We start from the raw sequence: 205,346 nt of genomic DNA, 5'->3' as shown, positions 1-205,346 counted from the left end.
CCTGACACATAGAAAGCACTAAAATATGTGTTGAATGAAGGAAAAACAAATCTCTAAAAGAATATGAATTCCTAGAGTGCTTGTAAAATAATTTCACAAATATAAATGATCATATTAATACAATGCAGAAGTGGGGGGGTGTGGGCAGATTTCTATTTCCCCTCAAATGATCCCCTTCCCATTTTCTGCTTTTCTGACATCTTGACTTGAAAACAAAAAAAGAAAAAAATGACAGCAGAAGCTTATATGTATTTATTCATTAATTCATTTACTCATTCAACAAACATTTTTTAGTGTCTATAGTATACCAGGTACAGCCCTAAGCACTTGCTTCAGAGAGAAAGTGACATTTTAGCAGAGTCATGAATGGTCACCAAACCTTGGTTCCTCTTTCTGGGCACAAAACTAAAGTACTCTGTCAGTTCCCCTTACATCTATGAAAGGCCATGTGATCAGTTCTCACCAATGGAATTTGAGCAGTAGTAGAGTTTCTCTTCTGGATTTCAGCAATTAAGAACTGGTGAGCCATCTTCACACTCTCTCCCTCTTCCCATTCGTTGACTTCCTTGGACTATCGCTAAACCATGGCTAACCATTGCTAAAGCTGATATGAGCCCAGATGGAAAACGTTCTGGTCATGATTGACTTCAGGGAATAAAGCTTCCCCCACCATTCACTAAGCTTCACTGGATTGTGATATGAGTGAAAAATGAACCTTATTGTGTGAACTAATAATATTTGGGGACATTCCCCCCCATTAGCTAGTCTTACTTCCCCTGACTAACGTTGTCATCAATTATGATATACAGATGACATAAAACACTAGAAAATGTTGCCTCCTATTTTAGGCATTGCATGGGAAACATGGGACATGAAAACTTGTCAAAGAAAGTACTAAGGTTATAAAGACTTTAAGTTTGTCCCAAATGGGTAAAGAAAAATCCTTATGGATACACAGCTCTTTGTTCTCTCTCTCAGATGGCCACTTGATCAGGATGCTGACATCTTGACTTGAAAACAAGCAGAGGGTTACCATCACATTGTCTTCATCATCTTTATCAGCCAGTGTCAGCCTCGTTCTTGCATGTTGAAGAATTTCCCTGAGTGGCCTCCTGGAAGTCCAATGTCATTTAAAATAGAGTATATATTGAGGAGTGACAGACGATAGGAATGAGAAGAGAGGGCCTGTGGGTTCTTACATATCTTACTAAGGAGTTTATATATTAATCTATAGGACACCTACGTTAAATAAAGTAGGGACAATTGGTGGTGGGATGAGTTTTTTCTTTTTTTCCCTTCTCCTGACTCATTCTTTCCTGGGTGACTGGTACCCGCTAAAGCTAAGGTAACAAAGGGAAAATGGCTAGTCATAGATGCTTCACCAAGAGACCTGATCATGCGAAGGGTCTATTTTCTCGATGCCCTCACCCAAAGCCCTGTTCTCCTCCAAATCCTGTTAATCAATAAAATTTCATAACACCGAAAGGCTGATAGTTTAATGGAGGCCTAAATGAAAAATACTTAGCCCTGAGGGCAGGAGGCAATAGCAGCAGTGAGCTCAAAGGAAGACAATAAAGGAAGAAAAGGAGAAGAGAATTCTGGGGAGGTGGGAATTAGAGGGTTTGCTTCCACCTACAGGATCAACTCACCCAGGCTGAGAAGCAGGTTTAAAGAGGATGAGAGCTACATCGAGCACATGGTGTCAGACTGTCCCCGCTTTAGAACAAAGGCCCTCAGATTTATTGAATAAAGTGGAGAAACATCTAAGTCCCTGGATTGGAAGGAATAATTCAAATCTGAAGGAAATAACTGCATTTTTCTTTACTCCATTTGCAAGAGTTTAAACTGTCTCAACTTGCTGAAGCTGGAACTACCCTTCCCAAAATTTCTTTCCCTATATGGGTCTATGTTGGATTGAGCAAAAAGGGAAATTTGGACAAGTCCTTTGGAAGGTAGAAGTGAAACAGAGCTATCATTCTCTGAAGATCCTCATAGTTACACACAGTGGCACACAGACACAGAGAAGCTGGCACGTTCCAGGGGGTCCTTGCTCCCAAGTTTAGCTCTTCTCCCTGAATCACTGGCAATGCAGACCACTAGAGACCCAGGCCCACATCCCGAGCTTGACTGAAGACCTGCAGAGGTGACAGCTATCCATAGACTTTCCATAGCTCTCCTGGATGCCACTCGAGAGCCCATAGGTCCATCTGCAGGGCTTGATGGGGGCTGGTTAGCAACTTTCCTCTGATCCCTCAATCCCGCTTCCAGGAATTTACTTTCTCAGTTTCTCCCACAATTCCTATATTCTTATATCAGTAATACTCCAGTGGTTCACCTTCCCGGATTGAAGCCCTCTGCTCCTTATATCAGTAATATCCAGTGGTTCACCTTCCCGGATTGAAGCCCTCTGCTCCTTATATCAGTAATATCCAGTGGTTCACCTTCCCGGATTGAAGCCCTCTGCTCCTTATATCAGTAATATCCAGTGGTTCACCTTCCCGGATTGAAACCCTCTGCTCCTTATATCAGTAATACTCCAGTGGTTCACCTTCCCGGATTGAAGCCCTCTGCTCCTTATATCAGTAATATCCAGTGGTTCACCTTCCCGGATTGAAACCCTCTGCTCCTTATATCAGTAATATCCAGTGGTTCACCTTCCCGGATTGAAGCCCTCTGCTCCTTATATCAGTAATACTCCAGTGCAGGGGTCCCCAAACTATGGCCCTGTGGGCCACATGTGGCTGCTGAGTCCATTTATCTGGCCCCCCCACCGCACTTCCAGAAGGGGCACCTCTTTCATTGGTGGTCAGTGAGAGGAGCACATTGACCATCTCATTAGCCAAAAGCAGGCCCATAGTTCCCATTGAGATACTGGTCAGTTTGTTGATTTAAATTTACTTGTTCTTTATTTTAAATATTGTATTTGTTCCTGTTTTGTTTTTTTACTTTAAAATAAGATATGTGCATTGTGCATAGGGATTTGTTCATAGTTTTTTTGTTGTTGTTGTATTTTTTTTTTCTGAAGCTGGAAACGGGGAGAGACAGTCAGACAGACTCCTGCATGCGCCCGACCAGGATCCACCCGGCACGCCCACCAGTGGGCGACGCTCTGCCCACCAGGGGGCGATGCTCTGCCCCTCTGGGGCGTCGCTCTGTCGCGACCAGAGCCACTCTAGCACCTGGGGCAGAGGCCAAGGAGCCATCCCCAGCGCCCGGGCCATCTTTGCTCCAATGGAGCCTTGGCTGCGGGAGGGGAAGAGAGAGACAGAGAGGAAGGAGAGGCGGAGGGGTGGAGAAGCAGATGGGCGCTTCTTCTGTGTGCCCTGGCCAGGAATCGAACCCGGGACTTCTGCACGCCAGGCTGATGCTCTACCACCGAGCCAACTGGCCAGGGCCATAGTTTTTTTTTTATAGTCTAGCCCTCCAACAGTCTGAGGGACAGTGAACTGGCCCCCTGTGTAAAAAGTTTGGGGACCCCTGCTTCAGTGGTTCACTTTCCCCAATCAAAGCTCTTTGCTTCACCTTGCAAGTGTGTGGCTACCACACCGTGAGAAGATTTGACCTGGGTCAGCCAGCTGGACCGAGGGGGATGAGGAACATGGAGCAGTGTCATCCCAGACAAGTTCAGACTCAATCAGTGCACTCCCAACTGACCAGTAGACAGATGAGAAATAATAGATGACTGATGTTTTATGCCATGGCATTTTGGGACTGTTTGTTACACAGCTATAGTTACCTGACATATTCTCTGACCATGATTCTTTGGGATGGTGGGGGAGGTCCTCTTATCCTATTGTGGCCCCAGAGTTCCAGACCAGTGTGCCCAGGATTCTCTTGCCACATTACTAGTACGCACAACTGGACCAATGATAAGCTAGAGGATCATCCTTGGACTCTCAGTAAGATTCTACTTGACATTTTCTATCCTTTGGGTTAGATGTAAAAGCTAAATATTTGTCACAGCAGAGGAGAGAAAGATTCAAAACCTCTTCAGAAGGCAACTTCTGAATATTAACAGTTGTTTGCAAATAATAACTAAATCACTATGTGAAAAAAAAACCACCCTGAAGCCTGTCATTAGTGATTTTTGCTTTATCAGAGTTTTAGGAAAACTCACACACCCAACAAAATCCCCAGGCAGCTTGGGATGCCAAGCCTTCTTCTCCTCTCTTTAAATCTGCTCCAAGCCCACAAGGAGAATTCATGAATAAATGTGGTTGGCAGATGAACCAAATATCCAAAGACATATTTTTATGACAATTTTATCTTAATCTATTAGTTCGACATATACTTTAGTCTTCATATGAAGTAGAAACTCATATGGGGGTTCCTCAACACATTTTATAACCCTATTTTTTTTTTCAGACATTCCTTCTTTTCCCACCACTCCCTGCCTTTCTCTAGCTTCCCCCACCCTTTCAGTTTATGAGGGACTGATGATGTTGGGATTTATTTACTATTATTTTTTTTGGGGGGGGAGGAAATGTGGGAGGTCTGCAGTCCATTTTCTACTTGATGTGGCCTTCATTTACCAGGAGAAAGAAAGGCCAACAACAAGGCTAACACACTTCCCGCCCAGCTCGACAACACTCCATGCACTGGCTCTGAAAGGGCTATCGTATCACCCTACAAGGTGACGGCACTCCAGGGATGGGACAGGGTCTGTGAGGGCCAGTGAAGCATACCCTTCCATTTCGGAAAAACATCCCCTCAGGAAACAATTTGGCTTTTCCTGCAAAACATGAACTTGCTTGGCTGTCTGACCAACTCATCACCCCTGTTCATCTCATACCACGTGCTTGATTAATAACAACAACTGGTCCAAGAACATCGTGAATACAGCTTCGATAGGAAGGGGGCAAGGAGAGACAAACAATGCCTCTGCCAAAGAAATACGCACGCACCACCCTCCCAAACATATAAAGCCATTTTAAAATGTTGAGAAATACAAAATGCCTCAGTCAAAACCCATTTACATGACTGGGGACAGGGTTTTAAAGTATTCCCTTTCTCCCGTATAAATATGTTTGGAATGATAGTAGCATCCATTCTTTTTTGGCCTGCACTGTGGTAATGGTCCATATATAAATATACACTTTAATCCTTGCAACAATCATGCAGAGTAGATATTAGTATCTAAACTTTACAGATAAGTAACTTTTCCAAGATCAGAAAGTAGGGATGGCCTGACCGGGCAGTGGCGCAGTGGATAGAGCATCAGACTAGGATGCAGAAGGATACCAGGTTCGAGACCCCGAGGTCGCCAGCTTGAGCGCGGGCTCATCTGGCTTGAGCAGAAAGCTCACCAGCTTAGACCCAAGGTTGCTGGCTTGAGCAAGGGTTTACTCAGTCTGCTGAAGACCCATGGTCAACGCACATATGAGAAAGCAATCAATGAACAACTAAGGTGTCACAACGAAAAACTGATGATTGATGCTTCTCATCTCTCTCCATTCCTGTCTGTCTGTCCCTATCTATCCCTCTCTCTGACTCTCTTTCTGTCCTTGGGGGGAGGGGAAGAAAGTAGGGATGGAGGAGCCAGGATTTGAACCCAGGCTGTGTATGACTCTAAAGGTCAAGCTCCTTTCATCCAATCACAGCCATTGTTTTTACATAAACTCAAGACGTTACTCAAGACTGATTAAAATCATTGTCTCTTCCATGACTTTTTGATTTGTTCTGAACAGAACTCAGATGGTTACAAGTGACAGAAACCCACTGAACTTAGGTCTAGGGAAAGGCACAGCATGGTATTCTCACCCCAGCTTTAACACGAATAAGGAAACAATGGGAACACAAGGAATTCAGAATCCGAACAGGCGGGCTACACGGGGCAGCACCCGACACAGCTCAGACTCTCGGCCTCTCAGATCAGAGAGGCCGCTTTTCTCCGCACGCCTCAACCAGCTTCTCTGAGCCTCTGGTCCCTCAAAGCAGCTGTCTGCCCTCAACTCCACAATGACTTTCTTTACGGCCAATCTACTAGTCCTTTGAACTCAGGGCCTATCACCTAAGAGTAATGAACACCCCTAGGAGAGGAATCTAATGGGCTCAGCTTATTTATTTATTTTTTTTAGCTAGACCTGACACACAAGGCACAGACTGCTGGCTGGCCTGTGGTTGGGCTCCCCAGGCCAGACGGTCACTCTGGTTCAGTCAGAGGTAGTTGGGGAAGGAAGGATCTAGTGGTCTGCCGTCCCTCTGAGTAAGGAAGCAGCTTGAAATCCAGTAAATACTTAGCCCTCATTCACTCCCCTCTCCATTAGAAGGCTGATTTTTTTTCTTTTCTTTTTTCTTTTTTCTTTTTTTTTTTTTTTTTGAGAAAGAGAGACAGGCAGGCAGGAAGAGAGAGGAGAAGCATCAACTTGTAGTTGTGGCACCTTAGTTGTTCATTGATTGCTTCTAATACATGCCTTGATGGCGGGGGTGCAGTGAAGGGGCTCTGGCCAAGCCAGTGACCCCTTGCTCAAGCCAGCAACCTTGGGCTTCAAGCCAGCGACCTTTGGGTTCAAGCCAGTGACCATGGGGTCATGTCTATGATCCTACCCTCAAGCCGGAGACCCCATGCTCAAGCAGGTGACCTTGGTGTTTTGAACCCTGGTCCTCCGCATCCCAGGTCAACATTCTATCCACTGCACCACCACCTGGGCAGGCTATAGAGGCTGATTTAGCCCTTAATTTTAAATAGCCCCTGACCATTGCTCTTCAATTGCATTTAATTTAACTTTCTAGGTTCATAGTCATTATATGTGCAGTGCTGGGCAGAGTGCTAAGAACACAGTGGACACTTACAAATTATTAGTTTAACTAGATAGAGTTCATCACAGGGCAGGACGATGCAGGTGATTGAGAAGAGTTTCTTTATTCCTTCACTCTCCTACAGAAAGACCATCAGAACTATAAAGAGAACATTCCATATGATCACAAGTCTTTGGCCTCGTTGGCTTAATGGGAGCCTGTGTAGAGAAACAAAAGAACTTGGCCCTAAGCACAGTAGCTCTGAAGTACCTTCTAACTCTCATTAAAAGAGGCATCCAGTCAAATCCAAAGAGGACACACAGATGGCCAATAGACAAATGAAAAAATGTTGAACATCACTAATCATTAGAGAAGTGCAAATTAAAACCACAATGAGATACCACCTCACACCAGTCAGAATGGCGCTCATTGACAAAACAACACAGGATAGGTGCTGGCGAGGATGTGGAGAAAAGGGAACCCTCCTGCACTGCTGGTGGGAATGCAGACTGGTGCAGCCACTGTGGAAAACAGTATGGAGATTCCTCAAAAAATTAGAAATGGAACTGCCCTTTGACCCAGTCATCCCATTTATAGGAATATATCCCAAGAACACCATAGTACCGACTGAAAAAAAGAAATGCACCCCCATGTTTATGGCAGCATTGTTCACAATAGCGAAGATCTAGAAACAGCCCCCAAGTGTCTGTCAGTGGACGAGTGGATTAAAAAGCAGTGGTACATGTATACAATGGAATACTATGGGGCCATGAAAAAGAAGGAAATATTACTTTTTGCAACAATATGGAGGGACCTGGAAACTATTATATTGAGTGAAATAAGCCAGGCAGAGAAAGAAAAATATCATATGACCTCACTCATTTGAGGAATCCGAGGAATAATGAGAACTGAGGAACGGAATTGAGACAGAGGGATCAAAGGGACCAGAGGAAAAGAGGATAGAGGGAAAGGGGATGATAGGATGGGATAAACCTGAAGGGAAGGGGGGAGGGCGCTGTAGGGAGGGGACAAGGGAGATGTTGAGGGGAATAGGGGAGAGGGGGAGGCATTTGGGGTGACCCTAGAATCTATGTAAACACAATTAATTAAATTTAAAAAATGTTATTAAAAAAAATCTCTTAACTTGGAGCAATGCTTCTAAGGACCACATTCTTACTCTGATCCCACCACTTGATGACCCATTTAGAGAAGTCTACTAGAATTCAGTTAAATGACTCTTATACTGCTGTAGTGGTAAGCTTGAGTCTGTTCTGATTTTCAAAAGAAAAAAAAAGTAAATAGTTTCAAAACCTTGGTACTAAATTACTAGTAAATTACTGGTAACCATGTTACCACTGGCATTGTTGTTGAGAACTGTTCATTTAAAACATTCTGCTGCCCACAGCTGAGATGACACTATGTCAATAGGATGTTTTCAGCCACAAATAAAAACACAAATCAAATGGTCATAAAAATAAGGGAATATATTAGCTAGTGTGGTGTTTTAAATCATGTTTATAATTCTTGGAATTTCCTCTCTTCAAAGATCGGGATACCCTACTTCTTATGTGTAGGCTAACCATAGAGACTGGTTGACCAAGAGAGTACTGCAGAAATGACAGAATGTGGAAATAATGGAGTATGATGTCCAAGGCTAGGTCATAAACAGCAACACAATCTCTACTGGCTTCTCTTAGGGTGCCTGCCCTCGGAATCCGGACACCACTCTCTGAGGAAGCCTGAGCAGTTGGTGGAAAGGCCCACATGAAAAGGAGCCCAGGGTCTGACTCTCAGATCTTACTGAGCCCATGCCGGCTTTCCAGTGTCGTGGGTGAGCCGTCTGGGAAGTGGGTCCTCCAACCCCCAGCTGACACCTCATGGAACAGAGCCAAGCCTTCCCCACTGAGCCCTGCCCATACTGCAGATTTATGAACTGAATAATGATAACGTTGTTCTAAGCCACTACGTTCTGGGAAGGTTTATTATCCAGCAATAGATAACTGACATGCTAACCTAAAAGGAAGTCCAAAGGTAGACCAGACTTCCGAGTCATTGATTCAGCAATCCAACCTCTTATCAGTGAATGTTTTCCTTCCCTTTGCTCTGCTCTAGATTATGTAAGCTCCGTCCTACTTCTAGTTGCCTTATGTTTGCGGAATGGCTGCTGAGCGTGATCAGAATTTCCTCTTTCAATTCAGGTGAGGGGGTAGAAGGGATTCTCCTTGACCACTCCTGGGAGACACACTTTTCCAGAAGCTGGTAAACCTCTCCTCATCTCTCTTTGGCCAGAATGGGGACAGATGCACATTCCTGAACAAATAACTGAGGATAAGATAATGCTTTGACTAATCAGGCCTGACCCTCAAATTGAGATCAATTTACCAAACCACACTGCTGCTACTTATGGGATAGAATGGATACTGGAAAAGATACGTGGGAGCCCTGAGCCCCGGGACCACTCCCTGTAGGGGCAAACACATCTATACACTGTATCATGATACGCAGAGTGGAGCCACGAAAGCTTATAACGATAAAGCTGAATCAAGTGAAACTTGACACATGATACATAGAGTCTGGCTGCCAAGTCGGGAAAGTGGTCAGTACTTTGGCTCTACTATCTATCAAAAGGACTAAAACTATTTTAAAGTTTAGTCCTATTTTAAAGTTTTAGTGCTTCAAAAAGTATATTCCTAATCAGCAGAAACACATTTCAAGAGAGCCTTAATCTTGGGTGTTATTGCTCATTCAATGGTTCAAGAAGTTAGTTGAAGATACAAGATCCCCATAATGTAGCATAAGCAACGCTTAATGGTTTACAGTAAGTGAAAACGAACACTCTCCCAACAGTAAGCATGTTCTGTTGGAATACAAATGCTTTGCCTCACGAACCTTGACTTTTTCAATTCAGAAGGGAAACCTGTTTGGGGCCAAATTTCCTATGAGAAAGATTGTTGAAAAAATAAACCATCATAGGCTTTGGATTTTATTTTTACCCTACCAGTAGATCTCTAACTTGTTGTCAGTTGTTTGAAACAAATTATTCCCCACTTTTCTACCTTCATTCACATAATGGAGCATGTGTGCTGTCACCTACGCTGGACCAGTGAACCGCACAGAAGAAACTTGCCTGGCACACTTGAGGAATGGGAACGAAAGGGGGGGGGCAGTAGTCAGGGAGGACAGAGGGGCATGGGGTGGGGGTCGGGGTGAAGGACACAGTGTAGCCTATGATTATTTGCTTTGACTCCATAGGGTGAGAAGCCATTGGAGGCTATAGAGTGGAGCAATGACATGAACCAGTGTAACATCTGTACTCCAGCTGTTGCTTTGAGAATAAACTGCAGCTATCAGGGGGCCAATGTGGAGGCAGGAAGACTGGCTAGACCACGGACCGTAATGGAGTAGAGAGGAGGGTGGCTGGGACCAAGGTGCTAGTAGTGACAGCGGCAGGTTAAATGATGTAACATATGCAAAGACACAGTCATCCCCAGTAGATGCTGGCTGTTATTAGTGTTATGGCATTCTGAACCCCAAGGTTTATCAATAAATGGTTGGTTGATTGACTGGCAGAGCGATTACAAGTTGAAGGGTCAATGTCAGGATTAGAAAAGAAACTATTTTTTAAAAAAACATTTTGCATAGATCAACCAAAATGAACTAGAATTGAGTCAAAACTAGAGTTCATGCTCGCCCTTATTGAAATCTCTGCTGGCAGTATTTTTAAAAATTACACACACACACACACACACACACACACACACACACACATTCGAGAAAAACCTGTTTTCAAAATAAAATGCCACAATTACCCAGAGTCCAGCCTGACCTTGCAGAACTCCTAAGTATTAAAAATCATTTCTATGGTCTTACATTTTTTGGTTTAACAAGCACAAGAGGCCATGAACTCCAATATCTGAAGCAAACGTGTTAAACATCTGGGGTCTGGCGTAAGTTTCTCCTGTGGGATGCATTGTTTGCGCAAACTATTATTGAGTAAAAAAAAAAAAAGTAAGGACTCAGTTGCAAAATATTCGTGTAACCTAGTAAGAACATTTATCTGAGTCCAGAGTCAAAATCCAGAGCTTCAAACCAGTTAATAAACTTAAAACCAGGCTAGAAATTGGTTCTTAAAACACAGAGTGGTATCAAAATGGAATCAAGCTTACGTATCTGGAGCTGTCCCTCTAACCAGAGGCAAGTCTAAACTGCGTGGATTTCTCCAGGCTAAAGGCTGACGCCCACAGCTGTCGGAGAAAGGCCCCGGCAACTGCAGGAAGGGCACTGGCCTGCAGCTTAGGAGAGCGCTGCCACTTAACTGCAGATGATCTTGAGCAAATTCATTTACCTCTGGGTGTGATTTGCCTTTTTCCAATAAAAAGATGGAAAGAGCACTTACTGCTCCATGGATCTTAGAAAATTACAAGCAGCCCTAGTTGGTTGGCTCAGCAGTAGAGCGTTGGCTCGGTGTGTGGAAGCCCCGGGTTCCATTCCCTGTCAGGGCACACAGGAGAAGTGACCATCTGCTTCTCCTCCCCTCCCCCTTCTCTCTCTGTCTCTCTCTTTCTCTCTCTTTCCCTCCCACAGCCATGGCTCAAATGGTTTGAGTAAGTTGACCCCGGGTGCTGAGGATGGCTCCATGGCCTTGCCTCAGGTGCTGAAATAGCTCAATCGCCAAGCAACAGAGCAGTGGCCCCAGATGGGCAGAGCATCACACTGTAGGGGGTTTGCTTGACAGGTGGGTCCCAGTTGGGGTGCATGTGGGAGTCTGTCTCTTTGCCTCCATGCCTCCCACTTAATAAAAAGAAAAAAGGAGAAAGAAATTTATAAGCATAGAAAATAGAATCATAAGGTTGCCAGAATGTTTCAAAGCTCCATACCCAGAAGAAGTACAGGGAGGGAGGTGGAGGACTAGAATGTGAGAGATTGTTATTAGAAGACAGGAGCCTGACAGGTGGTGGAGCAGTGAATAGAGAGTCGGTCTGGGATGCAGAGGACCCAGGTTTGAGACCCCGAGGTCTCCAGCTTGAGCACGGGCTCATCTGGTTTGAGCAAAGCTCACCAGCTTGGACCCAAGGTCGCTGGCTTGAGCGAGGGGTTACTCAGTCTGCTGAAGGCCCGTGGTCAAGGCACATATGAGAAAGCAATCAATGAACAACTAAGGAAGTAGTCAACCTGGTCCCTACCGCCCACTAGGGGGTGTTCCAGCTTTCATGGTGGGCGGTAGCGGAGCAACCAAAGTATAAATAAAAAGATAGATTTAACTATAATAAGTTGTTTTATAAAAATTTATTCTGTCAAACTTAGCAAAAATCTGACATAAAGTACTTGATAATTATTATTATATGCTTTAACTTGCTATAACTCTCCTTTATAAATTTTATAAAGTAAAGTTACTTCACTACTTTATAAAACACCATTACTGTGGAACCGGTGGGCGGTTAGAAAATTTTACTACTAACAGAGATACAAAAGTGGGCTGTAGATATAAAAAGGTTGACTACCCCTGAACTAAGGTGTCACAATGAAAAACTGATGATTGATGCTTCTCATTTCTCTCCATTCCTGTCTATCTGTCCCTGTCTATCCTTCTCTCTGACTCTGTCTCTGGAAAAAAAAAAAAAAAAAAAGACAGGAAAGACCAAGCAAACTGAACTGAACAAAGCTTTTAAATAAGAAAAGCTAAGGGTATTCTGGAATGTTCCTCAAGGGCGGGACAGCCTCTCACACTCCTTTAGTATCTCCCTGAAGTGTTCGGGGCAGCACCCACTGACTGGCAGGAAGACGGGTTCCTCTCGATCTTTACAACCCACACCCTGAACATTCTGGGGTGAGCTGAGTCTACCCCACTGTCTCTGGGAGGCTACAGGACAGGCAGAGGAAAAGGAACATGTCTTCTCAAAATGGGGACAGGAATTGCTTCTTAAACGCACACCTCCCTTCTGAGAAGGAGCTGCTGTTTCCTGCAAGTGTCTCTGTGCAGCTGAGCGCCTGGAAGGGTCCGGCCTGAATGGTGGGCTGGCAGCTGAGTCTGCGAGCAGAATTTCTGCATAATGTGGTTAAGACGAATTTGGAGTTTGGGGGTTCCATAGAAGGGAGGGCGAGGAGGCAAGCTGAGCATGGAGGAGGGGACAGGAGAGCGCGGGATGGAGGGCTGAGGTGGCCACCCTCTCTGTCCCGCTCTCCACTCTCCGGTCCTTGGCAGAGCTGACTACACGCCCACATGAAAATGGAGTTTGTATTCGTTTCCTAAGACTGCTCTAACGAAGGACCACAAACCTGGCGAAGCACAGAACTATATTCTCTCAAGTCCTAAAGTCGAGAAGTGTCTCCCACACCCCCTCCGAAGGCGCTAGGGGAGACCGCTACCTCGCCCCTCTTCTAGCTCCTGGTGGGCCCTGGAAATCTCTAGTGCTCTGTGGCTTGTGGCTATATCATCCCAACTCTGCCTCCGTCTCCCCGTGGCCTTTTTTGTCTTATATCTTCATGTATCTTCTCCTCTTCCTATAAGGATACTAGTCATTGGTTTTAGGGCTCACCCAATTTCAGTATGACCTCGTCCTAACTTGATGAATTACATGTGCAAAGACTCTATTTCCAAATAAGGTCTCATTCCGGTGTTCTGGGCAGACATGGATTTTGGGGGGATGCTATTCAATACAGTACAGTGTTGTTTCATCTTGTTCTTATAGTAATTAAGAGGCAGTTTCCTGTCAAAGTCAACTGGCAAGGGACTAGGGAATGGAGTGTATAGTGAAACGCCTATCAATGAAGTGGATTCAGGAAAAGTTCAGAGTTTGGAGTCAGAGGTGAAAATAAAAGCCCCCTCTGCTTCCCACGGGAACGTTCAGAAATCTGGGAAGGCCTCAAAATTGCACAGGGCACAGGCTGAAGGCTTCAGAGCAGAGTGGCCTATTCTAGGTCGCATAGGCCAGGAGGCCACCACTGACCTCTGGCTTACCAATGAAAGAAAGATGCCTGGGAGAGAGGAGAACAGACAGGTGGAAGAGAAGGAAGAACAAAAGGGGAAAAGGTGAGTTTTTGAAGGAAGACCATGGAGAAAGAAAGCACAGTTTCTTAGGGAAAGACTTAAGGATCTAGCACAAGGCCTGTTGTTGTTTTTTGTTTGTTTGTTTGTTTGTTTGTTTTAAGTGCTTTAGATAAATCTGGGGAACAAAGAAAGAAGATGGGGTGTTGGGCATACTGGCTCCCACAAAGAAGGGAGGCGAGAAGAAGAAGGGACATTCTGCCATCAACGAGTTCGTGACCAGAGAACACACCATCAACATTCACAAGCGCGCCCACAGAGTGGGTTTCAAGAAGCATGCCCCTCAGGCACACAAGGAGATCCAGGAATTTGCCATGAGAGAGATGGTAACTCCAGATGTGGGCACCAGGTCCAACACAGCTGTCTGGGCCGGAGGAATAAGGAACGTCCGATACCGTATGAGGACGGAGACTCACCAAACAAGCTCTATGTGTTGGTTACCTACGTATGTCATCACTTTCACAAATCTACAGATACTTCATGTGACTGAGAACTTCTGATTGTCAAATAAAGTTATAAAACTACAAAAAAGAGAGAGAATAAAAAGAGGGAAGGGTGGAAGAAGGGAGAGAATAGGGTGCATGACATATCCTGCAGTGTCACCAAAAATTGCCTCCACTGTCAACCAAAGCTGTCCAGACCATGGCTACTTGCTCATGACCTTAATTAACCTCAAAGACCGGAGCATCAAGTGAAGACCCTTTCTGCTTCTCTCTGCCTCCCAGTTCTTCAGCCTGTAGCCCATTTTCTGCCCCACCCCCTAAGCCCTCCCTTTCCTGGCGATGCACACTGCGTCTCAGCTGTAGCTGGAGCTGCCATGCTTCTGGCCTCTGGTGGTTTCTGCTGTCCCCTCACCGTGCCAGCATCGACCTTCCTGAGTTCCCACGAAGGGTCGTGAAACTGGTCTCAATTAGTGAATGTCCTTCCATACAAAAGGGCAAGGAGAGCCCCGTGGATTAAGTAAAGAGCTCTCAGACCATTTGAGACACAAGCAGGATTGGAAAGATTCTGCACTTCAGGGGAAAGTGAGCTAGACCAGGAACCAAGAGACCTCCCTGCAGGTCTACCGCCAGGTTCCCTGCACCTGGTCCGTCCTGCATCCCACACGCAGGTTCCTCGTCCCAAGCAGGTGATTGGACCTCGTGATGTAACTTTAGATCCTTTAAGCTGTTACAATCTATATGATGGCATTATCAATAAAACTAAAACAACCTCCCTGGTGCATCCATAGTGTACTGATAGAAACCACACTCCCAATTTGTAGAAAGTAGAGATAGAATAGATCTAATTCCAAGTCTCCATGAAACGAAATAGAGTGAAATGAAGTGAGAAGGAAATTGCTGGGCATGTGCTGAAGGAAGTGAGGCCACTTGGGTTCGTCGAGTCCCAGGAACTGTTTATAAACGGAACCCTGGCTCAGGTGACTGGCTCTGTGGTTTGGAATATTGGAGATGAGGAAAGGCCTGGGGCAATTCTTAATTGGAAAGAAAAGTATTTCCACACACATCTTATTCCACAAAACAACAAGGAGGTATCTTTATCCGCATTGAACAGATGAGGAAAATGAGGCTCAGAAAACCTGAGTGACTTATTCCAGGTCACAAACTAGTTGGCAGCAGAAGAGGGACCCAGACCTAGGTCTATTCAACTCCGACCCCAGTGTTCCCTCTGCCCCACCAGACTGGCACCGGTGCTCACGATACCTAAGCCGGAACACACTCCTGAGAAGGGCCCGAGTGAAGCCCAGCTCACCCGTCTGTCCTGTAGCGCAGAGGGCACAGGTGTCTTTCAGTCTGAGAGCGGTGGCTGCCCAGCCAGGGGCCGGAGCCAAGAACTGTTAGAGCAGGGGTTCCTCACCAGGCCAGAGCCAGGGACAGAGGAGAAACATGGAGCCTAGTGAACAAAATAAGCTGACAAACGAAATAGAAACAGGGGCGTGGAGATACGGAACAGAATGGCAGCGTCAGAGGGGAATGGGGTTGAGGGCCTGGACGAAAGAGGAAAGGATTAAGCCACACACACACACACACACACACACACACACATTGACACAGACAACAGTGTGGTGGCAGGCGGAGGGCAAGGGAGGCGGCTGTCGGTGGAGGTGGTGGGCACAGGAGAGGAACGGGGACAGGAGGAGACTGTGCTTGGAGCGACGGCACACAATGCAGCGTGCAGGTGATGTTTTATGGACCTGTATGTACACTTGAAACCTGTGTGGTTTCATGAACCAATTTCACCCCAATACATCCAATTAAACAAAAGAAAAAAAAAAGTACTTGTTCAGGAGTTGAGTAAATACTGGATTCAGGATTAAAATTTTCTGCACGTTACAAAACAGAATCTGAGAATCAAAGAGGCCAAGTGACTTGTCCTCGGTCAAGAAAGGCCTAGAAAAGCTCTCTTTTTCCAGAGAGAGATGGATAAAAAAACAGAGATATCTAGACTTCCACACCTGAGATCTTCCCATCACATCACCATACCTCCTAATGCCCCTTAAGGCCAACAGAAATTTGCCTATATACTAATTAATGCAGTAGACTTGAGGGTGAGGGGATGAATGCCAACCTCCAACCAAGAACATTTATTCATATAATGGGTTAATTAGAAAATGATGCTTTTTCAGGAAGCTGATAGATAGCACGGTTGATGCAATTTTCAGTTTTCATATTAGGCTATGAGTCATTTCTGTTTATCTTAGCATTCTTTCCTCATGCGTAGTATTTGCTGACCACAATCTCAGGGCAGAGGGGCCCTGTCACTCACTCTGGAAGCAATTTACTGACCTGCTGTGAGGAGAGACTGCTCTTCTGAGTGTGTTTGGTCATTGAGATCAGGTTCCTTAGCCCCAGGCGGTCACCTGACCTGCGTCCCAGGACCAACTTTCACAGGGACCCCGAGCTCAGTCTCCAGCACCAAACCCTCATCAAACACATCCTTCTGACTGTCTTCAGAATCCGTCCACCCGGACATCTCACAGTCACCGCAAAGTCAGCACATGCTCTTTGTCCGGGGTATCTAACTGTGAAATGAAGAGCTATGCATTTCACCGGCTGTAAAGGATACCTCCCCAGTAACAAGAGATGTTTTAAAAAGTGCAAGTTTAAAGTGGAATTAATCTTCCCCCACTACCAAAACTCCTCCTTCTAAGGTATTCTTTCGATCCTGTTCAGGGTGTCCCTTAGCTCCCTAAGCTGCCACGCCCCGGAAGTCGCCAAGACCCACTGATTCCATCTGCTACAGCTCTCTTGAATCTTTCCCCTTCTCCATTTTCTCTTATCACTTCCCCATAATCACATTCACTCAAATGACACTGACCAGCTGTGTATGTGGTGCCAGGCACTGTACTGCAGCCCTTCCGCCTATGAGGATGAGCGACAGTCTTGCAGGAGTTTGCGTGTCGGAACTCCATGTGGTCACCATGACCGCAGAAGCACAGGGTGGGCAGTGCAGGTGGAGGGTGGGCAGCGCAGGTGGAGGGTGGGCAGCGCAGGTGGAGGGGGGCAGCGCAGGTGGAGGGTGGGCAGTGCAGGTGGAGAGTGGGCAGTGCAGGTGGAGGGTGGACAGTGCAGGTGGAGAGTGGGCAGTGTAGGTGGAGAGTGGGCAGTACACGTGGAAGGTGGACAGTGTAGGTGGAGGGTGGGCAGCACAGGTGGAGGGTGGGCAGTGTAGGTGGGCAGTGCAGGTGGAGGGTGGCAGTGCAGGTGGAGAGTGGGCAGTGCAGGTGGGCAGTGCAGGTGGAGGGTGGGCAGTGCAGGTGGAGAGTGGGCAGTGCAGGTGGAGGGTGGACAGTGTAGGTGGAGGGTGGGCAGTACACGTGGAAGGTGGACAGTGTAGGTGGAGGGTGGGCAGCGTAGGTGGAGGGTGGGCAGTGCAGGTGGGCAGTGCAGGTGGAGGGTAGCAGTGCAGGTGGGCAGTGCAGGTGGAGAGTGGGCAGTGCAGGTGGGCAGTGCAGGTGGAGAGTGGGCAGTGCAGGTGGAGGGTGGGCAGTGCAGGTGGAGGGTGGGCAGTGTAGATGGAGGGGGGGCAGTGCAGGTGGAGGGTGGGCAGTGTAGGTGGAGGGTGGGCAGCGCAGGTGGAGGGTGGGCAGCGCAGGTGGAGGGTGGGCAGTGCAGGTGGAGGGTGGGCAGTGCAGGTGGAGGGTGGGCAGTGCAGGTGGAGGGTGGGCAGTGCAGGTGGAGGGTGGGAAGTGTAGGTGAAGGGGGGGCAGCGCAGGTGGAGGGTGGGCAGCGCAGGTGGAGGGTGGGCAGTGCAGGTGGGCAGTGCAGGTGGAGGGTGGGCAGCGCAGGTGGAGGGTGGGCAGCGCAGGTGGGAAGTGTAGGTGGAGGGTGGGCAGTGCAGGTGGAGGGTGGGAAGTGTAGGTGAAGGGGGGGCAGCGCAGGTGGAGGGTGGGCAGTGCAGGTGGAGGGTGGGCAGTGCAGGTGGGCAGCACAGGTGGAGGGTGGGCAGCACATGTGGAGGGTGGGCAGTGCAGGTGGAGGGTGGGCAGCGCAGGTGGAGGGTGGGCAGTGCAGGTGGAGGGTGGGCAGTGTAGATGGAGGGGGGGCAGTGCAGGTGGAGGGTGGGCAGTGTAGGTGGAGGGAGGGCAGCGCAGGTGGAGGGTGGGCAGCGCAGGTGGAGGGTGGGCAGTGCAGGTGGAGGGTGGGCAGTGCAGGTGGGCAGTGCAGGTGGAGGGTGGGCAGTGCAGGTGGAGGGTGGGAAGTGTAGGTGAAGGGGGGGCAGCGCAGGTGGAGGGGGGGCAGCGCAGGTGGAGGGTGGGCAGCGCAGGTGGAGGGTGGGCAGCGCAGGTGGGAAGTGTAGGTGGAGGGTGGGCAGTGCAGGTGGAGGGTGGGAAGTGTAGGTGAAGGGGGGGCAGCGCAGGTGGAGGGTGGGCAGTGCAGGTGGAGGGTGGGCAGTGCAGGTGGGCAGCGCAGGTGGAGGGTGGGCAGCGCATGTGGAGGGTGGGCAGTGCAGGTGGAGGGTGGGCAGCGCAGGTGGAGGGTGGGCAGCGCAGGTGGAGGGGGGGCAGCGCAGGTGGAGGGTGGGCAGTGCAGGTGGAGGGTGGGCAGCGCAGGTGGAGGGTGGGCAGTGCAGGTGGGCAGTGCAGGTGGAGGGTGGGCAGCGTAGGTGGAGGGTGGGCAGCGCAGGTGGAGGGTGGGCAGCGCAGGTGGAAGGTGGGCAGCGCAGGTGGAGGGTGGGCAGTGTAGGTGGAGGGTGTCAGGGATGGGTTTGGAACGCTCTCGGAGGTGCCGACCTCTGAAGGGAATGTTGACAGATAAACAGACATTTGCCAAGCGCGCACAGAAATGATCTGTCCATGAGGAGAGCTCTAGCAAGAACAGCCGAAGGGAATATAGAAGCCTTAATGGGTTTGGGAAGTCTTTCGTCTGTTTGAGAATTGGAGCTGGAGGGCGGGCAGGAACCAGTTCACCGAAGGCTTTGTCACTCATGTTCAGGAGTTTGAACCTTGACCTGTAGGCAGAAGGGATGTTAGTAGAGGGATGTTAGTGTGAGCAGGGAACTAGTCAGCCTTACTCTTAAGAAAGAGGAGTTTAGAGATGATGATCTCTTAGGTGAACAACTGCAATATTTTTCCTGACTTCTATCTGTCTTTTCTTATATACCACTTCCAGACTGATCTTCTTAAAAATAAGACCGCATCTCTTTCTTAATTAAAATGAAATAAAATAAAATAAAATAAAATAAAATAAAAACCCTACCGTAACTCTCCTGAGCAGACAGCAGCAATGGCCAAACTGAAGAAACTTCCTGGAGACGTTGGAAGTTTGCTCCGGGGGAAACTTTCCCTCATAAGGACAGTAAGTTTGATTAACCTCATGCAAAACGAAACCAGTTTCCTTCCCATTGCAGGGCTTCTCAGAGGCTTTACTTTTCTAACGTCAGTGGTGAATCTTTAAAGAGGGGATGCAGCATTCAGATTCCCCAGGCTCTGAAACAGGTGAACTCTTTGACCTTGGAGCTCTGGTTAGCACCTCCGTGGACTAGTGTTCTGTGAAATGACGGCGTCTGCAATACAGTCCAACTCAGAGCGCCTTCGCCTGAAACCTGGCCCCAACATCTCCCGCTCCCTGCTGTACACGCTCCCTTCTGTAATTTGTGAAGAGTACTGGGCTATGCTTTACAAAGAAAGTTAAGGGTTATTTGTTGCTGGAAACAAGAACCTGGTCTCTGGGCACGGAGCACTGTCCTGTGTTTGAGGGGACGCCAGGGTTTCCCAGCCCGCCTGCTCCAGATTACAGGAAGGATACAGGCACCATGTCAAGCCACTCGATACCATGGCGGACAGGGACAAAGGGAGTGCTGGAAAGGTTTCTAAAAGTGCATTTGTGGGGATGAGTGGGGTAGCCTGGCTCTTGATAAGGGGAGTTGGAATGAAGGAAGCCAAGCCCGAAATGGAGAGACTGGAGTTCAGAAGGAAGCTGAGAGTGAGTCCTCATGACCGGCCAGGAGGAAAACCCTGGGCCAGATCACAGAATAGAGATGCTTTCTCTTTTAAAAACTTTAATATTTTTATTTATTGATTGGTTTTAGAGAGATAGGAAGGGGACAGGGGAGGGGAAAAGAGAAAGAGAAAGGAAGAAAGGAAGGAAGGAAGGAAGGGAGGGAGGGAGGGAGGGAGGGAGGGAGGGAGGGAGGGAGGAAGAGAGGGAGGAAGAAGAAAGGAAGGAAGGAAAAAGGGGAGAAAGGAAGGAAGGAGGAAAGAAGAAAAGAAGGAAGGAAAAAGGGGAGAAAGGAAGGAAGGAGGAAAGGAAGAAGGGGAGAAAGGAAGGAAGGAGGAAAGAAGGAAGGAAGGAAGGAAAGAAAGAAGGGGAGGAAGGAAGGAAGGAAGAAGGAAAGGAAGGAAGGAAGAAGGGGAGGAAGGAAGGAAGGAAGAAGGAAAGGAAGAAAGGAAGAAAGAAGGGGAGGAAGGGAGGAAGGAAGGAAGGAAGGAAGGAAGGAAGGAAGGAAAGAAGGAAGGAAAGGAAGGAAGGAAGGAAGGAAGGAAGGAAGGAAGGAAGGAAGGAAGGAAAGGAAGAAGGGGAGGAAGGAAGGAAGGAAGGAAGGAAGGAAGGAAGGAAGGAAGGAAGGAAGGAAAGGAAAGGAAGAAGGGGAGGAAGGAAGGAAGGAAGGAAGGAAGGAAGGAAGGAAGGAAGGAAGGAAGGAAGGAAAGGAAAGGAAGAAGGGGAGGAAGGAAGGAAAGAAAGAAGGGGAGGAAGGAAGGAAGGAAAGAAAGAAAGGAAGAAAGGGAGGGAGGGAGAAAGGAAGGAAGGAAGGAAGGAAGGAAAGAAAGGAAGAAGGGGAGGAAGGAAGGAAGAAAGGGAGGAAGGAAGGACGGAAGGAAGGAAGGAAGGAGGGAAGGAGGAGGAAGGAAGGAAGGAAGGAAGGAAGGAAGGAAGGAAGGAAGGAAGGAAGGAAGGAAGGAAGGAAGGAAGGAAGGAAGGGCGGTCAGAGGTTCAGGTTGGGAGGGAAGAGAAGCTGGAGGGAGAAGGGGTCCAACATGTAAATAGCCGGGACTCTGCCCCACACACCCAGCTTTGCCTCCACTGGACAGGACCTGTCCCTGACCACCTTTTCAGCCTGGGGATGGAGATCAGGTGCAGGTGGGGAGACAGTGCAGAGAAGGAAAGGAGAGAGCAGAGAGAAGAAAGGGATGGCGTGAGGGCAGGCAGAGTGGGGGAGGAAAGGACTCTCACGCCTACAACCTTACTCGGGAATAAAGCGAGGAAGGTGAGTTCAACCTCGGCAGGAGGAACAAGAGCACCAGCTCCGTTTCCTCTTCCTCCTCCTCTCCCCCACCTCCGCCTTCAGTGGGTAATTGGAGAACCAACAAAGGCTGGAGTGGGGCTGAGTGAAATCCGGTGAAAATTAAGAACAAGAGCAGCCTCGGGGCGATTCCCTGCAGATGGAAGCACAGGGCTCAAGGGAAGGGGTGAGAGCAGCAGTGCATTTATTATCTGAGTGTTTCAGAGCATCGGCCGAGTGTTAGCTGAAGGACTAGCTCCTGCTTCTCCCAGGCTGCCCCAGCTCTACAGTTGCCCTAATAAATTCCAGAGTCCCAACAGAAAAAACAAACACAACAGGAAACAAGGGGGTCTAGCTCTCGTAAGGGTGCATCCGTTCTCAGCAGGAAGGGTCCTCGTGACTCATGGTTCCACTGGAAGAAGCGTATTCCGATCTCAGCAGTGCCTCTGCACTGGCCCATAGGTCTGCTTCTCAGAAAGACGGGCATGAGGTGGTCTGGAAATGCCAGGCTTAGGGAAGTCTCTGTGGGGCACTTTTCAATATGGAATCAGAAGAAAACGAAACAAAATAAGACAAAACAAAACATAAGACTATGGGATCACTGTAAAGAGCTAAGTTGTTTTGTTTTTTTTTTTGCAAATACCACAGCTTGGTTTCCACAGTGGCTTTTTGGTGAAAAATTTTTTAAGATCAGGGGGATGTTATACTTCACAAACGTAACAGCAATCCAGGCTCCTCTTTAAAAATAAATGATAATAAACGGTTTGTACATTAGAACTCAGAAGAGGCCGGCGGGTAGTAAAGGGTAAAGGGGGTCAAGCACACGGCGACGGAAGAAGCTTTGACATTGACGGTGAGCACACAACGCAATGATGTATCAGAATGCTACATGCGAAACCTATAGGATCTTATTAACCAGTGCCATCCCAATACATTTAATTTAGAAATAGAGAAAAAAACACACCTCAGAAGAACTCAAGGTGCCTGTTTTGAGCTATAGTCACTACCGTGTAATAAAGCCAGTTCTGCAAAATCGAATGCCTTCCAAGTAGAATGGAGGGTAGTAAGAATGAGGGGAAAAGGCTAAATTGAAACCAAAATAACCCTTCCCCAAAGAAACCTACTTTTAAATCAAGCTATGTGATGACTCTGGCCCTAAATCAGTATTAATTAATGTATAATTTATCGGATCTTGATATATGAGCATTATAATGACCTTGGTGTTTGCATAGATGTACAATTTACCCTTTCCCTTATTTTATTATTATTGTTCAAGAATAGTCCAAATTCCTGAAAAGGGCTTGTCACTGCCTATCCGCATGTTCATCACCCCTCGGAGAAGCCATCAATGGCGAGTGAATGGATCATTCCTGTGTTGACACCTGTTTTCTCTCCCTAATGGCTTATTTCACTGAGGGCTGCGAGGAAAGTGTCATTATCGCAAAGCATTAGCAAGTCAGAGATTCTAACTCGAGGATGACTCACAATAAAAGATACCAAAGTGATAAATGTTGCTGCTAGCTCTTCCTTTGTTCTGAAACCTCTTGGTTTTTTAAAAAACATATTTTAGTTTTAAGGAATTCTCAAGGCAATAGTCCTCTACTAAGTAAAGACAGTAAGAAAAACAAAAATATCAACAAGAAGGAACGATCTGTATATTTGTTTGTGGTTGATGAGCCCTGGCCAATTCCAAAATAATGAAGGGTTTTGTTAAATGTTGCTCTTTTTTTTTTTCCTAGAAAAGAATGCATTACAGTACATACAAACTGTATCAAAGAGATGAAAATTATCTCCTAATGTTGATTTTGTTTCCATTCAATGTATTTAATAATTCTATGCAAGAGGCATTATAGTCTAAATTTCAGATATGTGCCTATGGACGTTGTTGGGCAAATGAGTTTGTAAAATTTGTATTTTTTTGAGTTTGCTCACTTTTAGTGTTAAAAAATGGTGCTGGGCAGTGCCAGGTATGTGATCTGTGAAACTGCAAATTACCTTCCTGCTTGGGAAGGGCCATTGTTTTGCTAATGTGTGCTGGAGGAAAGGTTTTGGCGTCAGAAGAATTTTAAAAGGACAGAAGGAGAAGGAGAAGAGGAAGGAAGCCATGTTTGCAGAGTGAGAGCAGAGAGAATGCAGGGTGCTGAGGAAGAAGAGAGTTTGTGCAGAGAGAAGGAGATGGGGAGCAGAGGTGAGGGCTCTTGCGAGCTCCACTGAGACTGGTGGGGCCTTTCATTCTAGGAAAAAAACAGAGAAGATTCTCCTGGTTGTGGAACCGGAGAATGTGCCAGTGGCTTTGTGAGCTCTGAGTGAAAGGGAAATGCTTTCCCTTGTGTGTTTGCTCGTCGGCCGGTGTGAGACTCGAATAAAGGAACGACCCACCATGTTTTGACTCCACTGTTTCTTTATCGTCTGCCCAAATCTAATGAGAACCTGCACGTGCATGGCCGTGATGGCTGCGGCCCCTGGCCTTACAGATATTCATAAGAATTCCTGTAGGATAAAATTGTAATGACCGTGGTCGAGGCCAGGCAGGTTCACATTGGATTTGGGCAGACGGTAAAGGAACTGTGGAGCCGGAAAGTGTTGGGCCATTTCTGTTTTAAAAGATTCTTGCAAAGGTGGGCGAGCAAACACGGCAACCACTTCTGACAGCAGCAGGTGAATGAACAGCAAAACAGCCCCCCACAGTGGTGGGCTAGTGACCCACCCCGAGGGCAAGCACCCGCAGCCTTACACAGGCTACACACGCGTGGCTCTGCCACACGCGCACGTACTCATCATGCGAGGTGCAAGCGAGCAAGCCCAACCCAGCTGTGTTTCCTACAAAAATCAAGGTCAGTAACTGTTAAAAACCTAACCCAAATCACTTCCTTCACACTGCTAAATGCTCCTCTCACATTGTTTTCTAATTTGGTCTCACAGGCTGCATAAACTTCTGGATAAATATCTTATCGATGGACTGGATCTATCTCGTTCATGTCTCTGAATTCAGAAACTGGCTCAACCAAAGTTGGGTGGGCGGGCGGGAGGGTGCTCAACCAGAGCCTGCTCCCCCCTTAAGAAGAAGATATTTACCAGTAGGACTTTGAGTGTTGAGAGGGATGCGAAGAGTAGTTGCTTCTCTCTCTCTCTCTCTCTCTCTCTCTCTCTCTCTCCCCCCTCTTATTTCAGGAAGAACTTGTGCACATTATAATAAACACTCTGGCCACAAAAACAAATCTAAACCACTGAAAATGAAGTAATCAGGCCAGGCCCACGGCAATGTTTCCACCATCTGGGAAAGTAACATCCCAAGGGCCAAGCAGTTACCTAGGAAAACTTCTAAGTATGCTACTGAGGCCTGAGAGGCAACAGGTAGGCGGATTCCATACCAATTAGAAAGTGTTACGATTGGCAAACCACCGTGAAACTCTAAATCTGCAATCGGAGGGAAGGAAACGCTGGCTGTCGTCCCCCGAGGCCTTTCCAAGGAATCACAAAACTTGCGAATTAGAGGCAGCTGAGTGGAAGTTTTCGTCCATATTGAACCCAGATGAGGCGGTAACACAAGGACTTTTGCAGGTGTCCCTGCTGTTAACCTGGTGTCCCTGAACTCTTCACGCTTCGGGACCTGAGGGGATAGCACAGAGCAGGGTTCACACGACGTGCTCGTGGCCCAGCGGGGAGGGACAGTGGCCGAGCTGACAAGGGACAGGTGTGGAATGCCCGGCTAGCTCCAGGTTCCGTGGAGCGGCCGACCCCCCAGACTCCGGCGGACGGAGTACAGGGCTGTGTGACTCAAACAGCAGGCTTGTCCCTGGTCTTGTGAAAATAATAACATCTGTCTGTTCCCAAGGGGTGAGGGAAGCAAACAGCTTTCAGTTTCCGGGAGCCTCTGACACTTTCCCAAGCGTTTGGGGTTTGGCCTTGCAATACATGTTTTGCCCCTGAGTGTTTTTCCCTTAATTTTTAGACCCAAGTGTATTTTCAGGTAAATTGATCCCACATGGCTCTGATTCATTGACACCGAGTTCGTCAGCCCGTGTTCGGGAGGAGTAACGCGAGGCCCCAGGAGCTCTGAACAGGCTGGTCAGTCTCTGTGCCTGCTTTCCGAGGAGCAGGAAGCCACAGTGTGACAGGGACAAATAGCACGCGAGCCCTCGGAAACTCGGGTCTGGCTCCCAATGTGGCACTTCTGAAACCGACGGGTCCTCAAGTCACCATGACGAAGCTTCCCTTCCCTCTCTTCCACAAGTTCACGGAAACCTTACCCGGGTGCTGTGTTGAGTGAGTCCGTCCTTCGGAGCCGACGGATCGGTGCAGAGGTCACAGAAACCCGCAGTGAAGCCTCCCCACCCGAGGGGAGCCCCGGCTCGGGGCCACCTTCCGGCCTTTGCTCGCGGAGAGCGGAGCCAGGCCCCTGAGCTGGCAAACCTGTAGGAAATCATCTTTCCGAGCCGAGCCGTGGAACAGGGCGTTCTGAGCCACTTGTTGTTCATGTCATTGCTCACGGCGCTTGACCTGCTGAAGGAGCACAGCAGGAAATGTGACTGGTCTTAGAGAAAAAACACCACAGCCCACAGCAGCGTTAGGTGTGCGATGTGCGTGGGAGAAATGCTCTCCAGGCGAGGAAGCCAAACACGCTGTTCCTTCCGCTGAAGAGCTGGCTCTTCGGGATCTAGAAACCCCTCCTCACCGTGAGGATCCGGGGCACAGTTCCGGCATGTAACGGGTAGAACAGGAGCACCCAAGAGACACAACCTGGGCCATCAGGGAGTGCCCTCCTCTGTCCGAGGCCACGGGTCCACTTCTGGGATGGACACCAAGGCAGCTGTCCCCGCCTGTCCTCTAATCTGTGACTTGCCCTGCTGACTCTTTGTCCCTGCCTGCGGTTCTAACACCTGAAGGAAATCCAAAGTCCTTGGTCAGAAGAAGGATGATGAACCCAACAAGTAACTGAGAAAGATGTTGAGGACAAGGTGGCCAGGACTGGGGCCATGTTTGTCTCCCTCTCTTTATAGGGTTTATAAAAACCATGTGCTTTCCACTCCAGCCATTTATTAGAGTTCAAAAAAATCCCCAAAGCCTGGTCCCTACCTAAAACCACTTCAGTCCGAATCTCTGGGAGTGATGCCCAGGAAATCAGTTTATTTTCTTAAAAGCGCCACTAATCATCCTACTAGGCAGTCAAGATGGAGGAGCACTGATTAACAGTGACTTGAATAGAGTTCTGTTCTGGAAGAGTCCTTGGAAATTACCCACATAACCGAGGAGTTGCTGGGGGTTTTTTGTCGAGTGAAATAGGGCTCGGACCTGACCAGGTGGTGGCGCAGTGGATAGAGTGTCGGACTGAAACTCGGAGGACCCAGGTTCGAAACCCTGAGGTCGCCGGCTTGAGTGCAGGCTCATCTGGTTTGAGCAAGGCTCACCAGCTTGAGCACAAGGTCAAGGCACATATGAGAAAGCAATCAATGAACAACTAAGGTGCCACAATGAAGAACTGATGCTTCTCATCTCTCCCTTCCTGTCTGTCCCTCTCTCTGTCTCTGTCACACACACACACACACCCATCAAGTGCCCAAGTCGCAGTGATCAAGCTCTCTGAGAGCCTTCCACACCAGTACATAATACACAGGTTCAAGGAGACCTACAACCAACCAAGTGCTGAATCGGCTGCGAGCTCACAATGAACCGAACACAAAATCTCTTCAAATATTTAATCAGTTTGGAGACCTCTGCCTTCCAACCCAGTTGGGTAAAAATTCTAAAGAAAGCATGATTTAGGGGTCCTCAAAGAAAACATTTTTAATAGAGAGGAGTCTGGGTTTGGAAAGACAGAACATAACAGGTGCCTGGAGGCCTTTCGAAGGAATTCTACCACTTATTATTCTTTTAAAAAAAACTCAAAATGAACAACAACAAAAGGATTAAACAGTTACACGAATTTTAGGACAACTAAAACTTCTTTATGGCTGAAAAATACCAGACATGGTTTTTGAAATAGACTCTTTTAAAAACCCTTAGATCCTGCAGTGGCTTCTCTGTACATACAAGAAGCAAACTAGCTACACGCAGTGTCCCCACGGGCTCTCTGGGTCTTCGCAAAGCAGCAATCAGCGAGCGAGAGGGAAGGCGTGGAGGAGGTGAGAGGGCGCTGTTCACAGTCTTTGAGCATGGACTTGGACCCCAGCAAACCTCATCTATTTTCTTTGAAAAATATGAAGAGAAACTGAAGGTCTCGGAAAATCACCGTCATCCTCAGGTCAGGGTGCCAACGATAATACTTTTCGATAACTGCGTTGTAGAAACTTGGGGTAGCGTGTCCGAGAGGATGACAGGTCTGCCCTAATACAGGCGGGGCTGGGACAGTGGGGCTGACTCTTGGGGACGTTCAGCAGGAAAGGCCCAACGTCCCTGTCGCTCTCGTTCTCCCCCTCTCGCATCTCCTCTCCTCCTGTCCCTTGGTGCTGTTGAGAGGCAGTCAGAGGCTCTGGCCCTGGGCTCAGAACGGGTATTGCGACACGTGTATCCGCAGTCGGATCACGGAACTGCCTCTGAAGTTGATGACGGTGTTGACAGTGATCATTTCCAAGTCCAGCTGGATGTCCCGGGGCCCCTTGATGGGGCGTGTCATCACCAGAGTGGCACTGATGGGGCCTGTTTGCTGTGGACAGAACCAGGGACACTTGTTAGAGAAGGCCTGACCAGACTAAGGCGGAAGGACAAGCTCCATCCCAGAAGCTGTCAAGCAACAGCAGAGAAGGTGAGGGAAGCAGACAGCTAGCTGTCCGTCGGGGGGACACACGCCTCTCACGTGATCCTCACAGCAGAAAACCCATGTGGTCTGGCCACGGGCCACACCTCCTCAGTCAGGGCACCCTGTGGCCCGCTGCTGTCACACTAGCATCTCCTTGGTGCCACGCTCTTCCTGGCTTTGCCCACACTCTGCCTGGCTCTTCCCTGCTAACTCTTCGGGTCTCAGCTGGAACATCACTTCCTCAGAGAAGCCTTTCCTGCTTCCACTGGTCACCCCTCCCGCCCCACCCTTGCCACTGCACCTGCTACTTTGCATAGAATGGAAAGTATTTATTACCATGTATCATCATCCACACTATTATTTGGCCCACGTCTGATGTCTAGACCAAGAGCTCTGTAGAGCTAGGATTTGTCACCACTGACTCCCCTACACACCACTGTGGTGCCCGGCACACAGAGGCTGCTCAGTAAATATGTATTGAATGAAAGAACAAACAGGTGGTGACACTGAGTGCCCTAAAGCTGCACTTCACCTGTTAGGGCCCTATCTCTACAACGAGGGTTTGTGCCAGATCAGTGGTTCCCAAGTAAACAGCCTCCAAAGCACCTAAGACACTTTAAAAAAAAAAGATTTTATTGATTGAATTTAGAGAGACTGCAAGAGTAAGGGAGGGAGAGAGACAGAGAGATGGAAAGAAGCAGTCATTTGTTGTTCCACTTAGTTGTGCATCCACTGGTCACTTCCTATATGTGCCCTGACTGGAGATCGAACCTGCAACCTTGGCGTTTGGGGATGACACTATAACCAACTGAGCTGACCAGCCAGGGCTCCTGCACTTTATTTAAATGAGTAATTCCAGGGGCTAATTCCAAATTTTCTGCCTCTATTTAAATGAGTAATTCCAGGGGCTAGTTCCAAATTTTCTGCCTCTGTTGATTTTTCAGTGATGCCCAGGGCAACTGTACCATGTTAATGAGTCTGCAGGTGGGTGCGGTGTGCAGCCCCCGCTGGGGCTCCCCTGTAGACTCGGAGTCACCTCCAGTGCTACCAGGCTGTGACCCTGTCGCTGTGGTCCTAAGAACTTCACGTGGACTTTTCTTCCGCACTGACTTCTAAAAGTTCTGAGGAGGCAGAGAGAGCAGACTGACGTCAGTTGAGCACCTGCCATGTGTGAGGCGCGCTCCTGGCTACTTCTACGTGCGTGTGCTTAATCCTCGTGAACACTCTCAAAGCTCTGGCTCCTCAAAGTGCGGTCCCTGGGCCAGCAGCATCTGTGTCGCCAGGGAGCTGGTTAGAAATGCGGGACCCCAGGCCCCACCGGAGACCTACTGAGCCAGAAGCTATAGCGTCACACGATCCCCAGCTGAGCCGTGGGCACATTACCAACTGAGAAGTGCTCATCGAAAAGTAAGACCCATTCCCGGCCAGGGCACACAGGAGAAGCGCCCATTTGCTTCTCCACCCCTCCGCCGCGCCTTCCTCTCTGTCTCTCTCTTCCCCTCCCACAGCCAAGGCTCCATTGGAGCAAAGATGGCCCGGGCGCTGGGGATGGCTCTGTGGCCTCTGCCCCAGGCGCTAGAGTGGCTCTGGTCGCAACATGGTGACGCCCAGGATGGGCAGAGCATCGCCCCCTGGTGGGCAGAGCGTCGCCCCTGGTGGGCGTGCTGGGTGGATCCCGGTCGGGCGCATGCAGGAGTCTGTCTGACTGTCTCTCCCTGTTTCCAGCTTCAGAAAAATGCAAAAAAATAAAAAATAAAAAATAAAAAATAAATAAAAGTAAGACCTGGCGGCCCTGGCTGAGTAGCTCAGTGGATAGAGTGTTGTCCTGGTCACGGGTCCTGGTCAGCGTACCAAGGTCACGAGTTTGATCCCCGGTCAGGGAACATACGAGAGGCAAACAATGAGGGAACTAAGTGAAACAATGAGTGGATGCTTCTCTTTCTCTTCCTTCCTCTCTCTCAAATCAATGGAAAATTCTTTCAAAACATTTCAAAGCACAGACCTGGCTGCAATATTGAAGGTGTCTATCTCCCCATTTATAAATAAGCAAACTGAGGCCTAGTGAGGGTAGTAATGGCTTAGGGTCACCCAGTAGTCAGGGGCAGAGCCAAGGGAGTTCATTCAGGAGCTTGGTCTGACCCCAACCCAGGCCCATTTCACTGCAGCTATCAGAGGTGACTGATGTGTATTTCCCTCCTAGCACTGTCCTCAGGAGAGATGCTCGGGGCCAGTGACACAGCCAGGGAGCCGCCCCCGGAGAGGAGACAGCATGGTGGAGCAGGGCGTGCTGGCCAATCGCTTCCAACAAGCCACAGAGCCCAGCGATGTGCCCCAAGTCTGAGAGCGACAGCTCTTCACAATCGAGAAACTTGGCCACGCCAGGTGTTTTATCTGCCTCCGTCATAAAGGGAGGGCTCCCTATAAAGTTCCGGACTCCCTTGACTGGTATGTCAAGGGTGGGGCCGGCAGAGCAGACAGGTGCCAGCCATTACTGGGACCTCCACTGTCCGCGGATGCGATTTCCTCTTGGCATCGGCTCCCCTGTTCACGTCAGCACCAGCGAAACTGGCACCTGCTCACGCAGAGGCCCGCTCAGACTTCCTTGTCAACTCTTGCAAAACTTGGGAGCCCTGGGCCAGGACCCCACAGGCACAGGCACACAGGGAAATACAGCATTTACATAGACAAATATCTTGCCAGCTCTCATTGTTTGCATGAACAAAGGCCAAGGTTGGGGAACTGAGCTATGGGGAGAGCTGAAGAGCCTGGGACAGTGAGTGGAACAACCAGAAACCTCCAGGTTGTTTCTCTGGGCTTTTCCAGTAAGTCTCCAGAGTACGGAAAGATCATTGCCTGTTGGGTTTGAAAGAAGCTCTAGAGGTCAGCAAGTTCAGTCTCCTCCGGGCTCAGGTCTGGAGCAGCCTGAGAAGGCCCGCCTGCCGCACAGTGCCGGCCGGGAAGGCCGAGGGCAGCCACCCGCATGCCTCACTCGGCTTCTAGGGCAGAGTCAGGGGACTAATGAAACAGGCCTTCTGAGAGCCCCTGCTCATGGCGGGCTTGGTGGTCATGGTGGACTTCGTGGTCACTGGTGCAAAGTGATGATGGTGGGGGGTAGAGGTGGTGATGATGGTAGTGGTGATGGAGGGTGATGATGGTGGAAGTGGGGGTGATAATGATGGTGGGGGTGGGGGTGATGATGATGGTGGGGGTGGGGGGTGATGATGATGGTGGGGGTGGGGGTAATGATGATGGTGGGGGTGGGGGCTGATGATGGTGGGGGTGGGGTGATGATGATGGTGGGGGTGAGGGGGGATGATGATGGTGGGGGTGAGGGGGGATGATGATGGTGGGGGTGAGGGGGGATGATGATGGTGGGGGTGGGGGTAATGATGGTGGGGGTGGGGGTGATGATGATGGTGGGGGTGAGGGATGATGATGATGGTGGGGGTGGGGTGAGGGGGGATGATGATGGTGGGGGTGGGGGTAATGATGATGGTGGGGGTGGGGGTGATGATGATGGTGGGGGTGAGGGATGATGATGATGGTGGGGGTGAGGGATGATGATGGTGGGGGTGGGGGTAATGATGATGGTGGGGGTGGGGTGATGATGATGGTGGAGGTGGGGGGTGATGATGATGGTGGAGGTGGGGGTGATGATGAAGGTGGAGGTGGGGGGTGATGATGAAGGTGGAGGTGGGGATGATGATGATGGTGGAAGTGGGGGTGATGATGATGGTGGGGGTGGGGTGATGATGATGGTGGAGGTGAGGGGTGATGATGATGGTGGAGGTGGGGGTGATGATGATGGTGGAGGTGAGGGGTGATGATGGTGGAAGTGGGGGGTGATGATGATGGTGGAGGTGGGGGGTGATGATGATGGTGGAGGTGGGGGGTGATGATGAAGGTGGAGGTGGGGGGTGATGATGAAGGTGGAGGTGGGGATGATGATGATGGTGGAAGTGGGGGTGATGATGATGGTGGGGGTGGGGTGATGATGATGGTGGAGGTGGGGTAATGATGGTGGAAGTGGGGGTGATGATGGTAGAGGTGAGGGGTGATAATGGTGGGGTTGGGAGGTGATGATGATGGTGGAAGTGGGGGTGATGATGATGGTGGAAGTGGGGGTGATGATGATGGTGGAAGTGAGGGGTGATGATGGTGGAGGTGGGGGTGATGATGATGGTGGAGGTGGGGGGTGATGATGAAGGTGGGGGTGGGGGTGATGTTGATGGAGGTGGGGGGTGATGATGAAGGTAGGGGTGGGGGTGATGTTGATGGAGGTGAGGGGTGTTGATGAAGGTAGGGGTGGGGGTGATGTTGATGGAGGTGGGGGGTGTTGATGAAGGTAGGGGTGGGGGTGATGTTGATGGAGGTGGGGGGTGTTGATGAAGGTAGGGGTGGGGGTGATGTTGATGGAGGTGGGGGATGATGATGGTGGAGGTGGGGGGGTAATGATGAAGGTGGGGGTGGGGGTGGGGGTGATGTTGATGGAGGTGGGGGGTGTTGATGAAGGTAGGGGTGGGGGTGATGTTGATGGAGGTGGGGGGTGTTGATGATGGTGGAGGTGGTGGTAGTTGATATTAGGCAGTTGGCTACCTTTCATACATTTCTTATTTGATCCTCATCACCCTGCAATGTCAGTAGCTTAAGTACACTAATTAGTCACAAGACTAGCGCATGATACTAGAGTGCCTCCTGCAAACGCCATGCTCTGACCACTGAGCTCTAGGACGAGGTCTTAGCACCGCCCAATTTCCTGACGGCCCACAGCCCTTACTGTACTCGAGAGCACTGCTTTGCATTGTAGCTGTTTGCCTGGTGGCTGTCCCTTCGCCCCTCCTGTACTGTGGGTTCCCTGAGGGCAGAGGCTCTGTCCCGTCGTTCCTGACCTCGTGCCTGACTCAAAGCTGCATACCTAGTGCATTAATGCTGGTGGCGGAAGAAGGAGGAATGAGCTCCCGAGCCTCTGAGCTCCACAGTGGGAGTAGGGGCAGTAGGTCGCAAACAGCCCACCAACGTCCATCTTGTTGGCCTGGCTCCCACACAATTGGGTTTGTTCTGAATCAACTTGCGGGACAGCATTGTCTGCCATGGGGCACGCAGCCAGGCCATGGCCAGTCAGCTTCCCCAGCCTTGTCACCTGATCCGCATGTGTCATGAACTAAATGTACTTTGGCACGGTCTGAACCCCATGACCATGCTTCCTCTTGTGGCCCAAATTATGTCCCTGTGTCACCTAGCCAAAGCCACTCACCAGTCCTCTGTCTAGAACTCAGAGTGAGACAGATTACCACTAGGGCTTGTGAAAGGAGCATGTGTGCACGTGTGTGTACACGTGCTTGTGTGTGCACACGGATATGTGTGCAAGTGCATGGATGTGTGCATGTGGGTGTGTGTACACATGGGTGTATGTGTATGTATGCATTTACATAAGTGGCTATGCATGTGACAGGCACATGTTTACACATGCATGCATGTCTGTGTATGCATGCATGTATGCGTGTGTGTACATGGTTTGCCTGCTGGGTGAGATGTTCTTCTCAAGTGCTTATAATGTAATTAGTATATCTCAGGGTGGGAGAGGCTGATTGGCCATTGAGCTCCACCTCCCACATGGTGCTCTAGTCCCTTGGGCAGCACTGCCAAGCTCTCCAGGGCCCAGCAGCTTACAGCCTCCTAACAGTAGCAACAGCAGTGGCAGGAAAACGAGACTATCAACGCAGTATTGACTAATGCTTATTGAACACTTTCTATTGTTGTTAGATGTTAAAGGAGACTTGTCATCTTAACTTCTGCCGAGACCCCAAACGAGAAGAGTGAGTGAGAATACGCCACAGCCCAGAGAGAGGTAAGAGAGTATGGACAGGCTTTTGTTGCCAGACTGCCTGGGTCGGAATCCCGCTCTGGTGCTTCCTGGCGGTGAAACCTTGGACGAGTTGCTTAGTCTCTCTGTGCCTCAGTGCGCTCCCCTGTAAACCTGGGTGAGAATACGCCACATCCCCTACCCATGGGGCTGCCATGAAGATGAAAGGAGGGGTGGGTGGGAGGCACTGGCACAGCGCCTGCACCGGGTGAGCACGGGAGGCTTTGGGTGGGGTCTGCTCAGTTACACAGGAGGAAGGTGGCGGCCTCATGCCAGCCCTGTTCCTCTCGCTCTGTCACCACTTCCAGCCTATAAACGGGTACTGAACACACGCGCCGGCTCCCACCTCTAGCAAGAGGGGGTTTCAAGAGTACTGACCAGAGATGTGGATGCCCTGACGTTTAGGGATGCAGAGAGCAGGACCCGGTCCACTCAGCTCTCTCCTGGAAAAGTCCAGAGGGCCCTGGAGCGGCCTCGCACTGCAGTGAACAGAAGCAGCTGCAGGGACCTGGCTGCTGGTGTCCTCACAGCCCTGGTGTGAGCTGTGCCCGCCAGGGTGGGCCGGCGGCCCCTGCCCCCAGAGTCCATGCGGGACACAGAGGCAGAGGCAAGTGGCCGCCTAGGCCCCATCGCCCAGCCAGGGAATGGACGTGCTCAGTTCTCAGGGAAACCTCCAGAAACCCCACAAACACCCAGAGAAGCAAGCGCATGCAGGTCTCTGCCCCGAGGGAGAGTGCTGAGGCCTGCTTACCGGGGCAGCAGTCAGCAGCCAGCCTCACCCCTCCCTTCCTGTCTGTACCCCCAGCCCTGGGGAAGCCAGGGCAGCACAGTCAGTGGGGCTAGGGGGAGAGGGTGGGGCACAGAGGCCATTCCCGACCCCAGCAGGAGAGCAGGAGAACCTTTACACCGAATGAGAGGCTGAGAGGGTGAAGTTTCCTTAAGCAGCTCGGACTGGACTTCGAGGTGGAGGAATGAGACATTCAGTAGTAGCTGCGAGCACCTGTGAATCCCCTGGGATTAACCTGAGCTGTCGCCCAGAAGGGGCCGTTTCAAGACAGCAGGGTGAGAACAAGGTACCTTGCCAAACAGCTGTTTGATAAAAACAGTCATTCTGTGTCCCAGGCACTGGGCAAGTGCAAGACTTCACCTCACCCTAAAGTAAGCACTGCCTTCATTACCCTGTCCCTGGGGACGAGGAGGCTGGAGCCCAGACAGGCTGGGTAATCACATACCTGGCGTTACGCGGTTGGTCAACTGTGGAACGCAGAGGCAGGTTGGCCTGGCTCGAGTCCACGTTAGAATGACTGTGCTATACCTTTCCGGTTTATCTGTATATTCTCATGTTTATACCGTGAATAGGTAAAAATAAAATCATGTAAAAAAAAAAAAAATGTTAACAGAGAACGACTTGTATGGCCGCCTGAGGGCTGCCGCTCTGGACAGTCTGGATGTGTGGGAGCCCTGCCTTGTCCCTCGTCCCCGTCCTGTGCCCTGTGGCTTTGCCACAGGCATCCCACACTCAGCCCTTGGGACCAGGTGCAGCCCTGGGGACCCTCCCAGCCAGGGGCCACCTCCCTGTCCCTAGGTTCCCTCAGCCATTCCCAGAGCAGGCCTGCGTCCCCTCATTCCCTTCCGCATCCTGACACCCTCCCCTGAATAAATACTAAAGAATTACGGCCCTTCTCAATGTTCCCGGAGAGGCACAAGCCACACACAGCTGAGCTTTGGGAGTTTCAAGGGTCCCCTATTTGCTATGACAGTCCAGGCAGTAGAAGAAGCTTCCACTTCACAAGGAAGGAGCCCTCACACCTGTCTACTCCGTGTGTAGGATAATCTTCTTCCCCACCATCATGGGGTACCTCTTACCAGCCAGCCACATAGGGGACATCTGGGTCTAGGGGGACTTCAGTGCATGGAATCATGGTGAGCCAACCTTGCCTAGACAGGACCACCTTCTGCAGATCTGCTATTCTGCTGGGGAAATGGAGGAAGGAGGCAGGTGGTATCAATGATGGCATGTCAGCTGCCCAAGAGAGGCCTCTACGCGCCCTCCGATGGGGCCAGCTGCGTCTGCACAGCCGGGAGGCCAGGCTGGTGAGTGACAGTGGCTTAGGCTTCTGCTCCCAAGGGCAGCCAGCCCAGAGAAGCTCCCAGATGGGGGTTTCTGCTGGACAGCTGCTGCTGATGCGTCTGGGGAAAGGCAGACACAAACACAGCCCCATCGTTCTCATCTTACATAAGCTCCTCTCTCCTCGACGCATTCCATCTTCTTCCAAAGCCCTTGACCCTGCTCGCCAGTTTACTGGTGCTGGCTCTTCAGGCCGTGTTATTACACGTGACCTGGCCCGTTAGGATCTTGCCAAAAACATGTTAGTCAGAATACAGGCACAACGCCAGCACCTAGGACCTTTTCTAATCTGTCCTAACCTCTGTCTCCGAGACCTCCCTGTTTTCAGACAGTCCCATCCCCAGAGGCACGGGTTGGAAGATCCTGCCCGGAGATTGAGAGAGCAGGGTAGAGAGATGTGGTCAGCAGGCAGGCCTTTGGGCCATCTGACATTAAACTGGACAAACTTTCATGGCCTAGCTTTCTGAGTCTTGCCTCCCACAGTAACCCGGGGGGACTACCTGCTGCATTTGTTAGAAATGCAGGTTCCTGGGTGCAGATGCTAAATAGTGCCCCTCCTCCCAGAGACATCAGGTCGTAAGCCCTGGGACCTGCAAGTGCTACTTTATAAGGAAGAGGGAACTCGGCAGGTGCGGTTAACTTCAGGATTGTGACACAGAGATTATCCTGGATTAGCCGGTGGGCCCTAACTCCAACCACAAGTGTCCTTATAAGGCAGAGGGAGACTGGCTGGATAGAGAGGAGGCAGCGGGGTGACCATGGAGACAGGAGCTGGAGCGATGTGGCCATGAGTTAAGAAATGCTGGTAGCCACCAGAAGCTGGGGAGGACAGGCCTGGCTTCCTGCCTCGAGCCCCCGGAGGGGACGCAGTGCGGCCCACACGCCGTGGCCGCGCAGGGAAGTGACTTCAGACTGCAGGCTCCCAGCTGTGTGAGCACAAATCTGCTGCCTTTAGGCCACTGAGTTTCTGGTGGTCGCTTACAGCCGCCACGGGAAACTGCTACACGGGGCCTCAGCCGCCACATTCGCCACTATTCTAGACAGCTCAGATCACTCCACGGTCTCTGGAATCCACTTTGAGGACCAGGGCCCACATTCACACTGAAATGTGAAAGCCATCTAAGCCAGTGGTCACTAAAGAGGTGGCAGCGCCCAGAGGCTGCGGGAGATGCGGCTCAGTAATGTAAACGGCACGGCCCTGCACGCGTGGGATTTACAAACACGCAAACAGTCTGCAGAGCGTGCTGTCAAGTGTTCACTGGCATGGTGTCCCTGCTCCGGGCGAACTCTCTACGATGATAGAAGTGACTATACCTGAGCTAATACAGTCGTCACGTGCGGCGACTGTGCCACGGAACCTAATTTATAGTCTTATTTAATTTTAAATAGTTTAAATCTAAAGAGCACAATGGCTACTGTGTCCGACAACGTGGGCAGAGCCCACTCCTGGGAGGCGTGCTTTTACATTCACTGCAAGGGAGGTAGCGCCACGAGGGCAGGGGCTTGGGGATGTGTCATAAACTGCTATACTCTCAGTTTCTAGGCGTGCATAGCAGGTGCTTGACCACTACTTGTCAGACGAGTGGCTGGATGAAAGGGAATGTATGCGCCCCTCCCACAGAAGTGGGGGAGGGGAGAGACAGAAGACTGCGTCTTGGCCAAACTCCTGGCAGTACAGGTGCGGGTCCGAGGCTCACAGGTGGGGGGCAGCCTTCACAGGGCCACCCAGAGAGTGACGGGGACCAGAACCTTGAAGTCCTTCCTCCCTCCATTCTTCTCTTCACTTTGCACGCCCACGCCCCCTCTCCAGCGGCACTGCGACCTGTTTCTAGAAGAAGCACGCGCCAGGCTAGACGACACCGTGCGTTGTTGACAATAGTGACCATCGCCCGTCACCCCCCGCTTACCCGCATATAGAATTCTCTGCCCTCATTCCCAGACTTGATCTGGAAAATGTAATAAGCCCCAGGGTAGCGGGTCGTTGCTTGCATTTGGAAGATGTCAGCAGGAACGGAGCGTCCTGAGACCACGTCCATGTCCCGGTACAAGATGGTGAAGGGCTGGTCCCTGCAGCCAGTGTTCTCGGCAGGACACATACAGCGGCTGTGGAGGAGGGAAATGGAGTGAGAACGTGGTAAATCCTTTCCAGATGCTGCCTGTACCGACTTCCTCATTTTAAACACTTTTGAAAAGGAGGCCACCTCACTTTTATCATCCAAATGCTGTAACTGTAGACCCTCTCTGCTCCTGGCTCTCATTTAAAAGCTCTCCAGCAGGTAGGCGAGCTCTCGGCTTCCTGGACAATGGCCTATTCTGCCCAATCAGATATCCTTGTTGCTAGAGTGTAGACCTTAAGTGTCCAGTTTCCAGACCACTGGAACACTCCAGTGTGCCTCACATTTGCATGGAACACGCGGCCGCTGCACAGCCCCTCACTCCCCTCGCTGTGCACACTCACTATAAAACTCTTTCATATTTAATGGTGAACAGTTACGTTACATTGACAGGTCTCAGGTGGTTCTTCACATTCCCTGTCACACTTAGCCTCATCTGTGCAGAACATAATGTAATTCTTTTGTTGAATAAACAAGATCTCAGAATTCACTATGTATAAGACACGACATTAAGACACTTTGTAGTTGCAAAGAAAAGAAAGATCCTGACCTCAGATAGCTCCCCTTCGAATAGAAGAAATAAATCATAGACATGAATGTCTCTAACACAAAGCAGCTAATCGGAAACACTAGTAATGGCATTGTCATAATATAAAATCCTTGATTCCTAGTACCCGGGAATGCCTACTACAGACACCCCTTAACTTTGCCATGGCCATACCCTGTCTCTCAGGTCATCCCTGGGACTGCCCCTGGGGGTCGGAGTGCACAACAGGAGGAGGTGCGTTTGTGGACACATCCTGGTGGCCAGTATGAAAGTCGGCCTTGTCATGTTTCTGCCACTCTCCTCTGACTCCCAGTCTATCTTCAAAACCTACTTCCAAAGTATAGTCCAGATCCAACCACTTCTGACCATGCCCATTGCCACAGCACTGTCTCACTGGCTCACCCGGACCTCTGGGATGGCCTGCTAATGGGTCCCCCCCCTCCAATCCATCACATGGCAGCCAGAATGCCCTTTGTCAAACCTAAATCAGATTACGTCTCAATCCTGCTCAAAGATTGCACAGTCGCCACCCACTGCAACCCAAATAAAAACTAAATGCGCACTTGAACCCCATGGGGTCTGGCCTCTATTGATTTCTCTAACCTCCCCCTAGGTCGCTGTCCACTTCACTGGCCAGGCTGCAGTAACCTGGGCTTCTTCCATTCCCTGAAGACACCACGGTCACTCCTGCCCTGTAGCCTCTGTATATGCTGTTCCCTCTGTCTGTCCATTCTCTGTTATGTTAACATCCGCTCACCTTCCCGTTCCAGCCCAAATGTCATTTCCTCAGAAGGACTTACAAGCTCCCAGTCTAGACCAGGTCCAACCCTAGTCTTTCATTTTGTAAGTTTCTGGTTGTTTTGTTCACAGCACTGATCACCATCTATGCCTGTGTGCCCCTTTGTCACAGTGTGTTCAACATCTCTCTCCTCCACTGTCATGAGAGCAAAACCCACAGCACCCAGCACATGACAGAAACTTGACTAACACTTAAATGAACGTATAAAAGAATTTTTAATGTTTTGTTTTTTAAAGGCTGCATCAAAATTGCCAAGTTGAATGTCGCTGGTGCCAGATGGTCACATTAAAATGTCACATGTCACATAAAAAAGAATTGTTTCCTAGAAGACGCTGGGTGGAGAGGGTGATGGCTCCCAGCTGAAAGGGATCGCAGACAGCTGGGTGAGGTGGCATGGAGCTGAGGTCGGAGGACGGGGCAGATCTGTCCATGTGGCAGGGAAAGCAATGCCTTCCATATGGCAGAAAAGGTGCACCCAGAAGCCGGGAGGCCGGACGTTCTGGGGCGTGGGGAAAGTGAGAGCACGTCCTGTTCAGGCTGGCGGGAGTGCCTGACACCTGGACGAGGAAATGACCTGGAAGAGGTGGCTGCGGTCAGATGGCAATGGGACCTGGAAGTAGGTGCCGCTTAGCATTTTCAGCGCCTGCCAGGGACCTCAGCAGAAATACCAGCTTGGTGTTGTGAGTGGAGCCAGGGCAATTCCCTGGCCACAGACACGGGCCTCCCGGAGAAGCCCATGGAGAACCAGGAACGGAAGCCGACAAGAGGAGCCCAAAGCTCTGCTCTGCCGCAAGGGGCCCTGGAACCAGAAATCAAAGAGCCCGGTCTCGAAGGGCTGCCGCTCAGACAGCTCGCAACAACAAGCAAAGACGTCTCTAAAGGACCTGCCTGTCTCTGCTTTGTCAGTTTCTGATCAGGAAGCACACTGGTAAGCCATGGAGCCCTCGTAGAGGCTGCATTCCTGGGGGACCCCATGGGCATGTTCAGTTCACCCCAGTGCTAGGGCGGGGCGTTGCTCAAAGTAGTAAATGTGTCACTAGTAGAGAGGCGGGCAGAAGAGGCATATGCGTGTGCGTGCGTGTGTGCATGTGTGCGTGCGTGTGTGCATGTGTGCGTGTATGTGTGCATGTGTGTGTGTGTGTAGACTGAGGAGGAACTGTGATGGTTACATGGGACTAAAAGAAAGAAAAGCAACTCCTGGCTGGCCACGCACAGAACACTGGCCTAGAGCTTTTCTTTGTAGAGATTGCCTTCACTTGAATTCTATCCTCAATTCAAATATTTGCCATCTGGTGATTTAGCACAACATTGAACATTGTGACGTCAGAAGTTTGATTAAAGCAAGCTGAGTATCTCCTGGTTCTGAGAACTTTCTAATGACATTCCTGCTCCTCGCTACCCACAGCACAGCCCAGGGAGACTGGCCGCAGCTGTCTCACCTGGGGGCCTGTCAGGAAGCCAGGTTCTCACGCCGCCCTGAGCCCACTGCACTCTAACAAGACCAGCAGATGGTTCCTGTGCACAAGACAGCTGAGAAGCCCAGCTCCAAAAAGACCCTGTGTACTTAGAACCAAGGTGGCAAAGGAAAAAGACAGTTCATAAACTCTGCCTCTGCTCTTGTAGCTCTAGACCAGGGGTCCCCAAACTACGGCCTGCAGGCCACATACAGCCCCCTGAGGCCATTTATCCGGCCCCCACCGCACTTCCGGAAGGGGCACCTCTTTCATTGGTGGTCAGTGAGAGGAGCACACTGACCATCTCATTAGCCAAAAGCAGGCCCATCGTTCCCATTGAAATACTGGTCAGTTTATTTAAATTTACTTGTTCTTTATTTTAAATATTGTATTTGTTCCCGTTTTGTTTTTTACTTTAAAATAAGATATGTGCAGTGTGCATAGGGATTTGTTCATAGTTTTTTTTTATAGTCCGGCCCTCCAACAGTCTGAGGGACAGTGAACTGGCCCCTGTGTAAAAAGTTTGGGGACCCCTGCTCTAGACAATCTCCATATAGCTCTGGCATGAGTGGGAAGTGATTGAGAACTGTGTGTGTGTGTGTTTGCATGTAAGAAAGAGAGAGAGAGCAGGCCAGGTCTCCCGGGTGTGTTCTGTACACACCACCCTGCAGCCTCCTGAACCAGACCCCTCAGCTGCGGTCCCATTGTCCAAGCGGAAGCCATGACTTACTTATCACTGATCTGAAGGTAAGGCTCCTCACAGCGGATGGGGTCAATGCACTTGAACCCCCCTTGCAAATTGTAGCAAGTCTGCTGCAGGGTGCACGTGTGGTTTCTGTGCTCACACTCGTTGATGTCTGAAAAGCAGGGGAGACCAGAGGCTGAAGCAGGGCAGTGCTTCCAAGGCGCTGGGCCTGCGCCCGACGCGGGGGGTGGGGCGGGGCTGCCGTGTCCTCCTGTTGAGCGGCACTTCCCACTACGGCAGCCACTGGCCTCGTGTGGTTACCGAGCACCTAAAATGTGGCCAGTCCAAACTGAGATGCGCGGTCAGTGGAAAATGGACACTAGGTTTCAACAACTTAGTACAGAAGAACGTAAAATATCCATTAATAATTTTTACACGGAGTGCAGTTGGCAGTATATTTTGGATATATTACATTAAATAAAATATAGTCTTAAAATTATTTTTACCTGTTTCTTTTTACTCTTTTACTGTGACTAGTAGAAAAATTTAAGTTACACGTACGGCTCACATTTGTAGCTCATATTATATTAAACTGCTTGGCACTGCCCTGGAGAATTCTTGCTTGGTGTTGGGGTACAGCAGGCCCAAGGACACTGAAAGTGGGCCAGTTGCTCAGCTACCAGCCTTTCCCGCTGGCCCCAGTGGGTGGAGCATGGGGCTGAAAACTGGGCCGAGCAGCTGACCTGAACGAGACCCAGCCCTTACACAGCCCGGGGTCCAGACCCTCTCAGGGACCTAACAGTCAGATGTGCGAGGTCTCCCTGGCGTCCGTTCTCTAGGACGTTGGTAGAGAAAGAATGACCGGTGCCCTCCAAGGGCCACGAGAAAACCCGGGCCTGGCTGGTCAGGCCACACAAAGTCCTGGTTAGGTGAGAAGTAGTCCTCAGAGACCTACCTGCCTAGGGAGGCAGGACCAGCCCTTAGAGGACGTCACTCTATCTGCAGGGGTCATTTACAGAAGTGAGAGTGGTCACGTCCTTTCTGGGACCAAAGGATGAATCACAGGTCAGGAAAGCACCAGCCCGGGCATCCTGCCCAGAACCTGCCATCCTGGGAGCCACCAGCACCCACTCATGCCTTCACCCCTGTCGCCTTCGCACAGCTGCACAGGATTCTCGGGTGAGGACCTCCGGGGCTGGCCCCACCTCCCATCTCCCTGAAGCAGGCCCCGCAGGACAGCCTTACCCTGGCAGCTTCGGTTGTCGTCCAATAGGATGTAGCCAGGGGGGCAGGAGCAGAAGTAGGTGCCAGGCTGGTTCACACACTCATGCTGACAGAGAAACTCGGAGAAGCTGCACTCGTCCATATCTGTGGGTGACAAGATACACCTGCTGTTTATAATCACAGACTACCTGGGGACTACCAGGGGCTCCATGGTCATCGGCTCCAGCTTCTACACCCTCCAGACACATACAACTGCTTCACTGCTAAGAAGTTGCCAACTCACTTCTTGAATCTTTCCGATGATGGGGAGCTCACTACCCACCGAGGAAGGTCATTGATATTCTTTGACAACTCTAATTGTTAGAAAATTATTTCCTACAGGGAGATGAAATCTATCTCCATCGAACTTCCCACACCCTCTGCCTCTGCTATATTATCTGTCATTGCTGGCTCATTTTTCCCAGTAGATGAATCTACCCTCCACCTCGGGAGGTGAGATTTGTTTGCCTGCTGGACTTTTCTGGGTACACAGCTCTTACCCGGGACCAAAAAGTCATTCACTGGCCCGGGTCCTCTCAAAGGGCAACTTTACTAATCGTCTCAAGTTGAAAAGCAATATTATTCCTAAAATCACAACTAAAAGGAACATATTGAGAAGACTGGGGGGTTGTCCATTATATTAAAACTTCATTATGTCCAAAAATCTCCTTGAAAGGGAAAACTCTAGAGTGGCATAGGTTGTGCGGGGCATACTGTCTCTCAGTGTCCTGCTGTCTCAGGAGGTCCTGGGGACATGGGAACCCGGAGCTGGGCCACGCTCCAGCTGCCGAGGTGGGGATGTGGAGTGGGGGTAGGGGGCTCTGAACTGGATGGAGGCCGTGGCAGCTGATGCAGGAGCAGGCACTGCAGAAAAGCCAACTTAGTTTATCACACACAGAGTTTGGCAACCAAGCCCCCATTTGAGCCTCATTCAAAAAACATGCCAAAGAAAACATGTTTTTATTTCATTTGTTGTTTCCCGAAAACTTGCTTCAACTAGTTTCCCCATGTGACATGTCCTCGGATTGCTCTCTAACTCCCAGACCACCGATGGCTGGAATCCCCCAGCGTGGGTGGCAGCAAATGAGGAGACTCCTCCAACAGAGGGTAATTCCAGATGTTCCATGACTGATGCTCTCATGTCCAGGAGGGAAAAACTCCTTCCGGTCTCTCCCGGCAGCTTCAGGTGAGGGGTTACGGGCCAAGGGGACTGGGACGCTGACTTGAAAGTTAGCGCATGCCCAGTGAGGCCTGCTCCTGCCGTGCCCCCGCCCACTCTCCCGGGAGCCTTGCAGAATCCATGTCTCTGGCCCCAGACATCATAACAGAGAGTGTCCTGACTATGTGGACTACTAGATTACAAACATGGCTCACGTTTGCAGCTCACATTGCATTTCTATTGCTTGGCACTGCTGCGGAGAATTCTTGCTTGGTGCTGGGGGGAGGCGAGTCTAAGGAGGCTGGCGATGGCTCAGTTCACAGACCCCCTTTCAGACCTTCAGTCGAGGCAACAGTAAAACCTGGCTGCCTCTGAGACTTGTCAGGTCCCAAGGGCTGAGTTAGATTTCCCTGCCTCGTCTGATTTCATCCTCACCTCAGCCCTACGAAGGAGGTGTGATTAGTGGCCACATTTTACAGAGAAAAGGTTGAGGCTTACAGAGGTTCTATACTTACTATACTCACAGATAATGAAGAACCCGTAGAGCTGGGATTTAAACCCAGCTAGCCTCCAGATCCTACACCTGTTGACACAGTTCCGTAATGTCTCCCTGAGTCGTTCACACTTAGGACTTAATATGGGTGAACTTAGGGCTCCTGAGGTTGGGGGGGCCCTGAGCAGGGGGAACTCTTGTGAGAAGGAGAAGGTAGCGCCCATCCCCATCTCCCACTGGCAGGAAGGGCTCCAACAGACACACTCAGTTCATCTTAGGGTCTGCCACCCCCAGATCGGAAAGCTAAGATACAAGCCCAGTTTCTGGCAGGGAGCACACATGAGGCTATTTTCATTCACCCACGTGGTTTCTGGGATCAGCTCGGCATCACAAACCCCTGAATGACAAGGGCACACTGCTAGGAGGGGTCTGGTGCTGCACGGAGGGACCACAGTAGCTGAGATAACAGTGAGGGCAACATTTCCTGGGGCAAATGATCAGCAGGGAAAGGGGGTAAGAAGGAAGGGACAGGAAACAAACTCTCTCTGTGTCACGCTGCTATCTGAGGCCAGCCCTAAAGCCCTCAGTGTCCAGGGGTCAAGGTCATTCTAAGTCTGAGGAAAGTCGTGGTGAACATGGAGAAGTTAGCCATTTTAGGTAAAGTGAGTCAACTGAAAATCCTTGCCACACCACCAAGGACGTAAACTGCTTGAAAAGCCAAAGGTCTCATCCACTCAGCTGTAATGACCCTTAGATACACCAGCTTACTTAATCTCTGTGATCACCCTATGACAGCGTCTGTTGCTTTTTAATGCATGAGAAGAGGGGCTTCGGAAGCGGGCTGGCCAGGGACAGCACTGCACAGTGGAGGCAGGACGTGCCCTCCGCTCCGCCTGGCTACAGAGTCGCGCTGCCCGCCACCTCTGCGGATGGGCAGGAACTTCGGGAGAAACAAGCGATCCCACCTCCTAGTGCTAAACTCTCTGCCAATTAGTTCCTTGGCCCAGATTCCCCAAGGAGTGCCATGCGGGGAACTGAAATCCAGGAAGAAAGTAGCTTTTCAGGCCTGAGGGTATTTTATTACTGCTCTGGGACTGACATTCAATCGGTGTAAGGCTCTCTGCCTACTCGCCACCCTGGCTCTCCCGGCCCTCGGGGGAGGTGTTCCTCTGTTTCAGAGAACTCAGCCCTAGAACAACACTCCAGTCCTAAGAGGAGCGACCACACAGTCTCGTTCATGACCTGGGTCAGTTCCCGTTAGAATGAAACCCGGGGTTAGGAAACTTTCCATTCTAGAATAGAATGACAAATTCCAATAGACAAAAAGATTTTCACACTCTAGGGCAGTGGTAGTCAACCTGGTCCCTACCGCCCACTAGTGGGCATTCCAGCTTTCATGGTGGGTGATAGCGGAGCAACCAAAGTATAAATAAAAAGATAGATTTAACTATAGTAAGTTGTTTTATAAAGATTTATTCTGACAAACTTGGTGAAAATCCGACATAAAGTACTTGGTAAGTAATTATTATTATATGCTTTAACTTGCTGTAACTCTGCTTTATAAATTTTATAAAGTAAAGCTACTTCCCTACTTTATAAATCAGCATTACTGTGGAACTGGTGGGCGGTTAGAAGATTTTACTACTAACAGGGATACAAAAGTGGGCGGTAGGTATGAAAAGGCTGACCACCCCTGCTCTAGGGCATGGCCCACTTATTTTTTAAAATACAGCGAAGCAGCATCAATTCGGACTGTGCTTGTTTACAACTGCTGGTGATGCCAAAAGTGGACGGGTTAAAGCTTAATTCAACATTTACCCTCTCCCCCCCCCCCCAAAAAAAAAGGAGAGAAAAGAAGGAAGAACAAAAGAAAGAGCTGCACGTGGTTCTGTGTAGGGTGCTAACAAATGTGAGTAAGGTGCTGTCCCTATTTTCAAGGAGTTTATAAGAGCGTACAAGTTTCTCATGACAAGGGTTAATAAGAAAATTGTAACAGAATCCACACTGAGCACGGGCAGAGAATCAGCTTCCCGGGCTTGGAAGGGATTTATAAACGGTCAGCTAAGCCATCACATCCATGTCCTCACAACAAATTAAGAATTCATTCATTCACTCGTCAATCACCCACTCGTTGCTTTGAAAACTACTTACTGCACGCTCACTCTGTGCCAGGCCTGGCGCTGGGCACTGAGTATTTGTAGAGTTTTTAGAGCCTCACAAGGCGTTTGCGCTTCCATACATGATCTCATTCACTCCACACACACCCCTCCCGGCCTCCCCTATGGGCTGTGCTAGTACTCCTGGGTCGCTGCCCTCTGTCAGCACTAGCTGTGTATCCCCAGGACTTGAGTCAGTGCTGGGTGAGGATGGACAACTCAACCAACATCAAAACCGGGTGACTCCTTTCCCTCTTCATGCCCGTCGCAGACTCGAAAAGGTAGCTCCATGGTTTTCTGCATTTGGGCTCAAATGAAAAGGCAGGCGGGACTCTGCTGCACCTTTCAAGAAGTGCCTCGTCTCTGTTTTGTGTGGCTGTGACCCCACTGCACTGGGGAATGTCCCAAACTGGAGACACTTCTGGGAAATGAGAGGAAACACCTGTGAAGGAAGCCCTTGCTCTCCACACCCACCCCTGCGCCCCTAGACCGGGTGGAAGTCTCCAATGCTACAGCCCATTACCACTGCAACGAACTCCGTCATCCTCAAGTTCATATCCTGGGTCGCAGCGGCAGATGAAAGAGCCATAGGTGTTGACGCAGGTTTGCACACAGGGGTTCTCAGTTGCACACTCATTCACATCTGTGGAAAGCCAAAGAGCATCATTGACCATTCCCACAACAAAACTTCCACACTAGGCAGATAAAAATGCACCAGCACAGACATGGACAATAGTGTGGTGATTGCCAGTGGGGGGGGGGGGGGGCAGAGGGTATGGGTGTATAAATGGTGATGGACAAAGACTTGACTTGGGAGTGGTGAATACACAATACAGTATACAGAGATGTATTAGAGAATTGGTTGGACACCTGAAACCTGTATAACTATGTTAATCAGTGTCACTCCAATAAAATTCAATTGTTAAAAATGTACCAGTAACACCCTGGCTGGTTAGCTCTCAGTTAGAGTGTTGTTCTGAAACACCAAGGTTGTGGGTTTGATCCCCAGTCAGGGCACATATGGGAATTGACCAATGGATGCACAGCTAAGTGGAACAACAAGTGAATGCTTCTCTCTCTTTCTCTCTCTCTCCTTTCCTCTCTCTGTCTCTCTAAAATCAATCAATTTTTTTTAAATGCACCAGCTACAAAATCTACTATGACTGGGAGACCAGACCCACAGGTACCAAGGATCTCCATCTAGGACCTATCAGATTGAGAAGTCAGTCCCTGAAAGTGTTCACTCAAGAATCAGGGGCTCCATCCATACGTCCGCCCGGATTCACGGCATGGGAAGGATGAAAACAACATGGATGCACATCGTGTGCACGCATGCACATGCACATGTATCCACCTCCTAGGAAGTCCGCGCTCCCAGGCCCCCCACAGGAATCTCTAGGCAATAGCTGCTCTTTCCTATCACCTACTACATTCTGTTGCCAATTAACTCTCCCCTCACCCCCCCACTGACTTGGATGTTTTACATAAAAAAAATAATAATTGTGATAATTCTAATGATAATTCTATTTATTATTGCTATGGATTGAATTGTGTCACCCCCTCCCAAAAAAAATTCACGTTGAAGCCTTAATTTCCAATGTGATAGTATTTGGAGATGGGGCCCTCCTGATGGGATTAGTGCCCTTATAAAGAGAGCTTGCTCTTGTTCTTTCTGCCATGTGAGGATTCAGAGGGAAGTTGGCCACTGACAAGCCAGGAAGAGAGTCCTTTTAAGCCCCTGGCCATGTTGGCACCCTGATCTTGGACTTCCAGCCTCTAGAACTGTAAGAAAATAAACTCCTGTTATCTAAGCCCCCCCCCCCCAATCTATGATATTTTGTCATGGCAGCCTGGGCTGACTAAGACAATTATGAATAAATAGCATCACTGATAATAATACGTAGGATCTCACATTCACTGAATCCTTACAATGACCTTGCTTTTGGACCACCACCCTATGTTACAACTTTAGTAGATTAAGGAGAGAACCAAAAAGAGGCATAAAGAATTTGTTAGAAACAATGGAATGGTCATTATCTTGAGTGTGGTGATAGTTTCTGGGAGTATACATATGTCAAAGTTCATAAAAATCATGTGTCTTTAAGAGGGAAGTTCATTGAATATCAATTAAACATCAACAAGATGCTCGCATTTGTTTTAAGGTTAAGAGATATACCCAAATCTCCAAGCTAACAGGGCACAGTTGGAATGGGAACATGAGTCAAGGATCTCTCCATAAAACCCAAGACTCATTTTGCGCAGCTCATTGTGATGGGGGAGGGGGAAGGAAAGGGGGGAGGGGAAGAGGGGGGAGGGAGGGCACCTCCTTATACACTAGCACTGGCTGACCAGCTTTAAGCACACTCCATCCCATGCTCCTCATGTCAGTGATCAAAGTTCCAGCTGAGAGAACTTCTATCCTCCGCAAAAGTCCCGGTAAATCTCTTAAGACTCTGAATAGAGATTTGAGTGTTTTCAGAGTTAAAAGCCTTCACAGTGAGCTGCTTGAGACGCTTTTCTCAAAGAGGAGGGCTGATGCCATGCCCACATACTTGCTGCTTCCTGGCACCCGGGGAGCATTTTGGAGAAAGAAAACTAATAGCCACACAGGGAGGGTGTAGCGAGATACCAGTCTCCCCGGGTGCCCATGGGAGTTTGGGGGCTCTCTGCCCGGGAGGCTAGGAAAATGTCGTGGCGCCAGGCTGTGGAGCACAGGGTCAGGCAAGACGGCACTGGTGAGTATTAGGGCTGGCGTCCGCGGCTTCCGGCCAGACGCTGGCCACATGGCGATGAATGAGCCTGAGTCCCACACTCTCAGCTCTCAGATGATTCTGCAGAGCAGTGAGACCCAAAGAATTCTGCCCCAGGGAGTCCTGGCTGCCCTTTCCTGCCATCCCTGAGATCCACAGATGCCCAAAGCCTTTCTGGGTCCTGTGGGGGCACACTGCACCCCGCTCACACCTGCTGGACAGGAAGGCGGGGCCCTGGTTCTGCTCTCAACTCTGCCACCACCTGGCTGTATGACTGGCCAAACTGCTTACCCTTTTTGCTCCCTGATCTGCAAAAGCAGAGCCACAAACGCCTGCCCTGCCCACCCCTACGGCTATTGTGAGAATTCGGTGGAATGAACAGATGAGACAATGCTTGGAAGAGTGCCAAGCCCACTTCCTCGCACAAGGTGTCAGAATCACAAAAACCCCATGGAGTTCGGAACATCCTGTGTCGCTGATGCAACATCCCAGTGGCCAAGTGCCCATGTCCAGGCCTGGGTGCTGTGCCCACTGCTGGACTTGGCATCACTGGTATTATCTGCTCGTCACGGGCCTGCCCTGCAAGGCCTCGTGTGTACATGGCGTTTTGGCTCTGCCGTGCCCGGCTGCCCCTGGGAGGTGTCGGGTGCACCGAGCCAGCCTCCGGGGGAAAGCCTGGGCTGGCATGTTCAACCCCTGCCTTGGCATGGAGAAGCCGGCATCTGCCCTGAGCTGCTTATCACAGCGGCCAGGGAGCCAGGCGCCTGCTCCCACTCCAGTGACAAGGGAGGGCCCTGCTCCGTCAGCCCCCAACCTCCGGCCAGGTCCCCACTCTCAGTAGAAAAGGACCTCTCCTGGCGAGAGGAGCAGTCGACACTTCTTGGAACAATCAGCAGGACCAGCTTTGGAGGAGAGACTTCCAAAGAATTGAGGATCAAACTCTTTAAGGCCGATGCCTTCCTGTTTACCCAGTGATTTAGATGCGATTAAACTAATGGAGACATAATATCCTCCAACTAGCTGGCCAGGAGCCGGCCAGCCAGACCTCAGATGGTGTGACAAGGAAATGGGCCCTGCAAAAGCTGGTGGCAGACTCCAGACAAAGACCTCATTCTGAGTCCTCGGCACTGTCTCCACCCAGGACAGAGCAGCTGCCAGGGGCTGGAGGCCCGGGCCGGGGGCTGGGGCAGGGAGCGGCGGCCAGGCGGGACTTGCCCTGATTCCTTGAGTCTGAAGTCCCCCATTCATTCCCTGAGCAGAGAACCCTGCAGATGGAAACCACAACAGGCATGTAGCTTGTTTTCTTATCAGTGTTTGAAGTGATTGTGTGAAAACCAGAAAAGGCCTTTGCTCCATTCTGTTTTTGTAGGGAATGCTGAGTAGTTGGGGAAGTTACGGCCGCCACCAGACCCTTTGCTAAGTAACGGGCCCTGCTGGCACAGGCTGAAGGGAAAACTGGAGCGACAGACATCAAAATTACCCACAGAAGCCCTGCATAGAGCGTGTGTGCTTATGTTGCAATTCATCAGGGGTCCGGAGTCTTTTTCTGACCGCCCCACTTTGGCCCCAGGAATTGAATTTAGGCTACAGGAGACCCAGGAAAATCTCTGATTAGCCAAGAAAACCGGCAAGCCCTTCCGGAGAGTAGACGGGAAGGATCCAAAGTCCCCGCTGGCGGGGGACCGTGGTCCGACTCTGGGCAGCACTCAGAGCACTCTCTGACATGTTGCATGTACCCTCAGCCCAGGGCTCAGGTTTCCGTAAGCAGAGGGGTGAGCGGGCAGTGACAAGGAGCAGGCAGGCGCTTGGGCAACAGCGTCTCCCACCAACGTCACCTGTCAGAGCCCGAAGAAGACGGCGTCTAGTGTTTCAGAGCGTGTCCATGTTATCGCCCGCATCACATACCTTGGCAAGACCTCCCATCCTCGTTGAGGGTAAAACCAGGGTTGCACGTACAGGAATAGGAGCCAGGAACATTCGCACACAGCTGCTGGCAATAGCCGTAGCGGCATTCATCAATGTCTGGGAACGGAAACCCATGCAAGGTAAGACATTTCTTCTCAGTCCCCGACGCCCCCCCCCCCCCGTCCCGCCCCCCTCCGCCATCGTGTCATTACTGCCCATCCCCTCTGGAGAGAGATCACAAAGGGAAGCCAAGGGGAGCTGAGTGTGAGAGATGGTGAAACCCTCAGGATCTCAAGACTCGATCTCCTATAATCCTCCTCGACCCTCCTCAATCCTATGAACCCTAGAAACTATCCTGAAAGTTGTGGAAGAAATTTCGGCTTAGAGCGGCCTCTCAGAGCTTATTCACATTAAGAACCAAATCGGAGACCCTTGGGAAGGGACAGGTTAGCTCAGAGTAGAAGAGGAATCTACAGGCTCCTCACTAGCTCCATCGACCACAGGAGTGTCCGGCTGTCGGGAACAAGAGCAAATGTAGGTAAGGACAAGCTGGCAGCACCGCCGTCTGGAGACTCCTGGACCCAGTGACACAAGGACACTGGAGCTCACCTGGGGTCTCCTCCTTGCACCAGAGCAGACAGATTCTGGAGAGACACCCCTCCTCCGAGCCAAGACTGCCTTCCCTGAGCAAGCAGCTTGTGAATGAATGGGTCCTTCCAGCGGAGCAGGCAGCATGGCCTCCCTGCTGACGTGTACCCGGCCATGGGGAGCCTGCTGTCCCCGGGAAAGCACTCCCAGCCCCCCAAGCTGTAGGCTGATGGGCTGGAGAGTTCACTCCTATGGGATAGGATGTCTTGAACAAAGCCGACAGGTGGAGACAGAGTCCTTACCGACACAAGCACCGGCTGTGACCAACATCTGACTGTAGCTATAACTGGTTCTCACCTCTTCCTCATTTACCCTAAACTAACCACATTCCCTCCCTGGTACCCTGGTTCCTTTGGAACAGGGTCCACCCAAGGGCTCTGGAGGCCAGCTCAGAGCCTCAATCTCTGTGCCTGGCTCCTACTACCTGCTGCCAGAAAGGACCTCCCCCTCCCACCTGTTCAACCTTCCTCAGAGACTGTGCCCTGCCCGCCCTGTGATTCTGCTGTATCTCTGAGACCCAGATACTTCTAACCGGGCCCACCCCACTGAGTGCTTTGCAGCTCTTGCTTAAAAAGTACATCAACTTGTGCAGTTGCCAGTCCCCCTCTTGCTGGGGTGCAGCTGGATATATCGCCCAGGACAGGGCGGCAGCAGGGGAAGCGAGGACACCTGAGGGCAGGGGTCCCCAAACTACGGCCCGCGGGCTGCATGCGGCCCCCTGAGGCCATTTATCCGGCCCCCGCTGCACTTCCGGAAGGGGCACCTCTTTCATTGGTGGTCAATGAAAGGAGCACATTGACCATCTCATTAACCAAAAGCAGGCCCATAGTTCCCATTGAAATACTGGTCAGTTTCTTGATTTAAATTTACTTGTTTTTTATTTTAAATATTGTATTTGTTCCCATTTTGTTTTTTTACTTTAAAATAAGATATGTGCAGTGTGCATAGGGATTTGTTCATAGTTTTTTTTATAGTCCGGCCCTCCAACGGTCTGAGGGACAGTGAACTGGCCCCCTGTGTAAAAAGTTTGGGGACCCCTGCCTTAGGGCTACCTTGGAGGAAAGGCAGCCCCAGCCCCTTATTTTTCTCCAAAAGCAATGCCGCCAAAGGTACACAGAAGCGGTGGTGAACGGCTACAGACTTTGTGTTTTAACAGATAAGGAAGAGCCTGGCCAGGGGACGGCATGAATTCAGCCCCAGCTAATACAGGTCTTCACTCCGGACGTGAGGTCTGAGCAGCCCACGGCACCAGGTTAGACCTGCAGGCGTGTCCCTCCCAGAACCACCCTCCCAGGTAGAGGACTGTTCTAGCGGCTGGCCACCCTCAGGTCCGGAGGGGTTTCCTCGGCATAATCAATCCAGCCTGCGTGTCCCTGTCACCTGATCCTCTCTTGCGCCCCCTTTGTGGTGGAAGAAAAAAATGGACTGAGAAACAGGAGACAGATTTTTAGTCCCAATTCACTTTGTCCAAAATGTCCCTCCTGTTTGAGTCTCAGTTTCCAACTCTATAAAAGTTGAATGACATAATATCTAACATCCCTTCCAGCTCTGAAATTCTACATATTAAGTTCCCATACAAATAAGCTACTCACAATGATCCGCTTATGTTCAAAGCAGTGGCATCAAATTTTCCGTAATAGCTGAGGCTGGCTAAATGCACAGCGACCATCATATTCACAAATGCCCGTGTACAGCCAGCTCTTTGGTGCGGGCTGGGAAGGGAGGCCCACGCCAAGTCTAGGTTGGCTTATCAGGCCCCGAGAAGGCTGCGGACACGGCCCTAGAGCCGACCTCAACTCAGTCTCGGTCGAAGGAGACTGGGATAAAAGAACCTTCTCTTTTGGTTTCCATGATGCTGTTTGGATTTGTTTCTCAGCAGCTCCAGGACTGACTTTCAGACAACAGAACAGTGTCTTAGAGGATTTAAACTGGCAGGGCCTTCCCCAAGAAAACAGCATAGAAATCACACCCTCGAAATAGAAATGGAACTGACAGCTATAGATTGCTATGAATTCAACTCGCTTGGCTAGACCAAAATCTAGGGGGAAAGAAAGGAAAATAATCCTCCAGTAAAAATAAACAGAGACATCATAGAGCAGATGCCAACTGCAAGAAACAAAATTCTCCATTGGTGATGGCTGACTCCTGAACAGTAAAGTAAAGCCGCGAGGGGGCTGGGCATGCTGGTGGCTACGGCGGGGCGCTGGGCGGAGAGGGTGATCCCTCACAACCTACTGATCCGCGTCTGGGACTTGGAACTCTGCTGTGACTAAGCAAAGTATTCCCTTCTCTTAGTATGATTTCTAACTAGGACAGAATAACTCTCACCTTTATCATTTCCTGCCTTGGATATAAACTTTCTGAGGGAAGGTGTAGGTAAAATCAAACAGGAGCTTTAAAAAGACATTCAAAAATTCTTATGCCTGACCAGGTGGTGGTGCAGTGGATAGAGAGTCAGCCTGGGACACAGAGAACCCAGGTTCGAAATCCCAAGGTCGACAGCTTGAGCATAGGCTCACCAGCTTGAGCGCGGGGTCGCTGGCTTGAGCGTGGAATCATAGACATGACCCCATGGTCGCTGGCTTGAGCCCAGAGGTCACTGGCTTGAAGCCCAACGTCACTGGCTTGAGCAAGGGGTCACTGGCTCAGCTAGAGCCTCCCCCCTCTAGTCAAGGCACATATGAGAAAGCAATCAATGAACAACTAAGGTGCTGCAACAAAGAACTGATGCTTCTCATCTCTCCCTTCCTTTCTGTCTGTCCCTATCTGTCCCTCTCTTTGTCTCTCTTGCAGAAAAAAAAAAAATCTTATGATGATATGACAGTGATGGTGACAACTGGTTTTTAAAAGGTGGTGGTGATACACGTAAGCTCAATAGCCTTGTACCTCCCCCCAAGCCCCTGCAAAGCAAAGACCCCTGCCCTTAGGCCACCCAGCTATGCCCACATTTCACAATACCCCTGGCAACCATTAGCTTCCAAGAGTCCCGCGAGCCCTGGAGAACTCTTACCTAAGCACTGGCCTTCCAGCAGCCAATAGCCGTCAGTGCAGGAGCACGTATACCCTCCTTCGGTGTTGATGCAAATCTGCGTAGGGTTGCATTGGTGGGAGTCTGTGGCACACTCATCCACATCTGTAACACAGACACAGTCCAAAGAATGTCACCTACGTCCGCTTAGAGCGCTGGAGCCAGCAAAGGTGCCAGCTGCTGGCTTGTCTGGCTGGGAGGCAGTTGACCATGTCTTTGGGTTATATCCAAGAAGAGAGAGGCACTTCCCTGCTCTATCTGGGTGCCCCAAGGAGATCCAGGTCTTTTGGGGGGAGGGCAGAGCTAGTAGTCTGCCCTGCAGAAATCCACAAAGTGAATTGGCCAAGAGGAGAACATATCCATCAGCTTTTTCTGCCATTCTAGCCCATCATTCTCTGAAAGCAGGCTACCTTGATAATAACTGTTACTTAATTTAAAAATGCATTTTGGTTAGTCTTACCCATTCACGTGTTAAATAGGGGTCTTTTGTGTACCTACTGTGTGCATAGAGCTATGATACCTCTGAGAACACAACAGAAGAAAAGGAAATGTCTCCTGACAAAGGAAGCTTGCCAGCTAAGTCACCGATTGGATCCATCCATGACAGCCTCTCAGTCCGAGGTTCCTGCCCCTTTGCGAAGCTTCCCGGAGCCCTCACTGTTCCCTCCGCCCCTGTGGCTGATCTCTGTGCCCTCTGCTCACACTTGGATTTCTACTCTGCTACATGCCCATGGCCATCTGTCTGGCGGTGTGTAGGTGCTTGTGTCCAAGTCAGTCCCATCTTAATTGAAAGCTTCAAAGCATAAAGACCACGCTGTAGTCATAACCGTATTTCTCAAGACATCTGGTGTACACATTCAGCACTCAAAACTGTTTGTTTCAGCTAAAACGAATCCTTCTTCCCTGTCTCCCCAAACTGCTTGTTCAGGAGAGCCTTCAGAACCCTCTAACCAGAACTCCTGACGTCTCACTCTCATTTTGACCTAAAGGCCTGGACATGCCTGGCCTGGCTCCAACCTCTTTCCTTCGCCCGTCCTGCCCACACCTCTCTGCACCTCTGTCCCCCGTGTCACTGCAGTCAGGGTTTGTTCACTGGCCCTCCCTCCCTGCCTTCCCCGAATGGACCATCGCACAGTTGGAAACAACATTCAAAGCTGCAATTCACCGAGCCTGTGTAGTGTGCCCAACACCTCACATATGTTACTGTAGTTATTCACAATCGCCCTCTGCGCTGGGCTCAGCACCCCCCCCCCCCCATTACAGATGGGGAAACTGCACTGAAGGAGCAAAGAAGCAGCCAGCCGAGAGCTCAGCCCAGGCCTCCCTGCCTGCCTGCCTCCAAACTCACCCTGTGCAGGAAGGACAGCGGCCCTAACGCCCGGGACCAAGCCAGTTCAGGAGGGAGCCGGTAGACTGGACAGAGGAGAGAAGACTGTGTTTGTTCTGCCTTTTCCTGCCCCTCCTGGAAAACTGTCTTCTGACATCGCATATTGCAGACTGTGGTGGGGAGGGCAAGTGTAAGCTCCCTGAGGCCAAGGGTCTTTTGTGACCCGGGCCTTTGCAGCTGCGAGCTCAGGAAGCAGGCATAACTGATTCAATGAAACATTCAGCCAGGCAAACAACGGTGTCTCGGGTTCCAGTGACACCAGCACAATCCACCACCCACCTGCAACAAGTCAAACACCACAGCCGCATGCGTGCACTGCGGGGAGCCTGGCTTCAGCCCTCTCTACGTGGACGGACTCTAAGAACCTGGTTCCAAGGTGGCGGCGGCCTCCACTCCACCCGACACGCTGACCACGCACAGGCTCGGGGGCAAGGGCCCAGCCCTGTTCTCAGCTGCAGGAGCTCCTGCCTCTGCCATCAGCCTGCCTCCCACCCCTGGCTCTGCCCACCCAGCACAGCCTCCCGGGGGAGCTGTGAACAAGGCTTGGGCAGCAGCCACGCCTGCGCAAAGTCTAGGATAATAAATAGTGCCACTATCGGCTAGAGCACATTTACATTTTTTCCGGAGGGGAGTGATGGATGGCAATTGTACCCTGGGAACAACACTGCCTTAGGAATGTGGGCTCCTTTTCCTGCCTTGAGGGGAACCAAGGGTGAGGGAGACCCACGGGGAGAGCACCCTCAGAGAGCCTTGGTGACAGCAAGTTCCCAGGGCCCTGTCTGTGCAACGCACATGCACACAGCACGCCCCCAGGGCCCCAAAGAGAAGCCCAAACACTTGCAAGTGGACCAGACTGAGCTCAGAAGTGCCGGCGGGGCCCAAGTGTGCACATGCGTGCGTACACACGTGCACACACAAAGGCACATGCAAAACAGTCAAACCTGGACACAAAATCTTGAAAGTTCAATCTTTGGAGAAAAAAAAGGACTCCACTACTTTTACTGAGTTAATGAACGAACTTGGTTATCCTGCATTTCTGCTGATGTACATTTAAAAAACTAAATTTATAACTTTTACCATCTGATTGAATGGATTGTTAATATAAATGTATTTTGAGAACTTACGTCCCTGGAGTTTCCTTTTTTGGGGGGTCGTCCCATCTTTGTATCCTCAAAGCACACCTAGTATAATGCAGTGTCCACAGGCCACGTTCAGTAACTATTTGGTGAGTGAATGAATGAACATGCGAACAGCAAACATTAATGCCTTTACTTCCAGACAAGTTATTCCCAGCCAGCTTGCTACCAAGACCATTCTGGTGCCTGGACTCTAACACAAGCAGCCCCACTGAACACCACCGTCAGCAGGTACACCGGCGAAGCGGCCCCAGAAACGTTCACCTGGAGGGCTCCGCCCGGGGCTAGAAGACCCATCACACATTCCAGCTCACAGCGGAATTGCTTACATTAAATACCTTTGACTTAAATAACAGAAGGAAAACTACATTGAATCACTCCAAGGATATTCTTTGGCAAAGCATCTTTTTCTGCATCAGTGGAGAAGTATAAGTTACGGCAACCTGAGTAAGCATCATCCTCGGACGCAAACCGTGTCTGCTGTTTCCTGTCCTTCCTGTGTGATATTCAGGAAGTCTCCTGGGAGAAGAGAAGGCTGGGTTCATTCAGTCACCTGCTCACTCATTCTTTCATTCATCCTTCATGCTCTGCCATGTGTGTGTGTGCGCACGCTCACACGTGTCCTCTAAACCTCCAGGTCATTTGGGACAGCTAGCCTTGTACCCAGTCCCTCCATCTGTACCAGTCCCCATGGGAGGCTTTCCTGAGAGTCCTCCTGCCAGCTCCCGCCTCCCTGCTGTGAGCTGCAGCCTGGGCAGCTTCCTGGGTGCTTGGAGGATTGCCCCACAGCAACCACGGCTTATCTCTCCCCAGGCAGGGTAGCATCCATCTGCTGCCCCGGCGACCAGCACCCTGGCAACTGGGGGAAGTACTTGCTGACTTCCCCAGAACCTGGCAGCCAGTGAGAGCCCAGAGCTGTGCCTGCCCAGGAACAGAGCATCCTCTGCGGTGAGCAGCTCAGCTCTGCCCCACGCAGCTCAGCTCTGCTCTGCCCCACGCAGCTCAGCTCTGCCCCACGCAGCTCAGCTCTGCTCTGCCCCACGCAGCTCAGCTCTGCCCCACGCAGCTCAGCTCAGCTCTGCCCCACGCAGCACAGCTCTGCCCCACGCAGCTCAGCTCAGCTCTGCCCCACGCAGCTCAGCTCAGCTCTGCCCCACACAGCACAGCTCTGCCCCACGCAGCTCAGCTCTGCCCCACGCAGCACAGCTCTGCCCCACGCAGCACAGCTCTGCCCCACGCAGCTCAGCTCAGCTCTGCCCCACGCAGCACAGCTCTGCCCCACGCAGCTCAGCTCTGCCCCACGCAGCACAGCTCTGCCCCACGCAGCTCAGCTCAGCTCTGCCCCACGCAGCACAGCTCTGCCCCACGCAGCTCAGCTCAGCTCTGCCCCACGCAGCACAGCTCTGCCCCACGCAGCTCAGCTCAGCTCTGCCCCACGCAGCACAGCTCTGCCCCACGCAGCTCAGCTCTGCCCCACGCAGCTCAGCTCTGCCCCACGCAGCTCAGCTCAGCTCTGCCCCACGCAGCACAGCTCAGCTCTGCCCCACGCAGCTCAGCTCAGCTCTGCCCCACGCAGCTCAGCTCTGCCCCACGCAGCTCAGCTCAGCTCTGCCCCACGCAGCTCAGCTCAGCTCTGCCCCACGCAGCTCAGCTCAGCTCTGCCCCACGCAGCACAGCTCAGCTCTGCCCCACGCAGCTCAGCTCAGCTCTGCCCCACACAGCTCAGCTCTGCCCCACGCAGCTCAGCTCTGCCCCACGCAGCTCAGCTCTGCCCCACGCAGCACAGCTCTGCCCCACGCAGCTCAGCTCTGCCCCACGCAGCACAGCTCTGCCCCACGCAGCTCAGCTCTGCCCCACGCAGCTCAGCTCAGCTCTGCCCCACGCAGCTCTGTCCAGGCCATCACCCCTTCCTGCTGACGTCCCTTCAGGGCAAACATTCACAATCTGAAACAGGTGCTGCTTAGGAAAGTCATCAAAACCAGTCCCCTCTTCCTTGACCCCCTCCCAACCTCCAGGAGGCCACCGGCAGAAGTGGCCGCCTGCCCTCCAGCCAGCAGGCCACACACCAGGGGTGCCGGTCTAGGTTTCACACCACTAGTGCGTCTCCTGTTGCCAGCAGGACGGAGCTTCCTGAGGGCCGGTGCCTGAGGCAGTGACTGAAGAACGTCCCTCAAGCCCAGGAAGGTCTCACGGAGGCGCCAGATGGGGAACCGGCCTCCAGTCATCGGGCCACACTACCCAACGACCTGGGACAGCAGAGGAATGGGATCTTCTGGGCCGACTGAAGGGACAGTGCGGGGGGGGGGGGGGGGGCAGGCCACAAAGACACCTTGGAGCGGGTGACTGTGATGGAAGCAAGCGGTCACAGCAGCCTGTCTCTGTCAGACGAACTCTCAGGACTCAGGACCCACACTGTCGTTTCTGCTGACGACATGTCCTTCCCGGGAGTGGGAGTGGGCCGGCTCTCGGGAGACAGCACGCAGCCCACTCTTCCGCCCCATGTAGACCAGCGGCTCCAATAGAATCTTAGTGTTCACTCACACAAGAGATTTCATAAAAACCTCTACAGCTAGCTATACAGATGTACTGTGCTGACAGAACTATACATAACGTGCTTGACTATAAATGACATGTATATGCATGCCGACTATTTCTTATATTTGAATGTACATATTACATATGAAACATATAATATTGGATAAATACATAGTTTACATAAATTCATGTATATACATATTTATATATTATATATTTACATAAACTTATATATAATATGTATGATATATATACACATGAATTTATATTTAATCACTTATTCCAATAAGTTAGAGGGGAAATACTCAAACTGCTTTCCTAACAAATTCTAATTGAAATAGAGTGCCCTTCAAAACCTGGAAAACACTACACAACAAAGCAGAGACGAACGGCTCCCGCCTGCGCATAGCGAGAAGACTTCCTAGGCCACTCTCCCAGCACCGACACTTCAGAGGAAAAAGACCCGAGGCCTGCGCCTCCCAGGAAGTACTCGTGGGCAAAAAATAAGAACTCTGGGGGCAGGCAGAGCTGGGGTGCAGCCAGGCTCCCGCACGTAATGGCGGAGTTTTAATGAGCAGGTTCGTTACCCTCTTGGACCCTCAGGTGCCCTGTAAAACAGAGCTGCGGCAGCCTGCCTCATGGGCTGCCCCGGAGTTCTCAGACTAGTGTGTTCACAGGTCCCGTCACCACCATCTGGCACATCGCAGGTGCCCAGGAAACATGGCTCCCTTCCTTGGTACAGGGCTCGCTCTTTCTAGCATCTTGGCTTCTGCCTCCTTCAGGCTCCGTTCTGGAGGTCAAGAAAGACACCAGGATGACAGCCCTGGGGCTCTGAGGTATAATAGTTCTCTGGTTCAACCAGAGCCAGAGCCAGGGCCAGCGACTCTCCCAGCCCCTGAGAGCCCCAGGCACGTGCTCGGAGACTGTGGCCAGAGGTGCGCAAAAGCAGGGAGCATTCCTTCCCGGGCTCGGTTTCCCCCCGCACTTCGGCTTCTCTGGGTCCGTCTACGATGCTGTGACGGTAGACCTCGAAAGCCGTGTGTGTGTGTGTGTGTGTGTGTGTGTGTGTGTGTGTGTGTCCTACTGAATCCCACAGCCGAGCAGGATCACCCTTCGCACCATCTGCGCTTCGTGCCTCTGCCTGTGTCTTCCCTCCCCGAGACTGAGAACGCTGGCAGCACTAGGCCCACAACCTCAGCTGAACGTCTCTGCCCTGTGTGAGAACAGCCGTCAGCCAAGAGGAAACATTCTCAATGGGTGACACTGGAAGGAACTGTCCCAAAGTACTTGGAGGGCTACACCTTTCCAAAGGCCTCCACTAGTCCTTTTTTGGACACAGCAAAATCATTTCCTTGGTAGTAAATTTTTACCCAGTGAAACAACATGTTTTCCCAGCCCGTTTCTGTTCCTTCCTCGCTCAAATTAATGGGGCTTGATAAGAAGGAAGAAAATAACAATGGTACATTCCTTCGTCTCCGATTGAAGCCAGTTTCAGGCCTGCTGCTGAGCTGGGCCAGTTCCATTTTTCAGCAAGACAAGCCCAGCCAAAGCTGGAAGCTGCACAGGGCCTACTTCCCAAACACCTGCTTAATTAAAGACCTCAGCGTTTGAGAACTCGCTGGTTGGGTTCCCAGGCCATCTGCACTCCATGTGTCTGTGGGTCCACGGGCCATCGCCAGGAACCAGGTCTTTCTGCGCTTACAGCACTTCTCCGAATGCTTGGTACTAAGCGGAGGGTACGAAGCTTGCTCACGTTGTACCTCCATGAGGGCAACAGATACGCGGTCCATTTTCCAAGCAACACAAAACCCTCTCCTCTTAGAAGAAACCAGCTGGAACGCAGGGGCCAAACTCTTCATGAATTCTGCTTTTCTGTCCATAAAGCGAGAGCTTGGAGGAGACTCTGAAAGGCCCCTTCTAGCTCTGATCTTCTACAGAAACAAACTCTGCCGCTAATGGGGATCACATGACTTGGTTCTTGAGTAATGGTTTTCATCCAGAGTGCTTGGTAAACATCAGCTGACTTTGGTCACTTTCACACTGGGCAGTGGACTGGCCAAGTCCATTCAGACTTGCTGGTGTGTGAATGGTCACTGTAGTCATGGGGGATGTGGCGAGGGGGGGGGGACGGACAGACGGACGGACAGATCCCTTCCTGCCTGAGCATCCTGAAGATGTCCTGAGAGTAAAAGGACAGGCTGCTCGCTGCCAATCTAGACGTGGTGTTTTTACTTACAGGTCATGAGGCTTTGGTCCTAATTGTGACCGTGAAGCAAGAAAACAGGCCATCCCTTTCTAAGGACTGCTTGAGAGCACAGTCTGTACAGGCTGCGGCTCTTGACTCCTGTCCTTTCCCTCCCTGTTGCCCCTCCTCTTGACTCCTGTCCTTTCCCTCCCGGTTGCCCCTCCTCTTTCCAGTTCCCCCTCCTCCTTCCCTCAGAGCCTACTCCTTCCTGACAGCCTTGCCTCCCTGTTCTCACGTCAGGATCTGTGATATCCCTGTCCCCGTCTCCACTCCCTCCTGTCCGATGCTGTCTCAGTTCATGGTGTCACCGCTTGTCAGTATCCTGGGCTATAAACCCTAGTCATCCTCAAATCCCCCCTCCCCCTCCGCCGGCTCCCTACTCTCATGCAGCTCTTCTGAAAACCTTGCACATTCCCCTTTTCCTTTACATCCTCCACCCCCAAAGACTCCAAGACGTCACTGTCATTTCTCTAAATGACTGCAATAACTTTGTTACTAGTCCACCGGTCCCCAGTGTCTCCCCCCGAAAGTACAATAAACGCAGCTTCCAGAACCATCCGAGACAAAGACCCTGTGGCTCGACTACTCAAAGCTGAGTGTCCCCTCCTTAGAAAATCCAGAGCTTTTTTTGCGTGTTGCCTTGGCAACACAGCACATGGGGTCTACTTTTACACATGCACACGTGCTAAGCACAAACAGTTTGAGAGCGCTTGACGTTGGAGAACATGGTTCATGTGTGCAGCTCCGTTTCCTCCGCTAAACCCGAGTTTCTTGAAAGCAGGAAATGGATCTTACCCACATTTGCATCCTAAGCAACTAACAGCGCCTGGAGTGAGAATAGAAGTGACTTCTACTGGAAAGGAAGGCCAGCGGGGAAAGGCAGTTAAGCCAGAGGACATCAAAGGAAACCAGTGCCCAGCTCTGTGGCCGTATCTCACTCCCGAGGGGTGAAGGAGGTCTGACGACACAGCCCCAGGCCCAGCGTGGAGTGTCTGGGGGCTGAGGCCCCCACCCCTGCCCTTGCCCAGGGCTGATCTGAGAGCATGGACAACAAGAACTGGACAACACTGTGTGGTTGGCCTGGGGGAGTCATTTCCTCGTTCTTCCTGGACAGCTGGACATCCCACACAAGGAAAGAAGTTTTTTCTCAACAGTCAAAGGAGGGAGCGCATCAGAGGAGGGAAGAGGTGCACCTGCTGCCTGGCCTGAGAATGGGCATCCACCGGACCTCTTAGGGCACAACCAGGAAATGAGATCCACTTATCAAACTCGGGACAAAACCCGCAGCCTGCTGCCGGCTGTGAGAACACCCAGGTGTGCAAACTCACTGCAAGAGCTCGCTCGGCCCTTCATCAGCTGCAGACATTCTCGGCCGTCACTCTCGGAGCGTGCTATTAAAACTGCACGTGTTCTCATCCCCACCCATGATCAGAAAGCCCTGCCACCACGTCTGGCTCTGTCACTAACTAACCAGGGTCACCTGGTGCGTGTCACTGACTTTCTGCACCTGCTTCCTTGCTGCTGAAATGAGGCCGCCGTCGCCTGCCCTCCTGGGGCTTGCAGGACCACGGGGAAGACCGCTATTGAACACAGTGCGTGTGTGGAGGGCATTGCAGAGGATGGTGAGAACATGTCATCAGGAGTACCCCACATCTGGGACAATGACATAGGACAGTCCCTTCACACACACCCATTCCTGGAACCCGAAGCCGCCTAGGAAAAAGGAGGAAACATAAGTTATAAGAAATGGGCCAGCAGGTGAAGGAGGAGGATGTTGCATCCCGCGGCCCACCCACTGGGCTGGTCTCCTCTCCCACCCTCATTCCTCCACGCAGGTGCTGCCCGAGCTCCCGTCCCACCTCCAGCAGACGACCCCAGCATGGCAGAGAATAGCTGCCGAGGCTGCAGCTCAAGAGCAGGTGAAACCTCCGAGTGGCAGGAAGGGGTGAAAACACGGGGCCAGAGGCGTGCGGGGATGATGCCACAGAAAGAGAGGGGCGTCCTGGGGACACTGTCTCCTGGCTGGAAGGGGGACATGCGTCCTGAGAGTCTGGAAGCCAGGGCCTCACCCCAAGCAGCACAGGCCTGAAATAGCCATGCCCTGCTCCCTACCACACTTTGGACTTGGTAAGAGTTGGATTATATCACTTGAACCTAAAATAAATATTTGAACTGGTTAAACACTTTTCAGGATTGCGTGTTTCCCAAGCTGAAGGAACAGGGGCTGCCTATCTCCATCCAGCTCTCTGTGGTCACGAGCAGGCCACTCTAGCCCTCCCCGCCCGCCACGAGGAGCCCAGTGCCGAGTCCTGGGGCCAACAACACAGCTCTTCAGGATGCACTTACGCTGCACATGGTCACCATGAGCCAACTCTGCTAGAGGCACTAGGGAGTCAAGTGTAAGTAACACCTGAGCCATGTGGGTCTACAGTGACCAGGTAAGGGACCGGACAATCCCCTCTCTGCATGGTGAGTGCTGTGCTGGAGAGAAGAAGGGGGACGCTTCCAGCAGGAACAGGCTTCCTGGAATGGAAGCTATTCGGGTAAACCTAGGTGTGTGATGTGGCAGAAGCTGCCACAGTGGAGATTACCCTCTAACACCCATTCTCCCAAGTAAAGAATGTTTTCTGGCTTCCCTTACAGTGAAATGTGGCTATGTGGCTAAATTCTGGCCAGTGGGATGTAAGTAAAAGTAACATGCAACAACTTCTGGGTCATGCTTTAAAAAGAATAAGAGCCCTGTCAGGTGGCTCAGTGAAGAGAGCATTGTCCCAGTACACCTGAGTCGTGGGTTCAATTCCTGGTCAGGGTACATAGAAGAAGCAATCAATGAGTACACAACTAAATGGAACTAAATGGAATGAGTTGATGTCTCTCTCTTTTTCTTCTTCCTCCTCTTTCTTTCTCTACCCCCCCCCAAATCAATAGAAAAATAATAATTTTTTAAAAAGAATGAGCATGTGGTCCGGTTGTTACTTCCCTCCTCCCACTGGCTGGGATGCAGGTGTGATGAATGGGGAGAGCTGGAGCAGCCACCTTGCCTCCAGAGGTGAAAGCCACACGTTGAGTTTGGCCAAGCCACCCTACCGGTCCCGAACCGCCTGCCTCTGGACTTTGCCAGGAGAGAGAAACAAAATTCTCTCTCACCTAAACCCGTGTGTTCAAGGTCTCTTTGTTATGGCAGCTTAGCTTGTAGCCTAATTCAAATGAATAAGAGTTAGCCAGAGGAGTGGATGGAGCACGGTTTGTGCAGAGGCGCCAGCGGGGCACAGCACATTCCGAGAGCAGAGAGCTGCTGGCACGAGCAGACGCGTGGGTGGCGCAGGGGGAGGGAAGCCCGCTATGAAAGCAGCAGGTGCCCAGCGAAGGGGGCTGGAGGAGGAAGGGAGGGAGAACGGGGACGAAAGAACTGGAAAGGGGGGAAAGAAAAGAAAGAGATTGAAGAGATGAAACTAATTTTAGTGAAAACTAAATTTAAGGTTTATGTTTTAATGAACTGTCTAGGTTAGTGTCAATCAGAACAGCTTGACTTTCATATTTTAAAAAAGCCACAATAAGGTGAGCCCTCCAAAACATAGTCCCGATTCTGAAAAGTCGGGTCACGAGCCTGCTCAGAAGGCTGCTCACCTGGCTTCCTAGCCAACACGTTTTTCATCATCATCATCACAGCAGCAGCAGCAGCAGCAGCAGCAGCAGCAGCAGCAGCAGGGGAAATTCTAATGAAAAACCAGTAACAGCAGACGGCCCGATGTTCCCCTTCAGAGACCAGCACGTTTCTCGGGGCCCCTCTGCCGCAGGTGTCCTGAGGTTGTCGTCCACGGTCACCGCTCTGCCTCTGCTCCGCCCACTCTCTCTTCCACCCACTCCAGTCGGGCTTCCGGCTCTTCCCTCTGCCGCAGCCTCTCTCGTCAAGGTCACCCCCGCCCCCGCAACATCACATCCTACGGCTCAGCCCTCGCCCTTCCTACTTACTGCTCAGCGGCACACGGGGCAGCCAACCTCCTGCTTCTCCTTTAAGGACTTTATTCCAGGGACCCCAGGACCCCACCCTCTGTCGTGGCCGTCCACGGATGAATGGATCAACAAAATGTGATAGATACGCATCGTGAACATACACGTGGAATATTATTCAGCTTTAAAAAGGAAGGAAATTCTGACACACACGATAACATGGATGAATCTTGAGGACATTATACTGATACTAAGTGAAACAAGCTGGTCACAAGAAGACCGCTTTCGTGTTCTTTCATTTATCTGAGGGATCCACAGCAGTCAGACTCATAGGGACAGAAAGCAGATGGTGGCTGCCGGAGGCTGGGAGGAGAGGGGACGGGTGGTTAGTGGGTAACGTGTACAGACTTTGAGTTTTGCAAGAAGGTCTAGCGATATGAGCCTACTTAACACTACCGAGCTGTACACTTAAAAATGGTTAAGATGGTAAGTTTCATGTTATGTGTTTTTATCCCAATATAAAGTTAACATCTGTAAATCAAAGCATATCTCTTCACTGAAGTCCATTCTACACTGTGTGACCTGTTCCTGCCTAGGGACCCAACTGGCCCGTGAACTGAAACAAAATCCTGGTGAGGAGGGAGACGGCAGGACCAGGACCCCGACTCCGAGGAGCTTACCCCCCCGCCAGACAGCCCCCCCTCGTCTCGGCCCTTCTCCACAGCGGGGTTCAGACACGACCCCCCGGGGTGGGAGCAGAGCCCAGGAGAAAGGGAGTGGAGGGGAGAAAGGGAATGGAGGGGGAGAAAGGTGACAGCAGAAGGGTGGGGAGGAAGGATGGGGAGGAAAGATGGGGAGGAAGGATGGGGAGCAGAAAGGAAGAGGTCTGGACTATGGACAGCTTGGGTTTCTGAGAAATTTGGTTCAAAGGCCACACAGGTTGGTGGGATCATGGGATTTGGAATCAGACCTGTTGCAAATCCAGCCGTTTCCACTTTGTTTTTTTAGCTGTGTGACTGTAAACAAGTTTTTTGTTGTTGTTAATGTTTGTTTTTAGCCACTAAAAGCCCTGGTTTCCTCATTTATAAAAGGAGTTAGTGATGTTACAAAATTTATGGGGTTTTGTGAGGATCTCATGTAAATAGAGTCTTTGAATCATGCCTGGCACGGAGTGGCCCTCTGTCACATCTGACTGTTCCAGCTTCATGGCAAGAAGCAGGAGGAAGGAGAGGGGGGAGAGGAGGAAGGGAGCAGGTGGGAAACTCACCCCCTGAGAGAAGAGAAAACAGGGTTGAGAGCCCAGGGCTAGTTCAGAACCTCCTACTAGCTCATTGGCGGCCTTGGGGCAAGTCCTCGGCCTGTTTCCTTCCCTGAAAAGCAAGGTCTGAGGTTTCCTTTACCTGGAAAGGTACATGAATCTGAGTCCTCCGTGCCCCTGATGAGTTCACTAGCCTCATCCCCTTCCTGTCTACACCGCTGGCCTAGGCAGGGCTAAGGAGGCCCTCTGGAGGACGCAAGAGGAAAAGACGTAACACGGCTGCGACATGCCCACAGTTTGCCTCTGCATACAAAACCAAGGCCTGTGCACCAGACTAGGACAGAGCAGGAGAAATCTTAAGGTAAGAGGGCGACCGAATGGGAAGGGCTTTTAACTGATGCCACTTTTAAAAGTATTGGGGAGCACAGTAAAGGTGTCTTCTACTGTCTGGTTAGCCCCATATCAGGAATCTATTACAATATATAAACACTGTTATAGTGTATGACCATTGCTACAGTATATGAATATTGTTATACTATACGAATGTTGTTGCAATTTATCAATGTTGTTATACTGTGTTAATATTGCCACCTTCTGAGATTTACTCTAAAATAAGAATGTCTGGACCTCCTTCAAGACCTATTTAATAGGCCCTGGCTGGTTGGCTCAGCGGTAGAGCATCGGCCTGGCGTGCGGGGAACCCGGGTTCGATTCCCGGCCAGGGCACATAGGAGAAGCGCCCATTTGCTTCTACACCCCCCCCCCTTCCTCTCTGTCTCTCTCTTCCCCTCCTGCAGCCAAGGCTCCATTGGAGCAAAGATGGCCCAGACGCCCCGGAAGGGCAGAGCATCGCCCCCTGGTGGGCAGAGCTTCGCCCCTGGTGGGCGTGCCGGGTGGATCCCGGTCGGGCGCATGCGGGAGTCTGTCTGACTGTCTCTCCCCGTTTCCAGCTTCAGAAAAATACAAAAAGACCTATTTAATAGGCATCTTCAAAGGCACTTCTCTGGGGCTCAGGAAAAGACAGAGAAGCTAACGGTTTCCTCTTTTCTCCTTCATATGGCCATGTGGTCTTGATTCCAAAAAGAGGAATGTACTCATCAAAATAGAGATGGATCATTCATTCACTCACTGATTTAACAATACATATTGACTAATACAGAATGGATATATTTTTCATTCTTTGTCTTCAAATGCTCTTTACAAGTAGAATGCAGTCAATTTTTTTTTTTCCACTTTCATATTCTCTTAGGCAAGTCTTAGGTGTTGTCATCCCACTATTATAAGTGACAAAAATGAGGTGGAGATGATTATTGTGTAGAACAAAAAGTACAGATTAAGAACTCAACCAGCCTCACCACAGACTCATAATTAGGTTTATGTCAATTTTTCCATTGTTTAAAAGGGGGGATCATGCCTGATTGCTTTCATGGTTTCAGTGAGAAGAGTTTCCATTGGAGGAATTACCACCTTACAAGTATTTTTAGAGACTATTAGCATGAGAAAAGAAATACTTTTCTGCAGGTCATAGAAGACATAAATGGAAAGCAATGACCTAACTCTATTGCATTCAAGCCTGGGCCCGATGGTCTCATACTACCAGTTTTGTGAGCAGCCTCTCACCCACCTACTCAGTGTCTGCTTTCCAGGCCAAAGGAGGAAGGCGGTGGGCAGGCCAGAAGACGATTTTGGAGGACCGTTATATCTCTGATGCTCATTTGCAAGGCTATTTGGAATATGATGTAGCTGGCAGGACTGGACGACTTGGCTGAGCAGGAAGAGACAATTCCTCTAATGCCTGGTCACTAGACATTCATTCATCTGTCATTCATTAGATCGGCAAACATTTACCAAACAACTTCCACATTCTTGGCATTATGCTAGGCAGTGTGGATACCAAAGTGAACAAATCATGTTCCAAACAAACTTCACAGAATCAGTATCACATAGATCATATTCCCAGGTGATAATACAATTAAACAGAAATCAGTAATGAAAAGATAAACCTCCAGAAATCTATAAAATCTGAAACTCATCACTAAATAAATCACAGACCATAGAAATTATCACAGTTTTTAATGACAATGAAAATACAGGTAGTCCCCAGGGTTACAAATGTGATAGGTTCTGTAGGTTTGTTAAGTTGAATTTATATGTAAGGTAGATTTATCTATTAAATGCAATTTAGATGTTTATCTTAACACGGTATTTATTTTTACCTTTCTGTGCATATAAATACTTACACATTTTCAAACCTACAGTACCTATCTTGTTTATAACCCGGGAACTACCTGTACTACATAATCTACACCTATAGGACACAGAAAATATATAGTCTTAAATGCTAATGTTAGGAAAGAAGAAAGTTTTACAATTAATGAGCTAAGCATTCCACATAAGAAATTATAAAACAAAGAAATCCAAATAATTAGAAAAGATAATAAGGAGCAAAAATAATGAAATAAAAAGTTAAAAATAAATAAATAAATATCAATAAAGCCCAAAAATGGGTTCTTTAAAAATGGCTAATAATATGGATTTTATTTTAGCATTAAAAGAAATGAGGTAGCACAATGCTATTCGGATTACAAGTAGAAACAGAACTAGATTCAGCAGAGATTTTATTTATTTATTTATTATTTTTAATTTTTTTACAGGGACAGAGAGAGAGTCAGAGAGAGAGATAGATAGGGACAGATAGACAGGAACGGAGAGAGATGAGAAGCATCAATCATCAGTTTTTCATTGAGACACCTTAGTAGTTCATTGATTGCTTTCTCATATGTGTCTTGACCACAGGCCTTCAGCAGACCAAGTAATCCCTTGCTCGAGCCAGCGACCTTGGGTCCAAGCTGGTGAGCTTTTTGCTCAAACCAGATGAGCCCGCACTCAAGCTGGCGACCTCAGGGTCTCGAACCTGGGTCCTTCCACATCCTAGTCCGACGCTCTAGCCACTGCGCCACCGCCTGGTCAGGCTCAGCAGAGATTTTAAAGATAACACAAAGAATGCTGTGAAAAAGTTCATGCAAATTCATCTGAACACTTACATGGACAAATTCTTAGAAAAACATTAACTGCAAAACTGGCTTCATAAGGAGTAAAAAGTCCAAATAGTCCCATAACTGTTAAAGGAACTATATTAGTAGCTAAAAATCACCTCACACAAAAAGAAAACAAAACAAAACAGACCTCGATGATCTATAGACACATTCCAATAAACTTTTCATGACTAGGTCATTCTAGCCTTCTAGAAAATAGAAAAGAAAGAACATCTCAATCTATTAAGCTAATATGTTTATATCAAACTCAGCAAGAGAAATTTTAAAAAAGGAACAGGATGAGTTGTTTTAATATATACACACGATTTTAAAAAATCCTAAACAAAATATTAGCCAAACAAATCCAGCAGTATACTTTAAATAAATTATACTATATCATGGCCAAGTTAGTTATCCTAGGAATGAATGAATTTTTAAAAAATCTATCAATGCAATTCCCTAATAAGTAGATTCTTTAAGCATATATTTATCTCAATAGTTGTAGAAAAAGCATTTGCTAAAAATCAATGCCAGTTAATAATTTAAAAAAATTAGCCAAACTCATTCTTAATGAGGAAACATTAGACATAGTACTTTTACCATCAGGAAAAAGACAAGGTTGCCCTCTGTCACCACCCATATTCATTATTATTCTATAAGAACTAGCCAGCGCAGTGAAACATGACAAATAAATGAGATGTATGAGAATCAGAGAAAAAGAATCTCACTGCTCACAGATAGTGTGAGTGTCAGAATAAAGGATTCTACGGACTAAGTACTGGAAATAACAGAATTTCACAAGGATCTACCATCAATATTTACAAATAAATTGCTTTTTTACATGTCAGCAACAAAAGTAACAGTGAATTTTTTAAAGATGCTATTAATATAGCAGCAACAACTTCCTAGGAACGAGTCTAGACAAAACTGCAAGACTTGTTTGGAGGAAATTATAAAACCTTATTGAAAGATACAGAAAACTTAAAAGGGAAAAAGAGTTAATGTTCAAGAATGTAAAAACATCAATCAAATGAAGATGTCAGTTGTCTTCAGATTTATCTAAGGACTCAATGAATTACAACCAAAATCTCAACAGTTTATTTTTGAAAGGCCTTCAGCCCAAGAATAACAAAGACACTCCTGAAGAAAATAGAGAGACCTGGCTTATTTACTAAGACTTATTATAAAGCTACAATAATTAATACTGAGTGGCACTGGTGCACAAACTGACAATGAAAGATGACAGAGAACAGAAAGATACAACACAGGTGTAGACACTTGATAGGTAAGCTGGGGGTTGCTGAGCAATGGACTGGGGGCGGGGCCCAGGCGATAACAGGTGATGGGGTAGCAGGTGGTTGTACACACGAAGGAAAGTGTAACCATATACACAATTTGGACGTGAAAGTCAAAGCCTTAAAACTTTTAAAAGACCAATATAAGAAAACATATGTATGATATTAGCATAGGAAGGATTTCTTAAATAAGTCCCCTCAAAAACACTAACTACAAAAGAAAAAGATTAATGAATTCAACTACATTGAGAATGTCCATTGCTCAAAAACGCCAGAAAGATAAGCCACAAATTGAGAGAAGTTATTTGCAACCTATATAACTGAAAAGGGGTTAGTATCTAGATAGTAAAAGAATTCATACAAATCACAAGTACAGAAAGAAAAGAAAATCTAATTAAAAAAATTGGCAAAAATTAGGCTCAGACTATTTCACAAAAGAGGAAATGCAAGTGCCAATAAACATACTAAAAAACGATTAACTTCATTAATAACCTGGGAAATGCAATTGAAAATATTAAAAAAAAACATATTACAATTACTGGATTGGCAAAAATTAAGAAGTCTGTCACCTAAAACCTGCATAATTTTGTTAACCATTGTCATCCCAATAAATTCAGTTAAAATTTTTAATTTCATTTAAAAAAAGAAATTTTGTTACCCAGAGAATATTCCTAGCTCATTCTTTCTAAAAGCAAACACCTAAGACAATCCAAATGTCTTCAGACAAAATACTGACTCTAGTGTAGTCTCAGAGTGGGAAAATATACAAAAGTAAAAAAGAAACAACAGCTCCATGTAACAACATGGATGGGAAGCTAAGGAACACTATGTTGAATGACATGAGCAAGTCTCAGAGACCTTGGAAGATGGAGGGCGCCATGATGGAGAAGCCCTCAGGTGCTGAGGTTGGATACTGGCTTCTCCCATGGGCATAGTTAATAAGCTTCTGGCTTACACATGTTACATGGAATTTTGTGTATATATCACATCTTGCATAAGTCCTTTCCACAGTTCAGCTCGTGGCTTACTAAAACAGACTGACAACAGCTACAACACATTCACAAATATTATAATGGAGCAATTTTTCTTAATGCTCTGGAAACAATTAGTCCTGCAAATTTTATAGATACTAAAGGCTCTTCTGCACCACTACTAATCCGGTGAAGTAGGCAGGGCAGGGATTGCTACCCCATTTAACAGAAGAGCAAACCGAGATTCAGAGCTTAAGACAGTTCTCCAAGGTCACACAGCAAGTAAGGGGCTGAGCTGGCATCCAGCTGAGAACCCCAGGGACTGGCTCAGAGGGTTTTCTATAGGTGTCTCTCCATTAAAGACTTTCAGTGCGGTGACTGCCGTGAGTGGGGAGGTGGAGGAAGGTATGGGGGATAAATGGTGATGGACGAAGACTTGACTTCGGGGGGCAGAGGATAAACACACAATACTGTGGACAGGGATGTGCTGTAGAATTGTGTTCCTGAAACCTGTAAAACTATGGTAATTGATCTTACCCTAAAAATTCAATTAAATAAAAAGATTTTCTTTCTCAGGTACAGGGCAATGGTGCACCCAGATCATCATTCCAGTTCAAAGCTCTTAGAAATAGCTATTGTGTCATTCATTGTAAGTGACCAGCGGGGCTGTTTTTAAGGGAAGAAGTTAATTACTCTCATGAAACATATCTTAGGGCTATATATAGCTATGCATCTTACTGAGTAACTTCTAACATCACACACTTTGTATGCATTCTTTTAATCCTTACCCAAAAACTTTATGAGATAAGCATTATCCTCATATTATAGATAAGAAAATCAAGGACATTCCCAAGATTTACTATGAAAAGGGGCCAGGAGATAAAGAAGGACTAACAGTGCTGCACATATGAGTGGAGGCAGTTAGCGTGTATGACCAAGGGTATTACATTTAAATAAAATAGGATCAGAGACACACAGGTACTTTGATGTGGGATGGTAACAGTGATGGTGATGGTGATGGTGGCAACGATGATGATGGTGGTGGTTATACATAGTAACAATCTACCACTTTTTGTTTTTCCTAAGGGCAATAATGGAAAGACAGCAGCACAAAATATTCAAGTAAGGCAGTAGACACTCAGAGCACAGTAACAACCTATTTCTATGAAGAGAGTTCGTGACGTTATCTCCCTGACAATTCATAATGAAAGGGACTATTAGTACAACATGGGTACCTGCATACCTGAGGACAGGTAGGTGGCATAAATGAAGGCTCCAGGCCCCAGCCTTCTTTACTGGTGGTCCTCCTCCACCGTCAAGAAGGGTGCATGCACCATGTACACGGAATCAGCCAGTAAGCAGGCCTTTGGTTATCTGGCACTGTTGGCTCAGATCAAAATTATGGTCCTACTGTTTCTTCTCTTTCCATGTGGAAGTTGGGCTCCCAAGGTATAGCTCTTGTCCACTCAACATCTAAGGTCCCTTCACTCCAACTTTCCTTCAAAAAACCACCTCCCCCCACTATGAGTGTATGTGTTCCAGGTAGCTTTAGACCCATTACTGGCTTCAAGTTTGGACTGATATAGGCTTGGTAAGTCAATGCCCCAGGTGTTGCTGCTCAAGTCATGAGCTCAAGGATGGACTTGTGACCCAAACTGGCTACCAGAGCCTGAGCTCACCCTTTGGCTGGGGCTCTAGCCATAGAGGCATTCTGTCCGGGTTGCTGGACCGGTAAGAGAGCCAGAGCTGCCAGGGCCACTGCTTCAGAGAGCCCGCCGGAGGCTGAGGAAGCCTCTGTGCTGGACAGGGGAGATAGGGAGAGAAAAATCCACATCCGAGTGATTCCGCTGAGTCCTTGGTCCAGCCACGTCTAAGGCTAGTTCCACTCGTGGACTTATCAGTTATAGAAGAATAAATTATGTGGGCATGTGGTTTTTAACTCTCGTGTTTTGTTATTTTATTTTTCACTTAAGCTATTTGGAGCTGGGTCTCTCCGTTCCTTGCAACCAAGAGTTCTGATGACTAGCACACTGAGAGTAATCAAACTGCCCTACAGTTTTATTGAACCACGGAGTCTTATGTTGGCATTTACTTTGTCAAAAGCCAGAACACCAAGAGTAATAAGTGAATGTGTTTCATTTTAAAAGATAAATATTGAGAAACCTGCTCTGTATTCCTAGAAATCTCCGCAGAACACATCAGTCTAAAGCAGTCCTTCCCAAGCTTTGCCATGTCGAGGCACACATAGAAAATTCTAGAAGTGTGTAAGGCACAATGGAGAGAGCAAAGGTGACTGGTCCAAGGACCCAGGCATCCCGGCAGCTGCCAACCATCCTGGGAGCCCACTGACCCCCAGGCCCCTCCTCTCCCCCCACAGCCAACCGTCCTGGGAGCCCACTGACCCCCGGGCCCCTCCTCTCCCCCCACAGCCAACCGTCCTGGGAGCCCACTGACCCCCAGACCCCTCCTCTCCCCCCACAGCCAACCGTCCTGGGAGCCCACTGATCCCCGGGCCCCTCCTCTCCCCCCACAGCCAACCGTCCTGGGAGCCCACTGACTCCCGGGCCCCTCCTCTCCCCCCACAGCCAACCGTCCTGGGAGCCCACTGACCCCCGGGCCCCTCCTCTCCCCCCACAGCCAACCGTCCTGGGAGCCCACTGACCCCCAGGCCCCTCCTCTCCCCCCACAGCCAACCGTCCTGGGAGCCCACTGACCACCCCAGGCCCCTCCTCTCCCCCAGGCGCCGCCCCTCCCCCAGGTGCCAGGTAAGCAGCTTTCCTACCGGAAGTGAAAGGGGAAGGTGAGAGGACATCTTGCAAAGTGAATCCTTAAATGAGTCTTCTCTTAACAAGATGCGTGACTTGCCACATTCGACAGCGCATTCTTTATCCGCCATACACCAGGCTGGAGCAAAGTGCTTTTAAATTATTAGCATTGTTTTTCAAAATCAGTCTGCCAAAAGCCAGCTGTTTCTGCACAGTCAGGCTTTCTGGGGCGTGTGGCTCTGGATTCGTGGGAAGGACCCTTCGCTCTGCTGAAACGGCTTATGCTCTCTGCAGCAGACCCAGACTTCCAGCCAAGAAACAAAGGGACAGAAGGTCACAGGACTGGGGGTGGAAGGAGGACTAGCCACAGAGCTGAGCCAAAAGAATGCCATTATTCAAGAAATGATTGAAGAGTTTCTTCAAGGCTGGCCAAAGGAGTCACTCTCTTTGAACTCTGGGGGTTTAAGAATGCTGAGCGCCCAGTCTGCAGATTCTTCCGTTGACCTGTGTGGTCAAACAAGGATAAAAGGGCAAAAAGAGCTCCTGGGCCTCGTAAGTCCAGGAGCTGGGCCTTGTGGGTGGTGGGCGCAAGGAGCCTAAGGGAGGCGGGACGCTGCTGCCGTCTTGTTAACAGTCGCATCTTCCTGCTGACCTGGCGCTTGTCACCAGCCTCCTGGGACAGCTGGCCCATCAACGAGCCAACAAGCATGGAACCTGCTCTATGTGCCAGACAGGACGTAAGGGACGCGAGAGAAACACAGATACATAAGACATGAGGTCTTAAGACGTCAGGAGCGCAGACACACTTCCCATTAAGTCTAAGGAAGTCGATGAAAAATGGCCCAGGAGACGAACAACCTGAGTGTTTGGGGGACTCAGTGCGGGGCGGGGAGAGAACGCCAGTGAGCTTGGTGTGGGGTAACAGTGGTCTGAGAAGGCCTCCGAGAAGAAACTGCATATGGCCTGGGTCACCAAGAGGAAGAAAAGAGAATGGCATTCCCTGGGTCTCAGATCTCAGAAGGGTCCCTGTGAGGAACAGCACTGGGTCCCATGTTATGGACTGAGCTATGTCCCCGCACAATTCATATGTTGAAGTCCTAGTCCCTAGTACCTACCTCAGAATGGGACTACTTGGAGATAATGAACTACCTTTAAAAAGGTAATTAAGTTAAAATGAGGTGAGTAGGGTGACTCTGAATCCAATAGAACTGACATCCTCATAATATGAAGGAATTTGGACACAGAGGTCCTTAAAGGGGAGACAATGTGAAGACAGCCACTGAGTGAAGCCTGCAGACCCTCCCCCCCACCATTGTGGTCCTCGGAAGAATGCCACGTCGCTGACACCTTGATCTCTGTCTTCCAGCCCCCAGAACTGTGGGAAAATAAATGCTTGCGGTGTGTGGAGCTTGTTACAACAGCCCGGGCAGACTTCCACCTTCGGTGTGTTCCCCCAGCATCTTGCAGAAGGAAGCGAGCAGCCTCACCTTCCCCCGTCCTGTCTGGTCTCGGGCCTTGCTGACGAGCCCGTTGGCGTGCATGCGGCTCCCTGCACCTTGCTCTGGGGCCCACACGCGCCTCTCCGGGGCTGCGGGGTCAGCAGGGTCCGGAGGCTGCGCTGGAACCGACCCTGGCCTCTCCTCCTATCAGAACCGACCCTGGCCTCTCCTCCTATCAGAACCGACCCTGGCCTCTCCTCCTATCGGAGCTAAAGGCCAGGTTGCACCGTGTCCTATTGTCTCCATTTCTTTCTACTTAACTGTTCTGTGGCATGTCTGCCTCATTTATTTTGTGTTCGTTTGTTTTTCATCTTTAGAGAGAGAGAATACTAGCAGCCAAACTTACCCCTTTTACAAGTCTCTCTGGAGCTTGAATGTGGAAAGAACAGAGCTCTCTAACTTGAAAGCAGATTAAGGGTGGCATTTCCATGTAACTGGGTTGGGGGAGAATTCCTGTGAAACCAGAGTCTTGTATTGTACAAGGAACTGAGTCCTAGGCCATGAGCTCACTTTAAAGAGACCGTTCCGTTTCATGCCCTGACTTACCTTACCCTGACAAACACTAGCCTGACCAAACTGCTTGGAAGACATAAAAATGAACATGGGCAATAAAATCAAAGACTTCACAATTGTCAATCTGAGATCATTCATTGTTCATTTGTGTCCTCAGTCCCTCACAACGGAGGAGTCACTACCCTTCCGGCTGCCCTCCCCTCGGAAGCCCACGGGGAGCAGTGACTCACTGCCCACGGTCACTCAGCTTCCAATCTCTCTTCTTGGGATGAAGAACCCAGAGGCTCTGGGCTTTATCCCATCCCTGCAAATGACCTTAGCGGTGATCCGGGGTAAATGACATCCCAGCCCTGCTCCCCAGGTTTCCTCACTAAACTGTGAACGCCCCTTCTCTGCGGAGACCTCCCTGACCCCCTTGGGAAGGAGCTGCTCCCATGATACGTAGTCCATGGCAGCCACGAGGCGGTGTCCTCGTGAGTTGTCACCCTGTCCCCTACACACACACTCCATTCCTGTAAGTCCGCGAGGGAGCCCTACTCCCAACTGGAGAACGAAGTACCAGCCAGCTAGCTCGAAGGCCACCCTCAGCACTCCTTGTCCCCAGTAACAGCTTCAGAGGACCTGCAATCAGTCCAGGTTTTATCTTCAACTCCCCCTTGCCAGGGAAGATAAAATTTTACAGTTAAAACTCAGTTTCAGTCTGGCAAAATCTCAACGTTGTTCTTTTGACTCCAAAGAGTAGGCCTGGACCTCAGAGGCCTCAGACTCTTGAGAGTCCTGTGAGTACCATGTTGGGAATTACGAGAAGTGTTCTGTGCAGGCCAGTCGCACAATTCCCTTACCCAGAAAGCTCCCAAGAGGTTTGCTGCTGTCGTGGCTGGGCTGGGTCACGGTTTATTAGAACGTGGTGCTGACACGCCCAAGGTCAAGACTCTCCTCTTTGTGTCAATCTGCTCATCACAGAGGAAAACCTTGAGCCATAGGCTCAGCCTGCAATGCCCCACCCATCGACCTGGGATAGATCTTCTGTAATATGTCTCAACTGAGAAGAGTTAGGACGTGTGGGCTCCTCCCCCCATGCTGACCAGTAAGGTGAGAGTCCAGGTTTAAGAACCGCACAGAGATGGGGAGACTCGGGAATCCACGGGGGGCTGGATGTCCTGTCGCTTGGTTGTATTTCTTCTGACAACCCTCCTTGAACCCAGACAGTCCAATTGATCCACCTGGCATTTTATAAGAGTCACCCCTACAAACTATATACAAAATTAATAATGACCCTTAGTAAAAGCCCAAGCAGCCTGGCCTGTGGTGGCACAGTGGATAGAGTGTCGACCTGGAAAGGTGAGGTCACTAATTCGGAACCCCAGGCTTGCCCGGTCAAGGCACACATGAGACACAACTACAAAGCAAGTAGGAGTTGATGCTTCCTGCTCCTCCTCTCCTTTCTCTCTCTCCTCTCTCTAAAATGAATAAATAAAATCTTAAAAACCAAAAAACTCAAATGTAAAAAGTTAAAGAAAAAGGTAACAGGGGAGAAGAGATCAGACCGGACAACTCCCTGGGCTTCCGTCAATGTTGGCTCTTCTTCCCTTCTTACACGTGGGAGGAATATAAAGCAAGGCGTCCTGGCTGAGTGTTCAGCCAGCGCTCACTAACAGACACGCAGCAAGCACCAGAGATGGCCGGGCGCTAGGGAGACAGTTGAGACAAGGTAAGAGACGGATGGACAAGAAACGAACAAATTCAGCAAAGGCGTGGAAACACTCCCCGTGTCCACTGATGGGTGAACAAGTAAAGAGAGTGTGTACACAAACACACACGCCACATACACACACAACGGAGTACCACAGAGCCCTTAAAAAGAAGGAAATCTTGACATTTGCACCAAAAATGGATAGATCTTGAGGGCACTGTGCTAAGTGAAATAAGTCAGGAACCGTACACTCTCATATACACGTGGAGTCTTTAGAAAAGTGAACTCACAGATACAGAGAACAGCACGGTGGCAGTCAGGGGCAGGGGATGGAGGCTGGAAAAATGGATGAAGGGGGACAAAAGGTACCAACTCCCATTTATAAAATAAGTTAAGTCATGGGGTCTCCAGACCAGAAGCATTAGCATCTCTTGGAAATCTAGGTCTCACCCCAAATCTGCTGAATCAGAAACTCTGGGGGTGGATTCCAGCAATCTGTGTTTGAACTCCCCCAGGTGATCTGACACACGCTCGAGTTTGTGAGAGATAACAGTACCAGCTGTGATGGAGACCGGCAACATGGTTACTCTGGACAGGTTGGTCAGAGATAGGATGCTTTAAGCCAGTGACATCTAAACTAAGCTGAAGCCTGAGAGAGGAGAATGAGCCAGCAACATGAACAGCCAGAAGACAGTCCCAGAGGAAATACCAAGTGCAAAGGCCTTGAGGTAGGGAAGAGCTTGAGATGTTTAAGGAAGAGAAGGGAGGCCAGTGTAGCCTGAGAGCAACAAAGAACACCGGGACATCTATGGGAGGGGCAGGGTCTGAGAGTCAGCAAGCTGCACTCTGGTGGGTCTCCCCCACAGACAAACTGTGGGCACCAGGACAGTCACAGAGCCCTTCCAAGTAGCCTCAACAATGGGGGAAGCAATATGGAGCCTGCCCACGGGGCTGACTGAGAATTCAGTGGGCTAGTGAATGTGAAAGCACCGGGAAAAGAGAGAGGCAGTGTTTAAGTGGAAATTATTACAATTAAGCAAGTCGCTGAAGGATGTAACCACAGAACCCAGCCTCCCACAGTGCGAAGCCGACAGACCACAGGCTAACGCCACCTGGTTCCTGGCCAACACCTGCTCTCTGGAGCTAAATGAGATCGGGACGATCCTTTAAGAGGGTCTGTTAGGAGGTCTGCGGTGGGGGATTTCTCAGAAAGGCCTGATAGTGGGACCCCTAGGTTTCCACCCGACTGGCCACTCCAAGAGGGTTCGGGGCTTCACAGGGAGTTTGTGTTCTACGCCAGCTGCTTGCGAACTCTCCCCAGGCGCCATAAAGGCTGTGCCAGAATGTCTCATGGAACCAGGCCACGTATTAGCATCCTAGTCAGAGCCACTCTCACCACCGTGGACTGAGGCCCCTTTCCTCAAGGGGCCCGGAAAAGGGCTCGCCTCTGCCTCGGGGTTAGAGGCTCCAGCCAGGATGAGGAGAACATGGAGGGGATCATCCTTCCGAGCTGGCCCAGGAATGAGCCCCCCGAGTTCAGACCAAGTGAAAAAGCCCTGTCTCAATGGGAAAGATACTACCTGCAGGATCTACCTGCCTCCAGATGCTTCTCATCTCCTAGTTACAAGATTTTCACATCCTGAGTGGCCACTATGGAGGGAGCCTTCGAGATGGTGGTCCAGCCCCTCTTGTGTAGATGAGAAAACGGAGCCCAGGAAGAGAAGGGACTGGAGCCACCACTGCCCGCTGAGCTGCGGCAGTGCTGAGATTACATCAAGACCCCGGTTCACTGGGTCCCACAACCTGGAATCTTCTCCAAACAGATGTCGACACACCCCTCTCCCACTGCAAAACCAGCGCTCCCAGAACAAAGCCCAGGCCGTTGACAGAGCTTTCAAGGCCCCCAGAGTCTAGTCCCTGCCAGTCTCCTAGCCTCATCTCTCCCTCTATCCTGCCCTGCCCCCCCATCCAAGGCCATGCAGCAATGGAGTGGGCACCAGGAATGGGCAGGCGACCAACGTGCTCATGGCCAACGCTGGCCCCCACAGCATTCCTCAACGTGCCGTGAAACTTCTCACCTCCATGTCTTTGTCCACGTTACTCCCTTGACCCAGACAGCCCTTCCCCATCTCCCACACGGAACTCTTACTCAACCCTCCAGAATTCCCAGCAAGGCCATCGGAACCATTCCCAGAGCAGAACCCATGTCTCCCACGGGCCCCCCCGCTCCGGCAGCCCCGGGCCACGCTGCTCTCGCCACCCTCACACACCGGCTCCTGTAAGACTCTGATGAGTTATGGATGTCCTCCCTCCCCACCCCCACTCATCTCCACTCAGCAGCGAGATTCTGAGGGCAGCACCCGCGTCTCATTCGTCTTTAGATCCCCTTCCAGCGCTTGGCAGTATCCGACAGAGACGCACAGTGAATATCTGTTTAATCCAACGCTGCACAGATGTGGAACACCTGCTTTCGGGGAAGGTCTCTGCGACCACGCCTGCCAGCGCCAACAGACGGCCTCGTCTCTGCTTTGCTGCGGCCCCATCCCATTGATGACGACGTATGTGATGGGCTCCCTATGTCCTCTGCCCACCCCAGCGCTTGGCAGGAGAGTGTGAACTCCCCAGGGCAGTGATGCTGCCTGACTCAGCTTTGTGGGCACAACGCAGACCCCGGCCTGATAAATGATTAGTGAAGCTGTCAAGTCCCTTAACAACAATAAATTAACCTATTTGGACATCTAAGGCATAATCCGTTTCCCTTGCTCATCTGAATTCCATACATACAGTTCACCTCATGTAGCTTTTCTGGTTGTTCAACAAATATCAGGCACTAAAAATACAACAGTGAGCAAGACAGAAAGTTCCTGCTGGATAGAGATGTTAAATAAATAATCACGAATGTCTATTTGTCCCAGTTACGGAGCGTGCACCAGAGGACCCAGTACGGGACGCTCCGATCACTGCTGAGTTCGCCGTGAGTTCATTGCTTGTCCTAGCAGCCCAGGCCCACCAGGCTACATTTGGTCACAGTGGCTCCGGCAGAGATGGTCATCCCTTACCCAGCTAAGATGCAGACAGCTGATGACTTGTCTTTCTCCCCAACAGGAATGAAGCAGAGTCAGGTTTTATGAGCGTGTGTGTGTCTTTCCATTGTTTCATTTACTCTCCCTTCAATTATTATCCCGATTCCCATGCGAACTATTGAAAATGCCAATTTCATACTGGTTGCGGATGCAAAGTCTGTTCTGTCTGACCTCATTGATTCCTGGGGGATGTGTTAAGACCTGCGAAATATGTGGAGCTCATAAATCAACTCTGGCTGGGTTTCTGCAAACGTTTTAGTTTGAAGGGAAGGCAGACAGCATTGACAAGCCCCCCAAGCCTCCCTGCTTCCCGGGCCCCACGCTGCCTGCCGTCCCCTGGAGTCTGAGGACGCTGGCTAGCCTGGGGCAGGGCCCAGTGCTGGCTGTCCCCATATCCCCTCTGGCCCGGCTCCGACAGCTGGAGGGGAATGGAAGGTCAGTCCTTGACATCCAGTCTGCTGTCTGAGGCCCTCTGGAGGGAAGGAATCTTGTGAATGTCCTTTTCCTGCCAGCCCCCAAGGAGATGGCCCGGGGACCCTTCCTCAAGCACGTTCCTCTGTTTCCAAGAAAAACAGGAGCCTTGGGCCGGCTGTTGGGCTCCAGGGGGTGCCAGTGGTGTGTCATACAATTGAATGGCGCCCCCTGGAGTTGTGCAAGGCGCTGGCCCCGGTTGGAGGCAAATCCTTGGGAGCCTGTCCCTCCCAAGGGAGGAAAGGAAGCCCTGGCTCCAAGGGGAAAGAACACAGCCTCCCACGGGCCCCTCTGGGACGTCCCAGAGGGGGACGGCAGTGCGTGGATCTCTCTGTCAAGTCCATCTGGTCGGAGGGTTCCTCACAGGCACCTTGTCCCAACGGCCTCTCGGCTACAGTGTAAAGTCAACAGAGTCAACAGTCTCTGAGTGCCAGCGGTGTGAGGCCCATGCAGGGATGGGCATACATGGTGGCCACGGCTCCAGGCCACAGAGCACTCAAGGAACAAGGACACTTGGTCAGCTCAGTCCCCTCTTGGCCCCCAGCACAGTAGGGGTGCTTTCAGTGGGTGATGAGGGGTGGAATATGGAAATGAGTACAGACTCCCCTCTCACTTGCCTGAGCTTAACAGAGTCCACAGTCTCCTTTCCTCCCTCTCTCCCTTCCTCCCTCCCTTCCTCCTCTCTCTCTTCCTTCATCCCTTCCTTCCTTCATTGGGCAATCACTTATGGAGAGCCCATGCTGTCAGACACTGGGATAAACAGTGGATGCCAGTGCAGTACCTGTCCATTGCTCTGACCCTAACACCACACCCTGATGAGTGCAGGCGGGCACCTGTCTGCCATCTGTCTCGTCCCTGGGGCTGCCGGAACCGTGGTCTTTCTGTCTCCCAGCAGGAGCCCAGCAGGGGGCTGGTCTGCCGGGGGAGGTCATCTGACTCGGAGGTCTCTCTGATGAGGGGTCAGCCCAGCCCACCAGCACTTCCTCTCTCACAGCCTGCCCGGTCAGCGTGGTACAGAGTCTGTCTTTCCGTCCGTGTGTCCATGTGTCCAGAGAGGTTGGCAGCAGAAGAAAGAAGAGAATGTATGTAGCCATGTCACTCCTTGTCATTTCCAGAGCAAAGGGGGCCCCAGAGAAAGGCTGGAGGCAGCCTGTCTGAGGTCTGAGGGAGGTCAGATGGAGGAGGGAAGTGTCAGGACTGGTTGCCAGCTGAAAGGCAGTCCTGCTCCCTCCCCAAACCTCTCTGCCCGCAACAAGCAGCCAACAGCACCCTGCGCTACGACCTGTCACTGGGCAGGGACTGGTAGATGTGGAGCAAAGCAGTTGCTGCCCCCTGGGGTGGGGGCAGGGGAGTGACAGCAGCAGTCGCCGAGGGAGCGCAGACCCCGCCGTCGGACACTAAGCAGATCCCTTGCTAAGCCCCAGAACTGCTCCACTAGGTAAGCACTGCTGTCCTGTCTGGTAGATGGGACACTCTAAGGGTGAATGTCCTGATCCAGGCAACTGTGCAGGGGTGGGACTCGAACCCCGGAGCTAAAGCCCATCCCTTCCCATGGCATCATACTACCACCCACGGCTTCCGGCCAATAGCCCCTCCAGGTCCTTTGAGGAAATAAAGAGCTTTTTTCCCCTACCAGCAGGTATTATAACATGGGCCTATCAGATGACACTTAAATGTGACTGGCAACCTCAGAGATGATCCCTAATTTACGGTTTTAATCAGTTTTATTGTTCTCTTGCACACACTCTCCATAACATGTGGTATTTTCACCTCTTTATTTCATAGAATCCATCCCTGATAGCACAAAGAGCCCCCAAATCCCTCTGCCTCCTGCGTCCCACCAGGGTGGGGGTGGGAGCCGCAGGTGCCCTGCAGACACCATCCACACAAGCAGGCGAGAGCCCAGGGGCATCTACAGAGGCTGCCCTGTGGGCACAGCCCTAAGCGAACAACCCTCTCCTAGAGCTCACCAGCCACGTGCTCAATCTCCTAGAGCTCACCAGCCACGTGCTCAATTCACGCCCATCGGAAGGGCGTTTGAAAAGAAATCTACTAGCTTTGAAGACAACAGAAGTACAGTCACCTTCTACTGTTTCAACACATTAAAATGTCACACGTCTTTGAGAAGCAGCATAATATGCACCTCCCGCTAAAAGAAAACACATACAGCTAACCGGTCTGCGGCCCTGGCCCCAGCATTTGAGGCTACTTGCATCCTGGCAGGTGACGTGGCCTCCTGTCCTCCAGCAGGCACTTCCTGGGGACCTGGTCATGCACCCACTGTAGCCAGAACCGTCCAAAGTGGAGCTGGACGGTCCCGCTGTGACAGTCTGCACTTCTTCGGGCCTCTTGCACCACCTCTTGCTTTCCACACACAACTGGCTCATTTCAGAGTGGAACATAATTAAAAGAAACACGACCAGATCAAGGAACATAAGTGAGAGCCAAGAAAAATGTGTCAGTCATTGAGAAAACCGCCATGCGAGGCACCAGGGAAGTGTCTACTCCACAAAGGCACCGGGGCACGCCCGTGGGCTCCCACCCCCCTGCAGGTCAGGGCCAGCTCCCAAAGCCAGCTCCAGCTGTGCGTGGGAGGGGCAGCTTCATAAACGGACAGTTGACACCATCTTGGCAGAAGACATATGTCCCTGAGCCCACAGGCTGGTTGAAACACAAGTAGAGACCCACCACATCACCGAGCAAACCAGATGACAATGAGTTAACAGAAAATCCAGGCTGGCTGGACAGTGGTAGCTTCCCTGCAGACTGGGCAGATTTAGAATAGTAGAACATTCTTGAGTTGGAGGGAGCTTGAAAAATCATCTGGCCCAGAGAATTTAAGCCCTTTGTGTACATGCTATGAATCCATTTTGCCGACTGATGAAGCCCATGGACCCTTCTCAGAATAATGCTTCTGGTCGCATAACATTAAATTCACAGCATTAGAAGAGAAAACAATTATACTGAAAGACAGTTGTCAAAATTATTTTTTTAAAAATCTGCGATATGGTAATATACGTGCTTCTTCCTTCATGCATTATGCAACAGGTAGGCAGCAGGCCTAACATCTGGCCTAACATCTTCTACAATTCTGAAGTAGTGATAAGTGAGGGTGATATTTCCAAATATTTTAAAACGTCAAAATATTTCAGAAGAACTGCTACCACATTACAGTGTAATGTGATGTATAAATGTTAACATAGGCGGGCAGCGAGATACTTGACGGGAAAAGAGCAAAGGGAGTTGAAGATGATGTGTTATAAAACTTGGGAAGCCTGCTTCACGAAGAAGCTGCAACATCCCATTTAGCTTAGTTTCCGGGAACACTAACGCGTTCGAGGCTCCAGTGCACGTCTCAGGGGTGCACTGCGCACTGAGCCCATGGTGCCTCCGCCCTCCAGACTCAGGTCTGCGAAAGATCTCCCCCAAGCGACTGCCAGTCAGGGGGGGGGCAGGCGCTTCTGTGCTTCCACTTGAAGGCATGCGCAGTGGAAGCCGGAACGGTGACCACAGTGGCTTGTCGGTCTAACCTAGAAAGAGGATCTGATTAGCTAGTGGGAGGAATCAGTGCAAGCCCATGAAACTCTAAAGAAACTGACTGGGTGGCTTAAAGAAAAGCTAGTCCTTCCCAGCCCAAAAATATAAACACAGGCTTAAAAGAGATCCGGGCTTTTGGCCCTCCTGGTTGGGGACATGCTGGCCCCACTTGCTCCCCTGCTGTGCGGGCCCGTAGCCAGTGTCTCCCAAGCCCAGGCTTTGAGCAGCACCTGGGCTGGACTGAGCTTTAATATGGGCTAAACTGTCCTGCAGAGTATCTGGACTTTTGTTTCTATACTGGGGTTATTGAAAGCGTGGACTTTTTCCTTAGCAGGACAGATGGAGATAAGACATGGAGGACCTGTAAGCAACCATCTCTTTTAACTCCAAATAAATCTTACTGTGAAACCCTAAGCTTCTGCAAGTGCAGGTCCAGTGAAATGCTCTTTATGCAACATGGCACCAGAACAACATCAGAACTGGTATCAGAACCAACATCATGAATATATGTGTTTCTCTTGTTAATACTGCCAGGAATTGCTAAGAGTCCTATAGCTTATTCATTGCTTATATAATTGAAGGTAATGTTAAACTTCATTAGAAGTTAGTGGGGAAAAACACAAAATGAACTGTCTAAATTCTATCAACAATCCCTAGATAAAAAACCCCTAATTTCCCATCATCCCTTCTTTTGCAAACAATAAAATATAGACCAGGCCCTGGTTGGCTCAGTGGTAGAGCGTCGGCCTGGCGTGCAGAGGTCCTGGGTTCGATTCCCGGCCAGGGCACACAGGAGAAGCGCCCATCTGCTTCTCCACCCCTCCCCCTCTCCTTCCTCTCTGTCTCTCTCTTCCCCTCCCGCAGCTGAGGCTCCACTGGAGCAAAGATGGCCTGGGCGCTGGGGATGGCTCCTTGGCCACTGCCCTAGGCGCTAGAGTGGCTCTGGTCGCAACAGAGCGACGCCCCAGAGGGGCAGAGCATTGCCCCCTGGTGGGCAGAGCGTCGCCCCCTGGTGGGCATGCCGGGTGGATCCCGGTCGGGCGCATGCAGGAGTCTGTCTGTCTCTCCCCGTTTCCAGCTTCAGAAAAATACAAAAAATTATATATATATATGTATATAGACCAGAAAGGCCAAGTGACTTTTTAAATGTCACATAGCTAATAAATAGCAAATCTGGGATCAAAGCACGTTCTTACTGGTGTCCTAACTGGTCCCTTTACCACTACAATGTGATATCTCAATTTAGGCTGCTCTGGATGACTCCTGGTGTCCCTTCCTGGCTGAGATCCCCTTGGAAGTATACATCACCCCAACCCCTGAGGCTGAAAAATGACAAGACTTCAACCCTCCACCCTCCAGAAGGCAATAACAATAACAGAATAACAAAACGAAGAGTTTGTATTAGGAGAACTCATAATGGGATGATGAGAACTGAAATGATGCAAACAAAACTACGCTGACCCTGATGAACCCGAACCGCACACGAGCCAGACTCCACGCTGGACGGTTGACACGCATCGTCCCGTCTCATTCTCACATGCATCCTGTGGGAGCTGGTGCAGTGGTCCCTGTCTGCAGATGCTCCAGAGCAGCTGGCTGCCGGCTCCCCACCCCAGCCCAAGGTTAGGAAGGCCTGGTGCAAGCGCAGACGACCTGAGCAGTGGGCTGCACTTGACCACGCTCGCCCAGGGCCAGTGCAAAGCACACCCGAGCAAAGCCAACAGTGGAGCCCCAACCCCAGCCCTGGGTCCCCTTTCCTCCCAGGCCTGCCTGGTCCCAGTGCCCTCAGCAGCTGAAGATCTCAGCAGCCACGGGAAGGCTTCTCGCCCTTTCCTTCTGGTCTCCTTCTGAAAACCTGGTTTCAAGTTACAGGCCATGCCTGTGTAAAAGATCAGAAGAAACGCCTGCAGGAGCCCCAGGCCTGACACTGGGGGCTCAGGGAGGAGTCTAAGTGTTCCTCTTTTTGTCTCACCTGCTGGGAGCAAATGCCACCTTGGGACTACTTCCCGCTGTTCTGTTCTGCGATGTAAATACACCCATGCTTTGCTGGTATTTTGAAGCAGTTTCTGACTGATGTCTCTGTAAAGGGCTGAACTTGGTGAGGCCGGGCAAGGTGGCTGTCCAACAAGCTCAGTTCTAGGTCATTTGAGAGGTTTTCAAGAATTAGGCCTCCGACACACTGTCGGACCCTGCGAATCTCTCTGGGGGTTATCCTCTGCAGACATAGTTGCCTCCCCCACCCACTCCCACCCCACCTCCTATTCTCCCGGCCAGATCTCTCCCCATCAGTATTTGCTGCAGGATACTCCACACAGACTCTGGACGAGGCATTTTCACAAGCTGTCGATGAAATAGGCATTTTTATTACCATTGGAGACCCAGGTCTCCCAGCTCGGAGGCAGCTAAGCCCAGGTGAGAATCAAGGCCTGCCTGCCTGCTAGCTCCCAGCCCTCTCCACCCCGAGACACCCGCATCCTCAGGAACCAATCGGAGGTCGCCTGCTATTTCAGCTGCTTACTTTTTGTCTAATCTCCCTTCCTTCACACAGAGCTCTGGAGAGAGCCCTGTGGCTGTGCCTGGACACCCTGCCCCCTCAGTGCCTAGGCCAGAGCCTGGCACCAACGAAGCTCTCTATACACAAAAGATGAATAAATACTGGCTGGCTTTCAGGAAAAATAACTCAAGAGAACGGCTCAGGCCAACAACCATCCGTCTTCCAAAAGGATCCATATGTGTTCCCCTCCGCCCGCCCAGGCACTCGGATCAATGGGAAAACCCGGGCCAGGAGACCAAAGACGCTGCTTCATCACAAGTGACCCGAGTTCCCGCCATCCCCTGCGCAGTGTGGCTCTAGTCATGGCTGCTTTTTAAGCTGCAAAGCAGTCCGTGCACATTAGTTATTGGCAGGGTCTCTAACTCTGCCATTGCCAAGTTGACAAGCAAAAGAAGAACTAAGAATGTCCATCCAGAGAGGTGACAAGTTGAGCCCCCAAAGAGATGGACTCAGAAACAAGTGGCAGCCACATTCAGGAACCTACAGCAAAGGCCGCGAGGCAGTGAGCTGTGAGTGGAAGGTTCCAGAATGGCGGTTCAAATCCAGGTACGCTGGCCCCTCAGCTCAGCTCCCCCTTCCCTCCGAGCCTGCAGCACCAACACTGTTACCCTACACCGTCCTGCTTCTGAGGAGTCTTCTGGCCAGCTCAGAACCCACGGAATGTGTTTGATTTTGCCTTTGGTTGGGGTCTTGGTTGTAGTCTGGTAGGTGAGGCTTCCTTCCAGCAGCATGTTCCTTGTTGCCAATTAACCATGTCCTTCTGGCTCTCCATCCCAGATTTTCCAAGGGTCCGGGAGCCGGGGGCGGCATTCTCGCAAGCCGTGAGTCCCACCACCCTCGGGGAGGTTGCCCAGGTGCTGAGAACCCTCGAGCGAAGATGCTGCTTTTCTAAATGACACAAAGCTTTCTTGGCCCCTGGGTCACTGCTCACTCTGTCTGCGAGTGTCTCGAGTGATCCAGACTTACATCTAGGGGCTTACGGACCCAGACCACACTGTTTCAGAAGGAGCAGGGTCTAGCCACCATCCAAGAGGAACTGAAAACAGAGATGTGGAGGCGGAGTCTCAGCAGCCCAGCGGGACCCAGGTGCCAAGCCTGCCCTGCCCAACCTGCAGAAACAGGGCACAATCTACTGGGTACAGGAAGGAGACTGCTTGAAAGGGGATCAGAAAAAGTTAAAGGGGGTGTCCATCTGCTTCTACAAACTCTTGGACAGACTTTCACGGACGTAGGGGAAGCAGCCAGGACATGGAGGGAACAGAAGAACCTGGGAAGTGGTTTGCCAAAAACAATGAAAACCGAACTGGGTCAAGTCTGCGATCTAACTCTTCCCAGTTTACAGGAAAAGAGCGGGATGAGGAGAGACAGCACCAGAGTGCGATCGTCCTCTCTGAACGCAGGAAGTTCCAGGGACACGCCGCTCAGCCTCCTCAGCAGACAAGTGGCGAAGGACACAAGGAAGATTAAGAGGGATTTGAGAGGTTTGTCAACCAAATGTAATTTGTAGTCTTTGTTTGGATCTGACTCAAACCAACCAACAGAAAAAGAAAAAAAAAAAGACATTTATGAGACAATCAAGGAAATTTGAACACTACTTAGATATTTAAGAAGAAAAAGGAATTATTGTTGACCTTTGTAGGTTTGATGTCAGTACTGTGGCTACCTTTTTAAAAGAAACTTTGTCTCCGAGAGGTACGTTTTAAAGTCGTTAAGGATGAAATGATATCGTGCCTGGGACGGACGACGTCCCCGTGGCAAGGGGAAAGAAGAAACGAGACGGGTCTATACCGATCGTACTGAAGCTGGGTGGTAGGTAGGAAAGTGTTCCTTACGTGCTCTCTCTGCTTTTGTCTGGGTTCCAAGTTTACCAGGAAAAAAAAGGCGGGGCGGGGGGAGGGAGAAGTTCCTCGTCTTTAATTATGGCTCCAGTACTGTCTCTCTGAGAAGCTCTGGACAACCTTTACCTCGCTGAACCTCAGTTTCCTCATTTGAATCCTCCATGGGTTCAAATCGTGGCTTGGCCCCATGATTCTGCAGGAGCTTCAGTGAGTTCCCTAAGCCGCCCGTGCTTTTGGGGTGTCAGTATATAACAGGAACCACCATAGTTCTAGCTCGTAGGGTTGCGGGGAGGATGAAATGTGCCCGTTCATGTCAAGGTCCTGGGGCATAGCCCTCTATAATGTTTGCTGTTATTATCACTGCCGTTGTTGTGACCTGGTTTGTTGTTCTTTATTCTGAGGAGGAGGTGGAGGAGAACGTGGTCCATCTCTCTCAGAACACCGGAGCTCCAACGGTTCCCAACTCTCCCCCATTGCACACCGCCCGTTCCATGCTTCCTCCCAACGGCCAGACCTACGTCTGGGAAACACCATCATTCTCCTGCTCTGGGCAGTGACATCGATGTCCCCTCTCGGGGCCTTGCCCTCTTCCGGGCCCCTGTGCCTTGTTCCCCTGGGGCCGGTTCCCAGGCCCACCTCTCTCATCCCTCTTCCTGGAGGGAACAGTGTTGGAAGGAGACACTCCCTTCCCTGTCCCCTCTCTCCCCCTCCCCATGAGGCCACCTCTTTCAATGCCCAGAAGGACCCTCTGTAAATCAGGAAATGGTGGGTGGAGTGAAGGGAAGTTAGAAAGAACTCCAGACTTATGAATGCATAATGCTGAACTTTCTGGAAATGGACGGGCCCAGTGCCAGTCCTCACTAGGGTTCCTAGATTATATTTTTCTTACAAAAGGGCCATTAAGAAGGCTCCACAGCTCCCGTGTGACAGGTTTAGAGCCATAAAGCTGCATGCCATCATAGGGACCAGGAGATGAATAGGTTTCCTAGCCATGTCCTCATTCTCATGGGCACTGGGACCCTGGAAAGAGGCCTGTGGGAGACAGGGGGACACTGCGGAGCTGTGGTGTTTCCCAGCTGCTCCTCAGAAGGGGCCTGAGACTGCCCGAGGCACCAGATGACAGCCCCTCCCAAAAGCCTGGGGTGCCTTGAATTGTCATTATACCCCCTTCTTTACTTCGAGAGGTGCACAGGTCACCGGGCCTGCCTGGCCCAACAGGACAACCTGGCAGAGCTGCACCAGCACCCTGACCTCGCTTTCTCTGCACTTGCTTTGGAGCTCAGTTCTTTCTCCGGACACAAGCGGCCGCGTGGCAGAGCTAGGAGAGTGCAGACTGGCTGTCGGGAGAGCAGGACTCCCGTCCGACCTTGGCTCGCGTCTAACTCACTGGAGTCCACGTGCCCTGCTCTACAAGATGAAGACACCAAAGTTAAGGTCGGAAAGTCTATGGTTCTGCTGCTTGCTATAGGAAGCGTGTTCCGATCCTGTCCACCGAGGCTCAGCCCAAGGCTTGACTGGATCCCACATTCTTTCCCTTGGCACAGACATCGACATTCAAAGAGACCACCAGCTCTAGTCCTCTCTCCCCCCTCCCCCTACCTTTTGAGACTGGTAGCTCTGAAGGACACATGTTTGCATGCTATTTGCATATATTCAAATATAAATGCAATTACTTGCATGAACATATAAAAGACATTACAAATAACCACACAATCGCTAACAGTTGGTTACAGCTCAACACTCCAGAGCCCTGAACTGGGACCAGCGAACATCTCACTAAGCAGACTGAGGTTCTCCTAAACTTTTGGAGTAAAGAAAGAAAATATTAGAACCTCAATTCACATTCATTTTTGTCATATCCTTTAACTTTTCTATTTCTTATGGAGGCTTTATACTCTTCAAGCTATATTAGCATAACCAGATACGTATGTAGTTTATAAACATGCATATAATGGGGGTCAGGGTACAAAAAGATTTTGTAGATAAGGTACATGATCAAAAAAATTTGGACTTATCATCACTCCAGACCATCTCCCAAAGCTGGAGACAGTTACAAAGGTTTTGGTCTGATCACAGCCAAGTGACCAGGGAGGGTTCCAGGTAACCCTCCCCCGAGGCCGCTCTGGCCAACAGGACACCAGCGCTCACTAGGCCCCTGTCACACACGCAACTCTTTTGGGACCTCACGGTCACTTTCTTCATCCCAGAGACCTCCTCTTGCTGTGAGCTCCCACCCGCGAGGCTCCTTCTGGCCAGTAGGGTGTTGGTCTCCACTCAGAGAACCCCCTTTTTTTCCCAGAATAGTTGATCTGGGTCCTCAAGGCTTCTTTTATTTCAGGGGCATACATTCCATTCAAGGGTGAGGAGGGATGTATAAAAGAAAGCGTTGGTCCTTTCTAGATCTCATTCTGGGATTCACTTACTAAGTCGTTTGTTATTGAACAGAGAAAATATTATCGTGGTCTTTAAATAGATGATAAATAGATAGGATCAAAAGATAGATGGATGGATAGATGTCAGATAGATGATAGATAGATAGATATGAAAATAAAGGAAAACAAATCAGCTTTCTGGAGAACTGTCAATGACACAGCAACCTAAACGACTCCTTAGGTGGGAGGGTCCCCAAAGACACAGGCTGCTAAATGGGAAAAAGCTACGTGGAAAGTAAGTCATTGTCTCTCCGGCGCATTGAAGGGCAGCCTAGCGCCCCTGGGTGAGCCAGCTGGGCTGGGGACATGGCTTCCACCACAGCACAGCGGACAGGAAGCTCGGGCGCTGGGCTACTCACCCACACACTGGTTGCCTTCATCCATCTGGAACCCAAAGCGGCAGATGAGAGGCCTCGAAATCGTGGGGTAGTTCGGAGCCGAGAGCGGCGGGGCAGCTGCCGGGTATGGACCTGAGTAGGAGTTCGAGTAGGGGTTCGAGTAGGGCCCTCGATACACCGGGTTCGTCCGGGGGATGCACAGATACCCGCCGTTTTGGTTAACGCACATCATGTCTCCTCGGCAGGCCTCAGGGATGGTCCGGCACTCATCGACATCTGGAAGGCCACAGAAGGACAAGCATGAGTGGCCCCCTCGCCACACTGTGCGTGGGGCTGATTTCAGCAGAGCTCTGTGCCAAGAGAGCCATGAAGGACGCCCAAAACACGCTTCACCAGCACCTGTCCCCGAACAGAGCCAGGCTCATCGCCGGCAGGGGCTCCCAGAGGGCAGCTGAGTGGAATCAAATTGACCAGGGTCACCCGAACATTAGCCGTCACATACGACCAGCACAGTCTTGGCCTCATCCACAAAGACTGGTATTATCGCGTGCTTAATACTTTTATTTTTAACAAATGAACCCACATTTGAAACTCAAGTAAATGTACTTTTTAAAATTGTACATGACTAGAACAAATTAAAACACTATCAACTAGCATAAATGGAAGGTAACAGTAAAAATAACATATAACTATTAAAATAAATATGGCATTTCAGATACCCTTGTGTGCCCATAGGATACTCGGAAAACACTAGAATAGACTTCAGAATTGTTCCCATTTCTACCCCAAATAACAGCTGGGCAGGGGAGAAAGAGTCCCTGGCTTCACGGAGGACGAGGCTTGGCCGAGAGCTACAACAGTTACTTAAGAAAGTGGAGCCTCACTTGAACATCAGCTCACACCGTGCCAGCCAACAGCGCTCGTTTTCAGCCAGGCTGGTGCTCTGCGGGCTGTGTCTGGAAGGGGAGGCAGGTGCACTAGACTAGAGAACCGGCCTGTTGCGTGGCGCAGGGGAGGCCTGAACTCTGGCTCTGGCGTGGGCAGCGGACCTGCCCTGCAGGCGGGGCCCTCTACCAGCCTGGGAGCCACTCCACGTGGGCCCGGGGGCCAGGGCAGAGAGCGCTGAATCCCGACAGCTCACGCAGCCGTCCCACCTGAGGAACTCCTGCCAGCTCCCACCTCGGGAAAGGGAGAGTTGGAACCCTGAATGCCCGTTCAGGAGCTGGCAGTCTGAAATCATCCAGATGCCCGGCAGGCTGGAAGAGATGGCCGCTGCCCCTCTCTGCGTCCCCTGGCACACCCTCACCCCCTCCACTTTAAGTCAAAGTGCAAGCCTAGCTTCTCCACGGCCGGGTTTTATTCCTCACCGCTTGTTATTTTTTGAAAACATCTACCTCTCCTCTGGTTCTCTGAGCTGATGTGAGCTCAAGAAAGACATATATATGATTTGGCCTAAATCAAATATAATTAAAAAGCTAAATATATACCTGAGGTGGGGGGCAATGGTGTTTTCTCATTCTCTTTATATGTCCCGTGCTCCATCCACAACACGCCACTCTATACTGCACCCTGAATGTTCTTCTTTCGACCCCTGTTCCCGCCACCTTGGAATGCCACGTCTCAGGATCCTGTTCATTCTTCTCATATGTAATCTCATATACATACACATACATAATTGGATATATACTGAATTCGATATATCTAGATAGACAGACGGATACATAGATCCAACTCAAATGTGACCTCCAGGAAGGCTTTCTTTATTGACCCCAGACAGAAGGTATCACTCTCCTCCTTTTTCAGGGTCCACTGCTACCACCTCAACTTGGTGATCGCTTTATTCCACCCGGTGGAGTTCACTCCATCTAGGTGTACCTCGCCCACTAGATGGTGCGCTAGGAGAACAGCCACCACAATGTCTGTCCTAATCCTGGGAACCTACGGTTATGTTAGGTTACCAGACAAAGGGGAATTAGCCAGCAGATGGAATTAAAGTAGCTAATCAATTGACCAAGAGATGGAGGAGTTATCGGGGTGGGCCCAGTGTAATCACAGATGTCCTTAAAAGTAGAAGAGGCAGAAGGGTTGATCAGAGATGTGACTATGAAAAAATGAGAGATTCGAAGCATATAAAGCATTTAACGCACTGCTGGTTTGAAGATGGAGGAGGGGACCATGAGCTGAGGAAGAGGGAGGCAGCCAGAAACTGGAAAAGGTTCTCAGCTAACAGCCAACAAGGAAACAGGCGCCTCAGTCCTACAGCCACAAGGAACTAAATTCTGTGGGAATGTAAAGTGGTGTAGTCACTACAGAAAGCAGTAAGGAAGTTCCTCAAAAATTTAAAAATAGAGGATGTGGCTGGTTGGCTCAGTGGTAGAGTGTCAGCCTGGCATGTGGAAGTCCTGGGCTGAATTGCTGGTCAGGGCACACAGGAGAGTGACCATCTGCTTCTCTACCCCCTCCTTCTCCTCTCTTCCCCTCCTACAGCCATGGTTCGAATGAGCAAGTTGGCCCCAGGCGCTGAGGATGGCTCCATGACCTTACCTCAGGCACTAAAATAAAATAGGCTCAGTTGCCAAGCAATGGAGCAGGGGCCCCAGATGGGCAGAACATCAGCCCCAGACGGGGGTTGCTGGGTAGATCCCGGTCAGGGAACATGTGGGAGTTTCTCCACCTTCCTGCCTCTCACTTGATTAAAAAAAAATTTTTTTTTATAATAGAACTACCATATGATCTAGCAGGTCTACTTCTGGGTATATATCCAAAGGAAATAAAAACAGGATCTCAAAGGGATATCTAAACACCCACGTTCACTACAGCATTCTTCACAATAGTCGAGGTATAGAAACAACCTCTGTGGATGAATGAATAAAGATGTTGGAATATTATTCAGTCACAACGAAGAGGAAATCCCGCCGTTGGCAACCACATGAGCGGATCTTGGAGGCATCATGCTAAGTGAGATAAGTCAGACAGAGAACAACAGATACTGTATAAGCTCACTTCTACACGGAATCTAAAAAAGCCAAACATAAAACAAGGAAGCAGAATGGTGGCTGCCAGGGGCTGGGGGCTGGAGGAGATAGGGCGAGGCTGGGGGCTGGAGGAGATAGGGCGAGGCTGGGGGCTGGAGGAGATAGGGCGAGGCTGGGGGCTGGAGGAGATAGGGCGAGGCTGGGGGCTGGAGGAGATAGGGCGAGGCTGGGGGCTGGAGGGGATAGGGCGAGGCTGGGGGCTGGAGGGGATAGGGCGAGGCTGGGGGCTGGAGGAGATAGGGCGAGGCTGGGGGCTGGAGGAGATAGGGCGAGGCTGGGGGCTGGAGGAGATAGGGCGAGGCTGGGGGCTGGAGGAGATAGGGCGAGGCTGGGGGCTGGAGGAGATAGGGCGAGGCTGGTAGAAAGGCACCCACTTTCAGTTACAGCCGAGTGAGTCTGGGGACCTAACGCACGGCACTGTCAGTATAGTTATCAATCCTGTACCATATACTTGACACCTGCTAAGAGAGTAGGTCATAAATGTTCTCACCACAAAAAAAGTGGGAGTGATGTGATGGAGGTGTTGGCAAATGTTACAGTGGTCATCGTACTGCAAGTCTTAAGTATCTCAAATCAATATGGCGGACACTTTAAACTTACAAAATGTTATGTTGATTATATCTCAATTCAAAAAAAAGAAAGACTCAATTCTGCTAACAACATACATGAGCAAAAACATGGATTCTCGCTTAGTGCAGGGGTAGTCAACCTTTTTATACCTACCGCCCACTTTTGTATCTCTGTTAGTAGTAAAATTTTTTTTTTTTTTTTTTTTGCGTTTTTCTGAAGCTGGAAACAGGGAGAGACAGTCAGACAGACTCCCGCATGCGCCCGACCGGGATCCACCCGGCACGCCCACCAGGGGCGAAGCTCTGCCCACCAGGGGGCGATGCTCTGCCCACCAGGGGGCGATGCTCTGCCCATCCTGGGCGTCGCCATGTTGCGACCAGAGCCACTCTAGCGCCTGGGGCAGAGGCCACAGAGCCATCCCCAGTGCCCGGGCCATCTTTGCTCCAGTGGAGCCTTGGCTGCGGGAGGGGAAGAGAGAGACAGAGAGGAAAGCGCGGCGGAGGGGTGGAGAAGCAAATGGGCGCTTCTCCTGTGTGCCCTGGCCGGGAATCGAACCCGGGTCCTCCGCACGCTAGGCTGACGCTCTACCGCTGAGCCAACCGGCCAGGGCCAGTAGTAAAATTTTTTAACCACCCACCGGTTCCACAGTAATGGTGACTTATAAAGTAGGGAAGTAACTGTACTTTATAAAATTTATAAAGCAGAGTTACAGCAAGTTAAAGCATATAATAATAATTACTTACCAAGTACTTTATGTCAGATTTTTGCTAAGTTTGGCAGAATAAATCTTTATAAAACAACTTACCACAGTTAAATCTATCTTTTTATTTATACTTTGGTTGCTCCGCTACCGCCCACCATGAAAGCTGGAGCGCCCCCTAGTGGGCGGTTGGGACCAGGTTGACTGCCACTGGCCTAGAGCCTCCAGAAAGGAACGAAATCTTGCCGGGACTTTGACCTTAGCCTGGTAGACCTCCACTGAACTTCTGACCTCCAGACCAGTGAGATAATAAAAAGCCACTAGGTTGGTGGCACTTGATTATGGCAGCCACAGGAAAGCAGTAGAGCTAGAGAGGTCCTTGTGGATAGATAGGGCTCAAGTCTTACTCATCCTTGCCCCCTGGTTAAGGTGATGGGCACAGAGGTGATGGATAAAAAGATGTCATTAAGTTCAACCATTCCATGGCACTGTTTTCTCCCACGGCAAGGTTAATACAGATTTGACAATATTGAACGACAGCGAAGGAAGAAACAACCCTGCAACTGGGCTGTCACCGAGCGTCCCCACCCAGCGAAGGATCTTCAGGGGCCTCTTACCTATACACTGTCCTGACTGGCGGTCCAGGTCGAACCCGTTAGTGCATTGCTGCTGCAGGGGAGGAGAGGAAAGGAGGAGACGAGGTCATTTTACTTGCTTATATTTGTTTAATTATAAAAGCATTGTAATGCATCACAGAAAGTTCAGGAAATAAAGAAGAAAAAAAGCATCCATAACACTAACACCTGTATTATAACATCTATGTGTCCTTTTTTTTTTGTACAATAATTTTACACCTGGCATTACTTTTGAAGCACCAGCACCATTTTATCAGATGGTTACAGGGCTTTTTCATGCTCTAGTTACGACAGTGATGGGCAATCTTTTGAGCTTGGTGTGTCAAAATTCGCCAAAAAACTGAACATAACTCAAGTGGTGTGTCAGTTCAAGAAAAAAACCATAATTTCACGATATTTATAGTTTAAATAACAAAAATGTATAACTGTAATATATAACTGTATTTAATAAAACAAAACCTAATTATTTAACTTACCTGATTACTGACTTCTTTGTTCATCTGTCAGTCGGTTTCTTTTGTTGGTCTTGATATTATTTAACTTGTGTGGGGTGCCGTGAACTAAGATAAGTGAGGGGGAGGGGGAATTCTTTAACTAACCTGCCTATTAGTGACTTTTTGTTGCTGAATTTCATTGGCTAAATCTTCAATTGAAGGTTGGTATTTTGTACACTTCAAGCCCAAGCAAGTGCTACTAACTTCATCTGTCAATCTGTTTCTTTTGTTGGTTTTGATATTATTTAACACTGAGAATAAGGTCTCACAAAAGTACATAGAGGGAAAAATTGTGAGTAAAGCCATTGCTATATTTTTCAGGGTGCTAAAAGTGTCTGGTAATCGGTTCCAGGCACTCCAAATTTCCTGTTCGTAGTGGCACTCCTCTTGATTCTCCAAGCAGCACCTTTCCAGATTCTCAAGCTTTGACCTCAAGTCGACAATCACCTGAGCCCAGATGCTGTCTTGAAATTCTGCAAGTTGCATCTTATGTAAATTAAGATGGCTGCCGCTATTTCTAATGGTGGGAAATGGCACCCATAGCACAGGCCCTCGCCTCTCCCATCCTCCCCCTCACTTATCTCAGTATGATGGTCTATTAGAAATCCATGACACCCCAAAACAGTAGATTGGATGATGGTTGCTGAGGTTATGTGGTTGCTGGTAACGGGGATCACAGGGCCCCCAGAGATGGGTCCCCCGCGGCATTCCCCTGCTCCCTGCTCCGCCGGCTGGAAGTGAGGTCAAAGATCCCCTAACGGCCTAACTGCCGGAGTTCTGTTGTTTTGGCCTACAGACCTCCGGAACAGAGTGTCTACACTACAGCAAATGTTTTATCCTCAGCTACCGCACCTGGCCGTGCAGGAGCTGAGGATGAAATGTCCCTCTCGGCATGCGGCCCCATACTTCTCTGGTATGTGGCCGCATGCGGCCGCATGTCATTGAAAATGGCTACACGTGTCAGTGTTGACATGAGTGTCATAGGTTCGCCATCCCGGGGTTACGAGGTGCAGTCGTGTTCACACCTGATCTCACTGATAAGGCATGTCCTTGCTCAGCCCTTTCTGGGAATGGACAGGACTACTTTTAGGGGCAATCACTCTCTTTGGGTGCTATTTAACCTTACCTTCTCAGTACCCAGTATGAGGTCTTTGAACCCTATAAAACCCTCTACCTAATTCTGAGGTCTATACTTAAAATAGAAGCTATTCATTTAGGTGCAGTGAGTTTCCTAAGAGAAGAATTGGGGAAATTCCTCCATTTCAACCTCGGCAAGACAATTACACAAAGACCCTTCCAGATGTAGATCTCCAACAGTCCCTGAGGGCTGTAGGCTTCATGTACAACCCGCAGTGCAAGTTGATGTGCTTAGGAAAACGTCATGGGCGTCGGCAGTCAGGGGCCTTTAGGAAAGGCCTTGGGCCTCCTGTTTTATAGGAGTAAGGCTTCTGTTCCGTCCCGCTGAGCTGTGGGTTGGCTTGTGGAGACAAGGATTGAGCCTGAACTCCTGGGAGCAGGTTCAGGAGTCTCAGAGCCTCGGAGCAGAAGAAGCAGAGCAGATGAGCCAGGAGGTTGTGCCCTGAAGCTCAGGAGACGAGGAGGGCTGGGTTCCAGCCCTTCTTGCCAATGAATGCCACGTGCAGGCTTGCAGGGGCACCACTGCCCAGAAGCACTAGAGCACATTTGATTTAACATTTAAGAGAAGTCAGGACACCCCCCCAAAGGGACACAAATGAGGAAGTATGATCTGATTATAAGAACCTTGGATTGAGCCTGACCAGGCGGTGGCGCAGTGGATAGAGCACTGGACTGGGATGCAGAGGACCCAGGTTCGAGACCCCGAGGTCACCAGCTTGAGCGCGGGCTCATCTGGTTTGAGCAAAAGCTCACCAGCTTGAGCCCAAGGTCGCTGGCTCGAGCAAGGGGTTACTCGGTCTGCTGAAGGCCTGCAGTCAAGGCACATATGAGAAAGCAATCAATGAACAACTAATGTCAAGGTCGCAACAAAGAACTGATGCTTCTCATTTCTCTCTCTTCCTGTCTGTCCCTGTCCCTCTCTGTCTGTCCCTGTCTCTGTCACACACACACACACACAAAAAAAAAAAAAAGCAAGAAAAAGAAAAGAATCTTGGATGAGGTCTCAGCCCTGCCACTTGTGAATGGTATCACCTGGGTCAAGCTGCAACCTTCCTGACCCCCAACTTTAATCTCTACATAAGGAAGAACTCGATTTAGGTACACTGCCAAGCTGCCCTCACCAGTCCTAAGCTTCTAAAACGCGTGCCTCGGCAAACTGACTTTTAACACACTTATTGAGAATTAACAAAATTAAAACCTCACCTGTGCATTCCCAGGACTCGGAATACAGAAAGCCAGAATGGTGACAGTGAGGATCCTGCAGAGAGAGAAAGTCGGTATGAGTGTCCAGGAGACTTCCAGATCCCGGTCTGGGGTGGACACAGAGCTCATGCTGTGGGCATTTACAATGGCCATGTCACCTTGTACTTCCCATGGTGGGAGGGGGACTCTGGAGAAACCAAGGGAGACCCCACATGCCCCAAGCATCCCATACAGAACTGGCTCTCTGCTGCTGGTTTCCTAGGTTGGGATAACGTGTTAGATGGCATTTTTTAAATAAAGGGGTTTGCTACTTCAAAGAACACATCTGGTATTAACAAGGTATTGGCCAGTCGCTCTAATCTCACTCCCTACACGGGGAGATGGGTCAGGGTTTCAAACACCTTGATTCTGACATGATAACAGACTGAAGGAGCCATTATGCCCTCACACAATGAAAGGAAAGCAAAATACAAATGTGAAGTACTTGGGTTCCATGAAAGGAAGGTGTCAGGGGCAAGTCACCTAATCCCTAAGCATGCATCACGCTGGCTGCGGGGGTAAGGGGACCAGGGAACCTGGGCCACAGGAGAAGAAGCACAGCCGGAAGACTTAGGGGGAGTTGTGACATCAAGGGTCAGGCCGGCTGTGACATGCACAAGCCACCCAACCTCTCTGAGCCCGAGATTCTTGTCCTTCAACACCACAAGCTTCTTTCCAATAAAATCACAGCTGCCAACATGCTTTAAAGATACAGTATCAATACTGCCTTACACCCACCAGGACAGCTATAACCAAAAAAAAGCCAAAAACAACAACTGCTAATGAGGATGTGGAAAAATCAAAACCCTTGAGCTCTGTTGGAGTGAATGTAAAATGGTGCAGCCATGGTGGGAAACAGAAAAATAATTACCATATGATCCAGCAATTCCACTTCTGGGCATATATACCCAAAAGAATTAAAAACAGGGTCTCCAAAGAAGTATTTGTTCACCCCCTGTTCATAGCGGCATTATTCACAATTGCCAAAAGGTGGAAGCAACCTTTCATTCATCTATGGATGAACAGATACACAAAATGTGGAATCTACATACAATGAAATATTACTCGGTCTTAAGAAGGAATGAAATTCTGACATATGCTATAGATTGGATGAGCCCTAAAGACATCATGCTAAGTGAAATAAGCCAGTCACAAAAAGATAAATACTGTATGATTTCACTTATATGAGGTGCCCATAGCAATCAAAATCATAGAGACAGAAAGGAGCGTGGTGGTTGCCGGGGGTGGAGGAAGGAGAGAATGGGGAGTTGTTCGATGGGAACAGTGTTTCAGATGTGCCGGATGGAGAGTTCTGGAGGTTGGTTGCAAAACGATGTGAATGTACTTAACACTACTGAACTGTACACATAAAAATGGCTAAGATAGTAAAAAAACAAACAAAAATCTATGCAAATATAGAGCTTTATTTGGTGCTATTATTATTCAATTTAACAGGGATTTATCTGAGCAGCTATTAGCTGCAGGTGTGGACCCTAGGCAGAAGAACTACAAAATTAGGACCCAAACACTGCCCTAGGTAGCTGGTTGGAGAGCCACATGAATCAATAATGTCTATACATTTTGGAGACTGACAGAAATACCCACTGAGTGTTATGAGAGCCAGGCTCTGAGTTAGGAAAAGGAACATCAGGGAAGGCTTCCTGGAGGAGGTGATCTTGACAGCTTCTTCAGCACAGCAGTGGGACCTGGGACCTGGTTGGATTCAGTGCCCTGCTCCTATTCATATACACCTCTACTTTATAATCCTTCCCTTCATAAAAAGTGTTCAATAATACAAGGTTCATCTGAATCAACAGTTTTGGATACTTGGGAAGGGGAGACAAAATTAAGGTGACATCCAGAGAAACAGAAACCGGATGTGACACTAGAAGATGCAAGCCCAATTCCTTCATCTAGTCTGAAATCCAAAAAATAAAGACCCTGAGCATCCACAAGTTTTCATTTCATCCAAGTGACCGCATGAGCCAGGTTCTAAAAACGCTGGAGACAGCTCTGACCTTATAAAGTGCAGAGCCAAATCCCAGGGCTTTTTGATATTTGCGACAGCCAGATTTATATCTGGAAGGAATGAAAGAACAATAACAAATTTATTTTCCAGGCTGTATATTATGAATTTCAATGTTTTCCTGTTTCTTCACATGAAGTTTCCTTTCAGTTGGTTATAAAACCCTGTCTCGTTTATGTTGGAGACAGAACGGGTTGCCTGAATGCAGTGGACTTCAAGAGCTAGTGGAAAAGGCATGCTAACCCCGTTTCTCCTCCTGCTCCCAACACCCTGTTCCTCTGGCTCCAGGGCAGTCCCAAAGCCGGTCTCCCCTGAGAGGTCCAGCCTCCAGCCCCGCCTTCAGAAAGAGCCATGGCTGGGTCCTCAGGGGCCAGGTAAGCTCCAGACTGATTGAGAGGGGTTTCCAAAAAAATAGCACCTAAAGCATGCTGCTTTTATATGTCACAAACAGTTGCACCTTGTGATGAACAACTCTAGAAAATGACAAAAATAAATTAACTATAGGAATATTGGGGATATCTCTAATGCGCATCACTGGTCCCTGGAACTTTGGAAAACTGGTGGGTCCACCCACTTTGTGCACCATCTGAAACTGTGAGAAAACCCAGAGAGACCAACAGAGTGCCAGGGCAGTATGTCCCTAATCCAGGATGACATTATTACAGCTTCGTTTTTTGCATATGCATGTGAATACAAACACACGCGTGCACACACACACACACAATCTGTCTAAAGCAGCTACATTTTCAAGAGTTTGCTCAATAAAGACTATGCAGACATAAGCTAGATAGAGTTCTTTAAAGTTTAAGGATTCCTTGACTGGAATTGCAATTTTCGTGAAGAATAGCCCAATGTTTGCTTACATGCAGTCCTGTCTGCGGTCCCCACTTTTCATTAGCATGAGCCTCTGGGTCGCATGCCCTTCCTGAATGCCACATAGAGGGCGATTTGGCCCCAGGATGTGCAGTTTGCCCCTCCGCTTGTCCAACAGCCCATGCCGCAAAATAATTGCCAGTGACCCATAATCGGTCTCCTGAATTTAAAAAATACATAAATTTCTGGAAAAACAGCACACTGATTTTTCTGCCCTTTCCAAAAAAGAAAGAGGAATCAAGCTCTGAGGTTTTTGCAGACCTCTCGCGGATGCTGACTCTGAAACTGTATTATAATACCCACTCCCAAAAGAAGATGAAAATCACAGAGGCGCAGCTTTTTATAATTAACAATATCATTGCATCACTAGCTAATGCCTTTTCCAATATCCTGACACCGCCTAAGTCAGTCCATAGCCATTTTCCACCCATCAGGTTTTCAGGAAGGTTTCCAGACCCTGGAGGAGACAGTCCGGAGGGGAGAACCTACCTTTTAAATCCTGGCATGTCCAAGATGCGTTGAGCCGGAGAAGCAAAAAGGGGGAAGAAAAAGAGCTCGCAGTGCGGGACCCTCGGAGCAGTTCCTGAACTTCGGCCTCTTCTGGGCCCGCGGGGCTCGCTGATATTTTATTCCGGGGGGGGGGGGGGGGGCAGCGAGTCGTGGAGAGGACAAGGGGAGAGCCTGGGTCCTCCGAGCCACTGGAGAGCCGACAGTGAAAGCACCTGGTTTTGCTTAGCCCTCTTCAGTAATTCAGCATTAAACCAATTGGAGGAGGAATGTTAAAAATGAACACTTCATTTTCTAAGTATGTTAAACAATGCAAATGGGGCCTCAGTCTGGACACAGCTGGTTCAGATTACAGCGCTCACAACAATCTTGGGGCGTCTGCCAGGACCCAGTGCTCAGCGCTGGGAGGAGAGCCCTTTCCCCGGGGCGAGCAGCCGCACTCGGGCTCCCAGCATCTCCGCTGGAGGCGATTGGCGGGCAAGTGCGGAGAGCGGGAGGCGGGGGGCTGGGAGGGCCTCTTGACCCTTTACTTCCCACCCAGGGAGGATATCCCCGGGCTGGGCGGTCGTGGCCGAGGCGGGGGAGGGGATCCAGCACCCCAGCACCCTCTGGCTTGGGGACACGCCTGAAAACACGCCTTCCCAATAACTTGAACTCATGGCCAACACCGCGACAGGGACTAGAATCTTATGATTTATTGGGAAACCAGAACCAATGAAGCAGAGGCTTGGGGTAAGCGACAGGAACTCACGATTTTCCAGAAGGGGTGGAGGAGGACGGGATCTGGCTGCCGCTAACTCAAGACATCAGCTTGTGCAATGCAAACCTTCCCTGGGACACGCGCCCCGCCCCGCCCTCCGCGCGCGATTCCCGCGGGCACGGTCTTGCTTTCATTAAAAAGTGTCCATGTATCACATCAACACGTTGCGCAGCTTTAACTTACACAATGTTATATGTCAATTATGTTCGCACAAAGCTCGAAAAAAAATTTTTTATTAGAAAAAAAAGTGTCCCTTGACTGGAAAGTTATTTTAACAACAGAAAAGGTGATTTGAAAAGACAAAAGGACAATCAGGATGATATCCTAAAATCACTAGGATGAGTCTTTTATAGTCATTATATCGATGGTTTCCATCTTTTCCTTCTTTTTTAAAGCATTGGAACCCTTTTCATCAAATGAAATCTTCCCAGACACTGTTCTGTAAAAGACCAAAGTGGGCTGGCAGTAGTCCAAGCACCTCCCTCCCCGCGTGCATCCTCCCTGGGCCCCTCCACGGAGCCAGAGCGTACCTACAGCTGGGAAGGCGTGGCTGAGGTCAGTACCCCTCCCCACAACCCTGCAGTAGGAATTCTTCTCCCCATTCGGAGAGGGTAGGTAACCCCATGGTCCTACAGCGGAGACTCCAAGTCTACAGCTCAGCCTTCTCAAAGGGCGTTTTTCTGGTTAGTGAATGTAATTGTACTGAAGGGGACCGATCCCACGCTGTGCCACCCTGAAGCTGCCTTTGAGGATATTAATTTTTTTTTTTTTTTTTTTTAGGATATTAAGTTTTAAGCTGGTAATTAAGAAGACTCAGAAAGAAACTTTGACCCTCCCCCCTCCTTTGCTGCCTCACAGATTCAGAGGGAAAGACCTACTTCAGGAAGGGAGCTTACGATGTTGCCTGAGCAGCTGAATTTGAACTGAGTATGGTGTATGAGAAGGGGTCAGAGTCAGAGGGGCCTATTTACTAGATTGTTTCTGGTGGGCCAGCAAGACTTTACCAGCCACACGTTCTGCTCTTCCGCAGCTCCCTGTAAATTGCCCATTCTCACTTCAAATCTAAGGCTCCATTCCCCCCTTTTCTCCTTTGTTCAAAATACCATACACACCCAATGTCACCTCACATGAAACAGTGTTGTTTGTGATTGTGTGAATTTCCTATGTGCATGTGTTAAAATTTTGATTTTCTACTGTTAATCTGTCTCTGTGAATTTGATTACTAGCCCAGCTAGAAGAATTTAGAAGGTGGGGGAGAAGTATTACTTTTTTTTAGCCCCCACAGTACTCTAAAACTACATTTAACAATGACAGATTGTTGATAGTTGTCTAAGTTGAGTGTCTATTTATCCCATTTACTTTGTATGTGTTGGAAATTTCCCATCATAAAATTTTTTTAAAATACATTATATTTATGAGATTGTTCACTGCTCCCAAAGCTTATAATCAAACAGCCTTCACACCCATCAGTTGGGCAACAATAGAGTTAAATAAAGTGAGGTACTTCCAAAAATGGACCACCATGCAAGCAATAAAAAAAAGTGTTAGACACAAAAGAGTACATATCGGCTCTGGCTGGGTAGCTCAGTTGGTTCGAGTGTCATCCCAATATGATGAGGTTGCGGGTTTGATTCCCTGTCAGGGCACATCCAAGAATCAACCAATAGCCCTAGTCAGTCAGCTCAGTCAGAGCATCGTCCAGAAACAACAGGCTGCAGGTTTGACCCCTGGGCAGGGCACATACAGGAAGCCACCAATGAATGCGCAGTTGAGTGCAAGACCAAATGAACGCTTCTCTTTCTCTCTTGTGTGCTCTCTCTCTCTCTCTCTCTCTCTCTCAAGTCAATCAATAAAAAGAAAGAATCAACCAATACAGGAATGAATGAGTAGAAAAACAAATTGATGTTTCCCTTCTACTCTCCTTAAAAATAAGTAAAAATTAAAAAAAATTAAAATCAATAATGAAATTTAAAAAATTTTAAGTATATATTGGATGACTCCATTTATATAGAAATCAAAACAGGGTAGTGAGTGGGAGGGGCCCAAGGGAACTTCTGGCTGCTGGTAATATTTTCATTATTGATTTGGGTGCTGGTTCTACAAGGCAGTATACAATTAGGATTTGTGAAGTTCTCTGTATGTTATACTTTATTTCATTTTTTAAAAATACTGAAGCAGCTCCCTATGTGCTGGTATCGAAGGATTTCCCATATAGTTCGTAGGGCAAAATGGCACACTATTGGAAATTTCATATAAATCAACTGACTATAGTAAAAGTATAAAAGCAAGCTGTAGACCTGTGTGTAAAGCATGCACCATTGAGAAAAAATATATGCACAGGTTCTGTTTGTATATAAACAGAAGCAGAAAAAAGTGTCCTAGGAAGGACCCTGGGTAGGTGGCTCAGGAAGAGATGTTGAGAGGAAAATCTGAATGTTGTACCAGGAGTCTGTATTACCTATTCAAAAGATGAAGTTAATTTATTGAAAAATATACTCGATATATGTAGGACTATTTGGCAGAGTAGGGGGAGTTTTAAACGACTTAGTGCATGACCTCATTTATGCTATCAATTTTTCTCAAGGATAAGGAAGGAGAGGAAATCAATGTACCTGTTTCTACATGAGCAAATTGAGGATCCTGAAAGACAACTGCTCAGGGCCCCAGACATTGTTTCCATCTTAAAGCTGTAGGGCTGGTAGAAGAGGGAGAGAATACGGGTTGTGCCCCAGACATTGTTTCCATCTTAAAGCTGTAGAGCTGGTAGAAGAGGGAGAGAATACGGGTTGTGGTGAATGACTTGGGTCTGAGTTTACCTGCCAGGTGACCTTGGGCAAGTCGCTTAACCTCTCAGCATCTGTTTCCTCATCTGCAAAATAGAAATAATATTAACCTCTCAGGGTTGTTGTGGGAATCAAACGTCAGTTGTCCTGGTGACTATCACTGTGTCCAAATCCCCACCCTGACACAACATTTCCAAAATACCTTCAATAGCTAGTATATTATCCACTTCCATGAACAAGGAAATCATAACCACAAAACAGCCCCACTCAAAAAAAAGGGGGGAACAACAAAAACTGGCCCCAATCACTGTTGAACAGTTCAGATTGTTAGAAAATTGTCTTGAATTGAACCCAAGTCTACTTGCCTGTTTGTGGAGGACCCTTCCTGGGTCCTAATTCTCACCATGGCCATGGGCCTCGGTGCCATGGGCCTGTCTCTCTGTTACATGGCCAGCTTCCTTTTTGTGAAAACAGGACCTCCTCTTGCAGGAGCTGGTACCCTTTTCTCCAGGCTGATCACTCCCGGTCCTCTGTGGGTCATGGGGCCCTGCTGCAGCCTGGGCAGCCGCCCCTTCTACTGGCTGCATCAGCCTCTTGGTTCAGGCTGAACTTGCACCAACAGAAACAGTCCACAGTCCACAAGCTGCTAAACACCATCTCCTCCATCCTGCACTTGAATTGCTAATTTTGTGTGTGTGTGTGTGTGTTTTTCTGAAGCTGGAAACGGGGAGGCAGTAAGACACCTACATGCGCCCCACCGGAATCCACCTGGCATGCCCACCAGGGAGCGATGCTCTGCCCATCTGGGGTGTAGCTCTGCCGCAATCAGAGCCATTCTAGTGCCTGAGGCAGAGGCCATGGAGCCATCCTCAGTGCACCGGCCAACTTTGCTCCAATGGAGCCTTGGCTGTGGGAGGGGAAGAGAGAGACAGAGAGGAAGGAGAGGGGGAGGGGTGGAGAAGCAGATGGGCGCTTCTCTTGTGTGCCCTGGTTGGGAATTGAACCCGGGACTCCTGCACGCCAGGCCGATGCTCTACCACTGAGCCAACCAGCCAGGGCCGCTAATTTTTTTTTTTAACGGAAAACAAAGTTTTGCATGTGTCCCTACTAAAATTTGTCCAATTTTCCAAATCTTTTTCAACATAAATTTTATTATCTAAGGTATTATCATTCCCAGTTTTGACAACCACAGATCTGCTGATGGTGACATCTTTGACTTTATCATAGTTATCATAAATAACTTACTAGGACAGGTACTAGAGTGAAACCCTGTCCAGGTTGGCACTCATCCACTTTCCTCTCTTCAACATTATGGGGCCATTGCTGATTGTCTAAATTGGGGTGCCTCCAATTTCTCCCCCTCGGCTTACATTTCCCCATCTAGTCCACTTGGTGGGAGACTTTATCAGCTGTCCTGCTAACATCAAAATGAACATTATCAATAGGATTTCCTGACCTAGCAATTCCATTTTAAAAAAGAAAACGCGGTTTGTTGAGCAGGAACTGCTACTTGACCCTCGCTGGCTTCCAAAGGTCATCCCTTCCTTTTCTAAGTGGTTTTTAATTTTTCAGTTGCAAAATAGAGATCCCAACATCTACCTCACCTCCCACCATCAAGACCAAACACAATCACAACTACAGAACAACTTCACAAAATGTAAATTGTAATGTAAACATGAGAGGTTATCATTTGTGGAATGGGACCTTCCTGGCTTCAGTCAAAATCAATTTCCTCACTGTGCCATGGGTTGGAAACACAGATGGGCTATTATTTTTAAAGATAATTCTTCAAATTGGGGGAAGTTTTACAAAATTAATATAGGTGGTAATATATTTTGACTATTAATATTAAAATGTTTATTTTTTCACTGTCCAAAAATAACTACATCACAATGTCTTCCTTGGAGAGAATGCAAAACAGGGAAGGTGATGTCATTGACTGTTTATGGTTGTGCTAGACTCCACACACCTCTTCCTTTGACTCCCACAAGGATGCTATGAAATAGGAAACCCTCCATCTTGCACATGAAGAAACAGACCGAGAGGCCCTGGTCAGGTGGCCCTGGTTAGAGCATCGTCCTGATGTGCCAAAGTTGCAGGTTTGATCCCCAGTCAGGGCACACAGAAGAATCAACCAATGAGTGCATAAATAGGTGGAAGAACAAATTGATATTTCTCTCTTTCTCCCTTCTTCTCTCTCTCATCAATTAAAAAACAAAAAGAAACAGACTCAGGCCCTGGCCGGTTGGCTCAGCGGTAGAGCGTCGGCCTGGCGTGCGGGGAACCCAGGTTCGATTCCCAGCCAGGGCACACAGGAGAAGCGCCCATTTGCTTCTCCACCCCCCCCCCCCTCCTTCCTCTCTGTCTCTCTCTTCCCCTCCCGCAGCCAAGGCTCCATTGGGGCAAAGATGGCCCGGGCGCTGGGGATGGCTCCTTGGCCTCTGCCCCAGGCGCTAGAGTGCTCTGGTCGCGGAAGAGCAACGCCCCAGAGGGGCAGAGCATCGCCCCCTGGTGGGCAGAGCTTCGCCCCTGGTGGGCGTGCCAGGTGGATCCCGGTCAGGCTCATGCAGGAGTCTGTCTGACTGTCTCACAGACTCAGAGATCTTGTGGCCACACAGATAATAAACAACCCGAACTCTAGCCTAAACCAAGCCCCTTTGATTCTAGAGCCCCCATTCGTCCAGTTCACCACGCCTTGTTTCAACAAAAGTTCACTGCCACCAATCTAATATCAACAGAAATCCCCAATATGTGGTGTGGTAAAGGAGAAACTATTTAAGTAATCACTTTGCAAACCTGGGAGATGCAGCCTCCAGGAGAAAACAACAGTGGGCTCTGTGAGACAAAGGAAGGATTGCTTTTTATAGAGGAAGTCCCACCTTCATCTCTGATTGGTCCAATTTTATGTAAATGAGGAATCCAAATTTGCACAGTCTGGTTGGTCCAAAGAGCACTGCTCTGATTGGTCAGAATCATGCATTCTGATTGGTTATTCTGGAGCTGCTCTGATTGGTTAATAAAGATGAAAATGAGAATGTAGTTCTGCAGTTCCAATTAGATAGGGCAGGTCTCAGTCCCATTGGTCGAGAGATGCTTTCAGGAGCTTCTTCATAAGGGTGGGCTCAGCAGGCAGGAACACAGTGCAGGAGTCTGGCATCTCAGTCTGTAGCCTTTCGCTGAAATGCAGGGTGTGTGAGAGGCCTCTGCCAGCAGTGGTTAACTAAGCACAATTATCCACAATTCTTGGAAGTTATGTTCCTTCTCAAAGTCAACACTTGCTTTCTCTGACTTATTGCTTACACAGCTAGTACCCATGACACACGAGTACAGCTGTTGGTCACCTCCTCACCAACTGGTTCCACCTGAACCTCCTGAAATCTGGCCATGTCGCCACCATTCACCCAAAATGGTGCTTCCTAAATTTCCCTGTGCTCTTATGGCCAAGTACCATGCCCTCCATCTTTAATTGTTCTTTTGTCTTTTTGAAGGCTTTTACCACTGATGATCCATCTCCTCTCGTGTCCATGACTTTATGTTATCCTGGCTCCAGCCTCCTCCCTCTCTCCTCCTCCCTAGCCAGAGTCCCCCCAGTTAAATCCAGCCTCCCTACTCCTTTTCACTACCTGCTTGTTGTGGAAATAGTCACCGGTCCTACAGCTGTTACGGGACACAGGTCCCGAAAACTGTCAGCACTGTGCAGATGACTCTCAAATCCCTTTCACCATCCCTAACTTTTTCTCTGCAGACCCAAATGTTCACCTCCTTATGAGCTAGCACCCTAAATCCATTTCCTCTCCTGATTCACCAGGTACCAAGTCAGGGGAATTCATTTACTTCCTGCAAACTAATAAAAAAGCCAAAAAGATCCCACTTTAGTGATAGTTTTGGTTTTGGGTTTTGGATGGTGGTGGTGATAATGGTGTGTGTTGTAAAAGAAATAGCTCAACCGCTGTGTTTCATGATATGATACATGTGCCCACGCTCTGTAGGTTGGTGGTCTAGGGTGAGTGTGGCAACTCTGTTCCTTTAAGGCACTGGAGATTCAGGCTCCTTCTATCTTATTGCCTAGCAATCTCTAAGGTGTTGACCTCCTCTACATGGTCCAAAATGGAGCATTATCACCACCACACCTACATTTCAGACCGCCAGATGGAAGTTGATGCCGCACCTAGCTTCAAGGGACACTGGGAGATGTAGTCTGTGTTCTGAGAGATCATGAACCTACTTAGCTAAAAATCTGGAGTTCTCTTACTGTGAAAGCAGAAAATGGACATCAGAGGACAAGCAGCCAGCTCTGCTACAAGCTCTAAGGAGCACCAATAATCTTTCCTTTCTTTGTCCATCTTTACTTCTATAGCAAAGGGATTTCCCCATTGTCGTCTATATTGCATCTATGTTATCAGGACATTGCCTGGGGGAGGTGACTGAGTCCTGTTGTCTTTTTCACCTTTTAACCAATGGCATTTTTGGAAATGCATGCATTTTACATTTCCTAGTACTTAGATATCTTCACCCCATCCTTCGTGGTTTCTGTCCTCTGTGTCATGCTTATGTTAAACATACGTAATGTTTATAAATACTTGTTCTGTTTCCCTGAAGAACCCTGACAAATACAGCACCCTAAGCAAGTTTTTACCCTTGCTGAGCTTTGTGTTTTCAGCTGTGAAATGGGGGCAAAAATAACATCAGGATGTGTTGCAAAGAAAATAGCGTTCATAGGCACCTAGCAGGAGCCTACGCACAGTAGGGCCTCCATAAAGGTTAGGAAACGTTCTCTCTCTGATTTTTACCATAAGTCACTGAGCCAAGTAGGGCACAGGCCAAGGGAGGTGCCTGCCCGGCCTTGGGAATGTTAAAAAGGGACGTTGCCTGGGGGAGGTGACTGAGTCCTGAACCTTATAAATCACTTCCTGTGACCCAGTTTTACAGATGTGAAAACTAAGGCCCAGGGTGACTAATTTACCCGAGACCATATCATTGTAGGCAGACAGGGACAGGAATAAGGGTTTTGTGCTTTACCCCAGGATCGCTGCTCCTATTCCATGTGGTCTCTAACTGTACTTCCTGCAAGCAACGTGTTCAAGGAGGTCGGGATTTTCTGCACATACTTGGAATTCTCAGGAAACTCAGTGCATCATGAAAACACCTGGGCTTTTTGTACAAATCGTTTTAACTTGTGGTTTTAATATATAATCATGTGTAAAATATGAGCGCTCTACTATCAAAAAGACTTTTGGCCAGCCAGCACACTCTGCCTCGGAGGCCCAGAGCTGCACTTGGGAAAATAGCGAATGGCATTCTCTGTGGCCACCTCTGTTTCGTTGTCAGTTTTCTGACACTTAATATGTATTGAGGTTTGGGGCAAAGTTAATATAATTAATATAACCTTATAATAGCATGACACCGCATTTTCTGTTCACAATCCACATACAATAGTGGATCCCCAGATTCCTGCATTTACCAGACCAGTAAAATCAACACCCTCAAAAACTAGAGGAAACAATGTCATGCCATCAACTTTTAATCTCGCCCAATAAAAATAAAAAAATATGTACAATTATCATATAGCATTAAAGAAAAGATTTTACACCAAGTATAGGAGACCATGTAAGGATCTCTGTGTGTCTGGATGGGATATTGAATTTAAACCACATTCCTAGAGAATTCAGGAACAGGAGAGGCATACGTTATTTGATCATCTCTATTTGTCCTACAAAAAGTAACACTGGCTGCTCCTTGTTACAGTGTTAGGACGTATTATGTGAAAATACCTCCAAAGTAAAAAGAGGAAGTAGGAGGCGGTAGGAGGCTGAAATGAGTTGCTAATCCTGAGTTGTTAGGCGTCTTTTGATTGTTTTTTCCCTGAGTATGAGTCAAATTTCTTCTTTGAATTCATTACTCATAGTGGTTGGTTGGAATCTGGACAATTCAGATTATATGTAGTGTAGCCATGGTTGATTCTGATGTATTTTTCTGAGTTTTGAGATTTGGATTTTAAACTGAGGAATCTGTCTTCCCCACACAAGACCAGTGGCTGCTGATGTCTCTGCTGTTCTATTCTCATTTGAATCTTTTACTACGGCTTCCCAGAGGTCGCTGCTGCGCGGCTTCACGGTCAGCAGGAGGCGTGACGCCTAGAGCCCACGTGGCTTCCACGCATTGCCGATGGATCTGGGCGCAGACAGAAATACTCACAGGCCAGGCTCAGGTTGGCTGAGGCTCTCCTTCCTGCTGGGCTGCTTGGTTCTCCCCTGTGCCTGGGTCAGTTCTTGCCATTAGCCAGGACCCTTCATGGCTTTCTCTGTTCCAGGGTCTCCTTATTAAATGTCCCCTGGCCAGCCACTTGCTCCACCTGGAACTACAACCTGAGGCTAGCAAAACTGAGTTTTCTCCACGTTTCTTTCCTGGTTCACCCCTTTTAACTGATGAAGGGTCAAGTTTTTGCACAGCCCCCTCCCACCTCAATGGAGTTCACCCCGAAACAACAAAGCGGCTGTTTGATTGGCTTGGTGCTGGAGAAGCCGGGATGCTTGCGGGGCTGGGTGAGACCCAGGCGGGAAGGCTACAGACTCCAGTGGTTCTTACCTGAAGCTCTAGAACTTTTTCAAAAATCAACGATTTTCAGTTGCTTGCGTGCAAAGGCAATTACCAGAACCCCCAAATGGTTGTTTTTGACCATTTTGGTTTTATACTCACTTTTTTCGCAGGGAGGACTGGCTGACCTCTTCACACTGCCATGGCCAGATGTCCATTGCTCCTAATACCTCTATATTGTCTATTCTTGAATGACTGAAATATATGACACACACTAATTAAAGGATGACAGTAGAAGTAAAATTACTTTTCACCAAGGAAAGCTAATGTTTCAAGGGAAAAATTAGGAGTGAAAACAAAAGAATGGAAGTCAATTTCGCAAGTAGCAATTCTGTGGAGAATCAATGTTTCTCATCGTTATTTTCAACACAGAAGCTGCAGCTACCAAGCGCAGCCCCAGAGAGAGCAACACAGGCTGAACGCACGTAACTAGACGAATCTAGCTGCACGCTTGCAGGCACGAGGCACGCCAAATGCTTTAGGGGGATGAGTTTGAAATGATTCCAAAAGTTTTCAAAGACCACAAATTCCATCTATGTTTAAAAAAAAACAAACCTCATTAGTCTAGAATTTGTACCTTTATCATCACCACCCCATTTCTATTCAGGGAGATTGTCTGAAAATCCCTTTTATAAAGGGATTAATGTATGTATGAACTCACAGAAGACACCATGGTTCTTTAAATAGACTTAAATGGAAGGCAACCTGAAACAAATTCATGTTACTTTGCTTCCAATCTTTTCTTTAGAAGAAATCATGTTTCCCTTTACCAGTCTGGAGTGGACCTTGCCCTTTGGGAAATGTATTCATTCAAGAATATACATTGATCCACCATTCTTAGAGGAAAACATCTCACAGTGCAATGTCCTTCCACACTTAAATGCCTTATATTTTACAGAAAAGAATCATGTATCTTACATTTTTAACAGTCCTAGGAGGTCTAGGACACAGCTTTACCAAACTCTTACATTAAGTTTACAAATATTTTCAGTCATTGAGATTTAATTTTTGAGACTCAGAAATAGTTCACTCAAGTCAAAGAATGTTAGAGCTAAAAGGAGTACTCACAGAAAACAGTAACAGCTGAAAATTATCACAGTTAAAATATCATCGTAGTGCAAATTATTAATTTCTTAACCCAGAAGGGCTAAAATTTGGATGCACAGTAGTAGCAAAGGCAGAAAACAAACTTAAGGGTTCAAACATTTGCCTTAAGTGATCCACTTACTAACATTCTTGAATTTTTCTTTATCTCCAGAACAAATACTGTGTATTTATCAAGGATCATTCAATTACTGGATGTATTAAATTATGACAATAACATGCTGTAAAACCTTCAATCATGTCATACTTTCACATGACCTAGCCTCAAGGACAGGAAAACAAGTTCAGGTTACTAACGTTTTGTCTTTCGTTAGAATTGGTCAGGGCAAGCGCTGCCCGACATTACATTCGCTAGCTTGCTTCCTCTGCGAGTGCTCACCGGGTGCTTCCTGGAACCACCACACCCTCCTCCCATCCGCCAGGCGAGTCAGGGCTTCGCAGCCTTTCTCACACTCTGGTCATGTGGACGTAAGTCTGGCTCTCCCACTTAATTGTGAATTTCTCAAGCCTCAGACCCTCCCCGGGCCCTCGGTTTTAGCCCATAAATCCCCCTGCCAATCTCACAGGAGAAAATTCCCACAACTTCCCTCCACCTAAATCCACCTGCTCTCCGCATCACCCTCTCTCCCAACACCCCTGTGCCAATAAAGGGAATCTTCTATCGAAGGCCAATCCCTCCATGTTCGGATTCTAGCAGATCTCCCTTCTCACCGCTCTCGCCACGCGTGAGCTTCCCAGCCGAATCCAACTCTCCCTCCACCCCACTTCTCTCTCCTTCTGATACCCTCGTCCCCCTCACAGTCTAACTTCTCAGAAGCCTGGTCTACACATACTATCTCCAATCGCGCAACTTAGGAATACGGCTTTTCCTCCCACAATTCCACCAACGCTGCTCTACGTCAAAGCCAACAACTCTCCGGTCCTTACAGCCAGGGAGTCTCCTAAGAGTGATCTCACCAGGCAGCAAGTACTCCACACTTGTGACCTCTCCCGACCTCCTCGCAACAATTCTTGGCTTCGGTAACAAGCCCACATCGACCTACTTATCCACCTTTTGGCAGTAATCTCAACTCTGACAGCTGTATAGAAATAGAGATTTTTATAAAGCATTTCTACAAGTGGCACATTTATTCATTTAACAAAGACTCTGAATGAATGTGTCCTTTGATCCTTACAACCCCAGAGGTTTACTATATTGGTTGTTTCAGAGATGAGAAAAATCAGTCCCAGAGTCAAAGTAGTTTTGTTCAAGGTCACACAGAAAGGGTCTAACCAATCTACCTCTCAACTTTAAAAGCCATGTTCCTTCCAATACTGCCATCACGTGAACAGTGAATAGTATTCAAGGTCCACATCTTAAGAAAGAATGCAGACATGACTGATTATCTCGCAGAAACAGCAAGGGCCCCATGATGCATAAAATCACCTCTGAACTGGAAAGAAAAGGCTAAGGGACCCTCTCCCACACGTTATCTTAGGTGAAGCATCTATGCGATCGTTCCTACTGAACATCTCCGAGGCTCGAGGTACCCTCACCGCAGACATCCGGCGCACACTTGAAGACATGAGCTTCCGTAGTGGGTCAACTGCTGCTATAAACAACATGTGTAAGTCATTTCTCCCCTTCTAAAGAAAAAGTCAGCAGCTGTTTGCTAAAAAATCTTTTTTTTTATTGTGGATGAAGACATTGCCAACTCACATACATCATTTTCATTTGGAGTATTTTTTTGCCTTGCAGTGCTCCTGAGAAATTCAGAAATGCATTGACTTTAGTGCTATAAAACACGACCCAGTATTACAGTTGGGCTGTAAATTTCCCACACTGGGTTATGTCTCTAGAAATCAAAAGACAACTTGGACAGAAACCTTAATAAGTTAAAAAGTAAACACTGGCAAATAATCACAAATGTCAGAACATTAAAAGTGCCATTACCTTTTCCATAGGAATATATAAAATAAATATCAAGTATCACTGACTTGATATTTACAAAATTACATTTTTTGATGGAAGACATTTTAAGTACTTTGATATAGGAAAAACTTCATTAGCTTTAGAAATCAAGTTCAAATGCTGTAGGTTTGATGCATAATAGCAGTTTCTAACTGTCTGAGGACAGTTTATTTTCCACCTACTGATGAAATAGAGACATTTTCCTCCTTTGGATGAACTATTAAAAGGTTAAAATAACCATTAACATAAACAGGAGGCTTTATTTGCAAGGGGGAGTATTTAATATTTTAATTGCTGGTTTTAAGGAAGTCATTTCTTTTCCTCAATTTTTTTTCTTTTACATCAATAATAGCAGGAACTGAAACTCAAACAACCATGATACAGAACTGTACTGAAATCAAATTCAGTGTCTGGCTGGGTTTTCTATTATAGTAATAGCAGTTGAAAACCATTAGGAATGTTGTGAAAAACTGTGGCAACTAAAGCAAAATTCAGCCACAAATTCTAGTAAGTCTGCAGAAGAGTAAACAGTAAAATTACTACAGTTAAAATATTGCAGTAAAATGTTCGCGACGTCCTATTGCTGACATTACAATTACATGCTTCATCACTATGGTTACTGAGACCCTTGAGCAGATGGCTCATCTCTGACACAACTGAGTTTCAGAAAAGTAGATGAGTTATGTCTGGTTTAGATCAACAAACACTTAGTATGCATACCAGCGCGTACAGTTTCAATGATGATGGGACTGAACGTTGGGCACTACAGCTTCAGTTCAAGGCCACATACTTGACCAGATCGCAGCCAAGTAAGGTCATGCTGTGATGTTTGGATATGCAATCCACCTTTCAAGCTTATGTTAGACTCTAAAGGGGAACAGGCTGTTTTGAATAGAAAAGGAAATACTTAAAGTGTCATAAAAGGCATTTAAAATACAATGACATGCTATTTAAATACCCATGACTTAAATTTTAAGTTTTATATTAAAAGAGAAAAATTTTTTGCATTTTCTATTTCTCCAAAATAAAAGATCAAGTGTCTTTTTTTTTAACTTAGAAACTTTTATTTCGGGTGCTCCACACTAAAAAACCTTCAATGGCAAGCAGCAAATAATTTAGGTTGGCCAGTGAAAGTATCTTTGAAAGGATCATATAAAACCCAAGGGTAATAATTTCATAAGAGAAATAATGGGCAAAAGAGAGAGGAGGCAGTTTGATAGTTCTAATATAGAACTGGTCTGACAACTTCCTTTAAAGTATACCAACTAAAGACTGGCAATGTAAATAAATTAGCTAAAGGGACAGGAAGTTGTGAAGCAGCAATGTCTCAGTCACTAAATTCTTCAGAAAAACCAGTTTTACTCATCAACACATACAGACTTCCAATCTTCTAAATACAGTAGAATGTATACAGTTAATCACAGCAAAATTTACAAATAATCAAATTTAGCCCTGGCTGGGGCCAGGACTATTTATAAATTTGGATTAGTATCATTTCCACCTTTCCTTGTTGTACAGATGTTTCTATTTTAAAGGCATCTTGAAATTTACAAAATCTGCAAGAAATGTCTTTAAATATACAACTTCAACAACTAATACAAACATGAACTTCCTGATTAATTTCCAAGTCAGGGGTGTTTACGGTAGGTTTCTAAAAAATTAAGGAAACCCTCCCTTATTCTTAAATTCCAAACACCTGGTGCTGGTGTTGCCGAAGAGATTTCACTGCCCTCTGACCCGGGAGATGAGAATGGACAGTCCCGGACTGATGTACCTCTCCTAGCGCCATCTCTGACCAAGGCAGGAGCTGTCACATTGAGTGATATTATTGATCATTACAGTTCTGTCAACGCAGCTGTAGATTTAACACTTATATGAAAGTTGTGCGTAAGAAAACAATTCATTTTACAATGATACTTTTAAAGAGATATCTTAGCTCTTAAAACCAAATCATATATTGATAGTATGTACCTGACAACAAGAGAACTGTTGATTCATGCAACAATTTAAGTGGATCTCAAGGGCATTGTGCTGAGAAAAGTCCATCTCAAAGGGTTACATCCTGTATGATTCCATTTATACAGCATTCTTGAAATGACAAAATCGCAGAACTGGAGAGCAGTCCGTGGCCGCCAGAGGCTGAGGGAGGGCTGGGAAACAGGCGGCTGTGGGTATGAAGGCAGCATGAGGGCCCCGGTGCGCCTGGACTGTAGTGGTGGGTCGCGTGGATCTACGTGTGAGAAAATTGCATGGAACCAACACACATCCACTCCACCTCTGGACACCTCGGTCCTCCAGGGACAACACACAGTCCCCGACAGGGGACTCCCATACACTTCACATCAATCTTCTGCACCATACAGATAAGCCACGACTATTATTTTCCTCTTTCCTTTCTTTTTTTGGTAAATCTCTTGATTACCTTTAAGAGACAAACCATAAGTCTCTACCAGCTTAAATGAGACTAAAAATCAGAGAAGGATATAAAAAGCTGTTATGTAGCTATGAGTAGTTTTTGTGTCTCTTTTTGTTTTACTCATTTCTGTAAGTTAAAAAAATCAAATGTTTCTAGCCTATCAGAGAAGGAAAAAAAAGCAATAATATAGCAGATACTTCCTCCTGCAACACCTGCAATTTCTAAAAGCATTAAGAATATTTTTATTAAATTTAGAGAAAGTACAATTGCAAACAAATATATAACTTTTCCCAAAAGGCCACTTTGTGATAAAGTACATACACATAGTGTTCATGGTTCTTTAAAGTGCGATACAGGTATGTCGTCTCTGGTGTGAGAGTCATCTATTGCTTCAAAAGGTCCTTCAGCACAACTCCAGCACTGTTGTCAGGCGACACTGGCAATGGTGTGAATGTGGGCAACACGTCTGAAATGGGTTTCAAAAGAAGATGCCCCGGCCCACCATGTCCAAGTCCAGCTGGGTTAATCAGAGGCACAGCCGCAGAGCGGGGAGCCAAGAACGGACTCAAATCTGTCCTTCTGCCAGACCTGGCTTCTGTTGTATCTAAATGACAAAACAGGAACTATTTAGTCTCCCATATGTTATTTAATCAACACTATACTCGTGTTTTAGGTTCCCAGACTTGGCTCCTAAACAGATTTAATTCATACACTGTTGGCTTCTGGATCTGATAAGCAGGGTCTATGAAATATAAGGTGAAAGAACAAGACTAGAGAAGGAAAAGGGGAGAGAAGACTATTGGAATGTACAGCTAATACTTCAATAAACGCGTTAAAATTGCTTTATATTTAAATACAGGCTATACAACAATACACTTCATTTGCTATTGAAGGGGAACAAAAGTTCTTTTAGGATACTGGCTTTTAAGCTGGTAATTAAGATTCAGAAAGAACTTTTAAGCCCCCCTCCTTCCTGCCCCAGAGACCAGAGGGAAAGACTGGCTGCAGTACGGAAATCTTAGAGTGCTGGCTTCGCGGCCGCATCTGAACTGAGTACGGAAACGGGGCTGCGCGCAGGGGCCTGCACCCTGCACCCATCCCAGTGTGTCTCAGTCGCCAAGCAAGCCTCTGCCTGCCACGTGCTCTGCACGCCTTCAGCTCCCTGCAGGCAGCCGTTCCCAGTGTGCAATCGCAGACCCTACATCGTCCCCCTTCTCCGCTGTCCGGAATCCCCTCTCTACCCAGTATGCCTGTCTGCCATTTTCATGCGTATGTGAATTCCCCAGACACAGATGTTAGAAATGTGACTTCTCCCATTAACCTGTCTCTGTTCATTTGATTTTTAGCCCAGCCAGAACTTAGAAGGTAGGAGAAGTATTTTTTTTACCTCCCATACTGCAACAGCTTTTTAAAAGGTATTCTCTAAGTAACAAGGCAAACCCTCTACCCTCCTGAAAGATAAAGGACTTGAGAACTCGGTTTTCCCCAAATAACTATGGCAATAATAAAGAAAACTGGCACCCATGTTACCATAACAATCATATTTATATTAGTTTACTAAAAGAAAAACAATACGTGCATTATATTACCGCAGTGATTTTCAACCTTTTCCATCTCATGGCACACATAAACTAATCACTAAAATTCTGCAGCACACCAAAAAAATAGATTTTTTGCTGATCTGACTTAAAAAAAAAAAAAGGGGTTTAATATTGATCATTCCACCAGCTGGCTATTGTGTTGGCTATAGCTGTTTTTTTATTTGACAACCTAAGGGAAAAGAGCTCAGCCTGACTGAACAGTCAGGTGTTGCACATTCAACTTGTGGCGCACCAGGGTGCCACAGCACACTGAAAATCAGTGTTACCTGATCATCTTTTACATTCACAGGTTTGAAAACAATTCTCAATTAAATTATTTCTCTATAAAGTTAGGCTGAACAATTGGTTCTTATTGGAACAGGTATTTAGTTTATGCCCTAATGTTTTGGTGAACAGAATTCTGCTTTATTTTCCCAAGACCACTAACAACTTCCTTGCTAAGAGACAAGCAGCCCCTTGAAGGCACCCCCTTCAGCGATGGGAAACTCAAGTAAAAGGCCTCCAAAACAAGGAAAGCACTGATAAATTCACCAGCTCCACCCATCACTGAGCACTCGGTCCTCAAGCTGGACTTTACTGTGAATGACAGCTCCACAAATTCTGAAAGAGCTATTTTGTAAGCTCTGATCCTAGCCATACACTTCCAAATCCACGGTTAAAGACTCAACTTACTATTATTATTTTTTTCATGCAAACCCTGGACCAACTCAGAACATCAGTGGCTTTTGTCTCTGATTAATACAAATCAGGCTGGGCACAGGGCTTGATAACTGACTTGGGGAGAGAAGAAAAGAGGGAGGGGGCATGGAAAGGGACTGAGAGGGGAGAAGGGGAAAGAGAGGGAGACACTGCCATAATGAATTCTGGAATCTTTAAGATGCTACAACCTGGTGTGACAAGAAAAAGTGTTTTTTATACAGTCTACTTCTGTTAAAGTGAAAACTTTTCACTAAATCTAGCAGCCAAACCGTTTATCTAAACAACAAATTTTACCCCTTTCTCTTTCTCAAAAGGTTGAGGAAAATATAACTGTCTCAACAACTAAGCACTCCCTGGCCAGGTAACTCAGTTGTTAGAGCGTCATCTCAATACGCCAAGGTTGTGGGTTTGATCCCCAGTTAGGGCACACAAGAGTCAATGAATGCATACATAAGTGGAACTACAAATCGATGTTTCCCCTTCCCTTCCCTTCCTCCCTTTCTCTTTCTCTTTCTTTTCTTTCTCTCCCCTTTCCTCTCTCTCTCTCTAAAATCAATCAATAAATTACTAAGGAAGTTTTTAAAATTTCAGAATGTTATTTAATATTTTATCTAAATTTCAGTATCTGTCATTTGCTATAAACTTACGAGTACATAGTAGCATGTACCTTTACAGTCCAATTAGCGAATAACAGTAGCCTAAATTAAAAGATAAAGATTTCAGGGGCTAAAAAAGGAGACCTAACAATAAGGAATCTATAGTCTACAGGACGTACTTAAATTTCAACTCAAGAAATTTTACTGCATGCTAATATAGGGGATATGAATAAATATAACCTTATAAGCTAGTAGAATAAAAAATATAGACAAAAAATGGCATACTACCAAACCATTCGCTGCTCAGCAGATCTTTCAGCATATAAGAACGCTTCCTAATGTTCTTGGGTGTGTGAGCCACTTCATTAAACTACTCTTATAAATATTATATATTGAGCTTAACATTTAGATTTTCACAGGGAAAAAAATCTTTCTCGCCCTGGCCGGTTGGCTCAGCGGTAGAGCGTCGGCCTAGCGTGCAGAGGACCCGGGTTCGATTCCCGGCCAGGGCACATAGGAGAAGCGCCCATTTGCTTCTCCACCCCTCCGCCGTGCCTTCCTCTCTGTCTCTCTCTTCCCCTCCCGCAGCCAAGGCTCCATTGGAGCAAAGATGGCCCGGGCGCTGGGGATGGCTCTGTGGCCTCTGCCCCAGGCGCTAGAGTGGCTCTGGTCGCAACATGGCAATGCCCAGGATGGGCAGAGCATCGCCCCCTGGTGGGCAGAGCTTCGCCCCATGGTGGGCGTGCCGGGTGGATCCCGGTCGGGCGCATGCGGGAGTCTGTCTGACTGTCTCTCCCTGTTTCCAGCTTCAGAAAAATGCAAAAAAAAAAAAAAAAAAAATCTTTCTCTATCATTTCTCTGGTTAGAAATAAGCACCGCTGTCGAGGAAGAGAACAGGTGGCCAGCAGGGCTTCCCAGTTCACCGCCTCTTCCAGGCAGAGCAGTGCAGTGACTCAGCCACAGAGAACAGTTACTCAGCGTACAAAGGAAACGACTTCATACTGTATGCATTCATCTAAGCCAATGAAGTATCAGGTTACTGCAAGAACACATGAAGCCAAAATAACATGTCTTATTGGAATTTTGGAAGAAGTCATTGCACATTTTCAAAAACACTAAAAATTTAGTTAATATCACTCTAAAACATAAGCATATATTAAACTTCAGTTTTTTAAATTGTAGGAAAAACAGATATCTGCTTTTACCTTGAAAACTTTCCGGTACATTCGCAGCTAGTTTTCTCCTTCCTGGTGAGTCCAGGGGTTTCATGTCACGAACAGAAAGCTTTGGTGGTGGGAGAGATGGATGAGATTCTGTTTCTAGAAATTTAACAAAAAGTTCTGAAAAAGACTAAGAAAAAATATTTGGCTTACATTAGGCAGATATTAAAATTGTATTTACTACAATGTAGAAAATATATTAGCTATTCTAATTATATATTAAAAAACTAGTCATGTCACCGGAATTATTTCTTTATAAATAACTTGATGAATAAAAGTGTTATAAGCACTTTAGTTACATAGGTATCAAGTAAAACCTTTAAGAATCTTTGATGGCAACACTTTACCAATTTATAGTTAGAATTAGACACCTGCTAACACTTAAACATTTTAACTTTTTGTAGACATTAAAACTTATACTGACAGAAAAAAATACTAAATTCCTATTTTTCTAAAGTAAAACCCAATCAATGAATACAGCAAAAGCTTATGAGTAATTTTATCAGATTAAAATAATGTAGTGTACACTGTCCCTTTAAATTTTATGCCATCCAATTTAAAATAGGGTTTTACTCTAGTTAGCTGTGGGTAGGTCACTTATCCTCAGTTTCCTCTTTATTAAAAAAAATAAAATAAGAAATAAACTCCACATTCTAACTCACAGTGCTACTCAATCTAACTGATATTCATCTTAAACCAGTACATAATGAGCACCATTTTTCAAGCACATTAACTGCCTCTTCCTGCCAGAATGGGAGTTCGCTGAGGGCAGGCACTTCACTGGTTTGCTGCTGCATCCCAGTGCTCAGCATTCCCAATGCTCACAACAGCTGGCTACATAGCAAGTCCTCACTAAGTGCACTCATTGGCTCAATGACCACTAGGATAGATACATACATGCACAAAATAAAGCTTCTGTCTTTAAGAATCTCATAATTTAGTAGTAAGATAAATGATAGTGTGCCCACAGCATCATGATCAAATACAAATAAAGAATTAGTTAATACTTTGAGAAATATAAGTACTATATAAGCCTGACTGGTGGTGGCACAGTGCAGTAAGAGTGTTGAGCTAGGACACTGAGGACCCAAGCTCAAAACCCCAAGGTTACCAGCTTGAGCACGGGATTGCCAGCTTGAGTGGGAGATCATGGACATGATCCTATGATCGCTGGCTTGAGTCCAAAGGTCGCTGGCTTGAAGCCTAAGGTCGCTGGCTTGAGCGAGGAGTCACTGGCTTGGCTGGAGTCCCGAGTCAAGGTACGTATGAGAAGCAATCAATGAACAACCAAAGTGCTACAACTATGAGTTGATGCTTCTCATCTCTCTCCCTTTCTGTCTCTCTCTCACAAAATAAAATAAAAAAATTTAAAAAGTATCATATAAATAAAAGCTAAAATAAAACCTATATGCAATGAACTTATTAAAACTGGCTTATTATCCTTAAGCTAATTATGTCTCTGGATCTCAGTTTCCACAACTTCAAAATAAAAGAACTGTACAAAATAACTTAAATAATCATGAAATCTGATTCTTTGCAAATGAATGTGATGTGCAATCATTTTACCATTCCTAGTCAGCAAAACTACAATCAGCTCTTACACTGTTAAACACAGACTGCTGATTCGGTCTCAGAGGTGTGTTGGGAACACTTTTTGATCCTCCGCCAAGCCACCCAGTCATCCACCTGGTGACGCCGCCCTGATCTTCATTCAACAACTGAAAAATTATTTTAAAACAGAAATTAGTACAAAAAAGAAAAAATAGGAATTATTTTTACATGATAACAGATGGTATCAAAACATGCCTTAGAAGTCCAATTCCTAGTAAAGTTTCCTACTGGGGGAGGCTACAAATACAATGTAATGTCCTCCCAAACACAATCTTGAATAAACGCTAAGGGCTGTCCCATCTCAAAATTTTAGCAATCTGATGAGAGAGGTGTGCAAGTTGCAAAACATTTAACTAATATACAAATTGAACAAGTCCCTTCACTGTAGTATGAAATAATGAGAAAATTATATTCATGCACATTAACTGCCTCCTTGGACTGCCAGAATGGGAAAAGTCACATAACACAGTGAAAGAAAATTGTATCAGATACCACTATTTTAGTTATAAATATACTCAGAATGGTTTTCATTATTCAGTTACCTGCTCCATTTCCTCCCTTTTGATACCCAGGATGTTTCCCATTAATCGTAACACTTCATGACGCTGATTTTTTGGTGTGTGGAAATGTCCAATGAAGAGGTTTCTCATTAGGACCCTATGAAAATTAAGGCAGAAACAGCTGAAGCTTACTCACCAAGTATCCTAACATTTAATGTGCCAAAATAATTAAAACTAAACATATAAATATTTAATTTTGCTTAAACAATTCTTAATTATAAAGAACATTAAACAATATATTTTAAAGTAAAACTTTAAAAAATCTTGTTATCTTTATTTACGAACATTTCAAACAAGTCTGATGTATACCTAAAAAGCCTCACTTGTGAGCCACCCACTTTCTTCAGCCCACTGACACCCGTGACAGCGGCCAGTGTGACAGCCACGCCTGCCTGCACACGTGGCAACAGTTACGGGGACCCTTCTGGTCCCCCCCACCTTACACAGTAATGATACTTTGTGTGCTCTTCAGTTATGCTTATATTTTCCCATTCACATTTATTAAAAATTTGCTAATAACATGGAAATATTCAAAATATTAATGATACAGTACATATATGCCTCGATTTCAGACCTAATACATTTGAGAAAATATGTTCATTTTAGAATAAAGAGACAGCAAAAAGATGGTAAGAATAAACTTTTCATTTTAGAAATGTAGTGATGATGTCTTAACTCTTCCATATGGTTTTAAGAAAAAGAATTTGAGCCTGACCAGGAAGTAACGCAGTGGATGGACGTTGGACTGGGATGCAGAAGGACCCAGGTTCAAGACCCCAAGGTCGCCAGCTTGAGCGCGGGCTCATCTGGCTTGAGCAAAAAGCTCACCAGCCTGGACCAAAGGTCGCTGGCTCAAGCAAGAGGTTACTCAGTCTGCTGAAGGCCCACAGTTGAGGCACATATAAGAAAGCAATCAATGAACAACTAAGGTGTCGCAATGAAAAACTGATAATTGATGCTTCTCATCTCTCTCCATTCCTGTCTGTCTGTCCCTATCTATCCCTCTCTCTGACTCTCCCTGGAAAAAAAAAAAGAATTTGAGCTGGAAAAATCTATTTTAAAGCCAAGAGAAGAGAAATTATTTTACTGACCCCATTAAAACTACCTACATCTCATCACTATATAAGAAAAAGAAAAGGCTTTTAAAAACCTAACCACTAAATATCCACATGTAGAACTTTTTACCATAAAAGTAATCTTCATAAACTACAGAAAAGTTAAAAGGCAGAGCATACTTGTCCACTTTTCCTTCTGTGCTGTTGACTAAGTCCATCAATTTCTTCTGTACATCATCCAGCATCTCTTGTCGGAGCTCATCTGTTTAAACGTGAATAAAGATCGTCATCAACTGATGAAAATAGTCTGGATAAATATGTAATAAGATTTAACACACCTTGACTGTGAATTTTGAATATACGCACTTCATCTAATTAGGAATATTCAATTACTAGCATCTCATTTCTTGTTTGGTTCAGTGAACTAGGTTTGCTGGTACAGAAATTTCCTACAGGCATTAATTCACATGGCTTGCCCCCAATAAAGTAATCAATTCTTTAGAAGAAAATTAAAAAAAACAAAAAAAAAGGGTTCATTCTCTTCAGGAACTTAATAGCAAAGGAAAGGTTTTCAAATGTTTCCTTGCCTGACACATTTCCAGAGCCCTCTTTAATGGGAAGAAATGGAAAGGACAATTTTAAATTTTCCTTTTTCCATTTTCCTGGTTGCACTCTGCTTTTCGATGAGCTAAGAAAAGTATCTAACACAACTAAGACCATGGCTCAGGATGTAGCTGATAGGGCAAATTCCGGGGTAAATTGCAAAATACAATTCATATCTCTCATTCTAACTTATTCATCAAGATACTGTAACTTATGACTAGTTCAGAAGGATGTCTGGACTATTTTATTTTAAAATTCTTAATTAAAAAGGAAGCCAAATCTGTAAAATGTTGGTGGAATAGTTTTAATTTGAGCAGTATTAAAAGCAAAGTCTAGAATTTCAACAGGAAACAGTTAATAAATTCACCCATGCCACTGGGCCAGGAGTTCCTAGACTATGGAACTCTCCGCCAATCCCATGGAGCTTACACCTGCTACTCCAAAATGGACAGGATGAGCTGACGGAGGTCCTTACTAACGTTAAGCTAGACTACTAATTTCTCTCTGAAAGAAATTAAAATTGCTTCACAGCAGAGTTCTGTATTTCAAATCAGAAACGCTCCCATCCACACACTCTACTCTGACCTCTTTCCACAAACCTACTCTGAGTTACGCTACATTTTGCTAGTAGTAGCTGGATACAAGTTCCCTTATTAGACAGATAATATGCAAATATCTTCTCCCATACTAAGGGCTGTCATTTCCATTTCTTGATGGTATTCTTGAGGTACAAAAGTTTTCAATTCTGCTGAAGTCCCAATTTATTTTTTTCTTTTCTCACTTGTGCTTATAGGCCATAGCTACTTTACATGTCAAAATGCTGTCTAACTCACCATCATAAAGATTTATTCCTATGCTTTGTTCTAAGAGTTTTACAGTTTTACAGGTAGGTCTATGACCCATTTTGAATGAATTTTTGTGCATGGTGTGAGGTAGGGGTCCAATTTTGTTCTTGTGCATGTGGCTATCCAGTTGTTCCAGCATCCAATGTTGAAAATACTATTCTTTTGGACTCTTGTTGAAAATCTATTGACTATAAAAGTATGGTTTATTCTGGACTTTCAATTCCCACTACAAGACTTCTGTGCGTGATTTTTCTCCTGCCTGGAAAGCTCTTTTCCATTGGCACTAGCCTACTAACTCCTGGTCATGCTCACGTCTTCGTTCCCAGGTCACAGCCTCAAAATGTTTTTCTGAACCTTACTGATGGAGCCAGGTCCATTTATTTGCTTTCTGTTTTCGTTCTGTCTGTACAATGCCTCACATTCTGACTTACATGTAGTGTAAGTGTACATACAAAATATCCAGTTTAACCTTTTGCAATGGCTTATGGGTTTTCTAAATTGCAAAAATCTGAATTGCAAAATGTAATTCATATAATAGGTTAACGTTGCCAAAATAGAGATGGTTGCCATAACCATATTATATAAGTGAGGTTTGTGTTCGGAAAATCTACTACAGTTTCCCTTCCTGTCTTTCCAGTAAGAAATTTAAGCTTGGACATTAAAAAAAAAGAAAAGAAAAGGAAAGGAAAAAAGGAAGAAAGAAAGAAAAGAATGAGAGACAGGGAGGGATAGAGAACAAGACTATTACTGAAGTTGAAGTCAGTAAAGACATTTTGGATCTTTAATGTGCACATATATACTATGAACACATGGTGTTCTTTGGGCCTTTTCTAATACTGCATTCTGGATATAAATAGAACTCCCAACTATTCCAAGGAAAAATGGCAAGTAAATGAACCATTCTGAATTAACCGTTCCACTCACGAGCTGAAGTCGGAGCCCGAGTCAGGCTGGGAGCAGTGTTCCCTTGCTCTCTGCCCCGAGGCTAGGGAAGGGGCGCAGAGACACAGAGGTCAAGCTTTCCTGACCCCACCTTTCCTTTCTCTGAGGTTTCCCTTCTCCTACCAACTTCCTTCTAAAATTAATGATTTTTAAAAATATTGATTACATGTCAAAATAATATCACTGACTTACTGGGTTATATAAAACATATTATTAAAATTAATTTCATCTGTATCTTTACTTTCTTTAATGTGGTTACTAAGAAATTTAAAATGATATATGTGGCCTGCATTATTATTGGATAGCAATGCTTTGGAGCATAACCAGGATATATCCACACCTCTCTTATTAAAAAAGGAAGATAAAACTGAATGACAGATATATTCACAGTGAAATTCACAAAGCAAAGAGTTGATTCTGAGAAAAATGATTTTAGTAAAATAAATTAGAAAATATAACTTTGCTCTGTGAAAAACTGCTCAAGAAATGTCTTAATAAAGTTTGTCAAAAATATTTTCTCGATGAAAATTCATTAATATTGGTATAAACTTGATGAAAATCTTTGTGTTCTGAAAGGTAGGGTCAAACATGTCTTAAACTATCAGAATAGTGTTAATCCTAAAAAAAAAAAAAAAAAAAAAAAGAATGGCGTTAATCCTGAGCTAATGTGCTAGAGAACGAGTAACTACATATCCTTGCAGGCATGCACGGGGTTCTTTCAAATCCAAGCGATAGTTCAAATGTATCCGATATTTGAGTCTAAGAAAAACTCTCAGAATCTGGGGAAGAGGCTGAAAGACCAATATTAACTAGAAAAGGTTTAGAAAAGTAAAAGTCAAATACTGCCTTCAAAGGTCCCTATAGACTTGCCTGGCACAGTGGATACAGCAGGGGTCTGGAACCTTTTTGGCTGAGACAGCCATGAATGCCACATATTTTAAAATTTAACTCCATGAGAACCATATAATACGTTTAACACTAAATACAAGTAAATGTGTGCATTTTATGTAAGACCGACACTTACTTATTTATTTTTTGTATTTTTTCTGAAGTTGGATCCACCTGGCACGCCCACCAGGGGGCGATGCTCTGCCCATCTGGGGCATTGCTCTGTTGCAACCAGAGCCATTCTAGTGCCTGAGGCAGAGGCCACAGAGCCATCCTCAGCGCCTGGGCCAACTTTGCTCCAATGGAGCCTTCACTGCGGGAGGGGAAGAGAAAGGCAGAGAGAAAGGAGAGGGGGAGGGGTGGAGAAGCAGATGAGCACTTCTCCTGTGTGCCCTGGCCAGGAATCAAACCTGAGACTCCTTCACGCCAGGCCGATGCTCTACCACTGAGCCAACCGGCCAGGGCCAAGACCAACACTTTTAAAGTACAATAAGTCTCTGAATTCTTTTTAATAACGTTGTTATGCTGTTGCTAACCAACGACGAATAAAGTACTTCTTACTATTAATGTGACTTCTGGTGTTGCATGGTTTTGCTGATGGCTTTGTAGTCTGTTTGATAAGTGGTGAGGTTAAGCTTCATGCAGGTGTTGAGACTTCCATCTGTTAAACGTGATCATAGGTTGGTCTTAACGTTCTTTAGATGTGAGAAAGACTGCTCACATGCATACGTAGAGCCAAACATTGTCAGTACAGCAATACTCACACATTGCAGTGTGTGATATGTGACGGGAAATGCGTTCCAAGTTTTGACAATCAGCTGGTCTGCAGGCTGAAGTTTTTTCATTTCTCCCCACTTGTGTTTGCTCGCCAACTCTGCTTGCTGTCGTGCAAGTCTTTCCAAATGTTCATTCAGTGACTTGAATTTATTCACCCACATGTCTGAGGCCTTCAGGTCAGCAGCTTGTAGCTCAAAATCTCTGACGGAGACACTGGGGATGTAACTCAGGTCGGCGCTGTCCACTGCATACTCGTGTGGATGGGTGATGAACTTAAAAAGACGAGTGCGCTCACAAAATTCTCCAAAGTGTGCTTTGAATGACTGCAGGGGATTAGATGTGAAGCCCACTAGCTGCTGGAGATCAAGATGTTGAGCAGGGTCACTTGCTGTGCATGCATCTTTAAACTCTCCCAGTTTTTCAAAGTGTAGTAAATGACCTGTTTCAATGTCAGCGATGAGGAGTTCCAGCTTGTTTTCAAATGCAAACACTGCTTGTTGAAGGGATAAGACTGTATTTCCAATGCCTTGCATTTTCACATTGAGCTGGTTCAGATGTTCAGTCATGTCCACGAGATAGTAGAACTTCAGGAGCCACTCAAGTGTTAGCTAACTCAGGATGCTCGATGTTTTTCAATTCAAGAAAAGTCCGGATTTCACTCAGACAAGCAGCAAAATGGCTGAGCACCTTCCCTCTTGACAACCAACACACATTGCTGTGCAGAAGCAGACCAGGATAATTATTCCCAACCTCATCCAGCAGTGTTTTAAACTGGCGATCATTTAAAGCTCGGGCAACAATAAAGTTGACCACCCGAATGACCAGTGACATCACCTCACCAAGCTGCTCGCCACACATCTGAGCACAAAGCTCCTCCTGATGTAGGATGCAGTGAAAACTTAGGATGGGTCTCTTTTCATGTTCACAAAGAAGCACTACGAATCCTCTGTTTTTCCTGACCATGCACGGAGCACCATCAGTACACACCGAAATAAGTTTATCCATCGGTAGATTTTTTTCTTTAGCGAACTCAGTGAAAGACTTGAATAAATCCTCCCCTCTTGTTGTCTCTTTCATAGGCAAAATAGCAAGACTTTCCTCATGTAGTGTGTCACCAACAACATACCTTGCAATCACGCTGAACTGGGATAAATGGCTTACGTCTGTTGACTCATCCAAAGTGAGAGAAAAGAATGGTGCTGCATTTATGTCCTTCACTTGTGTTGCTTCAATTTGATTTGCCATCATGATGGTATGATTGTGAACAGTTCCTGCCGACAGAGGCATGTCTTTTATTTGATTATCTTGTCTTTATCCAAAAAGTCATCAAAAAGTTCACTGGCAACATCAAGCATGAATGTTTTGGCATACTCCCCATCTGTGAATGGCTTTCCGTTTCTCACAATTGCTAAAGCACCAGCAAAGCTAGCTGAATTCCAGTCATCTTGTTGGGTCCAAACACGGAGTTGCTGCTGACTAGCTTGGATTTTGTACAGTAGCTCTTGACATGCTTTCTTCCTGCTGTCCCCCGCTGGATATTTCGATGCAAATGTAGTATGGCGTGTATCGAAGTGCCGCTTTATATTTGACTGTTTCATCGATGCAATTTTATCATTGCATATTAGACACACTGCAGAACCTGCTCTCTCCACAAAGGCAAATTCCTCTGTCCATTCCTGCTGAAAAGTACGATACTCCTCATCTTTTTTTCTTTTAGCCATCTTCTTCGTCAAAAGGGTTTCTGCAATTAGCTAGCTGACTACTTGATTAAAAGGAAGGAAGTTTACTTCCTGACCTCACAATAACTCCATAACCAGTGTACCTTACGCATTATCCAATAAAATTTGGTGTTGTCCTGGAGGACAGCTGTGATTGGCTCCAGCCACCCTCAACCATGAACATGAGTGGTAGGAAATGAATGGATTGTAGTATATGAGAATGTTTTATATTTTTAATGTTATTATTTTTTTATTAAAGATTTGTCTGCGAGCCAGATGCAGCCATCAAAAGAGCCACATCTGGCTCGCGAGCCATAGGTTCCCGACCCCTGGGATAGAGCGTCTATCTGGGACACTGAGAACCCATGTTCAAAACCCTGAGGTTGCCAGCTTGAAGCTCAAGGTCGCTGGCTTGAGCAAGGGGTCACTGGCTCGGCTGTAGCCCCGTGGACAAGGCATGAATGAGAAAGCAATCAATGAACAACTAAGGTGCCACAACTAAGAATTGATGCTTCTCATCTCTCCCTTCCTGCCTGTCTCTCTCACGCTAATAAAAAAAAGAAAAAAAAAAAAATGTTCCCTACAGACTTTCTTTCTTTCCAGGCACCCCTACTCTCCTCCCATCAGAAATTCTAAATATTTCTCCAGAAAAACTGAACACTAATTCAAACCACAATTTGAAATCAGAACTGTATTTATATGGGCAGGCAAAAATATGATTATTCAAAATGGGTTTTTAGCCAAATACAATATCCCTGTGAAATAATCTAACATGCCAAAAAAATACTTTGGAAGTTAAGAGAGCAAGAGAAGGCAGTGGGTACACTTTAAAGTTGAGCAATAAGGCAACTGAGATGTAGTCTAGTTTAAGGGGAGAGTTATCCTGAAGCTATGGCATCCTGAAACACGCCCTCTCAGAGCCTCTTCTGTCTAATACTTAGAGATGGCACCACGATCTTCATCACTTGATTTAAAATTAAGATTGAACATAAAATATAATTATAACAGATTAGCACATCATAATTTTACATTTTATCTGTGATTAGTAACATTGCACTATAATACTGTTTTCAGAGAACATCGTAAAATTAAGTCACACTCCTTACAAAGTCATTTGGCTATTTCATGACTAAGCTCTCTTGGACTAGACTCAAGTCAGTTTTAATGGTCACCTGACTAAGACAAGAATGGTGATTGGAGAAGTACATGAGAGTCAGAAGACCTGCATGGGAATTATGACCTGTCACAGACTTGGCTATGAAGCATGGTCTGTCACCCACACCACACTCTGCTGCCTATTTGGTAAAATGAGCATGCTTATCTCAGGGGATTTTTAGAGTGTCTGAGTGATTACATGTGACTTTTCTAAACAGGAAAGTGCTATAAAAAGCATTAGTACTCATTCATCTGGTTTCTTAAAATATTATCTTTCAATCTTCCCCAATCAATATCAATAATATGTATCACTTTGGGTAATGTTAACATTGATAATTTTCCCTCCATTTTGCCTTGTCATCTTTACCAACCAAGACAAAGGAATCAGAGGAAAGAAGAAAAATGTTAGAAAGATGACTCCATTTACAGAATTTAAGTAAATAAACTGGGTCTTGTGTCTTACTTGCTCTGGCTACCTAAAAAATAAATTTAAATCTAATACATTAAATCTGAGATAAGAAAATTTAGCTTCTTCATTTAATTAAATATAATCAAATCAAAAGCTAGAAATCAGGTGGTCTTTTATGAAAGAATTTCAACTTATACAAGATCACTTTCATTGTAACAAATAATATTTTTAAAGGCATCTTATATTTACTTACATTTGAAATTATGACATATTTGATTTGTCTTTTAACTCAATTCTTTCAACCATATCAGACACAGAATTTAGAGTACATGGTGAATACTTTCTTGTTCCATAATTATAATTATTACTAGATCAGAATCAGTGATTAAACTGAAATAGCAATTTTGGGGTCTATAGGATTATTTGTACGGTTAGAGTTACTATGTGCATCTGAAAGAGATTAATATAAATTTTGATGTAACTAGATCAAATTTCTTTCTCTCCAGCTATTTCCCTCAACCTTGTAGTATGAATTCTGGTATTTTGTATTGCATTTTCTATATATAAAAATTTTTTTTTGATGTGAGTCAAATTATATATTTAATTTTTAAATGTTCACATAGCTCAGCCATCCCCAAAAAGGCAACTTTGCCAGTGAAAAGCAGTCATTATAACTTTGCACTTACTGAGTATCATCACCACTGCGGAAAATACACTAACAACAGAAGGCTTTATAAGCTGCAGACTAGACTCTCACCCATTTCTGAACGTTCCCTGTCGCAAGTCAGGACAGAGTAAATCTGGCCCCCAAAGGGTTGTGCTCAGCCCATACAAGGTTTTTTTTTTGTTTTTGTTTTTGGGTTTTTTGTTTTTTTTTTTCATTTTTCTGAAGCTGGAAACGGAGAGACAGTCAGACAGACTCCCGCATGCACCCGACCGGGATCCACCCGGCACGCCCACCATGGGGCGACGCTCTGCTCACCAGGGGGCGATGCTCTGCCCATCCTGGGCATCGCCATGTTGCGACCAGAGCCACTCTAGCGCCTGAGGCAGAGGCCACAGAGCCATTCCCAGCGCCCGGGCCATCTTTGCTCCAATGGAGCCTTGGCTGCGGGAGGGGAAGAGAGAGACAGAGAGGAAAGCGCGGTGGAGGGGTGGAGAAGCAAATGGGCGCTTCTCCTGTGTGCCCTGGCTGGGAATCGAACCCAGGTCCTCCGCACGCTAGGCCGACGCTCTACCGCTGAGCCAACCGGCCAGGGCCCATACAAGGTTTTTAGAAAAACTTGAAATAGGGTCACATTTAAAAATTGGAATATTTCACATAAAAGTCTACACTTCCAGTGTCTCTTGAAAGAGTGGAGGACGTGGCGACCCTGGCCCACATTCCTGAACAGCAGTAACTGGGCGGAGCAGAGAACCCGCCGCCCCAGAAGAAACTCTCCAAGTCACCAGTCTCTACTCAGTCCTACTGGCTTTTTTGTAATTTAATGCCCCGGTTTACAGTTTGGTTTGTGATCCATACTTACACTATTTCTTCATATAACACCCACTTCTGCCCTGGCCGGTTGGCTCAGCGGTAGAGCGTCGGCCTAGCGTGCGGAGGACCCAGGTTCGATTCCCGGCCAGGGCACAAAGGAGAAGCGCCCATTTGCTTCTCCACCCCTCCGCCGCGCTTTCCTCTCTGTCTCTCTCTTCCCCTCCCGCAGCCAGGGCTCCATTGGAGCAAAGATGGCCCGGGCGCTGGGGATGGCTCTTTGGCCTCTGCCTCAGGCGCTGGAGTGGCTCTGGTCGCAACATGGTGACGCCCAGGATGGGCAGAGCATCGCCCCCTGGTGGGCAGAGCTTCGCCCCTGGTGGGCGTGCCGGGTGGATCCCGGTCGGGCGCATGCGGGAGTCTGTCTGACTGTCTCTCCCTGTTTCCAGATTCAGAAAAAATGAAAGAAAAACAAAAACAAAAAAAAAAAAACACCCACTTCCATCTCCATCCACTCAGCACTCCCCCCCCCCCCCTTTGGTCATTACTAGTTCACCCGATCTTCAGACACCTATGTAACATAGTGTCAGGTGAATTCCTCCTTCTGTCTAGAATGTTCTTCCTCAACTCGCTGCCTACTTAGCTATACCTATTCATCATTCACGTGAGGTCAAGTATACTAGCCGCCTCTGCCCTTCCACGCCATCACTACCAAGTAGAATGGACTGCCCCTTCCAACTGAAACAACCCGCTGCACGTATGGGATCAGACGTGTCTTCTCCTCGGTGCCTGACTGGAAACCTTCTGAAGGCAGGGAGCTTGCCTCTATCTTTGTCTCTCAAGTGCCCCTTTTAGTGCTTGGTACACAACAGCAAACTGAAGTTTTGATAAATAAATGAAAGAGTAACCGATTTTTCTCTGAGAGGGGAGACTATCTAGGAAGAACAGAACACACGAATAAATGACTTATGTTCTGAATTACTCATCCATATGAGAGAAAATACACAAATATATTAATTCAAACATTCTCATCTCTATATAATTTGCTTTTTCCTTTATACTTAGAAGAATTAATAAAACACACATGTAAAAATAAAGCCATTAAGTTGAAGAGGGCTTAATTATTTATCTAACTGATATAAACCTTTTTTCTTAACTAAAATTTTGGCATTGTGTAGTATACCCAGATGTTTATATCGTCACAAATAATTTTTTTAACCATTTATGGCAATTCAGAAAACTGCATCTGGTATTTCTTATATGTTTCCTCTAAAATCACCACTTCTGCCAAAAACATCTATAAAGAAATCCCTCAAAAGGTTTGGGTAACAAAGCGTCTGGGAATGTATTTGGCCTATGTTCAACAGGACATTATATGTTTTCTTGTATAAATCATGTCCTGGAAAACGGAATGTCTTTATTTAAAGTAAAAACTCGACCTCCAGCACCAAATAGTAGTTCCATAAAAAATATTTTAAACTTCTTTTATATTTGTCGTTTTAAACCTGTTTTTATACTTCAGACGACAGTAGGTTTACTAGGTCTCACTTTTATGTTCGTCTAGATTTTCTTTAAAAAACACTCTAAGGAAATTTTCCATTCTCAACTCATAGAAGACTTTTTTAAAGCACTCACCAAACCTTCCTTAAAAAAAAATTCAGTTATGGGGCCCTTTTAGAAATGGGGATAAACTAGCAGACTGAAAGGTTTTCTCAATGCTAAAATTTAAACTTGTATTGTTTACGAAAACTCATTTTTCTTTGTGTTACAAATTTACCACTCTTTTGAATAAGAGTTATCAAAACAAAAACTCTTTGTACTTTCCATTTCAATCTTATCCATCATCTTCATTTAAGCAGGAATTTATCTTAAGGATGGCAAAAAACAAGAAGTAAAAGGAAGAAAATGTCAAATCTAGCCATAATTATAGCAAGACGACACATCTTTTAAAGTGGTTTGGCTGTAGTCTAGGTTTCCATAGATAAGTGTTTTCCCATGAATGACAATTCCATAGAAATCATGAATTCTGATCAACTCAGAATAGTTAATGAAAGACACTATTCTATTTCATAGAAAAATCAATAAAAACATAGAATGACATCTGAAATAAAGTCTTTGGAACTACATTGAAAAAGAATACTTTCATGTAAAGAGTTGTAAGAATAATTTCTAAAAATAAGGAAAGCGGTAATTCTTCTACCAGCCAACATTATCTATTAAAATACAGCACCAATATCGTCTTAGGGTTGTCTGTCATTGTTACTTTCTGTTAGGAGATAGGGGCCGTAGAGAGAGAGAGCAGTTCTTACATTTTCAGAGTGAAAGCCCTGAAATGACTGGTGTAGGGCTCTGCTCCAGTTCCCCCGCCCATGGAACCCTCCTGCCCCTCGATGGGGCTCTTGAGGAATTAAATAGGAACGCACTGTCTTATGAACACTAGTGCGCACCACTGCCTTCAATTATGAACCTACGGTGGGTCTATGCTGTGTTACTTCCCTGAAAAAGGGATGCGATCTAGTACCTCACACATCATTGAAAATGAAGCCAAGTAGTTGGTTCTCATCAAGTGTTTAATGCCTGATAAAGCATCTTAATATTTTCACAGAGCATGTAAATGCCCCGAGCTCAGAAGCAGTTACATGTACGTAGCACTAATAATTGTACATTCTAAGAATGATTGAAATCTTCAACAATTCACTGTTTAAATATTGACGTTATATGCAATAGCTCCCTTTTCACGTTTACCAGACTGAATCATCTCATTTCTGGTAGCAATGAAATAATCAGCATTTTGAATAAAATATCACTTTTAAAAATGAGTTTCCTAATATTGTTTAAATGTTGAAACTGCATATCAACTAATCATCAGTCTACAGATGCTTAGAAATAAAACAATACTTTGCCTCCACGATTCAAGTCTCTTGTGCACTTTCTTGCAACAAAAGCCAATCTGTCCTTTTCAAAATTGTTTCTACTGGCAAATATTTTTGCTGTCTGGCCAAGTTTTGTGTTAAAAATAAAGTACAGTATTACAACATCAATCAACATTTAAAGTACTTAATGATCGACGAAAGAAAATATACAATGATCCTTTTGAAACAACCAAGCCAATCAAAGTTTTATTTATATATCAAATCAAGAGAGTAGCTTTGAGAAAATAAAATCACATTTGTGTTTAGCGATATAAAAGCCCTATCAAGCACTTAGGTAAGGAAAGAAGACAGATGGTTAAGAAGAGTCTGGATGGCAAGAACAGCTTAGAGACCTACAGGCCGTCTCTGCTCCCTTCCTGTCTCGCAGCCCTGGCCCCCTGCCGCCCTTTCACACCAGCTGTAGAAGCACAAGCAGGGCTTTTTCTGCAGCGAATGCTGACTCCACAAAGTAAGTCCCCAGTCACTGTACATTTACAATGGGCAGTAACTGTAATTTTTAACATGAATAGGGACCTAGGCCACCTGAGCCTTGTCATTTATAATCAAAATCTGAAAATACTCTATGACTACTGGGGGTTTAAATGGGTGCCTGAACGAGTACTAAGTACTGCAGAGACTCCAATATTTATTAACTACAATAAGTCACAGAATTTACTGCTTCCCATTATCTAATGGGAAAGACTCAGGCAGGTCTCTAAAAGGGCCAATGGCCTCAGATATCCTAACAGCATGACAGACAATGCTGTGTTGTCCCAGACCAAGGAGCTGGTTAGGAACACTGCTTCTCCATCTCCATTAGTTCCGCCCTACCCTACTACAGTGACAGAGATTCTCTGATAATTCCCGGGGAGCCCAGGGTGCCCCCCGGGGTGTTCGCATCCTCTGGAGAGCACCGTAGCTGCACTGGCTTCCAACCTAGCCAGACTGGTTTCCCAGTAAACCACCTCAACATGGAGGGCACATCAGAGTGGGCACTGTCCTTCCTCAGAGACGACGGAGAAACTCAGAACAAATATAAGTGGACTACAAAGAGCCAATTTCCTGTCAGGAAGAAATACAGAAACGTGGAAAGGACGTGAACTTTGGTCAAGGGTCAAGATCAGAGCTCAAATTTCAGTGTCTTTAACTTATAAAATGGAACTAATGCCACCTACTTAAGAGTTGCTTGTAAAGAGCAAATAAGACTAAAGTATACAGTAAATGTGCTATTAAATGTCCAGGGTACTCAGTATGTCACTGTTTCTTTGCTGCCTATTTCCAGGCCCTCTAAGAGATTTAGAATTCCCAGAGCAGCCAAGTCTCACAAAGTAAACAGGACTTTCTGTTGGCCAGCAATTTGCTTCAGAATCAAGTAATCTTGAGGAAAACTACCTCACATGATCTACCTTAGTATTTTTTGCATTTCTAAAACGTCCTCTCGCCTATCTTGTGCTGGACAGGAGCAACTTCCTTGGCTTGCCCTTTGGTGTCCACATTGCAGAGTGCTTGTCTGCTTGCCTCCTTAGCGTCCAAGTCACTGTTTCTACTGTCTGAGAGTATCTCTGCTCTGCCTTCTCCTTCTATTTTTGCCTATTTCTAATTTATTTTAGATGGTATGTTTTTTTAAGTGAGAGGAGGGGAGACCAGAGTTAAATTAAATGAGAACCTGCCATTTTTGTCACATGTTAGATTCAACAAAGCATTCATGAACCATCTGCTTATCTGAGACCCAACTGATGATCCTAAACACAGGTCTCAACTTAGGGAATTGACAGGGCTCTTGAGAAATCTTACAAGCATCAAAAAACACATGAGTAGCCTTTAGGTAAAGCATCATCTATAATCATAAAAAGCTAGCTATGTCCAGACATTCATTACATAAAAAGTTACTTTTATCTGACAATATTGCACTCGAACACACAGAATGGCTTCAGGTAGGATGAACATAGACTGATTAGGGAGAAATTGTAAACATAAAAGATCAAGTCAGTCCTATCAATCCCCTTGATGATCACAGGGTGACAGCCAACACAAGTGGACTGCCTCAATATCAAGGAAAACTACTGGAGAGCCAGGGCCAATTTATGACTCTGGTTTCACTAGGATCATATTCAGACGGAAGTAAACTGGTGATGGGAGCTGGAAAGGGAAGTCACCCACCAATGGAAGACGTGCTCACTCAACTGTACCAATGCACGGGGGAAAGACTGCATTTGATGCCACAGCAGTGATGTAGAAAGAAAAAAAACCTACTTTGTTTTTTCAGTTGTTCAATTTGTTCTTCCTTTATGTCTAATTGTTCAGTGAGTCTTGATGCTGAATCCAAAGCAGCATTAGCTTCATCCAAACGCTCCTGAGGAAGAAAAGTTCATTAAAAAGCAGCATGTGAAACTACGTCACAAACTATGGGTCTAGAAGACATTTTAGAGTCAATCGACCCTTTCTGCTTCAGCTGATGACCTTGGGTACAGAGTCAAAGATAGAAATCATACTTCACAACACAATACTGTCTTTTCAGAGGAATTGGAAAAAGAGGCTACTACAAAAGATAACATGATGACAAAGTAAAAAAAAGGTGATAATAGAGAATAAAAGTTTAAAAAGCAGATAAAATATGTCAAGAAAGATAGCAACAAATGTTCTTTTTAATTTTTGTAAGCATGCTGGGTATAAAGTGATGTTTCATTATTATTTTTTATTTCCCTAACTACTCGTGAACTTGCGATCTTTTCACGCTTGCAGGACAGCTAGATGTACTCCTCTGTGAAAACCTCTTTGCATACCTTGCCCATTTTTCTATGGAGCTGTCTTTCTCTGGTCAGTCTGTAAGAGCACCTTGTATAGTAGGTAAGACTTTTGTCATCCATGCTACAAATACTACTTGCCAGGTCTGCCACTTGTCTATTGACTTCATCTCTTCTGCCATGTAAAAGTGTGCAAACTGTATACAAACATGTTCTACTTTGTTTTTACAACTTTTTGAGTTTTAGTGTTGGTTTGGCTAATCCAAGGCCCTGGACTATATACAGGTAGTTTTCTATATTTTCTTTAAAAAATTTATTTTTAAGAATATCCACATCTTTAAAATAATGTTTCTCAGTGGGACTGATTTTAGCATTCTTGGCTCCAACCACCAAATGTCAGAAGATCCCCGCAGTCACTGTAATATCCAAAGATAACCCCAGATTTCCAGTACCACTCCCAGCTGAGCATCCCTTCTTTAATACAGCCAGGGCCTATTCTGATAATTAGTAAGCAAGTCCTTCCCCACTGTTGTTCCTTCGCACAATTTTCTTGGCTATTCTAGAGTATTCATTCATGTAGATTTCAGTCAAGTTTTACCATCTTGAATCAGAATATGATACCTTTTTTGAAGTGTAATCTTGTGTAGACTATATCCTGTTATTCAATCAAACATAATTTAGTTGTTGCTGTGAAGGTACTTTATAAATACAAGCAGAGCCTCTAATCAGTTTAATTTAAGAAAGCACATTATCCTGGATAATCAAGGTGGGCCTGACTGTCCATCGAAAGTCCTTGAAAGCAGGCCTGAGGCTTCCCCCAGAAAAGAGAAGAATTCCTTCCGTGGACAGCAACTTTTGGCCCCTGCCCAACCTGCTGGTGATGTTCCTTCCTGACCACCTATGGACAACAGCTCTGGCCCATGCCTGTGGGTTTCAGCCTGCCTATTTTGTGATTTTCCCATTCTGACTTCCAGGCCTATAACTGCTTAGCCAGGCCCCACAATCATACTGCCAATTTTGTGTAACAAATCTCATAGGTGTGTATCCAACTATATCATATATATCAATGTGCATGTGTATACATTTATATGTATACATATATATGCTCATACATAAAAAATTTAATATTCAAAATTCACAAAACTAAATTTAATGTAAAGGAAGTTTAAATTTTTGAATGCTATTTTTTAACCTCATGTCATTTATATATAAAAAATTAATAAAGCTTAAAACTACACTAAGACTTTTTCAAAAATTAACACTTAGATTTTGTTATTTTTTCTACTATTGTTATTTGGTTTTTAGTTCATCAATTCAGCTTTAATCTTCATTAATTCCCTTTTTAGTTTCTTCTGATTTATTTTATTCTTTTTCTAAATATATGTTACATTTTAAATTAAAAAAAAAATAAAGCCTAATTATAAAAGATCAGACTTCTACTCCAATGACAACAGACTAGATACTCTGGACTCAATGGAAACAACTAACAGTGTTGGATAAAATACCTTTTTAAATGTACTGATGAGCTGACCAGAAAGTAACCATAAATGGTCAATAAACATAAAAAAATGTGACCTCATTAGTAATCAGAAAAATGCAAACTAAAACCATAAGAAGATAGTGCTCCCCTATCACACTGGCAAAAAGTTAAAAATATTCTTATAATGCCTAGTGCTGCATTATAAGATGTAGGAACAAGAACTCTTATGCACCACTGGTAGGAGTAAATTAGCACAACTGCTTTAGAAAACAATTTGCCATCACCTAATAAAGTTGAAATTGCTCATACATCCCGACTCAGCAATCGCAATCACACACCTGAAACTCCTCTACATGTGTACCAGGAGACAAAGAAGGGGTTCATCAGCAGTTTGAATAGCAAAAAATAAAAATGCCTTTCTCAATAAAATGGGTAAATAAATTGTATATTCATGTAATGAATAGAGCAGTAAAAATGAGTCATCTATTCATAAAACACATTGAAACTCAAGAAATTAATTCTAAGCAAAGAAACAAGACTAAGAAAAATTATCCAATGCATATATAGTTCAAAATCCCATTTACAGAGTTCAAAAATATGCAAAACCAAACAGTACAGTGTTTGAAGATATACATCTATGTGATTAAAACACAAAAAATATCAAGGGGGTGACAGACATGAAATTCTGGAACAGGTGGAACAGGTGATGGTAAGAAGGGGATGAGATGAGGAGGGTGCATAGAAACCTCAAGAAACAACATTCTGGGCCTGGGCGGTTGGCTCAGTGGTAGAGTATCAGCCCAGCATGTGGAAGTCCCGGATTCGATTCCTGGTCAGGGCACACAGAAGTGCCCATCTGCTTCTCCACCCCTCTCTTCCCCTCTCTCTCTCACGTGCTCTCTCTCTTTCCCCTCCCTTCTCACAGCCACAGCTCAAATAGTTCAAGCAATCTGGCCCGAGGCACTGAGGATGGTTCCACAGCCTCACCTCAAGTGCTGAAATAGCATGGTTGCTGAGCAATGGAGCAGTGGCCCCAGATGGGTAGAGCACTGCCCTATAGGGGGCTTGTCGGGTGGGTCTCGGTCAGGGTGCATGCAGGAGCCTGTCTCTGCCTCCCTCTCACCTACCTCTCAATTACTAAAAAAAAGAAAAAGAAAAAAAAATGCTATTTCTTATACTGGGTGGTCAATAATGTGGGTGTTTGATGTATTGCTATTCTTATATTTTAGACATATCTATTATTTTGCAACTACTCAATATTTAATAATTTCAAAACTCTACAGGAAATATGGCTTTACTTTTGGGAATATTAATGTGCCTAACAGCATATTTGCTACTAATGACAGGTAAACAAATGATCTTTTCCACCACAGTCTACTTACAACTTTAAAAAGTTTATCATAAATCTAAAAGCAAGTCACTTAGGTACTATATGCCTTCACTAGGGTTCACTTTATTTATATCATATATAATTTAGCATAACATATAAAAAGAAAAATATTTTAAAGAATTATGCTGCAAAATAAGATTAAACAGGCTAATATACATTATTTTAATCCATGTGAAATAAAGTACCCAGTATATTTTGTAGAAAAGAGAAAATGATAAAGTTAAAATTGTAGATTAATTTTTTTCTTCAGTGATTTCTAAAATACCTATCTGTGCCAAAAAAACTTACACTGTCCTACCTACTATCTCATTTGCTGTGTCAGTTCTAAAGTGTAAGTCCCATGGGGGAAACTTCATAGTTGTCCAGTCTTATGCCACAGAATGGGTACAGGTGGGCTAGCCACTCAAACACTATTTACTAACTTAACTATTGAGGAGATTATTTCCAAGGTGAAGATTCCACAATTGCTTCAGAAATAATAATATTTACATGGGAAATTACTTCAACCCACCTGTAATGATATCAGTTTTTCTTCCAGATTTTCTGCCTTTTTCTTCCATTCAGTGACCAGCTGTTTGTGCTTTTCCAGTTCAGCGGAATACATAGCTTTTTCCTCTGAAGAGGAAAACAGTTATAGTATTTTGCAATTGTGTGATGAAATTAAAAATTTAAACCACTCGAAATTTTAATAACTCAACCAAGACAGTCCATATGTCTCAACAGTTACCCACGCCGCAGTGGCGGCATCACCAGGGGTTAAGGTAAGGTCAGCTTCCGCGGCCTGGAGCTCTCCACCTGCCCATCTTGTAAACTCCTCTCCCTCTAGAGCTCCACTCAAGTATTTCCTCTGTGGCAAAGTCTTCCCTACGGCCTCAGGACCCTACGCTTCTGTGCTCAGGCTCACTCTAACCACACAGAGTAGATCTAGAGAAATCTCATAAAGTCATGATTTCAACCACCTGAGCAACCCTGAAGGTCTACGTACGGACAGACTCCCAGTCTCACCCTGAAGGTCTACGTACGGACAGACTCCCAGTCTCACCCTGAAGGTCTCCTTACGGACAGACTCCCAGTCTAACCCTGAAGGTCTCCTTACGGACAGACTCCCAGTCTACGTACGGACAGACTCCCAGTCTAACCCTGAAGGTCTCCTTACGGACAGACTCCCAGTCTCACCCTGAAGGTCTACGTACGGACAGACTCCCAGTCTCACCCTGAAGGTCTACGTACGGACAGACTCCCAGTCTCACCCTGAAGGTCTACGTACGGACAGACTCCCAGTCTCACCCTGAAGGTCTCCTTACGGACAGACTCCCAGTCTAACCCTGAAGGTCTACGTACGGACAGACTCCCAGTCTAACCCTGAAGGTCTCCTTACGGACAGACTCCCAGTCTAACCCTGAAGGTCTACGTACGGACAGACTCCCAGTCTAACCCTGAAGGTCTCCTTACGGACAGACTCCCAGTCTAACCCTGAAGGTCTACGTACGGACAGACTCCCAGTCTCACCCTGAAGGTCTACGTACGGACAGACTCCCAGTCTAACCCTGAAGGTCTCCTTACGGACAGACTCCCAGTCTAACCCTGAAGGTCTACGTACGGACAGACTCCCAGTCTCACCCTGAAGGTCTACGTACGGACAGACTCCCAGTCTAACCCTGAAGGTCTACGTACGGACAGACTCCCAGTCTCACCCTGAAGGTCTCCTTACGGACAGACTCCCAGTCTAACCCTGAAGGTCTACGTACGGACAGACTCCCAGTCTAACCCTGAAGGTCTCCTTACGGACAGACTCCCAGTCTAACCCTGAAGGTCTACGTACGGACAGACTCCCAGTCTCACCCTGAAGGTCTACGTACGGACAGACTCCCAGTCTCACCCTGAAGGTCTACGTACGGACAGACTCCCAGTCTCACCCTGAAGGTCTCCTTACGGACAGACTCCCAGTCTAACCCTGAAGGTCTACGTACGGACAGACTCCCAGTCTCACCCTGAAGGTCTACGTACGGACAGACTCCCAGTCTAACCCTGAAGGTCTCCTTACGGACAGACTCCCAGTCTAACCCTGAAGGTCTACGTACGGACAGACTCCCAGTCTCACCCTGAAGGTCTCCTTACGGACAGACTCCCAGTCTAACCCTGAAGGTCTACGTACGGACAGACTCCCAGTCTCACCCTGAAGGTCTACGTACGGACAGACTCCCAGTCTAACCCTGAAGGTCTACGTACGGACAGACTCCCAGTCTCACCCTGAAGGTCTACGTACGGACAGACTCCCAGTCTAACCCTGAAGGTCTACGTACAGACAGACTCCCAGTCTCACCCTGAAGGTCTACGTACGGACAGACTCCCAGTCTAACCCTGAAGGTCTACGTACGGACAGACTCCCAGTCTAACCCTGAAGGTCTACGTACGGACAGACTCCCAGTCTAACCCTGAAGGTCTACGTACGGACAGACTCCCAGTCTAACCCTGAAGGTCTACGTACGGACAGACTCCCAGTCTAACCCTGAAGGTCTACGTACGGACAGACTCCCAGTCTCACCCTGAAGGTCTACGTACGGACAGACTCCCAGTCTCACCCTGAAGGTCTACGTACGGACAGACTCCCAGTCTAACCCTGAAGGTCTACGTACGGACAGATCTCCAGTCTCACTTAGACACAAAGCTAACTCCTGCTGCTGCTTTAGCTGCATATCCTGAATCACCCACTTGCCCCTACAAGCAGTTAATCCGTTGCCAATAATTATGAATGTATGAATAAACAAATGGATGGGTGATCTAAAGGGGGTAAATCTGAGGGGTAGATGTGAGAAAGCACATTTGGCTATCAGGGTGAAACTGCTCTGGTTGCTGTCTCCCCTAAACTTGTTTCCCACCTGAACTAGAAAACAGTTACTTCAAAATGTAGATGAAGAGCTAAGAATAGGTTCATGAACATTTCAAAGGACAGCAGTTACTGATAATTAACTATTGGAAGTGGGTTCAACCGCCAACTGATACCTCAAAACCTAACCGTCTTTTCTACACGTGCCTCTCTCTTCCTTTGTCTCCCCCTCTTCACCCCACGATCACCCTTTCTATATCACTCTTTTCATTCCCCGACTTTAACTGGTCATATGATACTAAAACAAATTTTTAATAATTACTTTATTTAGTTTATGTTCTCTTGTCTTAATTGTAAAAGCAGTCTAAATTAACGTGTTGGTGGCTATTTCTCTTCCCTGCTAGGGGTGGGTAACCTTTCAAAGACATCCATACCCCCACGCCTCATCTAAAGCAGCGCTGAAATAAGCCGGAACTCCCAGGGACTGGGCAGAGTTTCCCTCACTGAGACCAGCCGGCCCACTTACCTTGTTGGAAATGCTCTAGCACCATCTGCAGGTTGGAGAGGGACAGCGCGTACTGCTTTACTTGTTCCCGAGCCATAGAAAGCTGCAGGGTACTTTCATCCCTTTGACTGGAGACTACATTCAATTGTTCCTGCAATGATTCCACCTGCAAATTGGCTTGATGGCTTTAAACAAAAAGAATAAAAGTCAAACTGCTTCTGTTTAGGTATTTTTAACAAGATGAAACATCTTCTCTATAATTTACTGGATTAAATGCAAATTAGATTTCACAGTATTTAGATAACTTTTAAAAGATGAAGTCACTTCCCTACTTTTTTTTTTATTGCAGTAAAGTATACATAATACTAAGCACTCCAATCATTGTTAAGCGTCGAGTTCTGTGGCACTAAGTGCATTCACCTTCTGCACAACCATCACCATCCATCTCCAGAACTCTTTTCATCTTCCCCAGTCAAAACACCACGCCCATTAAACAGTACCTCCCCTCGCCCCAGCCACCATCATTCCACATTCTGTCTCCATACATTTGATCTTCCCCACATTTTATTGCATTAAATTCAAGGCAGATTACAAAGAGACTTGGAGTGCCTCTGACCTTTGTTCTCTGTTTTTGTTAAACCAACTATCCTTTCCTTGAAAGTGACTCTGACTGGCAGTCGGTTTAAAGACAGCATTGGGCTAAACAAGAAATGTCACCATAAGAAAAACACACAAATATCCTGCAATTTTCATGTTTCTAGGCTAAAACTCTAAGATGTAATTTATCCAAAAATTGTAGTTGTAAGGGACCTTGGAAGTCATTCTGTCCAGCTTCCACTCAATAAGCAATGAATTCTGACACTCCTTGCTTTTAATATAAGAAATCATGGTGAAGGTTAGTCCACTGATTAACTGCTCTGATTACTGGTTAATTATCTTTTACCATCATCTTTCTACATACATTAAACAACTCCTACACTGCCCCAAAAGATAAATCAGAGTTCCCTAAGAGATTATATAGCACCTAACCAGGCTTATGTCATTGATATACTTCCTTAATATACAATTATTACATACACAACATTGCAATAGTCTTTCCTGGGTTTTTAATAACCAGTTAAATTTGGCCCTGGGCAGTTGGCTCAGTGGTAGAGTGTTGGCCCAGCATGTGGAAGTCCAAGGTTCGATTCCCAGTCAGGGCACACAGGAGAAGCACCCATCTGCTTCTTCATCCCTCCCCCTCACACTTCTCTCTCCCTTGCAGCCATGGCTCGATTGGAGTGAGTTGGCCCCTAACTTAAAACAGAAGTGCCCTATCAAAGGCTCAAAATATTATGCAGGTTCAAAGGAAAAAGTATCATACCAGAGTTTGATTTTGGATTTGAGGAGTGTGGTACTAAATAAAGCATTTTATATGAAGGAAATGCCATTTGAAGAATAGGTGGGATTAACAAAAAAAACTGTTAGGGATCAGACCCACTCTCAGGAAGAAAATATGAAATGAAAAAGTAGAAGAAATAAAAAACTAGTAGTTGTGCCTGACCAGGCAGTGGTGCAGTGGATAGAGCGTCGGACTGGGATGTGGAGGGCCCAGTTCGAGACCCCGAGGTTGCCAGCTTGAGCACGGGCTCATATGGTTTGAGCAAGGCTCACCAGCTTGAGCCTAAGGCGGTGGCTTGAGCAAGGGGTCACTCGCTCAGCTGGAGCCCCCTGGTCAAGGCACATATGAGAAAGCAATCAATGAACAACTAAGGAGCCACAATGAGGAATTGATGTTTCTCATCTCTCTCCCTTCCTGTCTGTCCCTATCTGTCCCTCTCTCTGACTCTCTCTGTCTCTGCCACACAAAAAAAGAAAGAAAGAAAGAAAGAAAGAAAGAAAGAAAGAAAGAAAGAAAGAAAGAAAGAAAAGAAAAGAAAAGAAAAGAAAAACTAGTAGCTGTATCTGAAGAACTGCCTAATCCAGTTTGGCTGGATGGGAATGCTGGTGTGAAGTAAGGCCAAGGTGAGAGACAGCCTGGAACCAAGTTGTTACCACCCTGGTTGTGAGAAAAGGAGTTATAAGATCACACCTCTACTTAATGAAAGTGATTCCGGCAACTATTATGAAGGGTAAGTGAAAGGGGGCAGACTAGACTGTTTTAATTAGAGAAAATAAGGGCCTTAAAATGGAAAGAAATGATCAATTTCATTGCCTGAGGATGTACGGCATTTTGGCTACTGTAAAACACATACACAAACGATCATCCAATATTCTCATTCTCATTTGAAAAAGTTCTCCTGAGTCTGAAGGTGTAATAATATATCCTACCAATTGAGGGAGGAGTTCACCTCAGAAGTATTGTCCCTACTGGCCCCTAACCTCTTTACAAACAGCTATATCGACTATCTCCTTATTTCTTCTTCAGCATCACACATGGTAGAAATGTAAATAAGAAGATATGCATATCACTAATGGAAATAAAAATAGACATGATTTTTCTGTAAGATTATTTAGCAGTACATTTCAAAAGTTTTAAAGTTGAAAACTCTACAGGTACAATAACAAGTGACTGGATGAAAGAAATTATGGCAATCCAAGTAATGGTACACTATTTCACCATAAAATAATATTGCAGAAACATATGGCTTAACGTGTACTGATATTCATATTAAGTAACAGAAGCAGGTTACAAAACAGTATGAATATATGACCTTAATTCGCTTTAAAAAATATATAATATATACACAAATATGTAGAAGCATATAAAGGCACACACACACAAAAAGATTACTTCTGGACGGGTGGGACTGTGGCTTTATGTTACTTTGGTTTATGTGGTTTTCCCAAAGTGAAAAATAAAATGTTTTGTAATAAGAAGACATCCTAGTGAGAGAAATAAAATGTAAATGTATAAAAGTAGGGACGTATTTACTCAAAATTCTAATAAACCAAGAGTGACCGCACACTGACCTAGGTCTTCACCTTGCCACTTCCCTTACTCTCCCCTCTTAGAGCCAAGCCTTGTTCAACCTCAGCTCACTTGATTAAAAAATAAAATCACACAGATTTAACTGAATTAGTTCTGGGGGAGTCTGAAAAGCTAATGAAATCAATTGGGATTTAAGTCTAAACTCCTAAAATGAAGAGAAGCAATTAATTATCTAGGGTTAATGGTTGATTTAGAGAAACCTCACTTTAAATGCCAGATCTGTTAAGTTAGACCTGAGCATGAAACACCCTCACACTCTGTGTGCCTGACCTCAGGAAGGTTACTGAACTGCTTTAAGTTTCTTCACCTGTAAAACAGTTAATACATTTTTTTCTTTTTTTCTTTCTTTTTTTTTTTTGTACTATTCTGAAGCTGGAAACGGGGAGACAGTTAGACAGACACCCGCACGCGCCCAACCAGGATCCACCCGGCACGCCCACCAGGAGGTGATGCTCTGCCCATCGGGGTGTCGCTCTGTCACGTCCAGAGCCATTCTAGCGCCTGAGGCAGAGGCCACGGAGCCATCCCCAGCGCCTGGGCCATCTTTGCTCCAATGGAGCCTGGGCTGCGGGAGGGGAAGAGAGAGACAGAGAGGAAGGAGAGGGGGATGGGTGGAGAAGCAGATGGGCGCTTCTCCTATGTGCCCTGGCCAGGAATCGAACCCGGGACTTCTGCACGCCAGGCCGACGCTCTACCACTGAGCCAACCGGCCAGGGCCACAGTTAATACATTTTGTGAGCTTAAAATGAGGTACAATATGAAGAATGCTTATTGAGTCTTATACTCAAGAAGTGATCAATTAGTACTTTAAAAAGGGAGTGTTATCGCCTGACCAGGCGGTGGCACAGTAGATAGAGCGTCGGACTGGGATGAGGAAGGACCCAGGTTCGAGACTCCGAGGTCGCTGGATCGAGCAAGGGGTTACTCGGTCTGCTGAAGGCCCATGGTCAAGGCACATATGAGAAAGCAATCAATGAACAACTAAGGTGTCACAAAGAAAAAACTGATGATTGATACTTCTCATCTCTCTGCCCCTGTCTATCTCTCTCTCTGTCTCTGTTAAAAAAAAAAAAAAAAAAAAAAGGAGTGTTACCTTGCATTTTCCATTGCACTGGAGGATGACAGTAGCTTTTCCTCCAAGGCTGTGACTTTCTTTCTCAGTTTAGCCTCTCTGTCTTCTGCAGCCAAAGCTTCCCGGGTATAAGAATCTTCCGTTTCTAAAAGATGGGTACGCAATCTCTCTAGCTCCTGATTTAGGCGTAATTCTTTGTCTCGTAAAAGTTGAACCTAGACAGAGGACATTTATTTTTCGTCTATAAAATGTTCCTTCCAGTCCCCCCAAGCCATTAATTGTTATCAAATTCTTCCCATTACTGAAGTATAGTGTATTAATTGTATACTAATTTCTCACAATGCAAGATGTATTTATGCTTGGGAAAAAGTCTCCTGAAACAACCCTGGACACTCATTTAGAAGGTCTACTTTGTAAGACTCATGCCTGTGGCTACAGCGGACAAGGGGATCATCCAGAGGACGAGGCTTTTTGTCACACACCACTTTTGCAGTAAATCTCAGTTTTTACATATTTTAGCTGTGGGAACTTTTTCTTATATCCAAGATACGCCATGGTTTTCACTTATTTTTAAAAAATCAAGATATAGTTTCATGTGTATGAAATAATTAAGACATCACTTCCACTTTTGAAAAATGAAATAAAACACATTCTGTTAGATCCCAAGTCTACCACGGCACATTAAAGGAAGCCTAAGGAAAAACCACCTCTGAGAGAAATTCATTTTAAATGATCATCTCTCCAGCTTTTTACCTCCTAGTCGGTGAGCTCAGGCTCGGCTCCCGACCTGCTCAGAGGGAGAGCCTACCTCATTGTGGACGGCAGCGTTCTCCATCTGTTTCTGCTTCAGCACCAGCAGGACCTGATCCCTCTCCTGCTGGAACGTAACTGTCTTCTCCTGCATCGACCTGACTGTATTTAAAAGCTGATTTAACTCCCCAGTCTCGTCCTTTAGGAAAGAAATAGCTTTAGCTTTAAATAGAAACACATTTCTTCATTAATTAATTTTAAAATATAGTTGCCAAGATTATGTGCCAAATATAGGTGCCAAGATTATGAAAAGAGGAAAGCGTGAGAAACTGTCAGAGTCTAAAGGAGCCTAAGGACTCATGACAACTCAATACACCATGAGATCCTGGACGGCATCCTGGATCAGAACATTAGGTAAACAGGTAAGGAAACTCAGTATGAACTTTAGTTAACATTAATGTATCAGTATTGGGTCATTAGCTGTTACAAGTATACCACAGTAATATAAGGTGCTAAAAATAAGGGACACTGGGTATGCGGTATATGGGAAACTCTATACTCTCTTTGTAACTTTTCTAATAATCTAACACAATTCTTGAAGTTTATTGAAAATATTTAAGAAGAACTCAAAAGACACAATCCCTTCAACTCGCCCCTAATCAAGTGTTCACAAATACCAAATCCCTCAAAAAGGTGTGTCTATGTGCGCGCATGCGTGTCCCCATTCATCGCATTCACAATTATGGGAGAAAGTGTCAGGATGCTGACAGAGAAGAGCCAGGGAAGTCATTCCACATGCATGGTCTATTTTAAAAGTATTTTGACAACAATTTAGTGAATGAAAGCAAGTCTGTAACGGTATCTTGCTAGATGGTTGTGAACATTTATTCCTGACTGCATTCCGCACAAGAACAATATATTAACAACAGCAGAAAAAAGATAACCATTGCAAAAATTGGGCTATGCAATTAAGGTGATAGCTGAAATTCTAAAAAGGACAAAAATGTGACAAGCTATTTATAGCCTGTTTAAATATGCATATCTTATGAAATATTTACAGTTAGGTATTATTTTATTTAATGTATTTTTATTGAATTTATTGGGGTACAGGTTTCAAGGGTACAACTCAATAAAAGATCATCTGCACGCTGCATCACGAGCCTACTGCCCCAAGCCAACTCTACTTGTCCCCATTTTCTCCATCTGTGCCCCTTCCACCTAGCCCACAAAATTTTCATGTAAACTTTCCATTTCTTTAACATATAATATGTCCCCCAATATAAATTATCTAAGCCAACACATAAAACTATCTGTTCCTTTTATATCAACATCCCCTCCAAGATAGTGAGGGTGATAGTTCCCAAGTACTCCAGTTTTTCAGTTAGTGTTTTTCATATTACAGAGAAGGAACCAATGGTTGAGAAACTAAAGAGTTGAAAATCTCCTATTGAGAAAATCCCTTTCTCCCTAAAACTAGAGATGTTATTATATTCAAAATATAACAGAAAATATAATAAAGGTTCTCTTCAATTATATAGAGTATTAGAAACAATTAATTGATGCCGATCACCTCCAAGGAATATAATACTTAAGTACAACTTAATTTTCGGAGCTTCCCAAAAGGAAGGTGAGTCTTAAAGTTGTACACTTTAGATGTAGAAATGTCAATGAAACAGAACTAAATCATACAAGATGCTAAAACCACAAAAGGAAAAAAATGTATTAAAAAAGAACACTTCAGTCCCTGGCTGGGTAGTTCGGTTGATTCGAGTGTCATCCTGATACACAAAGGATGCTGGTTTGATCCCTGGTCAGGGCACAGACAAGAATCAACCAATGAAAGCACAAATAAGTGGAACAACAAATTGGTATCTCTCTCTCTGCCTCTCAAAAAATAAAAAGTACACTTTATTGTGTTATACATTCCTCCATTATAATCTGACAGCCCTAAGACACTACACTCAATTTTGGTTAGTGAGCAAAAGAAAGCTTCTGCCCTCTAAGAGTCCGTTCGTACCAATTACAGACCAGTCTCACAAGAAGCTAAACAGTCACAGTGAGGGAGAACACCTCAACACTATCAATGTACCTAATCAGAGGGCAAAGAAGCGGAAAATAAAATATAAGACTTTTCTTACCAAAGTGGAAACTACACGCAACATTCCCAAACTTTAATCTAAGACTCTGAGAGAACTTAATAGACAAAAGTTAGATCATTCTGTATCTTGTGCCTGGCAGCATGTAAATGCTCAAAAAAGCACTTACTGAATAATCTCCTTTCTTTGCCAAACTTCCACTAATAGGAGTATAGAAATCAGAGTAATGCGTACTACCAATAAGCCCTATACAGAATCTGTCATAGTATGATGTACTAGAAGATCTTCAATATATTATTAAAATTAAAATCAACTGCATGCAAAAATTTAAATACATCCAAAACTACTGATTCTTTATATATATATAACTACTACAACCTTCCATTTTATTACTGAATGAACAAACCAATGAGGTCAAACCACATTCCAAATCACACCAGGGACAGAGCTAGGATTAGAATATTCACCGAGTCTACCATGTGAGAAGCATGACTCATGGCTAACATTTTTAAATACTGGGTTGTGACAAAGTGATTCATAAAAATCAATTTAATGGAGCCCTGGCTGGTAGGCTCAGTGGTAGAGCGTCGGCCTGGTGTGCAGGAGTACCAGGTTCGATTCCCGGCCAGGACACACAGGAGAAGCGCCCATCTGCTTCTCCACCCCTCCCCCGCTCCTTCCTCTCTGTCTTTCTCTTTCCCTTCAGCAGCCAAGGCTCCATTGGAGCAAAGTTGGCCCGGCACTGAGGATGGCTCTATGGTTCAGCCTCAGGCACTAGAATGGCTCTGGTTGCAACAGAGCAACGCCCCGGATGGGCAGAGCATCACCCCCTGGTGGGCATGCTGGGCGGATCCCGGTTGGGTGCATGTGGGAGTCTGTCTGACTGCCTCCCCATTTCCAACTTCAGAAAAATACAAAAAAAAATAAAAAATTTAAAAATTTTAAAAAATCAACTTAATGGATCAACCAGCACTTTTTTTTTTAAATACAGCATCATACAGCAAGGGTAATTTCTGATTCCTGAAACTTTCCAGTTTGATCACACACACACACACACACACACACACACACACACACACTGTTTACTATGTCACAAGGTAAAATGTATTTCTTACTGCATAGTCAAAGATGTAGCTTGTATTTCAGAGCTTCTCATTATACATAAAAATCTCTAAAATGTTCATCATTACTAGCAGCTACTGAAATATGCTTAAAATTAAATTGTGCTGACTTCAAATTTCTCATAACACATTTCTATTTTTTAAGAAAAATATGAATTACTACTATACTTTTTCCCCTTAACATATTGCAAAAGATTAACCTGAGTGGTGGTGGCACAGTGGGTAAGAGTGATGACCCACAATGCTGAGGCCCCAGTTTGAAACCCCAAGGTCACCAGCTTGAGCATGGGCTGGCCTGCATGAGCACAGGGTCACTGGCCTGATCATGAGATCACTGACATGATCCCAAGGCTGCTCGCTGGCTTGAGCAAGGCGTCACTGGCTTGGTTTCAGCCCCCTAGTCAGGGCACGTACAGAAGCAATCAATGAACAACTAAAGTGAAGCAACTACGAGTTGATGCTTCTCATTCTCTCTCCTCTGTCTCTCTCTTCCCCTTCCTATCTCTCCCTTTCAAAATCAATAAAAACTTAAAAATTTATTTGGAAATACTTAGTAATATGGGGAAGAAACTTCCAGATGCTTCTGAAGAATATTTGTTTACAGTAGAATACCTTGAAACAAATATTTCTAAATTAACAAATTCATATTCCCCTTCAAAGATAATAGCAATAAAGTAACACTAAAAAACGTCCTCCACCCCAACTTCCCTCCATACATAACACACATACCTCTTTTTCTTTCAGTAGTTGCTCAAAAGCAAGAGCCTTCTCCTTCATAGAATGGCACTCAAACTCTTTTTCTTGTAGCATCATAGAAAACTTCATATTAGTTTCTTGTAAGGCTTGATATTCTGTTTCTTTTTCCCTGGTTGTTTCTACTATTTTTTCATTTTCCTCTTTTAATTTACAAATGTCCAGTTCTAAATTTAATACTCTCTCTTTTAAGTTTGTTACTGCCTGCCTCAAAAGTTCATTTTCATTGAGCTTGTTAGTGAAATTTTCATTTAAAGAAAGTAACTGATCACTCTTGGCTTTGATTAAGAGGTCTTTCTCCCTAAGCGACTTTTGCAAGACATCTTGTTTCTCCTTCAGCTGCTTCATTTCTGAATCTGTTTGTTCGTGTTCTTTTCTCCCTAGCTCTGAGGTGGCAGCAACTGAATCAGACAGTCTGTGATTATTTTCCTGGAGAGTTCGAATCGTTGCCTCTTTTTCCTGCAGCAACTTCCTTATCTCTTCTATCTCTTGCTGAGAAGATTCCTTCGATGTTTCAGACTTAGCCCTTCTGGGAGACTCGGCTGCCTGGGAAGTTGCCGATGATCCAGAAGAGAACTGGGGTGAAATAATATCAAGTTTTCCTAAAAGAAGATCTTTGGTATTGCAAAGCTGCCCTATGCTGTGCTGCACTTGTGCTAATTCCTGCCCAAAACTTCTGAGTTTGGTTTCATTCTGTTCATAACTTTGGATCAGTCCAGTATAGTCCACTTGTAATTTGGAATTATTATCACTGTCAACCAAAACTTGTGCCTGAAGTTGATGAAGTTCTTCCTGAAGCTGGGCTGATTCATGCTGCATATTTTGGACTGTCGTCATCACCTGCTGTTTCCACTCTTCCATTTTCTTTACTTGTTGTTTTAATTTATCACGTTCCTGTAGAAGCTCTTCAAACTGATTACTATTAACCCCTCCGACCTCACTACCAGCGCTGGATGTTTGTAAAACCGTCAATAAGGTCTGACATTTCTGACTTAGTGCATCTATTTCAATGTCTTTTTCTCGAATGATACGCGATAAATTCTGAACCGTTTCTCGAAACATATCTTGGCCACTACTTTCAAATGTAGTGGACAATCTCTTATTTTCCTCTTGCAGCTTAATGAGGGCTGCTTCTTTGGCGGCAACGATATCCATCATTTTGTGATATTCCGCTTTTAGATGGCTGTTTTCCCTTGTCTTCTCATTCAGAACAGCTAACATTTTTTCTCTTTCCATAGCAAAGGCCTGCAGCTGTTGTTGAAGGTAGACGATATCCTGGGTGTAGGAACCCGAGGAAATTCTAGCGTGAAGGGCCTGTATCTCCAAATCTTTCTGCTGGATAATCTGAGTTAGTTTACCAACCTCATCCTTGGAGAGCTGATCAATCTGTTTAGTTAAAGATATATTCTTTTCATTTAGAAGTTTAATCTCTAACTCTCGTTCTTTTATTCCTTTTACTAATCTTTCAGTTTCAGCTTTAGATAAATCATGCTTTTCACTGCCGTTTTCTATGGTAAGGCTCTGAACTTTTGTTTCTTGAAAAATATCAGAATTCTCTGTTGGAATATCCTGCCTTTCTTCATGCAGCTGGGTCTTGATTTCTTCAATTGTTTTTTGCAAAGTCTTAATTTCCTCATCTTTCTCTAAAAGAAGCTGGGTGTGCATGGCATTCATTTGCTCGTGCTGATATTTACACTCATCCATTTCCTTCTTCTGCTCCTGTAAGGACTGAAGTAGCTGCATTTTACTCTGGTTTTGATCTTCAATCATCTTTTGGTGATGTTTTATTTTCTCTTCAAGATCGTCCTTGATTATATTCAGCTGAGATACCTCGGATTCCAGTTCTGAAACACAGTCGAGGGCTCTGGGCTCGGCCGCAGGTGCAGCTCGACTCTGTTGGTCCCTGAGTCGCTCCAGCTCCTCTTTCAGATGGCTGTTCTCCTCTTTCATGGACCCTAGGCTTTTGTCTTTCTCTTCTATGGTTTGCTTCAAAATTTCATTTCTTCTCAAGGCCTCAGTAGATTTATCTAATTCCTCTTGGAGCTCTGAACTTCTCTCTTGCAGTTTTTTGATAAAAAGTTCTTTCTCGTTCATAAGTTGTGTCAATTGCTTTCGCTCTTCTAGACTAGATGACAAAATTGTCTTAGTCTCTTTATGATCACTATCTATCTGCTCAATATTCCTTCTGAGTCCTGCTATTTCAAAGTCTTTCTCCTGGCTGAGTTTAAGCAAATGCTCCCGCTCCAGCTGTAGAGCAGAGGCACTCGAATCCTGCGCATGTGACAGCTCTTCAATGGCTTGCTCGTATCTGCCTGCTTCTTCCAACAGCCTTTTTTCAGCTCGGTGCAATTCTGCTTCTAACTGTGCTTTCTCCATTTTCAAAGCCTCCAAAATAGTGTCTTTTTCTAGAGAAATCTGATGGTTACCAGCAATAGATTCTTCCAACTGATGTCTTACCTCTTCACATGCTAAAACCAACTTTTCATTTTCCAACTTGAGATCAAAAGCAGCTTTCTTTAAATTTGCATTGAGCTGTTCTACTTCTGAAAGATTCTGCTCTAAGTTTCTGATGTCAGCTTCCTTTTCTTTAAGCAAGTCATCCTTAAAATTACTGTTAGAGTCCTGCTTAAGAGGCTGAGTGAACTCACACCTGACACTAGAAAGTTCTTCCTCCTTCCGTTTAATATGTTCCTTAAGTTCAAAGTTCTCCTTCTGAATAATTAAATTGTTGTTTTGTGACTTATTTAGTTGATCTACTAAATCTTCTATTTTACCCTCTAGCTCTTGCTTGGTTAAATGCAAGTCACTTAGGACCAGTTCACTTTGAATTAACTTTTCTTTTTGCACATCTAACTCTTTAGTAATGTTCATTTGATCATTTTCAAGTTGATGAACTCTCTTTTTTTCATCATTTAGATCTTTTTTCAGTTTACTGATGATGCTATCACCCTCACTTTGCTGTTTTGATAGCTGATCTTTTATCAAAATCATGTGCTGAAAGAAAAATTAATTTGCAAGTTAACTTTAAAAATTCTCGCATTTTAATACCTAAAGAGAATTTTATTAAATGCCATACTCAAGAGAATAATAATCCTCAGATATTTTTTAGATATTTCTAATCCTTCTTAAATTGTTAAAAATCTCAACAAAATTGCTAATATTTACAGCCAGTCTATTTTTTCATTTTAGAGATTAGAAGTTAAAACTAATGAAGGTAAAATGTACGTTATTTTCAACTTTTAAACACTGAGAAAGAAGCAACAAACCACAGCCAATGGGCAAATCAGGCCTACCACCTGTTTTTGTAAATCAAGTTTTATTGGAACGGAGCCACACTCAATTGTTCACATATTATAACAGAGATGAGCAGTTAAAATTGAGACTATATGGTCTGCAAATCTAAAAATATTTACTGTCTAATACTTCACAGAAAAAGTTTGCCAACCTCTAGCAATGATTTTCAACCTTTTTTTTTCATGGCACAAACACACACTAATTCAGGGGTCCCCAAACTACGGCCCGCAGGCCACATGCGGCCCCCTGAAGCCATTTATCCGGCCCCTGCTGCACTTCTGGAAGGGGCACCTCTTTCATTGGTGGTCAGTGAGAGGAGCATAGTTCCCATTGAAATACTGGTCAGTTTGTTGATTTAAATTTACTTGTTCTTTATTTTAAATATTGTATTTATTTCAGTTTTGTCTTTTTACTTTAAAATAAGATATGTGCAGTGTGCATAGGGATTTGTTCATAGTTTTTTTTATAGTCCGGCCCTCCAACGGTCTGAGGCACAGTGAACTGGCCCCCTGTGAAAAAAGTTTGGGGACCCCTGCACTAATTACTAAGGTCAGTGCCCCTTACTAAATACAACCATTTTCATCTCATGAAACAAATAAATTAGTTACTAAAGAAGAAGAGGTCAGGGCCCCTTTTTCTTTAGTAATTAGTTTACGAGTGCGTGAGAAACAAAGGTTGAAAATCACTGGAGAGCATCAATGAACTAAAATATTAATTAAAACACAAAATCAAATCACACCAACCACCTCTGCTTGTGAATCTAGGGTTCAGTCTACTGAGTGGAATGTGCTGCCCCACTGGCTTTAGTACAGTATTTATTACCTCTGTAGCTTCTTGGTTCTGCTTATCCAATTCTTCTAACTCAGCTACGAGTTGTTCCTTTTCTGTAATACTCTGATTGAGTTCTTGTTCCTTTGCCTCCAAATTAAGTCTTAAATCATGCAATTCTGAATCCAAATCCATGTCTCTTACAGTTGTACTTTTAATTTCTTCATAGTCACTGTTTAATTTTAAAAATGATATTTGAAGTTCTTCCTTAAAGGAAAAAATGGGTAAAAAACAATATATACTATCAATTGGAAGAAGAGACACACAATAAATGATTAAAAATATGAACAAAACTTGGAAATCTATTTTAAATTGCTGTGTCAGAAATATTACTAACACTTCAGCAATGACATATATATATATATATATATATAATTCAGCAAACCACAGCCTTCATTTATATGCAAAACGCTTCTATAACCCTAGACAAGATTCAATGACTATAAACTCATCGTCTAAGTCCAACTGCTTCATAGGAAAAGAAAGCCTTCCCATTTGGAGGCTCCCAGTCCCCCAACTGCTCTTCCTGTTCTGTTCCGTCCCCACCACCACACACACTTTTCAGAACAGCCATGTCCTCTGGCTCTCTTCACCTCCCTTCTGTTCCGTCCCCACCACCACACACACTTTTCAGAACAGCCATGTCCTCTGGTTCTCTTCACCTCCCTTCTGTTCCGTCCCCACCACCACATGCACTTTTCAGAACAGCCATGTCCTCTCGCTCTCTTCACCTCCCTTCTGTTCCGTCCCCACCACCACACACACTTTTCAGAACAGCCATGTCCTCTGGCTCTCTTCACCTCCCTTCTGTTCCGTCCCCACCACCACATACACTTTTCAGAACAGCCATGTCCTCTGGCTCTCTTCACCTCCCTTCTGCGTCCCCACCACCACACACACTTTTCAGAACAGCCATGTCCTCTGGCTCTCTTCACCTCCCTTCTGCGTCCCCACCACCACACACACTTTTCAGAACAGCCATGTCCTCTGGCTCTCTTCACCTCCCTTCTGTTCCGTCCCCACCACCACACACACTTTTCAGAACAGCCATGTCCTCTGGCTCTCTTCACCTCCCTTCCCAGCATCCAGCACCAACAGCCACAGACAAACCTGTAGGGAGTTTTCCATATAACTGGCATCTGTCACAAGAAACCTTTTATTACTCAAGAAAGTACCCTCCTTCTTCTTTACCTTCTAACCTGAGCTCATACTAAGTTCTCCTTTCTCAATCTTCACATTTGTAAAGACATATCTGTATGTGCTTTTTTTAGTTCATTCATATTCTCTTCTATTGGTATTTATGTATTTACTTATATTTCATTCACAAATACACAATTTTATTTGCTGTTTTCAGGGAAACCTAGGCATTAAACTGTAAGGTGATAAAATACAGGTACCTAAAAAAGTATTGAAGTATAAATATCCCCTTAGAATAAATTTCAGTAAATTAAGTCTTAATATCTTTAAATTAAAAAATAAAAGCCTATCTATAAAGTCAAGGTCACAAGTTAAATGACAATTAGCCACCAGTAATGCTGCACAGGCCAGCAAAGGTCACCCTCCTCCCAAGGCTGCTTGAGGAGCATGGGTCAGCCAGTGGTTAAACATGCCCTGTAGCCTGACCAGAAGGTGGCGCAGTGGATAGAGCGTCAGACTGGGACGCAGAGGACCCAGGCTCAAAACCCCAAGATCACTGGCTTGAGCCCAAAGGTCACTGGCTTAAAGCCTGAGGTTGCTGACTTGAGCAAGGAGTCACTGCCTCTGCTATAGCCCCCAGTTAAGGCACATATGAGAAAGTAATCAATGAACAACTAAGGTGCAACAACGAAGAACTGATGCTTCTCATCTCTCTCCCTTCCTGTCTGTCTGTCTCTATCTGTCCCTCTCTCTGTCACAGAAAACAAACAAATAAAAAAATGCCCTGTAGAAAGGTTGCTATAAATATATATAAATGGTTGAAGCCAGACATACAACAGACCTTACAAAAAGAGAAGAACTTGACTAATCAGATTATTGGCAAAGAAGAGAACACAGGTGAGATGACTCTGGAAACATTTGAGACTGGACGAGTCAGAGCCTCTGTGAGACACGTCAGCAGCCCGGTAGCAGTGGGCAGAGCTTCCCTGCAAAGCCCCAGGTCAGGAAGCAGAGAGCTGCTCGCTCACGCCAGGTTCTGCACACTCTAACAGTCCCCACGACTGTCTCAGAAAGGTCTGTTCTCCAGGCACGTGAATAGTGGGTGTTAAAGAATTCCTAGTAGCTTCAATGTCATGTCAGGTGGGCAGAGCCTATGTGTGAAGTCTAGAACACCCCAGAGATATCCCAGAAATTCATAGGTATACAAAGAAAATGAAAGAGCTGGCAAAGAGAGAGGTATTTGTGATTGCTACAGACATCTGGTTTTCCAGGTGACCCTGAGTTCCGGCTCCAGAAACCTGACCTCTATCCGGGTAAGACAAAGGCACCAGCTCCCCCACGAACCCGCGGGTGGCATGAACAAGACAAACTTCCACCTCCCTTTAAATGATTTAACAGATGACCCAAAATGCAGCACCACTTTCAGTCATCTGTAGAAAGTTAAAACATCGGGAGGTCTGACCACACTGGGAAATAAGAGGTGCAAAGGCCTTGCCCCTGGGAGACAGAAACGGAGAAGGCTGACCGTTCCCAGCCAGGTCGGGCCAGGTCGGCCAGGGAGCATGGACCTGAACGAGGCCCAGCCTTGGGGGAAAGCAGTGAACACAGAGGCCACCTCTGCCTAAAGCTGCCCAGGGCTGTGAGGAACACCAACCAATCACACCTGGCCACGCCTCTACCTCAGGACCAGGGCGGGGTGAGCTGTGGGTGAGCAGCAGACACTCAGAGCCTGGACGCCAGCACTGCGGCCACTTCCTGCCTGTGAGGCCCAGGCTCCATTAGAGACTTATGTAACACCGAGAGAAGTCTGTCCTTTAAATGATCTTCGGTGACTAAAGGGGTTGGTCAGAAGCATCCTGCCTCAGGTCCGTGTGGCCCGTGGGAACTAGAGCGAAGGCCCCGTAGGAACGCCCGCCTGGCCAGCACACCGCGTCTCTCAGCACACACCTGGGAGGCAAAAAAGGGTCCACACCCCATCTCTACAGAAATTGTCAAAAGCGGGTTTCTTCTCATGACCCAGCTTCCTTGACATGGCGGTTCGTTGCATCTTGGGAAAAGTAAAGTGTTTCTTCCTTCAGTAGTCAACACTGCTCCTGACATCCTTTAAACCTGTTCTTACAAAGTCTTGGCCCCTCGCTGGGCTTACTGGTTGTGCTGTACGGGGCACTGTGCAGCACGTCGGAGACCACAGAGGAACATGGCCTGGTCTTCACTCCCACAGTTATAGGAAGAGCCAAAGCTGACCAGCTGCGCCAACTTCTGGCCATCAGCCACGGAGGGCCCCATCTGTGTGAACTCCTCCTCCTGACACAGAAGCACATGGTACACGTGTGTCACCGTGCTCCTCCTCCTGACACAGAAGTACACGGTACACGTGTGTCACCACACTCCTCCTCCTGACACAGAAGCACATGGTACACGTGTGTCACCGTGCTCCTCCTCCTGACACAGAAGTACACGGTACACGTGTGTCACCACACTCCTCCTCCTGACACAGAAGCACACGGTACACGTGTGTCACCACACTCCTCCTCCTGACACAGAAGCACACGGTACACGTGTGTCACCACACTCCTCCTCCTGATACAGAAGTACACGGTACACGTGTGTCACCATGCTCCTCCTCCTGATACAGAAGCACACGGTACACGTGTGTCACCACACTCCTCCTCCTGACACAGAAGTACACGGTACATGTATGTCACCACACTCCTCCTCTTGAAACAGAAGCACACGGTACACGTGTGTCACCACACTCCTCCTCTTGATACAGAAGTACACGGTACACGTGTGTCACCGTGCTCCTCCTCCTGATACAGAAGCACACGGTACACGTGTGTCACCACACTCCTCTTCCTGACACAGAAGTACACGGTACATGTATGTCACCACACTCCTCCTCCTGACACAGAAGTATACGGTACACGTGTGTCACCACACTCCTCCTCCTGACACAAGCACACGGTACACGTGTGTCACCACACTCCTCCTCCTGACACAGAAGCACACGGTACACGTGTGTCACCGTGCTCCTCCTCCTGACACAGAAGCACACGGTACACGTGTGTCACCACACTCCTCCTCCTGACACAGAAGTACACGGTACACGTGTGTCACCACACTCCTCCTCCTGATACAGAAGCACACGGTACACGTGTGTCACCACACTCCTTCTCCTGACACAGAAGTACACGGTACATGTATGTCACCACACTCCTCCTCCTGACACAGAAGCACACGGTACACGTGTGTCACCACACTCCTCCTCCTGACACAGAAGCACACGGTACACGTGTGTCACCACACTCCTCCTCCTGACACAGAAGCACACGGTACACGTGTGTCACCGTGCTCCTCCTCCTGATACAGAAGCACACGGTACACGTGTGTCACCACACTCCTCCTCCTGACACAGAAGTACACGGTACACGTGTGTCACCACACTCCTCCTCCTGATACAGAAGCACACGGTACACGTGTGTCACCACACTCCTTCTCCTGACACAGAAGTACACGGTACATGTATGTCACCACACTCCTCCTCCTGACACAGAAGTACACGGTACACGTGTGTCACCACACTCCTCCTCCTGACACAGAAGCACACGGTACACGTGTGTCACCACGCTCCTCCTCCTGACACAGAAGCACACGGTACACGTGTGTCACCGTGCTCCTCCTCCTGATACAGAAGCACACGGTACACGTGTGTCACCATGCTCCTCCTCCTGATACAGAAGCACACGGTACACGTGTGTCACCACACTCCTCCTCCTGACACAGAAGTACATGGTACATGTATGTCACCATGCTCCTCCTCCTGACACAGAAGCACACGGTACACGTGTGTCACCACACTCCTCCTCCTGACACAGAAGTACATGGTACATGTATGTCACCATGCTCCTCCTCCTGATACAGAAGTACACGGTACACGTGTGTCACCATGCTCCTCCTCCTGATACAGAAGCACACGGTACACGTGTGTCACCGTGCTCCTCCTCCTGATACAGAAGCACACGGTACACGTGTGTCACCATGCTCCTCCTCCTGACACAGAAGCACACGGTACACGTGTGTCACTACACTCCTTCTCCTGACATGGAAGTACACGGTACACGTGTGTCACCACACTCCTCCTCCTGATACAGAAGCACACGGTACACGTGTGTCACCACACTCCTCCTCCTGATACAGAAGTACACGGTACATGTATGTCACCACGCTCCTCCTCCTGATACAGAAGCACACGGTACACGTGTGTCACCACACTCCTTCTCCTGACATGGAAGTACACGGTACACGTGTGTCACCACACTCCTCCTCCTGATACAGAAGCACACGGTACACGTGTGTCACCACACTCCTCCTCCTGATACAGAAGTACACGGTACATGTATGTCACCATGCTCCTCCTCCTGATACAGAAGCACACGGTACACGTGTGTCACCACACTCCTCCTCCTGACACAGAAGTACACGGTACACGTGTGTCACCATGCTCCTCCTCCTGATACAGAAGCACACGGTACACGTTGTCACCACACTCCTCCTCCTGACATGGAAGTACACGGTACACGTGCGTCACCACACCGGTGATGTTTTGCTGTCTTGTTCTCTGTTTCTGTCCTTTACAAGTTTTATTAGTGAGGTGATACTGTAAAATTCCATTTCTTCTGACACTCCTTCCTCTGCGAGGTCTGTTAATGCCCAGCTTCTCCTGTCTCGGGTAATGCAGCACAGGCCCAAACAGGGGGATCTCTTGTCGATTAAACAGGCACCTGTTTCATGCTTGTCCGAGTTCAGGTCGGGGTCAGCCCGGCACAACGGCACAGGAAAGACTTCAGCTTCCAGCGCCACATCTGCCGGGTGGCGAGAAAGCTTGTGCCGGCCCCACGTGGACATACTGTCCGGGCGCTGGGCCCGCATGACAGCAGTGGCACCTCTCCTCTTGGTAATTAATGCTCCTCCAGAACCCCAGGGGCAGGAATAGTTCCCCATGCTTCAACATTACTTCAACCTCTGATTACGCCGTAAAGCCTTCTTTCATTACTAGATTTTAAAAATCAAATTTCTATGGAATCTACTTTAAAGAATTTCAAATTTCTGTAGTCAAATATATACCTTACAAAAGAGACCAATGAAAACTGTACTAGAACATGTCTCACAATTTTCATTCTTCTTCCAATTCAAGTTTGTTCTGAACTATAACTGAAAGAGGGAAATAGCATTCTCTCATGCCTTTCTAGAGTTATCTGTATAATTAGGAGAACAAAAATTTTTTCAGGTGGATCTTAAATACAAACTTGCAGATACTTTCAGCATTTTTAAATAGGGAGCAGACACAATTCAAGATAGAATTACAAAAGACTGCATTATTTAACATTAAAAGAAAGAAAAACTGCTATCAGGAATAGCTCCAAAATCCAAAAATATCATGAGAAAGTTACAGGCCTTATCAGATATGTGCAGAGATCTAAAACTGCAAAATACTCCTAAGCTAGTTACAGAAAGAAATAACTGAAAAGAGCGGAATATAATGGAAGCAGAAAAGAACAGAGGAAATATATAAAATACAGTAATAAGAAGTGACTGGGAGGCAGAACTGGCACTTAGTGGGTATAAAGAGTGGGGGCCAGGATCCTACAATTCACAGAGCAGTGTATACAGCTAAGGATTTTTTTTTTGTATTTTTCTGAAGCTGGAAACGGGGAGGCAGTCAGACAGACTCCCACATGCGCCCGACCAGGATCCACCCAGCACGCCCACCAGGGGGCGATGCTCTGCCCATCTGGGGCATTGCTCTGTCGCGACCAGAGCCACTCTAGCACCTGGGGCAGAGGCCAAGGAGCCATCCCCAGCACCCGGGCCATCTTTTGCTCCAATGGAGCCTCGGCTGCAGGAGGGGAAGAGAGACAGAGAGGAAGGAAGGGGGGGGGGTGTGGAGAAGCAGATGGGCGCCTCTCCTGTGTGCCCTGGCCAGGAATCGAACCCGGGACTTCCGCACGCCAGGCCGACACTCTACCACTGAGCCAACCAGCCAGGGCTTACAGCTAAGGATTTTCCAGGCTGAATACCAGCAGCACCCCTTTGAGGAACACTGCCTCTACGCTAATAGGAAAGAATATAAAAACTATGTTAAGGTGTGTGTTATTCTTTCCTATTATGTATGTAATACATACACTCACAGTATGCATACTACACTAATCCTTATGTTTTTTACAGTCATGTATACATTATATAACATATAATAGATAACATGCATAGATATAACCTGGAAGGATTACACCCCTGGGAAAAGACCAACCAATAGAAATATGAAGGATATACCATCTGTACTGCCTGAATATTTTCAGCATGTATTATTGAATATGTACATCAGTAAATATGTTACTTTTTTTAAATTAAGATTTTGAATTGAGTGGAGACACTTGCCTATACTATTTAAACACCTGCCTTAGCCAAGGAATTACCTCCCCAAGTGGTACAAACATAAAAATATCTTTCCTCACACCCAACTTTGCATTACAGTCTTACTCTATCCTGGCTACCAATACATCCCAGAGACCCTATTCCTCCCATTGAGAATGTCCCTCTCCGCCTCACCACTACGCACTTCCTGCCCGGCACACTGACACTCGGGGCAGGACAGCAGCATGTGCAGTTACTACAGTATGCCCCTCCAGACTCCAGACCCACCTGTGTGTGCTGCTGCGGTCAGGGCTTCAGCGGAAACCCAGACAGAACCCTCACCTGTCTTTTCTGCTCAGATCTATACGCCTACTGGCTTATCTCCGAACGTAAACTCTGGCCAGCCTCTCACACGCTGAACCTTGCCCAGCTACTTCACCCTGGCCTGACAAGCATCAATGAGATCAACTTCATGCTCAGGACTCTCGAGAACTCAACACTCATTGTGACATAAACTGGTCCACAGCTGTGATCGACATATAATACACACACCATTTTAATTCTGCCCCCGTTTTTATTGCACTCACCTTTTCTTGAATCAATAATGAATTCTCTTTTTCTAAATCTTGGACACGCATTTTAAGTTTCAGGTTGTCTTCAGTGAGATTATCCTATAAACATGTTAAAATAGTGTGTTTTCAGGTAACAGCAAATTTCAAGTTTACAAGAAAACAGGCAAGCAATACAATTGTGCATTTCCACTTAGCATTTCTTTAATAATGTATAAAAATTATAAGCAGCCTGACCAGTGATGGTGGAGTGGATAGAGCATCAACCTGGAATGCTAACGACCCAGGTTCAAAACCCCGAGGTCACCAGTTTGAACATGAGCTCATTTGGCTTGAGCGCAGGCTCACCAGCTTAAGCACAGGGTCGCTGGCTTCAGCGTGGGATCATAGACATGAACCTATAGTCACTGACTTGAGCCCAAAGGTCACTGGCATGAAGCCCAAGGTCACTGACTTGAGCCCAAAGTTGCTGGCTTGAGCAAGGGGTCACTCGCTTTGCTGTAGCCCCCCCCCCCCCCCCGTCAAGGTATCAATACATATGAGAAAGCAAACGATGAACAACTGAAGTGCTACAACTACAAGTTGATGCTTCTCTGTCCCTTCCTGTATCTCACTTAAAAAAAAAAAAAATTGTAAGCATGGAACACTGGACCACCTAAAACCAGTCACTCTTTGTATAGACATTTATCCAAAGAATTCCTTTATTATATTTGACAAAATGCAAAAATACATTTACAAAATACCCTGTAGAAACAATTCCCTAAATATCATCAAGGGAATAAAAACATATCCTTCAGTTGGGTAAAGGGTCTGCTTCCACTTTCTCTGCAAACAGAACACTTGTCAAATTAACCTGCAAAGAGATACACTTGCATTTGTCAATTATGTAACCTTTCAAATTGTCAATTTATGATGCAAAAAGTTTGTTATTAATCAGAAAACATAAAATTACCTTGACAAAGTTCTCAGGATAAATTCACATTAATTTATTTAAAAAATAAAAAGAAGCAAATATAATGATCAAGATACTTTTTCTTGGCAAACCAATGTCAAAAGCTTTCTCTCTTAAAATGAGTTTACCTGGTTTAAATTACTCAGTCTCGTTATTTCATTTCCAGCATCTGTAAAAACAACAATGGATCTAACATTAAAATTCTTTAAAATAACTTAATAAACCTCCTAAAATTAAACTCATAAATGAAATCCAATTAAAATAAAGCATATTTATAAGTATAATTAGCAAGACCTCAGAATCTTATGTAAAATGCATTTTTGTTATTTTGACTATTGTAAAGAAATCATAATATAAATACCAGTTATAAACTGTTCAGATCCAATTCTTATGAAATACATAAAATCCAATTCTATGAAACAAAAGTAGGTTTACAGTTGTGAGTATGTAAGTTTATTCTTGTATCATCATTTATTAATTATTGTATGTATTATTTATTTGTATTACAACTATGAACCTATTTTTGCCCATCCCTTATAAGAAAGAATGATAATTGTATACTGAGTGTGAGTCATAAGTTATTGCTGTGATAAAACAGTAACAAGTGTTTCAAAGTAAATTAGTCTGTGTAGCAGGAAATAATATAAGGACTAAGATCAGGGGAAAAACTTAAAGCACACAAAACTATGTTTATATAACAACAATCCAATAATCTATCAATTCCTTAAAGTGCTTTAGACATGACTACTAATAAAAAGACCATTCAATCTGGTAGTCCGGATAAATCTATAAATAGAAGGAGATCTAGAAAGAACACACAGACAGAATACCATGAGTTCAGCTGAAGTAATTTATTCAATGTTCATACGGAAAGTACTAAACATTTACTATGAGGTCAGCTGCTAGACAATGAAATGGAAAAATTTAGTCCTTGCTTGCTCTCAAGGAGCTTACAATTCAGAGAAAGACAAGTAAGCACCCGATTACACTACAGAGTGATACAGGGATCACAAGGTGCTGTTAGAGCAAAGAGGGCAAACTCCTAATCCAGACTGGCGGGGAGTGGACAAGGGCAAGTGAGGCCAGGAAAGCAGGTGCACCAGTTGCCTCCAAGTGAAGACAACTGTGCTGAATCTCAATATGCCAAGAAGAGTGAGCGAAAAGAGAAACTCCACTGAAAAAGCAGCAAACGCAAAGGCAACACAGTTAAAAAATAACACTGCTGGCTTAAGGAGCTATACAAAAAGTTCAAAAGGCTAAAGCTTAGACTGTTAGGAGAATAGGAAGATTTGAAACGGAAGAGGTAGACAAGGAACAGATCATTAAGACATTAAATGTCTGATCAAGAAGTTTAGATTTTATCCTGAAGTTCACAGGGAGCCACAAAGTACTAAAGTCAGGAAAGTAACCTGCTGTGAATTTCTGAAAAATCTTTCTGGCTACAGAAAGGGAAAAAACTGTTTGAAGGATCATGGAGATCAAAGAATAATAGTTAACACTTTTATAACGCTTACTGTGGACTAGACACTATTCCAATTTGTAGCTTGTAACTCATGAATCGTTATTACTTCCTACAACTGGGAAGAAGATATTATCACAACCATATAGATGAAAAAAACAAAACACAAGATGTTATTTAACTTGTCCAAGTTCAGCAGTGATGGAGCTGGATTCCAACTCATTTGTGTTCTAAATCACTGTGCTATCCTGCTTCATTCAGAGACTAGGAGTTAACTAGGACAAAAAAAAAAAGAAGTATGATTGGCTGAAGTTAATCAGTGACAGTGGAAATGGAAAAAAGGGAAGGCCTAGGACAGTAGATGTGTCATTAAAGCAAATCAACTCATATGGATCACCCAACACATTAAAATAAATAAATTTAGGAAATTGATTTGGTTTAATTAAATTTAAAGATGAGTTTTTCCTTTAAAAGTAAATCTGAGAATTTAGTAAATGTTTTTTATGTTAAACAAATAGAACTATTAAAAACAAAAAAGAATGTTACAGAGATAGAATGTCAACTGTAATTGAAAAAATTTTTTAAAGATTTTGTGGAGATTAAAAAAACAATCAATCAATCAATCAATTTATCCATTTTGAAAAGAGCACAGCCACTTTGAGGTCAGATGAGAAAGAAGTCCAGAACCCTACTGCACAGCCTTCCCTGCGCCTGCACGGCAGCTCCCAGGACTAACGGACCCCAGAGAAAGCCTGGAGCTCCGCTCGGATACAATACTGAAAATATCACCGGACCAGAGTGAAGGTTAGGAAACAGAACCTACAGAACTTGTTCTGGGAGACTGGTAAATGCTGCCAATTACCAAGGCAAGGGAAAGAAGAGAGAGAGGAGGACATGGAAACTCTATTTTGAACCTAACTTGCATTAGAATTTATCGAGAGTTGGCCATCCAGGTCAGGAATTCATAACTAGGAATACAGATGAGGGGGAGGGGGGAGGAGGCTTACAAGCACAGGAGAGCTGGTAACCTCAAGAGCAAGAATGAATGAGCTCACCCTGTGAGAGTATACTGTGAGAAGAGGACACATTGCAAAATAAGACACAACTTTTCAGCCGAAGAGCTCCCACTATGTTTTCCTGGCACAGATGAAGAATACTGCTGCTTCGCCTATTTCATTTAATACTTTTTGTAACACAGAATACTGGTATGGTAACTAAATGGACAATGGTGGAAAACCTATGGCCCTTAACATCCTCAGGTTTGTTTGTGAGATTCAGAAGATCATTTTGAAAGGAATACAAAATTTTGAAGAAGGGAGGCTATATTACCTAACTAGAGGGTCTGGGCCCTATTGAATTATAGGAAATATTTGGTTCTATGATAGATGAGCAGAAATAGATCCATTTTACCTCCCACCAAACGCCACAAACATTTCTCAGAAATCTACATGGCCTCCTAAATCACTGAGTTTCATGTAAATACTTAAAAGATGAGGAAGGGAGGTTAAGAGACACCTAGCCAATGTTTAAACCTGTTTAGTAGAAAATTCCTCTTTTCAATATATTATGGCACTAAATCTAAACCAAACAATTCTAAATTCCAGTCATTTCCATGAATACTCCATTTTCACAAAGTATTCAGTGTACAATACAAAGTCCTAGTTGTCTCTAAAAACAACTAGTATGCAGTGAAACACCAATCAGGAGTAAGTTCCAAACATTTTATACCAGACAGTGCTTGCTGTAGTCTGCGCACTTCTTCCAGTGATGCGCCCTGTGGAAGGAGTCCCTCCGTTTCCTTCACACTCTCATTGTGCTTCACAGCACAAAGCTGCAATTCACTACATTCCACTTCCAACCGTTCACATTCTTTAATTATTTGTCTGTTTTCCACATTTAGTCGTTCTTGTTCCTTCCTCAAAACGTCTCTGTCATTTTCTGAAGAAGATAATTTTTTACTTATGTCTTTTATTTTATCCTCAAGCTCTTCCACTTTTTTTATAGACTCTACTTTTTCATTTTGTAGATCTTGAATAGTTCTTTGCATCTCATCGATTTTCGAGTGATCAGTTACTGCAATTCCTGAACCACCTAGAACATAAACATAATATTAAATACAAGAAGCTTGACTGGTGGGGGCACAGTGGACAGAGCATCGACCTGGGATGCTGAGGACCCAGGTTCGAAACCCTGAGGTCGCTGGCTTGAGCAAGTGGTCACTGGCTCAGCTAGAGCCCTCCTGCCCAGGTCAAAGCACGTATGAGAAGCAATCAATGAACAACTAAAGTGCCACAACTATGAGCTGATGCTTCTAATCTCTGCTCCTTCCTGTCTGTAAGTCTGTCTCTCCCTCACTAAAAAATAAAATAAAAAAATAATCAAGGACACCAAAAGTATTAAGAGTTAAATATCTTACTATATACAACTAAGATTTTCTAGACTTCAGAATTTGGAAGGCTTTAAAAGTTAAAACAATGATTTAACACTACACTTCTGTTAGAGTCGTCAAAATTCATGACACTAACACCAACAAATGCTAGTGAGGATGTGGAGCAACAGGAACCCTCACTCATTGCTATGGGAATGCAAAATAGTACAGCCACTTTGGAGGACAGTTTAGTGATTTCTTACAAAACTAAACATATTCTTATCATATGATATGATCCAGCAATCACACTCCTTGGTATTTACCCAAAGGAGCTGAAAACTTGTGTCCATACAAAAACCCCAACAAGGATCTTTTTTTTTCTTCTCCCCTTTGTATTTCTCTGAAGCTGGAAACGGGGAGAGACAGTCAGACAGACTCCCGCATGCGCCTGACCAGGATCCACCCGGCACGCCCACCAGGGGCGACGCTCTGCCCACCAGGGGGCGATGCTCTGCCCCTCCGGGGCGTCGCTCCGCAGCGACCAGAGCCACTCTAGCGCCTGGGGCAGAGGCCAAGGAGCCATCCCCAGTGCCCGGGCCATCCCCGCTCCAATGGAGCCCTGGCTGCGGGAGGGGAAGAGAGAGACAGAGAGGAAGGAGGGGGGGTGGAGAAGCAAATGGGCACTTCTCCTATGTGCCCTGGCCGGGAATCGAACCCGGGTCCCCCGCACGTCAGGCCGACGCTCCACCGCTGAGCCAACCGGCCAGGGCCCCAACAAGGATATTTATAGCAGCTTTATGCATAACTGTCAAAACTCGGAAGCAACCAAGATGTCCTTCAAGACGTGACTGGAGAAATAAACTGCAATACATCCAGACAACAGAATATTTCTCAGTGCTAAAAAGAAATGAGTTATCAATCCATGAAAGACATGGAGGAATTTAAAAGCATATTACTAAATGAAAGAAGCCAGTCTGAAAAGGTGATATATAAGATTCCAACTATAATGACAATCCTGGACTTAGCAAAACTATAGCAGCAATAGAAAGATCAGCTGCAGGGGAGAAAGAGGAGGATGGGCAGACAGAGCACAGAGGACTTTCAGGGCCATGAAAATACTCTGTATGACATTATAATGATGGATATGTATCATTACACATTTGTCCAAATACCCGGAATGTACAACACCAAGAACAAACCCTACAGTGAACTGTGGACTTCAGGTGATCACGCTGGGTCGGCGCAGTTTCATCCTTGGTCAAAAACAACGTACCACTCTGATGAGGGATATCGATGGCTGGGAGAACGTACATTAGTGCGGGGGATAAGGGAAATCTCTGTACCTCCTAAACATGCTCTATAAAATTATGTCTAACTGCCTCCCCGTTTCCAGCTTCGGAAAAATGAAAAAAAAAAAGAAAAAAAATTATGTCTAAAAATGGTTAAATAACTATAATAAGCAAAGCACTTAAAAATAGTTGAGGAGAGGTATTATTTGAATCAAATACTAAGATGTCTATGTATCTGAGTTTGAAAAAGTGAAAATGTACCAAGCAATGCAAAAAAGTCTCTGTGTTATCACTTTTTACTGCTAAGGCTAAAGGACCTTTCTATTTGTGCAGAATCATGACAATACTGCAAATCTCTGGCAGATGAGCACAACTTGTCACTTACTCGTTCTTTAGAATTCTGTCCTGATTTTATAGTTCTAGGTTTGTCATTTAATTATGACACCGCCAAGTTAAATGAAAGAAACAAATAACCTTGTTTTAACAGGTTTTCCAGTTCTTCGATCCGCTCTTCATAGTCACGCAACTCTTCTCGGTGCCGGCGAGTGACTTCCGTCAGCTTCTGTTGATGTGCGTTCTGTAATACTGACATTTCATGTTGATGATAATCAATTTCCTGACTTCGGCTCTGCTTAAGTTCCTTAAAAAATAAAAACAAACTTAATGACATTTATAACCAATGACTAAACTATTCCATTTTTGTCCAAAAGTCTGAATTATTAAAAAGAATTCTCTGAACTTCAGAGATAAGACTGAAAAGAATTTAAGCATAGGCCCCAAATTTGGACAATTCTGAGACTTCACCCTCTCCTTCTGTGGGCCTGAAAAACAGTGTTTCTACTTTTAATGAGGGAATACCAACAAGTAAAAAATCAAACAGCGAGCTAAAATATCTTTTTTCCTTAGCATCTGTGGCCTGAACTTCTACTAATGACGTTCCACCAATACTAGCGTCAACCTTCTAACCTCTGTGTTACTGTTGTCTTATCACCCATCCTCTCTCTCACTTAGTTTTTCCTTCCACCAGTCTTGATGGGACTCCCGAACTGTCAACCAAGGTGCCTTGCTACCCAAGTTGACACCATAAGTCTTTCCTAGAAAGTTAGATCTTGAGCTGAGCCTTCAAAAAGGGAATTTGGTGAAACCAGAAGTATTATGACAGCTGCACCCTGAACAGTCTGTCTACTATGTCCCACTACCTAGATCCTTAATGCTGTTCCCATTCCTGTTTTTTCTGAGGTCAAAATGTTCAATTCTTCCTTTAACCCTGTGAACAAACTACACTGGTTCCAATCAATTAGTCAATCAATCAATCCTCTTTTGCTTTACTTAGCCAGAGAAGGTTTTTGCTGCTTGTAATGAAAAATTCTAATCTATAAATTAGCTTTTATTTCCTGAGAAGACAAGTAAAGTTGTTCTTTAATCCTATGTACTTAATGGGCCAGCACTTAGCAAGGAGCTTTACATTAACACTTCAAAAACCATTCTACAAAGGAGCCCTGGCCGGTTGGCTCAGCGGTAGAGCATCGGCCTAGCGTGCGGAGGACCCGGGTTCGATTCCAGGCCAGGGCACACAGGAGAAGCGCCCATTTGCTTCTCCACCCCTCCGCCGCACCTTCCTCTCTGTCTCTCTCTTCCCCTCCCGCAGCCAAGGCTCCGTTGGAGCAAAGATGGCCCGGGCGCTGGGGATGGCTCCTTGGCCTCTGCCCCAGGCACTAGAGTGGCTCTGGTCGCAACATGGCGACGCCCAGGATGGGCAGAGCATCGCCCCCTGGTGGGCAGAGCATCGCCCCTGGTGGGCGTGCCGGGTGGATCCCGGTCGGGCGCATGCAGGAGTCTGTCTGTCTCTCCCTGTTTCCAGCTTCAGAAAATAGCAAAAAAAAAAAAAAAAACAACCATTCTACAAAGGAGGTATCATGATGACATCTACTTTACTGATTATAAAATGGAAGTTGCCCAAAGAAGCAGGGCTTGTAAACAGTACAGCCTGGATTCAAACACAGATCTGACCTGGGAACCCACCCTCACTAGTACTGTTATAATAATAAAACCAAAACTAAAAATTCTATGCACACTAAAAACAATGAATTCCCATGGTAAGACTATGTAATTAAGACTCTTCTTAAAGTAAATAATTGATAGAAACTAGCAAAATTCCACCATTAAGAGAAAATAATTATTTGTAATGAATACTATTTTGTCAACATCCCTTAACCCTAAACTTTGAAATTTCAGCAAGCTTCAAATTCTGTTTTAATAAAGACCAGTTTATGAGACTCAACAGAAAAGAGACATAAAATATAAACTACCTAATAAATAAATGTTCAAAACAAACATTTTGGAGAGATATATTTATATCTTACTTGTCATAAAGAATAAAGAATATACAAAACAAGAAAAATAAATAAATAAAATCTATAGAATTACTTTTACAACTGAACCTTTAATAATTTAGGCTTATTATTTTCATAAGCAAATTTTATATGTGTAATAGCCATTGTTCCAACAATCTGCCTTACCTTAATGGTATTTTGCAATTTGCAGATTTCACTTTGATCAGAGCTATCTGATCCTTGTGCTTTAGAAATCTAGATTAAAAATGCAGAATTAGAAAATTATACTGATTTTCCTATAAAAGAGAAAGTCACAAACTAACATTATTAAAAGGTACTTTGCAAAAACGAGGCATTTCCCACACAAATTCTGATTAAAGAATGTGAAGCACCTTTTAAGGAACCTAGTCCAATAATGAGTGATACACAATAAATGAAAGATACCATTCAAGAGTATGTTACCTAATTGCAGAGACATTTTAACAAAATAAGAAAGAAAACACCATAGAATATTTTACTTACTTAACAAAATGTATATTTGATGATAATCAAGCAGGTTCCTAAAAGGTAATTTCTAAAATAAAAAGTTACCCAATATTAATGCTAATAATAATAGTAAAAGTCTTTTAAAAATGATTTCACCCAGATCTCTAACCCAATATAGAAAGGTTTGACAAGTAAATAAAAGAACTTTTGGATTTTTCTCTTCTCATTCAAAGCTGTATGTTGCTCATTTACCTCTATTAACATCTACTCTATAGTGTTCTAAGGAACCAAAAGCTATTCTCTGGTGAAAGAAGAAACACAATATAATGGAAGAACATAGGATTTGGAGGCAAAAGACACGTGTTTGAATCACAAGTTAATCACTGTGACAATGAGTATGTTACTTAAATTTTTACTTTGCTCATCTGCAAACAAAATAAAAGTAATAAATAGCTCACATACCTTTTAAGAATAATACAACATATACTGGGATAGTATATATGGAAACATCTTGTAAAGTATAACACAAATATTAACTTCTATTATGCCCTGCTAGAAAATTAAGTTCCCTGAAAGCTCCCAATCACACCTTTTTCAACTTTATACTCCGTTACAGGTCTGTCATGTAGTAGGCATTCAAGGTATGCTTAAGCAAACATACGAAAAATCCATCTCTTCCTTATGAAATCTTACCCTCAGTAATGTTTATTAAAATGCAATCCTCATATTATCAGAATCAGCTGGGGTATTTGTTTGAATGCAATTTCCAAAGCCCTAAAATACGCTACAAGAAGCCTAATTTCTGGCCTGATCAGGCAGTGGCACAGTAGGTAAAATGTCAGCCCACGATGCAAAGGACCCAGGTTCAAAACCTCAAGGTCTCCAGCTTGAGTGAGGGCTCACCAGCCTGAGTGCAGGGTCACTGGCTTGAACATGGGATCACAGACATGGTCACTCGCTGGCTTGAAGCCCAAGGTCGCTGGCTTGAGCAAGGAGTCACTGGCTTGGCTGGAGTCCCCAGGTCAAGGCACATATGAGAAAGCAATCAGTGAACAACTAAGGTGTGCAACTATGAGTTGATGCTTCTCATCTCTCTCCTTTCCTGTCTGTCTCTCTCACTAAAAAAAAAAAAAAAAAAAAAATTCTATCTCTGAAGGGAGGACAGGGAATCTACAATATTATCAAGTTCCCCAGTTATTCTTACACGTACAAAGTTTAAGAACTACTTTTTAGAGATAAGATGGAGAGACAGATCATTACTTCTAGATTTATTTTGGATATTAGGAATGTCTGGCAACTTGGGAAGCAAGACAGTCCTTTCAATTAAAAGGATTTATCTTTTACACTATTAGATTAAGCTCATAGATAGAAAATTATCTCTTTACTTACACAGTTTGAATCCCATGTCTATCAACAATCTTAGTAGTATACATAAGAGCTGACATGTGAAACAAAAACGCATTCCTCGGAAGAAAGTTTACAGCCCTGTATAGCAAAGATTTAATTTCTAATGCACAAGAAACAACACAAAATAGTTTAACAACTTTATAATACCAATGATCAGATTTTCATTTTGCATATAACTAATGCAAACAGGAACCTCAGACAATATCTGAGCTAGTAGTTTCAAATCTCGTACTTCGGGGCCCTGACTTTCACCAGTAAAGCCTTAGGAACTCCTTGGGAAAAGATGCTGGTTCAACCACAGCAACTCCATTTTTATTTTGAAAATTTCTTCCAAATGTTGTGCAGAAGGGGAAACTGAGAAAGACGGCCGGATTAAAATCATTTAGAAAGTCACTGGCATAATCAGAATATAGGTTTTAATTTCCTCGTCCACAGTTCTGATACCAAAAGCTCTACACATAGCACCAGTATTTCCAATCATGCAGTTTCCAAAAACACATGAAAAGTTTACCCACCTGGGCAATATGTCTCCAATGCCCAACTTCCGATTCAAGTCTTGAAATTTCATTTGACAACCTGTTTATTTCCTGTTGTGATGAAATTACGTCACCGAAGTCCATGTCATCGTCGTGGAAAGCTGCAGCATAATGACTGACCCCGTAACTGAATGAAGACGCAGTGGTTGTTGGGACGCCGCCGGCTGCTGGGTTGACCATCGGGGCAGCTGACTGCAGCTTCAGCAGCTGCTCCTGTAGCGCAATCTGTCTTGCTTTAAGATGGCTGATTTCTACCTATACATTTATAACCCATATTTTAGAGGAGGTACTTTAACCATCTTATAGAGTCATAATATTAAAGTCATAATAATTTGTTTAACATTATCCAATGATGGCATTCCATTAACTGAATCCAAGCCTTCTCTAACATCTCAATCATAATATTTTTATTTAAAAAGCAAATATAATTATCTTAGCTAAAGAACAGATGATGTTTTGAATAGTATGAAGATCGGAATTTTACTAACATGGTAACAAAAGCAATGAATTTATGAGTTAAACGTGCATTTCTATCTTCTATGTTATCAGGTAAGACAGGCAATTTCCCAGAGCTCTGCTTGTGATGATCAAACTTCAAATGAGAAAGTGAAAGCTGTGTCCCCCTGTGCATTGGAAAGTTTCTTGAGAACATCTGCTGGAAGTCATATGTAACTGATTATGGCTGGTTATAAGTTTCAAATGCACCATGAATCGGGTTACTTTGTAGGGTCTGTACAACACAGCTGAAGAACGTTTTGATTTATGAATCCAGTCTTCTCAGATAAGACAACATGGTGAGCCTGTGGTTATTGGCTCATGATTCTTAGAAGGAAACCATGCACTGAAACAGGCCTTGCCTTTATCCTTGGCAAAGACGACCAGTGAAAATTTGACTCTACTCAGGGAGAAAACAGTATAAACATTCTAAAGCCCTGAGCAGAGTTTTAATAAGTAATTGTCCAAAACAACTTATGAACATAGGACCTAACCATAATATCACATCCATCCTGAGACAAAACAAGAAATAAGCTAGAGAGAATTGAAATAAGCTTTCTAAAATATTCAAGCTAGTCCAGAGGACACACCCTGACACAACTGAGGAAAACTGGATACTTGAAGAGCCAAGCGCAGGTAATATAGTATTCCTACATGTAAAGTCAAGCCACTAGACAGAAACTGAACACAACTATGTCAAATATAACAAACAGGTTTTTCACAGAGCTCCTTCTCTAATGGAGGACTACAGTAGTGTACGAATTTCATTCCTTTTCCCATAAATGATATGAGGCAAACTGCATCTTTAGGGAATATGAACATCACAATGAGGACAGCAAATAGATGCAGAAAATAGCAGATCTAAAGATTCTGCTGAAGTATATCATATATTATCTTTCATTCTAGCAAAAAGTACTAAATCCACATTTTTTTTCAAATGTAGCTATAATACAAAGAAAGTTCTCATTATGTAATATTTATATTAAGTTGTAGAGTCAAAAAGTGGAACCTCTAATAACGAGGCATTTCTAAACTTGATTTGCCTTCTAATATCAATAGTTACGCAGAACATATACAACCAAAGTTTTTCATGGCAGTGTTTTCAGCTAAGATGCAAGCATCAGAATCACCCATGGAGTTTTCAAAAGACCAACACCAGGGGCTCTTCCCAGTATGCTAATCAGAGTCTCCTAGAAAACATAGCATGTGTATTTTTTTATAGTGTCACAATTTGGCTGGAAACACCTGGTGGTAACTGCTGCTCTACTATAATATGGACAAGTTAGTGCTGCTCAAAGTGTTTACTACTTATCCATGAAAAATATACAAATTGAAAGGATAAGGCTTAAAGACTTTTAAAGTGATCTGACAGAGGAATTTTGTATCTGTTGAGTCTTAAAAAAAAAAAAAAAAAAAGGTGGGCTTTGCCTGACCAGGTGGTGGCTTAGTAGATAGAGTGTCAACCTTGGACACCGAGGACCCAGGTTAAAAGCCCCAAAGTTGCCAGCTTGAGCACGGGGTCGCCACCTTGAGCTTGATCATGAATCATAGACATGACCCCATGGTCACTGGCTTGAGCCCAAGGTCGCTGGCTAGAGCCCAAGGTCACTCACTCTGCTGGAGCTGCCCAGTCAAGGCACATATGAGAAAGCAATCAATGAACAATTAAGAAGCCATGACAAAGAACTGATGCTTCTTGTCTCTCTCCCTTCCTGTCTGTCTCTGTCTCTCTCTTTCTCTCGCTCTCTCTCTCTCTCACACACACACACACACATACACACACACACACATACACACAAAGTGGGCTTTTAACTTTAATTTGAACTTGTTTTGCTTTTTTATATTAATTTTTGTAGTAATTCATTTTATTTTATTTTTTGAAATATTACTGTCAGGGGTGGCAAGATGGTGATGGAGTAGGCGGACGTACCAACTTCTACCTCCCAGAACCAAAGTGGATTACAACTTAATGTTAAGAACCATCATCTGGAAAAACCAACTTTGGACTAAATTAAGAGGACGCTTTAACCAAGGAACACTGAAGAAGGCACACTGAGACTGGTAGGAAAAGCGGAAACATGAAGGGGGCTGCCCAGCTCTCGGGAGTGAACAGCAGCCCAGAGGGACTCGCGGTGGGAAGCAAGTTTAGCGGAGAGGGGAAGGTCCTGGGCCCCGGGAACAAAGCCCCAGCTTGCAGCCCCTGAGCCTAGAAGAAGCGTATGGGCAGTATTTAGCTGTGAAACAACCCAAGATACTGTTTGTGAGAAAGAGACAGATTTCTCAGACCCAAGACTCTTCTTAAAGGGACCACGCAGGAAACCTCTTTCACAACCATTAACCCAAGACTCTGGGAGACTGGGAGAGTTGAGAGGACTGGAGTAGCAGAAAGAGGCACAGGGAGAAACACTTTGAGGGACAGCCACCCTAACCCCTGGGCTGAGTCACCCCCCAAATCTGAAGTGAATATTTCCCCTGGAACCAGCAATACCAGCAAAGGAAAGCACAACACCAGCCAAACAAGCTCTCCTGCTGCACTCAGAGCAGAGGCGTTTAGGAGGGAGCCTTCAGGAATACAGTATTGAGTGCTGCGGTCTGAGCAGCAGCGCCCCCACCCATACTGCTGAGGGCTCACAGGAGGGAGGGTGGCAGTGTGACGTGGAAGCACAGTCCCATTCATGGGGGTGGAAGCTGGGCCGGCCACAACTGAGGCCAGGCGTGAGCTCAGACCCGCCTGGCAGGGGTGGAAGGGGCGCATGAAAGTGGTCCGACCCAGCTGCGGGCCGGGTGAGCAAGAGAGGTCCTGCCTGCAATCCTGCCTGCAGAAGGAAGGAGAAAGCCAAGGAACTGCAGAGACCTGCGGCTGAGTGCGGGCGCGAAGCCCTGCCCGGTCCATGGAGCCGGGGCTTATGGTCAGACCTGTGAGCGCAGCTCCGCACATAGGGGAGGGGTGAAAGCCAGGGAATAGGTGAAGACCCGTGGCTGAGCATAGGTGTGCAGCCCTGCCCGTGGTGCCAAGGCGTGCGGACCCACCCGTGGGGGATGGGCGAAGGCCGAGGCAGGTGGAGGCTTGTAGACCCAGGCATGTGAACACATTCCCTCCCATGGAGGAGAGGCGGAAACCACAGCAACTGCCGCAGTGGTCTGGCCCTGACAACACCCAAACCCAAATGCCAGAGGCAACAACAGAGGGGGTGGTGGACCTGCAGACGGACCACACATAGAGAACACAGGGGGCACACACATTGGACTCCAGTGGCCACACCCTTCTCATACACAGACAAAATGGGAAGGCAGAGAAATGCAACCCAAATGAATCAAGAGAAATCCCCAGAAAAGGACTTGAATGAGTCAGATATAACCAAATTACTGGATGCAGAGTTTAAAATAATGTTAGGAAGCTCAAAGATCTTAGAATAACAATAGATGGACATAACAAACACCTAAATAAAGAAATAGCAAGTATAAAAAAAGACACTGAAATAATAAAAAAAGAATCAGTCAGAAATTACAAATACAGTATCAGAAATGAAGATCACAATGGAAGGAATTAAAACCAGGATGGATGAAGCTGAGGATTGAATCAACAAGTTAGAGGACAAGATAAACAAAGGCACAGAAGCAAAGCAGCAAAAAGAAAAGACACTCAAAAAGTCTGAGGAAACTCTAAGAGGGCTCTGTGACAACATGAAGAGAAATAACATCTGCATCATAGGGGTTTCTGAAGAAGAAGAGAAAGAACAAGGGATAGAGACCTTGTTCAATCAAATCATAGCTGAAAACTTCCCTAAACTGATGCAGGTAAAAGTCACATAAATTCAAGAAGCACAGAGAATTCCATTAAAAAGAAACCCAAAGAAATCCACACCAAGACACATCATAATTAAAATACCAAAGCTGGGAGTCCTGGGTTCGATTCCCGGCCAGGGCACACAGGAGAAGCACCCATCTGCTTCTCCACCCCTCCCCCTCTCCTTCCTCTCTGTCTCTCTTCCCCTCCTGCAGCGAGGCTCCACTGGAGCAAGGATGGCCCGGGCGCTGGGGATGGCTCCTTGGCCTCTGCCCCAGGCGCTAGAGTGGCTCTGGTCGCGACAGAGCGACGCCCCGGAGGGACAGAGCATCGCCCCCTGGTGAGCAAAGCGTCGCCCCCTGGTGGGCATGCCGGGTGGATCCCGGTCGGCCGCATGTGGGAGTCTGTCGGACTGTCTTTCCCCGTTTCCAGCTTCAGAAAAATGAAGAAAAAAAAAATACCAAAGCTAAGAGATAAAGAGAAAATATTAAAAGCTGCTAGAGCAAAAAAGGCTATCACCTACAAAGGAGCCCCCATAAGGCTGACATCCGACTTCTCAACAGAAACACTGAGGCCAGAAGGGAATGGCAAGAAATATTCAAAGTAATGCAGAACAAGAGCCTACAACCAAGACTACTTTATCCAGCAAGGCTATCGTTTAAAATTCAAGGAGAAATAAAAAGCTTCCTAGACAAAAAAAACCCAAAAAAACAAAACAAACAAACTCAAGGAATTCATTACAACTAAATCAATGCTGCAAGAAATGTTAAGGGGCCTGTTGTAAACAGACCAAAGGAGAAAAAGAATATAGCAAAAGAGGAATACACCTTTTAAAGAATAAAATGGCAATAAACAACTACATATAATAATAACCTTAAATGTAAGTGGATTAAATGATCCAATCAAAAGACATAGGGTAGCTCCGTGGATAAGAAAACAGGACCCATACATATGCTGTCTACAAGAGACACACCTCAAAACAAAAGATGCACATAGACTGAAGGTAAAAGAATGGAAAAAAATATTTCATGCAAATCAAATGAAAAAAAAAGCTGGGGTAGCAATACTTGTATCAGACAAAATGGACTTTAAAACAAAGGCTATAGTAAGAGATAAAGAAGGTCACTACATAATGATAAAGGGAGCAATCCAACCGGAAGCTATAACCATTATAAATATCTATGCACCTAATAGAGGAGCACCTAAATACATAAAGCAGACTTTGATGGATATAAAAGGTGAGATCAACAGCAATACAATAATAGCAGGGGATTTCAATACCCCATTAACATCACTAGATAGATCCTTAAGAAAGAAAATTAACAAAGAAACAGCAGATTTAAAAGACACACTAGATCAACTGGATTTAATAGATATCTTCAGAACCTTTCACCCTAAAACAACAGAATATACATTCTTTTTCAAAGCTCATGGTACATTTTCTAGGATAGAAAACATGTTAGGGCACAAAAGCGGTCTCAACAAATTTAAGAAGATTTAAATCATATCAAGCATTTCCTCTGATCACATGGCATGAAAATAAAAATCAACCACAACAGAAAAACTGAAAAATACTCAAACACTTGGAAACTAAATAGCATGTTATTAAATAACAAATGGGTTAACAATGAGATCAAAGAAAATAAAAAAATTCCTAGAAGCGAATGATAATGAGCATATAACAACTCAATATTTATGGGACATAGCAAAAGCAGTACTGAGAGGGAAGTTCATAGCACTACAGCCATACCTTAAGAAGCTAGAAAAAGCTCAAATAAACAACTTAACCCTGCATCTAAAAGAACTAAAAAAAGAATAGCAAGTAAAGCCCAGAGGTAGTAGAAGGAAGGAAATAATAAAGACCAGAGTGGAAATAAATGATATAGAGGCTAAAGAAACTATACAGGGGATCAATGAAACCAGGAGTGGTTCTTTGAAAAGGTAAACAAGATCGATGAACCTTTAACTAGACTCACCAAGAAAAGAAGAGAGAGGACTCAAATAAATAAAATTAGAAATGAGAATGGAGAAATAACAACTGACACAACAGAAATACAAAGGATTCTAAGAAAATACTATGAAGAACTGTATGCCAAAAAATGTACAACCTAGATGAAATGGAAAAATTCCTTGAAACACATTAATCTTTTAAAAATCAATCTGGAAGAATCAGAAAACCTAAACAGACCTATTACAACAAATGAGATTGAAACAGTTATCAAAAAAACTTTCAATAAACAAAAGCCCTGGGCTAGATGGCTTCACAAGTGAATTCTACCAAATACTCAAAAAAGAACTAACTCCTATCCTTCTCAAGCTATTTAAAAAAATTCAAGAGGAAGGAAGAGTTCCAAGCTTCTTTTATGTGGCGAGCATAATTCTGATTCCAAAACCAGGAAAGACAACACAAAGAAAGAAAATTATAGGCTAATATCCCTGAGGAATTTAGATGCTAAAATCCTCAACAAAATATTAACAAGCTGGATCCAGCAATATATGAAAAAAATCATAGACTATGATCAAGTGGGATTTATTCTGGGGAGACAAAGCCGGTACAATATTCTCAAATCAATCAATGTGATTCATCACATAAACAAAAGAAAGGAGAAAAACCACATGATAATTTCAATAAATGCAGAAAAAGCATTTAATAAAATCCAGCACCCATTTATGACCAAAACTCTCAGCAAAGTGGGAATACAGGGAACACACCTCAACATGGTAAAGGCAATCTATGACAAATACAGAGCCAACATTATATTCAATGGGCAGAAATTTAAAGCAATCCCCTTAAGATCAGGAACAAGGCAGGGGAGCCCCCTTTCACCACTCTTATTCAACATAGTTCTGGAAGTCCTAGCCACAGCAATCAGACAAGAAGAAGAAATAAAAGGCATCTAAACTGGAAAAGAAGAAGTAAAACTATCATTATTTGCAGGTGATATGATATTGTATATAGAAACCCCTAAAGTCTCAGTCAAAAAACTACTGGACCTGATAAATGAATTCAGCAAGGTGGCAGGATATAAAATTAATACTCACAAATCAGAGGCATTTTTATACACCAACAATAAACTGTCAGAAAGTGAAATTAAGGAAGCAATCCCCTTTTCTATTACAACCAAAAAAATAAAGTACCTAGGAGTAAATTTAACCAAGGAGATTAAAAACTTGTACTTGGAAAATTATAAAACATTGATAAAAGAAATCAAGGAAGATACAAACAAGTGGAAGCATATACCGTGTTCATGAATAGGAAGAATAAACGTTATTAAAATGTCTATATTACCCAAAGCAATTTATAAATTCAATGCAATAATAATTAAAATACCAATGACATACTTCAAAGATATAGATCACATATTCCAAAAATTTATATGGAACCAAAAGAGAACACGAATAACCTCAGCAATCTTGAAAAGGAAGAATAAAGTGGGAGGTATCACACTTCCTGATATCAAGTTATACTACAAGGCCATTGTACTCAAAACAGCTTGGTACTGGCATAAGAACAGGCATATAGATCAATGGAACAGAACAGAGAACCCAGAAATAAACCCACATCTTTACAGACAACTGATATTTGACAAAGGAGGTAAGAGTATATAATGGAGTAGACGACCTCTTCAACAAATGGTGTTGGGAAAATTGGACAGTTACCTGCAAAAAAATGAAACTAGACCACCAACTTACACCATTCAGAAAAATAAACTCAAAATGGATAAAAGACTTAAATGTAAGCCGTGAAACCATAAGCATCTTAGAAGAAAACATAGGCAGTAACCTCTTTGACATCTCTCGCAGCAATATATTTGCTGATTTATCTCCATGGGCAAGTGAAATAAAAGACAGTATAAACAAATGGGACTGTATCAAACTAAAAAGCTTTTGCACAGCTAAAGACAATATGAACAGAATAAAAAAGACAAACTACACAATGGGAGAACATATTCGACAATATGTTTGATAAGGGGTTAATAACCAAAATTTATAAAGAACTTGTAAAACTCAACACCAGGAAGATAAAGAATCCAATCAAAAATGGGCAAAAGAAATGAATAGACACTTCTCCAAAGAGGAGATACAGATGGCCAATAGGCAGATGAAAAAATGCTCAACATCACTAATTATTAGAGAAATGCAAATTAAAAGCACAATGAGATATCACTTCACACCAGTAAGAATGGCGCTCATCAACAACACAACACAGAATAAGTGCTGGCCAGGATGTGGAGAAAAGGGAACCGTCCTGCAGTGCTGGTGGGAATGCAGACTGGTGTAGCCACTGTGGAAAACAGTATGGAGATTCCTCAAAAAATTAGAAATGGAACTGCCTTTTGACCCAGCTATCCCACTTTTAGAAATATACCCCAAGAACACCATAGCACTGTTTCAAATGGAGAAATGCACTCCCATGTTTATGGCAGCATTGTTCACAATAGCGAAGATCTGGAAACAGCCCAAGTGTCCATCAGTGGATGAGTGGATTAAAAAGCTGTGGTACATATATATAATGGAATTCTATGGGGCCATGAAAAAGGAAATCTTACCTTTTGCGACAACATGGATGGACTTGGAAACTATTATGTTAAGTGAAATAAGCCAGGCAGAAAGAGAAAAATATCATATAACCTCACTCATTTGAGGAATCCAATGTGAACTGAGGAACGGAATTGAGACAGAGGAGGGATCAAAGGGACCGGAGGAAAAGAGGACAGAGGGAAAGGGGATGATAGGATGGGATAAACCTGAAGGGAAGGGGGGAGGGTGCTATTGGGAGGGGGGGAAGGGAGATGTTGAGGGGAATACAGGGGAGGGAGGATGCATTCAGGGCGACACCAGAATCTATGTAAACACAATAATTTAAAATCAATAATAAAAAAAAATAAGGTGTACCGGAAAGTTCTGTCCGTTTCTATCACAACAAGTTTCTACACATAAGCACGTTTATTTGGCGCATATATGCCTCTCTATTTTTATCACTTAATGTATACATACTGATGTAGCAAATGAACTAAAAAAAAGTTGATTCACATTAGTCTTATGTGTGAAGCGATAGTGTACCCATGGCTACTGATAAAGTTCATTTACGCCACTGTAATTTTTACGAATTTCAACAAGGAAGAAATGCTACAGAAGCATGTCTGTCGCATACACCATATCCTCGGACTTAGCACCCTCCAACTATCACTTGTTTTTATCCTTACAAAATTTTTTGAAGGGCAAAAAATTCAAAAATGAAGAAGATATTAAACAAGCACTGGTTCAATTTTTCGCATCAAAAGATAAAACATTTTTCAAAAATAGGATATACAAATTGCCCTCACGTTAGCAAGAAATCATTAATAATAATGGCAATTATATTATTTAATAAAGTTTATTGATGGTAAGAAAAATTTGTATTTTGTTTTATTCCAAAAACGGACAGAACTTTCCAGTAGACCTTATACTATGATAAGTATGTATGGTGCCAGGTAGGTACCAGAAATATCAGGGGGAATGTTTTTTAAAGTATATGATTGTCTAACCATTATTCTGTACACCTGAAATTAATGCAAAATAATACTGAATATAAACTGTAATTGAAAAAGAAAAAAATATATATTACTGCCAGATTGGAAATTAAGCTCTTTTTTAAATGCTTATATTTATTTTTAATGTGGTTTGCCTTAACTTTTTATCTTAACATGTCACTAAAGAAATTCAAAATGAATGCATCTAAATTTTATAAACCCAAATATGAGTTTATGGTAAAAATGAACATTTAATCAACAAAATGAAGAGCATTTAAATGAAATAAGAAATGGTTCAATTCAATAGAAGTGCTTACTGAATTCTAATTATGCACCGAACACTAAAGAGAATTCAACAACAGAATGAAATACGGAGGCCCTGGCCTGGTGGCTCGGTGGATAGAGAACTGTCCTGGAGCACCGAGGTCACAGGTTCAATCCCCAGTCAGGGCATGTAGGAGAAGCAATCAATAAGTGCATAACTAAAAATGAAACAACTAAGTGGAGCAACACGTTGATGCTTCTCTTTTTCTCTCTCTTCCTCCCCCCTCCCTCTCTTCCTCCACTTCTTTCCTAAATCAATGGAAATTGTTTTTTAAAAAAGACCCTTAATACAGGATTTAATCATTTAAAAATGACCTATGTACTCTTATTGATCAATGTCACCCCATTAAATTTAATTTTCTAAATACAATTATTTTTAAGAAAGGAAACACAGAGACATAGTATATCTTTTAAGGATTTATGATAGCATTGATTATATTGTATATCTATTACCAGCATTGTAAAGAAAGAAAACAATTCCAAAAATAACTTTCTATCAAGCTAAAGGGGAAAAAATTTATAGAACAGTATAGTCAACTAAAATACTTAATATTTTTCCATGGAAAATCAGGTAAATGCAAATATAGCATATATCACTTGCAATTAAAATCAGCAATGATCACACTGATTTCAAACAATTTTGGATTAACAGATGAGAAATTAGGTTTAATAGAATGAGGAATTATAAGCAACAAATGTCTAAAAATGTCTTATACAAGGACTCTTCTTTTGGAAAGCAGAAATTAAACTCCACAAAGGTTAGTTTGTGTAATATAAACATAATAGAAAAGTTACAGCATTCTTATTAAATTAGTGATATCAAACTGAATTGGTAATTATTAACTTCAACACCCTCTCACTATTTTTTATCTAACTATAGCTTGATTTATATAATTCTTAAAATATTTCTAAATACCTTACAGTAAAATAAGTGTGAAGCAATTATAATGCCCTTTACCTCTTTCTGCTGTAGTTGATTTCGATAACTTGTAGATTGATGCTTTATTTGAAGCTCTGAAGCTTCGTGCTTCTCTTCTAAATCAGTACAAAGTTTCTTAAGTCGTTCATTCTAGAAGCAAAGAAAAAGTATTTGCAATAAAAAGACTAAAATGTAAAACACGTTTGTAACAGTTATATGCACAGCATTATAAAAAACATTGCTTCATACAAAAATTCTGCCCTTTAAACACACTTTTTAAAACACACTTTTAAAGTTCCTTGTGCAATAACCATGTTTATAGAGATTATACATAATTCTGAACCAAAGCTAAAAAAATCTTGGTCACTTTGATTTTCTGCTAAGAAAAAGCCGCCGACCAACGTCTACCCCCCCATCTTTGTATAACCAAAGTCTAGCACATAGCAGGCAGCCAACATCTGGTACATGAACGAACTAGACTACACGTTTAAACTTTTGCTTTCTCCCCTAACAGTACAACTTTTTAAAAGGAATCTTTTTTATTTTTTTTACAGGAACAGAGAGAGAGAGAGTCAGAGAGAGGGATAGATAGGGACAGACAGACAGGAAAGGAGAGAGATGAGAAGCATCAATCATCAGTTTTTCGTTGGGAATCCTTAGTTGTTCATTGATTGCTTTCTCATATGTGCCTTGACCGGGGGCCTTCAGCAGACCGAGGAACCCCTTGCTGGAGCCAGCGACCTTGGGTCCAAGCTGGTGAGCTTTGCTCAAGCCAGAAGAGCCCGCACTCAAGCTGGCGACCTTGGGGTCTCGAACCTGGGTCCTTCTACATCCCAGTCCGACGCTCTATCCACTGCGACACTGCTTGGTCAGGCAAAAAAAGGAATCTTTTTTAAGAAGAGTTCTGGCTAAAGTAGAGGCCAAAGCCTTACATCACTTCTCGGCCTGAACCCCAGAGGCTCCTGAGGCACCTCTGAAAATTCCAATATGAAAACAACTTTGTTTGAAAAACTACATTTAGAAGTACCGTATTTCCCCATGTATAGCACCCTTTCCGAAAAATTTGGGATCTAAAAACTGGGTGCATCTTATACAGTGGTTGTGTCATTTCAAATGCCATAGATCAGGGGTAGTCAACCTTTTTATACCTACCGCCCACTTTTGTATCTCTGTTAGTAGTAAAATTTTCTAACCGCTCACCGGTTCCACAGTAATGGTGATTTATAAAGTAGGAAAGTAACTTTACTTTATAAAATTTATAAACCAGAGTTACAGCAAGTTAAAGTATATAATAATAATTACTTACCAAGTACTTTATGTCAGATTTTTGCTAAGTTTGGCAGAATAAATCTTTATAAAACAACTTACTATAGTTAAATCTATCTTTTTATTTATACTTTGGTTGCTCTGCTACCACCCACCATGAAAGCTGGAACGCCCACTAGTGGGCGGTAGGGACAGGCTGACTACCATAGATGGAACTGAGGACAAGGCAATATATGAAGACAGTGATTCATCATCAGACACAGATGAGGACCAGCTAATGGATGGGAGTTTTGACAGTGATGAGGAGTTGTGTGAATTTTATGATGAATAAAACGAGTTCCATAACTTTATGTAATACATTTCTTTTTCAAATTTTGGCCCCCAAATTAAGGTGTGTCTTATACATGGGAGCATCTTATACATGGGGAAATACAGTACACAAAATATTTTAAGTATAATTCAACAAATCTAGATATCACAATCCTGTTTTAAGATGTTGACATTTATGAAAAAAATTAATGAAAAAATTAGAACATACACACCTATTTCAAGAGTCTATCTCCAGAAATCTAACACAGAGCTTAATTACCTTGTATATGTATACGTGTATGTATATATACATATACACATGTGTGTGTGTGCATGTGCATGTGCGTGTATATTTTTTCTTAGGTGAGAGGAGGGGAGATAGTGAGGCAGACTCCCACATGCGTCCCTACTGGGATCCACCTGCCAATTCCATCTGGGGCTGATGTTCAAGCACTACTGAGCTATGTATTTTTAGCACCTGAAGCTGATATGCTCCAACGGAGCTACTCTCAGTCACAGTGCCCGGGGCCAGGCATGAACCAATCAAGCCACTGGCTGTGGGAAAGTATGAGGGAGAGAAGTGGGAGAGGGAGGGAGAAGCAGATGGTCATTTCTCCCAAGTCCCTGACCGGAAATCAAACCTGGGATGTCCACTGAGCCACTGACCAGGGTCAAAGAAATATTACTAAGAAACAAGACCAATGTTCACATAACTAATAACTTTCTATTCTATTGGCTACTTTTACATGATTTTCTGTTAACATGAAAAACACCATGCATAACGGAAGCAATGCAATATTATGAAGTCAAACCTAGTCATAAAAATCCACTCTAGACTTTCACGCAAAATAAAAGGCTATTTATTTAACTCTGATTAATAACTAGAACTTGAAAACTTTCAATTTGGCCAATACCTAATTGGTTGTTTCCCCTCATCTCCGTAGTCATGTGAGTCAGAAAGGTTGATAAAGCACATGAAAGAAGATTCTTTTCATGTGGCTGACCCATAACACACCAGGAGTTATCATGGGCCATTTTCTATTATGTGGAATATAAAGCAGAGAGGGATGGTCTGAAAGGAGAAAAGAATAAACACACGCAAAGAAAAACAGAGAGAAGCAATAATGAGAAGGAGAGACTCCTGAGAGCCTCCAGTTTGGCTGCAGACCCTTTTGTAAACTCTGGGTACAATTTCTGCAATGAAATCCATGAGATACTCATATCCTTGAACTATTCCATCCTGCTTAACCCTTGCTGTACCATCAAGGGCTACTGGAACCAGTTTTAGCTTATGAGTTTCTTTGATGAGTAGTCTTATCTAAAAAAATTGATATTCATGACCTTTCTATTTTTTTTTTTTTTTTGCGTTTTTTTTTTTTCTGAAGCTGGAAACAGGGAGAGACAGTCAGACAGACTCCCGCGTGCGCCCGACCGGGATCCACCCGGCACGCCCACCATGGGGCGACGCTCTGCCCATCCTGGGCGTTGCCATGTTGCGACCAAAGCCACTCTAGCGCCTGAGGCAGAGGCCACAAAGCCATCCCCAGCGCCCGGGCCATCTTTGCTCCAATGGAGCCTTGGCTGCGGGAGGGGAAGAGAGAGACAGAGAGGAAGGTGCGGCGGAGGGGTGGAGAAGCAAATGGGTGCTTCTCCTGTGTGCCCTGGCCGGGAATCGAAGACCTTTCTATTTTTTTTTTTTCCTGTATTTTTTTTTCTGAAGCCGGAAACAGGGAGAGACAGTCAGACAGACTCCCGCATGCGCCCGACCGGGATCCACCCGGCCGCCCACCAGGGGGCGATGCTCTGCCCCTCCGGGGCGTCGCGCTGTTGCGACCAGAGCCACTCTAGCGCTGGGGCAGAGGCCAAGGAGCCATCCCCAGCGCCCTGGCCATCTTTGCTCCAATGGAGCCTCGCTGCGGGAGGGGAAGAGAGAGACAGAGAGGAAGGAGAGGGGGAGGGTGGAGAAGCAGATGGGCGCTTCTCCTGTGTGCCCTGGCCGGGAATCGAACCCGGGACTTCTGCACGCCAGGCCAACGCTCTACCACTGAGCCAACCGGCCAGGGCCGACCTTTCTATTTTTTAAAGGTCTTCCAATAAATAAGAAAAAATTCACCTATTTTTTAACAGAATAAAATTCATTCTATCTTGCAACTACTGTAGGATACATTGGGCCCTTTTATAAGTCTAAGAATAATCATGGGATTGTAATGCTCTTGTGTTTTCTGTATCTTAAAACATTTTGCTGGCCCTGGCCGGTTGGCTCAGCGGTAGAGCGTCGGCCTGGTGTGCGGGGGGCCCGGGTTCGATTCCCGGCCAGGGCACATAGGAGAAGCGCCCATTTGCTTCTCCAACCCCCCCCTCCTTCCTCTCTGTCTCTCTCTTCCCCTCCCGCAGCCAAGGCTCCATTGGAGCAAAGATAGCCCGGGCGCTGGGGATGGCTCCTTGGCCTCTGCCCCAGGCGCTAGAGTGGCTCTGGTCGCGGCAGAGCGTCGCCCCTGGTGGGCGTGCCGGGTGGATCCCGGTCAGGCGCATGCGGGAGTCTGTCTGACTGTCTCTCCCCGTTTCCAGCTTCAGAAAAATACAAAAAAAAACAAAAAACATTTTGCTGTTTTATCATCCTAAGAATTATTTTCTCATTATTCATCAATTATTCCTGACTATGCTAAAAAGACTTATAATAAGAAATTGAAAGACTGGTGGAATCACCCAAAAGACTACTGCAATAGTAAAATAACCAGTTTTCTGACTGCATTGCCCAAAGTATTACATCATGTTTTTAAAAGATAAGAGCTATCTGGCAGTTTCATCTTTGTAGTGTTATTGTGTCTTTTTGCTTTCATTGAACACAGTTGAAAATTCAGAATTTTCATTTTTCAACAAAAAGAAAAAAACAGAGGCGAATATTAAACAATTATTACACAACTAAGATTAATGCTGAGAAACAGAAAATAGCACGCTAGAATCTAACAGTTACAGTGAAACTGTGTTGAGGCAAAATCTCAGACAAGTCTTTAAATAACAATATTCCATGCAAATTTTCTCAAACTCAAGAACTGCTGAGTGAGCAATACACTCCTCAGAACAAATATGAAATACAGTGTCCTCATCCAGTTAGATATTTAATAGGAAAAGATTTTATCTCACAATATTTTTTGACAATGATTTTACAATACATCACCCTTTAAATCCTTTTATGTTCTTTATGGCTTTCCTTTGAACCCTTTCCAAGTTTTCCTCATCCCTATTAAGTACGATGTCCAACACCAGTCATCACAAGGCACTGACTAATAGTGAAAAAGATTATAAAGTTAACTTGCTATTCCTATAATTTCTTTGTATACAAATATCACACTTTTTAAATTTTAGCGGATTAAAAAGCTCTAGATTAAACAGAATTGCATTCTTCACATTATACTTAGATAAATGTAGTACTGCATATGGTTAGAACACAGTAAATCGTGCGGAGGACCCGGGTTCGATTCCCGGCCAGGGCACACAGGAGAAGCGCCCATTTGCTTCTCCACCCCTCCGCCGCGCTTTCCTCTCTGTCTCTCTCTTCCCCTCCCGCAGCCAAGGCTCCATTGGAGCAAAGATGGCCTGGGCGCTGGGGATGGCTCTGTGGCCTCTGCCTCAGGCGCTAGAGTGGCTCTGGTCACAATATGGCGACGCCCAGGATGGGCAGAGCATCGCCCCCTGGTGGGGAGAGCGTCGCCCCTGGTGGGCGTGCCGGGTGGATCCCGGTCGGGCGCATGCGGGAGTCTGTCTGACTGTCTCTCCCTGTTTCCAGCTTCAGAAAAATGAAAAAAGAAAGAAAAAAAAAAAAAAAAAAAAGAACACAGTAAATCCTTGATAGTGATAAACAGCTACCACTTTTATCATTTGGCAATTTTTGTACCAATATTAGCACATATAAGCCAAGATAAGAATATTAAATAGTCAAGTGCAGTAGCATGTAAATATATTCTTCAATTAAATGAAGATGATAATGCTTAAAAAATAGAAGAGAAAGAGAGAAAAGTGGAAAGCAGTGCATTAAACAGAGAAGACTGAAATAAAGCATGAATAACTGTCATGGCTTCAAAAAAGAAAAACCTAAATTCAATAATATTCTTTAAGTTTCCTTACCTCTGATCTTAAGGTTGCATGAATGGCTTCAATTTCCTTTCTCCTATAATGAGGTAATTCTCCTACAAAAGAAACAGCACATACTGAATATATGATCAATACCATATATACTAATCAACAGGCATTTTAAGAGAAATATATTTCACTGAGCTTTAAGCAGAATGGTATGCTGGTCAGAGAACATATTCAGAAGATAAATATCACTTGATTTAATCCCAGCTTCCTACTGCCACAAATGTTCTTTACGTCATAGAAGTCATCCTTTTTGCCTATCATCGACATCCTAGGATGCCTACCTTTATCCCCTGGTGTGTTCATTAAATTAAAACTTGGAAAATTAAATTTTACATTAAATCTTTCTGTTTAGATAAAGTTTATGCAACTGGGGTTTGAGGCCTTAATTCTCACTTCTGCTCCCAGTACTATCAAATGATTAATGACCTAAAACAAGGAATGAAACTACACTAAAAGAACACTCATTTCAAATAACAGACACACTTTATTTAACATGGGAAGAGCTTAGCCTGGTTTTTACATTTTCATGTAAAAGACGAGTCAGAAGCCAGCATGGGTAAAAGGGCACCATGGAAGCTTCCAGAGAAATATCATCCACAGTCAGGCTTTTTCTAAGGAATAGTACTTTCATTATTACTCCTAGCACCTTAAGACTATAAAAACAAGTTCTCTGGCCTGACCAGGCGGTGGAGCAGTGTATAGAGCGTCAGACTGGGATGCGGAGGACCCAGGTTTGAGACCCCGAGGTCGCCAGCTTGAGCGCGGGCTCATCTGGTTTGAGCAAAGAGCCCACCAGCTTGAGCCCAAGGTCGCTGGCTCGAGCAAGGTGTTACTCGGTCTCCTGAAGGCCCGCGGTCAAGGCACATATGAGAAATCAATCAATGAACAACTATGGTGTCGTAAGGAAAAACCGATGATTGATGCTTCTCATCTCTCTCCGTTCCTGTCTATCCCTCTCTCTGACTCTCTCTCTGTCCTTGTAAAAAAACAAACAAACAAAAAAACAAAACAACAACAACAAAAAACAAGTTCTCTGGATTACAGTTTAAATCAAAAGAAAATACAAGTGGCATCCAATAAAAGTGACAAACCCATTATTCTTGGTTTGAAATGCACCAGGTGGGGTTGCTTCTCTGGTTGTTTATACATCTTGCTTAAAAACTCGGACAGGACTGTGATTGCTACTCAGAAGAGAACAAATTATAATCTAATTATAATAGCACTGATTATTTTAAAGAGGGTTAAAAACTGCAGACCTCTGTCTTTCCCCTCCCCTCAAATAATCTTGGCCTTTTTAACAATAAAAGGGGAATATTATACAGACCCAAAAACTCTTCCTCAATGAGGGAAAACAAAACAACAGCTACGGTTTATTAATGCTTACTATTCGGTAGGCACAGTGCTAGGCATTTGACACTCACGATTTCACTTAATCCTCCTAACCTCAGGATATATGATTGTCCCTATTTATTTTTATTTATTTATTTATTTATTTATTTTTATTTTTCTGAAGCTGGAAACGGGGAGGCAGTCCGACAGACTCCCGCATACGCCTGACAGGGATCCACCCGGCACGCCCACCAGGGGGTGATGCTCTGCCCATGGGGGGCGGGGTTGCTCTATTGCGACCAGAGCCACTCTAGCACCTGAGGCAGAGGCCATGGAGCCATCCCCAGCACCTGGGCCATCTTTGCTCCAATGGAGCCTTGGCTGCGGGAGGGGAAGAGAGAGACAGAGAGGAAGGAGAGGGGGAGAGGTGGAGAAGCAGATGGGCGCTTCTCCTGTGTGCCCTGGCCGGGAATCGAACCCGGGACTTCCGCACGTCAGGCCGACACTCTACCACTGAGCCAACCGGCCAGGGCCATGATTGTCCCTATTTAACAGATGAGAAAACTCAGCCTTTTAAAGGTTAAATATTTAATAATTTGCTCAAGATCACACAATATTTAATACATAGAAGTAGAGTTTCAACCCATGTCTGACTTAAAATTCCAAGTCCTAACCTTGAATAAATCAGTACAGTGTTTGGTAAAATAGCAACTTTCTGATATTGTCAATATAGATGATTATCAAGCTGTACAACAGTGCTATTTTGGAACTATTATCTTGTTCCCTGCTGACACATGATACACACTCAATAAATACTTGTTGCATGAATAAATTAACTGTACCCTGACCTTATTTTTAAATGATTTACAAAACCTATAAATTAGGTGTTAAGTCCTACTTTAATTTTTTTTTTTAATTTTTATTTTTTTTTATTTATTTATTTATTTATTTTTTACAGAGACAGAGAGTGAGTCAGAGAGAGGGATAGACAGGGACAGACAGACAGGAATGGAGAGAGATGAGAAGCATCAATCATTAGTTTTTCATTGTGTGTTGCAACATCTTAGTTGTTCATTGATTGCTTTCTCATATGTGCCTTGACCGCGGGCCTTCAGCAGACCAAGTAACCCCTTGCTGGAGCCAGCGACCTTGGGTTCAAGCTGGTGGGCTTTTCCTCAAACCAGATGAGCCCTCACACAAGCTGGCAACCTCAGGGTCTTGAACCTGGATCCTCTGCATCCCAGTCTGACGCTCTATCCACTGCGCCACCGCCTGGTCAGGCTTAAGTCCTACTTTAATACAAAGGAAAACAAAAGCACTAAGCAACTTAGCAGATTTTTAATCACTGAGCAAAATTTTCACTGAGAAGCTATTATGTAACAAGATGGCAAATACTGGTAATACAAGGATAAATAGAACCCAGTCCCTACCCTGGGCATCAAGGAAAGATATACATTACAACTCAACATGAAGTGCTGTCAGAGCCAGATCCTCAAAGTTGTGTTAGAACACAGATCACCTGCAATCAATTAAACCCATCAAAGAGTGGGCATGGTTTCACCAAGTACCTGACATGTGAGCAAGGTCATACAGGAAAAACTCTTTTCTAGGCAAAGGAGGACAGAGGAGGAAGTAGGAAAGGAAGAGCTTCTCATGCAGAGGCTGGAAGTTGGGCAGGTACAAAGTTCCATGGGCCATAAGGTCTGGGTGCAACTGTATGTGAATGTGCTTATGTTTGGCACCTGAGAGAGAAGGGGAGGGAACAAGAGCCTGGAAAAGGTAGGTTGAACCCAGACAGGACAGGTTTCTGGTCTCCCAAAACTAAGAGATTTCAATTTCATCCCTTAAGTAACAGGGTCAAGAGATTTTTACAGCACTTATGTTTTCAGAATAGTAACTGGCAACACAACAGAAAATGGAGTGGAGTAGGGAGATATGGATGACAGATGCGAATGGGAAACAGTGCATGGGAAAGAAAATGGGGGTAGGAACTAAAGACAGGAGTAAGAAGGAAAGGGCAAACACAAGAAACAATTCTGGCACAGGACGAACAACATTTGGTGACCAGTTGGAAGGAGGAGATGAAAAAGAGGCTAAGCGAGGAAGACAAAGATTTCTTCTTTAGGAGACTGGGGAGATGGTGACAGCATAAGACTGCGAATACAGGGACATATTTGGTGGGAAGAACAATATGATTTCCACCTTAAGCCTGCAGGACATCCAGGTTGGAGGGATGCATATTTTCTGGTTTAGGGCCAAAGGGATTGCCAACTCTTTTCCCCCATGTAGGTTACAAGTAGAGATTAATCACTTTCCATGTTACCCAGCCCTTCTCTGCTTCTGAATGTCCTCAACCTCACATGACCCTTTCCTTCCCAAACCCAGGACGGACCCCTTTCATTCCCATTCCCAACCTCCCACCCAAGGGGTACCCCAAGCAGTAAAATGGATTTAGGCAGCTCCCCAATTCCCCCCCACCAAATAGACCGCACAGAAATGCTAAATATAAATACTATCCTTTTTATCAAACTAACTTCACTTCAGCCAAATAAACATGAAGGTTCAGTTCAATCAGGATTTAAAAAATTAAACCAGAATACTAATTTATTAATATATAAAAAATAAAACTATCAAAGGGACAGCTCTCATCCAAAAGACCAGCCCATCACTTCACTAGAGGCAGACCTAGACTGAGATTAAAGAACTCTTTTGATCTAAATACCACTTGCTGAAAGAAATCGCAAGAAATCAAAATAGTAATTAATTTAATCATTAATTACCATGTAACTTAGTCACTATTCATTAGTAAAACAAAAGGAGGGTTTCAAAAACTAGTGACGGTTGCTAAGGGTACCCCAAGAATCGAGTATGTCTCTTGTTCTATTGGGGCAGTAGGCAATTAGGTAGAAAAAACACAATTTCAGTTGGGACACTATGTCACCTGAATAAGCAGAATTATAAAATAACTGATAGAAAAAAACAGCTGTTTCACTAGCAATATACTCGAGTCAGACAGGGAAAGCGATACTTCAGGGGTCCCCAAACTACGGCCCGGCATGCGGCCCCCTGCACTTCTGGAAGGGGCACCTCTTTCATTGGTGGTCAGTGAGAGGAGCATAGTTCCCATTGAAATACTGGTCAGTTTGTTGATTTAAATTTACTTGTTCTTAAAAACGAGACTAAGAGACATGGACAAGAGAGCGGTGGTTACCAGGGGTGGGGGGAGGGAGGACGCAGGAGGGAGGGAGGGAGAGAGTTAGGGGGAGGGAGAGGGGCACAGAGAAAACTAGATAGAGGGTGATGGAGGACAATATGACTCTGGGTGAGGGGTATGCAACATAATTTAATGACAAGATAACCTAGACATGTTTTCTTTGAATATATATACCCTGAATTATTAATGTCATCCCATTAACATTAATAAAAATTTATTTTAAAAAATTTACTTGTTCTTTATTTTAAATATTGTATTTGTTCCCGTTTTGTTTTTTTTACTTTAAAATAAGATATGTGCAGTGTGCATAGGGATTTGTTCATAGTTTTTTTTATAGTACGGCCCTCCAACAGTCTGAGGGACAGTGAACTGGCCCCCTGTGTAAAAAGTTTGGGGACCCCTGCGATACTTAATACTATGAATTACTGCAATTGCTACATAAATCAAAGGGGGCAAGTGACTATGTGTCATAGACAAATCTTTTTTTTTTTTTAACTGTCAGTGTAAAGGAAGACTATCGAAATCAGTTCCGCCTCCAAGTTAAGGACGAAGTAAACGGTGGGCGTGGAGGAACCAAACAAACTAGTCAACGTAGGAGCAGTTTCACTCCGATCGGAGATGCACAAAGTATGTAAAAGGGAGGAGAACCAGAACTCTTTCCCCCGGACGCCAGTGGTCTTCCATCGGAGAAAATCGCTTAAGAGTCAAAAGAGTAAGTGTCAGAAAAAAGGGCGGAGTGACACTCCTCCGCGACCCATCCACGTCCCTGACGGATGGAAGTGGGGACCAAACGGACGCTCCCAGGGTCCCAGGAAAGCCCACCCCCATCGCTCCAGCTGTTACCTTCCACTTCCTCCGTGCCCTCCATCAGCATATCCTTTGTCAAGTTTGAAATATGGTCAGTGAGGGAAGCCAGGCTGCCCCCGACTTGACCCAAACCGGAGCCGAGGCCCCCAAGCCAGGACGACATCGCTGCGGGTTAAGAGAACAACCTGGTCCGCCCCGAGAAAAGCGTCCAGCACCGTCGGACGATCCCAACTGTCCTCGAACCGCTGCCTTCGCTCCAAAATCTAAACACTCAGGATTCGATAACACAATGAGGGGTTCCTAGGCAACGCCGACTTGGGGGGCTCCCACCGAAGTCCGGGTCTGCACAGAAACACGGAGGCCTGGCCTGGGGCTTTAGCGGCGGCCCGCCTCCTGTCACACAGTCAGCCCCGCGGGGCCTCCGCTCATTCTCACGACTTCCCACCGTCCAGGTTGGGCCACTTCTTCCTCTGCTTTAGTGACTTCCCCCAGTTCTGTGGGCAACTCCTGCCAACTCGACGCCGGCCGCCATGACATCCACTCGCAACGCGGCAACGGATCATAGAGAGGAACCGCGGCGGGGTAGAAGGGCTCTGCGGAGCCGACGGACGTGTCCTTGGCGCAAGGGATCGTGGGATCGTGGAGGACTGAGTGCTGTTAGGGCCGATACCTGCTGCTAAGGGTGAGAAACACCTCCACGTCCCCCGTGGGCCTTGGCTGCTGGGCCCCACGGCGACGCGGCGCTGTCGGCGGGTGGCGGTTGGGTTTCAGGCCGAGCCGAGCCTCGAAACCGACATGGCTTGGGAACCCCGTGGCCTCACTGTGTTGGTGAAACCTGAGTGTTTTAATTCTGGAAGCGGCTTTACACAACTTGTCACAGGTTACCGTGTGGACCATTGGACCGTCTCAGCACTGCTGCGCCCTTTGCCCGGCCCTACAGTAGGAGCCGAGGATACACAGAAAGAATAGACTACAAATTCCGGCGTCCAGGCGGGAAACACACATGTGGATTGCCTTTCATCGCAGAAATTTTCTCTGGTGGCTTTCTAGCTCAAGGGTGAAACCCTGACTTCCTTAATATTAAGGTGACCAATCGTCCTCCTTTAGGGAGGACAGCCCCTCTTTTGTAAGTTCCGTCCTCCCTGGAAAAGTATCCTCCTACATGTCCTCCTTTTTGATATTGGAAGACTAATCTGTAAATGTCCGTATATTTGATCGATGCAGAGTCGATCCATTGCGTGTGATGTGATGTATTTGTATCTAAATGAGTACTTTTTTCTTAAAATTAATATTAAAAACTAATAGGCATGTAAGCATAATTACAATATAAAATATTATAAATGTTTTTATTATGCATTTATCGTATTATAGTGTATTATTGTTGCAATGAATAAAATGTTTCTTTTATTTACAATATTGTTTTCTTCAATTTATTTTTGTCCTTTTCATTGTGAAAATGTTGGTCACCTTATTAATATACAAAGAGCTTTATTCATGAAGCTGGCTTAACCAAGGAAGTTAAAAACACAGACTGCCTTTTTTACTAATAACTCAGCAGAGAACAGCAAACTTTGTTCTAATATAAACTCTCCTATTGTCTCCATGACCTAGGCGGGTCTGTCCCAGCACCTTCTGGAATGTGTGCTCTTGACTTCAAGTAGGAACAATTTCACAATACACTACCAGGTGATTTTGAGAGTGCTTATTAAAGCCGGAGACAGTGAAACAAAGGAAGGGCTTATGACAGAAGAGGCAACCCTGGCCAGGTAGCTCAGTTGGCTCGAGCACCTTCTGAATAAAGGTTGTGGGTTCTATACTGGTCAGGGCACATACAAGAAGCAATCAATGAATGCACAAATGGATGGAAGAACAGATTGGCGTCTCTCAGTGTAAAAAAAATTTTAAAAGAAGAGGTGCCCCTGGCCTGTTGTCTCAATGGATAGAGCATCAGCCCAGCATATAGATGTCCAAGGTTCCATCCCCGGTCAGGGCACACATGAGAAGTGACCATCTGCTCCTCTCCCCCTCTCACAGCCAGTGACTCAGTTGGTGTGAGCATCAACCCCAGGCACTGAAGATAGCTTGGTTGGCCTGAGCATTGGCCCCAGGACCTGAGGACAGCTCAGTTGATTGGAGCATCAGCCCCAGATGGGGATTGCTGGGTGGATCCCTGTCCGGTCGCATGCAGGAGTCTGTCTCTATCTCTCCTCCTTTCACTTAAACAAAAAGAGGCAAGATCACAGCAACAGGAGTGAGCTTCAACTGGGCTGTCTAGACTCGGGAAAGGAAGTCACAGTAACAGAACTGAGCCAGGCTGGACTGCATGGACTCAGGAAAGGAAGTTTCAGAGGCAAAAAAAGGGCCCTTGGAAGCAAGTGCATGGGGTTAGCTTGGGATGAGTGCTGCTGTCCCCTGATAACCCGGTTGCAAGTCCTGTGGCTTGTTCTGTGAGCTTAGAAGAAAGCAAAAGTGCGTGCCTGAGGGAGAAGGGGCCCCAGGCATGCTGGAGGGTGTGCACTGGGTTCTTTGTCTTCTGGGTTCTTACCTGTTTTCAGGCAAGAGCTTCAGGGGAGTTTTCAGGGGAGGGTCTCAGCAGAATATTCAACAGCTTTTCAGGTGTGTTCTTTAATGTACTAATGCATCAAAACGATCATATGGGCAAGTTTGGGATCATTTTCAGGACAGCTTTACTGCTTTACTTTTACCTTGGATTTGTCTGGCTCTAATTGGGGTGTTTTGTTGTTGCTATTTATTCTCCTGACTTCATCTGTTCTGGGGTTTGGCGGGCTCTAATGGCACCAACT

General features: G+C 45.8%; 2 protein-coding genes, 1 long non-coding RNA gene, 1 other non-coding gene and 1 pseudogene across 5 annotated transcripts; 2 read left to right on the top strand and 3 right to left on the bottom strand.

The window, feature by feature from the left end:
* Positions 1-10,029: 10,029 nt before the first annotated feature.
* Positions 10,030-14,283, top strand: LOC136377005 (large ribosomal subunit protein eL31-like; annotated as a pseudogene).
* Positions 14,284-27,380: 13,097 nt separating this feature from the next.
* FBLN5 (fibulin 5) lies at positions 27,381-105,527 on the bottom strand. Of its 2 annotated transcripts, none has more exons than XM_066342559.1 (11): positions 104,971-105,527; positions 101,544-101,598; positions 98,692-98,743; positions 93,791-94,045; positions 55,216-55,338; positions 51,558-51,674; positions 47,426-47,545; positions 43,077-43,199; positions 41,877-42,003; positions 38,140-38,335; positions 27,381-28,148 (listed from the first exon to the last, which is right to left on the bottom strand). In XM_066342559.1, exons 1-11 carry the CDS (start codon positions 104,985-104,987, stop codon positions 27,987-27,989), a joined length of 1,347 nt encoding a protein of 448 aa, XP_066198656.1. In that variant the 5' UTR covers positions 104,988-105,527; the 3' UTR covers positions 27,381-27,986. The 2 variants fall into 2 exon arrangements, with proteins under 2 accessions (XP_066198656.1, XP_066198657.1); XM_066342560.1 differs by having other exon boundaries at positions 98,692-98,740.
* LOC136376479 (uncharacterized) lies at positions 64,322-66,910 on the top strand. The gene is made up of 3 exons (XR_010746185.1): positions 64,322-64,455; positions 64,728-64,935; positions 66,334-66,910. It is a non-coding gene; the product is annotated as an uncharacterized lncRNA (long non-coding RNA).
* Positions 105,528-118,339: 12,812 nt separating the features above from the next.
* Positions 118,340-203,430, bottom strand: TRIP11 (thyroid hormone receptor interactor 11). Its single transcript, XM_066344016.1, has 21 exons — positions 202,579-203,430; positions 197,178-197,239; positions 191,517-191,627; positions 180,419-180,694; positions 178,197-178,265; positions 176,152-176,317; positions 173,749-174,111; positions 170,690-170,730; positions 169,628-169,711; positions 161,487-161,699; positions 157,347-160,364; positions 153,459-153,599; positions 152,672-152,865; positions 148,629-148,792; positions 145,787-145,890; positions 141,915-142,014; positions 128,119-128,200; positions 126,866-126,980; positions 126,314-126,430; positions 124,698-124,842; positions 118,340-121,200 (listed from the first exon to the last, which is right to left on the bottom strand). Exons 1-21 carry the CDS (start codon positions 202,703-202,705, stop codon positions 120,980-120,982), a joined length of 5,913 nt encoding a protein of 1,970 aa, XP_066200113.1. The 5' UTR covers positions 202,706-203,430; the 3' UTR covers positions 118,340-120,979.
* TRNAV-GAC (transfer RNA valine (anticodon GAC)) lies at positions 198,979-199,054 on the bottom strand. Its single transcript has one exon. It is a non-coding gene; the product is annotated as a tRNA-Val (tRNA).
* Positions 203,431-205,346: the final 1,916 nt, after the last annotated feature.

This window comes from Saccopteryx leptura, chromosome 6 (assembly GCF_036850995.1).
Source record: "Saccopteryx leptura isolate mSacLep1 chromosome 6, mSacLep1_pri_phased_curated, whole genome shotgun sequence".
Taxonomy (NCBI): Eukaryota; Metazoa; Chordata; class Mammalia; order Chiroptera; family Emballonuridae; genus Saccopteryx; species Saccopteryx leptura.
Note: the sequence above shows the minus strand (reverse complement) of the source record. Positions and strands in the feature narration are given on the sequence as shown.

Bases quoted from the DNA above. Each gene is read 5' to 3' on its own strand.
- TRIP11 (XM_066344016.1), bottom strand. From the start codon at position 202,705: ATGTCGTCCTGGCTTGGGGGCCTCGGCTCCGGTTTGGGTCAAGTCGGG. The intron at 169,712-170,689 runs GTAAACTCATTT...ACATGTTTATAG, and splicing joins GACTGAGTAATTTAAACCAG to GATAATCTCACTGAAGACAA. The intron at 121,201-124,697 runs GTAAAAGCAGAT...TTTGTCATTTAG, and splicing joins TGTACCGGAAAGTTTTCAAG to ATACAACAGAAGCCAGGTCT.
- FBLN5 (XM_066342559.1), bottom strand. The intron at 47,546-51,557 runs GTATGTGATGCG...GGCTTTCCACAG, and splicing joins GGATGGGAGGTCTTGCCAAG to ATGTGAATGAGTGTGCAACT. The intron at 28,149-38,139 runs GTAAGCGGGGGG...TTCTGTCCACAG, and splicing joins GCAGAGAATTCTATATGCGG to CAAACAGGCCCCATCAGTGC.